Genomic DNA, 207,234 nt, shown 5'->3' with positions numbered 1-207,234 from the left:
AGAGAGATGTGTTTCTTGAAGAAACACTATATCGTATTTCTTATGTTTAAGAAAAGAAATAACCTTTCTTCTTTTTATGGGGTGCCCCAACCCATTTATATTCCATGTGGATAGAGATAGTACACTCATATTAACATTTGACATTTTGATATAGTAGAAAAAATAAATTGTGTGTCAAAAACAAAATTATACAGACCACATTCCCCATTAGTGAAACAATCAAACCCTGAACTTGCCCCCGAACTAAACAAACAGAAAAAAGAAAAACGTGCACATTTACCCCATGCACGAAAGTGCCAGCCGGCGACAATCCATATAAACTCAAAAGGTCCATGAATGCCCACGAGCCCCCACGACAACTTTGCCATCAGATTGCACAATTTTGCCTCACAAATTTGTGAGGCAAAATTACAAAACAGAAAATACTTTGTAAAATAAGCCCCAGCAAATAGGAAGAATGAACACAAAAGATGTGTAGATTCATTCACAGAACTGTCTCAAAGATGTGATCTTCCACAAAACAAATTCCAGCTTATATAAAACCGTTCAGATTCCTCGGACAGACAAACTAATCTTCAGTGAACCGACTGTTATGAGTTCAGCGGATGACGTAATCATTCCAGTGTCCCGTAAAAATACTCAACAAAACAAACTCCAGCCAGCAGGAGGAATAAGCACTAAGAACGAACAGATTAATCCACAGCTGTTTCAAAGGAGTGTTATTCAATAGAACCAGCTCCAGTTGTTAGGCGGTACCAATACAAAAAGAAACAAAATCGGCATCCCGGTTCCCCGGATGGTCGAGTCAATTCACTCGGAGGCCGTACAAACGTAAATACCATGACTTACACAATCCGTCAACTTTATAAAAGACATCCTTTGTGTGAGCATGTAGATATTTTGCGGTTATCTGTAGTGTCCACTCTCAAACTGGCCTTGAACTTCAATGCAAAAAGTAATCTTTCGTCATTGTAAAAGTTTTTTTTAAGGAAAAGTGTTATTCACAAAACAAGCTCCAGCCGCACGGCGGAGCCAACGCAGTTTACTCGCTCATTGATTCAATAAAAGACATTGCCTGATTTGGACATGTAAATACTTTGCGACTGACCTTCGTTTCTATTCTCAGTTTGTCCAGAAACATCAGAGCAAACGAGATCTTTCGCCGATGTAAGAGTTTCTTACATTCCTTGAACCGATCGCGTTTCTCTCTGTCGACCTCGCAAAGTCCGGGAAAAAGAAAATATTTTGGTTCTTCCAAGAAAGCTTCCCTTTGCTCCTCACCTGGTGTAACACAAGATCTTTATCAGATGATTTCAGAAATTTGCCCAGAATGGATCGAGTCCTATCTCCCTCAGCAGATCTGTGAGCTGGGACTCTGTGAGCTCGCTCGATTTCCAGCTTGTGGCCTGTTATGTCAAGCAGACTCGGGAAAAGCTCGTCTAGGAATTTCACCATATCTCTGCCCTCCTCATGCTCAGGAATTCCAACAATTTGAACATTATTCCTGCGGCTTCTATTCTCAAGATCTTCAAGCTTTTCAAGGAGATGTTCCAAATCAACTTTGGCCACGGGCGGATTAGAGGTTAATTCCCTCTACGAAGATTCCAAAAAATAGATTCGTCTCTCAACATCACGAATCATGGGATGAATCATGGGACTCTTGTAACTAGCTCAGAGAATTTTATTTCCATCGCCGTAATCGATCGACATATTACAGCGAGATCCTCCAAGTCAGCAAGACACTTCATCAACATCACTGACATGTTGGACAACTGACGCTGGATCTCCTCTCCCGCCGCGTCATACAAATCGAGTCTCCGGTCTGTAGGCCTGTCGGGGCTTTCATCCTGAACACATAAGTATCTTTTAATGTCTCTAGAGCCCGAGGATTTTTGGACTTGACATTGTGTGCTAATGCATATGGGCAGTGTCCTTCCACACAACCTAGTTGAAATCTCTCTACAATAACAGCAATATTCTAATATTGGCTATGGTGTTCTTTTTAGTCGTGAAGCTGTCCGCTATTAAAGCAGGTGCACATACACCATTCCTCAGAATTTTCTTCATTCAAGACAGCGATTCATCTCTCATCTAGAAGCCCTCTACTGCTTCGCCGTCGACTTCACGTGTCAGCGGGCGGAATCTTCACAGCAATGAGAAGACTCCCCGCTCCCCTGCAGTGTCCCGGCGAACATCACTCCGCCTCGCCGCTTGACACTTGGCTGGTGAACAGGCCACTTCAGCATCCTGATTCCCCGCAGCGCTTCGGCAGGAGTTGTGTATCCTTAGGTGTGAATATATATATATATATATATATATATATATATATATATATATATATATATATATATATATATTATGTGTTCGCGTCTTTTAAAAGATGTCGTTCAGCAAGTGTTCCTTGTGCGACAGGCACATCCCGCCATCAGATCAGCATGAGAGCTGCATTCTCTGTCTGGGCCGCACCCACACAGAGTCAGCTCACATTGAGATAGACTGCCCTCAATGCGAGGGCATGAGTCTCAAGATGCTGCGCTCGTGAATCACCCCCTTTCTGTGGGACGATTCAGCCTCCTGCGCCCTCCCACCTGCCTCTTCTGTGATACCTAACTTTGGTCCTAAAAGCACTCGCAGGGCCCTCCTTTGAGCCTTTGGACTCTTGATTTGTGCATGCTCTCCATTAAGACCACACTACTGCTGGCTCTGGCCACATTAAAATGAGTCGGTGACTGACATGCACTATCAATTGATAATTAATGTCTGGAGTTTGGCCCTGGTCTTTCAAAATCCACTGTCAAACCCAGAAAAGGCTATGTGCCTAAGGTTCTAACCATGCTCTTCAGAGCGCAGGTGGTTCACCTTCAAGCTTTCTTCCCTCCTCCATTTAATTCGGATGAGGAACAATCCTTGCATTTTTTATGCCCTGTGCGGGCGCTACACGCTATGTTGAGCGCACCTGCCAGTTCAGACTGTCTGATCAGCACTTTGTGGGCTATGGAGGATGCACAAAAGGAATGTCCGTCTCCAAGCAAAAACTTTCTCACTGTATCGTTGATGCGATTGCCCTGGCTTATGAGTCACAGGGTAAGATTCGCCCAATTGGTGTTAAAGCATACTCAACTAGAGGCATGGCCTCCTCATGGGCGTGGACGAATAATGCGTCTTTACAAGACATATATTTTGCAGCAGGATGTTCTTTTCAAAACACATTAGCAAGGTTTTACAAACTTGACGTAATGTCTCTCTCTTCACAAGCCCTCTCTGTTTAGAGCGCTTGCTGTTTCATTTGCCAAACATATACTTATGCCCTTAAAGTACGGGCTCCCCATCATTTTACACAACCATCTGCATTCAAGCCATTGTAATTTACCATAAAGTCACAAGCACTTTCTTTCTAAATAAACATCCTTCCCGACTGGGTTCGTGAAGGGGTTAATTCATACTATATGTCTATTGTTCATATATTCATTCTGAGTGCTCCCCTCCTGGTCCAACATGAGGGTCACTCACTTGCGGCAAACTCATGTCGGTCACCGTCCCACAGGAATGCGTCATCATGTTTCCTCTCTGGAAGGTTATGCCGTGTAGTGCGGCATGATGGGATTCTGTTCCCCATCTGTGTTAGCACGCAATGTCAAGTGTACTGAGTCATAAGTATGTGCTTCCCCTGAAGAGGAACGTCTCGGGTACATACCTAACCTCGGTTCTCTGAGACTGAAGGGAACGAGACAATGCGAATGCAGGCCGCACTACAAGACTCAGAGTTCTTCTGAGGTGCGAGCAATGCGCTCCTTGTCCCTCCGTCAGAAAATTCTGAGGAATGGTGTTTGCGCACCTGCTTTTATAGTGGACAGCTTCATGCCTAAATAGGCGGGACCCAAACACCATAGCCAATATTAGAATATTGGCATTATTGTAGAGAGGTTTCAACGTGTGGAAGGACACTCCCCATATGCATTAGCACGCAAAGTCTCGTTCCCTTCGTCTCAGGGAATCGAGGTTACATACGTAACCGAGATGTTTTCTACATGGTCAGCCATAACTAACATTAAAGCACTCAGTAATCGTGACATGAACAAGGAAACAAACCATGAATTAGTAAGATATCCTTCATATTTTCCTTTAGTAACACAGACAGTCTAACATTCCCAAAAAATGATTCTTGTGTGAGTGAACTGTCCGAACAAACTGGACTGAATCGTGAATGGATTCAGACCGTATTGCTAACCCGTTTGGTCAATTCACTGAAAAGAATCAGGCATCACTAGTTCTGACTCTAGACAGCCTCCTACAGAAATGAGACATCATGATTGGTGAAATATTCTCAGATGTTTCTCAGGTCAACTCATAGTATGCATGCACGCTGCAGGCGCTACTGAGAGTCCCCTTGCTGCTTCTGATTCCACTCACATCAACATCAGCTCTTTCTCTCTCAGAGCGCAAGTAACGGTTCAGATTGGAACACCACACAGACACTCAGAACCCAAGAGATGAGACAATGATTAATCTCTTCCACTCGAGCGAATGATTTCACCATCTGGCTCTTGGACCGATGTCAGAGGCTTCCAGTGGCAAACGGCCCGTCAGCCACTAACACAAACAAATAAAGATAAGTAAGCAGCAAAGTGTTGCTTCATTAAGGTTTGGATGCTTCACCTGAAAGGGATAGTTCACCCCAAAATGAAAATTCTACTTTTACTCACTTTCATGCCATCCCAGATGTGTATGACTTTCTTTTTTCTGTAGAACACAAATGAAGATTTTTAGAAGAATATCTCAGCTCTGTAGGTCCATACAATGCAAGTGAATGGTGACCAGATCTTTCAAGCTCCAAAAATCACATAAAGGCAGCATAAAAGTAATCCAGATGACTCCAGTGGTGTGATCCATGTCTTCTGAAGTGATCCAATTGGTGAGAAACAGATCTATATTTCCTATAAATCATATGCATCACTTCAGAAGACATGGATTAAACCAAAGAAGTCATATGGATTAATTTTATGGTACCTTTTATGTGATTTTTGGAGCTTCAAAGGTGTGGTCACCATTCACTTGTATTGTATGGACCTACAGAGCTGAAATATTCTTCCAAAAATCTTTGTTTGTGTTCTGCTGAAGAAATAAAGTCATACACATCTGGGATGGCATGAAGGTGAGTAAATGATGAGAGAATTTTAAGTTTTAGGTGATCCTTTAATTGACCTTATTCATAGTAGCAACATCTTTGATTTTTGACAGGAATGAAAATGAGGCTGTGAGATATAGACTTATCCTCTCTTCAGTGACATGCACTGTAAAGCTATCAAAAAGTTCCTAGATCACATCTAATGTTCCACAACTCACGTTGTCTGGAGTTTTTTTTTTTTTTTTTTTTTATTTCTTGGAAAGATATTGTTTAATGTTTCGTCAGCGGAACAATTTAAAAACACTTTAAACTGTACAACTCATTAAAGAGACTGTAAGTCAGTCCCTTGAAATCCTAGTAAACAAAACAGAACAATTTACTTAATTAATTTATGAAAATGTTAGCTATTATGAACTAACAATAAAAATGTTAATTTATGAAAATAATTTATTTTCATTGTTTGTTCATGTTAGTTAATAATGAATTAACTATGCATATACTATAATGTTAAAATATATGTTTTAATTTTAAAAGTGTATATGTAGAATTAAACATTAATCAAGATGCTGTAAAATTACTGTTCATTGTTAGTTCATATTAACTAATGTTAAGTAATGTTAAGTAATGTTAACAAATACAAATTTATTGCACAGTTACCAATGCTTCCCCCCCACCCAAAAAAATCATCCATAATTCATCAATATAAAATAAATAATTTGGTGAAAAAACATTCAGATATCACCAATAATAATTAAATTAATTACTTAAAAAAAAAAAAATATATATATATATATATATATATATATATATATATATATATATATATATAAAATTTTTATTTACAGAGGACATTTTTATCATTGTTTTCATCACCCTTGTACTCATTAGATTTTTCACCTCTTACTATAAATCACACAACACTAATTTTTGATTTTATATTCTCCTCTCACCTAATGTCAGGACATTCAAATACCACCGATTTTTTTTCCATGCACATGTAATTAAGTAATGGTCTACCATCCGGTTAAGTAAACATTTGTGTTGCACTTGTGTCGTTTGTGAAGCAACTCAAACACGATCAGTGCAGTATGTTAGTGGTAAATACTTTTACTGTAGGACTGGTGTTTGTGGGATTCAAAAGCATGTGTGTCTCTTAAATTGCAGGTTTAATATAATGAGGAATCTTGGGGATATAAAATGTTTTCTATGTGACTTGCCCTCTCTAATGATATTAAACAGCGTATCTTTCCTTTTTGCTTCAGCACAAACATAGACAAACATTCATAACAATGGTAAAACAAACAGATATGACTCATTCCCAGGAGAACAACCCACCAGAGTATGAGAGCTCATATTCAGCTGGGCTGACATGTGGCAGCACCATTCATTCCTCCCTCCCAGAGACACCTTAAGCAAACAGCTCACTGACAGCACCCAAATTCAAAATGTAATTTTATACTCTCAGACACACACAGAGCAGTTTTTCTCTAGGAGGCAAAATACGTAAGCCACAGTGTTGAAAGTCATGTGATTCACAGACGTTTCTGGGTGGTACCATATCTTGATAAACTTCTGAAGTTGGAGATAATGGAGATCTACAATTTCTAATGTATTGAAAGCTTTCTTACTCTGTAAGCAAACACTATAGTGTAAAATATGTTGTGATGTAAACCAAAAATATGTTTCATCATACATAACTTCTAAATTAGTTGGTTTTATTCATTGGTAAGTCACAGAAATTATATAATTACTAAATCAACAACCTGACCATATTAGGTTATACCAAAGGAAGTAATTTTAAGGGTCAGATAAGGTAGAAGTACCTAATTAAAAGGTACAGTTCACCTTTAAAAAAAAAAAAAATCATTATTTACTCACCCTCATGTTGTTCCAAATTGTATAACTTGCTTCCTTCCATGTAACACAAAAGGACAGAGAATTGAAGAAAAAATAAATAATGAAACTGAATGGTGACCGGTAGCCTAACATGTCCTTTTGTATTCCATGGAAAAACAGTCATATGGGTTTGGAACAAGATGAAGGTGAATTAAATAATGACAGAATTTTCATTTTGGGTGAACTATCCCTTTCAGATAACAATGGCATGTATTCACTTTTTATAGTGTAAACTAAAAATTTTAAATACAAAATATTTGTGAAATGAAGGTGAAATGAAATATCTTACCTTTCACAGACTTCAAGGACAACAGATACAATCATTAAAAAAAAGGTCTTCACTTGTAAATGTACAGCTGAGCACCGCCACATACTATATTTCCTTGGCTGAAAAGAAAATCACTGTTTTTTCCAAAGTTTCAGTGCTAAAAACTACTGAAAAGCTATTGACTGTTACAGGTGGCCCTTTGGTTGCTGATCTGTTAGTGAACAGCTTAAAGTTCATGACAAATCATGCAGCAAACTAACTAAACGCTCAGAGTTTGCTCATTAACAATGTTTTCCACATCCCACATCTCTCTGAACTCCATTCTTTATACCTAAATCAAACTCATTGTGTAAAACAGAGCATATTTAAATTCACTGTACTGTAAAGGTCTTGTACAATGAACTCGTGTGTAACTGAATGTGCCTTGTGACCAAGGCCAGATATTTGGGGGCAAAAACCAAGAGAAACAAAAATGCCCCCTAAATAAAAAATGCAAGAGCAAAAAATGCCCCTATAATGAAAACCTTCAGTATGTCAAACAGTCAGTATGATTAAGGATTATATTTTATCCTCAACAATTATTTTACAATGTGGATGTTATTACATGTGAAAGAACTGATAATGTCTACAGCTTTAGTGATATTTTGAAAAAAAGAAACAAAATATGTTGTTCCAAATAATTATGCAGAACGCCCTTTGAAAACATTCAGTGGGTTATAATGAACTCAAAACAGAAATCTGTCATATGTGCTGCATGGACAGATCATTTTACCAAAAATAAACACAATTTAAAACAAAAAACCTATTTACAGTTCAAGTTACATATTAATATATGAGCCCTCCTTTGAGATGACTTCAACAACTCTCTCATCCGTTGAACTTGTAAGTATTTCATACTATTTCATTTGAGGATGCCAGTATTGCCTCCCAGAGCTGTTGTTTGGAGGTATACTGCCGCCCACCCTCACAGATCTTCCTTTTAAGGATGATCCACAGGTTCTCAATAGGATTGAGGTCAGGGGATGATGGTGGCCACACCGTGATTTTTTCTCTTTATGCCCATTGCAATCAAGGAGTCAATGGTTTTTTTTTCCAGCATGGGATGGTGCGTTGTCCTGCATGAAAATCATTTTATTTCAGAAGGCACGATTCTTCTTTTTATACCATAGCAGAAAACGGTCTGTTAGGAGCTGCACATATCTTGCAGAGGTCATTTTGACACTGTCAGGGACCATAAAGGGACCTAACCATCTCACTTCCCAATATTCCAGCCCAAATCATCACTCCACCACCACCTTGCTGACGTCTTAGTCTTGTTGGAACAGGGTGGCCATTCACCAACCATCCAGAACTCCAACCATTTGGACCATCCAGTGTAGCATGGCATTCGTCAGTGAATAAAATTGTTTGAAAATTAGTCTTCATGTAATTCTGAGCCCACTGCAAATGTTTCTCTTTGTGAGCTTTGGTTAGGGGTGGCCGAAATGCAGCTTTATGCACAACTGCCAGCCTCTGAAGGATCCTGCATCGAGAGGTTCTTGGGACTCCAGAGACACCAGCAGTTTTTCAACAGTGGCTTTTTATAGCTGCCCTTTTAATAACATGAATTTGTCTGACAGAAACCTTTCTTAATAAGCCTTTATCGGATCAAATTCTTCTGTGCTGTGAATCACTCACAAATTGTTTGATAGGTCGATGATCTCTATTCAGTTTTCACGATATATCAATTGTTTTCATGCCTTTTGCAAGACATTGCACTATTTCACACTTTTCATCTTCAGTAAGATCTTTCTTCCTCCCCATATTGCATGAGAACTGTGACTTGTTTAATAATGTGGAACAACCTCTTTAAGTAGGTTTCCCTTTAACTAAGATCACCTGGCAAACTAATTAACTAGACTGATACCAGTCTAAAACATATGAGAAATAAAACAAACAAAACTTTCTTTGAAAAACTAAAACCTGAATGTTTATTTTAATGAAATCCTACTGATATTTTACTTGCATAATAATTTGGAACATGGTGTATATATTATTGCATTAAAAGTTTATATGTTGGTTTAATGTTATGAATGACACAGTATATTTTTTATATATTTAAAAATGCCCTCATACAGGTCTAAATTTAGAAAGCTAATTTCCTACACATTTTGAAAAGACAAAACATTTGAGCCATTCTTGATACTGATTGCATCTTTATTGATGGCATCTTTTATTTTGATAATGATGAGTATTAATTTCTGATCGTGATGTATTGGATTGTTAACATTAGCCTCTTTCACAATATATTTTTTTTATCATTAATTCAAATCACAAATGGGTAATAGATGCAAACCACTGATTTTTAATATTATCTTAAACGCAATGCTTATATGCTTTATTTTCAAAGGCATAATAGAACCCAGGAAAATAATGGCACCATCATTTGCCCGATAATATATTATTCAGTCCAGTGAAGACTCCTGACCAGAATTTTAAAAGACAGACTCACATTTTCCCCTTGGTCTTACAGTGGGTATTTGTTTAAAGGTTTCAAATTCACTGTAAATATGCAGCATACAAAAAAGTAATTTATGTTCTCATAAAAACAGTCAGAAGAAGGCACTTTATTTGATAAGAGAAAGAGGAAAAAAATCACAGTTGTTAGAGTTACTGTTGATGCGGAAAAGACTGCCTGCATAGTCTGAACAGAAGAGTTTAAAAGTGTCTTTTCACCCGTCCAGAAAAATAGTTTGTCTTGTTTTTTTCCTGGTAAATATATAGAACTCAAAGATAGTAAACTCTTGTGTTATAAAATGACTTGTTGTTTGCTTGTTTTCTCCATTCTGCATCAAAATTTGAAACTGAGTATACATAACTGCTGAGGACCATTGAGGGTGGACATAACATGGGTTTGTCCACAGAGTGTGATGGATGGAGTAGCGGCTATTTGCTCCTTTGCTGGGTGAGTGGTGTCCTCTAGAGGCCAGAGATGTATGGTGATTTGTCCTGAAATGGGTGTCGGGTTTTGTTTATGTATGTGTGGTAAAGTTAAGCAAGGCAGTACTGGACCCGTGTGCTACCTGGCCTTCAGGCTCTGTAACACACTGTAAATGTCCTTCTCTCTGCTCAGGTCTTCAAATAGTGGCAGTAAATCCAGCAGCTCAGTGTCAGTCATGTCATCAAACCACGACTGCACCGGCACCTGCGAACACACAAACACCAACATTTCAATGGAGACAAAAATCAGCAACAGGAGACTTTTAACCACATTAAAGACACCATGAAACCAGTTTTGTGGATTTTAGTCCATGTCTATTAGCTTTGAAGCCATTTATCTGCTATTGCACAGCTAAAATGTGACAAAATTCACTTTTAGCAGATACATTCATTTAAAATGTTATCTTTCTGTGTTAAGCTTATTGGCTATTTACAAAAAGGGGACAAGCTCTTTGATACGTCACGCCATAACTTACAGTTTCAATAAGAAATACTTCAACACAGGAAAGAAAACGTCCTGGTTACTTGCATAACCTCCATTCCCTGATGGAGGGAACGAGACGTTGTGTCGATGTAGTGACACTAGGGGTCACTCTTGGGAGCCCGAAACACCTCTGGTCTTTGATAAAAGGCCAATGAAAATTGGCGAGTGGTATTTGCATGCCACTCCCCCGGACATACGGGTATAAAAGGAGCTGGTATGCAACCACTCATTCAGGTTTTATGCTGAGGAGCCGAGACAAGTTCCGGCCATTTCAGCGGGTAGTTCAGCGTTGTGGCAGGAGGGACACAACGTCTCGTTCCCTCCATCAGGGAACGGAGGTTACGCAAGTAACCAGGACATTCCCTATCTGTCACTCACTCGATGTTGTGTCGATGTAGTGACACTAGGGGTCCCTATACGAAACGCCACAACTGGCTGAACTGTGTTACGTGAACTGGTGGTGTGTGACGGCAGACCACTGTGTGTCTCGTAGCCAGCACACCAGGCCGACACGTAACCTCCCCAACATAGTTATGAGTGTCTAACGGCCCTCTGGGGACAAGTCGACTACCCAAAAGATAGAGACAGGCTAACCCAGCCGTGGCCTCTTTTCCCCTTCTTTTTTCCACTCCCTAAAAAAGAAGGGGGATTATCCGACTGGGCCACCAGGGGTGCTATGTGCAAGCGATACACCTGGCCGGCTATCCCGGGCTTATCCGCTTGTATTGCGTGCCACTACCTGGGATGAAACCGGTTCCACCCGGAGATTGTAGAACCTTGCAAAGGTGTTGGGTGTTGCCCAGCCTTCTGCTCTGCAAATGTCTGTTAGAGAGGCACCCCTGGCCAGGGTCCAGGAGGCCGCTACACCCCTGGTAGAATGGGCTCGTAGCCCTACCAGGGGTGGCATGTCCTGGCCGTGATATGCCATAGCTATGGCATCAATGAGCCAGTGGGCGATCCTCTGCTTGGAGACAGCGCTTCCTTTCCGCTGTGCACCAAAGCAGACAAAGACCTGCTCAGAGATCCTAAAGCTCTGTGTGCGATCCAAATAAATGCGTAAAGCGCGCACCAGACACAGCAACAACAGGGCTGGGTCTGCCTCCTCCTGAGGCAGCGCTCTCCGGTTCACCACCTGATCCCTAAAAGGGGTTGTGGGAACCTTGGGCACATAGTCCGGTCGGGGTCACAGGATAATGTGAGAGTAGCCCGGACCGAACTCCAGGCACGTTTCGCTGACAGAGAACGCTTGCAGGTCTCCTACCCTCTTGATGGAAGTGAGCGCAGTCAGGAGGGCAGTCTTCAAAGAGAGTGCCTTAAGCTCAGCTGACTGCAAAGGCTCAAAGGGTGCTCTCTGTAGACCCTGAAGAACTACAGAGAGGTCCCATGAGGGAACGAGGTGTGGTCTGGAGGGATTCAGCTTCCTGGCACCTCTCAGGAAACTGATGATCAGGTCGTGCTTCCCTAAGGACTTACCGTCGACTGTGGGTGGTAGACCGCTTAGGTCTTCCACGTCCAGTCCAGGGGCCAGACATGGAGATTCCAGAGGCCTGGTCGCGGGTGCCAGATGGTGCCCCGTCCCTGAGAAACAAGGTCCCTCCTCAGGTTAAATCGCCGGGGGGGGGGGGGATCTGTCGCGAGGAGCGTGAGGTCCAAGAACCACGTCTGGGTGGGCCAGTAGAGTGCTACCAGGATGACCTGCTCCTCGTCCTCCCTGACCTTGCACAGAGTCTGTGCAAGTAGGCTCACTGGGGGAAACGCATATTTGCGCAGGCCAGGGGGCCAGCTGTGTGCCAGCGCGTTTATGCCACATCGAGCCGCGAGGGTTCAGGGGAGAGCGGAGGTTTCCACTCTAGCCCGATGCTCACGGGCGCCCGGGAAAGCATGTCCATCATCTCTGCATCAGCCTATGACTGGGCAAACGTCCCCGAAAGGGGGAGCCCAACTGAGGCTTCTGCATCCAACTGGACATGCCCGCTCTCCGATGCTGCGCTCGAGAACTCATCATCTTCGCGGGCTCCGAACAAGAGGCCAGACTCGCCATGAGACTAGCCAGCAGACTCATCTGGAAGCCCGACTGGGGCAGTGCTGGGGAATGGGAGGTCCACGGGGGGATACCTCTTACGAAAGCAAGCCGTGACCGCAACGTTGCCATGGTCATGTTCTCACAGTGAAAACATGAACCATCCACGAATGCTGCCTCCGTGTGGGTTGTGCCCAGACACGAAAGACAGCGATCATGACCATCTGAAGTTGAGATATAACGACCGCAACCAGGAATAACACACAATCGGAAAGGCATCTTTAAAAAGACGCGTCTTTATAAAGACGTTCCGTGTGTGCCACTCTTTTAGAGAAATATACTCTTTTAGAGAAATAAACTCTCTTTTTTCTGCCGAAGCGCCCAGGGGTGTTCTCTGCAGTGCACCAGTGCAGAGGAGGGAGAAGCCGCTGAAATGTGCCGTCAGATCCAGCAGAGGTGAATGAACAGTAGAAATTCAGCTCAATGAGCATGACCATTCAGCTCCGAAGAGAAAATCTGAATGAGTGGTTGCATACCAGCTCCTTTTATACCCGTATGTCTGGGGGAGTGGCATGCAAATACCACTCGCCAATTTTCATTGGCCTTTTATCAAAGACCAGAGGTGTCTCGGGCTCCCAAGAGTGACCCCTAGTGTCACTACATCGACACAACGTCGAGTGAGTGACAGATAGGGAACTGTGCTCGTCAAGTGATTTCATGGGGTCTGTGAAATAGTATAACTTTGCGCGACACCACATACACATGCATGGACTGATCTCAATTCAAAAGACTCTGGGCTGTCATGTGACAAAACAACATGGAGCCAATCACAGGGGAGTTGGGAGAAACGCCAAAAAAAACTATTTCTAGTAAGAAATCTAATTATGTTTTTACATTAAAACCTATTTGAGTCTGAAAGATTAGTCTCCAGTTTCATCTGATATGCCATTTTTTAAATTTGAGTAATTTATTGCGAAACGCCACACTGCTAAACACAATGTACACTAGTGTGTACTTTAGCGTATGTTTTCTTAGAAATCCTATATTTACTGTGCATTATCACATTGAGAATCAATAGGTTCATCCAAAAGCTGAAAAATGTTGCTTTCAGAGGCTTTGTATGGAGTTAGGATGAAAATATGGTGCATTTCAAACTGTTCTGAAACCACTGAAGACAGACAGCACACTGGAGGTTAAGTCATTCACTATAGGGAGCAAGGGAGGATATATGGCTCTCTATGCAGCTAAGTGCATTCACTCCTAAAATCCAACCAAAAGTTCAGTTTCAGGCTGCAGATGATGTTTGAACCACAAATGTTTGGCAGACATGGGAATCAGTCAACACATTCCGATTTTCTAAAGTATAATTTTATTTTAACATAGTTGGTAGTGATTAGACGATGCTGGCCATTACTTTCAATCAGAATTAATTATGCTAATTTCTGATGTAATGTCTGTAACGTCTCAAAAACATGAATAACCAAGACTCCTGGAAACATAATAAACAATTTGATTTTAAAAAAATCTGACGTTCTATAGCTTGGTATAATTAAAAATTTCACAACTTAGTCCCCTTGTCCACATATGTTGCCATAAATTTTTATGAAAACTATTTGCTCTAGAATTTATTTATTTTTTCTTTTGCTTGTTTATTAGGTACTACTAGTTACAAATCAAAAAGGGAAACTGAAAATCAATGGGGAACAATATCTGAATTATTGAGACAGGAGGTCCCACGATCTAACAGACAACAGGCTTTAATAAGTACCTTTAGCTCATTAGTTTGAATACAGAATAACATATTTTAATCTAACGTAAGGGATGCAAGATTGTGGAGGAGGTGACAGCACAAAGGTAGAATCTGAAGCGTCCTCCACAGGCGGCTTGCCACGCAGACTGAATTTATAATTAATGAAACGTTTTGACAAAGGACTGTGGAATGCTAGCAAATGGGTTCTGGCTCATTAATTCCACTGGAAAAAACAGATTCTGAAATAAAACACATCAAACATCTCAAGTCTGAGCATGCGATCTATCAGAAAAACAATATGAGCAAGGATTGTTATTGAGTAAAAAAGAGCGTTCTGAGCGCTCAAAGCAGATGTGGCCCATTGTGACACTTACAGCATTTTCTGGATGGAAGATATAGGAGGCAGGTGAGTTGTCTACTATGATGACTTGGTTGAGCTCTCTGCCCAGTCGGCTGAGGTCTTTGACGTAGTTCCCCCGGTGAAACACACAGGATTCCCTGAAGAGCCGTGCCCTGAACACACCCCACTGGTCCAACAGGTCTGCTACAGGATCAGCATACTGCAGGACCACAAAGAGTAAACAACAATCGCAATATGACCCCTCAGAATGACTTTCACCACCTACTGAATATGTAAGTTTGGGAGGCATAAAACTTTTATCCGTGCTTTATCTTTAAAATAGTAATACATTAAAATAAGAATTCAAGTAGAGCTGTGTAAGGGGCTGTTCATACCAAACATATTCTTGCGTTAAAATAAAAGAGTCCTGAAACACATTTTTTAAAAGTTGAAGTGGTGCAATGCTCACAGTCTAGTGGTAAACTGTATAACCAATAGATTAACGGAGGTAGTTTAGTCTTAGTGTAGAGCAGGGGTAAACAACCTTTTTGACATAAACAGATCTCCCAGTAACTTAACCCTAACCACCATTTTAAAACATGCTTGCTGATGGTGATGGTGTAGCACTGCCCAAATTGATTCCTATACAGCTCATAACTTAGTAACATATTTCTAAAAAAATTTAACTCAAATTAAAATTAACTAAAACTAAATAAATAGTCTTACCTTTGCTAAGCTGGCTGTAAAAAGAACACATTCAAACAGTTCGCCCATTTTCTGCAGAAACTCATCCACATGGGGCCTCTTCAGCACGTAGACCTTCAAAGAAACCACACAAAACACAGCTCATTATTTAAGGAAACAAATCACTGCTGATTCCAGGAAAGAGACAGAAGAGATGCTGGCATTGAACTTCTGACAAACCTTTTTATAGTTTTCCGATCTTGAACGAGACGCCCAGTCGCCGCAACCCAGTGCAAGTAACCAAGAACAGGCCAACCCTGATCCACAGAGCCTATCCTGGATTACTTGAACCAGGTAACAGCCACATCCCAGATGTTTTCCAACATGACAGACAAATGGGCTGTTATTGATACCTTCTCTCTTTGATGCATGCATACACATTCGTACTAGCAATCAACACAATTTGGACTCCCATCAGATGTGCTTACTCTGAGCTCTAAAGCTGTGTTCAGAATGGTGACATTTGTTTACGTGAAAGTCAGTTACTTCCAGTGAGAACTTCCTCACTCAACCGCACCCAATAATTCAAAGAGAATAATAAAAAGGAAGCTAAGTTTGAGATTCAGTCTATGTGATTTAGCGCAGATCCTTTGGGCCCATTTACATATTGTTTTTTTTTTCATGAGATGAAAGGAAAGCAAAAAAAAAAAAAAGGCAAGAAAAGAAAATTGATTAAATATGCAACAGCCACATAGGACACGCTGGAATTTGTAAGATATTATTACTGTTTATCTTAATTCGACCAGGTAGCATGGGCCCTTCAGGAGTGTGTTTCCCGTAACTATGTAACTCACTGCTTAACCACCATAGTACGATGCATCGTTAGAGAAATTAACTAGCAAGTGACAACTTTTACTCAAACCGTAGTAATTATGTCGCACATCCATTATTCAAACCACGTTGGTTCAACGATATAGAGCTGTCGTTAATTACATTACGCAGGGGGTGGAGTAATAACTTCTGCGGATATTATATTATAATAGCTCATTTACACTTACTCCAGAAAGCTGTTAAATGCGTGAAAGCTGCTTGCACTATATAAATATGACCAGATAAATTGCAATAGTGGGGCTTTCCTTTACATCAGACTTAGGGGTTCCCCCAACACACTCGAGCACATTCCCCCATGCACACTCTTCACAAACATGTAAGAACTACACTTATGCGTTAATATGGACACATAAGAAACACCAAATTGTTGAACTATGTTGGTAACGATGAAACTTGCGACCATAGCTGGCCAACGATGCTTTTGGGAAACGCACCCCTGACCGAACTGTTCTTGTGACAAAAAAAGCTAGATGTTGGTGTCTAGAGATGCTCTTTTTAAGCATTGATGCTCTTTTTAACCTGACACAGCGTCTAAAAAATGCCTATGCGTACATGTACAAGATGCTGAAAAACAGTGACATGTCCATTTAGCATGAGTGTGTGTAGAAAACAATGGAAAAACAGGCACCATAATGCATTCTGAGTGAACTGCCTCTTATGCTAGCAAAAAGCCTGTTTCTCCATTTACGGTCTCTCAAAAGTACAGTGTGTATGAAATCGTAATTTTGTCGAGTAACGTCCTATAATAGTTGTTGTTTTACCAGTGTGTGATTGTTGTTTGGTGGGTTCTTAAAAGCAGATTGGACTTTTATCATCTGCATTAAAGCTGTATTTAACATCACAGCTCAGGATTGGGCTTAGGACTATGTTCTTGTGTCATTTTTATAAATGTTTATTTTCCAGAACTGAGCGGCAATTAGCAATGATGGCAGCATGCAAGTCGCGTACTTGGTTTACATGTGCCAGCCGAGCAACTGCCATTGAGATGAATGTAAATGCTAACAGATAGCTCTCAACTGGACCTCAATGACTGCATTTGAACCCTTTTGTACAGTACCTGATGAACTGTTCCATCAATCTCCACAGGGACTATAAAGTCTGCGTTGCTGATGGGCTGTAAGCAGAAAACAGAAAGACATGCTTTTTAAACCTAGTCCAAACTGGCTATCAGCATCATCCCTGTCACAACAATGTTACAGTTGTTTCATCTGTGGTGTCCTCTGAAAGCGCAGATGTTTGTGTTTGTGTAGTGCCACAGGAAGTATCCACTGCATCACAGCTACCTGTAGTCAAGCCTTTCAATTAAACTTCTTTGAGCTTGGAAGACTGTATGCACTTGTATAACAGAGTGAGTATATGTGTGTCTGAAAGCTGACTGCATGGAGCTGGGAACTGCAAGCGTCTTTGAAAAGAGACCTGATATGCCTTTAAAGAAAGTGTAGGGAGAAATAAAGGCGAGAGCCAAAGAGCACACAGAGAGGATGAAAAGGACTCAGCGGGCGGCTCAGAGCTGTCTTAATGCCAAAAAGAATAACAGAGATATGAGGAGAGAAAACTTTTGCTCTGTACTTTTTAGGCTTTTGTTAAAAACAGGGGAATTCTACGGTTCATATCTCTGATTGGATGGCGGAGAAGGAGGCTCAGCCAATAGCTCTGTCCCCCATCTGACCTGATTTGCATAACATCACAATTGTCTTAGTTTCATTTACAGCACCGCTTAACAGACACACAGTTTCTAAATAAGTTAAAGGGATTTAAAGAGATAGTTGACCTAAAAGGTTAGATGTTAGACAGAATGTTTGCCTCAGCCATCCTTCACTGTTTTTAGAAGATGCAATGAAACTGAATGGTGACTGAGGCACCACCGGATTCTGTTTAACATCTCACTTTGTGTTCTATGGAGAAAAAAAAAAACAGAAAGTCATACAAGTTTGCAACAACATGAGGGAGAGTAAACGGTGACAGACTTTTTATTTTGGGGTGAACTATAGTTCTATATGGTAAAAACAAATATTTTACACATCAATTCATTATACAGCCAGCAGGAGGAGTGTGTGGTCTATATGATGAGGAATAGAAACACTGGCCTTGCTAGACATATTGACATGGCTGGGTGTTGTTGACATACTGTAGGTAAGGTACTTAATATTTAAGTAACACTTTACAATACAAGGTTCCATTTGTTAACATTAGTTAACAACATTAATTAACATTAACTAACAATAAACAATACTTTTACAGCATTTATTTATCTTGGTTAATGTTACATTCTCTCTCTATATATTAATACATATGAATACATTTTTAAAATCCAAAGTTGTATATGTTAACTTTAGTTAATGCACTATGAACTAACAATGAACAATTGTATTTTTAACTAACATTAACAAAGATTAATAAATGCTGTAAAAAATATATTGTTCATTGTTAATTCATGATACCTAATTCATTAACTAATGTTAATGAATGGAACCTTACTGTAAAGTGTTACCAATATTTCTAACATTAATCTACATGATAAAAACATGAAACCCCTGTTTTCAAACCAATTATTACACAGCTCTCTAACAAGCAACACTGTAAGTAGTCAATTAATTACCTATCTACAACAGACTAGTCAGGGTTTAATTTGGCATAAACAAAAAGAGGCTATGAGGGATATCATAGAAGTAATTCCTGTTTAATTTGTCTTTCTATCTTAAAGGGACAGTTCACCCAAAAATGAAAATTGGCAGCATGTAGTATTGTTCATTGTTAGTTCATGATACCTAATGCATTAAATAATGTTAATGAATGGAACCTTATTGTGGTAAGTGTTACCAATATTTCTAACATTAATCTACATTTTTGTTAAAAATAACTATTTTATACCCATTTAAAAAGCTAATTACACATTTACTGTCATCTGAATGAAAGTCAACTGTCATAAAGCGCAGTATACTGTATAATCCCTAAGAGAGAGAGAGAGAGAGAGAGAGAGAGAGAGAGAGAGAGAGAGAGAGAAAGAAAGAAAGAAAGAAAGAGAGAGAGGGATTAGATTACAGTAGTGTACATAGAATACACATGCAAAAATCACAGTGACCTTTCTTCCAGTGAACTCACTGTGACTGTATTTAACCCCTGTTTTCAAACCAATTATTACACAGCTCTCTGGTATACTTCATTCAGATTGGTCAATTTTAGCATTCCTCAGTTAACTGTATAATAAACCACTGTCCCAAGCAACTGATTTCCTAAATAAATGTGCTAGTTTCATGTCTCTCGTATCACTCTGTACTCTTTCTTCTCACATAATAAAATTATTTAAATGTAAATAAATGTCTCTTTATTTGTATGTCTATTTAGTAAGTAACCCTGTAATAAGTAGGATCATGTACAGTCAGCAGGTCATTTTTGCTAAATGAATGTGTATAAATGTGTATGCTTGTGCATATGTGTGTTTTGGTGTCAGGGTGGGCATATTTGTGCATGCACTTTAAGAGTGTGTTTGTTAGGTTGTGAGCACGCACAAAGGCATGCATCCCTCTCTCTGGGCCTCTTTCTCTCAGTCACCGCCTTTCTCTCTTCTCTGAGCAAAAACATAAGCTGCCAGGAAGACATTTTAAAGGAGGACAGGCTCTGCTTTACCAAAACACTATTATTCTTGGAGCAAACTCAGTGAGTTTCCTGTCACTGTCTTCTAATTGCTTGTTCTTTCCGAGCTGGGATGTGTCCAGTTGTGGAAGACACGTAAGCATTAAGCTAGATGTGTGGATATGTAAATGTGGGGTGCGTGTGTGTAATCAACCAGGCACAGTTGTTTATTTGACTTTGTTGTGTGTGTCAGTGAGCTAAAAACCCGCCTAAAACCAAGATGCAGAGAAGTGGGTCACTGCGCTCAGCAGGTGGCTCCCTGAAGCACCAATTTCTAGGGACCAGACAAGCATTTAATCTTTGAAGAGGATTTTTTTTTATCTGTGACTATAAATCCCCCCCAACAGTCTCAAAAGATAGCCATTGCCTTCTGCTATTATGTCTTAGATTGCTCAATAGAATTATCAGGCCAGTCTAAAACACTCTATGCCAGAACTTAATGAAACCCCCCAATCTCTGTCACTGTAAACCTTATCAGAATTCATCTAATGTAGTCTGACAACTGGATTTAAAACCAAGTTTCTATGATATTCTGGCCCACTGATATGACTCAGGTCAATGTAAGATTATTATTATTTTTTGGCCATTTTAGACAAAAATTCTGATAGCTTAGAAAAGTAACAGCACACCTCTTCTTTATGATTTCAGGTATCATTCATGTCCTAATACATGATAATGTAATACAAATGTTGCGGGGCATGTTGTGTGTAGTTTAAAACTTGATACGCTATTATACAAATTCTTTTATACTATTATACAAATAGTAATAATTATGCTTGCCTTCGCAAGCACCACTTCTAACAAGCAACACTGTAAGTGTCTACAACAAACTAGTCAGGATTTAATTTGACATAAACAAAAAAGAGCCTATGAGGGATCAAAGCGATAGTTCACCCAAAAATGAAAATTCTCATCATTTACTCACCCTCACGCCATCCCAGATGTGTATGCCTTTTTTAATTCTGCTGAACACAAACAAAGATTTTTAGAAGAATATTTCAACTCTGTAGGTCCTTTCAATGCAAATGAATGGTAATCAGGCCTTTGAAGCTCCAAAAATCACATAAAGGCAGCATGAAAGTAATCCATATGACTACAGTGGTTTAATCCATGTCTTCAGAAGGGATATGATAGGTGTGGGTGAGAAACAGATCAATATTTAAGTCTTTTTTTACAATAAATCTCCACTTTCACATTCAGAAAGAGAAAGTGAAAGTGGAGATTTATGGTATAAAAAAAGCACTTAAATATTGATCTGTTTCCCACCCAAAGTGACTGCATAGTTTCAGAAGACATATTAAACCACTGGAGTCTTATGGATTGCTTTTATATGGATTGCTGCCTTTATGTGATTTTTGGAGCTTGAAAGTTCTGGTCACCATTCAAATGCATTGAATGGAGCTGAAATATTCTTCTTAAAATCTTCAATTGTGTTCAACAGAACAAAGAAAGTCATGCACATCTGGGATGGAATGAGGGTGAGTAAATGATGAGAAAATGTTTATTTTCAGTGAACTATCACTTTAGCGTCTTACATCACATCTAATTTTCACAACCTATGTTTTTCCAAAAAAAAAAAAAAAAATGTTTTATTTTTATTTTTATATATCGACTGACACCAAGGTAAGCAGTAAAATACAACAGTACTTCTTGTCCTCAAAGCCTTGTTTTCTTTCTCCTCAAAGTAAAAAATGGCATCTATCTTGACTAAGATACAGTTTACATACGCTATCTACTCTATTACTTGCTCAGTTGAGACTGTCTACAATATCAGACTCTATATGTAAACTATCCATTGCTTTGTGAAATATCTAATATGTATACTATAAAACAGTAATTGTGTTTGTGTGCATGTATACACCAGTACCTTGAAGGAGCTGTGCACAAGGGTCTCATCCAGGTCGATCACCACACAGTTCTTGCCGTAGTCATTAATGGTGACCTCAGGCAGGAGGTATTTGGCTGGAGGCTGGAGGGGGGGAGCACAGCACAGATGAAAGAGGGATGGAAACAAGAAGGAAAGGAGAACAGAAAAGCAAACAAGCAGTTGATTCAGAGTCACATCAGAGGAGAAATGCATGCTGATCATAGCGGCCAGACATTCAATGTCATAATCAAAAGATACGGTGCCTCCCCAAAGGGACGCAACATGCACTGGATAATGTATTGTTGTTGTCCCAGGCAAATCTGGATGATGTAAAGGGATCTGGTGCATTTGGATAACCTTGAAACAACAGATCATAGCTCTGTGTTAAAGTGATTGGCCCCCCATGGTTCGCTTACACTGCCAAGTCAAGTTGCCTAAGCACAAGCTGGCTCTCTAGTCACTCTGGCAGTAATGGGAGAGTGTGTGCTAGAGAGAGAGAGATAGAGACTGAATTGAGGCTTTACTAAGCCTGACCTGAGGGAGGCAGATGGACTTGCCTAAAGGGGCAAATACACACACACACACACACGCACATACAGTATGCAAATATGCACACAACAGTAATGCAAATATGCACACAACAGTACATGCAGACATGCACAATGCAAGTATATACATGACTTTATTATGGTTAATATTCTTTAAATGTGTATTTCAGCATGGGTCCTATATAGTATATCCTGTATATGTTTGGGTATGTGTGTGGAGGAAAGGTCATAAAGGACAGTGCACTGGCTGTTTGATTTATCTGTGTCAATGAAAACTGTTGGAGTCCACCATGACCTTCTTTCTCCACTCTTTACATCTCATCAAACCAGGACAAATATTTGCAATTCTTATCACTTTAAAAGTGTACTTAATTATTCATATAATTAGTAATTACTCTTGCCAGTAATCTAATTACTAGTAAATAAAAACTTGTATGACTACAAATATGACACAAATATCAAATATTGTATGAATCTGTCTCCTTTCAACGTGCTCTCATTAAAAGTTGTAATATTAGTTCAAGATGGCTTGTAAAAAAAAACCTTTTTTTTTCTTTTACTCACAGGGATGCCCCAAAGTATTGGCTGCCAATATTTATCTGCCAATTATTGACCAAATTAAAACCATCGACGTATCGGTTATAAGCATGAAAACGGCAATATGAAAAAATTAAAATGATTAGTAACACACTTTGTAAAAACTGTAGAAAGTTTGGCACTCATAAGAACATGTCATATTTATTTTTTTTATTCTTTCTCGATCTTACATTAATGTGGAAAAACCACCATAAATGGATGTGATGAAAACTGCACTTACCAATAGGCTACGAGATGAGAGAGAACCATTCAAAATGCTTTGAAACCAGCAGACTTCGACTTCTGAGACAGCGGTATGATATCCATTAAGATTGAAATCGCAATATGGCCTTACGCGACTATGAAACATTAAAAGGCTGCATTTTAAAATACAGACTGCATTCAGCGCTTTAGTCAGCACTGTGTGAGCAAGCGGCACCCTCTAGCGATCTGAATGGCATTATCCATTGTACCATTATAATACAGAATTTAAAAGGGGGGTTTGTTTCTTTGGTTTAATCTTTTAATTTTCCATGATATGGTTGACATTTCCATGGAATTGCCCAATGCATAGTATGAATTTGTAATGCTCTATCACATACAGTTTTGTACTGCAAAAACAGAAGTGCAAAAATGTTTTGGAAGTACAAAATAACCTTTTTTCGTATCAATGATCATGTTATATTTAGTAATTGTTTTCTTTTTATCTTCTATTTTACTTTCTTAAAAGTTTTGGCCTGTCATGTGTTCAACAGATCCAATCCAGGTTCAATGAAAATTAATATTGTTAGAACAGTTAAAAAGCTTTTGTACATCTTCGTAAAATTTTAAAGCATAATTCCACAGTAAAACAGTGATCTGATGACAAAATAAGGTAAGTGGCAAAATATCAGTATCGGCCTACGTTTTTTGGGTAAAATCGGAATTGGCCAAAAATTTTCATATCTGTGCATCCCTAAGAAAAACACAAAACCAATGAATGATATTTAAAAAAAATCATAATAAATTTAACCCCTGACCTAAACATAACCATAAAGTGTAACTCCCTACCTAAACCCTAAACCTGTACCTTTCTATTGTAGGTATCATAACTCCATTCAACACTCAGCTCTTTTCCTTGTGGGAATCACAATGTAGGTTTTTCAGGTTTTACTATCTTTGAGGGAACATTTAGTCCCCACATGGATAGCTAAACAAGACCACACACACACACACACACACACAAATTAGTGCATGCCCCATGAGTATATGTAATCACATCATTACATTATGACTGAGGACTGTACGGTTTTCAAACAATGCTTTAACCCTAATTGAAGCCTCATGCTGTGTCAATCAATCTCAGCATTCATTACATGGCTTCCAAATGCTCTCAAATTTATCACTTGCTTGCATTATAATATTCTGTTTGTTGTCCTCAGCACACGACAAGCTCAGAGTAAAAATAACAAACGATGGCTTACGGTTCAACTAAATTCCAAGCCTAACCCTTGCCCCAAACCAGACACTCTCAAAATGCATTAGAGAGCAGGGCTTTACAGCATTACATCATGCAGATGAATACTTCAGTCATTAGTGTCAGCCAGTCAAAGCAGGAAGATCTGGAAGCAGGCAGTAAGACAATCCCAGCTGTCTCCTTAGAAAACATCAGTGTCTCTGAGGTTTGATTACAATTACAGTGAGTATTAAAACACCTGCCGGCATTTTCTCAGCATGGATGTTCTGTTTGTGCTGAGTAGGCAGGGTGTAAATCAGGATTTGGGTCTCCTTCTATCTCAGGCCCAGCGTGAAGGCCTGGCTCAGATCAGCGGAAATCTCTGCCTGCTCTTCCTCCAGCAGGTGCTTTGTAGGATGGGTTTGACTTTCTGAGACTGCTGTTGTCCTACAGTACAGCTTATCATAGTTGTTTGAGTGTTAAAGGGATTGTTCACCTAAAATGGATATTCTGTCATTATTTACAGTACTCACCATCACGTAGTTTCAGACCTGTATGACTTGCTTACTTTTGTGGAAAACAATTTTAGAAGATTACCTAGTGACTCTTTTTCATATAATGAAAGTGAATGAGGACTGGAGCTGTCTAGCTCTAAAATGACACAAAAAAGCACTTTTAAGTGTCATAAAAGTTATCAATTTGACTTGTGTGCTATATCCCAAGTCTTCTGAAGCCATATAGGTCTGTGCGTGGAACAGACAAAAAGTCAAGCTCTCTTTGGCATGGTCAAGAGTTCATGGAAAAGAGTGGCCAGAACATTCTTCAGAATATTACCTTCTGTGTTCCACAGAAGTAAGTAAAATGGGTTTGGAACAACATGATGGTAAGTAAATGATATCAGAATTCTAGTTTTTGGATGAACTATCTCTTTGAAGACAACATGAAACAGCATTCACAACACATTTACAGTATTGGCCAAAAATATTGGCACCCTTGGTAAATATGAGCCAAGAAGGCTGTGAAAATAAGTCTTTGTTGTTTATCCTTTTGATCATTCATTCAAAATATTCACAAAAATTGAACCTTTAATTGAAGTAAAGTAATTGAAAGTTGGGAAAAAACTCATAAGTAAATAAATGTTTTTCTCTAAAACACGTTTGCCACAATTATTGGCACCCCTAGAAATTCTTATGAGTAAAATATATCTGTAGAATATTCCCATTTATATTTAAAAAACTTTAGTACACCTGGATGACAAGGAACATGAAATTGTTTAGCCATGACTTCCTGTTTCATATGGATATAAATATGAGGTAACACACAGGCCAAATTATCTTAGTCATCCATCACAATGGGTAAGACCAAAGAATAAAGTTATTATGTGCAGCAAAAGGTAGTTGAGCTTCACAAAATGGGACGTGACTATAAGAAAATAGCTAAAGCATTGAAAATATCCATTTCCACCATCATGGAAATAATTAAGAAGTGCCAATCAACTGGAGATGTTACGAATCGGCCTGAAAGAGGACATGTGTCTATACTGTCTGCATGCACAGTGAGGAGGATGGTTTGAAAGGCCAAAAATTCTTCAAGGATCACAGCAGGAGAACTGCATGAATTAGTAGTGTCTTGGGGTCAGAAAGTCTCCAAAAGTACAATCAGACGTCACCTACATCACCACAAATTGTTTGGGAGGGTTTCAAGAGAAAAAGCCTCTGCTCTCATCCAACAACAAACTCAAGCATCTTCAGTTTGCCAGACACTACTAGAAATTCAAATGGGACCGGGTTCTATGGTCAGATAAAACAAAAACAGAGTTTTTTGGCAGAAAAAATATGGAAAAGTACCTCATGCCCACGGTTAAATATGGTGGTGGATCTTTAATGTTGTGGGGCTGTTTTTGTGCCAAAGGCCCTAGACATCTTGTTCGGATACATGGCATCATGGACTCTATCAAATACCAACCGATAAAAATTAAAACCTGATTGCCTCTGCCAGAAAGCTTAAAATGGGCTGTGGTTGGATCTTCCAGCAGGACAATGATCCAAAACACACATAAAAATCAACACAAAAATAGTTTACTGACCACAAAATCAAGGTTCTGCCCATGGCCATCCTAGTCCCCTGGCCTGAACCCCATAGAAAACCTGTGGGGTGAACTGAAGAGGAGAGACCACCAATGTGAACCTCTGAATTTGAAGGATCTGGAGAGATTCTGTATGGAGGAATGGTCTCAGATCACTTGCCATGTGTTCTCCAACCTCATTAAGCATTATAGGAGAAGACTCAGAGCTGTTATCTTGGCAAAGGGAGGTTGCACAAAGTATTGAATACAAGGATGCCAATAATTTGTGAAAAATAAAATAACTTGTGATGTGTTTGGAATTGTTTTTGTGAATATTTTGAATGAAAGTCCAAAAGGATAAACAATAAGTATATATTTTACAAAGCCTTCCTTTAACATATTTACCAAGGATGCCAATATTTTTGGCCACAACTGTAACTTCCAAAATGTGGTAATGCAGTAGGGCAGTAGTTAAGTTTATTCACTGGGATTTTATTGGATTTTATACTGTAAAAAATGCACGTAATTGTAATGGTTAAATAATGTAAAAAACGTTAATTGGTTAACGGGTAGTTACCTTACCATACACGGTTAAAAAATGTAATATATTTAACAAGACAATACATGTAATTTTACGCAGATAATTGTAAAAAAAATTTTATTTGATCTAAAAAGTAACATTTTACAGTATAATTAACTGTGAAAATGTTTATTATGTTTAACAAGAGAATACATGTACTTTTTACGGTAAACTATTGTTAAAATTATGGTGAAAAACAATAATCAAGTGTTCCCAAATGTACCTTTTTAACCCACCACGTTTTGTTATATTTTATGGGAATAGTTTTGTTTCTTCTTATTTTTAATATTAGTTATGTACATTGGGGTGTTCTGTGTTATATTTTATGTACTGTAGTTTAGTTAATGTTTATTGCATTATTTTAGTGTCACATGTGTTACCCAGATGGTGTTTTGTGTTTGTTTGTGTAACACTGTGCACTGTATCTACATGTGTATTAATTATTGTTCCAAGAAGGGCAACTCTTGATGAATTAAAGTCATCATGTGGCCTTTTGTAGTTACTACGGTGATTAACAATATGTTTGAAAGTGAAAAGCAGACTTTTATATTTCCAGAGGGTTAGTATATATCAAGTTTATATAACTAAACATTATAAATGGTAGTGAACTGTAAAATATACAAGCATCAAAATTACATCCCATAAAGCCTGAAACATGGTCACCCCATTTTTTATAGTAAATTTCTGGAAATCACAGCAGCACATATTTTAACAGAATTTACTGTATGTTGGACTATGCTTAATATTTTTTTCCCTCACCCAAGCGGCCTTGGTTTTGCCAGCAGAAAAGAAAAAACCAAACCAAAGTTGTTTTTTTTCTTCTCCCTTTAGAATAACACGCACTAATTGACAGTAAGACCAGAGACATTTATTGAAGTATTGATCTTAATCAAATAAAATTGGATGGGATCTGAGCTGTGTGTGAGTGTTTCTATTCTGGATGAGAGCAGATACATGAAAAATCTGCATTACAGGCATGTACAGGTCATTTTAGGAAAGAGTATTATAAAAAATAAAAAAAATCAATTATCCAGTACGAGAAGGTTAAAGACTGAAGAAAGGTAAGATAACAACGGATATACAATCTAATTAAGGCCCTGAAAGTTTGCCATCAGTGCCAAGTTTTAATGGTGGGTTTATAATAAGGTTACAGAAATCAATTTAAGTAAGTTTCATGCCATATTATCTAAATACCAATGAAGAATTAGATTTTTATCTTAACAGCTGATGAATGCAGAGTTAAATGGAACCAAAACTCCCATGCACTGCAGTTTTTGAGGACTCTATCTACAGTAATACTTGTACATTCATTCCATATTTTATAGTTGAGGTTTAGCCACAGGAAAATAAACACAATATGTGACTCTTTTCCAAGATACTGGCTATTTCTTATGAAAGGCAGTGAAGGAGTTAAATGCATCCCAAAGGAACAAAGCCAGGCAGTTTCTCTCAAGAGAGAAAATATATGCAAGCAGGCAGGCAAAATAAAAAAGATAATACATACACTGGGAATAGGGATGACCTGGACCTGATCACACTGAGAAACAAAATCAAAGAAAGAGAGACAAAAAAAAAAAAGAAAAAAAGAAAAGAAAGAGAGATACAGGGGTAGAGAGATAGAGAGAGAGGTAAAGATAGAGAGAAAACAAACAAGAGAAAGAAATTCATAAAAAGTAAGCACAACCCACAGACAACACAAGTGAGATTACACACAATTGTCAAATTATTGTTACATTGCTAAGACACAGACAGACATGCCAACCAAAATAATCTGTTGAGAGGGCTGTAAAACACATGGATTTGTTTGAAGTAGCTGTGGGTCCAAAACAGGGCAGCTTAAAGCATATGAACATGTAAAAAGGCAAGACATTCCTCGGTAGATCGTGAGTCATTTGCAGGCAAACATTTGTGGTAATGCGATCAAATTCAGATCCATTTATAGCTGTCTGTACCTGCTTTGGCAGAACATAAAAGTGTTTGTGGAGCACCGTGGCATAAAGTTTCTCCATGGACAGTGTGGTTGTTTCACACGGTACACTGCCCAGCGTTTGTGTGTGTGTGTTCATTTGAGTGTGTGCAAGAGACAGGAAGATAAAAAATAAGACAGATCCAGGTGATCTCATTCACATTTGTAAAGTACACATGTACATTTTTGGATGTTTGGATAGACACTCAAACTTAATTATCAACGTATATACACATCATCTAAAACGTAAACACTTTTACATACAGTATGAACAATTTTAGAGACGTGGATTCAACCTACATATTCCTTGAATTCAATATTCTCTGAACCTTTCAGGATGCGTAAACATTTGCACATCTTTAAAGTTGTTTTATGTTTGAGATGCTGATATCATACGTTTCAGTGTCTATTTAAATATGAAAATGTACATGTGCTAGAAAAATATTTTACATAAGTATACCAAATACTCATGAGATCATGTTGAAAATAGATTGTACATAAGAAAAGAGAAGAGAGTGAGAGAGACAGAGAGAAAAACAAAAAAGTAAGAAAGAAAGAGAGGAGGAGGGAATGAACTGGGCAGCCAGTAATCAATCATATAAGACAAACACCCAAGACCCGCTTTATTGGAATTACAGAACCAGTCCAGGAATGAGAGGGAGAGAGTGTATGTGTGTGTAAGTGTGTGTGGGTGGCTGGAAATAGAAGAATGTGTGTGAGGGGAAGCGGGCCCATCATTTCTAGAACTAGAGGGTAAACATCGCGGCCGGTTCACTGGGTTCGGAACAGCAGGAAAACTTTGTGGTGGACACAGGAACAGCGTGCACAGAGCCTGCATTCGGCCGCAGCTCGCAAACAAGGAAAAAAAAACTTCACTTTGGCTAAACTGTAAGAAAATAAGCAAAGCTTACTAATACATAGGGAGGGACATTTCAAGTAATTTTGTAGTGTGTAATCAATTACTTTAAAATATGAGTTAATGAGTGTGACACGTTCGTGAAATTTATATTTTGTTTCATTCACATTACCAAGAATGGTTAAAAAAAAAAAAATAACTTCAACAACCTTAGCTTTTATTTTGAAACAATGTAATGAACATAAATGCACATATGCAAATTCCTTGTCTATAAAGGTCATCACATTATTATCATTTTTGTTCTTATTAAAAGACAAAGTGGCAAAAACAGTAAAGTTTTAATAGTTTTAACTAGTCAACTAGTTGGTGCAGATGCAGAACGAGTACTCAACTAGTTGATTACTTATGCACACCCCTAATAATAAACAGATGTTATTCTGAGCTGGAACAGTGTAAGCGATTCAACCAAACCAAAACAACCCAAACCCCCCCCCCCCCCCCCAAATAAATAAATAAACAATAATAATAAAATAAATTCAGTGCCGAACATTTTGCACACTGTGAAATAGAGGTGTACCGATATTTAAATTTGGGACAATACCAAAGTGACCAATAACCAACAAATGGCTGACATATAAAAAAATTACTATTACTGTTTTGTTAAAATAATGTTTTAATTAAAAGTTTTAAATGCACATATGAAATAAAATAAAAGAAAGTTGTTAATGGGTTAAGAAAAATACATTTAATTCAATATATATATATTCTATGAAAACATCATAGAATCTATCAAATAAATCTATCTTGACATTTTTACAGGAAACAATACAAAAATATTGATTAAGAACATTACATTTTTGCAGTGTTTAAGTTAGCACTAGATAAAGGCAAAAGTAACCTAAATTGAAAGAGTCTACAATTATCCAATATTGATAGATAAATGAAAAAAAAAATCACTAATATATCGGTCAATAACCGATATGGCCCCGATATTTCATGCATCCCTACTGTGAAACTGTGGTTAAGAGAAATAAACAAGGCCTCACCTTTGGAGGGCTGCTGTTCTCCTCGGCAGGTGGAGGAAGGCTGCAGGTCTTGTTGTTGGTGGCTGGTGGTTCCACATTATAGTCCCGGAAACAGCAGAAGAAGGGACTAAAGATACTTCTGTTCCTGTGTTTCTTTAAACTGCTGTTGGATTGGGAAACTGTGACAGAGAAAAACACAGACACCACACATTGGTCACTGCAATGCACAAACTGCTCAAAACATCTGGAGCTTTACCTTCCCTGCCCTGTAACTTAAAACTTGTCAGCCTTGCATGCAGCGCATGTTCACAAAGGAGGTCGTAACCGAACAGAAGAAAAAAACAACAACGGTCCATTGGAGTTTGTGTATTGGTTACCGCTCAAAGTCACATGACCGAACAAGTTTGCAAACAGCTCCTTGTGTATTGTGGTACACAGAACACGTCTCCATGGGCGACTCTGTTACCTTTGCCCCTGCGCTTTCATTCCTGCAATCCTGCGAGTGCATTCCAGAGCTTACAACAGGCCGTCATCATGCACAGTAATATTTCTCAAGTACAGTTACACAACCATATTAAACACTCCCTATTTGGAAAAAAACCCTGCAAATCGGACAGTGTAAAAACAGACAACATGGTTGTGCTATAATATTGATGGTGGTGGATTTAAAAATCCATAAAGAAACTAAAAGGTTGTGCGCAGATTGTTTTGTAAAGTAAAGGTTTTATAGTTGCTGTTCAAACACATACATATTAAAGGTCATAAGACTCTGAGTTCCTTCAGTTTAAATGTCTGTCAAAATGCACGCACAGACTCTAGAGGCAGGGGAAAAATGTATATTTTTAAAAGTACTGCGATATTTTACCTCACAATATTGTATCTGATATTCTAACGTCACGAATCAATATTTTTAGCTGCATGTTTCGCATTAATATATTTGGGGAAAAAATATATTAACCATCTATTAGAGTCAGTGTATGAGAGGACGAAACGTACTGTGGCATTATGTAAACAAACATTCAATTGTTTCTATTTTCGACCAAAATGCAATATCAGAAAGAACTACGACAGTAAGTCTAAACTAATTTGTTTCATTTATAAGGATGTCCATACATATTATAAACTAGAAAGCATCTTAAATATGTAATGTAATGTGTAATGTAGTTTTTTCCTTTAATGTGTAATTTAGTTTTTTGTAGCTCTCCACAGGTGATCTAGAGAGGCGTGCAGGCCAGGTATTATTGTAATTGTAAAAACAGGTCACTCTTTACAGTCAAAAGGAATACAAAACAGAGGGGGCAGCAAATTAGAATTTTGAAAATATGTACTTCTTTGATTTTTGTTTTATATTACATAACAACAGGCTAAATCATTGATGTTTCATTGAGATGTCCATGAAGATTACTACATCCTACACTGTAAAAAATGTCTGTAATTTTAATGGTCAAAAGACTGTAAAAATGCTACAGTAAAAAAACGTAAATTGGTTAACGAGTAGTTACCGTAAAATATAAGTTCATTTTTTATATATATTTTAAAAGACAATTCATGTAGTTTTACGGTAAAATATTGTAAACATTTTTTAGATGTAAATAGTATGATGTTCCTGTATAATTAACAGTTAAAATGTATATTACTTTTGTACATGTACTTTTTACAGTAAATTATTGTTAAAATTACGGTAAAATACAGTAATCGGGCGTTCCCAGAATTCCCTGCGTGACCCATTACATTTCATTATATTTTATGGGAATAGTTATGTTTCTTCTTATTTTTAATATTAGTTATGTACTTTTGGGGTGTTCTGTGTTATATCTGATGTAGTTTAGTTAATTTTTATTGCTAATTTAAATTTCACATGTGTTACCCTGATGGTGTTAAGTGTTTGTGTGAGTGACACTGAGCACTGACTACATGTTTATTGGTCATTGCTCCTGGAAGGGCCACTACTGATGAACTTCATGTCATCATGTGCCCTTTTTTTACTACAGTGATTAACAATTCATTACAAAGTGAAAAGCAGATTTTTACAGTTTCAAAAAGTTAATATATTAAGTTTTTCATTTAATAATATAAACGACAGTACTGCACCGTACAATATACCATAAAAACAACAGTTACAACTGTAAAAGTTACAGGTTGTTCTGTAAAGTTGTTTACATTTTTACTGTATTTTTTACATAATCATTCTGGCAACCATAGCTGCCAGTTTGTTTTGTAAAAACAATGGAATTTTATTTTTAATTTTTTACAGTGTAGTCATACTGCTATCCTGTGACCTGTGGCATTTTAAGTGGCACAAAGCAGATTGAGTTTCACATTATCCAGGTCAGACGTAAGGGCCAAGTGCTCTCACTGCTGCAGTAATGGGTTTCATTTGACCTGCAGAAATCAAAGCCTGTTTTTACTGTGGTGGCAATTGTCGACCAATTATACACTTTCAAAAAATGAAGAAAAGGCACAGCGTTATCTTTGCAGGAAAAACTAAATGTGTGATTTAAAATTTAGTAACAACATAATGTCTTTAAAGTCTCATGTATAATCTCATGTCAAAACAAGAAGCCCACATAACCTAAGGCACGTAATATCGAATGTTAAGACATATTTATAAGGCCATTCAAGATCTTTAGATTCCTAGCTATACATCTGGCCTTCAGTTCCAGAATTCTGTGTTTATATCTGTCTCAAAGCTCAGACATGATATGGCCAATAAAATGAGTTTAGGCTTAATAATCTGCACATTTGAATGTAATTATAAAATCCATGGACTCATTAGAATATTTTATAGAGTTTTTGTCTAAAATCTTTGTACAGCTGCTGGCCTTGGCCAGGTATCTGTTGTTCAAAAACTTTAAATTGTCGATGGGCAGGGCTCCAGACAAAAAAAAATGACTTAGGAGCCATTGACTCCTAAACTGAAACATTAAGGAGCCCAATGGCTGTTTTTAGTAGCCAAATCACGGATTTTCTCGATTTACATTGCTGTTCATAAACAAAATAGACCCATTAATCGAAGGTTTAAAAAACATTATATATAGTGGAGAAGATAAGTTTGCATTCCCTTTTGTCTCATAAATGTTCACACCCCTTTCATAATTTATACAAATATAAGAGATAAAATGTATTTTTTTATTTTTATTTAGTTCGTCAGAATCTATATTACAGATGTTTACATAAAGTATAGTATGCATATAGTAGTGTCTTCTTGAGAATCAATTAATGTTTGCACCTTGTGTAGTAGTTGTGTACAAGTCCCTCAGTTGTTCTAAGTGTCAAAAGCTTGATTATATATATATATATATATATATATATATATATATATATATATATATATATATATATATATATATATATATATATAATTTTAATTATTTTAAAATATTGCCGTAGTCTTTCTTTACTGTTACCGGATGGACCAGACACAGAGACTACAAGAGTGCAAATTGAATGAAATCCCAGATGCAATTTATTGTGCTACTCCAATCCTAATCAATAATAACCCGAAGAAAAAAAGTGGTACACAATACAGGACTTTTAATTATAAAGAAGCCCGAAATACACATGGGACTCTTATTTTGAAATGTCTGCACTCCCAGTTGTGAGTTCACTGATGGCTGATTCACTGAGAAAGTGAATCTGATTCAAACTGCTAACTTGGGCTGCGTTCCATTTCAAATTTGTATCCCCTTCCCTCACAAACTTCACTCCGTCTCATGGATGTCACTGCTTATGTAGCGTGAGTGTCCACTACTGGCGGAAGACGTGCAATGGGTTTAACTGGAACACCCTTAACCCTTGATCACTTGGAGCATGTTGAAGGCTGATGTCAATTTGTGTAATTATTTAGTGATTTATACACCTGAGAAAACAATGTTTTCGAAGATTGATTTCACAGGCTTATGTATAAATCACACATGTTTAATTTTTTTTCATTAGAATGAATTGTTAGAAAGGATTAATCAAGATTTACACAAACGAAAATGTTAACATAACAATGAACACATAGGCTATAACTGTGATAAACATTTTAAGGTAGCTACAAGTATTGTGCTGTTAAATCTCAATATAACTTTTCTAAATTGCTTAATTGACCTAACTCCACTTCCATCATACATTAGAGTTGTGTGGGGTTGGGCTTTATGACGTGCAATCTGCTGTCACGTCACAATCGAGTTGCATTGTGGGATATGGAGCTGCCTGAAGCGTACAACAGAGTAGACTCGCTCCCTCGGTCAAAACTGAGGGGTTGACGGTCTGTCAACAGAAACTTCCCTCGTTCACAGAATGAAGTGGAACAGACTTCCAAACAGGCGGTGGGGATTCCCGCGAGGGGAAGCGCTTAGGGGAGTTAGTGAGTGGATGTTAAAAGTGAAGTGGAACGCAGCCCTGAGCTCACGAGTTCACACCCTCAGTTTCGGGTGATTTATGAAAAAGATACATTTGTTCACGACTCTCTCGCGCTGGGTTTGTTGTTGCATGCGGTGCAGCGAGCTTGTCAGAAAAAGAACAGGTGAAAACGGCGTGAGACACACTGGTTGTGCGTGCTCTAAAAATATATTTAATAACTCACAAGATGATATCTGACGAAACCACATATGAACGCACACAACCCGACTGTCGCCAACGGCGACAAGATTTTAAATGATTGTCGCAATCAATTAATTTTGGTCGCATTTGCGACCATTTTAGTCGCAGTCTGGAGCCCTGATGGGTCTAACCTTCTTACATAAAGGTTAAATAAAAATAAAATCTGTGAGCCAAACAAATCTCATAATGGCAGAAGCATTAGGGTAATAGCTAACAGCATCTGTCTGATTACAGCTTGGAAAACACATAAGGTCATAGAGAGCATCAGACCTTGAGAAAATCAGCTTCCTGAGGCCTGGTACAGTAGCAACACTACTTAATGAGGTTGACAAGAAATCAGTTCAGTCCTATTATATTAGTCCTTATGATGATCCCCAAACAACAGGCTGGAGTCATTATAAACCACCTGTATGAGTACAAGGCTACTGAATATTCAGCAAATTGCTGCTCATTTCACATGCGAAGGTAACCAATCCTAATACATATATACAGTATTTAATATTTAGGCTATATAACTTATATATAGAAGCCTTAAAGGTGAAGAAGCACAGTAGGGACTTTTGTTTTGTAAACCTACAAAACAAAAAACATAACAGAACAAAAAAAAAAAAAAAAAAAAACATTAAACACAAAACAGAACAATAAAAAACATAACAAAACAAAACACAAAACAGAACAGAACAGAACAGTGGCCTGTTGCACAAAGCTAGTTGAACAAACTCAAATCCAGTTTAGATTGGGTTCATCGATCTCAAGAAGCTTGGTACAAACGTTCTCTGTCAACTCAAGAGTTTGATCCAGAGTTCGTGGTTAACCCTGCAGCTCGTACACACAATGAGTGACGTTTGCCACGAACAGCCAATGAGTGAATCTTGGAGAGAGTCTGCAACAACGCTGCTGCTGCAAAAGAAAAAAAAACGTAATATACTGTTTAATTTAGCTGATATAAGTTCACAATAAGACACATACTTATTATTTTCAAAAGTATAAAAATCTATATCTTTATCTAAAATGTAAAAGCTTTTATATTAATTTAAATTAGAAGCTTAATATAATTTAATGAAGTGCAAACAATGTCACTTTGTGTGATAGTCTACAATATAATTTTAAGTTCATGTGCAAAGACTCTTCAATAAATGTGTCTTTAAAGTGTGAGGATCACCTTATGAACACTTCTGCAAGCAGTATTTATTTCGAGGTTCTCAGCATTACGCACAGGCACAGTATGTAAAGAAATGCAAAAAAACTCAATAAAACATTTTAATGTGCTGCTCAAAAGATAAAAGGTTCCACGATCTCTCAAATAAACCATCTTATAATATCTTAATATGTATGTATAATATATTAAATCATAATATATAAACCTAAATTCATTAAAAGAGCACCTATTATGGTTTTTAAACGTGCCTAATTTAGTTTTAAAGGTCTCATACAATAGATTTACATGCATCCAAGGTCAAAAAACACTAACACTTTACCTTTTTTCCCAGTGTCAAAAACAACTCATTAAATGATCCGTTCTAAAGGATTCATTCTAAACTCCTCCTTTCAAAGAGCCTACTCTGCTCTGATTGGTCAGATGTCCCAGTCTGTTGTCATTGGTCTACCGCTTAGTGTAGCGTTTGGGGGGGGGGTCAAAGCTGTTCGCGAGCAGCCAATGAAGACCAGAGGCGGGTTTTTTGTTACCAAATTACGTAGGTTAGTACAGGAAGTCTGGAATTACTAACGACTCATTTCAGGTGTTCAGAATCAGTTCTTTCTTTTGGGAGTCAATAACTCCATTTGTGGTTTACTTTGATTTTTTAAACTTTGCAGACATTTTTACATTCACAGACAGCTATATAACACACTACATGAAAGGTAATATTTGAAAAACTATAATAGGTGCTCTTTAATATATACATTTCCCTGTGAAGCGCACTTTAATTTGGATACAGGGGGAGTGACTTTATTGCATCAGATATGTCACTTACAGCTGATTGGTTCATCATCAGTTTGCGATCTGTAACCCAGAATAAAACCTGCTCCGGAGCATCTTAGCCATGTGGCGTAAGTTGCTATGGCGATAAACAACGGTAAAAACCGACCCACCTTCTTGAGCCTGAAAAACCAGAGTTTGCTCAAACTAAACTCAAACTTACCTGGGTAGCTACTGAAACCAGCTTTGTGCAACAGGCCACTGAACAGAACAAAATACACACACAAAAACCCAAACAGAACTGAAAAAAAAACAAAAAAAAAAAAAAAAAAAAAATGTACAAAATATTTTAAATCCTACAACCTTTTAGAAAATGGCAAAAGAACAGTCACACCTGGACAAAGTGACTGTAAACATAGTGTTACAGATGTGGAACTAATCTGAGGGGTTAAGTGGGTGTGTCGTGTACTAAAACACAGATTCTCCAAACAATCAGTGGCCCTACATTCTCTGATTTTCTACCCAAATATAATCACCTGTCTGTTGACAAGCTGGGATCTGAGGCATAACGAAGTGTAAATGAGCCTATTGACCTTCTCCACAAAGTCTTAGAAATGCTTTTCATAGGGTAATTTAACACTGTATTTTTAAAACACAATAAACAAAGTTCTTAGACGTAATAAAGCCAAAAGAGTTGGTGCAATAATCCTCAGGCATAATATAATGAGTAACTAATTCTAGTGAAGACACACAGTCTGTCATAACACAAGGTGCAATCAAAACTCTGCATTCTCGGTCTCTGTACATTTCACTGGCTGGTCCAACCTCTGTACTCACATTCCCATAACGCTTATTCCTGAGCGATCCCTTCTTCCAGCACCTCCATTTTAAGGCTTTTGGTATTTTCCCGCCTTGGTTGCTTTCCCTGCATGGCAGTCTAATTATATGAAGGTAGGAAGGACAATAAGAGAGACAGAGAGATGGAGGGAGGTGGCATACATGAGGGGGGCCAGATCACAGCCAGTGTTATGAAGCCTCCTGAACAAACACCCAGCACAAACGGGGAATGTTTGGAATAAAACGCTACCATACTATACTCAGCAGTTTGTTAATAGTATGTATACAGTGCCTAGTATGTTAATTTTCTGTATGCAAGGAATATGTGGATGACCTAGTACAATTGCTAAAATGTACAGTATACAACAACACACTGTGCAGGGTACTGTGTCCTACAATACAATGCACTCAAACTTCCATTTCCAGATTTAAAGGGGAGAAATACCAGCTGCAATTTACAATCTTTTTCTTGACTCATATAGTATTTCAGAGAATATAGCTGGACGCCATTTTTAATTGCTGAATTAAACAAGCAACTTGATGCGTTCATGTGACAACAACAATATGGGCATGCTACTGCTTAAAATTATTATCGTTGCATAATGCATACTCTTACTGTCACAGACTATAGTTTATTTTTATTTATTAGGCAGTATTCAGTATATACTGCACAATTTGCAGTAAGCAGAAGGTTAGTATTCAATTCTGAACATAGCCAGGATTTTCTCCGCACATACACACATCTAAAAACATATTCTCTGGCTGGCCACAGGAATGTGGCTGAAGTCAGTCTGCATGGCAGTGCCCTCACTTTCTCTCTCTAAGATGCTCTCTGCTACAACATGAAGTGTTATGCATTCTATTCAAATTCAGCCTCACTCCTCAAACTGTAGTTAACAGACAGCTGTTTTCAACACTGCATGAATGCAATCATTTGTCAAAGTAGAGGTATCACAGGAGACAGCCTAATTAGTGTAGAGATACCAACTCTGAATCCTGGAAAAACCAAGCGGTGAGAAACACGTCTACAAGGAATACAATATTTTGTCCTCTTTTACGTGGTACTGGCAGAATGTTTCACTTATTTTCCTGAAACAAGTGAAAAAAAATCTGGAAGAGACACATGACAAAAACACTAAGGTACATTTTGTGTAAATAATATTTAATATCTTATACAGCCTTTCTTAAGGCGCGGTCACACATACCTTTGTATGGCGAAATACTGTCATCTCAATGGAAATCCACCCAATCGTGAATTTAGGGTGATAGGCTTCGCGGATTTCGCGTGGAGTTCAAGTTTGGTGAACTTTGCGGCAAACTTTCACCGCTTTGACCAATAGGAACACAGCTACACTGAATATACACAATGTACAAGGATATCATTTTAGCGGCTTGTTTCTTTTCAACTTCACTTTGCCAGAGTATGAAGTGCAGCATTAAAAAGAGGCTGCTTGGAAGTAATTTTTTGGGTAATTTCACACGTGCTCAGGATCCGCCCACGCCATCTTTGCCAGCGGAATATCGCCATGCAAATGTATGTGTGACCACGCCTTTATGATGTAAATGTATCTTGTTTTAAGGGATGTAGTTATTTTTTACCAGAAAACAAGACCAAGTTACTCATTAAGAATAGGATTTTTTGCAATTTCGCAAAGAAGGATTCTGATAACTCCATGTTCCCCTCAAAGCATGCTTGCTTTTTTTATATTTCCAGAACTTTGGAGAAACATGTTAAGGTAAGCTAATGGAACATTGGCTGAAGCTTTGTTTTTAATGTTTGCGGACCATTCCCACAGTCTGCGAGTGAGGTAATCCGATGCCGAGCGGTCACATGAGCGGTCACAGCCGGAAGAGGAAAGCACAGGAAATTCTTCACATTCCTGACAGGAAGAGATAATAACCCTTTGACCCACAGTGTGGAAAAATGCCTATCTATAAAGAACACAGCCCCGTTTCATTACAGGGGTCAGAAATGGCTGTGGCCAAGATGCAAAAGCAATGTGTTTTTGAGGGGTGTGTGTTGCGAATAAAATTGGGAAAAGGTTAAAAGTGAGAGGGACAGAGAAACAGAAAGAGGGGAAATATACCAACACGTGCCAAAGCTAAAAAGGTGCAGGTTAAATGTAAAATGAAGCCTAGTTCTTACTTTAATTATTAAGATGGAAAAACTGACTAAGTAAACAATGGAATCGGAGATGATAAACAGCAAGCCCACAAATCTGTTCCTCATCTTGATCCAAAATCTGAAATGGGAAAATGGAATTGCCATTAGGGCTGGGAATCAGCAGGGACCAGGCGATACAATAATATTTTGATGTACAGTATCTGGGTCACGATACGATAATTGTGATTCTTTATATTTAGTGTATTGTTTCTTGTATCTTTTTCATCTGCATTGGACTTCAGTGCTTTGTGCAATTATATTCTTAGCAGAGGTTGCCAAACGGCCACTTGCAGTAGGTTGAACGCATAAGCGGTAATCCACTTAATTATTCTACCTATCAGGAGGTAAAATTTCTCAATACTTTGAAATAGCAAATAGCAATAGATTAACTGTATCCACCCTTTACACTGTACCATTTATCTCTAACATACTTGATTTCTTAGTAAAGCCAACTGAAGAAATGTTACCTCCAGTTCATTCCTTACCTAATCAGCTATGAGTATTGAAGATCCAGGTCTTACATCATTGGTTTTTAAATGTTTGCATTTTCAGTGTGCAGCTCACGTGATCAGTCTCTGGTCTGTTAGGATGATGTAAACCAGAGGACATCACAGAGCCGAGACGGGATACTGCTGAAGACATGAATGACTCTTTATTGTCTAGTGAAATATTCCTGTCATGTCTGTATCTCAGTATATCCTACAGAAGTCTGTTTTTGCAAACTAACTACATACTACACAAAATAATACACATTTTTGCAACATATTTTAATGTTATTAACAGAAGTATTTTGTTGAAGTTAGTATGAAGTTTGTAATTTTTCAGATGCCAAAATACTTTCTCCTATTCAGTTTAATATTCAGAGACAACAATAAGCTATTTTTAGGTTGATTTTCTCAAAAAGTGTAAACACTGTAGCTCTCTGTTGCTTTTAAAACTTTGCTCTCTTTGTAAAAGATCATTTCTTTTGCTGTGTAGATTAAGCTGTGGTCCATGAGACACTGCTGTATCTATTGAGTTGTTTTTCTATAACAAAACAGATGCCACCCCTTTTTGTGATGTCAAGTAAACACTTGTTTGAAGCTTCTTTGGCCCTGCTAATGATTAGTATCAAAGTACTTGTTGTTTTGCTTTGGAGATAACTAGCACTTACACTTAATAGTGTCGTGAGACCAAAGAGAATTGTTGCGTGCACACACATGATGTACCGACTCAAAAACATTACCTCGAGGCAGGGAGTTCCTTATATTGACTTATATTGATCCAAAGCTGTTTATTTACATATATACCATACTATGAAATAAGATCAAGTAAGGGACAACTACAATTCAAAGTTCCCCTCCACTAAAACAACACTGTATGAGAGCAGCAAGTGAGAGGACTAAAAGAAGTATGTTTTGTTATTAGACTTATTCATTACAATGCAGTAAGCAAGACAAGGGAAAGGAGAAATGCAGGCTAAGATAACAGTGAGCACATTCAACCACTCCACTGACCATTCAAAATCAATTATAGTTCACTTTGGAGTTGTCCTCCATTTTGTCCTGGCGGGATTAAAAAGAATGGGAATACAATATACAATACAATAATTGCGAATAGCACTGCTCAAATAATTTAGACTTCGAAGAATTTGATGAGAAACATTTAAGGCGATATTAACATTTCTGACTTTGGTATTTTGTCCAATCTGAGCACAGTTTGACACATTATTAAGAAACACCTGAGAAGCAGGGGACTTAAGCTAAAGTCTACATTTGCTTCCAATTAATCTCATTACTGTCAGGTACCCCATATTGCCCCACAGAGTTTCACTGTGGGATTCTATCAACATATTGTTTATACAAACTGAGTGACGAATCTAAATTATTTTCTGTGGTATCAACCGTATGGCAAAGATACTGTCCATAGAGCTGAACTTGTATCGAACCTGAAACTTTCCTTTAAGCACAGGTGATAAGGTAGACAAAAAGATTCTGGGTCAGTGCAAGTTCTTGAACCGTTCTGCGCATTTCCACTTCAGAAAAGGCAGTTCCAGGGTGGAAAAACTGCTGCCGCACCAGCCCTAAAAGCTTGCTGGTCTTTAAGCAGGAACTAATTATGTCAGGGAGCGGAGGGCAGAATAATGTGTCGTCACCAGGTGAAGTCTTCCAAACAACAACAGTTTGGCTAGCTTGTGTCTGCAACAAGGAGTACTTCTCCACTCTTTAACAATAAAAAACACAAAAACATCAAACCTCAAAAGTGTTCGGCAGTGTTCCATGGAGGAATCCAGCACTCTACCTGCGATAGGTTCTTCTATGGAGATCCAAGAAAATTAGAGAGCTCACAATGGAATAAAAATAGTGTACGAGGAGATACGGCAAGAAACGATGAACACCGGCTTCATTCAGACATCTGACCAGATCATGAACAAATTTAAAAAGTTTAAAAAGGAGTACAGGGACCAGAAGAAGGACCTAAGCAAAAGCATTAGTGGACAGTGTAATAAAACCGTTCAATACGATGTCTTGGAATCTGTGCTCTAAAAACCGACCAGCCAGCTAACACTAAATTGAATTCAACGACAGTCACGCTCAAGACAAACAATCACCGGCGTCCTCTGCAGCTTATCTCGGTTTTTCCATCATTGTTAGCTTTCCTCTTCTCGTCCTATTTTGTGCATTGTTTTTGTTCAATAAGGAGATTTTCGGCCAGTTACTAGATCTGTTTAGTAAAATGGTGGAATTTTCAATTAAGATTTAAACATAATATTATATGCTATGAAAAAAAAAAAAAAAATAACCATCTGCTACACCAAAGTTGTTAATAATTTTACAGTTATAGTTTATAGTACTTAGCTAATTAGCCACTTTATAAAGTTAATTCCAAATAATTGTAATTATGTTACCTGTCATCTAGAGTGTAGGTATCGTCTCTGGCAATCTTGCTGAGCAAAGTAATAACGTTGGATTGCATTACTCTGTATGTTTAAATATGTGCTCATAAACAGGATTAAAAGCTGAACACAAACACTGCGAAGCGCTATGTTTGTGGGCAGGTTAGGTAGTCACGTAAAACTACCACATAGCCACGTAACCCGTTACGCCAAGGTTCGGTTCTCAAGTCAGTGGAAAAGTGAGCCGGTTTGCGATATGCTCCAATTGCCCCAGTCAAAAGACAGCCGAGCTCAGGCTCTGGCATGAGAACCCGCACCATTTCGGAAAATGGCTATCAGATACTGTATTAGAACTTAATTGAAGTAGCTTCTTCTCTAGAGAAGATAGGCGAGTAGTACCTATCAAACATGCCACATTCATAATCATCTCAATGTTGGTGATGTGTCTTTACAAACAGCACTGATGCCCTTGAACATCTTTCAGGTAAGACTAAAGTCTTTGGTGTGTTTTAACCACGCTTGAATCTGTAATACTTTGTGTTACATAACACACGTGTGCATGAGTAACATCATGGTTTAGTGGCATGTCCCATGCGAAGAACATTAGTGGCACATTCTGTCAAAAGTACATCATAACAAACAATGAAGTGAATCATCTGATCTTTTCCCCAAACTGCTCAACCGTGACAGTAACACAACAGTGTCCTTCTAGGGTAGGTGTAGACTTTGTACCTTATGTGAATTTGTGATGTACCACACTGTTGATGACCATCCCAGGCCCTGCAGCTATGTTTCTGCAGCTGAAGCGGGGGGAGAAATGAAGGATGTGACAGCCGTGGTGGAATTAGCCGCTGAAAATAATAAGAGAGATCTGACTATTCAGCCGTGTTACGCAACGCACGGCCCACATTGTTTTAGAAAGGCAGAACAGATGAGAGGGAGAGAAAGGCTGATGAGGTGGGAGGGAGAAAGGAGACTGGAGGGAGATACAGAAAAGATATCAGACCACAACAGTTTCACCACATTTGCATGCAGCATTTCTGCTTAAAAACCTCTTAGGCCACGCCCCTAGTAATACATTTTAGTTTGAAAATACACTTGTTTTTGAGTGAAAACGCTCTCCATTTAAAAAAGAACTTAAAAAAAATTAAAATGGACTGATAAGTGTGGATGTGGCCTTATTCATTACTCTCCAACAATCCAGTTTAACCAGGTGCTAAATGCACTAATGCACTAAATACAGGTCTAAATGGGGACTAAAATGTTTTGTGATTGGATCGCAGAAACCACATATGAATGTGGTCAAAGACGCATGTGACCAGATCGCATTTATGGTGTAAATGCTAATCCGTCCTGTATTCGTCCCGGCAGCAGTGAAGCACCACCCCTCACCCGTCAATCAACCGCTGTGCTAAAACAAGAGTTTAAACTTTGCCGTTTACGAGCAGCTTTAAAAGGAAATAACCATCCTACATATACAATCACGAGAGATTCACGGATCTTCTTTAGTGTGTCTGATATCAACACAGATGACAAGCATGAACACCAAGCTCTTTAATGCAGGTAATACACTAAAATAATGGATAATTCTGTTTGACATGTTGCGTTTGTGCTTAGATTAAATTTCAACCGGATCTGGGAGAAACAGTGTGCAGTTTTTATTTTTATTTTATTTTTTGTGCTTTCTTTGTCTTTTATGAATTTGTTGTGCTTTCATATCATGCAGTAACGCACTGACAGAGTGATTGATGGATGTCGTCATGAAACAAAGACCCTGCCCTCCAAACCCGAACACAAGTGGTCACAGGAGACGGATTTAAATGACCAGGGTAGGGTTGCACCAGCTGTGTGTAAGGTCTCACTTAAGTTGAGATGTTAAGTTCACACTAAGGGCTTAGTAACTACTAGTTAGTTTGTAACTAAGTCAGTGCTTAATTTGGTTGCACCACCTGTTCTTAAGGCAAGACTTAACTAGTAGGTCGTAAGCTCTCCGTAAAGTAATGCGTAGTCGCATAATATGACGTTTACCTGTATTGATCCAATAAACAGCCTTCAAATTTGTACACAGAAGTGTTAAAAAGTCATGAATTTTAGTTTGATCTTGTTACAGTTGATGTTCAAACCTGGTTTGCTCACATAACTGTTAGCTGTAATAAATAATATACCCATTAAAATACGATACGTAATAAAACAAGATTTCATTAATGATATAGATATGTAAATATCAATATTCAATAACTGTATCTAAAATGAATAAGGGATAATAAATACTAAAAAACAGGCTGGAAAAATAGACATTTATTCATTTTAATATTTTATATATTTTGTATATGTTGAAACTTGACACCGTACACAGGAAAGCGCAACGTTAGATTGGTTGAATCATGCTGAAGTAAGTTTTTTTACATAATGTTTTCTCCCGTAAATGTAAACGAGTGTAAATGCCAACATCATCATATATGTCGAAAGGACTGAAGCCTGTCAAACAAAACGAGCTCATTGATGTCATTATGCGAGTATGATTTTTTATTTCATCCGTTACTCCTGGTCGGAGGCTTTCATAAATATTTAGGTTATAAATTTGTATAAAGTTATAACGTACGTATAGCTGGTGCAACCGGCCCCAGTGCACACAGTGATGTGTCTCACCTGACCACATGTGATCGGATCACCCGAAACGCATCTTAATACCAGGTTCAAACGGGGCCTAAAATAGTGCTACAATGTATTTAAATTAAGATATTGCCATACTTCTGCACAAACACGCTTTATTCACAAAACTTTGCACAATTTGCCAGGTGTAGTTAACATTGGGCTGCCTTGCTATTATGAAGGCAAACATGGCCGATTTGTTTCCTAACATCAAACATCATTCAAACTGAATTTTATCAAGGGTGATGATGTGTAGTTTAAAAAACCCGCATGACACAAAATTGTTGCCGCATGAAACATTGTTTTAGCTGTTTTCCTCATCACTGTTGGTTAGAATGTTGGGCTGTCTAGCCTTTTGAGATGTTTGACTTCCTCAATAGAGCTTTAAGGTAAAAAACTCATATATATAATATATAATATATCAAATAATTCTCAAATGGGACATGTACGTTTTGTGGTTTGTGCCGCGATATTGAGAGAAACCAGATTGAGTAGCGTGATCCCAATTTGTGCTCTCCTGTCTTTGTAGCATAAACAGGAAGCCTGCTGAACTCATGTGCACTTTCATGCTCTAGAGACAATAATGTGAAAAAAGCTGCATATGTCAGACGAGAAGAATATTTAGAACACAAGATGAATGTCATTGAATTTGGTTAGGCAGCCCCCGAAAACTTGTCATTGCCTGAAAAACCCTTTCCATGTTTCTTCAATTCTCTCAGTCTAAAGTGAAGCCCTGACCACTGATAGATACATACACATGCCGCACACATGGATATTTACGTATCATGATGTACATGATGAAGCAATATGCATAGCGATATACATGATATACAAACCTTGAAAATTGCTGTTTTCTGCTCTGTATCGCTTTTTCAAAAGCCAAACCAATTTCTCACAACAGAGGACGCACCTTTTTTTCTTCACAATCTCCTTTTTGTCTTCTTTTTTCAAAGGGATTTTAGGAACCAGCAGCCGCTCCGCCTTCCTCTTCGATTTGGCGAAACCGCTATAGAGACGATTACTGCAATGCATACTGGTTGTCAAATTTCTACCCGCTTATTGTGTCTACCGGTATATCGCCCACCCCTACTCCAAAACCTACCACTCTGAATCAACCCGAAAGACTGTGCTGTGCAAACTGCATTGAGCACTAATTTTGTGGGCAGCTCTGAAGTGTTACCAGATTTGCATGATTGTTTAATTGAGTTGGGCGCTAAAACAATGAATGCAAAAAAAAAAAAAAACGCTATCAGCAGGCACAATTAATTCTAATTGAATTCCCCCAATATGTTTTGTGTTCTGTCTCCTTGTTTTACTAACTATATCATTAGCATGAGTCTCGGGCATAGTCTCTCTTTACTTTTACGAATAGGGCACGGTAGTGACAATGACAACCTTACACAAAGACGTGTGTCTATGAGCTGATTTTTATGCAAATAAAAGAGCTTTTATTGACAGGTGGATTCCCCATGACTGGAATACAGATTGTCATACCAAAATATGGCTATACATCTCTGTTATTAAGGTCTGTGAATGCCAGTCTTAAGGCAGTGGGTATGTATAGGTTAGTGGAGAGCTGGAAGTCAACCAGCAGGTACTTAAGCAGTTTCAGCACACAAACATTTGCTTACAGCACTACTGCTCCACTTTGTAGATCTCTCTGGAGACATACTCACTGTTAAATACAGTTCACCCTTCACTCTCCTAGGTGAATGGCACTGTTTTAAATACTGACTCCTTCGCACACATGCACTACTTAAAATGTTAAATATTCAGTTCTGAAGCATACAGTGACCTTCCAAAGAGAAAAGGAATAATGGGAATTTTCTATTCTAACTTAATTTCAGGAGCAACATAATTCAGTTATGACTTTAAAGAAAAGCATTTAAAAATGAATAGATTGGTCAGAGACACAGCCTAGCAGATAGTATGTGTGCTCTGACACTTCTGTGCGTGTGACCCGAGTCTGAAACTGGTTTCCTTTCATAATCACATCTTCCTCTTTAAAGTGGTTATGTTTTCATTTCATTTTGAGCCATTTCATTCTTCTGGTTTAAAAATGAATATATGCGTAAACTGAGTTGTGATTGATAGTAGAGTACACTAATACATCATTTGATTCTTCCCACCCACTAGCCTCATACCTTTTTATATCTTTGCATCCCAATTTAACTAATAAAGGTCTAATAACATGATTCTATAAGACCAGGCTGGAAATTACACATCACTTTTAATTTTATAATTAAAGTAATAGTGATAAAATGTGTAGGCCTAGAGGTCAAATAACTTGACATATTCTAAACATGTTTATTTTGAAAAGCCATTTAAATTATTCTTTCTTTTTTCTGGCTCTAATTGCCTTCTCTGGGCTATTCCTTGAATGTTGAATAATATTTCAATCCAAACCCAGAAGCAACGCTTGAGCAAAACAAGAAATCTGGTGCATAAATAACACACAAACATATGCTCAAACACTTAAAGGTGCTATGCAAAAAATATTCCTACTACCTGAGCGATATTACTGAAATAAGTGTTGTAAAATATCTCACCTGTCTCTGTGACAGCTTTAGACTCTCAAAAATGTGTCCATGGACAATGACGCTTTCGACCTATCAATCATTTTGCACGTTCTCATAGTATTGTAGTTGCAGTGAATTATTGAGGCTTACTGCCATTTTTAAGCCATGTTGTTCATGTTGATCAGTTTCTGCATGATGTCTGTCTCAATAAAGCTAATTTTGTATCTTTGGAGTGCAGGTTTTGGAAAGAGGGGGCGTGGCTAATCCAACGGCTCAGTCTCATGGAAGTAGAACGGCTAAAATCGCTTGCAGCACCTTTAAGTCTTCTGAAGCCAAGCACACACTATATGACTTGTAGTTGGTGCCCTGTTCAAACGGATCACCCAAAATGCATTTAAAATTTCAATAACAAAATTAATTCACACACTCGCGCAGTTTATTCATGATAACGTAAAAAAAAAAACATGAAAGATTGGCTTGCGCCCGTTTTTGAGCTTATTTGCACTTATTTGCTAAAGGGAAAAAAGAAAAACAGCTAATAATAGGTTAATAAAGACAGTGTTTAGGGAGATGTGGGTGATGTTTTATTAAATGTTCTAATTATTTTTGTCTCCTGCTTCCCAAAGCCTTGCTCTCCCCTTGTGCTCTCTCCATATTTTATTGGCTGGGGCTCATTGTTGGTTTCTCGCTTGTCGGGACACACCTAACGTTAAGACGTCTAGATATCAAGCTGGTTTGAAATCTGTCGTAACGTCTGCAACTATTTGAGGCATGTCGTAGGAGTGCGCACACTACATGACCATTGGTTGTGAGATCTGACTTCTAGTCTCAGAACAGCCACCTTCTCGAAACATCAAAGGAGACGAGCTTAAGTCGTGTAGTGTACACTAGGCTTGAGGTGCTAAATACAGAAAGCCGAGGCTGAGATGGGCATAGTAATTCACACATTCACACTAACGTAACATATACTAACACATAAAAACTACATACACACCCCCAGCGCCATCAAGGGATGAACTCAGGAGGGTGCCAGTAGGTATCATTTCACAAGTGGAAGAAAAGCCCACCCACTCTATCTGACCCTAATGGCCTCTGGCTAGCTGGATCACCAAGAGTATTAAATCTCTTCGGTTTCCTTTTAACACCTCCGTCAGCCTTCCAAATCCACATATCCTCAAAACCCTCAGTGATTAAGTCTTCCAAGTTGACATTAACAGTTAAAGAGAGGAAGACTGCACTTAGAAGACTTTGGATATTGATGGTGAGCTCCACAGAGAAAGACATTTGGATAAAAATGTCCATCTAGCGCATGTTTACATAGTAAAACAATTGAAAAACTACAAACGGTAAAAAAAATTAGGCCACATAAATGGAAATAAACCACACTTAGATCAAGAACAGCATCAACACTAGTAACCATATGATGATAAACGCAATAGCCGAGCTACACCTGCTAAAAAGACCAGCATGGAAATTTATGGTTTATACTATTTAGTGATTAATAACTGGTTCGATGCTGGTTTATGATGTTTGAATTGTCAGATTAAGAGGCCAAACAAAACTAAAACAATCATACATCCATTTGCTAATTAGCAACTAAATGTATAGACATATCTATAATATTGCATAACAGTTAGTAAAGGCAAACACCGTTGGCGGCTCTTCCTTAGCGTAATGTGATCCTGTAGGAGGTGCCAGGCAGCTTCTAGCCTAATTGGCAGGCTGTGTGAGTTCTGTGGGGATAAACATCCATGCTCAGATGCTTCCTAATCTGATTAAGGCAAACGGCTCATCCAATGATACCTGACAAAGTTAAGACTTATTAGCTGGCCAGTTTGGCTGCAATGCAACACCAAAGCATAAAGCTCTGTAGTGCATTTGATTCAATTCAATCCCATCCTATAAGGGGATTGTAACTCAACTGCCTTGAGACAGCCTTCAAGGGCTGGGGAAGCTCTTCCTTCTGAACTCCTTTAGCATATGTCATGTCCAATTGTCACGGCTCCGGTGACTTTGCCGGTTTATTCTGTTTGTTTTGTTATTCTCTCTCCCTCATGTCTCGCAGGCAATGCCTGCAGGCGATTTCCATGGGAGCATTGATTGTTCCCAGGGAAATGCTGATCATGTTACTGGTTAGCATGCTAGCAATACCTGTTCTACTCTAATTCACTCCCTACTTAATCCCTGTGTGTTCTCACTGTCTTTGCTAGATTATTGTGTGATGTCAAGCAACTAACCTTGCTCTCTTTGTCTAGTTGGTGCTGTCTTGTGTATCTGTTTGGTTGCCTGAAAATAAATGTTTATTTTTAAAAAGCCAAAATGTGAGCAGAATGATGAAAAACTAATAAAATATAATTAGTAAGTTAATATTTTCATAATGTACCTAGTTAGAAGGTCCCCGGTATAATTGACAGCAATAGCTGTGAGAGAATTTCTTTCAAATGTAAGCAAAAGGGACATTATAACTGAAATATACCCATATGAATCGATATAGAATTGAATCGCAAGAGCTTGTGTATCTGAATCGAATCGGGAAATATGTATCAAAAACCAGCCCTAGTCATAAAACTTAAACAAAATATGGAAAATGACATATTGTTACTTACACAAATGATCCCGATTAAAACAAGTCCGAACACAACAGTACATAGATGTAAAAATAATCCTGATACAGACACAAGACAGGCTAACTTGAATTTAAACCCTATCACACACGTTTGTTACACATGCACAATAACGCTTGGCACTGCCTGACATGGAGAGAAGCCACAAGCAGCCTGAGTGAGACACTAGCAAAAGCAAATAGTCCATAACAAATTACCAGGGAAAATACTGGCATAATTCCACTATTGGCACGAAAATAATACTTTGATTATCCCAGATACCTACCAAGTATTTATCGGGCACTGATTTATTACTGCATCTCTAATAAAAATACATAATAATAAACAGAAATACGTAGACACATTTTTTATTTTCCAAACATTCTAATAAATGAAAAATGCCATGTAGGGGACTTCAGCAACATTTTCATGATTTTTTATTTTTTATTGATTAATAGAAAGCTTGAACTGAACTTATCAACTCTAACTGCGTTTTTATACTGAAGTTTAAAGGAAACCTATTATGCCCCTTTTTACAAGATGTAATATAAGTCTCAGGTGTCCCCAGAATGTGTCTGTGAAGTTTCAGCTCAAAATACCCCACAGATCATTTATTATACCATGTTGTAAATGCCTCTTTTTGGGTGGAATCAAAAACACTCTGTTTTCGTGTGTGTCTCTTTAAATGCAAATGAGCTGCTGCTCCCCGCCACCTTTCCGGAACAAGGCTGTGCCTTTTACAGCCCGTGCTTCAGATTCTATAGCAACAACAAATCAGAACCAATATGACTGACACCGTAAATACCGGAGTGTTTTTCAGCCATTTAGCAACGATGGATGAGCAACACAAAAATATACTGTAATGACATTAACTATGCGCTATAACGAGACATGACATTTTAGGGGGTTGTCTTGCATCATGCGATTTGCAAACATTCACAAAATATAAAGTGCGATACTTACATCTTCAGGATATAAAGCTGGAACACGAACAGTTGGTACTGATTCATGCTTGAGAATCAAATATTTAGAAAAGCCTGCTTTATATTGACCCTCATTCACAAAGCAGTCCGGTGTAAAATGATTTGCACAAACATACACAAATTTTGGTATGTTTTGGGGCACATTTGCTTCAAAAACAAAACTTGTCCACTGCATCTTCAGTGGCTCTGATGCCGGGAGTACATGAAGAATCTTATGTTCACTTTTACAGCCAACAACAGAACACTTACGATGCTTATGAAGCTGAGACATTATTCTTCTCAATGTAGCTGCTCCAGCGTGGAAAAAAATGGCAGACTGTGTGTCGATCACTCAGGGGAGGATCTATGATAATAGGGTGGAGTCCGTCACCAGTCGTGGGCGTGGCATGCTCTAAAGTGACGTCACTTTAGAGCGGATACCAAAACCAGTCACTTTGAGACATTGTTTTTGATTAATAGAAATATAAGAAAGAGGAGTGGGTGGACTTTCACCATTGTAGAGTGGTTGTGTACACACACTGCCGACTCACATTTATGTTCAAACACCATGTAAAAGTGAATTTTGCATAATAGGTCCCCTTTAAATCAGAGACTCAAGTAGGCCTGAATGCTTAAAGGAATAGTTCACCTAAAAATTCTAACTCAAACTTGTATGACTTTCTTTCTTCCACGGAACACAAACGAAGATATTTTAATGGAGATATGATGTCTGTTTCTCCATACAATGCAAGTGAATGGTGACCAAGTTTTCAAGGTCCAAAAAGCACATAAAGGCAGCATAAAAGTAATCCATAAAACACCAGTGGTTTAATATATGTCTTCTGAAGCAATCCAGTTGGCTTTGAGAACAGACCAAAATACCTCAACAAACAACTCCTTTTTCACAATAAATCTTGACATCAGCAGTCTCCTTGGATATCATGATTTCAAAGCTCAATTACACTTCCTAGTGCCATCTAGCACTCTGCACATGCGTCAAGTACTAGGAAGTGCTTTAATAGTCGTAAGTCACAAGACAGGGAGAAATCTAGTCTAGTCTAGTCTAATGACACAGATTTAGGAAACTTAATGGCCACATAAAATCATTGCGATATTCACAATGTTGCTTAAATAAATGTAATCTATACTGTACATTTAATATATCACCCAGACCTAGCAGAAAGGGTGCACAAACAACACTCCTCCACACTGTGAAGCCTGCATAAAACTAATAAGCCATAATGTTTGATTTTTGCAACAAGCTGCATAAACAAAACTGACTGGATGCCATCCATAGATTGATGATAAAAGAGGTGTTTTTACAGTTGATCGAAGAACAGTGTTTCATGTTGAATGTATGATGTCACCAGTTTGCACTTCCTGATACTAACTGGCCAATTCTCTTGTGCTTATGCTACACAGATTGTTGTGGATAGACAGAAAAAGGCCTCCCGCCTTGCAAACAAACATAATGTACTCTAAAGGATTATGAGCACATACAGTGGTCCAAAAAAGTATCGGACAGTTAAGCCGCACTACAATCTGCAGTATAACAAACCAAGTAGGCTATTACAATATCAAATTAAGTAGCTTTTATTTAAAAATATAGCACAAACCTTTTTCCAAGCGAAATATTTCACTAAAAAAGTTTGTTATGTTTCAAATTATAAAACAATAGATATATTGTTCAAAATTAAGACAAAAAGCATTTGTCTGACTTTGTAGAAATTGTCCACAGTTAATGTGCTGAACTACACCTGTGGTTATTCTGCTAGGACACCTGTGTGAACTTGAGGGGACCTGACTTAATACATCCACTAAAAATCACCTTGAGACAAGTTGGTAAGAAAAGTGAAGCAAGCTCAAAGTGCCAAGGCCACTTGGTTTGAAATTTTGCATCTCATGCAATGACTTTCAGGCATATCTAAGAGTGACTTAAGTGACCAAAAGTGTCCAAACACTTTTTAGGGCCACTGTATTTCATTTGCAATTTGGTGCTCAAGACCAAAAACAAAAAAATCTTTCAGGCTGCACACCCCACTGCATATTCAGTAGGCTGCTGCAATAAGAATGCAAAATGAGAGAGTACTACCAAACAAAGTGGCAAGGAGACGTCCTAACCTTGACTGGCCATTTTTCTTAGATACTTGAAGGTAAAAGGCTTTTAGCAATCTTTCAAAGTCTTCTTGACCTCATCCATCACGTGCAACTACAACAGGATTCACTTTATCACCTGTGACACCCGTGATGCAGTTTGTCCTGAAACCCCAAGCAATGAGATTCCAATGCAAACTTCATTAAACTCCATCCATAATGCATAAGGGTAAAATCCAACAATAAGCACCAACACCAGCGCTGCACTCAAAACACGACTTGCATCTGTTAAGACGCGTCTTTGCTTACAATGATACTGATATGTTTCTGAAAATAGCCCCAACTGGCTTTGAAATATTTAGCAAGTGTGGCTGACATCCAAGTCCACTGAGTTAAAGAGGCTTTTTACCATATGAGGGGACTAGTGTGCTAAGCTTCATTTTGTTTCTGCATGACGAACCTCTAAAGCTGTGCTTGATTATAATCTTTGGCTGTAGCTAGGAGACAGTGCCATCTTTAAATGCAATTCTTTTGAACCTCACAGAAAGCGCAGAGTATCAAAAATTCCTGGTTGCTGGCTGCATCTAGCAAGGCTGTTCTTTGCTATTCAAGTATACTTACCTTTACAAAATACAAAAGGTCACAGACTATCAGAGGTTTCCCCCTAGGACAGAGGTAGCATGCATCTCCAAACAGTGCTGTTGGCCAATACAAACCAAAACATCTTTTCAAGTTAAAGGGCATTCTTTTTGATCACCAATCATCTTAAAATCTGTTCAAATTATCAATGTAATCTTTTCAATGTTGCCATAAGGGTCCATTCCCTCCCATTAGAGGTGGCAGCTATGCCTTGATTTGTGTGTGCATGCTTTTCCTGTTCTTGAAACATGGCCCTGCATAAATTAAGATTAATTTAGGAGCCCTGCTTTACCACTTCATCACACAAACAAAATATGCCTGACTGACAAATAGAGCAATTCATTTATTCTCTAGAGCCAAGCATAGGAGGCCAATATTTTTACTGCAAAGGCATCGAGTGTTACAACATCACTGAATATCCTAAGAGCTATTAAGACAACATGATCACACGGGAAGTCGGCTTGTTGTTTCCAAGAGTTTCAGTACCGTAGGATCAGCCATGTTATGCCGACTCACTGACAAGCGCCATCTCTTATCAGACATTTTTGCATCAGCTCCATGGTGTTTACCTTCCCCTGTGGCGTGACCAGAAGCGTGATGGATCAGCAGTGTGGGAGACCCACGTTCTGATCCCGCGTTGAAACCAAGTAATTGCGATAGCATAATCACTGACCAGAGCGATTAGGGGGTTGCATTTTTCCCTCTTACATTACTGTGAAATTAGTCTGATTAAGACATAACTGTGCCTATTTAAAGGGACAGTAAAACAAAACAAAAACATTTCTGTCGTGTGTTCCAAACCGCGTGACTTTCTTTCCTTCATAGAGCACAAAAAGAGATGTTAGACAGTATGTTAATCTCAGTCACCATTCACTTTCATTGCATATTTTTTCCCTACTATGAAAGTGAATGAAGACTGAAGCTGCCATTCTCCATCTCCTTAATTGTGTTCCAACGAAGAAAGTCATATGGGTTCTGAACAACATGAGGGTAAGGAAAATTATGAAAGAATTTTCATTTTTGAGAGAACTATCCCTTTATATCAAAAGTTTGAGCTTCATTAGGGAATGAATGAACTACATTTATATAGCACATTTCTGACACTACACTCAAAGCACTTTACACAGTGAACAGGGGACTCTCCTCAACAACCACCAGTGTGCAGCACCCACCTGGATGATGCAACAGCAGCCATAGTGCACCAGTACACTCACCACACACCAGCTATTGGTGGAGAGGAGAGAGTAGAGTTATAGAGCCAATTAGTGGATGGGGATTATTAGGAGGCCATAACAGAGAAGGGCCAATTTAGCTAGGGTTACACCCCTACTCTTTACAAGAAGTGCTCTAGGATTTTTAATGACCACAGAGAGTCAGGACCTCAGTTTAAAATCTCATCTGAGGGACAGTGCCTTTTTAGAGTGTAGTGTCCCCATCACTATACTGGGGCATTAGGACCCACACAGAGAACAGGGTAAGCACCCCCTGCTGGCCTCCCTAATACCTCTTCCAGCAGCAACCTTAGTTTTCCCCAGGAGGTCTTCCATCCAAGTACTGACCAGGCTCAACCCTGCTTAGCTTCAGTGAGCAACCAGTCTTGAGCTACAGGGTGATATGGCTGCTGCTGGGAGACACTAATATCAGGACATGAGGGATTCCTCTTTCATGTGGCCCTCTCTGGCAGATTGCTCATAGAGGAGGTACCCTTGGCCAACTGATCCAACTCTCTTTACCACAGGGGACCATGGCGAGGTCTCTTTATGTCCCAAAGCCAGACTTCATCCTTCTGCACCTCTCTTGTCTAGCAAGCCCCTACAACATATGGACTACCATCTGTTTGTGTGCTAAGTGTCAGTAAAATGTTTATACATTGTGCAGTTATCCTTAGCAAAGTGACGAGAGACACATGAAAATAATTTGCCAGATTTATGTAGTTACATCAATTTGTTTGGGGTAATCTCAAAACTTTGTCTCACATTAGTATGTGTTTTGTTGACTAAGACCCTCCATGGGACTAAAAGCTCTCTTGAGAGCTGGCCAAACTTAAAAGCAATTATAAAAAGCCACTGATAACTTTTTTAAGTAGGAGTTTCTTTCCATTACTCAAAATTCAGAGTACATAGATGCATTATGGAACACAATTAGAATGTAATGCCATATTGTTTCTATCAACTAATACACTAAATTCCACAAAAAGTTTCAACAGTGAGTACAAAAACTCAGAGAACTTGAGAAAAAAAGTGCCACGCTGGATCAAGTATTAATTTGCTCAGCAAACTCACTAATCATTATTATATTAAGTCAAATAAATCTTAATTTAAGCATTGCAAAATCACAACAGGAATCAAGAGACATTCTGTTTGTTTTAAGTTATCAAAATATTCCATTATCCAATCGAAAATGGAACAACATTTCTGCAAAAAACATGTTTAAATAGAAGCACAGACTGTTAACCCAATACTTCCACCAGAAAGAAAACAGCAATCCACCTCCAACATGGAAACCACTCTATTACTTTTAATAATGCAAACAAGTCATAATTCATTTTAGCAAGCCAAAATCATTAAATGTTCCATAGAATGGCACAGTTGACTTCATCCACAGTGAAATACATTCATCATGACACAAGTTCAAGACTGCTGGCCACTATGATAATACCAAACATGATTTGACACATTCCACTGCATCCACTGATACGGACACCTGAGGTCTGTGTGCTGTTCGGAAGGCACAAACAGCGGAATGGCAATGGCAGTTGATTGTGTTTTGATTTTGGGCTCAGTGGCACTAAAAAGGCTAATTTGATCCACTTACTGGGGGCTCTAGCACAAGCACTACGATTGTTTGCTGGGATCCTTAGGACTGTAAACAAGCACACTGTATTCATGACAAACAAATTGTTGCTTAATACCAAGAACAGAAGGCAGCAGGCTGGAAAAACAATACTTGTTTTGAAATTTTTCAAGCGCTAGCAACCATATAATTAAAGGAATATTCCGCGTTCAATACAAGTTCAGCTCTATCGACAGCATTTGTGGCATAATACTGATTTCCGCAAAATTTTATTTTGACTTGCCCCTCCTTTTAAAAAAAAAAAAAAAGAAAAAAATCTGGGTGACAGTTGGTGAGTTCCAATCCAACTATTTGTATGTGCATTTTGAAACTGCACATAAGAAATCCTGAATGGAAACGTTTGATTTGCGAATAAACTTTCTACATTCGCTTAAAATTTAATGCGCTAGAAGGAGGTGGATTTTCTAGAGTTTCGCATTAGCTAAAATGCACATTAAGGTGATGGAAACAAAACGGTTTATTTGCAAAACAATGACGTGTTTTGACCATTCATGCATGTGTTATGAGTGTGCGATAGCTTGATGTGACTAGCCCACCGAAAGGTCCGACCTTGGCACACAATTCTTTGAACATAGCGCTTGTCATTCGGAGGTGTTTAATCCACAGCTGGTCGATTAAGTGGGTCCTCAAAATCCACCAGAACAGTTTTGAGAGTGGGCGCTCCCAGGTATGCAGAGACTGGCAGTGTGCGGGCATTGCAGCTATTTCAGCCCACATTAAATAAGATATTACACTTATTCTGCGGTGTCTTGTGGATGCATTTATTGAAATGAGATACTTGCTCCAATCTTGCACATAAAACTGTCCCCAAAGCAGGGAGAGGTCATTCAGCTGCTCCATCATGACGAGGCAGCTCCCTCATGATAATGCGCATTACGTAGTGGATGGAAACGCGCAACAATATTTTTAGAAATGCCCTTAAAAAATGCTAAACATTTTGGATGGAAACCCAGCAAGTGAGTCACTTACAATGGAAGTGGATGGAGGCCAATCCATAAAGGTTAAAATACTCACTTTTTCCAAAGTATAGACACAAGACAAACAATATTAATGTTAACATGATTGTAGTGTGATAAAATCACTAAGTAACCTTTTCTGTGTAAAGTTTTAGACAATTTTACAACTTCGTTGCCAAGACGATGTTATGTCAACAAACCCTAAAACCCTAAATTTACTGTAAAAATGACAATTTATACAATTTTACAGCTCAAATAATACAGGAGTTTTAACAGACAAATTAATGTAAGTGCTTTTATAAAATTATAAGCTTCACATTTCTGTCTTTATACCATCCAAAAATTGGCCCCATTCACTTTCATTGTAAATGCCTCACTGTTACCTCAATTTTTGCTATTTTACAGAAAATTATTTTTGGCGGTAAACATTTTGCCACAAATGCTGTCGATTGAGTTCAACATGTATTGAATAATAATAATAATGAAACAGCCCAATAATGTTAATAATATAAATAATATTAGTTAAACTATAAAAAAATATCTTTATTCTATTATTATTATTATTATATAAACGACATTTTAGTCAAATTATATAATATAAAGAAAAATTAAAAGCCTGTGTTATTAAATATTATTAAGAATTTTAGAAAATAATCATAAATCTTTTCTATCTTATGGCTTAATAAAATCATAAGAGCATCAGCAGTAGAGCTGCAGTGATTTGGCTGTCAAAACAAAAACATCCAGTGAAATAAAAACGCGCGAAACGCCTCACCTTTTTCCTGACACGAAGAAAGGATCTCTTCCTCCTTTGGATTTGCTACCTGGGTAATAATGGACGTGTTGTCCATGGACACGGGATTTGATTCCTCACCTGTTTTTATTATTATTATTATTATTTTCAGCTAGCATTAAGCTAGCGAGCTAGCGGTGTTGGTCCAGATGGCAGAGGCACCATACACCGCACAGCGATATTACAACACCACGGCATCAAAATAAAAATAAAAATAAATCACACCGCGCGATCATGCAAGGATCAGTGTGAACCGCGATACTCCTGTCAGAGGGCGGGAATCGGCGACATTTCAGCACATATGAGATCTAAAGAGATCATTGACAGAGAGTAATAGCAAAGAGTCAGAGCTGCAGTCGGTCTTTCTCTCCCTGTGTGTGTGTGTGTGTGTGTGTGTGTGTGTGTGTGTGTGTGTGTGCAGGTTTTGGTGGTTTACGAGTACATTTTTTTTAAGTTACAAACTGGTAATTACAAGGGTATTATGCTATAAATGTGGTTTATGAGGACATTTCTAGTGTCCCTATAATTCAAATCGCTTAAAAAAACACATTATGTTTTTTTTGAAAATGTAAAAATGCAGAATTTTTTTTCCCCTTTTCTCCCAATTTAGAATGCCCAATTCCCACTACTTAGTAGGTCCTCGTGGTGGTGCGGTTAGTCACCTCAATCCCGGGTGGTGGAGGACAAGCCTCATTTTATCACATGGCTCGCTGTGCATGACACCGCGGAGACTCACAGCATGTGGAGGCTCATGCTACTCTCCGTGATCCACGCACAAATTACCACACACCCCATTGAGAGTGAGAACCACTAATCACGACCATGAGGAGGTTACCTCATGTGACTCTACCCTCCCTAGCAACCGGGCCAATTTGGTTGCTTTAGGAGACCTGGTTGGAGTCAATCAGCACATCCTGGATTCGAACTCGCGTCAATACTCTCTGAGCTACCCAGGCCCCCCCAGGGTTAGGTTTAGGGTTAGGGGATAGAATCTATAGTTTGTACAGTATAAAAATCATTATGTCTATGGAGAGTCCTCATAAGGATAGCCACACCAACATACTACCAAATGTACCATGCTAGGCTACTTAATTATACTAAGCCACACTAATTAAAAGGGAAAAAAAGAGAAAGAAATAAAACGACTATTTGAAGAAGAACCCCTTTTAATTAGTAATGATTTACAGTAGTAACAAATACTAAATACTACTGTATTTTGGCAGAAATCACTGTATATATGTGTAAGGAATCATTGTCACAAGTAAATGTAATGTATACAATGCACACTGGAAATAAAACAGCATTTTCCAATATGGAAACACTACATCCCAAACAAAACATGATCCTGAGGTGACAGATTGGATTTCTTTAGTCTTGAGAATGCAGTTTTTTTCCAGATATTCTTTATCAGAATTCAAACAAATACTCTAGATACACAATGACATTTTTCATTGTCTAAATAACTCAGAAAGAGTTCATCATTTTTGTTGATAAAATGTGTTAAACATTGATTTTACTTTAAGATCTGATTTAGGTTTAGGATTTGTTTTTTTTTGTTTTTTTACAATGTCTAAACATGGGCATGCCCAAATGAATGTTTTTCCAACTTTTCTAACCAAACAGTATAGGCAAGTTATCGAAAAATGAAAGTGGCTTAGTGCAACACATGCGCTTGAATGATTTTGTTGAAGGTCAAATTCTACTTTAAAAGTCTTGTGTTCATATAATTATCAATGATCATGCATCAGAGTGTAAGCATATTTAAAGTTAATAATTTAATTTTAAGATATCTATATGTTGCTGTCATGGCTCCAGTACAAAATCAGTGATAATATAGGCTACCCTTCAATAATGTTTGTTATTATATTTATAATTTATATATATATATATATATCTGCTACAGGACAGATTTTGTAACTTGTTTGTTAATGGAAACTCACTTTTCATTGAACTGAAGGCATAACACACACTAATAGTGCCATTTCAAACCCGTTTTAGACCAATTAACCAAATAATCAAAAGCGTATCCTTAACAAGACTCCATAAAAGGTGTGTACTCTATTAGTGAGAGCTAATTAATCTATAATACAAAGAATCTGAGAAAGAATAGACAGATGCTAAAAACAATATAATTAATTCCTCATACAATCATCTATGGTTTAATATTTACTGAAATGATTTGACTAATATACAAGAGAATTTCCTGTAAATGCACTCTGTATGAAATGTTTTAATGAAGAAAGAGAGGTAGGAGGGTTACTGAATATTTTATGAAGGTGGGGGTTTGATCTTAATGTTTAATAAGAATAGCCTATGCGATGCAGTCTTCGCTTCAGCTAGTTTCACAGCCTGGTTCAAATTTTTGTGTTCCTCTTTTATTTGTGGATAAAACAATGCATATACAATGTCAACAGCACATTTAAAGATATCATATCTTGTGGCTTGTCAGTCTGTGATATTCAGTTCTTAAATGAATGTAACAACACAGAGCTTATTGCAGCTTATTTAACACAAATATTATTTTGGGTAATCGTATGAAACACAACTAGGTTAATAATTATACAAAAGAAATACAGTCAATCTAAATATTTGTAACGTAGATGTATGATAGTGTTTACCTTGAATCAAATTGCTTTATTATTAATTAACAGATGTGCATTCTATTTATTGTTCCAGTTTTTTTCCTCATCGCAATTTCACTGTTTAAATGTGTACTTACACTGACACCTTGTGGCCATCAGTAAATTGCTAATTGAGTAATACTTTAATACATACAGTGGTTCCTTTACAAATGGATTATAGTGCACTCACTGCACTGGGCAGATATGTTTTACTTAGAGATTCATCTAGAGTTTGCCATTGACCCATGATGCATCAACTCATTCCTTTGCCAATCCGGACATATAAAGGTCTGTCTGTAAATCACTCCAGAATTTTCAGATTGAGTCAGTCATGTACAGGTTCTTTTAACCCTTAAAGCTCTGACGGTGTTTTTAAAGATTTCCTGTTTCAGTAGCATACCCAAAATTAAAGGCTTATAACAAAAAAGAAAAAAAAGGAAAAAAGAAGAAAAAAAGAGGTTTTGGTATCAAATGTTTGGTATCATTGTAAAGGAAACTTTTCACATTTTTTAATGATATAGATTATGATACATTCTGAGACTCTCAGCCTAAGAAACTGCTAAAAACTGCTTTTTTTCTTATCCGACATCATATACACTGCTGTTCAAAGGTTTGTTTCTCATGATCTTAAAAACCTTTTGATTTGAAGGCGTATGCTTAAATGTTTGAAATTAGTTTTGTAGACAAATATATAATTGTGCCAACATATTAATTTATTTAATTACAAAACTAAAATCTTATAAAAAAAAAAATTAAAAAAATGTTTTTGAAATTGATGACTTGGACCAAATAATTAAGAAAAGCAGCTAATAAGTGCCCAGTATTGATGGGAACTCCTTCAATACTGTTTAAAAAGCATCCCAGGGTGATACCTCAAGAAGTTGATTGAGAAAATGTCTAGAGTACATGTCTGCAAATTCTAGGCAAAGGGTGACTACTTTGAAGATGCTAAAATATAACACAGTTTTGATTTATTTTGGATTTTTTAGTCACAACACAATTCCTATAGTTCCATTTCTATTATTCCATAGTTTTGATGACTTTACTATTATTCTAAAATTTAAAAATAATAATAATAAAAAATGAGTAAGTGACCCTAAACTTTTGACTGGTAGTGTATCTCTGGGTGTATGTAAGATGGCTCTGAAAAACGTTTGTTTTGTTCCCAATCATGTCAACTCTATCTGAGAAAAATTTTGTGTTGATACGACAAAGCAATCAATAGTTATAGCATTGCAAAAATAATTTATCCTACTGTCCAAAATGTCTCCCTGTGTCCAAAAGCCTCTCCAAGCAAATAAAACATAATAATTGTACATACAGTAAGAAGTAATTACACATGCAAACAACAATGACTAAAGGTTTGCATAGCATGGAGACATGATTTGAGTAATGAGTACCTTTTGACTCGAGTCTGCATCACTGAGTCTATTTCATTTACATGGTTCCATCTCCTTGTGGCCATAGGCAACATTGTGCTTCATGTGGATTATCTAATGATCTATGCATCCAATTACCTTAGAATATTTTTAAATTGTAATTTTAAATGCAGATTATGTTTTTTTGTTTGTTTGTTTTTGTTTTTTTTTTAGAAGAAATTAACAAGATTCAGATTAATGAACTGATTGGAACTACTTTGTCAAGTGGAACAGGCAGTTGTTTTTATTTGTCTATGAATGTACTTTAAAAATGTGTAACTAAGACAGTATTGGCAAAAACATAATATTTTAGCATTTAATAATGATATACATGTCATCACATTACAAAACACCTTTACTGTTTGTATTTAATACTTAATTAGGTTCTGATCAAAATTTTATTAATTAAGTCATATGTATACTTCAAAATAAATAACCAGCTAAAATTTGACCATTTGAAAGCCTTTAAGGGCATAACGATAGATGGTGAACCAAATTTTATATCACCCACATAGATCCCAAGAAGGTCCCATACAATATGTCAACATGGACAAGCCAGTGCAGGACCTGTATTACTAAAACAATATGGAACCCCGATAATTTGTCCAGTTTCAGCCCATGCCTACTTGAAACCCCTGCTGCCTTGATATAACCCATATGGGGCCCAGATATGTACAATTGTGCTCAAAAGTTTGCATACTCTGGCAGAAATTGTGTCATTTTGGCATTGATTTTGAAAATATAACGGATCATGCAAAAAAACTGTCTTTTATTTAAGGTCATATGAAGCATTTATCATTACATAGTTGTTTGGCTCCTTTTTAAATCATAATGATAACAGAAATCACCCAAATGGCCCTGATCAAAAGTTTACATACCCTTGAATGTTTGGCCTTGTTACAGACACACAAGGTGACACACACAGGTTTAAATGGCAATTAAAGTTTAATTCCCACACCTGTGGCTTTTTAAATTGCAATTAGTGTCTGTGTATAAATAGTCAATGAGTTTGTTAGCTCTCACGTGGATGCACTGAGCAGGCTAGATACTGAGCCTTGGGGAGCAGAAAAGAACTGTCAAAAGACCTGCGTAACAAGGTAATGGAACTTTATAAAGATGGAAAAGGATATAAAAAGATATCCAAAGCCTTGAAAATGCCAGTCAGTACTGTTCAATCACTTATTAAGACGTGGAAAATTCGGGGATCTCTTGATACCAAGCCAAGGTCAGGTAGACCAAGAAAGAATTCAGCCACAACTGCCAGAAGAATTGTTCAGGATACAAAGAAAAACCCACAGGTAACCTCAGGAGAAATACAAGCTGCTCTGGAAAAAGAGGGTGTGGTTGTTTCAAGGAGCACAATACGACGATACTTGAACAAAAATGAGCTGCATGGTCGAGTTGCCAGAAAGAAGCCTTTACTGCGCCAATGCCACAAAAAAGCCCGGTTACAATATGCCCAACAACACCTTGATACACCTCACAGCTTCTGGCACACTGTAATTTGGAGTGACAAGACCTAAATAGAGCTTTATGTTCACAACCATAAGCGCTATACCTATAGTGAAAAGAATACCATCCCCACTGTGAAGCATGGTGGTGGCTCACTGATGTTTTGGGGGTGTGTGAGCTCTAAAGGCACGGGGAATCTTGTGAAAATTGATGGCAAGATGAATGCAGCATGTTTTCAGAAAATACTGACAGACAATTTGCATTCTTCTGCACGAAAGCTGCGCTTGGGACGCTCTTAGACTTTCCAGCACGACAATGACCCTAAGCACAAGACCAAGTTGACCCTCCAGTGGTTACAGCAGAAAAAGTTGAAGGTTCTGGAGTGGCCATCACAGTCTCCTGACCTTAATATCATCGAGCCACTCTGGGGAGATCTCAAACGTGCGGTTCATGCAAGACGACCAAAGACTTTGCATGACCTGGAGGCATTTTGCCAAGACGAATGGGCAGCTATACCACCTGCAAGAATTTGGGGCCTCATAGACAACTATTACAAAAGACTGCATGCTGTCATTGATGCTAAAGGGGGCAATACACAGTATTAAGGACTAAGTGTATGCAGACTTTTGAACAGGGGTCATTTCATTTTTTTTCATTGTTGCCATGTTTTGTTTTATAATTGTGCCATTCTGTTTTAACCTACAGTTGAATATGAATCCCATAAGAAATAAAAGAAATGTGTTTTGCCTGCTCACTCATGATTTCTTTAAAAATGTTACATATATTACCATTTCTCCAAGGGTATGCAAACTTTTGAGCACAACTGTATGTTGGCTGGGGTGTTTGGAGTGAATGAAAGCTGAACTGAAGTAAACTTTCTTCAAAGAGCAGATGCTTTCATACGAAGTGAATTACAAATGCAATTCATCTGAAGCAGACAATTATAGGAGATTCTTAAGATATAATTTTGAGACAATCTTCTTTATTTATATTCTAACATTTCTTGTCAGGGTCCTATGGATAGTGGACTGATGAGTGTGACCAAATTTACAACATTTTAAAAAATTACACAATGTATTATTATTAAAAAAAAATTCCTGGTATGGGAACTGTAACACCTTTTTGCTATTGTGAATTATGTCACTATATACATATACAATATACATTTTATACACAGCTGTATAAAAATGGGCTTTGCAATGTTTGAAATCATTTAAAATCAGTAGAAAAGCTTTAATGTGCAGATACCCACTCTGCAGGAGAGTAATTAAAACCTGGCCAAACATGAGAAATTTGGAAATGACACTTGACATACTAGAATTGTCACTGTACTGCACATACTGTATATACATTGTAACACTCAGTTCAACTTTGCAGTGAATGAATTATGAAGAGAAAAATCTAACTGGGCCTTCTTTGAAATAAAAAAAGACCATATATTGCAGAGACTATACTTAGTATATGTAAACATATAATCCATAAAATAACTGTAGTCTGATCATGCAAATTTAAAAAATGTAATGTAATCTAATTACTAGAACTTGATTTTTTATTATTTGATTGGATAATCCAGATTAAATGTAGTCCATTCAACACTGTGTATATTTTGGGTGAATTGTATAGTGTAGCTACATAGTATGTTTTCTCTTTATCTTTTGTATTTATTGTTTTCTAATTATTATTTTGCATTAATTTCATTTTTAAATGTGTACTCAGTAATTTTTTCCTCATTAAAAAAGTTTTATGCTTGAAGAAATTATTTGTAATTTTGAAACAGATGCATAAAATCATTAGCACTCGTGTGAGACGAAGACTTCAGTCATTTCAGTAACCTTATAAAAAGCTGTTTTATTCTAAATGGAGAGGGTCTCCTCATGGGGGCTGCCATGTTAGAATCACACGACCAGCTGAAAACTACTCGCTTAATCTCAGTAACTGCCCTGTTATTGGACACTCTCACTCATGGAATAAATTAATCACAGCATTAGCAACTATAAACTTTTGTGTTTGAATGCTGTAACATGAGGGCAGCACGGTGGCTCAGTGGGTAGCACTGTTGTGATGTTTGTGTGGGTTACCTCTGAGTGCTCTGGTTTCCCCCACAGTCCAGAAACATGCAGGTTAAGTGATTTTGCCCATAGGTGAGAGTGTGAATGTGTACAGGGCAGTAGCGATTTCTCAGGGTCAGCAAAGCCTTCTCTGCTTGCATAACATACCTAATAAATGGCCAGAGACAGCTGGGATAGGCTCCAGCACTACCTATATAGGACAAGTGGCTTTAGAAGATGGATGGTTGGATGAATGACTGTATGGGTGGATGGATGATGCAGCATCCAAATCCGTAGGTATCAGTGTAAGAAGACATATACAAAAAAATTACTGAGTGCACCTTTAAGAGAGTGCTCTCTCTCTCTCTCTCTCTCTCTCTCTCTCTCTCTCTCTCCAACCAATGAGCTCCTAGTTCCACGTGACATTTTGTTAATTTACCATATATATATATATATATATATATATATATATATATATATATATATATATATATATATATATATTCTTGCTTTCTTAACACCGGTTTTATATTTACTTGACAGTTCAGTTAATATTGTTTCAATTCACATTGGATAGAGACGAATCTGCCGTTTCGAAATAAAGTGAACATTCCCTCTTCAAAATATGACGAAAGTGTCGTAGTAAAACCCCGCCTTATTTACTCAGATCTGGGGATTTCATCATTCAGTTCCTCGTTGTAGTGCTCCTCCCCTCGGTCCATGCTCTCTATGCGGAGTTCAACATCAGCACTGCTCCTCAGGACCGGTACGCAGATCGTCACTGTCCGCTCGGTTCCGAGGGCCTGATCCAGTCCCATACATCTGTGTGGTTCCCCTCCGATCAGACCGCTCTCTCTGTCTGCCTGTTTGAGGAAGAAGAGGAAGACAAGTCTGTGGCTGGAGATATCTGGAGGACAGAATATGGATGGCAATATTGAAGAGATTCTCGCTCCTCTGAGGCTGGCAGTTAAGGAGCAGGTACTACGACTATGCAAAATAAATACTTTATGAAAAATGTGCCTCAGTTTTTTTCAGACTGCCATACATTGCATTTATCACATATTTACCATTCATATGAGTTGATGGCCTTCATTAATTATGTAAACGTATCCCTTTGAAATTATGCAAAATTGTTAAAATAGCTATGCATTTTATGAAAGCTGATGTTTCAGTAAGAATAGAACAGGACAGTGGTTTTATTTTGGGTTTATATTGCTTGATGATTCAGCTGAGCAACAGTCTGTCAGTGCCACGTTTGAGATGAGCTATTCTGTCATATTGAGACTGAGGGTGGAAGGAAATCACACTGTGTTTGGGTTAAAACAAAACTCAACATGTTTCTGGGAAGATGTTTGAAACAGCCAAGGATTTAAGACTTATTCTAATATATATATATATATATATATATATATATATATATATATATATATATATACTGTGCAAAAGTTTTAGGCACTTGGGGAAAAATGTTGCATAGTGATAATGTCTTCAAAAATAATGCCATAAATGGTTTTAATATATCAATTAACATTTTACAAAGTCCAGTAAACATAAAATAAGCTAAATCAATATTTGGTGTGACCACCTTTACCTTCAAAACAGCACCAATTCTCCTAGGTACACCTGGACACAGTTTTTCTTGGTTGTTGGCAGATAAGATGTTCCAAGCTGTGTGTGTGTGTGGGTAAAAATAATACAGGTGCATCTCAATAAATTAGAATGTCGTGGAAAAGTTCATTTATTTCAGTAATTCAACTCAAATTGTGAAACTCGTGTATTAAATAAATTCAGTGCACACAGACTGAAGTAGTTTAAGTCTTTGGTTCTTTTAATTGTGATGATTTTGGCTCACATTTAACAAAAACCCACCAATTCACTGTCTCAAAAAATTAGAATACATCATAAGACCAATAAAAAAAACATTTTTAGTGAATTGTTGGCCTTCTGGAAAGTATGTTCATTTACTGTATATGTACTCAATACTTGGTAGGGGCTCCTTTTGCTTTAATTACTGCCTCAATTCGGCGTGGCATGGAGGTGATCAGTTTGTGGCACTGCTGAGGTGGTATGGAAGCCCAGGTTTCTTTGACAGTGGCCTTCAGCTCATCTGCATTTTTTGGTCTCTTGTTTCTCATTTTCCTCTTGACAATACCCCATAGATTCTCTATGGGCTTCAGGTCTGGTGAGTTTGCTGGCCAGTCAAGCACACCAACACCATGGCCATTTAACCAACTTTTGGTGCTTTTGGCAGTGTGGGCAGGTGCCAAATCCTGCTGGAAAATGAAATCAGCATCTTCAAAAAGCTGGTCAGCAGAAGGAAGCATGAAGTGCTCCAAATTTCTTGGTAAACGGGTGCAGTGACTTTGGTTTTCAAAAAACACAATGGACCAACACCAGCAGATGACACTGCACCCCAGATCATCACAGACTGTGGAAACTTAACACTGGACTTCAAGCAACTTGGGGTATGAGCTTCTCCACCCTTCCTCCAGACTCTAGGACCTTGGTTTCCAAATGAAATACAAAACTTGCTCTCATCTGAAAAGAGGACTTTGGAACACTGGGTAACAGTCCAGTTCTTCTTCTCCTTAGCCCAGGTAAGACGCCTCTGACGTTGTCTGTGGTTCAGGAGTGGCTTAACAAGAGGAATACGACAACTGTAGCCAAATTCCTTGACACGTCTGTGTGTGGTGGCTCTTGATGCCTTGACCCCAGCCTCAGTCCATTCCTTGTGAAGTTCACCCAAATTCTTGAATCGATTTTGCTTGACAATCCTCATAAGGCTGCGGTTCTCTTGGTTGGTTGTGCATCTTTTTCTTCCACACTTTTTCCTTCCACTCAACTTTCTGTTAACATGCTTGGATACAGCACTCTGTGAACAGCCAGCTTCTTTGGCAATGAATGTTTGTGGCTTACCCTCTTTGTTAAGGGTGTCAATGATTGTCTTCTGCACAACTGTCAGATCAGCAGTCTTCCCCATGATTGTGTAGCCTAGTGAACCAAACTGAGAGACAGTTTGAAGGCTCAGGAAACCTTTGCAGGTGTTTTGAGTTGATTAGCTGATTGGCATGTCACCATATTCTAATTTTTTGAGATAGTGAATTGGTGGGTTTTTGTTAAATGTGAGCCAAAATCATCACAATTAAAAGAACCAAAGACTTAAACTACTTCAGTCTGTGTGCATTGAATTTATTTAATACACAAGTTTCACAATTTGAGTTGAATTACTGAAATAAATGAACTTTTCCACGACATTCTAATTTATTGAGATGCACCTGTATAGTACAAGCTTATAAGGAACCTCAATATCATGTACATGTCCAAACAAACATGCTATTACCATGGAACCATGTCCAAAAACATGGTTTTCATTTTAGTGAGGGTTTTTCTTTGTTTATTTTTTTCCCTCATAGGGTGATCTTGTGCGTCACTTGAAGGCAGAGAACGCTCCTGATGTAGATGTCACAAAAGCAGTAGCAGAGCTCAAAGCTCGGAAGAGAATCCTTGAGGCCAAGGTGAGGAGTGTTATTCTGTCGCTGTAAGATTCCATGAAATTCCATGGAGATAATGAATGAATGCATCTTTTTTTTTTTTTTTTTTTTTTTTTTTTTTACAGCTTAAATAAGTGACTTGTATTTCATTTTGTTTGGGCTGTCCTATTGTATTGCTTCCCTGAAGTAATGCGTCTGCTTTACTCTTCCTTTTTTGCAGGAGCTGTCGTTACAGCCCAAAGATGACATTGTGGACCGAACCAAGATGGAGGACACTCTAAAAAGACGGTTCTTTTATGATCAGGCATTTGCCATCTATGGGGGTGAGTCTCATCTTCATCCTTTCCTTCCCATCCATCCATTCATCCCTTAAAAATATGCATATTGTTTAGAAGTAAAGTGCATTTCAAAGCTTTAAAATAGTTCTAAACAACCACTAGTAAATGTGAATTGAGTTTGCCTTTTAATTTACAACTAACTGTTTGTGTTTGAGAAAGGCGTGAGTGGTCTGTATGACTTCGGGCCTGTCGGTTGCGCTTTGAAAAACAATATCCTGCAGGTCTGGAGGCAACACTTCATCCAGGAGGAGCAGATTCTGGAGATCGACTGTACCATGCTCACACCTGAACCTGTTCTCAAGTGAGTGTTCATCTGTCCATCCATCCATCCATTCATGAGTTCACCAGACAGTCTGTTGCCATGGCATTGTCTCTGGAATAGATCTCATTTAATGCATTTGTTTTGCATTTAAGGACATCAGGGCATGTGGAGAAGTTTGCTGACTACATGGTAAAGGATGTCAAAAATGGAGAGTGTTTCCGTGCTGACCATCTCCTTAAAGGTACATTCTTGTTCCTTAATACAATTACATCTGCTCCAGCAGTATGTGTTTATAGCTTTGAGACATCCAGAACTGACTTGTCCCTGGCCTCTGTAGGTGTTCTGGGGTAAAAGAATACAGTGGGATTAGTTAGAATCACAAAGGGTTTATGAGGGAAACCAGCAGACTCCATCATCCGGAGACCACCAACCAGGCTGAAAAGACACACTTTTTTATCAAAACATTTGCATTGTGAGATGTTAATCAATTGACTCTTTTCTGGTGTAGGTGCTTAACATGTTTACTGGAGTGCTCTGTGGTAGACATTTATAGCTGGCAAGTGGGAAAAATTTAGAGTGTTATTGGAGGTGTAATTATTGTTGAGGAAGCTGGCTGGTCAGGTTTAATTTACAGGTTTAGTAACACCTTAAAATCTGATCTAATAAAAAACTTGTAGTTAATTAATTAATTAACTACACTATCATTACACTATACATACGCAAAAACAGTTTTCTTGATTAAAAAGAGCCTTCTTATTTACTGTACGTTCAAATTAATGTATGTTTGCAATTGAACATTTTAATACAGACTTCATTGATAATATTTACCATTCTTTTTTGTTTTCTCAGCTCATCTGCAGAAATTAATGAGTGACAAGAAATGTCCTGCAGAAAAGAAAGCTGAAATGGAGAGTGTCATCACACAGGTAAGTGTCACTTTGAAGATATGTTTCTCTAAGGAGGGCAATGTTGATTTCATAACAAGAATTAAGAAGGGGATCTTTTTGTTTTCAAAGGTGTTACTAGAGAAGTGGTAATTTGTTTATTTGATTGGTACACTGAGTAGTTGTATTCTGCTCTTTTTAGATGGATAACTACACTCAGCAGGAGCTGGCAGATTTGTTTGTGCAATACAATGTCAAGTCGCCCACTACAGGAAATGATCTTACACCTCCTATCTCATTCAACCTGATGTTCCAAACCTCCATTGGACCTGGGGGAAACATGCCAGGGTATGTTAGGCATCACCTGATCGCATCCTGCTCTTGATTTTGGTCCTAGAGTAAGACATTTGTTGCGTTAAATGGTTTTCATTTGGTTTATGTTATTTCCTCAGCTATTTAAGGCCAGAAACTGCTCAGGGAATCTTCCTCAACTTCAAACGTCTTTTGGAGTTCAACCAGGGGAAGCTGCCATTTGCTGCAGCCCAAATCGGAAACTCCTTCAGAAATGAGATCTCTCCTCGCTCTGGATTAATTCGTGTCAGGTTCGGGTTATGAAATTCCTTTGAAAATAACTCTTACCACTTGTTTGGGAGTTATAAGAATATTTAACAATCACAGAAATGTTTCCATCAGTATTTCATACTAAGTATTGATGTGGATACTTCTCTCCTTTTAGAGAGTTTACAATGGCTGAGATCGAGCACTTTGTTGACCCGAACGAAAAGGTTCATTCCAAGTTCTCCAGTGTTGCTGATCTGGAAATCATGCTTTATTCTTCCAAAGCTCAAACCAGTGGGCAATCTGCCCAAATAATGAGGCTGGGTGATGCCGTGGAGCAGGTCAGGGAAGATAAAAAATTCTGTATTGATTATGATTAACAGTTATCATTTGTACTAACAAACCTCTTTGCTTTGAAGGGAGTCATCAACAACTCCGTCTTGGGCTACTTTGTTGGAAGGATCTATCTTTATCTGGTCAAAGTGGGCGTGGCAAAGGACAAACTTCGTTTCCGTCAGCACATGGACAACGAGATGGCCCACTATGCCTGTGACTGCTGGGATGCTGAGACCAAAACTTCTTATGTAAGTTCGGTGTTAGCTTAAAGGAATATTCCAGGTTTCAATACAAGTTAAGCTCAACAGAAAGCATTTGTGAAATAATGCTGATTACCACAAAAACATTTTTCAACTTGTCCCTCCTTTTCTTAAAAAAAAAAAAAAAAAAAAAAAAAGCAAAAATCAAGGTTACAGTGAGGCACTTACATTGGAAGTGAATGGGGCCAATTTTTGGAGGGTTTAAAGGCAGAAATGTGAAGCTTATAATTTTATAAAAGCACTTACATTAATTCTTCTGTTAAAACTCGTGTATTATTTGAGCTGTAAAGTTGTTTAAATTGTCATTTTTACAGTGATTTTAGGGTTTGTTGACATTACATCACCATGGCAATGAAGTTGTAAAATTGACTATAACTTTACACATTAAAGGTTACCAAGTGATTTTATCACACTAAAATCATGTTAACATGCATATTGTTTATGTTTTGTGGCTATACTTTTGAAATAGTGAGTATTTGTTTACGGATTGGCCCCGTTCACTTCCATTGTAAGTGTCTCACTGTAACCCAGATTTTTATTTTATTTTTTTTAAGAAAAGGGGCAAGTCAAAATAAATTTTTGTGGTAATCAATATTATGCCACAAATGCTGTCGATTGAGCTTAACTTGTATTGAACCCGGAATATTCTTTAAAGACATTACCCAGCTTTCTGACTTCACCTGTTGTTTATACTGTTTGTGTGTTTGTACGTGCTGTTTTTTTAGGGGTGGATCGAGATTGTGGGATGCGCTGATCGCTCATGTTATGATCTTTTATGCCATGCACGGGCCACCAAAGTCCCTCTGGTTGCTGAGAAACCCTTAAAGGAACCCATATCCTTTACTTTCCTAATTACAATCATCTAAGTATTTTAATGGGGTCTGACCCGCCTCAGCATAACATTTTAGTTTGTTTTGCTACAGGCATTGCATGTAGAGATTAAAGTCAATATTGTCAACTTTAACTGCTTCACACAAAGTTGTAAATGTTGTCCAGTTCGAGCCAAACAAAGGTGCCATTGGCAAAGCATACAAGAAGGATGCCAAAATCGCTATGGAATATCTTGCCATCTGTGATGAATGCTTTATCACTGAGCAGGAGAAGCTCCTCAATGAGAATGGGTAAATATCAAATACATCTAGTAGGCTCACACGGAATATGCAAACTTTTTCAAAATTTCTGCTCTAAATGATGAGGTAAAATTGTGGAATGCTACAGAATGAATTTAAATATTGTTAAATGTGGTAAATTAAGTTGAGTTCTGAATTCTAAATGGTAGCTGAAAGCATTACACTATGTAACACAATTTTTGTTCCTGGGTAGTAAGTGTTATTTCCTAATTGCTTATGCCTCAAAAGTGTAGAAAATGGCTATTATTCCCCACAAACTTTGCTTTTGTGACCAGAACAGTGATATTTTGAAATTTACCTATTTCCAATGAGAAAACGGGTGAATTTGTGTCTTTTCGTTCATATAAAGTCAGAAACAAAAAAACATATGAATCCAAATGTATTTATACTAAAGTAATACAAAAATGACAACAAAAGATTGAGAAGTGAGTAGTTTTTCGAGATTTACGATTATACTGTAAATCACTTTCACAAATCGGCCCCCAAATGTAGTCTCCCATCATGTTCTCGTTATACTGTCTTTGGTAGCGGCATTCAAAGTCCAGTATATCCTGATGGAAGCACTCGCCTTGCTCCTCCGAGTACGCTCCCATGTTCTTCTTGAATTTATCAAGATGAGCGTCAAGGATATGTACTTTGAGGGACATCCTACAGCCCATTGTGCTGTAGTTCTTCACCAGAGGCTCAACCAGCTCCACATAGTTTTTGGCCTTGTGATTGCCCAGGAAGCCCTGAACCACTGTAACAAAGCTGTTCCAAGCCGCTTTCTCCTTACTAGTGAACTTCTTGAGGAATTCATTGCACTCCAGGATCTTCTTTATCTATGGTCCGACGAAGACACCGGCTTTGACCTTTGCCTCAGACAGCTTAGGGAAGAAGTCTTGAAGGTACTTGAAGGCTGCTGACTCCTTATCTTGAGCTCTGACAAATTGTTTCATAAGGCCCAATTTGATGTGCAGTGGTGGCATCAACACCTTCTGGGGGTCCGCCAGTGGCTCCCACTTGATGTTGTTCCTCCCCACAGAGAACTCGGTCCGCTGTGGCCATGTACCCCTGCTGTCCCAAAGGCAAAGATAGCAGGGAAACTTGGTAAAACCACCTTGGAGACCCATCAGGAATGCCACCATTTTTAAGTTTTCTATGACCTCCCAGCCGTATTCATCATACTTCAAGGCGTCCAGCAAGGTCTTGATGCTGTTGTAATCCTCTTTGAGGTGCACCGAGTGAGCCAGGGGAAGAGACAGGTACTTGTTACCATTATGGAGCAGCACGGCTTTGAGGCTTCTGGATGAGCAGTCAATGAAGAAGCGCCACTCATTCTGATTACAGGCGATTCCGATTGCCTCGAACAGACTGGTCACATTGTGGCAGAAGCAGAGCCCATCTTGATGGGTGAAGAAGCTGGAAAAAGTTTGGTGACGCTTCCTCTGATCTGCGACTTGCACACTTTCATCCAGCAAGTTCCACTGCTTGAGCCTAGACGTCAAAATCTCGGCATTGAACTTGGTGAGACCAAGATCTCTAATCAAGTCGTTGAGGTCTTTTTGGTTGGGTTAGTATGGGTTTCTCTTCTCAGCTCCACCTCTGAAATTGTCATCTGGATCTACAACGTCTTCCTCGCTCTCTGACTTGCTGCTCTCTTCTAAAGATGGCTGCTCTCTCTCTGGAGGAGTGGGTACGGGGAGCTCATGGCAGTGTGGCACCGGGGCGATGGATGAAGGAAGGTCCGGATACATGATAGCATGTGCATTCTTGCCAGTCCGACATTTGGAAGGGTCCACCATGCAGAAGTAGCAGTTGCTTGAGTGGTCAGTGGGTTCCTGCCAAATTCTTGGGATAATGAACTTCATGGCTCTCTTTTCCCCTCTGTACCATCCTACAAAAATACATTTATTTCACCCATGAGTAATGTGTAAGAGATTCTCGCAATATTTTTCATATATGATATATTTTTTCAATAACATTGAAAATTGTAAAACGTTTTAAAATTAAAAACTTTTACAATTATAAAAATTAACAAATTCTATAATATAAAATTCCGAGCAACAAGTGTCCATCTTACCTTCCAGAATTTTTTTGCAGTGCTCGCGATTGAAACGAGGTGCCCAGGGTTTGTCTTGATCCCCGACAGGCATGCTGAAATATGCCTTGTAGGCCTCACACATCTTAGCAGATGCACCCACGGAGTACTTTTTCGCTCTTGTCTAGAAAAATTGGCTGCAGACATAGTAAAATGCGTAGGTCAGATGCTTTCAGCCTCTTGATGCCATCTCAGAAAACTGCAGATATGTATCCACTTAGGCAGCTGGAACTAAACTGAACTGGTGGGCTTAAGGCCCCTGTATTTATACTACTATTTATATTACTGGAAAGTTCTAGAAGTTACTCCAAGTTTACTCAGCACTGAATCTATCTGGACTGTTCTGGAAAATAGGTAAATTTCAAACTATCACTGTCCTAGTCACAAAAGCAAAATTTGTGGGGAATAATAGCCATTTTCTATACTTCTGAGGCATAAGCAATTAGGAAATAACACTTACTAATAAAATAAAAAATAAAAAAATTTGTTACACAGTGTTATCACCGTTTCCTTTATCTCTGCAGTGAGTTCACCATTGAGACTGAGGGCAAGACTTTCAAACTCACCAAGGACATGGTTAACATCAAGAGGTTCCAGAAGACTCTGCATGGTATAAGCCAGAAACTATGTTGTTTTAATGTTAGCATAAGAAGACTTGTAAACTAAGTTGATTAGCAGAATTAAATAGATGTGTTCTTCTCCCACAGTTGAGGAGGTTGTACCAAATGTGATCGAACCCTCTTTTGGCATCGGGAGAATCATGTACTCCATCTTTGAGCACACATTCCATATCAGAGAGGGTGACGAACAAAGAACAGTAAATACAATATTCTGAATTAATATATTATAATTAACAATTATAGTTTGATTGGCTTTCAATGAACTGTGCTACTTTCTCTGTTCAGTATTTCAGTTTCCCTGCCACTGTTGCACCATACAAATGCTCCGTCCTTCCATTGAGCCAAAATCAGGAATTTATGCCGTTTGTTAGAGAATTATGTGAGCAATAACATTTCTTCTTGATTGTAACTTCAAACAATTTATCAGTGTTATTCAGATATGTTGTAAATATGTGATAAATGTGGCATTAATGAATTACTTTGCTCTACAGCTGATGCCCTGACCAAGAATGGTGTCTCCCACAAAGTGGATGATTCTTCAGGATCTATCGGAAGACGCTATGCCAGAACGGATGAGATCGGTGTGGCATTCGGTATCACTATCGATTTTGACACCGTCAACAAGACGCCTCACACAGCCACTCTGAGAGATCGTGACTCCATGAGGCAGATTAGGGCTGAGGTTATAAACCGTTTCATGCTGCTAAAAATAAGACTTGAAATTTGTTTGTTCACTGTCAGTGTAAGGCACATACCAAAGCTATTTCCATTACATTTGTTTATAGAGTAGTGTTCACTATTTTGCATGTTTAATTCCAGGTTCGTGAGTTGCCCGAAATCGTCCGTGACCTCGCTAATGGTGCCATCACATGGGAAGAGGTGGAAAGCAAGTATCCAATCTTTGAGGGCCAGGAAACCAGCAAAAAGGAAACGGTGGAGGAGTAAACTGACTACGCCTCTATCTCATCTTTCACTGAAGGCAGTCATGGACATTTTTACATAGGATCAAATTCATGACTATTGTAACGTTCAACCAATCTGTGTGCACCCGATGGCAATTGTTGTATTCCACACAACTGCTACTACCATGCTAATCAAGTACTCCTAACTCAAGGATTCTCAGTAAGGACTGTAGTTAGTTTTCTGTGCTAGTAAATGGATATCACCATTCCTGTTCATGGATTGCTAAAACTAAGAGACATGGTCAAATAAATCAAGCCAGCACTTTCTGGACCTATAAGCGTGTGTTCAGTGAATTTTTTTATCAAGTACACAATACTATTAGTCATCTGTAATAGCTTATTTTGAACTTGTTTAGCAAAATATGTACTGAATACGTTGGCCACATGGCGGTGTAACACGTCCCAGGCTAGACTTGGGCTGTTTAGTGTTTTTCTTTTCACAAAGTGTGATTACTCCAAGTTAAAGCAGAAATGAGTATGTGGAATGACAAATGATTTTGAATTTCAAGGTAAGTATTTCTTGTAATAAATTTTTTTTTGCTTGGCAACAATATAAAATGCCTAGCAAAATTAGGCCAAGCATTTTTAATGATGTGACCTAGAAGAATCCAATGACCCATATCAGGTATGCTATTAACATATGTAATATATTAACTATTTATGACCTTGTATTACTTGCAAGTTGCCTGCCAATGTTGCATGCAAATAAAAAATTAATTTGCTAATGGAACTATGGACCTGGAACTTTTTTTTGTGGAAATTCCCTTTATTATTATTATTAAGAGGAGGCTGTCATTGAGGTCTATTATAGAAATGTGTCTTAGTCCAAATGTTCTACAGGCTTAGATCATACAAAAACAACCTTGACCCTGACAACATGTCAAGGTCTGGGTAGCTTAGATGGTAAGTGAACAATCAGTTCTCGTAGTCAATGTGTTGAATGCAGGAGTAAAGACAAGAGTGACTTTGACAAGGGATGACCGGGTTAGAACATATTTTATTAATTTTTTGGGATTTTCTCCCCAATTTGGCATGCCCAATTCCCAATGCTCTCTAGGTCCTCCTGGTGGCGTAGTGACTCGCCTCAGTCTGAGTGGCGGAGGACGAATCTCAGTTGCCTCCTGAGACAGTCAATCTTATCATGTGGCTTGTTGAATGCATTACTGTGGAGACCTAGTGCATGTGGAGGCACATGCTATTCTCCGTGGCATCCATGCACAACTCACCACATGCCCCACCGAGAGCGAGAACCACAATATAGCGAGCACGTGGAGGTTAACCCAACGTGACTCTACCCACCCTAGCAACCAGGCCAATTGGTTGCTTAGGAAGCCTGATTGGAGTCACTCAGCATGCCCTGGATTCGAACTTGCGACTCCAGGTGTGGTAGTCAGCGTTTTTAATTGCTGAGCTACCCAGGCCCCCAGTCAGAGCAGTCGGAACTGGATCTTGGAGCAGTGGAAGAAGGTCGCCTGGTCCTATTAGTCCTGTTTTCTTTTACATCACGTGGACGTGATGGCACCAGGATGCACTGTGTGAAGATGACAAGCCGGTGGAGGGAGAATGGTGCTCTGGGCAATGTTCTGCTGGGAAACCCTGGGTCTGGCCTTTCATGTGGACATCAATTTGACACGTGCCACCTACCTAAACATTGTTGCAGACCAGGTACACCGCTTCATGGCAATGGTATTTCCTGATGGCAGTGGCCTTTTCAGCAGGATTATGCACCCTGCTACACATTGTTTGAGAATGGTTTGAGGAACATGATGAAGAGTTCAAGGTGTTGCCATGGCCTCCAAATCTCAATCCGATTAAGCATCTGTGGGTTGTGCTGGACCAACAAGTCCGATCCACGGCGACTCCACCTAGCAACTTAAAGGACTTGAAAGATCTGCTGCTAATGTCTTGGTGCCAGATACCACAGGACACCTTCAGGGGTCTTGTAGATTCCATGCCACAGCGGCTCGGTGCTGTTTTGGTGGCACTTGAAGGACCAACAGCATATTAGGTAGGTGGTCATAATGTTTTGGCTTATCATTGTATGATTTTATAAAAGCACTTACATTAATTAATTTGTTAAAACTCATGTATTATTTGAGATGTAAAGTTGTTTAAATCGTCCTTTTAGGGGTTGTTGACCCTGTTACATTGTCATGGCAATGAAGTTATAGCCAATTTAACAACTTTTCACAGAAAAGGTTAAAAAGCGATTTAATCACACTAAAATCATGTTAACACATTTTTTATTTCTTGTGACCATACTTTTGAAACGGATTGGCCCCATTCACTTCCATTTTAAGTGCCTCACTGTAACCTCGATTTTTGCTTTTTTAAAGAAAAGGAGGGGCGAGTCTAAATACATTTTTGTGGTAATCAGTATTATTTCACAAATGCTGTCGATTGAGCTTAACTTTTAATGAACCCGGAATATTCCTTAAACATAACTTAAAAAACGTACTGTGGCATATTTTACAGAGCTAATTTAATAGAAGTCCTCCACTGAATTATCTGATGCACCTCCTCCAGATGACCACTGACCTCCCTGCATATTTTGAGGATGAATGTAGTTAACTGTTTGCACATAGTTACCTCACCGCATGTACTTTTTCTACGCTTTCTCCTTTTTCTCAACCAGTAACAAAAACAAGGCCATAATACTTGACCCTTCTCCATGTAAGCATTAAATCTGATTCTACATTTTTTATGTATTTATGTTTCATACTTAAATTTATAATATAGCTTAAAATTATTAGAAATGAGATTGTACTGTTTATAACTGGTACTAAAAAACATGTTTTAGAGTAAATAAAAGAATAATATAGAATGGTGCATAGGGTTATTATGCATTATATTTAGGACATGGTGGCAATGGTGGTACAGGCAGTTTCTATTGATACAACATGGCACAATGGTATCCGCCCCCTATGGGCTGCTTCAAATGAATATAAATACATCTCCTATTCACCTTTAACTGTCTGCAACTGCTCAACAGGCAGTTTGTGCTCCTAAACGACGCCCCTGAGCTTTGCAGTATCACAGAGGATGTATTAGAGTATTCTTTGGCTAATCTTTTCTTGACATTATTGTAATTATTTTAAGTTCAAGAGAATTTTTTATAGTAATTCAAACGCCCTTTGGGTTACAGAGGCATTGCGGCGTTCAAGGTTAGTAGGCTACAACAGGTGTTTCGAAGAGTCCTTTGGCAGCTATGTGCAGTGCATGACCATCTAACATTTAACCAACTCTAATATCAGAGAAAAAAGTTAATTTTAACAGCATGATACTGCTACTTTATCTGCATGGCTCCTCAGATCAAATCTTACAATAACAAACATCAAACAAACCAGACCAGATTGGAAATGTACTTATTTTGTTGAAATTTGTCTTCAAGGAAGAGCAGAAAAGCAGGTAATTAATCATTTGGTGATTAAAATAGATAAAAGATAGAGCTGTAATGTTCAAGTGAAATATTAATATGTGATGCTTCAGTCACTACAATGAGAGCAGGAAAAAAAGCCTGGCTAAAAATAGCAAGAGTCTGCATAGTATAGATGTTTCCTGTTCACAGAATTAAAATAAGTGGAAACTTCTTCTCTGTGCTCCTGCCCTGTCCAGAGTGATAAAATTGTTTGGAGTTTTTGTAATTTTAATACGCTAACCCTCATGTTGTTTCAAACCCCTAAACCTTTTTTCATTTTAGGAACACAAAAGGAAGTGTTTGTCTGAATGTTAGTTACTGACAATCTCAGTCACCATTCACTTTTATGGAAAAAATATGCATTGAAAGTGAATGGTGACTGGGGCTGTCCTTAGAGAATGATTACCAAATTTACATTTTTGGGTGAACTATACCTTTAACACTTTTTATATGCTTATATAATTCTTAATGTAATCACTGATGCAATTTAATGTATGCATTTGGCAGACACTTATACACAGCAATTTACAGTGCATTCAAGGTATACATTTTATCTATATTATAGTACATTTTAGCAGTATGTGTGTTCCTTGAGAATGAAAGTTTCCCTATAAGAAAGTTATATTTTTAGCAAGATCTTAAGCACTCATTGGCCAGTTTAATTGGGATATGTTTTGTTCATCAAATGGACACCAGATTTGTTTTACATGTCTTAACACTCTCTATATAGGTTGTGCTGTGCACCATGGGGGTCAAAGCAGCCCTTCCTAGGTATGAGCTCTATTTCTACAATGTAGTGCTGTGTATGGCAATGTTCTGGGCTGCCAGATGGATCTTTGAAGTGTCCAGCTGTAAGTATAAAAGGACACACATTCACACTGTTCTGATATGACCCTAAGGTGATGTCACTGCAGCCTTCTACTGTACCATTAGGTTACCAACCTGCCAATCATTTTTGCTGGAGTTGTTGGCTTTAATCAGGCTTTTACCTTTTTTTTTCTATAATATCTACCCGAGTTCTTTGCATGACCTCACACACACTGCACATACAACCAGGAGAGCACAAAAATAGTGCTACTGTATAAAGTATAAGGAAAAGGCCAGAAGGTGCAGTGCTGGAACCAGCTAGCCACAGAAAGCTATGCAAAGTACGCAGAAAGGATCATGTGTCAGTATTAATACACCAAAGAATGAGAGACAGAAACAGAGAGAGAGAGAGAGTCAGAGAGAGATGGGTATTATTGTGGGTCTTTGTGTTTATTGCTTTGTCAACCATTGTGACAAAAACTGCATCCAAATAGAATAACTATCATTAAAGAGGCTGTTTTGTTTACATCCAAATATATCTGCATCTAATCAAAGCTTCTACATTGTTAACCCTTTAAGCTCAGAGGGTGTTTATAAGATTTCCTTTTCAGTGGAATACCCAAAATTAAAGGCTTCTAACTTAAGAAAAAAATAAAAAAATAAAAAAAAAGGACAAGGACAAGGAGGGTGAAGTGTTGGTATTATTGTAAAGAAAATGTTTCAACATTTTTAATGATATAGGTTATGATAAATCTGAAACACTCAGCCTAAGAAACTGCTGAAAAATAAATAACTTGAGCCAAAAATGTACTTTTTTCAAAATGTAGTGTTGATTCAAAAAAGCTATCAAAAGTTATATCATTATAAAAATAATTTATCATAGTCTACAAAAATCTCTCCAAATGTCCAAAAGCCTCTTCAAACAAATAAAAAATAATAATTGTACATAAGAACTAAGTACACATGCAAACAAAACAATGATTAAATATTTGCATAGCATGCAGACATGATTTTAATGAGTAATGAGATTTCACAGAATGAGTGCCATTTTAGTCGTCATTGAGTCTGTTCAATGTATGTGGCGCCATCTCCTGGTGGTCATATGTGACAGCCACCAATCACATGTCTCTCTGCCCAAATATGGATGATTTTTGCATCGATCTGAACCCAATCTTACTGGTTTAGCATTCCATGACGCTACATCATTTCCAATGACAGCATCTTATCCAGGAAAGCTAATATGTTTTCAGCCAGATTGCAAGATGCCAGACAGCCAGATGCTGTGTGCACATTGAGCACATTGTGCTTGTGTCAATTATATAATGATCAATGCAATTACCTTGTGTGTGGGTAAGATAATCGCCTCCTCTAAGTAATATTATGTGATATTTAATGTTCAGTTTATTTTTCATGAAGTTATAAGTGAAAATGCAGCATATAAGCAACACCTGTTTACATGAACATGACATATACTTAGCTATTACTTGCTATAATTGTCTGTGAGTTAAAAAAAAATAGGCTGGTATTCTACTCTCTGAGAGCTTTCAAACAAGGTAGGACACATGGCTATTTAATGAATTTTATGTTTTTACTGAATACAATAATATGTACAGTGCAACATTTTTCATATATTTTCAAAACGGAACACTTCTGATTTGTCTGCAAATTGCAAAGCACAGTTTTGGTCATAATGCCTACATGCATTGTAAAGTAGAGCTTCTAAGCTGTCAACGTTACCTATTTTGTATTGGACAAGACTGTAGTTATTCATATTTTGACAATATTTTTTTTCTCTGCGGGCCCATCCGAGCTTAAAGGATTAAAGGGATTGTTCATCCAAAAATTTAAATTTTGACATACTTTTCTCACCTTCGTGTAATTCCAAATCTAGATGACTTTCTGTTTTCTGTGGAATGCAAAAGGAGATTTTTTTTTTTTTTTTAAATGTTGTGATCCCTGACTGAATGATGATGACTGAATTAGCATTTTTGGGTACACAATTCCAGCAGAACACTCTGATTTTGCCAATTTTTGGATTGATTGTATTTTATCATGTTTACTATCAAATCAAATCAAATAAAATCAAATCACTTTATTGTCACACAGCCATATACACAAGTGCAATGGTGTGTGAAATTCTTGGGTGCAGTTCCGATCAACATAGCAGTCGTGACAGTGATGAGACATATACCAATTTTCAATAACATCAAATTAACACAGCACAATTTAAACATCCGATATACACATAATTACACTCAACAATATACAAATAATAACATACACTGTACAGTATACAATACGCACTATATAGATACACATTATTCAATAAAAATTAAAAATTAAAATATATAAATAAAGTATATATAGTATATATAGAATGTACAGTATTGTACTGTATTGACATTCAGGCTGTCGGTTGATAGTCAGTTGTTAAGAGAGAATATAATATAATAATAATATAATTTATGACAGTCCGGTGTGAGATATAAGAGTAAGAGTAATAAAGTGCAGTGCTGATGTATTTTGATCGTGGGAGATCAAGAGTTCAAAAGTCTGATTGCTTGGGGGAAGAAGCTGTCATGGAGTCGGCTGGTGCGGGTCCTGATGCTGCGATACCGCCTACCTGATGGTAGCAGTGAGAACAGCCCATGGCTTGGGTGGCTGGAGTCTCTGATGATCCTCCGAGCTTTTTTCACACACCACCTTGTATATATTTCCTGGAGGGAGGGAAGCTCACCTCCGATGATGTGTCTGGCAGTTCGCACCACCCTTTGCATTGCTTTGTGGTTGTGGGCAGTGCTATTGCCGTACCAGACGGAGATGCAGCCAGTCAGGATGCTCTCTACAGTGCAGGTGTAGAACCATGTGAGGATGTGGCGGTTCATTCCAAACTTCCTCAGCCGTCTCAGGAAGAAGAGGCGCTGATGAGCCTTCTTCACAACGACTTCAGTGTGGATGGACCATGTGAGTTCCTCAGTGATGTGGACACCCAGGAACTTGAAGCTGCTGACTCTCTCCACTGGTGCTCCATTGATGGTGATGGGACTGTGTTCTCTGTCTTTTCTTCTGAAGTCCACCACAAGCTCCTTTGTCTTACTGACATTGAGGGAGAAGTTCCTCAACACCAGTTCCACCAGTGTGTCAGAGTGTGCACCTCCTCTCTGTAGGCTGTTTCATCATTGTCAGTGATCAGACCTACCACCGTCGTGTCATCAGCAAACTTAATGATGGCATTGGAGCTATGTGTTGCCACACAGTCATGTGTGTACAGGGAATACAGGAGTGGGCTGAGAACACAGCCCTGCAGGGCTCCAGTGTTGAGGGTCAGTGATGAGGAGATGTTGTTGCCATTCTAACCACCTGGCATCTGCTTGACAGGAAGTCCAGGATCCAGCTGCACAGCGAGCTGTTTAAGCCCAGAGCCCGGAGTTTCTCATCTAGCTTGGAGGGCACTATGGTGTTGAATGCTGAGCTGTAGTCTACAAACAGCATTCTCACATAAGTGTTCTTTTTTTCCAGGTGGGAGAGAGCAGTGTGTATTGTAGATGCAATGGCATCATCAGTGGAGCGGTTGTTGCAGTAAGCAAACTGCAGCGGGTCGAGAGAGAGGCAGCACAGAGCAGACGTAATCTCTGATTAGTCTCTCAAAGCATATGCTGATGATGGGGGTCAGAGAAACACGACGCCAGTCAATTAAGCAAGTTATTTTTGATTGCTTTGGAACAGGCATAATGGTGGATGTTTTAAAGCATGTGGGGACTACAGACAAAGAGAGGGAAAGGTTGAAAATGTCCGTAAAAACACCAGCCAGCTGGTTTGCGCACGCTCTGATGACACGGCCCAGAATGCCGTCTGGGCCCGCGGCTTTGCGGCTATTCACCCGTCGGAAGGATCGGGTTACATCTGCTACAGAGACGGAGAGTGAACTAACCACTGTAGCTTCAGCCGCGAGAGCTCTCTTCGCGAGGGCGGTGTTATTTCCCTCAAAACAAGCATAAAAAGTATTTAGCTTATCCGGGAGAGAGGCAGCAGTGTTCATGGTGGAGTTTTTATTCCCTTTAAAGTCCGTGATGATGTTAATTCCCTGCCACATGCTTCTAGAGTTGGTGGTGTTAAACTGTCCTTCAATCTTGCTCCTGTACTGGCATTTTGCGGTTCTGATAGTTTTTCGGAGGGCATAACTGGCTTGTTTATGCTCCTCCACATTACCGGAATTAAAAGCGGAGGTCCGCACATTAAGTGCCGCGCGAACATCGCTATTAATCCAAGGTTTCTGATTTGGATAGATCCGTATTGTTCTGGTCGGAACCACGTCCTCTACGCACGTTCTGATGAAACACGTTACGCTATCAGCGTAAAACTCGATGTCGTCATCAGAGGCGGACCGGAACATCTCCCAGTCCGTGTGATCAATACAGTCTTGTAGCGTAGAATCTGATTGGTCCGACCAGCACTGGATCATTCTGAGGGTGGGTGCTTCCTGTTTCAGTTTCTGCCTGTAAGCGGGCAGAAGCAGAATGGAAGAGTGGTCCGATTTGCCAAATGGTGGGTGGGGGAGGGATTTGTAGCCATCCCGGAAGGGAGAGTAGCAATGGTCTAAAACCCGGTCCCCTCGTGTGTTGAAACTAATGTGCTGGTGGTATTTTGGTGCGACTGATTTTAAACTGGCTTTATTAAAGTCCCCGGTCACAATGAACGCGGCCTCAGGGTGCGCGGTTTCCTGCTCACTTATACTCCCATACAGTTCCTTGAGTGCCCAGTCTGTGTCGGCTTGTGGCGGGATGTACACAGCAGTGATAATGACTGCTGTGAATTCCCTCGGAAGCCAGAATGGTCGACACAGAAGCATAAGAAATTCCAGATCAGGAGAGCAGAAAGACCTGATAGAATGTACGTTCCTCTGATCACACCAGGATTTGTTGATCATAAAACATACACCACCTCCTTTGCTTTTTCCTGAGAGGTCTTTCGCTCTGTCCGCTCGGTGCACGGAGAACCCTGCGGGTTCAATGGCTGAGTCTGGAATCTCCGCAGACATCCAAGTTTCTGTAAGGCAGATAATGCAGCAGTCCCTTGTCTCTCGTTGGAAAGAGATCCGCGCTTTCAGCTCGCAGAGCTTGTTATCCAGAGACTGAACATTTGCCAGTAGAATAGTGGGTAGCGGGGGTTGATTTGCGCGGCGTCTTACTTTGATGAGAACGCCGTTTCTGTTTCCCTTTTCCTTTTGCGTTTCCGCAGTCGTGCTGCCCAGACAAAGGGCTCCGCTTGGGTGTTTGTAAACAGCGGGTTGGCATTGAGGAATGTGAAGTCTGGTTTACGATGTGAAATTGCTGAACCAATGTCCAAAAGTGTTTGTCTGTCGTAGACAATAAGGCAGACAACATCCAAGACAGAAAACATAAGAATTGTGAACAAAACAAACAAAACACTACTATGTTGTGTCGGAGCTCGCAACGCAGCAGCCATACTCGGTGCCATCTTGAGTCCTCTTGAGTCCTTACTAGAGAATGAATCACTAAATGACTGGTATTATGTCTCTGTATCCAGCAAATACCAACAGAAAAACCTTCAAGACCAGTGTTCAGCCAGGATGGTACTATTCTGGCAGAAGAATGGTGAGATTCTGTTATAAAAACATCCCTTCTAAATACAGTATGTCAACTGTATGACTATAAATCACGCTTAGAGGGAGTCAATGAACTTCTCTGATTTAACCCTATACTGCACTGCAGGATACGGCTGATATCGAGTGGATGATGTGGTTCTCCACGTTCCGAGAGCATATCATCTTTGGACTCTCAGGTCACGTGATCTTTGCCAAGATCTGCTCCATGATGGCTCCTCAGGTGCCTTTCAGAGTCCACAAAAATCTAGACTATATATGTGACGTTAATTAGAAATCAACCACACAGTATGTGTTAGAATGGTTCACCTAACCTGATGAGATTTTTCTTTGCTCCCACAGTACAGATCCATGGTTTTCATGGCATATGGTATGCTGGCTGTTTTCACAAGTATGGGCTGGGCCTATGTCACTCTCATCCTCTCTCACTGTGTGCTGCTGTACAGCATCTCTCTGGTCAAGCTTAGGTGGCTCTGCTTCGTGGCTGGACTCACCACAATGGCTACCTTTAAAATGGAGCCCTTTATTTCCTGGCAGGTGTGTCTCCAGTATTGGAATACCAATACCTTATAAATGATGGATTCCTTTTTAATTTGCAATTGACACTTAATCTGAGATTTATGTTGAAATCGGTGTAAATTGGTCCATCTTTCTGTCCTGCAGGCAGGGTTTGTGAGTGGTTCTTTCGATCTCCGTCCTGTCCTGTTTTATGGTGGCAGTGGGTTCACCATCATGCGCTGCATGAGTTTCGCTCTTGAGAACTGTGAGAAGAAGGACGGAAACTACAGCATCTTGGAGCTCCTCAAGTACAACTTCTACCTCCCCTTCTTTTACTTTGGGCCCATCATGACCTTTGATAAGTTCTACATTCAGGTCTGTAACTAAATTAATAGAATGAATAGTGTTGATTGTTTGATAATTTTCTCTAATTGGCAAATAAACCAATATTATAAGTATTATCTCTGACAAATGATTGGCCTTTGACAACATATAATCTTGAAGACAATTTATAACATTGTTCTTTAACCCTACCAGGCCAATAACCCTAACCTGACCAGGAAAGATGGGGAGATGTGGAATATTTCCATTCAGGCACTGCTAAACCTGGGGGTTATTACCATAGTGGCAATCCTCTTTCATTTCATGTACATTCTGACCATACCTAGTGACATGAAGCTCCTTAAACACATCTCTGACTGGGCCATTGGTAAGCAGTTGTGTTAGTGTGTACTTGCTTTAATTTCATACAGTAGTTTATAAATAGAAGTTCATCCCAGCCTCTCAATACTATATTGTCCAGTGGGATTGGCCTACTTAAATGTAGTGTATGATTGGGTGAAAGCAGCAGTGATGTTTGGGGTGATAAACACAGTGTCAAGACTGGATCATCTGGACCCTCCTAAACCACCGAAATGCATCACAATGCTTTATGTGTTCTCTGAGACGTGAGTGGGCCCTTTATTTATTTATTTATTTTCAATTAATTTAAATATTTGTTATTCTAAAAATAAAGAACATTCCATTCTTCTACAGACACTTTGATCGTGGAATTAATGACTGGCTCTGCAAGTATGATTGTCATGGTTACATTTATAAGCCTTTTAACCAACACAATAGTGTTTCAGGCAGTACTGTTTTATCAAAGAATGCTGGCATTTTTTGCAGGTATGTGTATAATTACCTTGGTGGGAAGCATGAGAATGTTTTGGACGAGCTGATAGCCTCCCTGTGCACTTATGGCATCACGGCGCTCTGGCTGGGACCATGCTGGGTGGTTTTCATCTGGGCTTTCTTAAACTGCTTTGGCCTTAATTTTGAATTGTGGATCGCCAAGTTCTTCACCATGGAGCCTTTTATTTCTATTGAAGTAATTAAGTGTGAAAAAGATTACCAGTAGTATAATGTAGTTTAGAAAATTTTGCTGATCTTGAGGTAGTTATAACACAGTTATTAATATGTAATATCTATATGTCATGTTTAACAATACTCTAATTCAAAGTACAATCAATCTTGTTATATGTGAATCTTTTACATGTGGGATTGGCAATAAAAGGGCAATTGTTATATCTAGTTGTTAAATGTGAACTTTCTGGTCCATAATTTTAGGACAAAATCTTATCCAGAACTGTTTCCTCCTACCCACAGATGGCGATCTCTGATTCTATGTCACGCAGGATAAGGGCTGTGTTTAATACCTTCAATTTCTGGACTATTGTCCTCTACAATGTCTTGCTTCTGAACAGTCTTGAATTTGCCAATCTTGTTGCCAAGAGATTGTTACTTAAAGGTAAATACTGAGATGATATTTGACAACTTATCATAAATTTAATCATTTATAAAAAATCACTAAGGTGCTTAAAGCTGAATTTACAGAATGAAATTCAGAGTGACTGATTCTGATGATTTTTCTCTGTTCTTCTAGAAATGTATTTAAAGAACATAATTCCACTTAAATCAAACCTTACTTTTGTTTGACAGGTTTTCCCTTCACCACCATCACTGTGACGTTTGTTACATACTGCTTGATTCAGCTGATTAAGGAAAGGGAAAGAAGCCAGGCTTTGATTGATGATCCAGACCCAATCCCCCATCCTGCCTCTGTTCCTCCACCCACAGCTGCACCCACTACCACCACCTTGACAGCTCCCTGCACCACCCAGACGGATGGAGCTGCCACCCAGCCTGTGGACCCAAACAAGGAAAAGGCAGAGTAGGGATTAGACACAACGTTCCCATTGCTCTGAAATGGGTTTACTTACATATTTCTGGTCTTGGAATTCTGTGGATGATCACAGTCTGAATATACAGAAAAAAAAGGATGTTTTAATAATAGTACTGTAAGGAAAGATGGTGTGTTTTAAATGGCTTTTTGAAAATTTTACAGGTTTTGTCAACTTTGAATTACAGCATGTACTCTCATTGTCTACGTTTTAAATTAGCGACAGTTCTACATAAATCTAATAGGTGATAGAGATATGTGCTTTGCAGTTAAAACTTAGAGGATTGAATTTATTACTACAGATTTTATAATCTAGTTTTAATAAAAACTATACTTACATGCAATTAAAGTGTTCTTAAGTTATTCATGCCTGTGTTCAAACACTGATGATGAAATGATGTAACAAAATGAATACAAATTGAAGATCACAAAGTTTCCTTTAAAAATTTGTAACGTAGCTACATTGAAAAATTCAAAATGAGTAACAATGTCTATGTCTCTCCATTGGTTTGCCCTTCTAAATTTTTTAGATTTAATTTTCCCACAAATTGCTGTGGTTAATAAAATGTGTAACTTGTTTACATTTCAAATTTCTGTAAAAAGGAAAAAGAATGAAGTTACAGTCATAGACTAGCATCACTTAAATCTGAGATTATGCTGCAGTCTCTGGTATGTTGCCTCAATGACATTATTGTTCAAATTAAACTATGACTAAAAATAAACTCAAAAAATCATTTTGAGAACATTCAAGATCTTTGTCATTAAGCCCTCTTCACTCTAGGATATTTATATGAGCTGGCTTAAACTCTTATCTGGTCAGCAAAAGGAAACTACTGACTGAAAGAATTGTTGATATTCTACTTAGTAACTCAAACTAGAACTAAAATTTAGTGAGCAGTGGTTGTTGACCATGTAGGCCTATATATTTCACCTTTTGCTGTGATACAATATCTTCTTCTTGTTCTTTCAGCAGCTTAGGTGTTGCCACAGCAGGTCATCTGTGATCTGCACATTTGACTTGGCACAGGTTCTATGCCAGATTCCAGTGGCTGCAGGACTCTCACTCACACCTATGGGGCAATTTTAGAGTCCCCAATTCACTTAACCTGCATGTTTTTGGACTTGTGGGGGAAACTGGAGCAAACCCACATGAACATGGATAGAACATGCAAACTCCACAAAGAAAGGCCCATTTAAGCCAGGACTTGAACCCAGGACCTTCTTGCTGTGAGGCGACAGTGCTAACCACTGAGCCACTCTGCTGTGATACAATATATACAATATTCAGAGTGACTATCTGCACTAGGTGTAAATAGCAGCTGCCACACAATGCCACTATATGCACTCAAATAGTCTGGTGGAAACACAGAAATTGAAGACAAACTGCACCCCCAAGTGATGCTGCAATGGTGTGGTGTGTAAAGATTGTGTGGACACAGGCACAGATTTATGTTTCTGCCGGTGGGTGCCCTAACGCCCAAGCCCTCCCCCACATTGTTACAAGCCTGACCATTTTATTACATCTTTCAGCCCTCCGACAGTGGAAGTTAAAGTCTCTGAGGGGCATAGGGATTATCACTTCTGTATGGAACACATCCATACGTTACAGGGCAGACAAAGCATCTTTTAAAATAATTCATGATGCTAATGTGCAGTAACACACCTGCTGCTAGCCACCACAATGTGATATGGTTGGTGTTACTACAGTAATATGGTGTTAATGTAGTAACCATGTTTAATTTTGTGGTTACTATAATCTACTACAAAATACCATGGTGATAGTATGGTTACTGTAGTAAAACCATGGTACATTTTTGCAAGGTAAGGTTAGGTTTAGGGGTAGGGGTTGGTGTAGAGTGTCAGTGAGACTCTAAATAAACACAATAAACTCTGCAGTGATACTGTATGTTAGTATTTAATTAAGACTGCAAATATTATCTACCACTATGTGCCAAAAACATCTAACACTATTTGCACTTAGTGCTAAGAAGATGCTATTTGTTGATATTTACACTTAGCGTAGCCTCTCCCTATTATATTAGTATAACTAGCTAAAACAAATCTTCAATGGGTGCAGTTAGGTGCTTAATATGCTGTATAGTGATATTGTTTAGTGATGTTATTTTGAAAAAATAGCTTTAGCCAAATATTTAATGCACAATTTTGGGTCATTTTTGTCAACATTTATTACATTTCTAGCACTTGCACCTCACCCAGGCTTTCTTTCTTGCACCCATATAATGCAAAAGCAAGCTCTGCCCCTTATATTAATGAATGCCATGACGGATTATAAATGTTTCAAGCAATATTAAAAGGAATGTAGATCCTTGTAATCAAATATTTCAATATCACATATTCAGTCAGATGACACAGATAATACAGTCTATAAAGACAATAAGAAAAGGTGTGACTCATATTCCCTAAAAGGTGCTATGTAATGGCCTGTGATCTCACCTAGAGGCCCAGTGTTCCATGGGGCAGTCTGTCAGCTGTTGCACAGGACGGGGGTTGTATTTCACATGTACAATTATGGATTCCACATCTTTGTAAATGCCTAGTGTCTATAAATAGCCCCCCAGTTGGAGTTCAGTTGAAGTATTGAGACAGCTGATGAAGTCTGCTAACCCGACAGCAAAGCGGAACTGATTCAACCCTGCTTTTTCTTTCTCCACTGGACAGTGGCAGAGTGTTTGTCAAGCTTTGTACAGAGCAGACCACTGGACTGCCCATTAACTTCACTGTGACTGTTAGGGATACTACACGATAAATATGGCTCTACCCATAGATCCCATGGAGGAGCCCCGCATGTACCAGCAAACACTGCTGCAAGACGGCCTCTATGATCTTCTGGAGAGTGATATGATGGTAGACTGTGTGTTGAAGATTAAAGACAAGGAGTTTCCCTGCCACAGGCTGGTCCTGGCTGCCTGCAGCTCCTACTTCAGAGCTTTCTTCAAGTCAGGGGTGGAGGAGAGCAAACAGAGGGAAATTGTATTGGAAGATGTGGAACCTGGTGTTATGGGCATGATCCTCAAGTACCTCTACACCTCAAACATCAATGTGACAGAGCAGAACGTGCAGGACATCTTTGCTCTGGCCAACATGCTGCAGATACCTTCAATTTTCACGGTATGTGTCTCATTCCTGCAAAAGCGACTGAGTTTATGTAACTGTCTGGCCATCTTTCGCCTGGGCCTAATGCTTGACTGCCCTCGTTTGGCCATTTCAGCACGGAACTTTGCTTGCGAGCGTTTCCAATTTATAGCCAGAGATGAGGAATTTCTGCAACTGAATCCAAGTGAGTTGGCGGCTATTATCGCGTCAGACTCTTTGAATGTTGAGACGGAGCAGGACGTGTTTGAAGCTTTAATCAAGTGGGTGGGATATGACCAAGAGAAACGGCTAGAAGACCTACCAGTTCTGCTGGACTGCGTGCGGTTACGTCTGGTTCCTCAAGAGTACTTTGCCAAAAATGTTGAGAAACATGAGTGGTTGAGCTCTAATCCAGAGATCTCCAAGAAACTGCAGCTGGTCAAAGACGCCCATGCTGGGAAGCTTCCAGAAGTCAAGGCCAAAAGCAAAAAGAGTGAAGACAAGAAGGATGGTGATGGAGATGAAGAGGGGGAGGAAGAGGAGCAGGAGGAGCTACTTCCTGGCATTCTGAACGACAATCTGCGGTTTGGGATGTTTCTAAGAGATTTGATCTTTTTGTTAAGTTATAGTGCAGCAGCGGCTTATGACCCAACAGGAAATGACTGTTATGTGGCAGCACTCTCCACCCAAATCCCCAAAAATCACTGCAGCCTGGTCACCAAGGAAAACCAGATATTTGTTGCAGGTGGACTTTTTTATGATGAGCAAAGCAAAGACGAACAGATCTACTCATACTTCTTGCAGGTACAGGGATACTTTCTTCCATTTACTGCCTTACTGTAGATCAGTCTAAAACAAACAATTCAATTAGATAATTGTGTGCATACAGTATGAATGGGAGATCATACAAAATTTAAAATTTTTCATACATTAATAATTTTTCTGGGTTGTTCATTGTACATGATATGGTGTTAAATTAGTATGCTAATTGCTATGCAAGCAGTTTATTACCTGTATATTTTTAAAGTATTACAGTGCTGGTTTTTATCAAGTAGACTATGCCAAAATACACATTACACGATGTACTAAGTTTAACACTTTGACACATGACAGTTTGATCCTGCGAGTTCAGACTGGATGGGAATGCCTCCCATGCCCTCTCCCCGCTTCCTTTTTGGGATGGGCGAAGCAGAGAACTCTATCTATGTGATTGGAGGGAGAGAAATGAAGGAAGGAGAACACATTTTGGATACAGTCATGGTTTATGACAGGAAGTAAGTAGATTATTTCATTGACACTAAGGATATAATAAATGATCATTGATCAGAAAAAAAGCAATACGTTTATCTAGTTAAATCTTAAATACTTCAAAGAGATCCTTAAATTAACCTTATTTTTTCAGGTTTCTTAAATGGGCAGAATCAGATCCTCTTTCTTACCCAGTATATGGTCATGGAACAGTGTCTCATAATGAAATAATCTATGTAATCGGAGGAAAGGGGGAGAACAAGTACGTGTCTTGAAATGTCCCAAGTAGGATTACACTGTCCACTATTAGACTTTGTTGGAATATGTGCTTAAAATTACTACATGTAGTCTTACATGTATGTTACATATATTTTAATCTGTCTTGGGTTGTAGAGAGTGCTTGAAGAGAGTATGTGCTTATGACACTAAGAAACGGCAGTGGACTGATCTCGCTCCCTTGAATACTGCACGGTCACTGTTTGGTGTCACCATCCATAAAAACAAGATATATGTGGCTGCTGGTGTCACAGACACTGGCATTACAGGCAGCTCTGAGGTCTATGACATCAAAACAAACAAGTAGGTGTCTCCAACATAACTCTTAAAGCCAGTGGAGCCAGTCTACTTAATGCTGTTTACAATTACTTTAGGTCCTCCTTGGTTGTGTCTTAATTAGCTTGTAATGTAACCAATATTTACGTAGACAATTTTTGTGAATATTTCAGGTGGTCAGAGTTTGTGGAGTTTCCCCAGGCCCGAAGTTCACTCAGCCTGGTCACTGTGGCCGGTGTTCTCTATGCTGTGGGTGGATTTGCCATGTTCCCCAAAGAGGACAGTGATGAACTTCTGCCCAAAGAGATGAATGACATCTGGAGGTGAGAAGCCGAATCATGGCACCATTCTGATTTTAAATAGAACAATAAAAGCGACAAATATATATGTGTTTGAAATTGTATGAATGACCACAAGTGAAATGTGTGAAATAAAGGTTCATGTTTGTTTATAGGTATGATGAGGTGGAGATGAACTGGAATGGAATACTAAGAGAGATTCGTTACGCATCTGGTGCCACGGTTTTGGGAGTTCGACTGAACACTCTTCGGCTCACTAAAATGTGACAAGTGACATCCAATGATTACCAAAAAGGCCACTCAAAGAAGTTACTTGTGGCAAGAGACAACTTTTTTTTTCAACCGTTTCATTTCAGATAAGCTGATTTCAAAACAGTTTGAACAAAACAGTTATAATATTATGGGTCAAAATGAAAGTCTACAACAGTGCAAGTCAGAGAACAAAATAAGTGTTCTGAGACTCATTCCATGAAAATAAATGATAATAATTAACAGGGATGAAAACTAAATGTTTTTCATTTTGATTCGTTCTAAGCAGAAACTGTATTTTTAGTTCCGGTTCCAGCGTTCCACTGCCTCGTTTCCAATTGGTAATGTTAGAACGAAATTAAAGAACGGTTAATAACGTTCCTTTTTCTTTTCTTTTTTAATGACAGTACTCTGTGCTATGAGTGAGTGATGTACCAGTTGCATTGTTACCACTTACCAGATCTTTCTTTAAAAAAAAAAAAAATAAATAAAAAAAAAAAAAAAAGGACCTAGTCTGGAAAACACACTCAAAATAAGGGACTTGCCTCAACCGAAATAAGTGATATTAAGCAATTAAATTTTTCCCACATGTGAGGGAATTATCAGCATAGAAATCATAACAAGCAAAGTATACAGTAGACTACATAAAATAAAGTATTTTTTAATAAATGTATTTTTAATATTAATTATATCCCCAAAATATTTCAAAAATACATCTGGCCATCTAAAATCAATTAATAGCCAAATTCTTTCTCCTGCATGCATGCACACACTGCTTGGGCATGTTCAGACTAAATGTCAGCTCATTCGGGCCGAATTATTTTATTTTAAACGTACAAATAACATAATTGTTTAATTCTTATTATTTCATATTTAATTACAGATCTGCTTCTGAGTCAGAACCTGGCACCATCAAATCTGTATCAATGCATCATCTCTTACAATAATTAATTGAAGACTTGTAAACAACTGAAAAATTTACTTTTTACCTCCAAATTTTTGTTTAATATGTGATATTTAATATGTGATACAAATTAAATGTATGATGCAGCAGTTTCCTTTTTCAACAAAAAAGAAAGAAGTAAAATTTTTTGGGCAACAGGAAGCATTGTAATTCCAAAATTGTACTGTAATAAAACCATTTAGACTTTGGTTTAATGAAAAAAATGATCTGAACCAGTTATTAACCGTTTACCAACATTTGAAAATAAAGTTTTCATTTCAGAACAATTTAAAGGGACTTCATTCCTGTTTTCGATTCCATTCTGCAAAAAATTGTGCTCGTTTTTGGTTTTCATTTTCGTTCCTTGGAATGTTTTCAGTTCATTTTAATTATTATTCAACATACTTATAAATTACTTATTAGTTTGAACAGAGATGAACATCATAGATATGTAAATTGCTTTACTTTCTTATAGATGCAGCTTCTTGTGTCACATTGTGTACAATTGTATTGTTTTCTATTTATCATTAATGTGTAATTTCTGTTTTGTTCTGTATATGACAGAAACATTTGCTTTCAAAAATAAAAACCAACACAAAAAAGTTTGGGGTGATATTTCAATTAGTTCACTATTGAAATTATACATTTATTTTGTTTTGGTACAGACAATAAATACTACCTGGTACAATAAATGACATAAAATACAGCCTATGTTATTAGCACCGCTAGACTCTAGTTTTTGTATTGTTTAAGTATGTTGTTGACAGAACCAGTACGACTACTGCATGTAGTCTTTGTACACAAATGTTAACTTAGACATTGGGTTTACATACTAATGTATAGAATTAAAAATTTTGAAACAGTCACAATCATGATTGGTTTAATACACTGAATGTATGGGTAAGTTAAGGTATTACATGTTAACTGTTAGTTTAGGAAAAATGTGATTATATATTTAATTTGGTTTTAAAATATTTCTTTGAAGATAACTGCATGGTAAGTCGTTTCTACAAAAAATTAGACAATAAGACAAAATTAACTATCCACGCTCCAAAATGCAAATCATCATTACCATTCTCTACCACTTACTGTGTATTACAAAGGATAGCACAAATCCCCTTCTTAATACAAATCGTAACCTTTATCCAAAATCATTTATATATATATATATATTTAGAAATACGAAATTAAGAAGGCCACAAGCATCACAAATGTTTCTCAATGAGCAGCAAACCAGGAATACACACTATGACATAAAATAGTAAAAGTTAAGACTTCCACCTTTTATTCTACTTAACAAACATCTTTTAAATGCACCAAATTAAAGCATTTAGCTCTTCAATGGCCATTTACATGAACCACAATATTTCCATAGATGTACATACGTAACCAGTATGTATCTCTGTACCATAGAAGATAATAAGTAAAGGATTCACCTTAAAAGATAAAAAAAAAAAAAAAAAAAAAAAAGATAAATAAAAAGATTGGGGCAAATGGTGGCAAAAGACTGCATCAAATTCTTCAGCAGTATTGTTTTTAATCTGAATTGTTTTTGTAATTCTCCTGTTATAGCCTAATTAACCACAACTTTAATATCCTTATAAAGTGCTCACAAAAAAGAGAAAAGAAAAGAAGAAAGAAAAAGCAAATTCTGACCATAAAGCAAGTGCTATGTGCATCCTAAAACTTTCTGGAGATGTGTTTACATTTTCAATATTTCTTAATTTCAATAATATCTTAACATATTCAAAACCTTAAAGCTTAAGTTTTAAAGGGTTTCTTCATGTAGTTTTAAAATATAAAGAAAAAACAGAGATGTAACACATTTAAATATATTAACAAGGACTAAATACTGACACAAAAAAGTCAAGATTGTAATAAAGTGAGCAGGATGTAAGGTGCAACAAGTAGAACTCTACACTAAAAACATATATTTTAGTGGGCTTATATCTAATGTATATAAACCCACTGGAAACAGGATACAATCCGTGGCAAAAACTTCAGCATTAAAAGGCTTCACACAGTCATCATCTGGCACAACATTATTGCAAGATATTCTACGAAAACATTTTTTATTTTTTTTGTCATTCCTCATTAAAAGATCTCTGACTCATCCTGGTGATGCTCTCTCAGAAAGTGCTCAGATCAGTAGCATCAACATTAACTTTTGCAAACAATTCACTGAATTAATTTCAATCAACACATTCATGATCATGGCAGCTATATTCCATTAAACACTTAAGGCATATTTGTCATAGCGACCCCACTGCTAGTTACTGTATGACTGTCTTAAATAGTTTTAAAATGTCTCTTAAAAGTTAGCAGATAAAACATATTGGCCAAGGCAGAATGTACCACAGATTTTGCTTTAAGAACTGTACTGGAATAACAGTGATAAATAAAACACTTGTGCCAATGACTTCATTGTGGGTCTTTGTTTATGCATGTAAGTGTACTGTGCTATGATTTCCAGCAGGCTTAAAGTTAAATTTAGATTTAATCTAGATTCTATCTGAATGAATGTGGTATTGGTACATTTTCAGTATTTCAATAATTTTTCAGCAAGGTGAGAATGATTCCATCTTCTAAATCCTTTACAAACTATTTTACTGGGACTTAAACTCAATTTAAGTGTACCATTTAAAACCTTTTGACATTACCTGAGAAAATGTTCTTAACTCAGGAACATAGCTGTTGTAATGTAAGCAACATAATATAAATTGTAGATGTAAGATGTAACGTAAACATTTACAGTGGCAAGAAAATATGTGAACCCCTTGGAATAACCTGCATTTACTGTATGTCTATATTTGTCTTCAAATCTGGTTTGATCTTCAATAATGTTACAATAATGTACAAACACAATTTGTTTTAACTAATAACACACAAATTATTGTATTGTTCTTGTACATATTGAATACATCATTCAAACATTCACAGTGTGGTTTGGAAAACGTATGAGAACCCAACAAAGCTAATCAGAATCAAGAGCTGGGAAACCTGGCATCCAATTAATAAAACTAGATTGGAGGTGTGGGTTAGAGCTACTTTTACTTATAAAAAGCACTCAAACATTTTGAGTTTGCTATTCACAAGAAGCATCTGCTGATGTGGACCATGCCTCGCAAAAAAGAGATCTCAGAAGACCTACGATCAAGAATCGTTGCTTTGCATAAAGCTGGAAAGAGTTAAAAAGTTATCTTGAAGAGCTTAGATATTCATCTGTCCACAGTTAGACAAATTTTCTATAAATGGAGATGATTTAGTACTGTGGCTATTCTCCCAAGAAGTGGCCATCCAGCAAAGATGACTCAAAGGGCACACCGCAGAATGCTCAATCAGGTAAAAAAAAAAAGAACCATGAAGTTTGCCAAATACCACCTTGACACTCCACAACGCTACTGGAAAATGTTTTGTGCACTTATGAAACTGATGTTGAATTGTTTGGGATGAACAAGCAGCACTATATATGGCGTAAAATGACACCGCATACCAATGTGAAAAAATCATCCCAACGGTGAAGGAGTATCATGATTTTGGGCTGCTTTGTTGCCTCGGGGCCTGGACCTTTTGCTATCATCGAGGGAAAAATGAATTCCCAAGTTTATCAAGATATTTACAGGATAATGTCAGGGTGGCTCTGTGCCAGCTGAAGCTCAGTAGAAGTTGGGTGATGCAGCAGGACAATGACCCTAAACATCAAAGTAAATCCACTACAGAATGAAAGTGAAATGAAAGATTATAATAGTTTGTGTTGTTAGCTTAAGCACCATCATGTTTTTCTACAGTGCATCCAGAAAGTATTCACAGTGCTTCACTTTTTCCACATTTTGTTATGTTACAAAATCTAGGTCTACAGACAATTCCTTGGACTTCATGGCTTGGTTTGTGCTCTGGCATGCACTGTTAACTGTGGGACCTTATATAGACAGGTGTGTGTCTTTCCAAATCATGTCTAATCAACTGAATTTACCACAGGTGGACTCCAATCAAGTTGTAGAAACATCAAGGATGATTAGTGGAAACAGGATGCACCTGAGCTCAATTTTGAGTGTCATGACAAAGGCTGTGAATACTTATGTACATGTGATTTCTTTCGTTTTTTATTTTTAATAAATTTGCAAAGATTTCAAACAAATTTCTTTCACGTTGTCATTATGGGGTATTGTTTGTAGAATTTTGAGGAAAATAATGAATTTAATCCATTTTGGAATAAGGCTGAAACATAACAAAATGTGGAAAAAGTGAAGCGCTGTGAATACTTTCCGGATGTACTGTATAATTGTGACTTTGATGAAGATGAGATCACATTTCATGGACAATTAATGCAGAAAACCAGCAAATTCCAAAGGGTTTAAATACTTTTTCTTGCCACAGTACAGCTTATTACTAATATAAAAGCTTATTTCCATCTTGCAAGTTCTTTCATTGGTGCTCACCTCCATATCTCATCACATTGATTTGACTCCATGAAGAATGTAAACAAGAAACAAATGATTAAACAGAAACTGACAATAGCTATATAGTATATTTACAGACTATATATATATTTATGTATATGTGTATATATTAAGTAATACCTATAATAGTTACTACATTTTACTGCTCCTAAAATGTTAGAGTGTTTAACTATTTTTGCTTCCTCTATATAAATTCTCTCTGATACTTGGTAAGGAAATTGTACATATTTTCTATAAAATTTCTGGTTTCTTCAGTCTGTTCAGATTCTCTGTGGCCTCTCAACAGTACACTTTTTACAGCGTACAAGAGTCTCACAAGACAAAAGTGCAAGGGCAGGCCAACATTTTTCATAAAAACCGGTCTATTCCTTTCTTGACTTGGTTTTACTTTTTTCCTAACATCTAAGTCTAAAAGTTATACTACATAATTATTACATTTAAGGGCAAAAAAAAACAAACAAAAAAAAAAAAAAACATTACAGGGATACATTTTTCCATCATTTGACAAATCTAACTTTCCATAAGTTATTCAAACACCCAAGTTTGAAATCATAAAACAGTGACTGAAGGACTGTTTACATAATAATAATTAAAAAAAAAGAATTACTGAAAATAGTTTATAAACGTGTATGATGTACCATAAAGCATTTCAGACATTCAACACGTTTAAATATATATATATATATATATATATATATATATATATATATATATATATATATATATATATATATATATATATTTGATCCAAACACTGCCTCAGTGCAAACAAAACACACACCTTTTCACTCTAAATTCTTTAAAAGTGATTTAGGCGTTTCAGATTTTTGCCATTAAATAAATGGCTAACACTGACATTAAAGTGCTCTGCAACTTTTAAAAGTATAAAGAAACAAATTTGTGAAACATCCTTCTTTGGGATTTTTTTTAAAATGATAAAGGTTCTTTTATTTGAAGGTAAATCAATAGCAAAACTTGAGAGTTTGCATATTTAGATTTGAGAACTTGTACAATAAATATTTGTACTCTTAAGTTGAAATTTACACTCACAGCACCAATGAGAAAACTTGTAAAAAAAAACATTTGAAGTTGAATGTTGCAATCTGCACTCACAGACAATAATTCAAAGCTTGTGTTTTGAATTCACAATTGCAGCTAAGTAGTCACAAATGTGTAAAATGACATTCACATAAATACAGACACAAACTTGTATTACACATTAACTTTTGTACTTTAATTCATTTTCGCAGTACAACCACAAATCGGCACCTACAACCTCTCAAATCTGGCACTACAACTTTAAATGTTCCAGCCTTGACTTTTGCAACTACTTTTGCGAAAACATGTAGCAAAACTCACTTGTGCTCCTGATGCGAGAGAGCAAGACCAGAGCAAGACCAGTGTTTGGCGGGGTAGGAGATGGGTCAATGAAGTTGTTTTATTGGTTGGACTACACACTGGTGCTGTAAGTGTAAGTTTCAACTTACGAGTACAAATATTTATTGTACAAGTTCTCAAATACAAATATGCAAGGGCCCGAGTTTTGCTACTGATTTACCTTCATATTTTAAGTGTCTAACAGTATTCTCAAATGCCTCTCCTACATAAAACCTTTGACACAAACCAACTCTACATCCTGTGCCCTGCACAGACTTTTCGCAACATAAACTTCTGCAAATATATATACCCCGGCAAATATGGCAAAACTTTGACAAACTTTCAGAATACAAAGAAGACAGGACAATATAAATACATCTATGGTTAAAACTAATGTGCTGGAGTGATTATACATGTATCATATTCAATCGTAGCACAATAGGTAACAGGATTTGGTTATGGCAGGGGAACACAGCTGCTACATTTTAATTGGCTGAGGAGCTGAGACTTTGCAATGCTTATGTCTCACAGCGCCCTCTGCTGTTAATTTTCAGTATATATTTGTATTTCTGAGTGGGAAGGCAGCTCTCATAATTGTACATTACTTACCGTCTTCTATGGAAGCCCAGGAGTGCTATTTACAAAAGAATGAATAAATTATCAATCTATTAATTTGAAAATAAAAACTTGAATAAATAAATCAATTTATAAATGGACAAATAGAAAGATACATTTAAATGTGTTTATTTAATTAACGTTTAAAAATGTCATTATATTTAACAATAAAAGTGTGCATTAATAAATCAGATTTATTTCATGTTTAAATTGTCATTAAATGTAGGAATAACTTAGTACATTAATGAGTCTTTTAAATGCACTTTGTAATACACTTTAAAAGCACCTTTTAAATTGCATTTTAAAAAAGGTATTTGGCAATTGCTTTTCTTAAGTCATTTGCCAATGGATTTTCTTTTTCGTTTTGCTTTTCCTTATCTTTTTCCTTTTTCTTTAACCAATTGAGAATCGAATGAAAAAAATCCCATTGGACTGTTGACTCGTGAGAGCAACCAATGAACTTTCGACTCAGTTATAAGGCACACCCCCTGTCCTATGAGCCACTTGAAGAGGATGTAAGATGATGCCTGTCACTGGACGACGGTACGAGCAGTTTATGTGATATTATTGGATCTGTGAATACCGTGCACAAGAAATGGATACGAAACATATCAGAAGTTAATGGTGGCTCGTTCACTGTTGCTGTGAAATACTGAACGTGGCCCTACTTGAGTGTGCACAGTGATATCTGTCCAGGATGGGAGCTGGTAATCATGATGCTGTGAACAGAACCAGCCTCCTGACCCGCGGCCCGAACTGAAACACATGACGGAGGTGAGCAAGGGCAACGGTTTGAGTCGCTGGAGAAAGCCGATGGACTTTCCAGAACTTATACTGAAGAAAATGCACATCCCCTTTCAGTAATATCACATTCATAAAAAAAACACTGTATGATCATCTTTAAATATTGTATTTTTATTAAAATAATTGACTGTCGGAATGACGTTCAGCTGAGGATACAGAGAAGGCAGTGAGCAAACTTTTGTGGAACAAATGGCAGTGTTTAATCTAATGTTGTGTATTACTTATGTGTATTATGAAAGTGTCTCTTTCAAATGAATATATATATATATATATTCCACACCAACCTGCTATGTATATCTGTTTATAATGTTGCAAATAAAGTTTGTGCTTCATCTTTTGTTGTGCTCATCTACATAAAGATGTTTATTGACTAACAGGAGCTATGCACACAGTAAATACACAGTGTACACATTCTTTTATCAAATTGCTCTTTTACAATTGTAGTTTGGGTCTTATGGATTTAACATTTTTAATTTGAATTTTGAATGCATTTACATTTTAATTGTACCAGGAATTTGATAAAAGAATGAGTACATTCTGTGTTTACTGTGTGTATAGCTCCTGTCATCTTTATGAAGATGAGCACAACAAAAGATGAAGCACAAACATCATTTGTGACATTATAAACAGATATAAACAGCAGGCTGGTGTGGAATATATATATATATATATATATATATATATATATATATTAGGGCTGCCCCCTGATAGTCAACCAAACGTTAGTCAATGAGAAGAGTCTTGATCGACCAAGTTTTGATTGGTCGGTTGGTCGCTGAAAAAAAACAAAACTACTCAGGAAACCGACGAACCCCTGGTTGGACGCTAGGTGGTACTATGGGTTAATTTTCGTTAAGCAGGGTTAGGGTTAAGCCTACACAATAAAGCAAGACACCTTGATTTCAAACTTTGAACTTTATTTTTTATTTATTTTAACAAAAAATTCAAATGAAACTGGAAAACAATTAAGTGCAATTAAAATGGGTGTTGTTCAACTTTTTGAAAGATGGCTTTACAACAGTTGTCAACATCTCTCTGGTAAAGAACCTACTTCATCTGTGCATTCTCTACCGGTCAGGTATTTTGTTGTCCGGGAAAATACATCATGTGTGTGAATAAATTCATTTATTCCCTCCTTCACGATATATATATATATACACTACCGGTCAAATGTTTTGAAACACTTGACTGAAATGTTTTTCATGATCTTAAAAATCTTCTGATTTGGGGTCTGGTTAGCTCAATGGTAAAATACGCTGGCTGCAACCCCTGGAGTTCAGAAAAAGACGGTGTGGTTGTTTCAAGGAGCACAATATGACGATATTTGAATAAAAATGAGCTGCATGGTCGAGTTGCCAGATAGAAGCCAATGCCACAAAAAAGCCCGGTTAAAATATGCCCGACAACACCTTGACATGTCTCACAGCTTCTGGCACACTGTAATTTGGAGTGACGAGACCAAAATAGAGCTTTATGGTCACAACCATAAGCGCTATGTTTGGAGAGGGGTCAACAAGTATTGTGCTCCTTGAAACAACCACACCGTCTTTTTCCAGAGCAGCCTGTATTTCTCCTGAGGTTACCTGTGGGTTTTTCTTTGTATCCCGAACAATTCTTCTGAGAGTTGTGGCTGAAATCTTTCTTGGTCTACCTCACCTTGGCTTGGTATCAATAGATCCCTGAATTTTCCACTTCTTAATAAGTGATTGAACAGTACTGACAGGCATTTTCAAGGCTTTGGATATCTTTTTATATACTTTTCCATCTTTATAAAGTTCCATTACCTTGTTATGCAGGTCTTTTGACAGTTCTTTTCTGCTCCCCATGGCTCAGTATCTAGCCTGCTCAGTGCATCCACATGAAAGCTAACAAACTCATTGACTATTTATACACAGACATTAATTGCAATTTAAAAAGCCACAGGTGTGGGAAATTAACCTTTAATTGCCATTTAAACCTGTGTGTGTCACCTTGTGTGTCTGTAACAAGGCCAAACATTCAAGGGTATGTAAACTTTTGATCAGGGCCATTTGGGTGATTTCAGTTATCATTATGATTTAAAAAGGAGCCAAACAACTATGTGATAATAAATGGCTTCATATGATCACTATCCTTAAATATTTTTTTTTTGCATGATCAGTCATATTTTCAAAATCAATGCCAAAATTTCACAATTTCTGCCAGGGTATGCAAACTTTTGAGCACAACTGTATATAAGTAGCCACCTCTCCATTTACTGTCAGGCAAGTATCCGTCTAAATATGCAGGAGGAAAATTGCTTACACAAATGAAGAAATAATAACAATTATAAATGTAAAAATAATAATTATAATATTATGATAATTACATATATGATAATAATCACTGAAATATAAATCACGGTTCGAGGTGAACGTGTTTTTTTGTATTATTTTATGTTTTAATCACAGATGTATAGGCTGCAGAGTTGGAATGTGGAAATAAAGCGAACTGAACTCAAAGCACCTCCTGAGCTGAGATGTATGAGGTCATTTGCAGCACTCATAAACGATATTGTTCTTGCAAAAAAAAAAAAAAACAATTCAGAAGACAGAAATAAAGAAAGAGTGAGAACCATTTACATACGTGTGTTCCATGAGACTGCACGCCTCCGTACAAACAGCGCATCAGACATGCGCATAGACTGCTTTTCTGTCATCTGTTCTTAAAAATAAACTGTTTCTTCAAGCGCGTGCCTGTGTGTCTACAGGCAAATTATTTGTAATATTAACTTGATAATAATAATAGCCTAATAATAATAATTAATTTAATACATTAATGGGAAAAAGTGACAAATATCGTCTTGACATCGTCAAAGGCATCAGCTATTGGCGATCACTCTGACCATCGTTGATCCCCGAGATCATCGTCTGTCGGCACAACCCTAATGTGCATTTCTCTCTATAAATTAACAAAATGTTCAGACAGTCTCCTTGCCGGTTTTTCCGACACATTCAGAATCATTACCGCTTTTGCCGGTGTCGCTGCGGATCGCTTAGTGCGTGTGCTTGTAAAATTTATATTTTAAAGGCTCATTAATACGGTTTAGTATTTCTCTGTAATGTAGAACAGTGTTAGCAATGTTACTTATAACATTCTTTCTCAGCCCTGGAATTCAAACCATTTTCTGATGCCCCCCAATATATATACAAGTAATCAAATTAAAACCATAAACGTGCGACTAGTTGACTAATGGCTTAAATTAATGCCTACTAGTTGACTAGGATAATCTTTGGTCGGGGGCAGCCCTAATATATATATATATATATATACAGGGTTGGGGAGTAACGGAAAACATGTAGCGGGAAAACGTATTTAAAATACAAAATGTAAGTAACTGTATTCCACTACAGTTACAATTTTAATAATTGGTAATTAGAATACAGTTACATTCAAAAAGTATTTTGATTACTGAAGAGATTACTTTGCATTTTATTGTCATTTGTTTCATTTAATATTTAGTCCTTTCAGATGGAAAACATTTATACATATAAATGATGCGATCCAAAGTGCATTTGAACAGCGGTGAAACACTTTCTTATGATGTGTTACATTCATACGAGCAGACAGAGAAGTAAGTTTGAAGTCTGAAGTAAGTTTGGAGCAGAAGAAATAAACCTTGTGTAAATTGTCATCTTTACGCTAAGCTAAAATGCTATTTCTAGCCATTTTACATGCACGTTACCAGGCACGATCATATTTTTTATCAAGAAATTCACGTTGAATCACAATTTCTTTTTTCTATTAAGACCTTTGATATTAGGGCAAAAATCGTATTCTTGATAGTAATTTTTGTATTGTTTTCCTGTAAAAATATCTAAAAATCCTTAAAACAAGATAAATTTGATTTAGCTTGTTTTAGAAACAACACTGCATAAGATATTTAGGTTTTTCAGAGAATGTATTTTAACGTGTATTTTGTCTTACTGTACTGGCAGAGTTTTTATAGTCAAAACAAATGAAAAAATCTACCAGTGCTGAAGAAATAATCCAAAGTATTTAGAATACGTTACTGACCATGAGTAATCTAATGAAATACATTACAAATGACATTTTACAGCATGTATTCTGTAATCTGTAGTAGAATACATTTCAAAAGTAACCCTCCCAACCCCATATATATATATATATTCATTTGAAAGAGACACTTTCATAATAAACAACATTAGATTAAACACTGCCATTTGTTCAACAAAATTTGCTCGCTGCCTTCTCTGTATCCTCAGCTGACCGTCATTCCGACAGTCCGCCTGTTCTCGATCATACACAGGCAATTATTTTAATAAAAATAAAATATTTAAAGATGATCATACAGTGTTTTTTTTATGAATGTGATATTACTGAAAAGGGATGTGCGTTTTCTTCAGTATAAGTTCTGGAAAGTTCATCGGCTTTCTCCAGCGACTCAAGCTGTTGCCCTTGCTCACCTCCGTCATGTGTTTCAGTTCAGGCCACAGGGCGGGAGGCTGGTTCTGTTCACAACATCATGATTACCACCTCCCATCCTGGACAAATATCACTGTGCAGGCTCAGGTAGGGCCGTGTTCAGTATTTCACAGCAACAGTGAATGAGCCACCATGTGATCTGTTTCGCATCCGTTTCTTGTGCATGGGATTCACAGATCCAATAATATCACGTAAACTGCTCGTACCGTCGTCCAATGACAGGCCATCTTACAACCTCTTCAAGTGGCACATAGGACAGGGGGTGTGTCTTATAACTGAGTCGAAAGTTCATTGGTTACTCTCACGAGTCAACAGTCCAATGGGATTTTTTTAACTCGATTCTCAATTGGTTAAAGGAAAGGAAAAAGAAAAAAGGAAAAGCAAAACGAAAAAGAAAAGCCATTGGCAAATGACTAAAGAAAAGCAATTGGGTAGCTCAGTGAGTAAAGACGATGACTACCACACCTGGAGTCGCAAGTTCGAATCCAGGGTGTGCTGAGTGACTCCAGCCAGGTCTCCTACGCAACCAAATTGGCCCAGTTGCTAGGGAGGGTAGAGTCACATGGGGTAACCTCCTCTTGGTCGCTATAATGTGGTTCTCGCTGTCGGTGGGGCACGTGGTGAGTTGTGCGTGGATGCCGCAGAGAATAGCGTGATAGCATACAATGACATTTTTAAACATTAATTAAATAAACACATTTAAATGTGTCTTTTTATTTGTCCATTTATAAATTGAGTTTTTATTTTCAAATGAATAGATTGATAATTTATTCCTTCATTCTTTTTTAACTGGCAATCCTGGGCTTCAGCTGGTATGAATTGACAAATGGTAAAAACAAAAAGGAAAAGTCAAACAATAAAGAAAAGCAACTGGCAAATGAATGAAGAAAAGCAATAGCAAAATGCATTTTAAAACACAATTTAAATGGTGCATTTAAATATGATTTAGTAATGCACAATTTTATTGTTAAATATAATGACATTTTAAAACATGAATTAAATAAACAGATTTAAATGTGTCTATTTATTTGTACATTTTAAAATTGGTTTATTTATTCACATTTAAATGTGTCTATTTATTTGTCTATTTATAAATTGGTTTATTTATTCAAATAAAAAATTTCAAATTAACAGACTGATAATTTATTCCTTCATTCTTTTGTAAATGGCACTCCTGGGCTTCCATAGTCTTCAGCATGAACATCTAATCTCGACTTTTAAAGGCATAGTTCACCCAAAAAAAAAAGATTCTGTCATTATTTACTCATTCTCATTTTGTTCCAAACCCACATAACTTTATTTTTTCTGTGAAACTCAATTGAAGATGCTAGGCAGAATATTAGGGAGTGGCAGCCTCAATTCCTATTTGGTATGTGTTTAGAACAACATGAGGGTGAGTAAATGAGAATTTTCATTTTTGAGTTAACTAAGTCTTGAATTTATGGTTAGATGAAAGGTAAAAGCATGAATGTCTATAAAATGCTATATGTAATGCTAAATGCTAATCCTGTAGCTCACAGAAATATGCAACATACATCATCAAAAATGAGAACATTTTCTTTCTTTCGGTAATACGAGAAGCTTATTTTAACAGTATATAAAATATCTCTATGACAATAATATAAGTGAACATTTGCACAGTTTAAAGGAATATTTAGTGTCACACACTGTTCAAACACCCGCCAGAAGTCTTAGACTTCGCTCGGCACGCTTCGAAATCCCTTAGCGAGTGACTCACATTTGCTTTGAATCACAAAGCTCAAGGGGAGTCAGTGGAGCTACTGCAAGCTTTGGGTTTCAGAAAATAAACAAATCAAATGACCTCCAACCTTAAACTTAAAATTAGTTTTTGGAGTTAACCCTTTCAGTGGAAAACAGGGGCGGTTGAGTGGGAAGACCTACAATCGAGTGAACGAAGGGAAGTGAGAGAGACTTGACCTGGTGGAGTGTCGACGCCTCGCCGGGAGGGGATATGGGCTGGCTGGATATCTGATTGGCCTGTGTGTTCATATCAGCTGATGTGGGGTCCAGGCCCAGAGGGTTGGGGTTGAGGGAGTTGTTGACCTGGAAGCACTTCTCCTTGTGTGCTTTGAGCATGTTGGAGAAGCGGAAGCGCTGGCCGCAAACATCACAGGGGTACGGTTTCTCGCCTGTGTGAGTGCGTCGGTGTCGTTTCATATTGGGTCGGCTCGTGAAGCTCTTTCCACAGATCTCACAGATGTATGGCTTTTCTCCTAAAGAAGACAGGAAGATGGAAAAAACTTGATTTGGAAATGTATTAATTATTGATACATTAACATAAAAAACTATAAGAGTATTGAGTTATTTTTCACCTCTGCTGTGTTTGGTTTTGTTTTTTCAATATCAGCATAAAATTAAACTGCTTACCTGTCACTAACACATACTTTCATTAATTAATAGGAATCCACAACATAAACAATACATACACTCACCAGCCACTTTATTAGGTACACCTGTACATCTACTTATTCATGTAGAATATCTAATTATCTAATCAGCCAATCATGTGGCAGCAGTGTAATGTCAAATTAATAAATGTATAAAAACATGCAGATATGGGTCAGAAGCTTCAGTTAATGTTCACATCAATCATCAGAATGGGGAACAAATGTGATCTCAGTGATTTAGACCTTGGCATGATGGTTGGTGCCAGATGGGTTGGTTTGAGCATTTCTGTAACTGCTGATCTCCTGGGATTTTCACACACAACAGTCTCTAGAATTTACTCCGAATGGTGCCAAAAAAAAAACATCCAGTGAGTGGCAGTTCTGTGGACGGAAACACCTTGTTGATGAGAGAGGTCAACGGAGAATGGCCAGACTGGACCAAGCTGACAGGAAGGTGAACCCAAATATACACGCATTACAACAGTGCTATGCAGAAAAGCATTTCTCAACATACAACATGTCGAACATTTAGGCGGATGGGCTACAGCATCAGAAGACCCCTCCGGATACCACTACTGTCATCTTAGAACAGGAAACTGGGTCTGCAGTGGGCACAGGCTCACCAAAACATGACAGTAAACGATTGGAAAAACATTGCCTGGTCTGACAAATCTGAATTTCTGCTGAGGTACACAAATGGTAGGCCCACTGCAGCCTCAGTTTTTTGTTCTTGGCTGACAGAAGTGGAACTCAACGTGGTCTTCTGCTGTTGTAGCCCATTCGTCTCAAGGTTCGACATATTGTGCTTTCTGAGATGCTATTCTGCTCACAACAATTGTACAGAGTGGTTATCTGAGTTACGGTAGCCTTTCTGTCAGTTTGAACCAGTCTGACCATTCTCTGTTGACCTCTCCCATCAACAAGATATTTTCGTCGACAGAACTGTCGTTCACTGGTTGTTTTTTATTTTTCAAATCATTCTCTATACACCAAAGAGACTGTTGTGTGTGAAAATCCCAGGAGATCAGCAGTTACAGAAATACTCAACCCAGCACACCTGGCACCAACAATCATCAATGCAATTATCTAATTAGCCAGTCATGTGGCAGCAGTGTAGTGCATAAAATCATGCAGATATGCGTCAGAACGTTCAGTTAATGTTCACATCAACCATCAGAATGGGGAAAATGTGATCTCAGTGATTTGGACCGTGGCATGATTGTTGGTGCCAGTCTCTAGAATTTACTCTGAATGGTGCCAGAAACAAAAAACATCCAGTGAGCAGCAGTTCTGTGTGTGGAAATGCCTTGTTGATTAGAGAGGTCAACAGAGAATGGCCAAACTGGTTCGAACTGATGAAGTCTACGGTAACTCAGATAACCACTCTGTACAATTGTGGTGAGAAGAATAGCATCTCAGAATGCTATTCTGAGATGCGGGTTGGCGCTGTTTTGGCGGCACGAGGGGGACCTACACAATATTAGTCAGGTGGTTTTAATGTTGTGGCTGATCAGGGCATATATATAAACCACTGGAGTTGTATGGATTACTTTTATGCTGCCTTTATGTGCTTTTTGGAGCTTCAAAAGTCTGGTCACCATTCACTTGCATTGTATGGACCTACAGAGCTGAGATATTTTTCTAAAAATCTTTGTTTGTGTTCTGCAGAAGAAAGAAAGTCATACACATCTGGGATGGTATGAGGGTAAGTAAATTATGAGAGAATTTTCTTTTTTTGGTGAACTATCACTTTAGAGCAAATGAAAAAAATCTACCAAGCACTTCTCCAAGATTAAATACACTTTTATTCAAATAAGTACTTATAATACAAGTCTTAATAACTTATAAAATGTTTCTTCTCAGGTAAGTGTATGTAGAGCCGAGGAGGGCGGGGCCTGGCTGGAATGAGACACACCCGGTCCCCAATCAGCCTGATGGGGCGCGCGAGGGATAAAGGCGGCCGGGGACGACAGTTCGAGAGAGAGAGAATTGCAGACAGCTGTACTGTGTGTTTTTGGTTGTGTGTTTTAGTTGTTCATTAAATTATTATTTAAGTTGTCAAGCCGGTTCTTGCCTCCTCCTTTCCACTGAACCCCCTTACACTGGTGCCGAAACACGGGAAGGAGGAGGGATTCCCGTTGCAGGGTCCTCGACACTGCCGTCCACCCAGGGGAGCGCCGCTGCCGTCTGACGGGGGACGGAGTAGCCCGACCACCCGGACGCGGGGAACGGCCGCCGTCCGCGAGGCGAGTGGGGACGGGACTCCCCGACCGCCTGGAGCGAGGGAGCCGCTGCCGGGGGCGGAGGAGTGCCCTGCCGTCCCCCGGGAACGCGGAGGGGTCGAGAGAAGACCGCCGTCCGCGGGGGGAGGAGGGAAGCGACTCCCCGACTGCCTGGAGTGGTAGGGCCGCTGCCAGGGGCGGAGGAGAGTCCCCACGGGACGCCGGGAACGCGGAGGGGCGTTCTGTCCGCTGGGGGTCAGAGGTCTGACTCCGGTCCGCCCGGGGAGGAGCGGCTGCAGTCCGCCTGAGAGGGTGGAGTAGTGATCGAGGACCACGCGACGGCGCATCAGAGAACCGGTGAGTTTCTTTTTCTCTCTCTCCTCTCTCTCTCTCTGTCGCTCCGTGTTGGCCTTTCCCTCGCCATTTTGTGTTTTTGTTGTTGTTTTTCCCCTCCTGTTTCCTCCCAGGTCAAGGAAGGCGGGGAGGACCCGCCAGCAGTCGGGGCATAAGGCACGCCCCCCCCCGGAGAGGAAGGGTGGGGGGGGATGTACGTCATGCCGGGGGCTCCCCGGCCTGAGGCAACGCCGGGAGGAGTGTAGAGCCGAGGAGGGCGGGGCTGGGCTGGAATGAGACACACCCGGTCCCCAATCAGCCTGATGGGGCACGCGAGGGATAAAGGCGGCCGGGGACGACAGTTCGAGAGAGAGAGAATAGCAGACAGCTGTACTGTGTGTTTTTGATTGTGTGTTTTAGTTGTTCATTAAATTATTATTTAAGTTGTCAAGCCGGTTCTCGCCTCCTCCTTTCCACTGAACCCCCTTACAGTGTACTTTAAAGGATAATTTTTCACTGGAAAACAAGGTCAACATATGAATAGAATTATTTACAGTCTAAAAGAATCAACACAATGAAAACACTTCAACACTTTTCTTGACTATGATTACAACAGGCAGTTCCTACCAGTGTGAGTCTTCATGTGTTCATCAAAGTACTGCTTCATGTTAAAGTCTTTGCCACACCACTGGCACATGAACTGCTTGTGTCCGATATGGATGCTCATATGAGACCTCAGCTGGTATTTGTACTGGAACCTTTCACTACAATTCTAAGACATCGGAGGTAGAATCTCATTAGATACAGTTGATTTACCCTAAAATGCATGTGGGTCAAAAACCCAGTCATCTAAAAAGTTTTCCTCAATTAAGGTATCTTTGATTATGTGAACAGGCTATTTTAATATTTAATTGAATATGTTTTTAATTATAAGAGAATGTGCATCACTACCTCTAGAATGCATATGTGGGTTGTATATATCACATTTGTGTTAACTATAATATTCAATGCATTGAACACTTGTATTACACTTGTATAACCACTTTACATGGGCATTACAGTAGTAAAATATTGATTTTTTTTCAGTTTTTCATCTGTTATGCTACTACATAAATGTTAAATATCATGTTCATGTTTATATATAACACATAGTATTTAACTCACAGTATGTAGTTTATAACTTTATGCAAGTTTATAGCTTGTATAAGTTTAAAAAAAAACATTTTGTTTTAACCTAATCCATTGTACTTATTTGTGTGGGTAGGGTTGTTTTAGACATTTCATATGTTACATTGAAATTGCCCATAGCACTGTTATACAGGCTTTTTTTTTAATCATGTCACCCAACACTCCTACTCCATTTTCAATGTGTGTGAAACAATTTACAACTAAAGATATATCAGTCATTTAAAATATTACAATCATACAATTATCATTAAAGTTAATTTTTCTCCAAAAAAAAAAAAGTTGTTTTATAAAGAATAAGCATCTGATTTTCAACCCACGTATTCATTTTAGAGGGGTAAAGTCACATATGAATTCTAGGGTTTAATATTCAGTTCATCTGCTAATACAATAGATAGTTCTGGTTCTTGTGATTATTATTAATTAATAAATATATGAATTGCAGTTATTTATTGAACACTGGTGTCTTTTAACTCACCTCACACTTGAAGGGTTTTTCTCCAGAATGCTGAAGAGAGTGCACTTTAAGAGACATGCTGCGTTTAAAGGACTTTCCACATGTCTCACAAGTGAATGGCATATCCTTAGTGTGAGCTGCAGATAAAGGCAACAACAATCAAACTTACTAAAGTAACAGAACTGTCAACAAACAAATCTATACAAAAACTGCTTCTAAAACTCTTCTTTTAAGACATTGCTTATGTTATAAATATGAACAAAAATTCACATCTATTGTATATGTCTAATACTAAAACCAATTGTTGTTTACAATATAATGAATTGGTAGTATAAAACATGCATTTCTTCGTCTCATTAATGTCTGTTCATTTTTTCCACCAGGGCAGCTAGAGGAACAGCCAGTTTATTCCAAGTAAATTACATCTCATGACATCTTAAAATAAAACACTGTATTATTATTGCATATTTGTTTGTCAGTATCAGATGAGCAAATGTCATTCATGGACAATGGAGTGGGTTTTGGTAGATGGAAGCACTCTTAGATAAAAGATTTCCTCTCTGCTGTCAGGGCTGATAAAACAATACAGCCTCTGTCCTCGTCTCTGCCTGCTGTAGATTGTAAAACAAGGTCACAGCAGCTGCTTTCCCCTGAACACAGAGACTTTATAGAAAGCACTTTACTATTGTGTTTGACTGGGAAGATCAGGCTTCAAGAGATGAAAGTATAATTCGGTAAAAAGGCTAGGTGTGCTGTATTACCTATGCCTGAAGGTTAATTTCCACTACAATATGTCTTTGTGCATATCACAGAGCTATTTAGCAGCATCGTGACTGCCACCTAGCTGTGACAGGTGGATGTATTCTTTGATGTTAAATGGATCCTTGAGCTCATTTGTTAATGTAATGCACAATCCGGATAAAGTTTAAAGGTGTGGCTTGATGCCTGCAAAGGAGGGGTTTGAGCTGAGACACAGTTTGGAGTTCAAAGGACATGAACTACTATTGAAGGAGAAAGAGAGAGTGTTGTATTGTGGAAGGGATGGAGGAAGAAATGCTTGAAAGAGTGAGGTAACAGGGTGTTTAATCACATATAGGATTGCAGTTTGTTGGATTAAATTAACATGCTTCTCCCAAACTTTTGTTATACCGAATGGAGACCTTTAGGTTTAGTGGACAGTGTTTTACAGGCAATCAGTAAAATGTAACACTATTATTAAATGTTCATTTTCTGGCATCAAACTATTGTTTGAAAACTGAATCTTGTAAGAAGCACAGCCGATTCATGAATTTTAAATGTCTTGGGCAATGTATACTGGGATATGCAATCTTTAAAAATAAAAGCTACATTCTGAAGAAAAACATGACATTTTATTATTTGAGTACTAATGTGTAACAAACAAATTTGCTAGTGTTTAAAATTAATTTACTAGTGCAATAAATATGGACTTGCAGGTTAAAGGGATAGTTTACCCTAAAATGAAAATACTCACATCATTTACTCACCCTCATGCCATCCCAGATGTGTATGATTTTCTTTCTTCTGCTGAACACAAACAAAGATTTCTAAAAAATATCTCAGCTCTATAGGTTCATAAGTGATATGATAAGTCTGGGTGAGAAACAGATCAATATTTAAGTCATTTTTTATTATAAATTCTCATCCCTGCCCAGTAGGTGGCGATATGCATGAAGAATACAAATCGGCAAAAACAAACGAATATGAATGTGAAAGTGAAAGTGGAGATAGATAGTAAAAAAAGGACTTATATATTGATCTGTTTCTCACCTACACCTATCATATCGCTTCTGAAGACATGGATTTAACCACTGGTGTCTTATGGATTACTTTTATGCTGCCTTTATGTGCTTTTTGGACCTTCAAATTTCTGGCCACCATTCACTTGCATTGTATGGACCTACAGAGCTGAGATATTCTTCTAAAAATCTTCGTTTGTGTTCAGCAAAAGAAAGAAAGTCATACACATCTTGGATGTGAGTAAATAATGAAAGAATTTTCATTTTGGGGTGAACTATTCTTTTAAGGCAAGGAGTAGTTTCCCAAATGTTCTATTAATTTCAAGAATGTCAAGATTAAATTATTAGATTCAGTGTTTAGATTATTTTAAAATCACTCATTATAAGCATTGAAAATTATTGTTAAAATGGATCGTGACCCAGTACTCACCAACCATGTGTTTCCTGACGTGGGCCATGGTGTAGAACTTCTTTTCACAGATTTCACATGAGAACTTCTTCTCCGCATATCCATGGACTATCTTGTTGTGTTCGTGTAAAGACCACAGCTTTTTAAAGGCTTTCCCACAGGTCAAACACTATAAAGATCAGAGGATCTAATTGAACTGAATTAGACAAAACAGTTCTACCTTTGGGGGTCCATGGAAAAAGGGCATCATAATTTTTAGAGCGCACTTCTAAGAAATGCTTATATTCTGAACAATGAGTTTCACAAAGGGCACATCTAAACTAATATATAGTTCAAAGATTATAGCTCACCATAAGAAATCAAATTAATTTGAATGAATTTAAAGAATGAATTTGTCAAATTAACCGTGACATCAAACAAAGGTACAATTTCCTAATTCTTTACTAGTACTTCATGCAGCAGTAACAAATGAGGGGTGAATGGTTTAGGCCCAGTTTGGCTTGGAGGTGGAAATGGCTTGGCAGACCTACTTTTAATAAAGCATGTGCATATAGATCATTTTCATCTCTCTCTCCTCCTTTCTCATGCATGGCCGGGTCTAAGGGAGGGCTAGTATTTCAGCAGATCTATGTGCTTTATACAGCCTAATGCAGTACATGCCAGGTCTAAGTTAGTCAATCCCTCACAATCTTGTTTTCATTCCCGTCAAGAATTAAATATGGCGCTACTCTGAATAGGGTCTATAGCAATTCACTTACACAAATTAGGCTGGATTGCTTTCATACCAATTTTGAACCACACAAACCGCACCCCCGACTATAATTTCAAGCGGACTTGAGTGTGGTTCCAAGCTTTGGTTCCAATCAAAAGCTTGTGTGAAAACAGCCTTATAGATTGAACTCTTGAATATTTTTAATGTGTCTACATGCAGATATGTGTATCTACCTGTATGCTTTTCTCACAGCTGGTTTGATGGTGCAGTAGCAGCTCGCTTTCCAATAAAAAGCGTTTGCCACATTTGTTGCAGATCTGCATGCGGTTGTGAGTAACGTTCATGTGCTTCTCCAGATACCAGCGGTTGTTAAAAATGCGAGGACATTTCTTACAGGAAAAGTGTTGCTTCTCTTCAAGCTTCACCTTTTGGCCGAGGCTCTCCTGCTCTATTCTCCTCTTCCTCCCCTCCACTCGCACTGCTATGGTGGAGCCTATTAGTGTCTGTTTCATGGTGACGGCCGCTTCCACGCCTGTTGATGTTCTTGTGGCACGTCGTGGTCTTTCCATGCTAGTACGTCCCACCTCTGGAATGTTGACGTTGTTCTCCTCCTCATCTTGCTCATCTCCATCATCATCATTGCTGCAATCATCCATTTCTTCCTTTTCATGTTCATACTCTTCTTCTTCCTTCCCAACATCTTCATTATGGTTTTGTTCCTTGCCCTCCTCCATACCTGAAATATTGCTGTGATGCTGAACAAGAAGGCCTGAGGTGCTTGATGTGATGCCCTTTCCATCAGACCCTTTGGAGACATTTAATGTTTGATTGTTGAGATTGACCTCCACAATGATCTGCTCTCTGGTAAAGGAGACTGTACTATCCTGGGGTCCAGCTTCATTGAGACCAGCTCCTCCCTCCATTGTGCATAAGCCACGCACTCCTCTGCTAGCCCCTCCCCCTCCACTTTCATCCTTTTTGTAATAGAGCTTGGTCTTAGGGCTGGTTTGGTGTGACTGCACACTAGATACATTTGTCTGGTTAATTGAGAGGTGTGCTGCCCTACTCTCCTCTACAAGCAATGAAAAAGTACCATTTCCTTGCTGTGTGTACATCTTCTCAAGTTCCTTCATCTTGATCTCTCGGTACATCTGATTGGACGAGGCAATGTCTTCACACTCTTTGTCAGCCATCTCTGAGCCAAGTGATTGGCTTTTGAGGAGCTTGTGGCAGGAGCTTTCTAGATCACTCATCTGGAGAACAATGGCTGTTTGCAGGATGTAGAAGATGGTGCAGTCCCACGCCAGCAGCCTGGAGGAACAGATGAAGTTGAGGAGCTTCAAGCCCTTGATAGTCAGAACCTCAAAGGCCAGGTTTATGTGGTATAGTGATAGGAGGGCCCGGAAGAAGGGGCTATGGGCAGCCAGCACGCCCTTGTGGGCAGAAAATGCAATGAGTTGGCACTCCAGCACAATGTTCACGTTGTACAGGTGAGGCTGGCAGAGATGATGTTCATTGTGCCTGTCCATTAAACAAGTACAATTTTGCCCTGCATTCTTCACCAGAGAGAACTCAGCAAAGGGGAAGTCAGCAGTCTTCTCCACTATAAAAAAGTGAATTAATCTTAAAATTCACTAGTAAATTACGTACAAAAAATAAGATCCTTAACAGGATGATTATATCCTCTAGGAAAATAGAACAACTATAAAGCATTTTAGCTAATAACAAGATTTGCATTTCTAGAAGGTAATTGAACGAGTTCTTGTAAGACTGCAAAAGAGCAGTGGTAATATTTTAGGCAAGTTTATGTTTTAGGTAGTGCTGTCAGCTAATTTAAATTTTTTAATCGCAATTAATTGCGTAATTTTTCGCAGTTATTTGCGATTAATTGCAGATTTTTTAAGTGCTGAAATTTGACTCTAAATATAATTTTCCTGTCAAAATGCATTTCTTTCCATTTGGAAAGAAAACAAAACAATATGTAACAATATAATGCTTTATTGACATTTTCCAAACAAAGCCTTCCACAGTATAAAGATAGAAATGCACTAAAATAACACCAATTCAAGTAACATTAAACGTAAAGTGGGAGTTTGACTAATTGAAAGAACTAGTCCCCACATAGGCTACATATTCAGTGCAATGGGCATTAAATCTCTTAAATCTCTCATCCTCCACAATATTAATCAGCCAGCAGACTGTGGCTATCTGCTTTGTTACAGCAATCGTGAAGCCACATTCATGATATGCATCATGGCATCAGCGCCAGCATCAAGGGCCGCTTTGAACTCCACATGAAAAGCACTTGCAGACAAAAATGTCTCATTCTGCATTTTGGTGACAGTTAAGACTTGGTGTGCTTCTGTGGTTATTAAAATGCACCTTACTTAGGCTAAAAAATTACTTGATTTCTGTCACAAGTTTCATCTAGGCTTGTTTTGTACAACAAATAGCATTAAGAGCTCCCTCACTGACACTGAATCACTGCTGTGTATGTTTGTGGTGTGTGCTTTAGTGTGATGATTCCGGGCGGACACATTGCAAAGGTTCAGCATTTCCAACAAGTGTTTATGCTGGTTTATGCTGTATTAACCGTAAATGCATTAACCGCGATTAAGAAAAATTAACGCTTTAAACGTTTTAAATTAATTGAATGTGTTAACTTGTTAATTTTGACAGCTCTAGTTTTAGGCTTTGGTCCTGTGTAAGGCCACGTCCACACTAATATGTTTTTGTTTAAAAAGCATTCATTTTACTATGTTTTGGCCTTCCATCCACAATGAGACAGCATTTTTGTCCAGCGAAAACTGAGCTTTTTGAAATTGCTCTCCCAAGTGGATACATTTGAAAATGCCATCTTCGCATTGTAGTGTGGACAGGGAAAATGGAGAGATTAGAAAACGATGACGTACTTGTTGTGATGCAGTCATGTTATTCATTCAACCCAAAACAATCAAGATGGTGGCCCATGTTGTAGCGGCATTGTTGTGCCTGATATCCCTATTGCTATTGATAGTGTTGTTAAAGATTAATGTTACTTTGTACAACCTTCACATTACATTCCTTAAAAGGTGAATGGAAGTTTACTTGGAATTGCTGTCCAGCGGCAGAACACGAGGACAATTCCGTTTCAGACCACACATGGATATGATGCAGGGCCACGCTTCTTATGTTTTATACAGTAAGGGAATTTAAGCGTTTTCCTACGCTTCAGTGTGGATGAGAAACTTTTGGAAAACAACTGAAAATGGCAGTGTGGACAGAGAGCATTTCGAAAATGAAAACGCTATTTTCAAATTTATCTGGATTAATGTGGACATAGCTAAAATGAAATACTGCATCGGAGCCACTTTGCCATTGTCATCATGACACTAGTGTGCATCTTGTTTTCTGTCGGCTGTACAGGGTAAGCCGGTAAGAATGCCAGTGAAAGTGTTTACATACAATGCGAAATCTGGTTAATGGGCAAAATGGGCACTTGTGCACTATCTGAATTGATCTGCGTGGCTCATGATGTACGAATGGATTGCCGACCCCTGCTACAGATGGTTAAACAGATGCAAAAAAGAAATGACCAATCACAATTCAGTATGCAAATAAATGCTACAATAAATAGCTCTCTCCAGGTGTTACTGACCTCCTGTCTTTACATTAAGTGTTCCAAGCGGAATTTATTTCAGAACATTGTGGTGCTAGTAACTCTATATAAAGGTCACAAAAATATATAAGAATGTGCAAATCTTTAAAGCAATTTTTTGCCCAAACTGATCTTATTCAAAGCAGCCTTTAACACAATATAAAAAGTCCACTGGAGAGTGAGACAGGCAGATGCTACTGAACCGTGCAGCTATGCCCTCCCCTTCTGCTCCCAAGGTTGGTTTATTTTAGATCAGGAAGGACAAGGTTTCGATTCGGACAGCATCTCTTTAAAAACACTACAGAGAAAAAGGAAAGGGACAAAGAGAAAAAGAGAGAGGCAGCAAGCAAAATAGAGAAAAAGACAAACCAGAGAGGAGAGATAAAGAAGCATCTAAAAGGCACATTGATATTCAGAGGCATGCGCTACCCATTAGCGTCCTGTCTCTCAACGTTATTATTACGTACAAGACAAAAAGCTGGCCAGTAAACAATTAAGGGGAGTAGAAAGAGTAAATATCAAACTCTCCAAACAATTACACAAATTGGTTACTCTGACTTTTACTGTGTTAAGGGGGGACACTTTATCTCTGTAAACAGAATAAAACAAATGTTTTTTCTAGAAGCTACATCAGATCGATCTTGTTAAATGCCACCCAAAATTATTATACAAAACCATCTCTGTGGTTGACAGGATGAAGTCCTCATTTAAAATCTGATCACCTACAGACGTTCTACAGACTGCGGCCAAACCAATGCAAGTAAACAGCTGTCAAAATTCCTTCTGAAACACAGCACTGATATATCTGCCTCAACTGTGGAACACGACACATTTAAATCAAGCACATGCATTTAAGCCTGGAAAATATTGTTCTTATCAGATAACGAGAGATATTCCATCCAAAAATACTATTCCCTCTAGAATTCTCTCCGGAGTTTGTAGATTCTGTGGTGGATTATCATTCTGATGGAGTAAAAACTCTACTGCTAAAACCCCAAGACACCAAACCTAGTTTAAGCAAGATTAAACAGAGAAGCGTAAGTGCACTTCCTCTCGATAAATACAATTCTTTTGCAGCACTTTTTTCTCTTTTTTCAAAACAATCAACCAATGCAATATTAGCAACATGCTACATTTCTGCAAGGGGCCGTTCACACCAAACATGTTTTTCCAGCTAGTGTTTTAAACGTCCACTAGATGGACATCTTTGATCGTTACAATACTTGTAACGGGATTACGTATTTAAAACGCAAAATATAAGTAACTGTATTCCAATACAGTTACAATTTAAATCATTGGTATTTAGAGTACAGTTACATTCAATAAGTATTTTGATTACTGAAAAGATTAATTTGCATTTTATTGTCATTTGTTTCATTTAATATTTAGTCCTTTCAGATGGAAAAATGTATACATATAAATTATGCAATCCAAAGTGCATTTGAACAGCGGTGAAACACTTTCTTATGATGTGTTACATTCATACTAGCAGACAGAGAAGTAAGTTTGAAGTTAGTTTGGAGCAGAATAAACAGAAATAAACATTGTGTAAATTGACAGCTTTACGCTAAGCTAAAATGCTATTTCTAGCCATTTTACATGCACAAGTTACCAGACACGATCATATTTACCAAGAAAATTCACGTTGGATCATAATTTCTTTTTTTCTAGTAAGACCTTTAATATTAGGACAAAAATCATATTCTTGATAATAATTTTTGTATTGTTTTCCTTTAAAAATATCTTTAAATCCTTAAAACAAGATCAATTTGATTTAGCTTGTTTTAGAAACAACACTGCATAAGATATTTAGGTTTTTCAGAGAATGTATTTTTAACGTGTATTTTGTCTTACTGTACTGGCAGAGTTTTTATAGTCAAAACAAGTGAAAAAATCTACCAGTGCTGAAGAAGTAATCCAAAGTATTTAGAATACGTTACTGAGCTTACCAGTAATGTAACGGAATATGTTACAAATTACATTTTACTGCATGTAATCTGTAATCTTTAGTGGAATACATTTCAAAAGTAACCCTCCCAACCCTGTCAGTGCATCATGTCTCGCTGTTTTTTCAGTGTCTCGTGCAGTAGCAATGCGTTTTTAAATGCTGTGTCAAGTTAAAAGAGCTTTCACTTTTCAAAACCTGTCTCAAGACACCTGCATTCTGTTCCACGTTTTGCACTGCATTTAGCTTTAGCACAAGTGTTAAAACACGGTGCACCTCCAAGAATTTGTCATATAGGACAATTTAGTGCAAATTTTCATCCTGAAAGCATGTCTTAATTTAGATATCAAAATCTTGTACACTGACTAATAATTTAATGTCTACCCTGCATTACGTACAGTATGTTAACAAATACATGTATGTATAGTATTTATCAAGTGAAAAAGGGACAACAGGGTTCCTTATTTTTAATCTGATTTTCTTAAAACAAGACACTGACAAAACCTCGTTTCAGCAAACCTAACATTAGCAGAAACATGCAGTGTAATGCTTTTCATTAGGGTTCAGAAAGCTGAGATCATTGTACACAGGGTCCGAAATTAACTTTTTAGCCCACCAGCCAAAGTGGCTGTTAGATGAAAAAATGTACCAGCCAATCAAATTTCTTACTGGCAAATTTTGTTTAAATTAATTAATTAATTTAGTTTATTGCATTTTGGATTTTACAGACATGAGAGACAAATAAACAATAGTGTAAGCATGTTTAAAAATGAACTTTAAAAAAAAAAAAGAAAAAAAAAGAACTGTATTTTTTTTATTATTTATGAAACATTTAGTAGCGTCTTATTTTCACTTACTACAATGAAAACTCAATTTGTATTTTAAACTACATCACTACTATCATATGAACGAGTGAGTCTCAGAGCCTTACTTGGAGTGAGTAAATTAATTTAGTCAGCTCCAACTGATTCATAAGTCTTTTTGATTCACTAAAAAGAACCGGTTCAAAAGAATCATTTGTTTGGGAATCAATCTACTGGTAGCAATGAGGGTTGCTGCGGTGCTTAATAGTAATACAGGAAACGCTAAAAGTATTTTAGTCTGGTTTTCTGTCCACATCACCAGAAGAATGAACGTTATAGAACCGTTAACGAAACCGGACATCATGAAAATCAGTCGGCTTGAATTATAATGCAATCATTACCAGAGAACTTGTAACATGTGGTGGTGGGTAATTAAAACATACTCGCACATTCACTGGAAATCCAAGAATGGTTCCTCCATTCATCCCGATGGCATGAACGCTCTTATTGCTTAAATCTTGCTTCTAGATTGTCCAGTGATGCTGAAAAAATCCGCTTAGCCCCGCTCACCACGTCAGAGAGTTGCCTTCAGTACACGAGCAACACTATTATCTTTAATATGTGCGATTACAGTTGGAATGAAAACTTCATTTTCAAATGCCCAAATTATACAAACAGTGTTGATCTATTAAACTTTTGCTTAAATATAATGATGTGATTAAAGCACTGAATCCGCCTTCGCTCATCACACGCCAGTGGACACACCGCATTTGAGACTATTGATGAGCAGCGGGACTACTAGCTAATTACAGCAAACACCTGTTTATTGGCATATCTGCATGTAAACACCTGACACCTTATTGACTATATGCCTGAAGAGCCCCCTTGAGGACAAAACTGGAACGTGTAAAATTATTTTACAAGCTGACACAAACTGATAGAAAGGTAAAAAGCACCCGTGAGTGTTGTGTGATGCAGCGAAATTCACCGGCCAAATAGAAAATTACCCACATTTGGCGCTTGCCGGGTGTTAACTTCGGACCCTGATTGCAGGGGTGTAGATTCCAGGGGGGATGGGGGGAGGTAACCCCCAAATAATCAAAACAATAAGTACAACCCACCCGATATTTATACCATGATTAATGGAAACAAGTAAATGCTTCACGCTGCAACCCCCCCCCCCCCCCGATTGTGCAACAGAACCTGCTCTTGCTCCCTTCCTGCAATAAGAGAAGCCAGCTGGCATGCACTTGTTCGAGGACAATCACCACAGTGCCAGGCAGCAGAAAGCAGAGCGGTAGGAGGAACCACATCTACCCTCAGTTGACTTTTACTTCTGTGAAATTGTCTACTCTCATGACTGATGGACTGAAACATAACTACTCTAGGTTTATTACACCGTTCTTTTGATATGTCTCTGGAGAGGAACTGTTCTTACTTTCAAAAATGGTTGTTATGAGGTTCAAAGGAAGAAACAAAATGCTAGAATCCTACCCCCTAATATCCTTATTTGGCATTCTTGACCAGTTTATCAAGACTCATATTCAGAGAGAACCAAAATGGACACTTTATTTTTAAAGGATAGAACACCAAAAAATTAAAATTCTCTTATTATTTACTTGCCCTAATGCCATCCCAGATGCGTATGACTTTCTTTCTTCTGCTGAACTCAAACAAAGATTTACAGATGAAGGAACACCACCTGCAACTTAACCCAGCCAAGACCGAACTCATTGTCTTTCCAGTCAACCCTGCTGTTTAACACAACATCACCGTGCAGCTGGGTGCAACTACAGAAACGCCTTCCAAAACGGTCAGAAATCTAGGGGTAACCATCGATAACAAACAAAATTTCACAGATCACATCTCAAAGACCACAAGATCATGTAGATTTACACTCTACAATATCAGGAAGATAAGACCCTTCCTCTCTGAACATGCCACACAACTGCTTGTCCAGTCACTTGTCATAACTAGACTGGACTACTGTAACGCTCTCATTGCAGGCCTCGCTGCATGTGCAATTAGACCCCTGCAAATGATCCAGAATGCAGCAGCACGTCTGGCCTTTAATCAACCAAAGAGAGCGCATGTTACACCACTCCTTGTCTCTCTCCACTGGCTGCCGGTTGATGCACGGATCAAGTTCAAGGCTCTGATGCTGGCATACAGAACAGTCACTGGGTCTGCTCCAGCATACCTAAAATCATTTATGCAGAGCTACGCGCCCACTAGAAACCTGCGGTCGGCTAAGGAACGTCGCCTTGTTGTCACCAACACAAAGAGGCACCAAAACACTTTCCCAGACTTTCGGCTTCATCATAACACGTTGGTGGAATGACCTTCCCAACTCCATCCGTGAAGCTGACTCACTTTCTGTCTTCAAAAAATGGCTAAAAACACATCTTTTCCATGAGCACTTAACCAGTCACTAAAATAAAAAATAAATGAAAAAAAATGTCCTTGTTTTTTCTTTAATCTGTTTTGAATGCTATTCTGATGCTAGTGAAACTTTGTAATATGGCACTTTTCATACCTCTGTCTCCTAAGATGATTTGCTTATGTGTTCCTCTTTTGTAAGTTGCTTTGGATAAAAGCGTCTGCCAAATGAATAAATGTAAATGTAAATGTAGATGAATGTCTCAGCTCTGTAGGTCCATGAAATGCAAATGAATGGTGGCCAGAACTTTGAAGCTCCAAAAATCACATAAAGGCAGCATAAAGATAATCCATACGACTCCAGTGTTTAAATCCATGTCTTCAGAAGCGATATGATATGTGTGAGTGAGAAACAGATCAATATTTAAGTCCTTTTTTACTATAAATTCTCCCTGCCCTGAGTAGGTGGCGACATGCACAAAGAATGCGAATCGTTAAAACAAAAAAAGAATGTGAAAGTTAAAGTGGAGATTGATAGTAAAAAGGACTTAAATATTGATCTGTTTCTCACACACATGTATCATATTGCTTCTGAAAATATGGATTTAACCACTGGAGTCGTATCAATTACTTTTATGCTGCCCTAATACGCTTTTTAGTCCTTCAAAGTTCTGGCCACCATTTACTTGCATTTTATGGACCTACTTAGCCTTGTTTATACTTGCGCCTGGCACTGCGGTGCGTCCTGTGTGCACAGCTATCGACGGCCCAAGGCACAGACTATTTACCAGAGAAGGACCACTTCCATTTAAATAAATGGAAGAAATTGGATCGGCCAACGGATTAAGCAAAAGAAGTCCCTCCTTTCAGGTAAAAGAGCCAATCACCTTTTAAAACCAGACATCGCCTGTCAGTCTCAAGAATGTGCATGCGCATTAGCTGAACCAGCCTGACCAACAGTTTTGGAAATTTCGGTCTTTCCCATTCAAGTAAATAGTAGCTGTACATTTATACCGCTTGTTTACATAGAAAATAGCTACCCAGCCTGCCCGGGGGCATTCCAAAGATGGCTGCCAAATGGACTGACTTACCTTGAAAGGGACTTTGCTTATAATTATGTGCTGTCATGTGCACTCACTGCGATGCGCTTATGTAAACAAAGACGTTTTCAGGTGTGCGCCAGATTTGAAAGGGTGAAATGGTGAATTAATACTTAAATTTCTGTCTGTTTCTCACTCAACACTATCACATGGCTTCAGAAAAATTTTAATACAGCGCACAAGTGATATGGATGACTTTTATGGTGCTTTTATATGCTTTTGAAACTTGACAGTCACGATCCTCTCATCTCTCATTCTTGTGTTTCATGGATGAAAAAAGTCATACTCTTTTTGAATGAGGAGGGTGAGTAAATAATGGCAGAAATGTAAATTTTTGGGTGAGCTATTATATATCATCATTACTCCTGCAGCAGTATGACTTTTCTTTTTCTTTTTTATGTGTTAGAAGTATATAGGCATTATTAAAATGTGAAAACCACAGTTCAACCTCTCAACATCATTTTTTTCAAACTTTCAACAACCCTACAGAGTCTCATACTGCAATACAAACTTAAACCACAGTAACAAGCAATACAGCAATAAAAAATATTAAGTCATAAGCTTTTATATTTATGTGTTGACAAGTAAAAGACAAAAAAAAAAAAACCAAAAAAAAAAAAAAAAACCAGTGCTATCAGTATTGCAATAAATGTTTCTTAAGGTGTGCTGTTCGCAAAAAGGGCATTTTTGACAAAAATAGTGTCTAAAGACTGAGTCCAAACTGGCAACTTGATTCAAGCTAAGCCAAATGGTTTTCCTCTCTCCTGTAAGCACAGACCCTGGGGCGCAAGGAGAGGGAGGCCATCAGTGTAGAGCGGAAGATGGAAGGATTGAAATGGGCAGATTGGACAGACACCCACTAAAGCCTGAGTCTGCATAAAACTACATCAGACTTAAGAGGAAAGAGAGTGATATAGAGAGACACTTTTATATGGGATGTTAGATGAATTTGGGAAATCTGAATTAGAAAAATGTTTGGGTTTATCTGGATAGTGAGTTCAAAAATAAAAAGCCAGAAGTCAACATCTGGCCTTACAGGAATAGTTCACCCAAAAATGAAAATTCTCTCATCATTTACTCACCCTCATACCATCCCAGATATGTATGACATTCTTTCTTCTGCTGAACACAAATAAAGATTTTTAGAAGAATATACTATCAATCTCCACTTTCACATTCTTCTTCTTTTGTTTTTGGTGATTCACATTCTTTGTGCATATCGCCACCTACTGGGCAGGAAAATAATTTAGAGTAAAAAAGGACTTAAGTAATGATCTGTTTCTCACTCACACCTATCATCTAGCTTCTGAAGATATAGATTTAACAACTGGAGTCGTATGGATTACTTTTATGCTGCCTTTATGTGCTTTTTGGAGCTTCAAACTTTTGGTACTCATTCACTTGCATTGTATGAACCTACAGAGCTAAAATACTGTTCTAAAAATGTTCAGTTGTGTTCAGCAGAAGAAAGAAAGTCATGCATCTGGGATGGCATGAGGTTGAGTAAATGATGAGAGAGTTTTCTTTTTTGGATGAAATATCCCTTTAACTTAATAGAGAATAAATTATTTAATAAGATGATTTTCAGTTATTAAATCACCAATACCATCTATAAAGAATTGCCTCCTTTTTAACAATTAATGGAATAGTTTACCCCAAAATCAAATTATTTACTTAACCTCATGTCTTGAGAGAACCAATGTTGTGATATTAAACCTGGCACAACATGTCTTGGTGTGCCAAGTTTGAATATGCACAAGCATGAATGAGATTTGAGAGCTACAGAAAAAATGTTTGTGCTTATATTTTGGTCCATTCCTCACACAAAGTTATCATATGGCTTCAGAATATTTGGAATATAGTGTCATATGAGTATTTTTATGAAGCTTTCTGAATTTTTTGGAGCTTAAGTGAGTAACAGCTTGAAAGCTAAAGCAAAGGGCAATATTTGTGGAAAACACTTAAAATTTGGTCTGTTTGTCACACAAAGTAATCATAAGGCTTTAGAAGATTTAGAATATACTGTATCATCATATGACGTTTTATGGTGCATTTTGTCCTTTTGGAGCTTTACAGCCAGGGTCTTGATCACAATAATGACCGGCTTACTTTACAGTACATTATTCTGCTTGTTACACAAATACTAACTTGAAATATTGATTTAAGTGTAATGAAACAAGTATTCCAGAGAAGACAACAGTTTAAAGGGATGATTTCAGGTGAACTATCCCTTTAATCCTCTCAACACATCACCAAAGAAACAGATCTTCAGTAACTTAATAATGACATTTTTGAAGTACATCCACTACACACCGAATAGCAACAGGACTCTTTTAACCTTCATCTTAACTCTCTGAGTATTTTGCCCACTCTGTATTAATGAAAAACAAGCATTATCATGGGAATCTAATCAGGCTGCTATTAAAGAGACAAGAGACTAATCGCTGTCCTCCTGCTCTCTGGATTCCTTCACTTCCTGTGCTGTCAGCTTGAGGGACGTTTCACAGTGCTGCTTAATTCAGAGCTGCAACTGTCTGGCATTGTTTCCTCATCAATCATACACAGATGGCACTCACTGACTTGGCATCTGGAGTCTCTCTACCCAAGAAAATATTCACAATTTGGAATAACCTGCATTTTAGTTCACTTAAGAAAGTTTGGATCTGGTATCGAAAAAAAAAAAATTAATGTAATGGAAAGCTTTGCTTTAAAAAAACTTAAAAAAAACAAAACAAAACAAAAACGCTTTGATGTGTTTTAAAAAGTTATGAATTAATATAATTTATTAATTACATAATTTGTTGACCAAAACAAATATGCATAATTTTTTGTTACCTTTGAACTGTTTCATGAATTGTTTTCATGTTTCATAATTGTTTCACTTCTTGGGTGATTCTAAGGAAACCTGTCAAGAAAATGTCCTGGTGCTATTGTACTCCAAAAAACAAAACAAAAAACCAAATAAGACATTATATTTTGCATATAGAAAATGAAGCCTATTTTTACTTTTAGCCTGATCTCATGAAATTTACGTGACAATGGCATTTTTGCAAACCAAAATTATGTGCTTCATTACACGTTTTGCTGCAGTTTCCAATCGAAATGTACAGTGGGTGGTGTTAAAATCGAGTGAAATTATGTTGTAATCAAGACAAGGTTTTTAAGGTGGATATTAGATGGATGTTTTAATGAGTAAAACGTACCTCCCTAATCTAAAACTTTAACCTAAACCTAACCAATAGTATCTTAAAAGCTATTTCGACATGAAAAGCACATTTTCTGAAGCAACCACGTCATTTCGTGTCGCTTCTACAGTACTTCTGATTCACTTTAACATTGAGCATCCTTTGCTGGGTTTTGAAGCTCGGTCTCTGAGTATGAAGTCCAACACTCTATCAGGTGAACTACTGCATAAGTTAATCATGTTGGAATAAATGTGTAAATGTAGGTGGGTCTGTAATACAAGCGTTAAACTGTATTATTTTTCAAATGATGCGTTAGAGTAAAAGTATTTTGAAATAATAGCATAGCAGTGTGTGAGTAATAGAGTGAAAAATTAAGTCTTTATAAAGTCACAATCAGCCAGAGTACCCGTGATTTGTGTGAAAGTGAATAAAGTGCAGTTGTTGTAGCGCCTCTAGTGTTCAGTTAATGTAAAATGGCCAGACGGGTCATGGTAATGAGCATTGGGGGGTGGGGGGGTCAAATGTGCTTAAATGTACATGTAGGCTTAAATAAAAAAAAGAAAAAGAAAAAAAACATTATTTGGGGTTAAATATAACCAGGACATTTTCTTGACAGGTTTCATGAAAATCATCCGTTTATTTTTTGCTTAAAATCCTATAATAGGCTATTTAATGGCCGGTTCCATTGTCACAACTTACCCCATATAGGGTGACAACATATTCCACTATTTGGTCAGTGGTGATTAAATTAGCTGTATCTTTTCCCTGGGCAATAACATAATTTTTGAAGCAAAGACTTCAAGGTATGTGCCTATTAAGAAACCAAAAAAATATTCACTAATGAAAAAGTGTGACAACTAGCCCCGGAGAGATAATGTGTGTTCATGAAGGGAAAAAGTGTCTCAGTGGGCCAAAACCATTATGGTAGATTCGGTCTTGCCTTCCATTCCAGAGCAACTTTTGTCGTTCTACTTTTGAAACACCCATGTACTGATCACGCCCGGAGATGAGCAACTTTCCAAGGTGAAGGAGCAGCCCTTAGAGAACAAAGAGAGGAGTGAGACAGAAAAACAGATGCCCTGTGTGTTTGTGTATGTGTAGTCATGCTCAGTGCCTCCAGCCTCCCCAATCCAATCAGGATCAATATTCAGTGCTGACCTTGAGCTAGACAGACAAACACTTACAGCCTTCAAAGAGGCACAAAATGACTTACAGACTATGTGTGTGCACTGCTGTATATTAGCAAGCCATGTTTCAATTATGAATGTGTTTGTGTGAGAGAGACAGAAACAATTAGAAGTAACTATACACTTAACTTTCTACATGTTTTCAAGACTGATATTTATTGCAGCTAAGTAAGTCAGACCTGTGAGCAATGAACCCTGTGATGAAAACTGTACGGTAAGGCAAGGGCACACAGCACCAACGCCGGAACGAGTTTTGAAGTGGGAGAGGCAGCAACCTGGGCTGGTTGTGACGTCATCACAGCAACATATGGTCAATTTATATACAGTACTGTGCAAATGTTTTAGGCACTTGTGAAAATGTTGCATAGTGAGGATGTCTTCAAAAATAATGCCATAAATAATTGTAATTTATCGATTAACATCGATTAACATCATACAAAGTTCAGTAAGCTTCAAAAAAACTAAATCAATATTTGGTGTGACCACCTTTGCTTTCAAAACAGCACCAATTCTCCTAGGTACACCTGGACACAGTTTTTTTTGGTTGCTGGCAGATAAGATGTTCCAAGCTTCTTGGAGAATTCTCCACAGTTCTTTTATCTTTTTAGGCTGTCTCAATTGCTTCTGCCTCTTTATGTAACCTCAGAGTGACCCGATGTTCAGTGGGGGGCAATGTGGGGGCAATCCCATCTGTTGCAGGGCTCCCTGTTCTTCTATTCTATTCTATTTGCAAAAGGAATGTTTAGAAGTCTATAATTTATATTTCCTATTGACACACTAAAGCTGAAGACATAAATAACCATCTTCAGACAAATGTTGTTGTGAAACATGCCTAAGAATTTTGCACAGTACTGTATATATGTAATTAATATGGCCAATTTATAGCAGACCTGCTTCCAATATTGTCAAAATCATGGTGACTGACTAGATATTTATCAACATACACAATTAGAATGCTGAAGTAATCTAAATAAAGAGATTCAAATCTGCTTCCGCACCGACACAGAGAGAGACTGGCTATACACTTATCATTACATTCACAGTTCACACATACCTTTGATGAGGCAGCACTCTTCGATTTCAGATACTACTGGAAAACTGTATTGGTTCAACTGCATGTTCTTGTGTATGGGTCCCTCTTTTTATGTGTCTATTAAATCGTTTGACAGTCTTTTATAGTTTGTGCCTGCATTTAACAACGTTACACAAGCACATTATGCCCTGTGTTTTGCCCTTTTTAAAGCAGCATATTGCATTTGACATTGTGTGACTTGAAGAGGTAAGGGTTAAAGTTATTTCCTCATCCCCAATAATAAGATACAAAGCATTATTTGTTCATTATCCTACTTTGTCTAATTCTGCTGACTTTATGACTGACCTTCAATATCAATCTTGTCTTACTGTGAATTAAGTCAAATTTTGCTCTTGAAAGAAGAATAACACGAAACCCACATAGGATTTAAAACACCGTTATTTTACTTCATAAGCTTGATAACATTGTGCAAGCAGTATATGGTCATTCTACGACTATCATATAAGTCATATCATGCAAGTTATAACTACTTACATAAACATCTGCACTTGTGTATAAAGGCACATCTCCTTATGGTTCAACACACGTCTACAAACATTTCTGTCTTGTTTTATTCAGGTTCTGGGGCTTTGTAGATTAGTGGTTAGATGGATCGATCAGACATCTGCATTTCTTCAATTTTCTAGGTGCAAAATGGCACATTTACATATTTAAAAGAATATCAGATGCTAAAGCTACATTGAATTATAGTCTTTACCAGGAATATAATTTAATATCTGTTGTTGTTTATGCTTGACGACATGCTATTGGCTGTTGTCATTGCATAATTAATGAGGTACATCTGTGCAGGTTTTGGGAGTGTTTGGGGGTGTTATTAATTAACATTTAAAAGTTATTGGGGGTTATAGTTATGTTCTAAGTTCCATTTAATGTTAATTATGTCATTTTATGTTATGACATGTTTTTTTATTTTTTTTTATTTACCGTGGGTGAGATTAGTGTTAGGTGTGATACTGTTTAACACAAGGATGGATAACATATAGCTTTACAAAACTCTGAATCAAATGAATTATTTGGTTTGTTAAAAGGTTCAGTAAATTATTCTGTGATTCAAAGCACTCGTACCACCACACACTGACAAAACATGTTGGTGAAATCACATGACCTGACCAGTGTGACGTACGCTTAGAAGCATTGAATTGAAACAAATTGTTTAAGGTGTCAAAGCTTTACAAAGCATTTTTCTTAAGCACCAATGATATGTCAAACTTTGCTGAAGCCTGAACTTTTGATTGCTTGAGGTAGACATCAGTTTGATCATTATTTTCTGTCAAGAATAGGAAAGCAATGACTCAAAGCAGCTAGTAGTTACTCCTTATCAGTCAGTTCCCATCAGTGGCGGGCCATGCATTTAAAGTCTAGGCCTTCAATGTGATTCATGCCATTAAGAAAACACAGTTTCACAATGAATAAGACACCCTATGCCTTTGGGCATCATACATTATGTCGCAGCTAACTAATAATACCAACTGACATTTTAAAAACACGTTCACGCACGAAAGCCAGAACTTGAAACGACACTTAATGCTCAAGCAAGCCTAATTTTAACTGCAGCATGACTGTTTTGTGAAATGAACGTCTTCCGAACAGACATTCAAAAATCATAATTTTTCATATGAATCTAACAAGGAGGTCTATAATACCTTGAAAATCTAATCATATTTGCGATTTAAATGTTGCTTGCAATACATTTCGTTTCGTCAGGGTACACGGTTATGCTGCGTTCCATTCAAGTTGGATGTGGGATATTCCTACTTGATATCTCCGACCATAAATGCATTCCATTCCCCGATATTCGGAACTGCAATGCTCCCATTAGCTTAGCAGGGGTTTGACTCTCATTAGAGATGTCTTCTAGCAACCCAATTGATAAACAATGCTGCAGCGCTAGCATTTGTGCTTCAGGTGTACAATAATCAAAAGAGATTATAATGTTTTATACACCTGTTTCTGCAGGCATTTGTTAAGCAAGTTTAATATCATGTAATGTGGAAACGAACTCATTTATCGATATTACTTAATAAAGTCAATATTTATCACTTACTTTGTATATCTCCCTGAGTGTCGACATGTTTGTGACATCATGCCCCTGCATCTCGGCGAATTCGGAGTTGAGAATTTCTGCACGAGCCTACAAGTTGTAATTCTGACTTCAAGATGCATTCCATTGCACTTTTCCTAGTAGGAAGCTGTAAAATCCGACTTTCCGAGTTGAATGGAACATAGCACTACTTTTCAAAACTTGATCCGACACTGAATGCTCAAACAGCCTAATTTACACTTAGAAAATTCCTGATGTTGCTATAGCAATGCAAAAAGCACTCACCAATTTACTTGAAGTGAAAATCAGCCCTCTTTTCCTGTTTAATAAATTAAGCAATCACACGGTCATGCAGAACATCTCGTGTTTTTAAATCCATAAGGATCTCTTTCTCAATGGTGATGTGGCAGTGATAACTAACTCCTCAGTAAGATCTCGTGCTTTTCACTCTTGAATTACGTACATCACTTAAAGCGTGATTGCGTCACTCAAGGCCAGCTAGAAGGCCTCGACCGGGACATATCCTAAAGATCACACCCACCAAGAACAAATAAATCAATCTGATTGGCTGATGAATCTGACAATCTGACTTTAGTTGCTCATTCATTTGCACTGTTGAGGGATTCTGTGGAGATTCTGAAGGTCTGAGGGGGTGGAGCTCAGACTCACGCGCTGCTTCGGCTAATGAGCATGGCTTCGGGCACGCGATTTGTGAAACAGTTGTCACACTTTGCTTGTAAGCATCAAGGAATAAATTCTGACTGGATAAACTTTTTGTTTTTCTCTATTTGTTTGTAGATTAATTAAGAGTGGAAAGCGATTAAAAATACATAGGCAAAAAGGTGATTGTGAAATATTTATTTATTTGGCATGTTAGGCCAGCAGAGAAGGCTTTGCTGGCCCTGAGAATTCACCACTGGTTTGAATTCCCATGCTATATTAATTAATGCGTGCGCCAGAAGTGCACATATTTTTATGTCAGCCGAAGTTCCGTTGAGAAGTTGGCTAAAAGTGGAGGGGCCGTGCCCTTGAAAACTGGAAGTCTACGGGGCAAGGCATTCAGGACTGTTTGAAAGCTGAAATGTGGACCTTATACATGTATTTTTTTGTCTAAGGACTTTTCCTTCTTTTATCACACTGGCCTCATGTTAACACATATAATGATTAAATCTTGTGATTGTACTTTTTAATCAGTATGAATTTTAATGTTTATTCCAGGTGCAATGCCTTGCCCCATAGAGTTCCACTGGAAGTGCATTATTTGCAAGTTATTACAGACAGATTTTCTGTGGTAATTGATAGCATGCTACAGATGCCGTCCATTGCACTGACCCCAGAACATTCCTTTAAAGTCTCTTAGATACAAATACAGGCATTTGAGTCTGGCGAGCCAGCACAGCTGATAATTATACACTGTCAGAGAGCTGCCAGAAACCAGAGCATTACTTTCACTGAGAAAACCTCCTGAACTATAATACCTGCTATTACACATGCCAGTCCACTGCAAAGGGCGATCTAGTGCTCCTCACATCAGATGTTTGACTAGTACTGAATAATGTGGATTTTAAACAGAAGCAAAGACCACTAAAGAGCGCCACAGGGTGCGGTAAATTTCCATAAGAGAAATCTGTTCTCATGTTCTCAGGGATTACCTTCCCTGAGAAGTGTGAAGTCTATTTAAAGGGATAGTTCACCCAAAAATGAAAATTCCCTCATCATTTACTCACCCTCATGTCATTCCAGATGTGTGACTTTTTTCTTCTGCTGAACACAAATGAAGATTTCTAGAAGAATACCTCAGCTCTGTAGGTCCATACAATGCAAGTAAATGGTGACCAGTCCTTTCAAGCTACAAAAATCACATAAAGGCAGCATAAAATTAATCCATAGGACTTCAGTTGTTAAATCCAGAAGAGAAATAACAGTTGTTGGTGAGAAACAGATCAATATTTAAGTCATTTATTTTATTTTTTTACTATAAAAAGATTTATAGTAAAAAAAGGATAGAAATACTGATACTTTTTAGAACAGAAATACTTTTTCACCCAAAGTGACTGCATCCCTTCAGAAGACATACTGTATATTAAACCACTGGAGTCATATGGATTAATTTTATGCTGCTTTTTGGAGCTTGAAAGGTCTGATCACAAAACACCTGCATTGTAAGGACCTACAGAGCTGAGATATTCTTCTAAAAAAAGAATATCTCAGTCATACACTGAGAAGAAAGTCATACACATCTGGAATGGCATGAAGGTGAGTAAATGATTAGAGAATTTTCATTTTTGGATGAACTATCCCTTTAAAAATTTAAATAAGCAAAAAAAATAAAAAAAAATAAAAAAAAAGAAAGAAAAGAAATAAAGATGCTGTTTTATAGAACTATGCATGATTATTGAATATGTACAGTATAACCATAGAACCACTGTGCAAAGTAACCACATAAAGATCGATATTTCCCATAGGCTAGAAAATATTGTTGAAAGAAGGGCGTAATCCTTCCATCTAATTACCAAGTTCAAGCAGAATATGTGATTACTGATAGAGCTTCCCTGTCAGTTGTTTTTCAGGTTCAGCAGCTAATTAATGGCACATTGGACTAGAATTCTATGAATGCTCTTTGCTTAGGAGGAAAGAAACCGAGGAACACTCACCTTAACAACAGTTCTAGTGAAGCAGGAGCGGACAGCAGGAGTTTCTAAATGGCCAACAAATAATGCTCAGGGAAGTCTTCATCGGCATCGGCTGTGAGATAAAATTAATAAGAAATCAATTAGTAAATTTGGAAATTGGAAGGCTACAACTAGTACTGTGCCAGTTTAAATCAAAATCAGCGATTCAATCCATTTTCCTGTGCCAACTGAGGGAGATATATTTAGAAGATTTCCCATTTCCATCTATATGTTAATACAACCAAGGGCAAGAGAATCACAGTTTGAAATATTATGTGCCATGCGAGGCATGAAATTGAGCCAGACAGACAAACAAAGGATTTTACCTCTCATGCATCTGCCTCTAATAAAAAATGTGCTTGACAAGGTGAGAGAAATAAGGTTCTCATAAAAGAGACAGTCAGAACCATCAGCTGACAAAAAAAAAGCTGTGTGAGATCACAGTGACAGCACTGAGGAAAAATTGAAAATTAATATATTTGCAACGAGAACGGCAAACAACTTTGCAGGGATACTATAATCTGAGGAGCTTAATCTTTACGGTAGAAAAGGAAAGAGACAGAAAGATATAGAGAGTGAGGGAGAGAAAGTGAAAGGAAATAAGAGTCAACACTGAACAATAGGAAAACATATATTTTCCCCAGCCCACATTGAAAATTGTATGAATGGCAATTACAGTGCATCCGGAAAGTATTCACAGCGCTTCACTTTTTCCACATTTTGTTATGTTACAGCCTTATTCCAAAATGGATTACATTCATTATTTTCCTCAAAATTCTACAAACAATACCCCATAATGACAACGTGAAAGAAGTTTGTTTGAAATCTTTGCAAATTTATTAAAAATAGAAAACGGGGAAAAAAAATCACATGTACATAAGTATTCACAGCCTTTGCCATGACACTCAAAATTGAGCTCAGGTGCATCCTGTTTCCAATGATCATCCTTGAGATGTTTCTACAACTTGATTGGACATGATTTGGAAAGGCACACACCTGTCTATATAAGGTCCCACAGTTAACAGTGCATGTCAGAGCACAAATCAAGCCATGAAGTCCAAGGAATTGTCTGTAGACCTCTGAGACAGGATTGTATCGAGGCACAGATCTGGGTAAGGGTACAGAAAAATTTCTGCAGCACTGAAGGTCCCAATGAGCACAGTGGCCTCCATCATCCATAAATGGAAGAAGTTTGGAACCACCAGGACATTTCCTAGAGCTGGTCGCCCGGCCGAACTCAGCGATCGGGGGAGAAGGGCCTTAGTCAGGGAGGTGACCAAGAACCTGATGGTCACTCTGACAGAGCTCCAGCGTTACTCTGTGGAGAGAGGAGAACCTTCCAGAAGAACAACCATCTCTGCAGCACTCCACCAATCAGGCCTGTATGGTAGAGTGGCCAGACGGAAGCCACTCCTCAGTAAAAGGCAGATGACAGCCCGCGGGGAGTTTGCCAAAAGGCACCTGAAGGACTCTCAGACCATGAGAAACAAAGATTGAACTCTTTGGCCTGAATGGCAAGCGTCATGTCTGGAGGAAACCAGGCACCGCTCATCACCTGGCCAATACCATCCCTACAGTGACGCATGGTGGTGGCAGCATCATGCTGTGGGGATGTTTTTCAGCGGCAGGAACTGGGAGACTAGTCAGGATCGAGGGAAAGATGAATGCAGCAATGTACAGAGACATCCTTGATGAAAACCTGCTCCAGAGCGCTCTGGACCTCAGACTGGGGCGAAGGTTCATCTTCCAACAGGACAACGACCCTAAGCACACAGCCAAGATAACAAAGGAGTGGCTCCGGGACAACTCTGTGAATGTCCTTGAGTGGCCCAGCCAGAGCCCAGACTTGAACCCGACTGAACATCTCTGGAGAGATCTGAAAATGGCTGTGCACCGACGCTCCCCATCCGACCTGATGGAGCTTGAGAGGTCCTGCAAAGAAGAATGGGAGAAACTGCCCAAAAATAGGTGTGCCAAGCTTGTAGCATCATACTCAAAAAGACTTGGCTGTAATTGGTGCCAAAGGTGCTTCAACAAAGTATTGAGCAAAGGCTGTGAATACTTATGTACATGTGTGTGTGGTTTTTTTTATTTTTTATTTATTTATTTTTTTTATATATATATATATATATATATATATATATATATATATATATATATATTTGCAAAGATTTCAAACAAACGTCTTTCACGTTGTCATTATGGGGTATTGTTTGTAGAATTTTGAGGAAAATAATGAATTTAATCCATTTTGGAATAAGGCTGAAACATAACAAAATGTGGAAAAAGTGAAGTGCTGTGAATACTTTCCGGATGCACTGTATAACCTCACGAAACCTGTAAAGAGCATGACCAATATTTTATCCCAAAATGAAATTTTAGGGCCAGATAATTATGCATTATGACATTATTTTCATAACAATTAACATTTTATATTTTACTTAAATTGCAAAATATTTATACACCATAGCATTATTTGTTGTATTTGTGTATTTATGCTTACTTTAATAAAAAAAAAAAAAAAGCATTAGTCACTTATTTTATTACAGGAAAAATACAGTTTTACAGGAAAAATGTGCTTAACTGTCATGAAAATCACAATTCAAAAAATCTTATTGGACCTAAATAGGCTATGACCCAGACATGTTCTTGATAGATTTTGTGAGATTCACCCACTTCTCTCAAAGGCAAGCAAACCTTTGAACAAAGTGTGGCTGTAACTGAACTTAAACCTGCAGAAGGTATTCTGCTAGGTCCCTGTGTCCAGAGCAGCACTGCCAGGAGAACTCAGCCTGAGCTATGCCAGCAGGAGCTGGAGTTCTGGCCAGAGAAGAGCCCGTGGAGTTGGCATGTCTTGCCACATAAAACACAAACACAAACTGCCACAGATCCGCTAACTCTGCTCAGGGGCCAACTCCATTCCATGCAGAGACTCTGACCTAGGTATGCAGCAATGCAAGGAACTGAACCTAACAAACAACACTGACACTAGGAGAAAAATGAGGCTACAAAATAGGAAAATAAATGTCTTCTCTGTTTCATTACTGAAAAGACCAAGGAAAGAAATATGTGTTGTACAACATTTATGATCTGGCAGATTCAGTTGAGTGGTTCTTCAGATGTATACATTTGAGCTTAAAATGTCAGTTTCTTCAGGACATATACTGTACATAGTATATTTAAATACTTGTATACACTCACTGAGTACTTAATTAGGAACACCTGTACACCTACTTATTCATGCAATCTAATCAGCCAATCATGTGGCAGCAGTGCAATGCATAAAATCATGCAGATATGGGTCAGGAGCTTCAGTTGATGTTCACATCAACCATCAGAATGGGGAAAAAATGTGATCTCAGTGATTTTGAACGTGGCATGAATGTTGGCACCAGACGGGCTGGTTTGAGTATTTCTGTAACTGCTGATCTACTGGGATTTTCACGCACAAAAGTCTCTAGAGTTTACTCAGAATGTTGCCAAAAAAAAAAAAAAAAAAAAAAAAAAAAACAACCCTTGTTGATGAGAGTTGTCAATGGAGATGGCCAAACTGGTTCAAGCTGACAGAAAAGCTACAGCAACTCAGATAACCCCTCTGTACAATTGTAGTGAGCAGAACAGCATCTCAGAACACACAACACGTCGAACCTTGAGGCAGATGGGCTATAAGAGCAGAAGACCACATCTTCATAATTACATATTTCATAATAAAGTGCTAAGTGAGTCTAATATATATATATATATATATATATATATATATACTCATACACAGTTGTGCTCAAAAGTTTGCATACCCTGGCAGAAATTGTGAAATTTGGCATTGATTTTGAAAATATGACTGATCATGCAAAAAAACTTTTATTTAAGGATAGTGATCATATGAAGCCATTTACTATCACATAGTTGTTTGGCTCCTTTTTAAATCATAATGATAACAGAAATCACCCAAATGGCCTGATCAAAAGTTTACATACCCTTGAATGTTTGGCCTTGTTACAGACACACAAGGTGACACACACAGGTTTAAATGGCAATTAAAGGTTAATTCCCCACACCTGTGGCTTTTTAAATTACAATTAGTGTCTGTGTATAAATAGTCAATGAGTTTGTTAGCTCTCATGTGGATGCACTGAGCAGGCTAGATACTGAGCCATGGGGAGCAGAAAAGAACTGTCAAGAGACCTGCATAACAAGGTAATGGAACTTTATAAAGATGGAAAAAGATATAAAAAAATATCCAAAGCCTTGAAAATGCCTGTCAGTACTGTTCAATCACTTATTAAGACGTGGAAAATTCAGGGATCTCTTGATACCAAGCCAAGGTCAGGTAGACCAAGAAAGATTTCAGCCACAACTGCCAGAAGAATTGTTCGGGATACAAAGAAAAACCCACAGGTAACCTCAGGAGAAATACAGGTTGCTCTGGAAAAAGACATTGTGGTTGTTTCATGGAGACTTTTGATCAGGGACATTTGGGTGATTTCTGTTATCATTATGATTTAGAAAGGAGCCAAACAACTGTGATAATAAATGGCTTCATATGATCACTATCCTTACATAAAAGACTTTTTTTTTTTTTTTGCATGATCAGTCATATTTTCAAAATCAATGCCAAAATTTCACAATTTCTGCCAGGGTATGCAAACCTTTGAGCACAGCTGTATACAGTGGTGTGAAAAAGTGTTTGCCCCCTTCCTGATTTCTTAATTTTTGTTTGTCACACTTAAATGTTTCAGATCATCAAACAAGTTTAAATATTTGTCAAAGATAACACAAGTAAACACAAAATGCAGTTTTTAAATGCAGGTTGTTATTATTAAGGGAAAACAAAATCCAAACCTACATGGCCCTGTGTGAAAAAGTGTTTGCCCCACCTGTTAAAACATAACTTAACTGTGGTTTATCACACCTGAGTTCAATTTCTCTAGCCACACCCAGGCCTGATTACTGCCACACCTGTTCTCAATCAAGAAATCACTTAAATAGGACCTGCCTGACAAAGTGAAGTAGACCAAAAGATCGTCAAAAGCTAGACATCATGCCGAGATCCAAAGAAATTCAGGAACAAATGAGAAAGTAATTGAGATCTATCAGTCTGGAAAAGGTTATAAAGCCATTTCTAAAGCTTTGGGACTCCAGAGAACCACAGTGAGAGCCATTATCCACAAATGGCGAAAACATGGAACAGTGGTGAACCTTCCCAGGAGTGGCCGGGCGACCAAAATCAACCCAAGAGCGCAGCAACGACTCATCCAAGAGGTCACAAAACACCCCACAACAACACCCAAAGAACTGTAGGCCTCACTTGCCTCAGTTAAGGTCAGTGTTCATGACTCCACCATAAGAAAGAGACTGGGCAAAAATGGCCTGCATGGCAGAGTTCCAAGATGAAAACCACTGCTGAGCAAAAAGAACATTAAGGCTCGTCTCATTTTTTCCAGAAAACATCTTGATCCCCAAGACTTTTGGGAAAATACTCTGTGGACTGACGAGACAAAAGTTGAACATTTTGGAAGGTGTGTGTCCTATTACATCTGGCGTAAAAGTAACACCGCATTTCAGAAAAAGAACATCATACCAACAGTAAAATATGGTGGTGGTAGTGTGATGGTCTGGGGCTGTTTTGCTGCTTCAGGGCCTGGAATACTTGCTGTGATAAATGGAACCATGAATTCTGCTGCCTACCAAAAAATCCTGAAGGAGAATGACCGGCCATCTGTTCGTGACCTCAAGCTGAAGCGAACTTGGGTTCTGCAGCAGGACAATGATCCAAAACACACCAGCAAGTCCACCTCTGAATGGCTGAAGAAAAACAAAATGAAGACTTTGGAGTGGCCTAGTCAAAGTCCTGATCTGAATCCTATTGAGATGCTGTGGCATGACCTTAAAAAGGCAGTTCATGCTTGAAAACCCTCCAATGTGGCTGAATTACAACAATTCTGCAAAGATGAGTGGGCCAAAATTCCTCCACAGCACTGTAAAAGACTCACTGCAAGTTATCGCAAACGCTTGATTGCAGTTGTTGCTGCTAAGGGTGGCCCAACCAGTTATTAGGTTTAGGGGGCAATCGCTTTTTCACACAGGGCCGTGTAGGTTTGGATTTTGTTTTCCCTTAATAATAACAACCTTCATTTAAAAACTGCATTTTGTGTTTACTTGTGTTATCTTTGACTAATATTTAAACTTGTTTGATGATCTGAAATATTTAAGTGTGACAAACATGCAAAAAAATAAGAAATCAGGAAGGGGGCAAACACTTTTTCACACCACTGTATATACACTACCGGTCAAAAGTTTTGAAACACTTGACTGAAATGTTTCTCATGATCTTAAAAATCTTTTGATCTGAAGGCGTATGCTTAAATATTTGAAATTAGTTTTGTAGACAAAAATATAATCGTGCCACCATATTAATTTATTTCATTATAAAACTAAAATTTTATTAAATTTGAAATTGATGACTTGGACCAAATAATAAAGAAAAGCAGCCAATAAGTGCCCAACATAGATGGGAACTCCTTCAATACTGTTTAAAAAGCATCCCAGTGTGATACCTCAAGAAGATGGTTGAGAAAATGTCAAGCGTACATGTCTGCAAATTCTAGGCAAAGGGTGACTACTTTGAAGATGCTAAAATATAACACAGTTTTGATTTATTTTGGATTTTGTTTAGTCACAAGATAATTCCCATAGTTCCATTTATGTTATTCCATAGTTTTGATGACTTTAGTATTATTCTAAAATGTGAAAAAATTATAATAAAGAATGAGTGTTTCAAAACTTTTGACCGGTAGTGTATATATGGGGTTGGAAGGGTTACTTTTGAAATGTTTTCCACTACAGATTACAGAATACATGCTGTAAAATGTCATTTGAAATGTATTTCATTAGATTACTCAAGGTCAGTAATGTATTCTAAATACTTTGGATTACTTCTTCAGCTCTGGTAGATTTTGTCACTTGTTTTGACTATAAAAACTCTGCCAGTACAGTAAGACAAAATACACGTTAAAAATACATTCTCTGAAAAACCTAAATATCTTATCCAGTGTTTCTAAAACAAGCTAAATCTAATTGATCTTTTTTTTTAAGGATTTTTTTTTATTATTTTTACAGGAAAACAATACAAATATTATTATCAAGAACACGATTTTTGCCCTAATATCAAAAGTCTTACTAAAAAAATAAATTATGATCCAACGTGAATTTTCTTGATAAAAAAATATGATCATGTCTGGTGTGCATGTAAAATGGCTAGAAATAGCATTTTAGCTTAGTGTAAAGCTGACAATTTACACAAGGTTTATTTCTATTTCTGCTGCTCCAAACTTACTTCAAACTTACTTCTCTGTCTGCTCGTATGAATGTAACACATCATAAGAAAGTGTTTCACCGCTGTTCAAATGCACTTTGGATCGCATCATTTTTATGTATAAATGTTTTCCATCTGAAAGGACTAAATATTAAATGAAACAAATGACAATAAAATGCAAAGTAATCTCTTCAGTAATCAAAATACTTTTTGAATGTAACTGTATTCTAATTACCAATTATTTAAATTGTAACTGTAGTGGAATACAGTTACTTATATTTTGTATTTAAAATACGTAATCCCATTACATGTATTCCGTTACTCCCCAACCCTGTATGTATGTGTGTATATATATATATATATATATATATATATATATATATATATATATATATATATATAATATAATATAATATAATATATATATATATATATATATATATATATAATATAATTATATATATATATATATATATATATATATATATATTAGTGGTTGGCCGATCTAAGTTTTTTAATGGCCGATGCCGATATCCAGAGAGCAGGGTGGCCGATACAATGCTGACAAATCACACGAATTATCGTAAATAACATAAACATAAAATTGCAAAAAAAACAAAACAACTATTATAATAAACTCTTATTTAGCACTATATTTACTAAATCTCACAAAACTTTAACTTTGTAAAAAAATCTAAAAAAATAATATTGTATTTTAAATGCTAGATAGAAGTTTCTTCTGATTTCTGTTTAGTCATCAAATTTTAGTAATTTATTTGCGCGAAGAAATTGTTAATATATTAGGAAGAAGGAAATAACAGTACACACAGTAGTCCAGCAACCATGGATGGCATGTCTACGTTAGCAATCGCATTTTCTCAAAAAATACTGAATCAAACAAATTGTACATACAGTGCATGGTGAATAAGATATTTACTCATAGCACACGTGAAGCACTTTTACTTTGAAGTTGCACTCACGTGCTCGTGCCAATCCAGCGCCCAGCAGCAATCTCCTGCCAGTTTAAATGGCCTGGATCGCCTGCTTGGATTGTCATGGAGTGACCATCATAATTTGTGAATCAGAGGAACTTTTGATCCTGATCCTGAATTTTTGATTTTGGCTGATAGAATACACGCTTCAGATGAAGATATTAGATGAGCACACGACAGGAAGAAAATGCTGGATTTTCATGAGGTTCGTGAATTACATCTGTTTAAAGGAGATATCTGCATATTTGCAAACAGTATATAATAGAAGTTTTATTGATATTTGCCTTTTATCATTAGAAAAGAAAGTGACAGGGAACTGCTGAGGACAGGCAGATAGAATACGTGCTTTAAAGGTAAATAAATGAGCGCTCCACAGGATGCTGTATCTCCTGAAGTTTTGTGAGGTTTGTTTATTACATCTGTTTAAACGAGATATGCGCATATTTGCAGATGGTATATGATATTAGTTTTATTGATATTTGCCTTTTTATCATTAGACAAGACAGTTAAAAGTTACAGGGAACTGTTGAGGAGAGAACTTTATGAGCTCAAACGCGTCTGCTGTGGCTCTGATATGCAGACCGTTTAAATGACACAGTTGCACACCGGTCTATTATTGTAGTAACATGATGGCATGTAACAACAAAATGAACTGTGACTGGTCATTCACAAGTCTCACTTCATATGCAAGCAGGCAATTTTCAGTGCCCTCAAGAAATCAAATCGGCCAAACTGGAAGATTTATCAGCCGACGCGATAATTAAAATAGTCAGAATAGTGGCCGATTTATCGGCCTCTGTAATATATCGGTTACCACTAATACATAAACTGTGTGTGTGTGTGTGTGTGTGTGTGTGTGTGTGTGTGTGTGTGTGTGTGTGTGTGTGTGTGTGTGTGTGTGTGTGTGTGTGTGTGTGTGTGTGTGTGTGTGTGTGTGTGTGTGTGTGTGTGTGTGTGTGTGTGTGTGTGTGTGTGTGTGTGTACACATACACACACACACTACCGGTCAAAAGTTTTGAAACACTTATTCTTTATTATAATTTTTTTTCTTCACATTTTAGAATAATAGTAAAGTCATCAAAACTATGAAATAACATAAATGGAACTATGGGAATTATGTTGTGACTAAACAAAATCCAAAATAAATCAAAACTGTGTTATATTTTAGCATCTTCAAAGTAGATTTTGCAAGAATTTGCAGAAATGTACTCAACATTTTCTCAACCAACTTCTTGAGGTATCACCCTGGGATGCTTAAACATTATTGAAGGAGTTCCCATCTATGTTGGGCACTTATTGGCTGCTTTTCTTTATTATTTGGTCCAAGTCATCAATTTCAAAAACTTTTAAAAAAAATTAAAATATAGTTTTATAATGAAATAAATTAATATGGTGGCACAATTATATTTTTGTCTACAAAACTAATTTCAAATATTTAAGCATACGCCTTCAGATCAAAAGATTTTTAAGATCATAAGAAACATTTCACTCAAGTGTTTCAAAAGTTTTGACCGGTAGTGTATATACAGTATAAATGCATCTCATAGTCATACGTACCATACCTGCATAGTATAGGTGGAATATATGAAACATGCAAACAACAAAACACAATTTAATCTTAAAATTGACGGAGACAACTTGCAAAAGAAGCCAGAGATGTCTGCTGGAGTTTAATGCTGGAAGCCGTGCTAGGCACACTTGTCACATGAATTTAAGTGACCCCGACAACAGAGCACTGAGAGACAACGAAGCCTCAATGTCAAGGGTGGGCAGGAATGTCCTGAATCGATGGTTACATAAAAACACTCAGCATGATGCTTTTTTCCAGGTCGCAACACTAAAGGACAAGACTGCAGAGTTTTGCTGGAATTGTTCTATTTCGGCTCTTTCTAAAGTACAATTGCTTTCATAACAGTCAACAAAGGGATGATTTAAGCACTTTCAATACTCATATAAACATTTGATTAAAAAAACATCATGCAACAATTCATTGTAGAGTTATACACTCACTGAGCACTTTATTATGAACACTATGGTCCTAATAAAGTGCTCGACATGGCCTTCTGCTGTTGTAGCCCATTCGCCTCAAGGTTCAACATTTTGTGCATTCTGAGATGCTATTCTGCTCACTACAATTGTACAGAGTGGTTATCTGAGTTACCGTAGCCTTTCTGTCAACTCGAACCAGTCTGGCCATTCTCCGTTGACCTCTCTCATCAACAAGGTGTTTCCGTCCACAGAACTGCCGCTCACTGGATGTTTTTTTGTTTTTGGCACCATTCTGATTTAAATTCTAGAGACTGTTGTGTGTGAAAATCCCAGGAGATCAACAGTTACAAAAATACTCAAACCAGCCGCCTGGCACCAACAATCATGCCATGGACTACATCAATGAGATCACATTTTTTTCGCCATTCTGATGGTTAATGTGAACATTAACTGAAGATTCTGACCCGTATCTGCATGATTTTATGCACTGCACTGCTGCAACGCAATTGGCTGATTAGATAATCGCATGAATAAGTAGGTGTACAGGTGTTCCTAATAAAGTGCTCAGTCAGTGTATGTGCTTTGATGCAGACCAGCAATATGTACAATAGAGAAATGCACATAATGACTCATTTTCTCTCATTATATCTTTCAAAATGTAATCACCTCAGAAAAAAGCTGAATTTCAATAATTGTGGTATCGGCCATTGATATACTGTTGAATGTCCAAAAATGCATTATATCTCAAAAGAATGCATTAATAGAGTTGTAATGCACTTCTAAAACATTATTTGTGTCTACTACATGAGGCAATTTGCAGCATAAAAAATAAAACAAAAACTACATTTTTACGGGTCATGTGAAAAAGGTCAAATGAGCAACATGAGGTCAAAAAGACAAGGCTATGGAAGTCCAGTAGTGACCTGACCCAGATATTAACCGGCTTCCAGATGTGAGCTGGCCACAGGATTTCAGCACCGCTGTAGACATGCTTGATTTTTAATGAGGGATCCTTAAATGACCGGTCTCAACCTTACTTTTTTTTTTTTCAACCTCACTGACACATTCCTTCTAATTGTGTTTTATAACAATATGAAATATTAAACTATTTGAACAACACCATGAAGAAAGAAAATTAAAGGACTGTGAAAGCAGGGTTTTAACAGATGTGACAGAAACTTTTTGTGTAAATTACAAAGCTAAGGTTTCGTTGTCATTGTATACTGGATAAAACTTTAAACAGATATGGTTAGTAAGAGATTTTATCACACTAAAATCACGTTAACAAGAATGTTTACATCTTGTGACTAAATGGGACTGAATTTCTTTCTTTCTTTTTTTTCTTTGCACAAAAAGTAACATTTGGAAATTATATAAACATGAATAATTTAAAAAGAACTAAAGTATTTTAAGTTCCTTCTCTCTCTCTCTCTCTATATATATATATTTTTTAAAAAGGCAATGTATTTCACCATTTGGAGATTCACGCGACAGTTATTGCACAACTGAAATGTGAACTCTATGCACTTAGATCATGGGGGATCCGCAAATTTAAGGTCATGTCTAAGTTAAGAAGTGATTTTGCATTCTGTCCCGTTCTGTGCAGCAAAAGTCTCACTTCAGAATGTAAATAGAATTAGCGTTTTGGCTTTAATTTTGCATGTACATAAATAGACACAAAAATGCACCAGTCTCGACCTGGCCCTTTCTAAAGTACACTGATATGAGAGAATTTAACTGTTTAAATGCAACAATGTAGCCATTGCATTCTTGTAAATCATCCAATTTCTGTGCCTCTTTCGGCGCTCCGTGTAAGTTGCAAACTTCATATCACGCTTATATTTTATTGCCGAGAATGCCAACATCAGGTTATTCAATACATACAATAGTCAGACACATCCAGTGATAAAGTGTTGCAAGTTTAAAAGGCCTAGCTAAGTCGTTAAAAATGAGTAGAGATAAAATACGGACATAAAATAATCGAAATGTCGTTGTCTACTGTACCATTTTGATCCGACGTATCGAGCATCGAAGGAGTCCGCCAATAACTCCGTTTGCGCAGGACTTCCGCTCGCCATGTAAATAGTACGTTGGAATTATTATTATTTTTTTTTTTTTACATTTCTTCAGTTTTTCTTCCCCTCTGTTTTTTCGCCGTGCTAACAGCAGCAGCAGCATTCAGACAGACAAAAATGCAGAGGCTGCTTTTGCAGTAGGAACTGGTGATTGGAGCTCGGGGATCATATGGGCTTTTGGTCAGAAGTTTTAAAGGGCCATTGCACTGGATTAAAATGTTATGCTCTGTCTGCTCTATTCTACATCTACAGCTGAAACAGAGTGGGTACTCAATATGAACGGCCCTGATGGAGTGATGGAGCTTTTGTCTCACACATTCTCATGACCTTGTAGGTTTAAATGTGCCTTGCTCTGTGCACAAAAGCATGCACTGAAATCTGAAACAGCAGTCAACGCAACGATTATATTGTCTTATACAGAACTAGATAAAACAACAAACTAGCCTGTAGTGGACAATACAAAGCTTAGAATAAGTTGCATCAAAAATGACCATATCCTAATGCTTCACTCTCAATTTTTATGTATTCTGAGTCATTAAACCTTGAAAATACAAGTCACGCTACAAGAACATTGCAATGAACAGATTACATATCTAAAAACAGCTGTAGTAGTATTTCACAAACAGATCTAGTGACACAAAACAATTAAATTGGCAGGTTTAGTTTATTATATTTAAATGCTGTATCAATAAGCAGCGCTATATACATTACACAAGCATAACTTTTTGTTGGTGGTGTTTTATATACAACTTTAAAAAAAGCTTTGAGAACAACCATTTAAACACAAAACATTCATTTAGCCAACAACTAAAACTTTCCTCGTTTGTCCACCATTCTCATAAATGTCTTCTGAATTAAAGAAAAAACCTAAAAACGCTGCTTAGACTTGAAAGGATGCCCATCTCTTGTTTTAGAACTGTATGGTAAAACCTTTCCAAACATGATTGACTGACATTTCTGAAGTTCACTTTCAAAGGAGTGAGGTAAGTGGCTGTTTGTAACCTTGGGGTTACAGTTGGAAGGATTTTATGCTCCTCACAAACTTTTGTTTATAATAGTATACAAGTAGACCAGAAAAAGTAGGTTTACTTGTTTAGTCTAATTTTGTTTCAAAAGTACATTCATACATGGCCTTACATGAAAAATGCAACAGAAAAGAAAGTATGGTTTTTGAATAACACAGTACATGATGATAAGTGTAGGACGAAGTACATACTTTACAAAACTTAAACTAGGCCAATCCTTCAGAAAATCAAATCAATGACGTCTGAAATTTAAACTCTGCTGTATCAACTGCTTCGACTGGGACTTCGCCGCCTGGAGGAACTGCGACTGTATGAGTGATACGACCTGAATGTGAAGACAGACAATAATGTACAAGTTTTAGTGATGCTTATAAAGAATTTTTTTTTTTTTTTAATTATATTGGGGCAATACAAAGTTTTACTTATGATGTACCTGGACCTGCGGTCAGAGCTCTCACTTCTCCTATGCCCTCGTCTCTTGCTACGACTGTGACTAGAGTAGCTATCATAAGAGTCAGACCTAGATTTCCAGCAACAAATAACAAATACAAATCACATCCAAATAACACGAATGAAAAAAATGACTCAAGCAAAGTGCATGAATGATTTTAGCTCCATCCTCACCTTGATCTGTGATGACCTCTGTACCGACTTCTAGAGCGACTCCTACTGTATGTGTGGCTGAAACAAGATTGATCATGGCATCTTAAAATTTGTCAATTAAATTTTAATTGCTCGTTGCACTATAGTCTTTGTCTCTTTGGTAAAGAATGAGTGGCAGGGTAAATCAAGGGGGGTGGGGGGGTTGGGGTCGCACACTGGACACGTCTGGTGAATGACATGGCGCGTTCTAAAATTAAAATAAAATACAAAAAAAGGCCCGCACACTATAATAATGAAACAAAACAAGAACACTCAATGCGAGATAAAACCACAGCTTTACTAGAAAACGGCAACGTTCAAAAATTCAAAACAATTATTTATTTTCTACAAAGGTACCAACACACGCCAACGTTCAACATCAACATTCTGCAGCACCACGGAGTGCAACTTGCACAGTTTTCCTTTAAATTCGACCCAAATCATTATCAAAGGACAAAGATTATTTACTCTAGCCATCACTGGATGATCTATTGTGAACATGTATCTTTCATAGAGGCTATTTTCAGTTACAAGTATGTTGTTTTGTGGTTTGACAGCTTGAATGAAAGACCTATTAAAGGCTACTATACATACAGAAAAACTGCATAATAAACGTCGCCATTTCTAGTCGTTCAGTTTTCACAGTTTCACTAACATGCAGCATGTTAATGACAACGTCCCTTTGTTCATTCTCGAAGTACAAAAACCTTCATAACTTTGGACTATCTCCTGCGCTGCTTCAGCTCGTCCTGTCTGTGTGTGTGATACTGTTATATCACCCTTTTGTGGTCTCCCAATGCTGTTACGCCAGACTGTTAAACAGAGGCCAACTAAGACAATTGGAAAGTACGCAAATTGGGCTTCTAATTTAAATGTCAGCTCATTTTAAAATATTGATTCATCAAAAATATATCGATAAAATAACGTGCCGATCGATAATCAATATAATCAATATCTATGACCTCCCTAGTTCTTTAAAATGCATATTAGATTGAAGCATATCAGAGATAAAAACCTTTTAACACTTACCTACGATAACTTCTGTAGGTGCTACTTTGAGAACGAGAGTGGTCTTTACTGTATCTACTCCTACTTCTACTATAGCTCCTGTGTGTGGAAAAAATAAAATTATATACTATATATAAACACTTTTCAAGTTTGGACATGTAACTTTGAAAACAATATCTACTGTATCAGACCTGGAAGAGTAGGTGTAGCTTCTGGACCTACTCCTGGAGCGGCTGTACGAATGGGACCTGCTTCTGCGGTGGGACCTTTGACTGGACACAGACTGTGACTTGTCCCGAGAGTGATTATGGGACCCAACCCTTTCTCCTGTTGCTGGAAGAGAGTCCTCTTCACTTGAACTGTCCTGATATCTGGTTCTCTGATTTAACCGAGCCGTCTTTCGTACCTCGTCAAAGAGGGATCCTGGTCGGACTCTATTCTTGCTCTTGATCTCAATCTTGAGGCCTTGGCTCTTTCCTTCTAACTGATCTTGCTGTTTGTTAATCTTAATAATCAAAGGTTTTGTAGTAACGGCCTGCACTGCAGTCATGCCTGTCAAAGGTTTCCATTTATTTTCAGCTGCTGGGAGAGAAGCATTACCAGGTACTGTTTCCTGTAACTGACTGCAATGGGTTAAAGCAGATTCAGTCATAACAGAGTTCACCTTTTCTGTTTTAGGTGGCACAAGTGCACTGCCATTATTCAAAATATTTTTTGGCTGAGAAAAGCCAATCACTTTGGGCCCTGGTTGCTTAGCCACTGGGACGTCTTCTGGAGTGCATACCTCCATTTTATCTTGTAGTCTATTTTGGTTATTTGCCAAATTAGTGTCTGAATGATTTGCATGGACCTCTGGATGGCTTTGAGCTGGACTTCTTTCTGTGCTGCTATTGAGCTTTGATTTTTGGTTTTCAGTCTTCTCATTCTCATCAATACCTCTTTGAGACTCTGTTGAATATTTGTCTTGAGGTGACTCTTGAGTCCCTTGTTCCTGATTCTCAGAGACATGGGGCTTAATTGGTCCAGTTTTTACCCTACGTTTTGCAGCACGGTTGACAGCATCAGGATTTGCAAGGTCTACATACTGTGTCTGAACAACTAAATCATCCTCTTCACCTTCATCACCAAACTCAAGTGGAGGCTGCCAGTGGAATATCTCTTTTGGCTTTTGGTGCTTCTTGGATTTCTTGCTCTTGCATCTGCGAGATCCTGACCTGGAAGAGTTCCTTCTCTTGTGCTTGTGTTTACGCTTGCCTTTCTTGTTCTTGTGTTTCATAGTTTTTGTGTCAGTGTGTTCCTCATTACTTTTTAATTCCTCAGACATTTCGACCCCTCTGTTTGATTTGTTAGAAGGCCAAAAAAGGTTTTCACACTCAGATTCTGAACTGGCTTCTCCTTCCTCCTTTTCAGACACATGTTTGGCATCACCAACTGTCTTTTTGTCTTGCATTTCTGAGTCACTCTCAGACTCCCAGCAACGAGACAAAATCAGCCTCTTTTTCATTTCTTTAAGGCTTCCTTCATTCTTCGCAGAGAATTGGTTATGTTCAGCAGCATTATTAATCTTACTTGAATTCTCTCCTTCACTTTCCCATCCCAATTTACTGTTCTTATCCACTAACAGTTCATTCTTTTGACTAGGGTTCTTGCCTTTCATTGCCGCTGTCTTTAAATCTGAGAGAGAATCAAGCGCATTTATTCGTACCAAGGAATCACTGTGTCTGTGGATAGGATTGTGTGGACTGTCTGGTCCATCCTCTGAAAAGGAAGATGTATTTTTGTGGTCACTGCTATGATTTGCATTCTTGTTCCTCTTTTGGCTATTTCTGTTAGAAGTACGATGTTTTCTCTTTTCAGCAAATCTTCTTTTGTATGAACCATATGATTCGGACCTACTAAGGGACGAAGATCTGCTGTCATAATGGCTTAATGATTTGCTGCTGCTTCTTGACTGACTGGGCGACCTGCTCCTGGACAAACTCCTTTGCAGAAGTCTATCAGTAACAATATTGTTACTGCTACTGTGGTCCCTTTGACTAATGGCAGTGTCTGGCTTAAGAGAGGACATTGTCTCCAGAGATGCATTTGTTGATGGGCTGATTAGTGCTTTTGAACCTGGCATTGACTTTTTATTGATCTCTTGAATGTGAACGTAAGAGGGTTTCCAAGGTTTCTGGCCTGGTTTCCATCGAGAGGGCGGTGGACTGTCACTCATAGGTAATACAGAGATATTTTCGAAGGACACGGCTGGTGGGGCTTTAGGTTCTACACCTTGAACTGCTGTAGGCACTGGCTTGTCCTGTTTGGAAATAGCACCCTCTGTAGGCTTTGACTTTTGAGGGGATCTCACATATATTTTCTTGGAACAAGGTGGGGTATTTGACCTATTCCTAGAATTTGATCTGGTTCTTGACCTTGCCCTGTATTTGGACCGAGAACTGGACAGTGACCTAGAGTGTGTATCAGACTGCCCTAATCGAAACCGCCTCTCAGATCTTGAGCAACTTCTGGAATAAGATCTGCTCCTGGATCTCGAATAAGATCGTGAATCTCTAGAAGAGCATGATGAGTATCGTCTCCTGTCTGACTCTGATCGATACGATCTGTGGGATGGATGTGAATTAGAGCGGGAGTGAGAACGAGAGCGTAACCGAGAATGTCTCCTTCCAGCGCGACTTGAGCGTTTTGACCTCTTGCCTGAGGAGCTTGACATCTCTCCCTCAGACAGAGAGGTCTCCTTGGACTTGCTCTTTTTATGTTTCTTTAAGTGTTTTCTTTTTTTGGTTTTCTTCTTGCGTTTGGTTTTCTTTTCTTTTTTGGATCGATGCCGGTGGGAGTATACAGAGGCCTCGCTTAAGGACCGCTCTCCTGATCTTGACCTAGACCTTGGGGTGTCACTTCTGTCATCCCATCTGTTTGAACAACAATCAGATTGCTGTAGGTCAAAATCTTTGTTCCAACCATGTTTGCTCACCACATAAAAATTCATTTCTAAAAGATATTTTAAAAAGAGTCTCAACTATGAGAAAACCAGACACATGGAATAAAACAATAGTTTATTCAAATAAGATTCATACTTTCATAAATAACCATATTCAATTGGTGTAAAACATGCCTTTCTCCTTTACTCCATCTCTCCACACTGGGGGGCTGGTAAGCCTTTGTCCTCTGCATTTCCTCTTTCCAATGTGGTGGAGTCTCACTGCTCCCCCTTTCACCCTCTGACTCTGATCGGGACTTTGACCGAGGAGGTGTATGATACCTCTGCAGGGGGAAAAACAAAAATCACCAACAGAGCCATGTTGTATGAAACAGGCTTAGAAATCCATGAAGGACATCAGAGCACAGCTAAATACAATCCAAGGAGTCAATGTCAATTAGTAAGAATTAAAGGGGTTATGACATGAGTAATACAATTTTCCTTGATTTTTTGACATGTAAGAGTTCATTGATCTATAGAAGCATACTGTAAGTTTCAGAACTCAAAACTTTGTATTATATGTGTTTTTGACTCATATCAGCGTGGATTGCTTGTGAACCAGTCAAACTTTGCAAAGGAACTGTTATGGAAAGTTGGAGCAGTTTTTAAATAAATAACCAATTCCATTCATGAATCTTTCATATGTCATGACTGTTTGATACTTATAGTTTATGGTGCTGCTGTGCTTGAATAAACAGATTTATACATTCAGATGCAATGTGTTGGGTGTGTGTTATGTGCAAACACTTTTTTATTTGATTTTTTATTGTTGTTGAGCTGGTTCATTCTCTTCTGATTTGAGTTTCAAATATATATGGCTGAATTCGAGGGGCTGAGCGATGTTAGCAAATCATAACAGTGGGAGTTTACATTGAAGTTTAAAAGAAAACACTGAGGCCAAAATTGAGGGTTTCAGACAGAGGGCCAGAGACAGAGTTCCAAATGCAACATATTTTGACAGACTGATTGAGAGGCAATAAGAAACAAAACAGCTGATATATTTTTAGGGTTGTGAAAAACATTTATCTTATCTGCTGTCCTTGGTTTGAGGTCACTCTGACAGCTCTGTATTTTTTTTCTGTATATGATATAAAAGTAATTCACGTCTGTCATACCATAGTTCCACGGCCTTTGATCTTGCGTCCAGATTTTGTGACGGCTGGTTTGGGGTCATCCGGTGCCACAACTGTCTCCTGTACAGCCCTATAATAAAAAAAAATATGAGTTTACAGAGTCTACTTTTTTTTTTTTTACAAGGTTTTAAATGTACTATCAAAACTGAGCCTTGGATTTCATGGATCATTTAACAAGAAAAAAGTTGCCACAATATTAATCACTGTGGTTCTCTATTAACACTTTATTATGTACCTTTTAACCCAGAGAATTTCAGACATGAACTAATAATTAGAGGTAAAAAAAAAAAGAAAAGTGTTTGAGTGAGAGGAGTACCATCTGTTCGTTAAACTGTACAAAAGAGACTAACATTTGTATTGTCTCCTCCTGGGTAGGCATGTCTCTGCGAAGCAGGAAATGGTTCTCTGGCACAGGTGGGATCTCTTCTGGTCGAACCACAGGCTTCTCCCTTTTCACATTCTGCTCAACATCACCATCATCTTCCTCTGCCATCTCTCCCTCAGCATGACTGTGAATCAGGAAAAGAGTAAACAGTAAGGATATGTATGTTCGCCAAGACAAAGACAACAGCACTGAATTATTGTGATTTAAAAAGTATTTCAATATAATACATTTACATTTTCAAATTGTGAAATGGTAAAAAAAAGCTTAAAATACAGACAAACAGAAAAGTATGTAATTTTTGCACCACTAGCATCACCAAACTAATTGCAAAAATTCGTTTTCAAACAAGTTTCCCCAAACACTCCCCCAATCTGCTTTTGGTCAGACAAACAGATAAGGCATAGCACTCTTAAAATAAAGCCCTAAGCGCAGCACTCTGCGATACTTCAGTGGGCATGGCCATGAAGTTGATATTTTCGTGCAAGCATATGATAAGTCTTTGCAAGTGTGTTGGCGAAACAGCACTTACAAAGCGCTAATAGCCTAGGTTAAGCTCAATTTAATTCTAAGGTTCTTCTCAAGTTATTGCACCATCTGTGTCCTATTATATATTCCATTACATGTCAAAAACATCAATATAAATAAAGACAGCCCATTCATAAGAATTTGGTAGTGTAAATGCAATGCCGCCCAAATAATGTCACCTATGCTGCTCCGGACCTCGATCTATGATAGTATGTTCTCTGTCAGCCTCTCTGAGACTGTTAGTTCTCATCCTGCTTGCCTGTGTCTCACCTGCTTGAAATATGCTTTGCTGCTCTCCCATTGTTCATTGTTTTGTAATGTATATTTTTTATATGTTTCTCTGGCTAGTATTAAAAGTGATCGATAGCTCTTTAATATCACCTGCTGGTGGAATCCTCAAACTGCAAATGCAGGAACTGATTTTAGACTTTGTGAAGAGATTATAAGTGGTTTTCAAACATCTTGAGCCGTTTCAAATGACCTGTTTCTCAGGAAAATAGCAAATTGCGCCTCTTTATTTACACACACAGTTTGCGCGCATACACCAAGAGATATCACAAACACTCCCACCCATGCCCACTTGCGCTAACATGAAAACTGCACTTAGAATTAGCTCTCTCACAAAAATTGGATAAGATGTAGCGCACGGTCGTTGCGCTAAGTGCTGCTTCTAGCACGGTCAAGAAAAAGGGCCCATAGTCCCACCCCAAACTCACACCATTGTTTAAGCCAATGTTGCTGCCTTGGGCTGGTCGGTGTGCTCAAACAAACAAAGCAACGTTCTGACTGAGCCACAGTGTTTACAGTTTTAACAGACAACAAATGGATTCTGCATATTTAGCTTGAATAGGAGAAAATTATTTACCATAAAAAACCTACACACTTCAGCTTTGATATTCTTTTCCTAAATAGATACACGCTGATTTACCTTCCATGTCCTGCTGTTTTAACAGCGTCTCTCTCTTTCTTCCCTGTCTCTCTTCTTTTTCTCTTTGAATGCTTGCTCTTTGAGCTTCTTTTCCTCTTTTGAGATGCATATTTTTTGTCAGACTCCTCTCCAGATGTAGACTCAGAAGAACTCTGAGAGTCATCCTCAGAGTGGAACACTTTCCTCCTCTTGTCTCGAAGCACTACAAGAAGACAAAACAGGCTTAGTCAGAAAATATACCGAGGCCAAGTGAACAAACAAAATGCATGTAATTTATAGATTTGCTCTATTTTTGATTACACTATTTATGCCATGACCAGGGCAGAATTAATGAATTTATTTTGAATTAGAGTGAAAAACAACATATGATGCAAAACACAAATTTGATAAAAAAAATTGGAGCATCAAAAGGACAAATACTGCAATACTGCAGAATGCAACAAAAATTAGAGACAATCAGAACTCATTTTGCAGCAATGTGGAGCAGGATTTCAGACCAATGAGATTTCTTAGTGGGTGGCAACCCAGCACACCTTAATAAAAATAGAAACCAACAAAACATACTGTTGCATGTTGCACTCGTGGCCGGTAACAAGGAAATGTTTTTTTGTTTTTTTCCCAATTTGGAATGCCCAATTCCCAATGCGCTCTAAGTCCTCATGGTGGCGTAGTGACTCGCCTCAATCCGGGTGGCAAAGGATGAATCTCAGTTGCCTCCGTTTCTGAGACTGTCAATCCGCGTATCTTATCACGTGGCTTGTTGAGCGCGTTACCGTGGAGACGTAGCGCATGTGGAGGCCCACGCTATTCTCCGCGGCATCCACGCACAAGAACCACAGATTATAGTGACCATGAGGAGGTTACCCCATGTGACTCTACCCTCCCTAGCAACCAGGCCAATTTGGTTGCTTAGGAGACCTGGCTGGAGTCACTCAGCACGCCCTGGATTCAAACTTGCGACTCCAGGTGTGGTAGTCAGCGTCAATACTCGCTGAGTTACCCAGGCCCCCTAGGAAAAGTTTTTTGATGATTTATAGTGATTTAATGCTAAACGCTTTGTTGTGTCATGTTTGGTTAGGACATGGCGTAAATGTGTGGACTAAAATAGGTGTCTGTAATGTTTCTTCTGTTGTTGCCAAAGCACAAAGCACCTGTCAGAGAGACATTCTTGTGTTTTATGATCTTTCCGAGTTCTATTTTTAAACACCATTTTCACCCCTACAACGTTCCCCATTAGGTTAAAAACAAGTTCATACAGCATAGTGACAGACGATATGTCTGCAGCCAAAATTCTTAGTTTCTCACACATAGGAACAAGCTCACCATCGTTAGCAGACTTCGTAATCAGCTGTCCACAGTCAATCACTCTGACGTCAGCATAAGGTCTGCTGGCTGAGTCGGTCTTCAGCCCCTCAATTTTCTTTATAACCTCAAAGCCAGAGATGACCAGCCCAAAGACCACATGCACTCTAATTAGACAAATGAACATTACAGGAATTTATGGAAAATCATACATCCAGACATCCTACATTTTTGGATCTTGAAGCATAAACTTGAGAAATATGTAATCCTATGACTCTTCCCTGATGTTTTCAGTCATTTGTGATAACTACACACAGATTTCTAAATCATTTGGATTCAGACTGATTCGCTAACAAATCACTATTAATTCATTTGCTCAAAATAACTATTCACACACAAATCTTACATCACTATAGCCTGCAAGCAAGTTTTACAAAACAAATATCTAGCTGATGAAATATTTTTAGTGCAGAGAAAAACTAAAAAAAGATTCTTTTCAGTATAAACATTTCCCTGGTAATTCCAGGTTTTCTATTATCGTGGGAACACTGTACTGTTTTTTGTTAATGTTCTGCTACATCCTGAACTACAATGGATAAAGCTGGTTAAATAAAAACCAATGGATCTTTTTTGAACGTACCCATCTAGATGAGGCGCTGTCTTTGTAGTTCTATTGTTGGACAATTTATTAAATGGTGGCCAGGTCAGATAATCCAACAGAGACATGTGGGAGGAAAAAAGAGAGGGGAGGAAAACTTAGGCCTGGGGTCATAAATGAAAAAAACAAAAACAAGAGTAACTCATGACTTAAATGCAGTCCATCATAAAGTAGAACACACAACAGAAATCGTTCAACATCAACAGGTCCAACATCTGCAAACATTGTGTTGACAAAATCAATTAAAACCGGTTTAAACATTGTAGGGACATATTTTATTAGAAATCACACTGTGTCCATGGCAGAAAATGAACAATATGGACTGCTAAACTTTAACACTAATATTTGAAAGACCTTCTCAGTTTCTCTGTGCTGGAAGAGTCCCGTAAGTTGTTAATCAGGTAAAAACAAATTTTAAAGATAATCAAGAAACCAGTGCTAGCTAAAAGCAACCAGAAATACACAGTCAGGAGAGAGAAGCACAGCCTTGGAAGACACTTTACCTTGGTAGAGCAGGATGTTAGAGTTTCTGCAAATTTTACACAAAAATGGCAAGAGAAAAATTGTAATACATTTGTAGGCAAAAAAGGAATTTGTTTCTTTATTAAATATTTCTAAATGCACATTGACAAGGGAAAAGGAGATGAAAATGTTGAGAGCACCTGATTCCATATGTTCATGTAGACTATGTAAAGTATCCAAAATAAAAGAGCAGAAATAAATATACACGGTGAAGAGATTGACAAGGTCTTGGAAACTTAGAGAGGGTGTGAACAGCAAAAAGGCAAGCTAAGATGATCTTTTTACTCTTCTAAATAAATATATATATTTTTTTATAATATTACTTATTTGTGGGTGAACATACTGAAAGCTTTGTGCTTTACTTTTCACCTGTGGTCTTAAAATTGTGTTGATGTGTCAAGAGATGCATGTCAATAATTTTGGACCTACAGCAAATGTTAAGAGTTCAATTTAAAATATAAGAATATGACACCAGGGTCAAAGTTAGAAAACCCAGATGCGTCCTGTGTTTGTCTCTTAAAACAGATGAGCTATAATGCATAAAGTCTATGACTGAGCCAAACCAACTCACTTCTGGGGAAATGATCTTGAATACTAGGGAATACATAATCTAAACATACATATTTAATGTGCCATTTAATAGTAACCAATCAGTCATATTAAACAGTAAGAAGATCTAGTGATGAATGGTTGTTTCTATATACAGACACACTCTCACTCTCACTTTCAGCAGAGTAAACATACTCACATGAAGAACTGGGACCCATTTGTGTCTTTGCCACGGTTGGCCATCGACAAGAGGAAGGCTCTGTCATGTTTGAAAGTAAAGTTCTCATCTGTTGGAGAGAAATATGGACAAAGGGAGACACTGAGTTCTTGTCAACTGTTTATAAAAGCTGTCTTAAGGAGAAAGATTGGAGCAGGCAAATAGATGTTCATTAAAGGGCTAGTTCTCCCAACTATGAACATTCTGTTATCATTTTCTCACCCTCATGTTTTTACAAACCCATATGGCTTTTTCTTCCGTGGAACACAAAAGGAGATGTTAGGCAGAATGTTAGCCTCACTTTCATTGCATTTTTTTTCTCCATACAATGAAAGTGAATGGAGGCTGCCAGTCCCTAACATTCTACCTATTTCATGGAAAGAAATTAATAAGGGTTTGAAATGACATGAGGGTGAGTAAATGATGACAGAATTTTCATTTTAGGGTGACCTATCCATTTAAGACCTGACATCAGTTATGCTTCTACACTGCTGCAGACCTCATCTGTGTTGTAAAAGCAGACATAAAATTTTTTTTTTATCCTGAGGTCCACTAGAACAATTACTGTACAAGTCGGGCCAATTATTTCTTAACCTCTTACGCTCCGCAAGATTTGTGGGCTGCCACCTGAAAATGTTCACACAAATTTAAAAGCTCCCTGTTCACACATACAATGGACTAATTTCATAAATATTGTCTCATTTTACAGATAACCCCCTAAATTTAAATTTATTTATTGCAATAATTAATAAATAACATTGTAAATGTTAAATACAATTTTATGATCAACATATTTTTTTTTATCTTTTTTTTTTTATGTCTAAAGTTTAAAAGCATGCCATTAAAGTTCAATTTTCAATAGTCTTATTTTATTCCACTGGATAGCAGCAAGTACTAGAAAAAATAATTTTTCCTCTAACGCCTTCCATCACATAATACTGATCTGAAAGGTAGGTGGTGCTCTAATGCATTTTAGCCCTCACCCATAGACAACAAGTCTTTTTTTTTTTTAAGTGCTGTGACCTTCCACATTGTTTTGTTGAATATCTTGGCTTCTGAGTTGTCTAGAAGCCCAATCTAGGTGTCACTGGAAAGCAGAGAATCCTATCTTTACATTTCATCTTCTATAGATGAGAACCTATTTTGCTGATGATTTGTTTCTCATTCTTTTTCTACTGGACTTCATATTTTGTTCTAATTTTTTTTTGACACAACATTGGATTATTCACCCAAGCAAGCTAACAAACAAGTAAACAAGTAATTTCTTTAACATATTTTAAAGCTAACAACCCAAGGTAAGATTTGATATAAAGTTGGAGGCTATCTGGGGCTTACAGATCAGTGGTCAGCAAAGAAAACAGACGTTTGCATTTTATGCCTTACCGAAATAAAATTTCCATTTGTGATATTTTTAAAAATAATTCAAACTGTGGTATTATGGCACAAAATAAACTGTAAAGTCACCTTCCTGAGAATGAGAACTTTCATTTTATATATGACTTGACGATTTACAGTTGAAGTCAGTAGTTTACATACACTTAGGTTGAAGTCATTAGAACTCATTTTTTAACCACTCCACAGATTTAATATTAGCAAACTATAGTTTTGGCAAGTCGTTTAGGACATCTACTTTGTGCATGACATGAGTAAATTTTCCAACAATTGTTTACAGACAGATTGTTTCACTTTTAATTGACTATATCACAATTCCAGTTGGTCAGAAATTTACATACTCTAAGTTAAATGTGCCTTTAAGCAGCTTGGAAAATTCCAGAAAATGATGTCAAGCCTTTAGGCAACTAGCCAATTAGCTTCTGATAGGCTAATTGGAGTCAATTGGAGGTGTACCTGTGGATGTATTTTAAGGCCTATCTTTAAACTCAGTGCCTCTTTGCTTGACATCATGGAAAAATCAAAAGAAATCAGCCAAGAACTCAGAAAAAAAAATTGTGGACCTCCGTAAGTCTGGTTCATCCTTGGGAGCAATTTCCAAATGCCTGAAGGTACTATGTTCATCTGTACAAACAATAGTACGCAAGTATAAACACCATGGGACCATGCAGCCATCATACCGCTCAGGAAGGAGACACATTCTGTCTCCTAGAGATGAACGTAATTTGGTGTGAAAAGTGCAAATAAATCCCAGAACAACAGCAAAGGACCTAGATGCTGGAGGAAACAGGTAGACAAGTATCTATATCCACAGTAATATGAGTCCTATATCGACATAACCTGAAAGGCTGCTCAGCAAGGAAGAAGCCACTGCTCCAAAACTGCCATAAAAAAGCCAGACCACAGTTTGCAAGTGCACATGGGGACAAATATTTTTCTATTTGGAGAAATATCCTCTGATCTGATGAAACAAAATTTTAACTGTTTGGCCATAATGACCATCGTTATGTTTGGAGGAAAAAGGGTGAGGCTTGCAAGCCGAAGAACACCATCCCAACCGTGAAGCACTGGGGTGGCAGCATCATGTTGTGGGGGTGCTTTGCTGCAGGAGGGACTGGTGCACTTCACAAAATAGATGGCATCATGAAGAAGGAAAATTATGTGGATATATTGAAGCAACATCTCAAGACATCAGCCAGGAAGTTAAAGTTTGGTCACAAATGGGTCTTCCAAATGGACAATGACCCCAAGCATATCTCCAAAGTTGTGACAAAATGGCTTAAGGACAACAAAGTCAAGATATTGGAGTGGCCATCACAAAGCCCTGACCTCAATCTGATAGAAAATTTGTGGGCAGAACTGAAAAAGCATGTGCGAGCAAGGAGGCCTACAAACCTGACTCAGTTACACCAGTTCTGTCTGGAGGAATGGGCCAAAATTCCAGCAAATTATTGTGAGAAGCTTGTGGAAGGCTACCCAAAACGTTTGACCCAAGTTAAACAATTTAAAGGCACCGCTACCAAATACTAACAAAGTGTATGTAAACTTCTGGCCCACCGGGAATGTGATGAAAGAAATAAAAGCTGAAATAAATAATTCTCTCTACTAATATTCTGACATTTCACATTCTTAAAATAAAGTAGTGATCCTTACTGACCTAATACAGGGAATGTTTTCTGCGATTAAATGTCAGGAATTGTGAAAAACTGAGTTTAAATGTATATGGCTAAGGTGTATGTAAACTTCTGACTTCAACTGTAAGTGCTATGTGAAGGACTTTTATATTCATTTTAAACATTTCTACAACGTAAACTCTAGGTGGGGCCAATTTATGACACAAATGTTTTCAGGCCTTATTTTGTTATTTTATGTAACTAACTGCAAAAATTCAGATTCTAAGCTTTCAAATGATACCACATATGCCTAACTTATGCATCCAGGGACTTCATGTTTTAAGTGTTAAAACGGCTTGTGGGCGGGTCCACAGAGTTTAAGAGGTTAAGGATGAATTATGTTCAAGAGTATTGCATGACAACCTATCCTGAAAAAATAAAAAGAGCGAGAAAAAAGAAGAAATCTGTCAACCAAATCAATTTCATGGTCCACATATCCATGAGCACACTATAGTGTGGACGTGTTTTGCCATGGTTCACATTGGGATTGGGAAGGGGGAATGTTTAGTCTACATTGTGTTACTGGACTGTGTACATCTCTTACCTTATTTTGCAAAAGACCACACTCTCTATAAATAAAAGAATGTTGAAAATTTTAGGCAAGAAGATTGGACCTTTAAATAAATAAATAAGCCTATTCTCCATGCTGACTCAGAAAGAAGACCATTATGAGATCACAGAAATAAAACACAATCAAGAAAGCGTGTGACATAAACATAAAATAATAGCTAACAATTCATGCACGAAACTGAAATACCCATTGAACAGTCATGCACAAGATGTTAAAACAGAGCAGAAAAGACTATAGGATGAAGTTGAGGAACTTTAAGGTTATTGACTGTTTGATGATGTACTGAACATTTCCAGAGATGGCTTACCTTCAAAGAAACCACCATATATAGATTCTCCTCCTCTTCCATTGCCTTGGCAAAGACAAAAAAAAACATCATTCAATTTTGAGAAACGGCACCACAGATATATTTATCTCCATATATTCCAGTGAATTGCGAGTGTAATTGCACATACCCTCAGTGAAATCACCCCCCTGGATCATGAAGTTTTTTACCACTCGATGGAAAGTTGAGCCTTTATAGCATAATTTTTTCCCTGTAGTTTTGCCACTGCCTTTCTCACCTGCAAGCAAACCAGAGAATTAGATCACTGATCACTGCAGATTACTAGTATGTATCAGGCCTTGTATGTGCAGCTTACAAGTGTTCCAGCCATTAACAGACCAAGATTTCACAGACTAAGCTCTTTAAAATATGGTTATGAGTGCTCTGTGGGAAATGCCTGATGCCGGACAGGACATGTGTTTAACATCATTCATAGAGTGCAAATTCCTGGAGCAGTGTCCTAATACACTCATTTTCACTCACATTTTCCTCATGAACTATGTGACTTTCATTTTGTAGTGAGTAAGTGAACAAATCAGTCATTTTGGATGCAGCATATGCATGAATGAGTAAATACAAGAATGGCTCTGTCTATCTCATATTTCATCTCAAGCATGCTCTTCACTGGCACTTTTGTCGACTTGGGTAACTAGTATACTAAGTTTTGAAAAAACTTTATTGGGGGAAAATTGTTTGGTGTGGTGGAAATTACAGCAAAACTGTGGGACAGTCATAATAATAAATAAAAACAAATCATTTTCAAACAATAAATATTGAAATGGTTTATGTTCATTTACCTTTTAGTTTAGATTACAGGGTACAAGGAAAATTTGCTTTTTTTCTGGTCACAAAATGTATCAAGATCGAAAAAATATATTTCTTTTTATTGAATATTGATGGAGCAACTTAATTTGAGTGAAAAATAATAATGGAAGGTTGTTTTGATTAAAATTCAGTTTTTAAAAAAAGGTGGTGAGGGAGTCTTTTGCCTTTTTCAAACACATTTGGCATTTTATAACATCTCAAGTATTCCATAAACAAATTAATCTGCATTGTGATTGAATCAGTCAATGTGAGCCCACTTTGAACATTTTTCGAAACAAATCTATTCCCCCTCACTTAAAAACAAACATTCATTTATTAGACAGCTATTATTCAATTTAATAACCTTGAACAAAACTAAAAATTATAAATAGGTATTTTGTCTCAAAATAAATGTATACATTTCAGGGATTTTGATTAGCTACATAAATTTGCAACATTTGAAAAAATATAAAAAATTTGATCAAATTTCCTCAAAATCAAACTTTAGACACTACATGGTGTTTTGGGAGAAAATAAAATCAAAGGAGCTTTTTAACCTGAGGGGCCTTTAGTCCCGTTGTACCATAATAGTTTTAAACATGTCATAATTTGTATTCTATAATGGATTTTCATAGTTTAATATTGAAAGTCTGGGTTCAGGACAAGGCTAAAACAGTCAAATATATACATAAAAGACATTTAAAAACCACCAGCAAAAATAAATAAATAAAGTCATTTTTATATAACAAAAAGAAAACAGTTGAAATCTGTTAGTTTTAATATAAAAAAGGAACCACTGAGACATAAAATTGCCCGAAGTTGAAAAATCACCCATGTACTTCACAGACAGGAAGGCATAAGAGACTCATTTCTGTCTGAGATAACATTGTTTGGCTGGTGAGAAATGTATCCGTGCATTGACCCAAGCATTACCATGTAAGATATTGACAGATCTAATGAGCTGATATCAGGATGGATGATCTAACAATATTGTATGATATTTTGTCACCTCACCCATGCTTTTTTATTTGCACATTTGCTTTTGCTTGAATTGGTGGACATGAATTAGAATTGGGTTAAGGAGGTCTTTCTGAGTTCAAGACCTAGTCCTAGACCTACTAGACCTACTAATTTGCTATATCATAATGAAGTTCTCCGAGTTGAGGAATTTTCCACTTATTGTGTTGCTGTGTTCTGGAATGTTTTGCAGGTATGAGTAAAAAGTCACTAAAAATTAAACAGCCAAACAAAATATCTAAACTAATTCAGGCTGACCCAAAGTGTGTATACGTACCAGTGCACAGGCAAATAAAATTTTTGCTTGTCTTGGGACAAATATCGGAGAAGAGTTGAAAGACAATTTGTCCAACTAGAAAAAAGCAAAAGGTATCATTAAACTTAAACATCAGAAGTCTTGTATCATCCATTTTTGCATGTTTTGTGTTTAAGGATTAGACTTGCTTATAAAAAGTCATTATTAGATTCTCATTCATTTCATTTTTGTTTCATTTCTACATGTAGGCTATATGGTTTCAGGTTGACTTTAGTGTGCCAAACTGCAACACTTTCACATTCAAGTGTAAAAGTATTCAAATTAAAGTAGGTTTTGGCTTTGTAAAAAACTGGGTGTAAAAACACAAAATGAGATGTTTTGCCTTTATGACGCTGGCATTTATTTTTAAAACACATAATTAGCGGTAGACTGAGATGAAGCCCAGATGGTATTTAGTACACACACAGTCTTTGGTTCATTAAAAGAGCCCTTCAGGTCAGGGTGTTTACTACCAAGCAGCTCCTAACACACTGGGACAGGTATTTTAACTACCATCACAACAGACATTCACACAAAATGCTTGAATTTTAGTATTAGAAGCTAGTTTAACTGATTTATCCCTTGAACGCACACAACACTGTCATTTCAGATCATGCAAAAATTTTAAGTTATAAATCGCACAACTTTTAACCTTTCTGAAGGCTACTTTTTACAACATTTTTAAAAAAATATAAACGTTGGCTTCTACTAATATTTCAGTAGAAAAGTGTTTCTTTTAAAAAGTAAAAGAAGAATAACGAACAGTGCAAAATGTATTTCAATCCAATCCAGAAAAGACTTTGAGCATTTATCTATCAAAACGTACATTATTTGATCTTGTACTTGAATTTTACAGAGGTCTATTTCAGAACTGCCAAATAGTGATCATCATTAATTTCATACCTGGTTCTCTGTTGATCTCCACATCAAAATAGCACTGAGGGCGATCTTTCACCCCCATTTTGTAAACAGTGGGTTGCCTGTAGTGAAAAATCACAGCAAAACACGGTTAAAGCTTGTACTCTCAATGTCCTCTAACCAGAAAGAATTAAAATCCACTTCAGATATCTTCCAGGACACAGCGTCTCTCCAGTTTCAAGTGACAAACAGAAGCCACAGCATAGGTGAACAGAAAAGACAGACACTGAGATTAGGGAAGTGTTTCGCTTAACCAATGACAATGCAAATCTCCATGCATGCCCCTCCAGACTTCACTTCCACCCCCTTTTTGAGCACTGCCCTGTCTGGCTCTGGACATCAAAAGTCACTGGCTCTGCTGCTAGTTACCACCCTACTAAGAACCCTGGTAAAACCAGATGTGTGCTGTCTTTGGGCAATTATCAGAGATGGACTTTTGCATGGGGAAGTGTTCCAAACATAGTTTGTCAAAGGACCAAACAAACCAAAAAACTAAGAAAGGATGCAAAAAGCATGCAAAATGTAAACATTTCTAACCTGTCACTACACTGATTCACTTTCCTTCGAATGTGCCAACTGACTACCGCCCAAAAATCTTTCAGTTTAACAGGAATTAGGCCTACGAGCCATATTTAAAAAAATCAATGTCTCAAATTCCAAAGAAGGGAATGTTGTTGTTGCATGCTAGCTGCTTTCCCATATCAAAATAACTCATTCTGTTTATCACTTCTCTAATTGATGATTCACTAAAAAAAATAAAAAAAGACAAGGCAAGCAATCTGCTTACTGAAATAGAAAATGTCAGAGCAAATGTCAAAGGAGAAAGATGAAGAGCAAGGACACGCCATGGGAAACATTTTAAAACTAAGTAATCACATTCTGATGTTTAACAGAACTTTGATTCTTCTAAACTCAGAAGTTAAATCACAGCACAGTGGTTACAAAAAACATATGGTTGCTGTTTTATTTTTAAGATGAAATGGCTCAACACAAATGTTCACCTAACAAGCATGTTATTCTGGCCTCTTATCAGAGACAAACATCTGCCGAGACATTCCTGTTCATTCAGAGTTAAATTATATGGCCTATGTAGATTATAAATCATACCTGTCACAAATATAATATCATTGAACAGTTTTCCATAGTCTGCAGATCAGAAGCACATACGTCAATAAAACGTGCCTATATTGATGAAAGGCTAGAATTATTATGATTCTAATTACGGTTAATTACCCCAAAATGGAGCACAGTCTTTCTTAAGAGTGAGGTGAAAGAGAAAGGCAATGTTAACTTTAACTAGTAGCCCAAACGATACTGCTAAAGATTAGCATGGGTGGCTAACACAACGCTTTATAAGCAAAGTCAAATTTAAACCCAAAAGTTGTGCTTACAATAAAGAATAAATTAAACCAACAGCAATACATATTATGATTAAATGCTTTGGGTTTGGCCATAAGGTCGTTTAATAGCTGGCTGGCTAACATTGGTTAGCATTTGAAGCAATGTTTTCTAACCTCAGAGACACATTGAGAGGCGTCTTTATGGGTAATTTATTAAATCTAATTCCTAAACCCTCAGCAGATATACTCCTCATCATGTAGTACTGACCACAAATGTATCATTTTACGGCATTACTCTTACCTGTATTAGTAGTTAAAAGGACAAAATGCATAAAACAACTAAACCCGTCTCGGTTGGCTGAGCGACGTAGCTCCTCAACAACTTACACCCGCCGACTATCGGAAACTCAAAGCAATGACAAAAATAGTTGCAATTTTTTTTATTTTGTCCTACAAAATATAGAATATTATTTGTGTTAATATAAGTGGTTTATTGCTATATTTATTTACATTTTAAATAGTATTTTTTTCTTCTATGTAATATTTTGTTGCTCTGTGAAGAACACGCACGGGGTTGAGAGCAAGTTATTTTATTTTTTTTTAATTATATTTAATATTTATATAATATCTGTCAAGAGTACACATACGTATATACATGCATTTTTGACAGGCACAACCAACCATGAATGTGGACTTTTATTTTGAAATAGCGAAATCCGTTGACGTTCCTGTTTCCCATAATTCACTGAAACACAGAAAGCTGTAGTGGCGTTATAATGTTATTAAGTCATACATAACTCAAAAAAAGATAATCTTGAGTCGTTTTACAACCCACAGTACTAATGAAAGTTGTAGACTCTAGTCCATTTTTTTATTTTCTTCACATTATTTGTGTTAGGTGCATTGAGCTGTTGTAAGGTAAGGGACGATAAAGCGCATCTGCACCTGCTAGTAGTATTGAAGACTGATTTTATCTGCGCTGTTGAAAAAACGTGCACTCAATCAGGGAGATGAAATCCACTTCACATAAGATGAAGCACCATTACAAATTATATTTAAACTTTACATCCGATGAATGTAATTGCAAACAATAATTATGTTATTGTACAATCATAAAGTATAACAAAGCCAGTGATGGTTTGATTTTCTCTACAAAAACACGGTTTAATGTATTGATATAACGTTACAATCATGTGCTAATGTGGATATTGAGAACCATGTGTTCAAATTAGCTCCCAGATGTTTTTTTTTTTTTGTTTTTTTCAAATTAACCTGGTTAAACTAGCTATACTGTGATATGTTGTATATGGTTGTAATATGTACAGTTGCAGGGGTCTTTAAATTGCAAAGGCATACATCCATTGCTTCGACAATGCATTTGAAAGGAACAACATCCTGTCCTCAGACACACTTTATAACAAGTGCTGGAATTGTTGCTTTATCGTGGTCTGTCTGCTATGTGTTCAGGATGTGTTCTCATAGAGGCCCACGAGGAGCATGTCACTGATCCTGTTTGCCTTTGTGGTCCGGGTCAGGGATGCTCTCCCTCTCTCCGCCTCCACTGATTTCCTGCATGACAAGGAGCTTCAGGAGAGAAAGCAACAGCTGAAAGTGATCTCTAAATCCCTGAGCTTATTACCAGAGAGAGGGACCGTCAAGGGCCATGAGCTAAACATTTAGTAAGTGTTCTATTGAGGACCACACAGTATTTCTTTAGCATGTGTGTGATGTAGTCTAGTGCAGTGGTTCTCAACCTTTTTTACTCCATGACCTTCATTCCAAGAAACTAGAAGTATCAACAGATTGAAATATTTAATCATAATTAATTTCATGTTTCGAAGGTTTCAGGAACTGTCAGTATATACAGTTGAAGTCAGTAGTTTACATACACTTAGGTTGAAGTCATTAACTCATTTTTTAACCACTCCACAGATTTCATAATAGCAAAATATAGTTTTCGCAGGTTGTTTAGGACATCTATTTTGTGCATGACATGAGTAATTACAATTGTTTACAGACAGATTGTTTTACTTTTAATTGACTATATCACAATTCCAGTTGGTCAGAAGTTTATATACACTAAGTTAACTGTGCCTTTAAGCAGCTTGGAAAATTCCAGAAAATGATGTCAAGCCTTTAGGCAATTAGCCAATTAGCTTCTGATAGGATGTATTTTAAGGCCTACCTTCAAACTCAGTGCCTCTTTGCTTGACATCATGGGGAAATCAGCCAAGACCTCAAAAAAAAAAAAAAAAAACAATTGTGGACCTCCACAAGTCTGGTTCATCCTTGGGAGCAATTTCCAAATGCCTGAAGGTACTACGTTCATTTGTACAAACAATAGTACGCAAGTATAAACACCATGGGACCATGCAGCCATCATACCGCTCAGGAAGGAGATACATTCTGTCTCCTAGAGGTGAATGTAGTTAATAATTTAATTAATATTTATATTTATCACACAGTATACATTTGCACATATACAGTGAAATTATTTTTTTCAACATATCCCAGCTAAGCTGGGGTCAGAGTGCAGGGTTAGCCATGATACAGCACCCCTGGAGCAGATAGGGTCAAGGGTCCAACAGTGGCATCTTGGCGGTGCTGGGGCTTGAACCCCCAACCTTCTGATCAGTAACTGAGAGCCTTAACCGCTGAGCCACCACTGTCCCTTTATGCAGTTTGGTGCCTAAAGTGCAAATCAATCCCAGAACAACAGCAAAGGACCTTGTGAAGATGCTGGAGGAAACAGGTAGACAAGTATCTATATCCACAGTAAAACAAGTCCTATATCAACATAACCTGAAAGGCTGCTCAGCAAGGAAGAAGCCACTGCTCCAAAACTGCCATAAAAAAGCCAGACTACATTTTGCAAGTGCATATGGGGACAAAGATCTTACTTTTGGAGAAATGTCCTCTGGTCGGATGAAATTTTTTTTTTTTTAACTGTTTGGCCATAATAACCATCATTATGTTTGGAGGAAAAAGGGTGAGGCTTGCAAGCCGAAGAACACCATCCCAACCGTGAAGCATGGGGGTGGCAGCATCATGTTGTGGGGATGCTTTGCTGCAGGAGGGACTGGTGCACTTCACAAAATAGATGGCATCATGAAGAAGGAAAATTATGTGGATATATTGAAGCAACATCTCAAGACATCAGCCATGAAGTTAAACCTCGGTCGCAGATGGGTCTTCCAAATGGACAATGACCCCAAGCATATCTCCAAAGTTGTGGCAAAATGGCTTAAGGACAACAAAGTCAAGATATTGGAGTGGCCATCACAAAGCCCTGACCTCAATCTGATAGAGAATTTGTGGGCAGAACTGAAGAAGCATGTGCAAGGAGGCCTAAAAACCTGATTCAATTACACCAGTTCTGTCTGGAGGAATGGGCCAAAATTCCAGCAAATTATTGTGAGAAGCTTGTGGAAGGCTACACAAAATGTTTGACCCAAGTTAAACAATTTAAAGGCAATGCTACCAAATACTAACAAAGTGTATGTAAACTTCTGACCCACTGGGAATGTGATGAAAGAAAGAAAAGCTTAATTAAATCATTCTCTCTACTATTATTGTGACATTTCACATGCTTAAAATAAAGTAGTGATCCTTACTGACCTAAGACAGGGAATGTTTTCTACGATTAAATGTCAGGAATTGTGAAAAATTGAGTTTAAATATATTTGGCTAAGGTGTATGTAAACTTCTGACTTCAACTATATGTTATAGGCATAGAGCTTGAATTTTAGCTGTTTTAAGCATTTTAATTAAGTTTTATTATTTTGATATAACTAATTTTAAATAATTTAAAGTAATTTCGTGGCCCCCTTGGAAGTTTGCTGAGGCCACCAGGTTGAGAACCACTTACCTAGTGGTGAAAGATCTACCAAAAGGCAGATTTTCTGAATGTATTACTTATATATATACACACATACTGATGGCCAAAAGTTTGGAATAATGTACAGATTTTGCTGTTTCTGAAGGAAATTGGTACTTTAATTCACCAAAGTGGCATTCAACTGATCACAAAGTATAGCCAGGACATTACTGATGAAAAAAGTCATTTTTGATCAAATCTAGACAGACCCCATTTCCAGCAGCCATCACTCCAACATCTTAACCTTGAGTAATCATGCTAAGTTGCTAATTTGGTACTAGAAAATCACTTGCACTTCACAATCACTTTTCAAACACAGTTGAAAGCTATTTGGTTCGTTAAATGAAGCTTAACATTGTCTTTGTGTTTGTTTTTGAGTTGCCACAGTATGCAATAGACTGGCATGTCTTAAGGTCTATATTAGGTCAAAAATGGCAAAAAAGAAACAGCTTTCTCTAGAAACTCATCAGTCAATCCTTGTTTTGAGGAATGAGGGCTATACAATGCTTGAAATTGCAAAAAATAAAAAATAATAAAACTGAAGATTTCATACAAAGATGTACACTACAGTCTTCAAAGACAAACGACAACTGGCTCTAACAAGGACAGAAAGAGATGTAGATGGTCAGATGTACAACTAAACAAGAGAATAAGTACATCAGAGTCTCTAGTTTGAGAAATAGATGTCTCACATGTCCTCAGCTGACACACTGAACACACTGAAAATAATTAAGTAAATATAGCAGAAAAGATTAAGTACTTTCTATGTTGAATAATTTAGTTTAAGCGTGAACTTGAAAATAGTAAGTAAATACACATTTGTTTTTAGTTTAAACCTGTAAAAACTAATGCAAAATTCATAATAATTAAATATTATGTATGTTTATTTGTTATTTTTACAGTGTGTCATCATGTATTAATCCTAAAGTAGAAAACCTTATATATTTATTCACTAATTTGAGTAAATTTCAGTGGTAAATTACTTAACTTTTCAAAGCTGTTGTTCCCACCATGCACCAGGTTGGAATAATAAATGAGCTTGCATGATTTCACTGTTTGCAAGTTTATTTACCATAACTTCTTGTTTTGTGAAGTCTGAAGTTTATTTTCTGCTCAATTTCCCGTTCATGATCAAACAAATTGTCTGTAAATTGTTACCACATCATTTTGTGTACAAAGTGTTGAGGTCTGCATGCACAACTCCAGTACATCTCTAGTACAGCAAGGTATTGTTTTCTAATAGACTACATAGCATGCATGGAGCTTTTCAGTGGAAAGCTTCCATATGTCATGGGGTACGTTTTTTTAACATGTTAATAATGGAAGGTATTCAACATGTGGAATGTTCTAGTAAAATGTTCATTTAAATTTTACTAAGCTTATTTAAATACCATGTACATAAGTTTTGTAAGCAAAAGTTGTTGAAATGTTAAGTTATAATTAAGTAGATTTTACTTAATTTTATATAAAAGTTTTCTTTAAAAGCTGTCTGCAAAAACTTTAAGTAAATCTTACTCTTCATGTTTTTCAGTGTACATAAATAAATGAGTAAATAAATACATATAATTATAAACATAGACAAACATAACCAAATTATCAAATTGACCATCACATTTTGTTATTTATTTTTTGGCATTATTATTGATTCACAATATTCTCATTCTGGAAAATAAATGTGAATAACTGATATACAAAAAAAAAAAAAAAAAGATTACCAATTGAGTTCAGTCACCCTTGTGACCTTGTGCACGGCACTTAAAGCCAGACTGTCCCTGTATTGAGTTGCTTTGGATAAAAGTAAAGAGGTATAGATGCATGGGAATATAGGAAGAAAAGGAGATCCAAAGATGAGATCGTTTAGATGACTAAGTGATAGTGAATCAAGTGTTAAAAGAGTTTTGAAAGAGGAAGCACAGCAATGTACATGGTCTTGTTTACCTGCATTACAGAGTCCAAGCCCCCCTGTGAAATCATTTGTTAACTAAGTGGCCTCTCTGTGTGTTGTAGCTTCCTCTCATCCGAGGGCGTGTCATACATGACCGTATGTGCATGTAGTCTCCCTGCTGCCGTGGCCTTCTGCTTCTTGGAAGACTTGCGCTGGGAATTCACAGCATGTTTTGACAACTCTGCAGTGGCCCTGGCAAACAGGCCATACCCATTTCTAGAGTTTGGTAAGATGACAGAAGAATGTGGTTGGGCTAGGCATTAGATGTATCATGGATAATGTCATTAATAATGTGTTTATTCAATACAGTAGAGCTCTAAATTATGACAAGCCACAAAAAGATGATAATGTTGATAATGTTTCTATAACTTGCATGTGTAATGTATATCATGCTGGTTATGTAGTGGTTTTACTAATATGCCTTTGATTATTTCAGATAGTGTCATTCAAAAACTGCAGCAACATTACAGTCAGAGTAGTGGTCCATCTCTTGAAGTAACCCTGGCCGAGGTACTGGAGGACCTCAGGACCAGCCCCCCTCAGGTTCTCACCATGGAGGACGTGGTACTCACCAATGGAGCAGCCAATGGGCATGTTGAACAAACATCTGCGTCAGGTCTACACTCAGAGCACTGCATTGTTTAGTGACAAATATAGCTTGCACTTTATATTCTTCAATATGTTGAGCATGTGTTCTATTGATAGATATGGCTAACTTTGATCTCTATTGGTTTTAAAGGTCAAGGTCAGAGGTTGGAACCAGTCTCAGCTCCTGGAATTCTTTCCCTGGTTCTTAACATCATGTGTGCTGCCCTCAACCTTATACGTGGTGTCCATCTTATTGAAAACACCTTCCAGGTAACACTGTGGTTCAAATAAAATCACATATCTATATGTATAATTGCAAAGAAGTCCGGTCTGACAGTTTACATTTTATGGTATGATACCATTCTTTACAGGATGATTATGATGGCTTGTGGAATGTGGTGGCGTTTCTTTTGGCATTTGTCTGCTGTGTTTGCCAGGTAAATGGTCTTACAGTTCTATGTACAGTATGACATAAATATGCTATGTATTAAACACCATCTGGAAAATTAAACTGTTGTGAGGGTGGGATTTTTTTTCCAATCTCTATTTGTTCATTAAAAGGAGGTAAAGAATTAATTTTTAAAGATTTTCCAGAAAACCATAGTGCCAACAAATACACATGTCCATTTAACAAAGCACTGTAACGCAGATCTCTGTCCGCTTCCCACAGTGTCATTTATATTTGTTCCACACCTGCCAGAAGAAGCTGAAATCATGCACTCTTCTGACTGTCATCATCTTCTGCAATGCTTCTCTCTTTGGCCTGAGGAACATCTGGCAGCTGGTCTTCCACATGTCCGTGGCCTGCCTCTCCACCCTGCTCACCCTCCACCGCAAACTGTTGGACAGGAATACGGACTGTGGAGTATGAGGACTCCAGTTCACTCCTACAGAGCTGCTTTAGATTGGGCAATGGTAGAGTGAGATTGGTACACTGGGAGACTTATGAAAAGAACAAATTAACTTGACCTGGTGGTTTACGTAAACTGACATTTAGCTTTTGGTTTTATCTGAAGTTGTGATTTAAATGTTAATTTTGTGTCACATGGATAGTGAGCGCAATAGCATTTTTACTGGGGTCTTCAATTACATTTATGCATAACAAAAAGTTTTAAATTATGCATTATGAATGTAATAAGGTATGAAAGAGATATCAAGTAAGCATTCAGTTGGTTCTATTTTAATTTTATTTATTTTCTGCATAATAAGACAATTTACCATTGTTTAAGTTAATGTAAACTATAATAATCATGGTTTGTTCTCTTTGTTTACCTTTTTGTAGAACGGGTTAATTTGTGGTCAGTTTAATTGTTATGAAACTATAAATACACATCATCACATGTATTTGACTGAAAGTGAGCATGGTAATGGATCCTGGTGATTCTGTCTTTTATAGATATTTAAATATCAGACATTTATAGAATGAAAGTACTTTTATGCTCTTTTTAAATGAAGCGTGATCCCCATCTTTTCATTTTGGACAATGTCTGTTAGGTAGTTATAGGCTGCACCATAATACCTTACAGTACATTGTTGTATTAAGTACTATAATTTGTATATTAAACTAAACTTATGCCATTTTTTACACATAGGATAAATTTGTTTAAGCTACCTTTTTATGATACTCATTCCAAAGACTATAAACCTGAAGTCATTTCAAAAAGTTATCATAATGCATTATTCCTTTATTATGACAAAGTTGGCAAGGAATAAGTAAAAATTTATGACAGGTGCTAAAGAATTGCAGCAACTTTTATGTGTTGAATTTGTCTAAAATTCACATCTATTTTCTTAACATAAAAGCTGATTATTTACAAATGTTTATCCTTTGTCAATATGCATTTTATTTCATTTACAGAACTTAGTTTACATATTTAATATGTAATTACTTTATTTGCACTGTGATTCTTTATGAAGTAGACAAAACTTGAGATTTTGTTTAAAGTTATTGTTGCAGCAGGAAGTATTATGATTTGACTGAGGAAGCAATTTTATCCTGAATAAATGTAAGACTTAAGTTGAGTATATTTATGTTAATCCTTCATCAATTCAGTATGTTTAAAATAATAAGGATGTCTCCTATGTTGTATACTGATTCAGAATATTAAGCCATTGTAGTTTGTACACTGCATTTCTGTTTGTCAATTGCAAATGTTATACATTTAATTTTATTTCTCAAGAAATCAACATGGACAGTGCAGTTGTTTTCAGATAAGTATGCATAGATAGCATTTTTTGAACTATCCTGTTCCTGAATTCTGAATTTTAAGAGCAAGCTGTGCTTTTATTTAAATGGTTAGTGCAGAAATTGGATTACTGTACATGTCATTATGCTGTGTTTTAGCAACAGCAATCATGTAAAGCTTTGTTCTATTGTGTTTAGGATAACAGTTAGTGCTCTGATAACCTACAGTATGTTCTTGTCAATTCCTTATTACACAATATGATTACAGCTATCCAAACAGTGGAGTGAGAATATATGTGTGATCTTTTTAAAGTTTGTAAAAATCTGTTCCAATGCACAGCAAAGCTATTATTGTAATACTGTTTTAATAACAATAATATATACAATGTAATAATAAGGGCTCTATTTCTATTGACTGAGTTTTCAACATGGTAAATCATACTAAATATATGATTTATATTTAGTGATTTAGAAGACGCTTTTACTGTAGGCTAAGTAATATTTCCAAATATGTTATTCTTAATTTTAGATCTTTACCTTTTTAAATGGCTTTTGAAGCTAACTACAGACGGTTGTGCCATTAAACTTTTAAGTGGATACATATTTGCTCACTTCTCAAATAATACTAGGAGTAGTGTGTTTGTTGAAATAATTACTTTTGTTTATATAATAATAATAATATTTTTTGATGTTTGTATTGATGCAGTATATGGAATTAATCAGTGTTTTTACTCAGTTGCACATTAGTACAAATTAGTTGCACAAATGAATGAACCTGTGTAGATTATTTTATTCTCATTCATTTTTGATCCATTTTTAAAGTCTCTGTAACTGCGTTTCCATTCAACCATTTTCAAAATTCTCATATAATTTAATGCGCAAGGAGGAGAGTTTCGCATAAGTTAAAATGCGCATTAAAGTGATGGAAACGACTTATTCGCATGAAAGCTGACGTGTCATGGTCATTTGCACGGTGGTCTTGTTTACACCGAAGGTCTCGCCAACAACTCGGCACAAGGTGCGAGCTTGTAAAGCGCGATGGCAATGCACTCGAAAGCAATGGCGGAGTTAGGCTTGGGCGACATGGGCAGTTGCCCAGAGCGGCACGAGGCAAATAATAAAGAAGGTTATTCTAGTGCACTTTTCCACTTAATGTATACACTTAATTTCATAACATTAATCTACTTGCATTCGATTTAGATGACAAATTCCAAACCTTTTTATCTAGCTTACATTTATATCTCAATACTTAAGGATTTTCTTAAAGGGTTTGTTGAATCATTTTCTCACCCTCATGTTGTTCCAACCTCAAAAAAAAGTTACTAAGACGAATGTTAGCCTCAGTCACTATTCGCTTTTATGTTGTTGTTTTTTTAATACAGAAAACGTGAATGGAGACTATTCTGCATAATCTCCTTTTTAGTTCCATGATGGAGAGTCACATGGGTTTGGAATGGAATGAAGGTTAGAACTATCCCTTAAATATGTAATATCGAGCATGCTTACTGGACAGAACCTTAGTTAAGCATTTGAATTGGGCAGAGTTGGGTAGCGTAGCCAAAAACTTTACTCAAGTAAAAGTACAATTACTTAAAAAATAAATAAATAAATAAATAAATAAATAATAAAAAAATGATTACTCAAGTAGAAGTAAATGTAATAATGTTAAAAATTACTTGAGTAAGAGTGAGAAAGTATCCAATAAAAGGAATACTCAAGTAGTAACTAGTTACTTTCACATATAACGTAATGGATGTTTTCTCTCCTATATACCAGCACATGATACACATTGAACAAGCATTACAGAATGATTATTATTATTAATAATAAAACCATTATTAATATTACTGTTAATAATGGAAATTGTAATTATTCACCACCATGCAGTTCCAAACCCATATGACTTCTTTCTTCCATGCATCAAATTAAAGGGAAAGTCTGCCCAAAAAAAAAAAAAATGTAAATGCTCTAATTTTCTCACCCTTATGCCATCCCAGAAGTGTATGTCTTCTGCAGAACACAAATGAAGATTTTCAGAAGAATATCTCAGCTCTGTTGGTCTATACAATGCAAGTGAATGGTGACCAGAACTTTGAAGCTCCAAAAAGCACATAGAGGCAGCACAAAAGTAATTCATACAACTCCAGTGATTTTCAGATGCAATATGATAGGTGTGGGTGAGAAACAGATCAATATCTAATTTAATAATCTAATAAATCCTTTTTTACTATTAATTCTCCTCCCTGCCCAGTAGGTGGCGATAAGCACAAATAATTTAATCACCAAAAACACAAGAAGAAGAATGTGAAAGTGGACATTTATTAGTAAAAAATTATTTAAATACTGATCTGTTTCTCCCACACTTATCCCTTCTGAAACATTGAACCAGTGTCATTTGAATTCCTTTAATACTGCCTTTGTGTGCTTTCTGATCTTCAAATTTGGGTACCTATTCACTTGCATTCTATGAACCAACAGAGCTGAGATATTCTTCTAAAAATCTTTGTGTTCAGCAGAAGAAAAAAAAACATACACAACTGGGATGGCATTAGGGTGAGTAAATGATGCGAGAATTTTCAATTTTGGGAAAATTATTCCTTTAAGGAGATGTTAGACAGAATGCTAGCTTTAATCATCATTTACTTTCACAGCATGTTTTTTTCCCCCCTCCATATTTTGAAAGGGAATGGTGACTGAGACTGTCAGTCCCTAACATTCTGTCTAACATCTTTTGGGTTCCACAGAATACAGAAAGTTTCACTGGGTGGGAAGGACAGAAGGACAGGGAAATGATGACAGAATATGAATTAAAGGCTGAACTATCACTTTAAGGACGCTTCTCAGATTTGGACGAATCTGTCAATTAGAAGAGAAATTTGAAAAACTTTTTCTAGTTATTATTACGGTGAAAAACTTGAACAATGTCACACAGTCCCAAATTATATATAAAGTTTAATTATACACTGAAGCAAGAACATGCTTTATTCATGCTTTATGTCATTATTTCACAATGTAACAGGTAAAGGACGGGCAAGGAGGAGGCGGGAACCGGCTGAACAGTAAACAAAGTTTTAATGAGAAACTCAACTTAAAACAAACGTAAAAAAACACAATCGTGTGCGTCTCTCTTTCGAACCGGGGTTTCCAGCTGCCCCTTATCTCACTCTCCCGCTGATCAGCTGATTTAGCGCCGGCCGTGCTTGATCACGGCCCGGCCACGCCCTCCTCCCCGTCACACTCCTCCCCTGCCCGATTCAGGCTGGGGCGCCACCGGTCTGACTAACTCCCCCCATCTCCGGGGTGTTGGGGGGGAGGCGTTGCCCTTCCGGCTGTTCCGTCAGTCGGTGGCCCACCCCGCCTCCTGTGAACCTGGGGGGCGAGACCAGGGGAGGCGTGGGGAGAGGGAAAGGGTGAGCGGAGACACACAGAGAGAGAGAGGAGAGAGAGGACTTGCTCGCTGGCTCCCAGACGGGCTGTCCACCCTCTGGCGGATGCCAGCTCGCTTCTCCCCTGGCCTACAGCAGCGAGTCCTCCGGCCCCTGGCGGATGGAACCACTCCTCCCCTTCTCGGCAGATGGCCGCGGCGCCTCCGGCTCTTGGCGAATGGCAGCGGCGAGGACTCCATGACAGCGCATCTCTCCTCCTTCCCAGGTTTCGGCACCACTGTAACAGGTAAAGGACAGGCAAGGAAGAAGCGGGAACCAACTGAACAGTAAACAAAGATGAGAAACAACTTAAAACAAATGTAAACAAACACAGACACATATGCAATGTGGCCGTCTCTCTCTCGAACCGGCGTCTCCAGCTCTCCTGCTGATCAGCTGATTCAACGCCGGCCGTGCTCCATCATGGCCCGGTCACGCCCTCCTCCTCTTCACACACAACTTTTTACGTCCTGCGTGAATTTCGTTCAGTGTAGTTCCAGCATTTTCAGTGTCGAAAGAATTTAGATAATTAGTTCTGTACACTAAGGGTAAATTGCACCTTATCTCTGAGTTTGGAAGCTTGTTGTCCGTAAGACAAAGCCGCCAGAATCCGTCAAACGCCGTGCACGTGCCAACCTTGCACATGCAGAAATACTCACAATCGTGATAGGCAGGGTAAAACATTTGCACTTAAAAGGTGGAGTAATGTGCCCTTCAAGTGGACTCGAAAAATCATAATTACGAGTTCCGACCACATGAATGACCCAGCAAAGTTGGAAGTTCAAGTGGGAAACTCAGAATTCTAGATGATACCCGAGTTGCCGAGATGGGAGGAGTCCTAAACTTTCAGCATTGTGGAGGAGAGCACAGTTTCTGTTTTGTTAATTTTTCTAAATACAGCTAATTGTTAGTGCTTGCCATTTTGGTCATATCAGCAACCATTCTATGCATGTTGTAAATTTTTACAGCGTGAAAATAGCTTGTATTTGACCAATATTTCATTATCGTCAGCAAGCTAACTGAGTGATATGTATTATGGTGTCAAAATAAAAGTTCCTCAAGAAAAATGAATGAATGAACCTGGCGTCGTCCATGTTTCCTGTTCTTTCCAATCACAAAGCACGTGAACATGACATACTCGCAATTACCACTTCAGAAGTGGGAAGTAAGAAAATTCCAATAGCACATGAAGGCAGCATAAGCAATTCCTGAGAAAGGCTGTTGATATTTGAACTCAACAGCCAAACAAACACACCCCTCCCTTCAGTGCTCCTTCAGAAGCTCTGTGTTGTGTGGATCAGTCTGATCCACTTTGTTTATTTTCCCATTTACAGAGCCAGGGCTGTGTACAAACACCAGATTTTTTTTCAGCGCACACACAGAACGGACAGCTAGCGGACCGTGAAGAGATATTCACGGAATTTGAGTGTATTGGATTAAAATGACTTACTCCACCTTTAATGTGGATGTTTACAAGGATTTATACAGTAGGCACCGATATGTTGCAGCACTTATGTAAACTTAGAAACTGAGGTCATAAGTGCCCACAGTTATAGATTCACGCTGAAAATGAATGAGCATCACCATGACACAGACAAGCCCAGATTATCACAATATCTAAAACTTGCCTCACCGTGTAGGAGCTGCAGTTTTAATCTTGAAATATATCCTTGTCTTGGTGTAAAATGAAGGCATTGTGTGGAGTGAAATTTTTTTTGTTCAGCACACTTGCTGCTGTAGTGTTAAATGCGACTCGAGTGACAGTGAGCAGCTGTGAAGTCCGCTGTCATAAGAGTCCCATTCAAAAATCTCAATAAATTACGCATTTATTAACACTTATTAAGCTAAAACCAGTAATGTAATGACAGGAACGCTACCCATTGTAACGAAGTAAATTTTTTCATCTGAAATTTACTTGAGTAAGAGTGAAAAGTACCCACCATAAAACATACTCATAAAAGTAAATTTTTTCCAAAACGTTACTCAAGTAAATGTAATTGAGTAAATGTAGCGTGTTACTGCCTACCTCTGGAATTGGGTTTGTGTATCTAGAGTTTAATTGCTCTTTTAACTGCTACCAACATGTATTGATGTATAGACATATTTATGTTTATGTATAGACATAAAAAGTTTAATAACATGCAAAACTTGAAATGTGATCTACATTATTCAATGCCCGTGTAAAAAGCTTTATGTTGGAGAAACATCTCACCCTTTAAAGGAGCGAATGACAGAACATAAAAGTGCAATAAAAGGAATGATAAAAACAGTCCCATTGCAAAGCACTTTAATGAATTCAATCATCCATTATCATCCTTTTTCTTTTTGGGTATTGAACATATAAAACCTTGTACGAGAGGTGGGGATATTGACCTTGTGAGGAAAAAGAGAGAAGTTTTTTGGATTTTTTACTTTAAAGTGTATTTCCAAAAGAGATGAATGAGGATTTTTCTTTGAAGGAGTTTTTGTTATCATTTTTGTAATTATGATGGTTCTCATGTTGAAGATGTTTGATAATTTTATGTTTGATGAAAAATTGTGTTAAGATATATATATATATATATATATATTTTACACTGTCATTAAGAGGTGTGCTAGTGAAGTGTGGTCTATTTGAAACACCATTCTGATCAGTGGTGTACACTGTAAACCCAAATAAGTTAGCAGAACTCAAAAAATTTGAGGTAATCAGTTACATAAATTCCAAATTTAAGTATGTGGAACTGTCAGGTTTTGATTTTGTACTACTTATGCATGCCAGCTGCTCTTAACTTTGCACTTAACTTTACATTTTAAGTAACCCACCAGATGTTTTTTTTTTTTTTTTTTCAACACAAATCCATCACTTTATTCACCCAAGTTAAGTATGACTAGTGATTTGCTTAATAATGGATAAAGCAGAAAGTTAAATTCAAACTTGGTATCGGTCCTCAATCTAAGCTCAAGCTCCACTCTTCACCGTAATGGTAACATCCAAAACTCCAACATAACAGAAACTCTTCTAAATGGCAACAAAACATTAAACATTAACAAGTTCCCCCTTTACATTCATGTTGCAAAAACACAAAATAATAATTCATTTTAACATTTACTTTCCCTATCGAGTCCCATGCAAAGCATGCTGGGAACAAGAAATTCCCTGCCCAATTGGAGTTTACCAAACCAAAAAAAAATTAAGTTAATTAAACTCAAAACAATAAAACAGTTCAGGGTACTTAAAAGGTGTCAGTTTCATGAACTCAAAAGAAAAAGTTCTAAATACTCATGAAGATTAAATTATTTGAACTAATTTGTATGATTAAATTTTTCCCTACACAATACAGTGTGTTACATAGTGACATAGATACTTTACAGAAGAAATGGCTGGACTACAATCCAGCCGTTTCTTGCAGTTCTAGAGCAGTGTTGTCTGTGGGAGAGAATAACTCCCTTTTGCGTGGACTTTGTGCTTTGTAACTTTGCAGACTTTTTACATGCACAAAGAGCTATATTACACACTAAATGAAAGGTTAAATCCCAAAAAGCATAATAGGGCCTCTTTAAGAAATGTGTGCTTATGTTGTAGCTATTTTATCTAGTTTTTGTGCTCTTTTTGGTGTGCATATTTTACACTTTTGTGGCAATTTTTGTATAGCCTTAGTGCATTAGTATCTGCAATAGTAACTACATTAAGAATTCATTCTAGGGAGAATATATACAGTGGTGGCCAAAAATATTGGCACCCTTGGTAAATATGAGCAAAGAAGTCTGTGAAAAAAAATCTGCATCGTTTATCCTTTTGCTCTTTCATTTAAAAAAAAATAAAATAAATAAAAATCACAAAATCTAACCTTTAACTGAAGTAAAATAATTGAAACAGGGGAAGTATCTCATTATTAAATAAATATTTTTCTCCAAAACACATTGGCCATAATTATTGGCACCCTTTTATTAAATACTTTTTGCAACACATAACAAGGGATCTGAGACCATTCCTCCATACAGAATCTCTCCAGATCCTTCAAATTCAGAGGTCTGTGTTGGTGGACTCTCCTCTTCAGTTCACCCCACACATTTTCTATGGGGTTCAGGCCAGGGGACTGGGATGGCCATGGCAGAACTATGATTTTGTGGTCAGTGAACCATTTTTGTGTTGATTTTGATGTTTGTTTTGAATCATTGTCCTGCTGGAAGGTCCAACCATGGCCCATTATAAGCTTTCTGGCAGAGGCAGTCAGGTTTTGATTTTTTATCTGTTGGTAATTGATAGAGTCCGTGATGCCATGTATCCGAACAAGATATCCAGGACCTCTGCCAGAAAAACAGCCCCACAACATTCAAGATGCAGCATCACATTTAACTGTGGGCATTGGGGACTACTTCATCTCTGTGAACGCCAAACCCATCTCTGGTGTTCGCTGCCAAAAAACTCTATTTTTGTTTCACCTGACCATAGAACCCGGTCGCATTTGAAGTTCCAGTAGTGTCTGGCAAACTGAAGATGTTTGAGTTTGTTGTTTGATGAGAGCAGAGGCTTTTTTTCTTGAAACCCTCCCAAACAACTTGTGGTGATATAGGTGATGTCTGATATTTTTTGGGGGACTTTCTGACCTCAAGACCCAGCTAATTTCTGCAATTCTCCAGCTGTGATCCTTGGAGATTCTTTGGCCACTTGAACCATCCTCCTCACTGTGCGTGGAGACAATATAGACACACGTCCTTTTCAGGCCGATTCTTAAGATCTCCAGTTGATTGGAACTTGTTAATTATTGCCCTGATTGTGGAAATGGGTATTTTCAATGCTTTGGCTATTTTCTTATAGCCACTTCCCATTTTGTGAAGCTCAACAACATTTTGCAGCACATCAGAACTATATTCTATAGTCTAACCCACTGTGTTGATGATTACGGGAATTTGGCCTGTGTTTTACCTCATATTTATACCCCTGTGAAACAGGAAGTCATGGCTGAACAATTTCATGTTCCTAGTCACCCAGGTGCACTAAAAAATGTAAAATATGAATGGGAATATACTTAAGATATATTTTACTCATAAGAATTTCTAGGGGTGCCAATAATTGTGGCCAATGTGTTTTGGAGAACAATATTCATTTAATAATGAAATATTTCCCCTGTTTCAATTGTTTTACTTCAATTAAAGGTTAGAATTTTGTGAATCTTTTGAATGAAAGATCAAAAGGATAAACAATGCAAAAAAAAATTTCACAGCCTTCTTTGCTCATATTTACCAAGGGTGCCACTATTTTTGGCCACCACTGTATATACATACATATTTATATATATATATATATATTATTTTATTTGTATTTATTTTGTTTTTCAAGAAACTGTTATCTGGAGACTAAGTTAGGTGAGATGTCTCGGCTTACATTTTTAGGCTTTCTCACCACCACAAAGATTTTTTTTTTTTTTTTTTTTTTTTTTGAGTGGGCATCTTGCAATGATTTATGTCTCTACCAGCTCTGACATCATCTGGTATCTTTGGGGTTGTAGTATATATATTAGAACATTGGGTGGCAGTCTACATCTATATGGTAGTACAAGGTTATCTGAATTAAAAGAAAATAGCATTCTTTTGTCAATGGGTCTACCAATGATAGGCCAACAAAACATGGAAACAATAGAGGTGATTTGCATTCAGCTAGTGTTGCAATATTGATTTAGGGGAAATCCTTGAATTTTCATGTAGAGGTCTTCACTACTACACGACTGCATACACTGACTTGCAACATCTCACAAAAAAAAAAAAAAAAAAACTGAACATACAGGCTTTTGTTTAAATAAGAGTTCTTATACTGACTTGACATGGTAATACTAGATGTGCACATACTTCAGCTCTTATTGTTGTACTGAGATCTGGGATTTGTAGGACTCTTATCAACTTTATGACCTCCTATCACCTCTGTTGGTCCACCCTAGGGGTATAGCTTAACATTTTATTTGATCTTTATATACACAGCTTAGTAAGGTTTTGTCAGTAATGCTGCTTAGCAGCACAGCATAGCTGATAAAGGACAACAGTGTAGGTCACAGCACAGAAAAAAAAAAAAAAAACCAAAGCCTGGTGTTGGCATTATCCTGAGCTGTTTTCTCTTGCCTGGCAATACTCCCTTGAAAGTTTGGCATTATATAATCGCCTTCAGTCCAACAGATTATAGAAGAGGATTGACCAGGCACCAGATCACTTACTGATCCATGTAATTACTCTGTTAAATAAGCATGAGAGGATCAGTCACAGAATTCTGCTCATTTTGGCACTCGCAGGTCTGAATTGCAGGTGTAGACCTTATTCACAGTAGGACCATCTTTGATGGGAATGAAAACGAGGCTGTGAGGGATAGACTTTCTCTTCAATGACATGCACTGTATAAAGCTATCAAAAAGCTCATAGATCACATCTAATTTTCTGCAACTCAAGTGTCTGGAGTTCTTTGCCTATTGAAATATTTTGGAAAGATATTTTTTCAAAGTTTCGTCAGCGGAACGATCAAAAAACACTTAGAGCAGCACATATCTCTTTTACTTCCAAAGATTACAAAAAGAAAAGAAAAGAAAAAAGAAGTGGGCTGTTAGACACAGTAACTTTCTGTTTAATTTTCTTCTCTAGATTTTATGGACCAATGCCAGTTAAATAGGCTTTAGTACACTAAAACAGGGGATTTGAATCTGTTGGGGGAGCAAGATTACTGTCTTTTATAGTAGTCTAAAAATTCTTTTGAATCAGTTCGCCCAATAGTGTCATTTAATCATCCTTTCTAGAGATCTTTAGGCTCGTATGTGAAAACGAATTAGCGTTTATTTGTTATGAGTGAGTCACTGTATTTTTGATTCAACTGATTCATTAAAAAAAAGTCGTTCATGACCCAAACAATGGAAATTAACAAAAATAATTAGTTCAAACAAGAAAGTTTCATTTAAAAACACCGGTTTGTTCATAATTGAAGCACTACACTTAAGTGAAGCAAAAAAGACAAAACAGAAGTTTAACGAACAGTAAGCCTGCATAAAATCCAGATTTATGTGCATTATAATAAATAAAGAACCATGTCCACAAATTTTCTGCATGCATAGAATAACTACTACAATATCAAAATATGCCATAATTTTTATTATTTGAGATATTTTTGCACAAAATGTAATTAAAAGTATGCCAAATAATTGTTTTATTTCCAAGATGATAAATGGATACAACTCACTTGCAATGTGATGAGGTCATGTGACAACAGTAACACTTGTTTGAAATGTTTATTATTTGTGGTATAATGTACAACATAACATAATACAACATAAATCAGTAATGGAATGCAAAAATATTATGTAAAACTGAGGAAATTTATCATGTTAGGGACACATATAAAATCACTTTGAGTGTATTCAGTATATATTAAGCTAGTATTCCATTCCAAACACAATTATCTATAGTTATAGATCTGAGCATGCTTCGCTTTTACCTTCATAAAAATCTTCAAAGTTAAAAGTTTACTCAGAAAGACATTTCACAGTCACAACAAATAGTGATTAACAGCTTCTATTAACATCCTTGCAGAATGATAAACTTTGGTGTCCAAAGTAAAAGAGGCACAACTGTATTACTGGACATGAATCATTAATCAGAGAATTAATGAGAAGTTTGCTTAGATGGTGGGTTTCATAAAGAGTGTGATAGCAGAGTGCTTGACTTTGCCTTGCACTACAGGCTCACATAAATGGCCTTGCACTTCATCTGTGAAAGATACATTTAATTGTCTTTGGAAAAATAATTCAGTGTGAACTTTGTGCTGATATCCACCCAGACAGTAGGTATTATCAAGCTTTCGCTAAATTAAATTCAGAAAATGAGGTTATAATTTTTGTGACCTCTTTTTCTCTCTTTCTTCCTCACTTATGCCCACACATATTGCAATATCCTTTGTGATTTGTACATTTATTCACATACATATACACCAATCATAAAAAGGAAATGGATTTTTCATAGGTTAACTTGTGAATCAGACTCTCTGTCAAAACAGTTCCGTCACCTTGACTCATCCATATATAATGCATTTAGGCTATACTGGAAACACACTTGACATGGCTCTCGACTGGACTCTGTTGAATTGAGTGGGATCTCCACAGAATAAGCTTCTAATAACCGCTTTTCCACAATTCTCAGTGACCTGGTGTCAATTGCTATTATTCATAGGCCTGATGATTGTGATTGGGTCAGAGGAAGGGAGCCTGCACAGCAAACAATGATCTATTGACTACTGAAAGAGGCATTGGAAGCATGTTCTGTATTGTATCATTTCCATTAGTGCTGTCACGGTACTGAAATTTTAGTAGTCAGTATTGATACCAGTGAAATTTCACGGTTCTCGATACCAGTTTTGGTACCACAGCATAAATATGCTAATATGACAATGTGCTATTAAACACACCCATTTAGCCCATTTAAAAAGTCACATTTCACTGTAAATAATAAAGTAAAAGAAGTGCATGTTTCCTTCAAGTGTTTCTCAATCAATGATGCATTGCTTAAGTGTTTTTAAGTAGCAACCTACTGAAATCTGTTTTATTCTTTACCAAATCATGTTTACCTTTTTGTTATTATTATTATTATTTTCCAGAATTCCATGTTTGAGTTGAATTTAATTTCATCACAGTGGTGTCTAATCAGTTCATTTTTAAAACTGAAAATATAACTTTTCAACATGTCATTACATTTTTTTGCCAAACTTTTATTCAACAGCAGTCTTGCTTGTGATATATTCCATGATTATTATTATTATTATTATTATTATCATTACAGTGAATATTACATTTTACTATACAGTTGTAATATTTCTGTCACAATGTCTTCAATTTCATGGCTCTAGCTTATATTTTGAATCGTGCTTATATTATCACATGTATTTGTTGCCGGAAGCTTCACTTTCCGGATAAACAGTTTGCAACACGGAGACGTATAAGTCACGTCTGAAATCTCATCTCTTTACACTGGCATTTGAGTACGACAAATGAAATGTAGGACAAAGTTTTGGAGTGTTTGTATTTTGTGTTTTAGATTACTGATGTTTGTGTATGTGGTAATTTTTAAATGTTATGTTTTAAATTTTATTACTGTGAAGCACTTTGGTCAACTCAGTTGTTTTAAATGCTATATTAAGTTGATTTGAGATTAAAGCGCAAATTCTGTGATTTAATTATAAAAATATATAGTTTAAATATGCTGCGTGGTTCACTGTAGATTAGTGCTCTGCTCTGTCATCTGATACAACGCGTCGTGAATGATTCTCAATATCTATGGAGTTTCCAAAGCGGTTGGATTTATACATTCATTCAAAGTACGCAGCTCTTCCACACTAAGATTGCAGCCTTTAGCGGTTTAATAAATCACGATTTTTATTTGATTAATTGTCCATTTCAGTGTAAGGAGGAACAGAGCACACGCTCAGAATGAGCAATTTAAAGCTGCACTACGTAACTGTAGAGCCGAGGAGGGTGGGGCCGGGCTGGAATGAGACACACCCGGTCCCCAATCAGCCTGATGGGGCGCGCGAGGGATAAAGGCGGCCGGGGACGACAGTTCGAGAGAGAGAGAGAATTACAGACAGCTGTGCTGTGTGTTTTTGGTTGTGTGTTTAAGTTAAAAAAATTTTTTAATTATTATTTATATTAAAAAACATAATAATAAAATAAATAAAGAAATAATTTAACTTAATCACACAACCAAAAACACACAGCACAGCTGTCTGTAATTCTCTCTCTCTCTCGAACTGTCGTCCCCGGCCGCCTTTATCCCTCGCGCGCCCCATCAGGCTGATTGGGGACCGGGTGTGTCTCATTCCAGCCCGGCCCCGCCCTCCTCGGCTCTACAGTAACTTTGTGCTCTCTAGCGACATCTGTGGTTAAAACTTAAAATTGCAAGCAATTTGCAGAATACATTACGTCAGTTGTGTTCTGGCACTGCTCTTCTGGCAGATGAATCTCCCAATTTGAGCCACCTGGACATCGACTGTGTGTGATCAAGACTGGAGCCGGAGTCATAGCATGCTAATTTCATGTTGATATTATGTTATACAATTAAACATTTGAAACAGAAATATTTGATGAAGATAAACAACACTCTTATTTACAGTTGTGCTCAAAAGTTTGCATACCCTTGGAGAATTGGTAATATATGTACCATTTTTAAAGAAAACATGAGTGAGCAGGCAAAACACATTTCTTTTATATATTCAACTGTAGGTTATAACAGAATGGCACAATCATTAAACAAAACATGGCAACAAAGAAAAAAATGAAATGACCCCGTTCAAAAGTCTGCATACCCTTAGTTCTTAATATTGTGTATTGCCCCCTTTAGCATCAATAACAGCGTGCAGTCTTTTGTAATAGTTGTCTATGAGGCCCCAAATTCTTGCAGGTGGTATAGCTGCCCATTTGTCTTAGCAAAATGCCTCCAGGTCATGCAAAGTCTTTGGTCGTCTTGCATGAACCGCACATTTGAGATCTCCCCAGAGTGGCTCGATGATATTAAGGTCAGGAGACTGTGATGGCCACTCCAGAACCTTCAACTTTTTCTGCTGTAACCACTGGAGGGTCAACTTGGTCTTGTGCTTAGGGTCATTGTCGTGCTGGAAAGTCCAAGTGCGTCCCATGTGCAGCTTTCGTGCAGAAGAATGCAATTTGTCTGCCAGTATTTTCTGATAACATGCTACATTCATCTTGCCATCAATTTTCACAAGATTCCTGTGCCTTTAGAGCTCACACACCTCCAAAACATCAGTAAGCCACCACCAAGCTTCTCAGTGGGGATGGTATTCTTTACACTATAGGCCTTGTTAACCCTTCTCCAAACATAGCGCTTATGGTTGTGACCATAAAGCTCTATTTTGGTCTCATCACTCCAAATTACAGTGTGCCAGAAGCTGTGAGGCGTGTCAAGGTGTTGTTGGGCATATTGTAACCGGGCTTTTTTGTGGCACTGGCACAGTAAAGGCTTCTTTCTGGCAACTCGACCATGCAGCTCTTTTTTGTTCAAGTATCGTTGTATTGTGCTCCTTGAAACAACAACGCCATCTTTTTCCAGAGCAGCCTGTATTTCTCCTGAGGTTACCTGTGGGTTTTTCTTTGTATCCCAAACAATTCTTCTGGCAGTTGTGGCTGAAATCTTTCTTGGTCTACCTGACCTTGGCTTGGTATCAAGAGATCCCTGAATTTTCCACGTCTTAATAAGTTATTGAACAGTACTGACTGGCATTTTCAAGGCTTTGGATATCTTTTTATATCCTTTTCCATCTTTACAAATTTCCATTACCTTGTTACACAGGTCTTTTGACAGTTCTTTTCTGCTCCCCATGGCTCAGTATCTAGCCTGCTTAGTGCATCCACATGAGAGCTAACAAACTCATTGACTATTTATACACAGACACTAATTGCAATTTAAAAAGCCACAGGTGTGGGAAATTAACCTTTAATTGCCATTTAAACCTGTGTGTGTCACCTTGTGTGTCTGTAACAAGGCCAAACATTCAAGGGTATGTAAACTTTTGATCAGGGCCATTTGGGTGATTTCTGTTATCATTATGATTTAAAAAGGAGCCAAACAATTATGTGATAATAAATGGCTTCATATGATCACTATACTTAAATAAAAGACAGTTGTTGAGTGTAATGTCGTGGAAATGTTATAGACATAAATTGTTGCCTTACAACCCAACAGTCAATGAAAAAAATTGTCACAGTGGCAAAATTCATGACTAAATTTATTTAAATTAAGGACAGTAATATTGCTCATATCACACATATTAAAGATTGTCATATATTGAGCCGAGCATGTTTATGTCCATTAAATCCTACTATGAACCATAGTGCCAGAAGAGCTTGTTTTGACATACAACAAAAAGAAAAAGAAAAGATTGCCAGTTACTAGCTTCAACTTCATACTGTAGGCCTCACACATCACTCTTCCCACAGTTCAGAAACACTGGAATGGACAGCAGCAATTAACTAACCTGTCCACCAAAGACAACAATCTTATCCTGAATGCACAAGGTAAATAAATGTAACTTAGACACGGCTGCGCCCTAATGTTATAACTATAAAACAGACATAACACAAGAAGGACATGATTGCCAGATCAATACTTCATAGCCTCAGACTAACCAGAAACAATGACCTAGTATCTATGACCTAGTATCAATGTCACAGATGTTTAATAAATATATTAACTTACCTTTACTTGAACACAAAATCCATGAGTCTCTCCTTGCGAATGAGCATCTCCGTTACTTTGATGTAAAAGTCGCCCGCTTGTTGAAGTTTCGATAGCATCTCTTTCTTGATTTTTAATTGAAATTAACTTATCCAAATCCGCGTAGGTCATCGATGCTTACACTATATAAATTTTAGTGCTTAATAACACATTAGTTATGTGAACTTGAACTTGTTAACACAAAACAATCTATTAACATAAATCTAGCCTATCAGATAGCGTGACTGAAGGAAGGAGCTTCTGATTGGTTTACTCATTTTGGTGAGCATGCTTACCTTGGCCATTTGTAGTAGCGGGCGTGATTCAATTTTAATGAACGTACAGCGTTGAATGAAAGTGCTGTAAACATTGCTTTGAATCAGAGAAAGCATAACATATAGTGCTTATACCTGAGGGTGGCGCCAAAGTGAATAAATGAATAACTGCCTGTGCTGCTCAACTGAGATAAAAGTGATGAATTTGAACAAAAACAGTAGTTTATATTAACAATTATATTTAGGTCTACCCAAGATTTTGTTTTATTATTATGCATTTGGTCTCAGACATTTGGCTCACTGGTCGCTTCCACCTGAAAGAGCCCCTTCCTGGTTTTGTATTGAACAGGAAGTTCTTGCCCCTATTTTGCCATTGCAAAGCCTTTCTATTAAACTAATCAGAGAAGTTAAATCACACCCCGTTATCTCGCATTTGCACTCAATATGGACAAAAGTGTCCAGAGTGTTTAATTCAGGCATTTATTTAAATGTTGCCTCAAGCATATGGCTGAACCCTAAATGATGTATTAATAAGTCCCCTTTCTGCTGGACAGAGTGGATTGTGAGGGTTAATACACTCGGTGACCTGTATGAGAGTGGAGTGTTGAGATCTTTTGAAAATTTGGTTCAACACTTTGGGATTCCCAGATCTCAGTTCTATAGGTATTTACAGCTGCGCCACCTGCTCTGTATTGTTTTTGGGAGTAGTTTACACCCCCCTAAAGCGGAAGATACTCTAGGAGAGGCGATTACGGCTTTTGGAAAAGGTCATGAGGCATCAGTGTGTTACTCCCTGCTAATTCAGAGTCTGGGGGACAGAGCTTCAACTTCTTTCAAGAGATTATGGGAGAAAGATTTAAACTTGGTATTGGAAGAGGAAGTGTGGGCTAGGATTCTAAAATATGTCAAGTCTGCATCTAGAGATGCAAGGGTGTGCCTTATGCAATTTAAGATTTTACATAGATTCTATTGGACCCCCTCTCGATTGTATAGGCTTGGTCTTAAAGACACACCCACCTGCTGGCGATGCCAATCAGAAGATGGAGACACAACCCATGCTTTTTTGGGGTGTGTTAAGATCCAGGAATTTTGGTTGAAGGTTCAGAGTTTTTTGTGTGACGTTTTAGGCACTCAAATTTTACTCTGCCCCAGACTCTGTATTTTGGGTGATGGGGCGGTCATAAATTTTGGGGATAAACACATAAAAAATTGGGTTCTGACCAGCATTATGGTTGATAGGCTAATTATTTGAAGGGGATGGAAGTTGGATAGGGCGCCCCTCATTTCCGGAGTGGTGTGCGGAGATGGGGAGGGTGGCTGCTTTTGAAGAGATGTCAAGCTGAAGGCTGGGGGTTCGGGATTTGTTTGACAGGAAGTGGGGCAATTACTTGGTGTTTTGGGGGGACTCTCGGGGAGGGGCTGGGGAGAGAGATGTTTTTTTTTTCTTCTTGCTTTTATTTTATTTTTGTGTGTATCTATTTATGACCACAGGGGTGTTCCTTGGGGGTTAAGGTGGGTTTGGTGATTGGGGAGGGGGAGGGGTATTGGGGGGGGGGGTTAAATGTTGATTCAGTGTATATATGTTGTGTTTTTTTATTTTGTTATATGTTTATGAATCAATAAAAATGTTAATTGAAAAAAAACATTATATTTAAATATTTTATAGTGTCATTTTTCTTTTCACCATTCTGTTAAGTAAGCTTACCTTGCTTATATGGACAGCATGTTCCTGGGACCTACAAAGCTGAGATATTCTTCTAAAAATCTTGTGTGTGTGTGTGTGTGTGTGTGTGTGTGTGTGTGTGTTTAGCAGAAGAAATGATGGCACAAGTTTGAGTAAATGATGAGAGAATTTTCATTTTGGGGTGAACAATTCCTTTAATATTGTGAGGTTAAAAACATATTCCACAATGGAATATGGGTGACCCTTCCACAGTACATGGGTCCTACACTAACATACCATGAATATTTTATATTTCACATTACCTCCAGAATACTTGAGGGATGTTGTATTCTGCCTTGCACATTTGGACTACCAAGCGATTGCTATGACCATGAGAGACCCTGTTTGTTTTTTGTATTTGAGTTTTTGGTGCTCAATAGCCCTGAATACTTTTTATAACCATATTTACAATTAGGATCTCTGTAATTGGGAGCAAAAATGATTTTTTGTTTTATATTATATTATTTATAAAATTCCAGGTCCTTATTAGGCAGCATATTCTTGGTGATTTTTGGTTAAAGAGAACTCAAAAGAAATTATGAAAACCTCAGTCACTAAGTATTCTATTTTATGTTAAACTTTAAACATTGCTTTTGAAATATTTTATAATTTTTCACTGTTGTAAATTAATCTTGGAAATACAAGTTGTGTGATAGATAAAAGCTTTGGCAACTGAATTATAGATACAAACTCAAACAGAGCTGCACTGATTATGTAACTGAGTGAAGACATGATGTTACATAATGTAGAATAGGCTAATATTTCCCTCACCACCCGTTAATTAATTTGTTATACAGTTTGCAGTTAAGCTTTAAATAAGTAAATAAAATATATAGGCACGTTCTGGAACATATTTATGTTGCATGTTATTATTGATTATTTTCATACTAACTCTGTCACATATTGTGTTTCATAAATATCATAAAATGTGATTGTCACATTTCAACCCACCCTGTCCCCGTTTTTTTAAAACATTATACAAGTTGAAAGGATTAAGTATATTTTTAAAATTACATGTGACTCAAAATTCCAGCCTCAAAATAATTTGATAGGTCTTCATGTCTTAGTGAAGGTATCTCAAGAGAGGCTGCGAAGAGCCTTTGTTTTCTCTCATCAAAGACTTCTACCAGCACTGTGATATCAAACCCTCCATTAAAGGGACACAACTCAACAGAAAAGTAGTCCTGAGAGAGCTTTGCTTTGTAGTTATTATAGCACTTCAGAGCATTGCCCTGTATTAGAATCCCAACCAGCCTGACGATGAAACTTTGGCTCAACCAATGATGTGAGTTTCGGGCAGGATTTTCTGGTTGTCCAACCAATGAAAGATTGTGGAACTGTCAAGAAAAATGGTTTGAAACAGTAGTTATTTTGTGCAATTCTGTTGTCACTTTAGAGCGGTTCAGTTATGACGTCAATTTGTAGGCCAATTCGGAAGGCTAATTTTAGCCATTGGTTCCCTCGTGAATTTGCTACATAATCAACAAGTTGCTTCCAAAGGTTCATGTTGTCACGGATCCACCTGACCTTCCCACCACAAACACTCAACCTTCCCGCTCCCAGAATCCTGATCACCCGCACCTGTCTCCAATCACCGTGTCAATCAGCTCCTCTATATAACACTCACACTCTTTCTTCAGTCTTCGTCTGGTATCAATGCAATATATAGACTCACTTATCTTCTACTTACCGGACTCTTCAGACGCCATTCCAGCATTCATTTCAAATGTGTTTACCTTTCCCTGTGGTGCTACTGATAACACATTGTGTGAGCAGTCTCTGAGACACGGGTTATGGTCCCATGGGAACCAGGAAGAAATTGTGTTTACACAAACAATTATGAGGTTATCAGAGGTTACGCTTTTGCACTAAAATTACAATTATACTCCACTGATGGTTAGGCTTGGGTGTAGGGTTAACAAAATATGCAGTCCTGTTGACTGTATTACACCATTTGCAACAAAAAAATACAACTTGCTTTTGGAAGCACTTCGTGGACATTTCACCTCAGCATTTCCAGCTTCAGCAATTGGGGGCAGTGGTTCGAATTTTGGTAAGCACAGACCGATTTCAGCAGCAGAACTTTTAATGTCCTGTTGCCGAATTCACAGTGTGATCATTCTGGAATTTCTTATGGGTTTTTAAAATAGTGGTTTTTAATTTGAGTACTGTTAGGTCTGTGGCTAACTACTTGAAGAAAGACACATTCATGTTTTGTTCTACAACATAATTTCCATGTGAATTTTGACATTTTTAAAAATGTAAGTAACAAGTTGCTTTAAAGACTACAATGGTTGTATGATTCATCAAACACCTAAACTCACATCCTTGTGGTAGTTGTAGTCTTTATTTAGCTTCTTGTTTGCAACAAACTGAACAGGTCTTGAGGCACAGAAATCACAGGCTTCACCTTTAATGGGGATTAATGGAATTTGAGGTCACTGGCCTAATTTAGCCTCCCTGAATAAAGACAATGTTTGTAATTACAAATGGAAAATACACTTTGTTTTTAATGAAAGACTTCAAGTGGATCTCTGAGCGCTTTTTATGATGATGAGTCTCACTCTTTTAAATCATGTTGATTTCAAACTTTGCATTTGCTTGCCCGTTATCTGTTTAATCTTTGGTTTGTTGCTCCTTCCACCAGAATGCAAGGACAGGATTCAATTTTCTGCTGTGACATGAATCGCCACTGCATAGAATAACAATTCATTTTCTGCTTTTAAAAGTGAGTTTCGTTTAAATAATATATTAAAGTCTGGGATGGAGATCCAATATAAAGTCAATTTCATTCAAATGTGCTTTTATCGCACAAATATAAGAATATTATGGGGGGAGTATTTTGTTGCTAGAAGTACAGCTCAGTCACATTTGCCTCCTAATTCAGAAAGCAATGCCAATAAACATATATGTTTTGGTTCCTAGTCTTCCTCAGAGTATGGTAAAATTCAGCGGTTGATAAGCTATGTCTGTTTGATGTTAGAGGTCTGCTCCATTCATGTGTGAAATTCCCCACCTCTGGATAAATCAAACACATAAACCCATTAAAACTTGTGCAAGTTGTTGCCACAGGGTGACTCTGTACCAATGAGAGTGCATCTTCTTTCCCTTGCACTTTGGGAGGAAATGTCAAGCCATCCTTAAAATGGAACAAACTGTTCAGAAAACATGAATTATTTCACAGCTGGCACTTAGCTTGATTCTATTCACTTATTCACTCATCTCATTATAACTGGCCCATTTAGATTTGGCTCAAATCTAATCTAAGTGTGCACAGTCTGTGTTCAGAGATGTTACACTGGGTTGTTATTAGGGGAAAAACAAATCTTGTATAAAGAATTGTATTTCAGTATCCATCGTGTGGTTTAATTGCTAAAGTTTGTTACCTACATTAGAGTAGAAATATAGTAGCAACAGTATGTTTCTGGCTGGTGTTTTTATAAAAGTAGGACTGTCTTTATTGGGGGAATGGTAATTAGCTATTTGCAGTTTTACTGGGTTACACTTCACAGTTTAAGACTTTCTAAAAACTTAAAAACATATACCCTCTCAATTAAAAATTTTATAGCTTGAAGAATCAACTCTATTTTAATGTTAATGTGTTAAACTGTGATAAGATTAAGTCAGATATTAGCAAAAATAATATGACATACATATACAAGTTTTATAATACATCTACATAATACATAACATAATATTTGTTTTTTAGTTGTTCAAACCCAGGCCTTGTCTCCTTAAAAGACCCCAGGAAATCACTTGTCAAGAACCTTTTTTTTTTGTTGACAGATTTCCTATTTAAACAGGAAGTTGAGTCATACCTTTTTAACTGGTTTTAATTACATCACAATAATGAACCATGATTTGCTACTTGCTATTGCTAGTCAGAAGTAGGTGGTATACAGTCTCATTCTGGAGAGCATTTTATAAGAAAAAATTTTTTTGAGTGCAAGATTATTCATCAATATTTTTGTTCCCAAAAGTGAAAGACTTTTAGGAGTAGCCTACACTAGCATATGCAGTAGATGGCCTCAAAGCTAACAGACAGATTTGTCTACACGTATACTACACGTATTGCGGTAGTTTTGAGGAGAAATCTAAAAGGGAGCTGCTTTTAGTTAAAGGGATAATTCACCCAAAAATTACAATTCTCTCATCATTTACTCACCCTTATGCCATCCCAGATGTGTAAGACTTTCTTTCTTCTGCAGAACACAAACAAAGGTTTTTAGAAGAATATCTCAGCTCTGTAGGTCCATACAATGCAAGTGAATGGTGATTAGCACTTTAAAGCTCCAAAAAGCACAGACAATTGTAGTAAAAGTAAACCAGTGGTTAAATGAATATCTTCTAAAGCGATGCGATCGCTTTGGGTGAGGAACATATCAATATTTAAGTCCTTTTCACTTTAATTGTTTACTTTTGGTCACTCTCCGATGCACATCCACGAGGGGACTTGGCTCCTTCCACCTCTCGCGTGATGTAAGCGCGCTGGCTTGTTCAAATGAAAGCAAAACCAGTGAAGCTTGCGAACAGCGTTCTCTTGTAAATAAATCGAGCTAGACTTCCGGTTGTATCACGTCAGTTCTCGCGTGAACATGCCAGCATGCTTACATCACGTGAGAGTCCCCTCGTGGGTGTGCATCGGAGAGCGACCGGAAGTAAACAATTATAGTGAAAAGGACTTAAATATTGATCTGTTTCTCACCCAAAGCGATCATATCGCTTTAGAAGAAATTAATTTAACCACTGGAGTCGTATGGTTTGGTTTTACTATGAATGTCTGTGCTTTTTAGAGCTTAAAAGTGCTAATCACCATTCACTTGCATTGTATGGACTTATAGAGCAGAGATATTCTTCTAAAAATCTTTGTTTGTGTTCTGCAGTTGTGTTCTGTGTTCCTTTAAGTCATTAAAAGCCAGTTCAGTTTTCACCCAAAAAGATTAATCACTATGGGTTAATGGTTAATTAAGGGTTTATGCTCAATCAACGTTTTAAATGAACAAAACATATACGTTCCTACCCTTAACCTTAAACCAAAACACAACCGGTAATGTCATGAAAGCAAATGTGAGATTAAAAACACAATTACTGAAGCAACCCCGTTATTTGTGGTGTTTCTAAAACACTTTTGGCTCACGTGTCGACTTGCATTCTCTTCAGGACCCGTACCCCGGTCCTTTGTATCATAGAGCAACACTCTATTAGTTAAACTACTGCACAAATTGATGGCACTTGGACAAGCCTAAATGTAGTTGGTTATGTAATGCAAATCTTCAAATGAATCGCTTATGGGGCCTGGGTAGCTCAGCAAGCAAAAGACGCTGACTATGACTATGATCCAGGGTGTGCTGAGTGACACCAGCCTGGCTGCCAAAGCAACCAGTTGGCCCGGTTGCTAGGGTGGGTAGAGTCATGCCAAATTTGGGAGGAAAGGGGATAAAATCCAAAAAAAGAAAAATAATCGCTTACAAGTCATGCACTATAATAAAAGTGTTAACACATGATTTGTGTAAAGGGGAAAAAATCATTGTTTTTGTAGTGCCTTCTATTCATTTCACCAGGAAACTGCAATACATACAACCCCCCCCCCCCCCCAATCATGTCTCATAATTTGAAAGCGGATATTTTGTTGTACCAAAAAACATAAAACACAAAACTCAATATTTATGTTATTTGCTTAATTTGCTTGATGCAACTTCGATGCATTGCATAATTTTAAAGTTTTGTTAATAAATTCAGCAGGCTTACGCATCATGAATGTGAGACCAAACCTTGCGTTTCTTGAATTCAAGAAGATGGTGGGCTATATATGGAGCCTATAAAATGAAAATGCGTTGACAGAAACTAATAATAAAAGTGATATTATTGTTCATATACTGTATTTCAAAAATAAGTGATTTTTTATTTTATTTTTTATATTGCATATTTTGTCCCACTGAAATGCTCATTCTACATTACAGCATTGATTTTGAGTTGGATACAGATGTAAATTTACTCATATCAACAACAGTAAGGTTATCTTTAACATCTATAAAAAGTAAACCAGTTATTTTTTCTTACACTGAAACAAAAATATTTTAGACTATTTTTTAGGGTTTACACATTTCTTTTTCATCTAAAAAAGTGTATTTTGCATTTGCCCTTTTGAAAATTTTTATTTATTCATTCATTCATTATTTATTTTTTATAGTTTTAACAATGGTATTTGTAACAAGAACATAGTAAACAAGCACATGGAAGCATGGATCTTCTTCACTACCATGTAACATGATTTCTGTAAAACAAACTATGGCATTTTTGTAATTATAATCAGTAGACCTACTCTAAACACATGTAAAAACAATAAATACAAAATATAAATATTTGTAAGTTGTAACAAAAATTAATTATCTTCCCTCACTTCCCTAATGTAGCCTATGACAAATTTAAAAGAGCTGAAGTAGTGATATTATCATATTTATTATCAATCTATTTCTGCATAAAGTACAGTTAGCGTTACTATAGTAATTCAAGGGTAGTGGTGTAGAATTCTGGGCTGAATTCAAATGGTTTCCGCTTCTCGCGCCTTGTTTCTCAATAATGCTCGCAGAGCTGCCCGTTTAAGAGCTTGAGACCAGTCTGCGAGTAAAAACGAACCTTCTTTGCCTCGCGCTGCTCTGGCCATTGAGCCGTATCCATATACAGAGCCATACAGGTGCATTAGCCGAGGTTGTGCCTCCACCTGTGTATCTGAAGCTGCTAAACCAGATACTCTATGCGTTTCTGACTTCAAAATCAGGTGAACCACGGTACAAATGCGTACCAACCCGTATAATTGAGAACCAACTGATATACTCCAAGTCTAGATAAACATTTTAATGCAAAGAGAAACTTGAAGATAGATTTGATTATTATGAGTGATAAACGCCCCCCTGTTTGTAACCTAACCACCCCTACTAATTTGCTCTCAGCACCCTCTTGCATCTTTGAACGCCCCCATTGAGAACCCATGATCTAGCCTATATGAACAGTAAATACCCTGGACTTGACATCAAACACATTGTCTCTAGTAAGGATTCTTAATTGGTCTCATAATTAAGGAGCACATGTATCATTACATATCTCATATTCACAATCCACAGCAAAGAGGAGCTTTTATATTTATGTTATTACAGAAGTTTCACCATGTCCCACATAAACATGGAGACAGCATTCATTTAGTGTGAAGTGAAAGCGCATTATTACTTCCTTGCGAACACAGCATGACAGTTTCTATACAGGCTCTCTCTGAGAGGATCTGCTGGAAAGAATCAAAGGAACACCACAAGAAATGCAGTTCTCCCAGTTCTGGGGTGTTGAACGTCACATTGATCTAAATGCATCTTGAGTTTTACAACTTTGAAGCTAGAGTCTTTAATCTTTTTTCAAAACCTCAAAATAAATAATTGTATATTGTATTGAATGTTGACTAGAATATGATCTAATTATTTACACAATTGTGTTACACAATTAGGCTACAGAAAATCTCATAGTAGTGTAACCAGCCAATATGGTTTCATAAAAAAGCCTTTAAAATTAATTTTGGCAACAAAAGGAATGGTCTGGATAATAACATTGCAATGGTGTTATTTTGCAGTAAACATGTGGGTGTTTCTGTGTTGGACACACAGTGAGGAGCTGGCAAGCTTCTGCAAATGACAATCAATGTCTCACACTCAAATTATAATGACATTATCACAATCTACCAACATGTTAAAAATGCATGTTCACTTGTCCATGGAAAAACATACCTATTGTGCATGGAAAATTCATTTAAAACGTTGGTCAGTATGGACAACTGTGGTCACCATTCACTTTCATTGATTGGAAAAGGGCAGCTTTGACATTCTGCTATAGAACTTTTCTGTTCCATACAAATTTTTTGGGTAAACTATCCCTTTAATGACTCATCTTCATATTCATCCAGACCTCTGAGACTGACCGTACGTGTTTGCTGGTGCATGGAGAGTTAAGCGAAGTGGGCTTTTTCAATTCATTCCAATGGGAGCCGAGCGCCACCCGCGAGATGGATTCTCATTGGAATGAACTGAAAACGCCTGCTTCGCTTCACTCACCACATGCCAGTGGACTCGTACTGTGAGTTCACTCTGATTCTATAAGTTTTTTTCAAATCTGTGTGGAACTGCAACCTTGGCCCTGAATACCACAAGAGATATATGAAATCCCCAAAAAGCCTTTGTGTGAGTGAATGGCTAAGGGAAAGTAAAAGCATATCACACTCACCGGAAAATGAATAAAATATTTTCTTGATTTATAATATACACAGTTTAACTACATTGTGCAGTGTTCTCTCAGTTCTAAAAGGAGGCTTGAAGCATTTGTCCTGCACTGAGTGTACAACTAAAGGTGGAAAAATAGTACAGCCCATGTTCACAGGCTAAAGAGAAGAGGCAAGCATCCAAAGAAGTCTTATACAGTAGAAGAGTCATAAAGCTGAATAATCCTAAAGTTTAAGCTGCTGGTTGTCTTAATAGGAGCCTGGGGCTCGCCGCGTGTGTTTCAGGTGTCTGTGGGACTCAAATGGCTCTTATCAACACTACCCATGCAGGAAGCCTAGGGGAAGTCAAGCCTCCTCTGACTGGACACCTTCTGACAGGCCAAGCTTCAGTCGTGGTTCCCAATCATGCCTGTAAGGGTGAAATCAGTGGCTCAAAATTGAAAGGATTGCAAATTATGGGATCATCTCCCATTTCTGCTGAAATCACTTTAAGTCTTACACAGTGTCATTCTTTTCCAGTCTCTGGCATGGAAACCACTGGACCAAATGTTATCATCTGCTGAGATTTCACTGGGTGTACAGGAAGAGGACCATTTTTTTCAGTAATAGAGGTTGATCTAGTATTACAATGGCACAGATTTATCATTCTACAGCAGGTTTGGTCGAGCTAAAAGCTTGTTGAACAGAGATTGCTTGGAATCTCTGTGGGGACTTAACCACATGAATATTTAATAGTACACATGAATTGTGAAATGTGCTCTAAGGCAAGGCACCTGTTAACAGCAAAAATAAGAGTATCCAAATGACTCATAATAAAACAATTATTTGTGCTGTAGGATAAAAATATTTGACCACAGAAAGAATGCTGAGATTGACCAGTTACAATCAAGTATTCTAGAGAGCTGTGTTATTTATCTGCATAACATATATCTGAGACAAATATCAATCTCAAGGGAAGCTAGGAACGATGAATTATATTTTGTCTCCTAAGCATTTTGAGAGACTTATTTTTATGTATTTTGTTATCAAGGTTTCCAGTACAATATGACCTCTGTAGATGGATGATCCTTGACTGAATCAGTGAACCTTCAAAACACAAGATAACTGTTACAATAGAGCACATCAGAAAAACAAACTGAACTTTTTACACTTTATGGAATTCAGTGAAGCAGGTCCTATTGTTTATGCTTATTTTAACACAATTCAGCTCCAGGAGCATCATGTTTAATGTTCACTGAAAAAAGTTTTTCTTAACAAATTGGAATGGGGTTTTACTTTAAAAAATGACAAAAAACAAACAAAACAAACAAACAAAAAACCTAGGAACTATTTCCATGCAGAAATTACTAGTAAATTTGACAGATCATATTGTCAAGTAAAGGCTACACTCAATTCTTGGTGGCTTTACCGGTAATTAGAATTTCAATTAAGCTTAACTCACTACTTGTTTGTACATTTCACTTGAGCAACGTAGCACTGAATTAAGGCATGCTTATAAAAGTGTACTAGCATTTCAATGCGTTTTTAACATACTTGGCACATGACACACACAAGCCTTCTAAAGGGAAGCTTAATACATGCTATGTAGTATATTAGACAAAACACCTTGCTTTAATGCAAAGTACACAAGATACTGCACCTATGCAGACCTCAACACTTGGTGCACAAAATTCCATGATGGTAACTATTAACAGATATTTTTTATTTTATTTTGTTATCATGAATGGGTAATTTTGAGTAGAAAATAAACTTCAGACTTCAGAAAGTAAGAAGTTACCAAACCTAACAATGAAATCAATAATAAAAACAGTGTAAGTGAACACTGAAACCATGCAAGTTGATTAATTATTCAAGCCCAGTGCAGGCTGGGAACACCAGCTTCAAAAAGTTAAGTCAAATTGTCTTATTTTTTTAACCTAAGAAATGTACACAAATAAGCAAATAAATATGACAAGGTTTTCTATGTTACGATTGGCAATATCATAAATAATATTTACTTAAAAGCTAGAGCATTTATTTTTACATGCTTGAATTGAGTACAAATGTAGAATT

At 37.6% G+C, this 207,234-nt stretch overlaps 7 protein-coding genes across 11 annotated transcripts; 4 read left to right on the top strand and 3 right to left on the bottom strand.

Annotated features, from left to right (window-relative positions):
* Positions 1–9,875: 9,875 nt before the first annotated feature.
* On the bottom strand, positions 9,876–59,807 carry LOC127431940 (CTD small phosphatase-like protein). Of its 3 annotated transcripts, XM_051682602.1 has the most exons (8): positions 59,423–59,807; positions 31,010–31,167; positions 28,646–28,678; positions 21,938–22,039; positions 17,495–17,551; positions 15,589–15,681; positions 14,897–15,082; positions 9,876–10,473 (listed from the first exon to the last, which is right to left on the bottom strand). In XM_051682602.1, exons 1-8 carry the CDS (start codon positions 59,496–59,498, stop codon positions 10,348–10,350), a joined length of 831 nt encoding a protein of 276 aa, XP_051538562.1. In that variant the 5' UTR covers positions 59,499–59,807; the 3' UTR covers positions 9,876–10,347. The 3 variants fall into 3 exon arrangements, with proteins under 3 accessions (XP_051538562.1, XP_051538563.1, XP_051538561.1); XM_051682603.1 differs by lacking the exon at positions 28,646–28,678; XM_051682601.1 differs by lacking the exons at positions 28,646–28,678; positions 31,010–31,167; positions 59,423–59,807 and having other exon boundaries at positions 21,938–26,970.
* A 5,016-nt stretch (positions 59,808–64,823) lies between these two features.
* LOC127431756 (zinc finger and BTB domain-containing protein 47-like) lies at positions 64,824–119,655 on the bottom strand. Of its 2 annotated transcripts, XR_007895645.1 has the most exons (6): positions 118,288–119,452; positions 117,364–117,511; positions 115,198–115,313; positions 114,162–114,306; positions 105,517–110,805; positions 64,824–64,948 (listed from the first exon to the last, which is right to left on the bottom strand). XR_007895645.1 is itself a non-coding variant. In XM_051682283.1 (5 exons), exons 1-5 carry the CDS (start codon positions 119,581–119,583, stop codon positions 110,414–110,416), a joined length of 2,097 nt encoding a protein of 698 aa, XP_051538243.1. In that variant the 5' UTR covers positions 119,584–119,655; the 3' UTR covers positions 104,728–110,413. The 2 variants fall into 2 exon arrangements, 1 of the variants encoding a protein (XP_051538243.1); XM_051682283.1 differs by lacking the exon at positions 64,824–64,948 and having other exon boundaries at positions 104,728–110,805; positions 118,288–119,655.
* On the top strand, positions 67,672–78,178 carry LOC127431754 (glycine--tRNA ligase). The gene is made up of 17 exons (XM_051682280.1): positions 67,672–67,957; positions 70,393–70,494; positions 70,691–70,793; positions 70,968–71,109; positions 71,223–71,311; positions 71,920–71,996; positions 72,157–72,302; positions 72,407–72,556; positions 72,691–72,853; positions 72,932–73,096; positions 73,834–73,942; positions 74,085–74,229; positions 76,843–76,928; positions 77,026–77,135; positions 77,224–77,317; positions 77,430–77,620; positions 77,758–78,178. The coding sequence occupies exons 1-17, from the start codon at positions 67,901–67,903 to the stop codon at positions 77,881–77,883; spliced, it is 2,055 nt and encodes a 684-aa protein (XP_051538240.1). The 5' UTR covers positions 67,672–67,900; the 3' UTR covers positions 77,884–78,178.
* LOC127431757 (protein-cysteine N-palmitoyltransferase HHAT-like protein) lies at positions 80,888–91,184 on the top strand. Its single transcript, XM_051682284.1, has 12 exons — positions 80,888–81,064; positions 82,049–82,169; positions 87,673–87,740; positions 87,858–87,971; positions 88,091–88,285; positions 88,412–88,621; positions 88,784–88,955; positions 89,049–89,193; positions 89,282–89,317; positions 89,414–89,615; positions 89,894–90,035; positions 90,227–91,184. The coding sequence occupies exons 2-12, from the start codon at positions 82,064–82,066 to the stop codon at positions 90,460–90,462; spliced, it is 1,626 nt and encodes a 541-aa protein (XP_051538244.1). The 5' UTR covers positions 80,888–81,064; positions 82,049–82,063; the 3' UTR covers positions 90,463–91,184.
* Positions 93,114–98,361, top strand: LOC127431755 (kelch-like protein 40b). Its single transcript, XM_051682281.1, has 6 exons — positions 93,114–94,364; positions 94,674–94,834; positions 94,963–95,070; positions 95,202–95,387; positions 95,534–95,683; positions 95,815–98,361. Exons 1-6 carry the CDS (start codon positions 93,237–93,239, stop codon positions 95,924–95,926), a joined length of 1,845 nt encoding a protein of 614 aa, XP_051538241.1. The 5' UTR covers positions 93,114–93,236; the 3' UTR covers positions 95,927–98,361.
* Positions 119,656–150,962: 31,307 nt separating the features above from the next.
* LOC127431839 (NK-tumor recognition protein-like) lies at positions 150,963–171,080 on the bottom strand. Of its 2 annotated transcripts, XM_051682428.1 has the most exons (17): positions 170,975–171,080; positions 169,319–169,395; positions 168,398–168,472; positions 166,430–166,537; positions 166,282–166,326; positions 162,321–162,408; positions 161,033–161,062; positions 160,414–160,559; positions 159,091–159,292; positions 157,603–157,761; positions 157,235–157,322; positions 156,255–156,403; positions 153,331–156,051; positions 153,161–153,238; positions 152,114–152,170; positions 151,923–152,009; positions 150,963–151,814 (listed from the first exon to the last, which is right to left on the bottom strand). In XM_051682428.1, exons 2-17 carry the CDS (start codon positions 169,374–169,376, stop codon positions 151,754–151,756), a joined length of 4,152 nt encoding a protein of 1,383 aa, XP_051538388.1. In that variant the 5' UTR covers positions 169,377–169,395; positions 170,975–171,080; the 3' UTR covers positions 150,963–151,753. The 2 variants fall into 2 exon arrangements, with proteins under 2 accessions (XP_051538388.1, XP_051538389.1); XM_051682429.1 differs by lacking the exons at positions 168,398–168,472; positions 169,319–169,395; positions 170,975–171,080 and adding an exon at positions 165,948–165,972 and having other exon boundaries at positions 166,430–166,508.
* Positions 171,081–171,411: 331 nt separating this feature from the next.
* On the top strand, positions 171,412–179,100 carry LOC127431888 (vesicle-trafficking protein SEC22c-like). Its single transcript, XM_051682516.1, has 7 exons — positions 171,412–171,591; positions 172,141–172,352; positions 176,558–176,721; positions 176,932–177,111; positions 177,235–177,353; positions 177,455–177,520; positions 177,754–179,100. The coding sequence occupies exons 2-7, from the start codon at positions 172,171–172,173 to the stop codon at positions 177,952–177,954; spliced, it is 912 nt and encodes a 303-aa protein (XP_051538476.1). The 5' UTR covers positions 171,412–171,591; positions 172,141–172,170; the 3' UTR covers positions 177,955–179,100.
* The last annotated feature ends 28,134 nt before the right edge of the window (positions 179,101–207,234 follow it).

The sequence above is a fragment of the Myxocyprinus asiaticus genome, chromosome 41 (assembly GCF_019703515.2).
Source record: "Myxocyprinus asiaticus isolate MX2 ecotype Aquarium Trade chromosome 41, UBuf_Myxa_2, whole genome shotgun sequence".
Classification (NCBI taxonomy): domain Eukaryota; kingdom Metazoa; phylum Chordata; class Actinopteri; order Cypriniformes; family Catostomidae; genus Myxocyprinus; species Myxocyprinus asiaticus.
Note: the sequence above shows the minus strand (reverse complement) of the source record. Positions and strands in the feature narration are given on the sequence as shown.

Excerpts from the sequence above, each read along its gene's own strand:
- LOC127431940 (XM_051682601.1), bottom strand. The coding sequence starts at position 22,312 with ATGATCTGTTGTTTCAAGGTTATCCAAATGCACCAGATCCCTTTACAT. Across the intron at positions 17,552-21,937 it reads TTGTGCACAGCTCCTTCAAG|CCCATCAGCAACGCAGACTT; the intron begins GTACTGGTGTAT and ends TTCTGCTTACAG. Across the intron at positions 15,682-17,494 it reads TTGATGGAACAGTTCATCAG|GTCTACGTGCTGAAGAGGCC; the intron begins GTACTGTACAAA and ends GTTTCTTTGAAG.
- LOC127431754 (XM_051682280.1), top strand. The coding sequence starts at position 67,901 with ATGGATGGCAATATTGAAGAGATTCTCGCTCCTCTGAGGCTGGCAGTT. Across the intron at positions 73,097-73,833 it reads CTGAGACCAAAACTTCTTAT|GGGTGGATCGAGATTGTGGG; the intron begins GTAAGTTCGGTG and ends CTGTTTTTTTAG. Across the intron at positions 77,318-77,429 it reads GCCGTTTGTTAGAGAATTAT|CTGATGCCCTGACCAAGAAT; the intron begins GTGAGCAATAAC and ends TTTGCTCTACAG.
- LOC127431757 (XM_051682284.1), top strand. The coding sequence starts at position 82,064 with ATGGGGGTCAAAGCAGCCCTTCCTAGGTATGAGCTCTATTTCTACAAT. Across the intron at positions 88,956-89,048 it reads CATCTCTGACTGGGCCATTG|TGGGATTGGCCTACTTAAAT; the intron begins GTAAGCAGTTGT and ends TATATTGTCCAG. Across the intron at positions 89,318-89,413 it reads ATTAATGACTGGCTCTGCAA|GTATGTGTATAATTACCTTG; the intron begins GTATGATTGTCA and ends CATTTTTTGCAG.
- LOC127431755 (XM_051682281.1), top strand. The coding sequence starts at position 93,237 with ATGGCTCTACCCATAGATCCCATGGAGGAGCCCCGCATGTACCAGCAA. Across the intron at positions 94,365-94,673 it reads TCTACTCATACTTCTTGCAG|TTTGATCCTGCGAGTTCAGA; the intron begins GTACAGGGATAC and ends GACACATGACAG. Across the intron at positions 95,071-95,201 it reads GGAGGAAAGGGGGAGAACAA|AGAGTGCTTGAAGAGAGTAT; the intron begins GTACGTGTCTTG and ends CTTGGGTTGTAG.
- LOC127431756 (XM_051682283.1), bottom strand. The coding sequence starts at position 119,583 with ATGGACAGGCACAATGAACATCATCTCTGCCAGCCTCACCTGTACAAC. Across the intron at positions 115,314-117,363 it reads CGTCAGGAAACACATGGTTG|CTCACACTAAGGATATGCCA; the intron begins GTGAGTACTGGG and ends CTTTATCTGCAG. Across the intron at positions 114,307-115,197 it reads AAAAACCCTTCAAGTGTGAG|AATTGTAGTGAAAGGTTCCA; the intron begins GTGAGTTAAAAG and ends CCGATGTCTTAG.
- LOC127431839 (XM_051682428.1), bottom strand. The coding sequence starts at position 169,376 with ATGGGGGTGAAAGATCGCCCTCAGTGCTATTTTGATGTGGAGATCAAC. Across the intron at positions 159,293-160,413 it reads TACGAAGTCTGCTAACGATG|TGCTTCGAGACAAGAGGAGG; the intron begins GTGAGCTTGTTC and ends GTCTTCTTGTAG. Across the intron at positions 157,323-157,602 it reads CAGGAGGAGACAATACAAAT|GGCTGTACAGGAGACAGTTG; the intron begins GTTAGTCTCTTT and ends TTTTTATTATAG.
- LOC127431888 (XM_051682516.1), top strand. The coding sequence starts at position 172,171 with ATGTCACTGATCCTGTTTGCCTTTGTGGTCCGGGTCAGGGATGCTCTC. Across the intron at positions 172,353-176,557 it reads GGCCATGAGCTAAACATTTA|CTTCCTCTCATCCGAGGGCG; the intron begins GTAAGTGTTCTA and ends TGTGTGTTGTAG. Across the intron at positions 177,112-177,234 it reads TGAACAAACATCTGCGTCAG|GTCAAGGTCAGAGGTTGGAA; the intron begins GTCTACACTCAG and ends TTGGTTTTAAAG.